The following is a 243,987-nucleotide window of genomic DNA, read 5'->3' on the forward strand; positions in this document are numbered from 1 at the left end:
GATCTTGATTTTGTCTTCATTTACATCGATGACATACTCATCATGTCAAAGGACAAGGATCAACATGAATCTCATCTAAAAGCAGTTTTCCAACGCCTGCAAGAGTTTTCCTTGAGCATCAATTTAAAAAAATGCGTTTTTGGCCAAACAGAAGTCAACTATCTTGGTTACAAAATAAGCTCTCAAGGATACTCGCCAATGAGTGAACGAGTTGACGCAATACTCACCTTCAAGAAACCAGAAACAATCGAAGAACTCAGACGTTTCCTCGGAGTAACAAACTATTATCGACGATGTATTCCCAATGCAGCTGTTTCTCAGCTTCCGCTCAACGGTTACTTGCAACGCTCTATTAAAAACGACAAGACCAAAATACAGTGGACTGAAGAATCATCACAAGCATTTGAGGAATGCAAAGAGAAAATCGCTAACATAACTCTACTTGCATATCCGTCACCAGATGTACCCATGATCCTCACCACTGATGCATCATCAACTGCAATTGGAGCTAAACTTGAGCAACTTGTAGACAACAACTGGCAGCCATTGGGTTTCTTCTCTCGCAAACTCAGTTCAGGAGAGCAAGGCTATTGCACCTACGACCGAGAATTACTTGCCATTTTTGCGTCAATTCAATTCTTCCACCACATGCTTGAATGTCGTAGTTTTACTATCAAGACAGACCATAAACCCTTGATCTATGCGTTCAAGCAAAAACATGACAAGGCACCTGAACGAAGACTCCGGCAGCTCGACTACATATCCCAGTTTTGCATAGACATAGTCTATCTTAAAGGTGATGACAACATTGTAGCAGACGCCTTGTCACGCATCAACACGATAAACATGCCGACCATCTTGGAACCAAGCATAATCAGGGACGAACAACTAAAAGATGAACATCTTCAACATCTCATCCAAAATGCATCATCACTCCATTTGCATGAACTGCAAGCTGAACCTGGCATTAACTTATACTGCGACATTTCACAAGGCATCGTCAGACCATACATACCGTCATCGCTACGAAGAACAGCGTTCGAAACCATACACAGCTCCGCACATCCTAGTGGTAGGACAACTTCACGTCTCCTGCGAGAAAAATATACGTGGCCTGGAATACGAAAAGATGCGATTAAATGGTCTCGAGAGTGCATGGCATGTCAAAAGGCCAAAGTTAATCGTCACAATACACTTCAACCTGAACACATCACAGTTCCAGATGCAAGATTTAGCCATGTTCACATCGACATCATCTTTTTACCAATGGTTAATGGTTACCAATATTGCCTAACCATGATAGACCGGTTCTCAAGATGGCCAGTTGCAGTTCCAATTCAAGACATGACCGCTGACACAGTCGCAACATCACTATTCGACCATTGGATCTCACATTATGGATCTCCCGTCACTATCACATCAGACCAAGGCAGCCAGTTTGAGTCAGCTCTATTCCAAGCTCTCACCAATCTCATTGGAACTAAAAAGACAAGGACTACACCCTACCATCCTCAGTCCAACGGCATGGTCGAACGCTTGCACAGAACTCTGAAAGCAGCACTGATGTGTTCTCCAAAGCCCTGGATCGAAATACTGCCAACTGTGTTGCTTGGACTTAGAACATCATTCAAAGAAGATCTCCAAGCCACACCGGCAGAAATGCTTTACGGAACGCGTTTAAGAATCCCTGGAGAATTTTTTGTCTCAACAGATCTTCCATCAGATGCTTCTGTGTTCATCGAAAAACATCGCGAGTTCATGCGTGGAATCCGTCCAACACCAACTGCTCATCACAACAAAGCAAGAATATTCATATTCAAAGACCTCAACACTTGCTCGCACGTCTGGTTACGCTGTGATAGAGTAAAAGCTCCTCTGGAACCGCCATACGAAGGTCCTTACAAAGTCATCGAGCGTTTATCCGACAGAGTCTACAAATTAAACGTTAATAATGAGGAAAAAAGTGTGTCTATTGATAGACTTAAACCGTGTTATATGAGTAAATCGGATGATGACGAAACAAATCAAGTATCTCCAACACAACGAATACAGCCACATCTTTGGGGTTCCACCATGGATCCACCACAACGTACGTACCAACAGAAAAGAATCGTGACATTTCATCGTCCAGCTGAAAAGACACTCGGGGGGGAGTGACTGTGGCGACACGGTAGCGATGGTGGCACATCTGCCTGCTCATGACAAAATTAAAACAGAAAATTCTAGAACAGAATAATTTTGATTCAAAGTGTACAAAAATCAAACTGCCCAAGTGAGCAGATTAAATTTGAAATTTGAATATTTTTCCATTCTTACTTTCTTTCCTTCTGAATTCGGTCTGGTTTTTTTCTCATATCCAACCGCACAGTTTCTGTATTTTTAAAAATTAATATACATATATTTAGCTTACTTAATCAATAAATTAATATACTTATTCTTTTAATAAGTGTTAAATAAAACATAAGTGTTTCATTTCTTCACCTCACTTGTTTTTGTGGTAACTTAGCTTCTGTGAAGTTGGTGTCAATAAAAGACACCACATGGACACTTGTAGAGCGCCATCTATTATTATGTAGATTTGTTATGTCATATACTTAAGAAATCACAATCATATGTTATTGACAGCCAGGTGACAGGATGAACTTGTCAACTTTTGCTCCGGTTAAATTCCGCACCAAATATTTCACATTTCACAACAATTTCAGTTTCGGCCAAAAATATTAAATTAATTAGTTACAAAATGTTACCAATAATTATGGCATTTCTCCGCTCAAATGCGGTACTAATTACTTTACCCATCGCTTGCGTGATTGGGACAGTTGGTTATAATTTGGAAAGTCTTCTATCGGACAAGTATACACCTTATAGCCGTAAGTCCTCATCAAATCATAATATTATGATTATTATTAATGTAAATATAATCTTTTCTCCATTAGAATCAATTCAAGAAAACCGAGCTGAACGCTTGGCGAGTGAAAACGTTTTAGATAACGCAGCGATGGTGGACAAATTGAGGCTTAATGAGAATGTTCTCGAAAGGAATCTACCGCCTTCTTTACAGACAAAAGTTAATGTTTAAGGGAATTATTATTAAATTAATACGATGTTAATATGATTGTTATCAACAAAAAGTGAGATTGGGATGAAATATTAAATAAATATAAACTTGAAATCCTGAAAAATGAAAATATTAGTGATGTTTTCTTTGATATTAGGCGGAAGGAAATTACCGCCCCAGTGGCCTAATGGATAAGGCATCGGCCTCCTAAGCCGGGGATTGTGGGTTCGAGTCCCATCTGGGGTACAGCAATGTCGTTTTTTGGATACTTCTGAGAGAAGTTCTAATCGAATGGGTGTTTATGGGTGGATGGGTCTATCCCGAAAAAGGAATATTTTTGAAAAATTCACTCGTGTCCTTAGAATATTTCAGAGGGTGTTGTGCATTTCACAAAACTTAACTTTTTGTTGATGGTTTTGTAAAATAGCAGTTATCCAGGAACTTATACATTTTCATCATCTATTTCAAAATAACCCACAGATGTTAGCCAAGGTATAAGGTCACCACACTTCATTCGCTACCGGGGCACAGAGTTCATGGGTAAGAACTAGCAGATTCTTAGCAAAACAGGGACAAACGGCAGCAATACGGAATCAGAGTCCTATTGTGGCATAGGAGAAAATGTAGTAAGAAGCTGCATTAAATTAGAAGAGGAAGCCTTAGAGTCAAAACTTTGGAATTAACTCCCTAAAATAAGACACCCTAAGTTACTTTTTTTAAACTGCAACCATTTTAAGATAGAGTCACTCAAAGGAAGAATAAATTTAAGATTAATAACAGAGAGCTTTCCACAGCTAACTGCAACCTAAATAGACATCTTAGCATTTGAGGTTTTGTACAGATTACCAGGAGACACTATGAAAAGACACGGATATCTGGGACATTACCTAATAAAAGATAGGAACTTTTGTCCGCATCCGTTTTCCATTCATTCGTAGCCTATTCAATCAAAAACCTTATGATATACGGGTCCAGACCCAGATACAGCTTTAGATTCCTTATGACCCTACAGTGTCATAGGTGCCTATCTTTTAATAGAAGATTGAGGAGTTCTACTGCTTAGTGGAAGCAGATGGATTGGTTTTTAAAATATAGGTTTCAATTTTGTATTTTATTGTAGGTACTAAATAACAAAAAGTTGTCAAACGACATCCCTTGCGGGGATCGAACCCGCGACCTTTGGATTAGAAGTCCAACGCGCTATCCTCTGCGCCAAAGGGACAGGTGATGAACGGGGGTCCATTTACTTACTTAGCTCCATTTTAAATAAATATAATAAATAATATTATTACATTTTTCTATACAAAATTTTAAGTTCCCTATATCGTATTTTATATGCAATATTCGTTAGGTTCCTATTATAGAAAAGATAATGTTGATATTTATTTATGTGGGATATTAAAATCATGAACAAATTACAATTAAGATGAGAAGGTGGAAGAAAGCTTCTTATGTAAATAGATCTCTTCGGTTGTGGCCATTTTGTATTGCTTTTATACAAAAGTTCCTTTATACCTATAATAACATTTTATAAATATAATTTCTTATTATCCTACCTTATATTTGAATATCATTTCATTCAACCAAATATCTTCGTGCTTGATAAAAGGGCGTTTTTTACGTATATATGTCAACGTGTCAAAGTTAAAAGCAAACGACAGCACTGTATAGAACTGACAGCTGTTGAGACGAAGTTGAAGATTTTATAGCCTAATTGCACATTTTTGATGAGCTCCATTAATACTTTCAAATAATTAAAAAAATTGGGGCGACTTTCCATTACCGCAGCACGAATTTCCTTCTGATTTTTTTTTTACAGTTAGGTAGAGGTCTCAATAGAACATGTTTTAAATATTAGGGCGAGGAAACAACTTTAAGTCATAAAAAAAAATATTTTCTTTTTCGGACTTAACCCTACTTTTTTTGTATTGCATTTTTTAAGCCTAAAACAAGTTTTTTTTAATTGATAGCACGGCGTACTAACAGCTAGGTATGTAAGGGGGCCATGCTGCCCCCCTGCAACCCCCCTGCTTGGGGTCACTATAGGATTTGGGGTGGGTGCGAGTTTGGGTATATGCAAAGTACTTTTCCATTTGAGCACTAAAATAAAAGAAATTACCAAGAAAACAAAAACAAGTATGGCAGCACTGAACAAAAAAACAGGGTAGAAATGTCAAAATCAACCATTTTTGAGTGTTTTGTATGGAAAAAAGTGAACTTTAAAAATTAATTAAAAATAGAAATAAATGTTTCCTTGCTCTAAAATTGCTATAGTTATTATTTATTTGCACATATCTATCGAATAAAAAAAACCGCGAGTCGAAATTCGTGCTGCGGTAATGGAAAATTGAGCCAATTCTTTTAATAGAAATTAAAGTTTCTCTCATTCTCCAAAGTATCAAATCTGACGTTTGTAATACAAATGTCAAATTTTTGTGAGCAAAAGAGATAGTCATAGATAGGCTCCTTTGAATCTGAGAGAGATAGGTTGTCAGGATTTATGTTTGTTAGTATTTAACGTGTAATAGAACAGCTGATCCAAAACATCTGATAGAACAGCTGATTCAAGTTCAACATTCATATGAGCTGCATTCAATCTCAGAACGAATGACTTTTTGTTGATGTTTTACATGTAAACTAACAGCTGTTCCAAAACAGCTGGGATCTCAAAAAGCGGTTACAAGTGTATTCGAGAATTTCTAGTATATGTGGGTATCTAACAGAGCTGCTGATTTAACATATTTAGTTGAATTTGAAAAAAGGAGACCCTCTAAACTGCACCAAATATAGGAGTATCAGTCTAATTAACATCGCCTATAAAATCTTCTATGCCGTAATATGTGAACTTCTAAAGCCCATCGTCAACAACCTGATAGGTCCTTATCAGTGTGGTTTTAAACCATGAAAGTCCACAGTTGATCAAATATTCACACTGCGGCAGATCCTGGAAAAACCCAAGAACACCAAATCGACACCCACAATCTTTTCATCGATTTCAAGGCCGCATATGACAGCATCTACAGGGACAAGCTGTATACATGCAGCCATGTCTAGTTTTGGCATCCCTGCCAAACCAGTCTGTTTGTGCAGGATGACCATGGAGAATGCACACTGCTCCTTAAACGTTAGAAACAACTTAACAGAACCTTTCGATAACATCGTACTTGAAGGAATAGTTCAGAGCTCACACTTCAACACTAGAGGCACTATTTTTCAAAAGTCTATCCAATTACTAGCATATGCTGATGACATTGACATAATCGGAAGAATTCAGCGTGATGTTAATGGGGCTTTTGTGAGTATGGAGGAAGAGGCGGCAAAAATGGATTTATCGGTTAATGAGGGCAAAACAAAATACATGCTGTCGTCAAGAAAGGACATAGAACACCGTCTTAGTCAAAATGTCACCATTGACAGAAATAACTTTGATTTAGTCAAGTACTTCGTGTACTTGGGCTCCGGTGTAAACGCAGAAAACAACACCAGCGCTGAGATCAAACGCAGAATAACTCTTGCTAACCGCTAGTTCTTTGGGCTAAGTAAGCAATTGAGTGGTAAAGTCCTCTCTCGAGGGACACAAAGTGTCGCTATACAAGACCCTTATAATACCGTCGTGCTATACGGTGCAGAAGCATTTACTATGACAAAAGCGGATGAAAGCACCTTGGGTCGGTTCTAAAGAACAGTTCTTCGTGTGATCTACGGTCCCGTATGCATCGAAGGGGAGTGGAGGAGAAGATGGAACGACGAGCTGTACGGGCTGTACAGTGACGTAGACTTAGCCAGAAGGGTAAAAGTCCAACGACTAAAATTACTGAGTCACGTAGAGCGCATGGAAACCAATGCTCCGGCCCGGAAAGTCTGAGCGCGAAACTGGAGACATCTAGCTAGGGGCCGAGATAGATGGAGAAGTTTGTTGGGTGAGGCCCTAATTCACACAGGACTGAAGCGCCACCTTAAGTAAGTAAGTTAAATTTGAAGGACCCAAAAATTAATTTCAAATTTGTTTGTTTTTGGAATAAATCGAGTGAATTATTGAAATAATCTATTAAAAATTTTATTTAACAATAATTTTGTAGCTCGAAATCTAAATGTATTTCTGCTTTTTATGGACAGCTCAAATTTGTTTTTATTTCTAACCAGCTATATCAACCTAGGTATCAAACTCATTCAATAAAGTACATATCTCAAAATCCACATATCCAGGATAACCTACCCAACACAGGATTGAACGCAGACATGGTTTAATTGCAAGGAACTTGAAAATTGATTTAGATCCTTAAATTTGGTTCTTATAAATTATTAAAATTATCCATTGCATATTTTATTTTACAATAATTTTGGACCTTAATAATAAAATGTTTGTCTACTTGTTGGGAAGAACTGAGATGTGTTTATTTTCTGACAGACATCTCAATTTAAGTATCCAACTCGTTCAATAAGGTATCTCGAAGTTCACCTATCCAACACGAGATTGAACGCAGTCATTACTAGTAAGGGGTTGTTCATGGGTAAATTCAGTTTTTCTTCAAAAATTGATATTTATACGTAGCACGTTGAACCCGATTGTATTTTTTGTGTGATTGCATTAGTGTAAATCCGTGTGCTTGTTAACGAGTAGAGCTGTCAAATTCCCAGCTTAACATCTTTTTTTCATAATTATATTAATACAAATGCAAGAGTGCAAAGGGGGGTAAATCTGCTGAAAAATCCAGGTCAGCAGATTTGATATATGTAAAATCAAAAATAAATCAGTTTATTTTGCCCTATAACATTTTATGTTGTGTTATTTTGCAATCACAGAATTTGTGTTTTGACGGGTCTGCATGCAAAAAATTTGCAGTTCAGTGTCATCAAATTTAAACCTTTACGTTTTTTGAATGGATGTTTTACTATAATTTCTTTTAATTAAAAATGCAATAATGTATTGATTAAATATAATTCAAGGAACATTTTTGTTGAAAAGCCTTTTAACTGCAAAATAATTTGTTGTTATAAATGCATTTTACTATTTTCGTAAAAAACATTTATTTTCATGAACAGCTGATTCTGTAGGTTTAAAAAAGGAATCAAATCGTTGAAACATGACATGTGCGCTGCATTTGAAATCAGAAAACATTTTCAATGACAGAAATTTTCAATAATCGCTATAAGCGATCTGTCAAAAATAAATCAAATTATTGGTTTTAGTGATGAAATCCAATGTTATCATTTGTTTAAGTTACTTTTTAAGCCAAGAAATCCTTTTCAACAAACAGCTGATTTTATAATTTTGAACAATTTCGTGTAGTTAAAGGAGTTCCGTTTTCTATATATACCCAACTGTCTTTATTGTATGGAAAGCGAGCAAGATCAACTCAAACATTGCTTGATTTTAAACAAAACACTATCCTTAAGACATATTTAATGAAACTCTACACAATGAGTTTGACGGTTCCAATTTTGAAATGTCAAAAACTGCAACGCAGTACTAAAAAGATGCTTTGGGTGATCTCGTGCGTCTTTGTTCAGTATGTCTGTGGTATGTGTTGCGTTGAATTCGTGTTTAAGGCTTCTCAAGTGGTGTTAGTGGCAGCCTTCTCATTAATTTTGTCTAACAAGGTATTAAAGGTGCGTGCCCATTTGAGACTCGGGAGACTCTCCATTTGAGAGCCAAATTTTAGAAGTTTTGCTATTACGAGCTCTCTGCTAGAATATTGAGAGTTTTCTTGCTGAGAGTACTCTCATAATCGTGTCCACTTGATAGATTTCTTCTGCTAGCATATTATCAGTTGGCCACGTATTCTATCCACACTGATAACTTCAAACTCCGTCTGTCGATTTGCCTCGCTCAAAAGGTCTGTAGGTTTTCGTGTTTTATTATAAAAAAGTTGTCAGTTGAATTATTCTAAAAGATTTAAAAATTATCAACAACATTTGATGAAATAGTTTGATTTCAAAATCTATTTTTGTAAACGAAATTTTGAATCGAAAAACAATTTTTACCAATTTTAGTACCATTTGATTTTATTTCTTAAATAAATGGACACCCCCCTTAAGATTGACATCAAATCCTTTGTATTTACCATATTCGAAGTAAGTACCTGAACATGATGTACTCACATCAACAAAGTATAATTTCTTGGGCAAATCATTCTATTAAGTTGATTTCCAGATTCACAATAGGTTGAATAAAGATGGCTTTGTTTATCTTTTGAATGAAGTGCAAGACAAGGTTCCGAAAAGCCAAAACATATAATCGGTGCCACTAATTTTAAACGTTGAAGCTGTATTGAGATTCTTTGCTGAAGGCCTTTGAGAAGTAGTAAACAACAATAATTTAAGAATTTAAATATATTTCCATTATTAATTTTACTTACTTAATGTGAAAAATATGTAGGTATGACCGCACTAGACCACTCGACGACAATTTAAACAAAATGAAATTTTAATTTCCATAAGACTTCGGAAAATGAACTCTCACCACTTCATAAAACAGAAACGTCAAATTTGATGACAGGATCTTGATCCGCTCAAAAAATCCAAACTGCGATCACCGGATCATCGACTGGATGTTGGATTGTTGGTCTTTATTGGATTATCTGATGACAGGCCGATAGTCCTGTCATCGGAAATGTTCAATGGAGACCCCAAACTAGACGATAACTGCAATATTGATGAGAGTGATATCAACAATTTAGATTCCATTAAACTCCAAATGTCAAGTAACGTAACGCTAAGTAAACGACTATCGATTGTCCTAACGCAGATTTTCGACGCTTATGAAAACAGAATATCTTTTTCTAGTTGGTGGTAAAATATATTAATCCGGTACAATATATTAGGGTCCTGCAAAACTTTTTATAGGTACTAAAGTTTATAAACTTCAGCAATAGTTGTTAATAAATAAAGCAATCAAGTCCACTTAATAACAATAACTAAAAGGATATGAAAATGAACTCCTGGCAACACCACATATTTGTTTGTTTTATAATAATCGTACACCTAAAAGTAGCCACAGACGACGAACACGCTCGCGCAACATGGTCGCCTGCGTTCCTCCACAGACGGCGAACATTGTTCGCGAACATTCATTTCGTGTTGAATCTCCGAAGAGGAAACATCATGTGTGATAAAAAAGCGCAAGTCGTTGCCCTAATGATAATTTACCTTTGCGAAAGGAAAAAAAAATCAAACAAAGGTAAATTGTTCCAAGATTTATTTTTTTCAATTTTATTTTTATAATTGTCACACACACAATTCCAAATCGCATCTTCACCGCGCAACAGCGTGCCGCTCGCGAACAACCCCACAGACGACGAATTTAGCGCGAGCACGAACGTGTTGCGCGAGCAAGTTCGTCGTCTGTGGCCACTTTAAGGGAATATTTGTTACTCTTAGGCCCCTTTCACACGAGACGGTTTCGTCCGTACGGTTTTTATCCGTGAGCCATTGGTAGTAAACTAATAAAATTAACTAAGTCCTCTTTTACACGAGACGGTTTCGTCTGCACGGATTTTATCCGTGAGCCATTAATAGTTAACTAATAAAATTAACTAAAGCTTTCACACTGGACGAAGATGGGTTTTTTCCGTACGGACGATTTAAAACAGCCGTCTCAACGACTGAAATATACGGCGACCGTGCCGTTGCCGTCTTATCAGTGCCGTACGTGACTACGCGAACGTATTCACAAAAGACGATTTTTATTCGTCTAGCGTCCGTTTTTGAGGTCACTTGTACTAAATAATTATATTATAATTAAGTGCTTTTGTGCGTCAATTTGACTGATGATATTGACACAGAATTACTTGTCGAAGCTAGACCTGTGCTATGGGATAAATCACTATAACTTTATAAAGATAGGAACGATTGGGGTGCACCCAATAACTACGATTTCGTTGTTTTTGATACTTTTGAATACGACGATATAAAAAAACACATGGAGTGGGCTTTCGATACATGTTGAAAGTCAATTGAGTTAAAATTAAAAAATATCTAAAACATAACCAAGCGTATATGATTCACGGGAAAAATACGTTATGTGTGAAAACAAAGTCCGTAGGGAAAAAAATTTACGAAACCACCTGGTGTGAAAGAGGCCTTAGGTTGGTTTCACACTACACGGTTTTGACCGTACGGCGACATTGTGTTAGAGGCGCGAAGAGCATATACGCTTTCATATTATACGGTCACGGAAAAATGCCGGCACACCGTGCCGAGTAGCAACCGTCTACTGCCACTACAGTATACGGCAGCCGGACGGCACGATAAGCTTAGTGGCGTACGTGACGAAATGCATGTTTTCACATCATACGATTTTATTCGTGCTGCAGAGTTATATTACCCACTTCAAGACACGATTACTTGTGATTAAACTTACAATATATTGTGTAAATAATGGAGGAATTAGATGGTTTTAAATTCGTGAATATTGAAATAGCCGTAAACGATAAAGTGTGGTAAGGCATTCCACATTCGTGTAGTGCGGTTAAAAAACGAATCTCTGTATTAGAATGTTCAACCGAATTTAGACTTAGGGGTACGCTGAGGAGCATTTTTGAAAGAGCTAGTGCTTTAGTTGAACTGTTTAAGGGGAGCATAATCCGTTCAAATAACGGTATAAAAGAATGAGCCAAAATATTTCAAGACAGTGTTAAAGCCGCGCAAATGAATCGGCCATGTTCTTATCATCAATCAGTTTAAATGCTCTTTATTGTATAATATTGAAGAAACTTAAGTACTCATAAGTTATAAGAGCAGTAGCCTAGAGAAGATGAGAGTTATACTCAAGCTTTGGACGTGGTACATAAGTCAAGTAGAGAATTGATATTTGGGAGGAGGTAGTAGGCAAATTTCTTTCACCACTTTAGGAAACCTTATGAGCGAAATAGTCTTTTAAAGAATAAAGCCCATTGTGTATGTTATGAATAGAATATACTCGTAGTGTAGGTAAGAATGTTTTCTTCTTGGACATATTAGACATACATTTTCTAACACCTTACAAATTGATATATTTAGTATTTTACCACGTCACCATAGCCTCGGTGGCGCAGTAGGCAGCGCGTAAGTCTCATAATCTTAAGGTCGTGAGTTCGAGCCTCACCCGGGGCATAACCTTTTTGTGCAGTTAGTTCAAATCTAATTTGATTAATCAATAAATCATAGGTCTGGTAGATTTCGTAGAAATAGATAGAATCAAGGTGTTTCTACACAATATTACATTCCTTTTAAATTTGTTTCATCTCTTTTTACAAAACGTATTGAATATGAATTGGAAGTAGCTCTTTTATCATTGAATAACTTCTAAATTGAAGTGTTTTCACTTTTTCACTGTACAAACTCCATTCAATTGATTTAATATCACACATGCGTAGAAGAACCGAATGGTACATATTTCATTTTTGAAATTTCACATCTACTTGAGCATGCCTTCGGTAGCCGTGATCGTCTAGTGGTTAGGACCCTACGTTGTGGCCGTAGTAACCCAGGTTCGAATCCTGGTCACGGCAATGTTAACAGCATTGTCACGGAGAAGGTGATTTATTTTTTCTTGAATTTTCGTTACTCCAAACACTCTACACTTTCACCTGACCATCGTGAATGTTATTTCCATAAGAGTTCTATGAACTCTCAAAGACTCACCACCATGAACACGTCTAATTCATTGACCTCTTTGACTTATGGTGGTTGACAGATTGAAATGTCATAAATAATTCAATACAAATTTTGGCATATACAAGTTGTCACATAATTTTAAGGTTGCACCATAATCATATACTTTATTCAATGGATGTTATTCTGCTTTGTTAAAATTAAAGAAAATCAAAATGCAATAAACTGTAGATATCATTTATAAACAAAATAAAATAAATTAGAAAAAAAAACTGCAATTCACTAGCGGCCATAACATTTAATTTCATCTTAAATTCTAACTTTTCTCTGGTGATGCAACTTAATTATTTTTATTGCTGTTTTGAATTGTTTGAGTTGGCTGAGATTTTATTTTAGTTGTTTTTATTTTGTATATAAATTTAACTTGCTATTAATTCTTTAATTTATTATTATAAGATTTATTATAATTTTTTAATATATTTTATTGAAGACATGGCGGGATAAGCGCATGTGCAACATTTCTGTAACGGATTTGTTGAGATCATGCTGCAAGAGTGATTGGTTTAGTTTTAGTGTTTGTTTTATTTTAAGTGACACTCATTTGCCCATTCGTTGAATGGACCATTCTTGTTGGCACAATGGGCAGCGGTTGTTTTGTTTAACCCACAATGACATGCAGCAATGATGGAAGGAGTGATTGCATTCGCCCCAAACAACAACACAATCTTGACGGCCAAGTACTTCACGTTTGTTTTCGGCTTGGCAACGTAAGCAAGCGTCTGAAAGAACAATAAAATATTGAAATTATTAGTTCAATTTGTTGAAAATAAAAAATTGTAGTAGATTTTTAAAAATTTTAAGTGGTAATGGAAATAAGACAGACAGCGAGTAATCAACTAAAATCATTAGGCGTGTTTCATTATTAGTTGAGGAGTTCTGAACAATCTGAGAATATTGAGCTCAATTTGACATTTGACAGGTTAATTGAAGAAAAAAGGTAAGTGTTCAGAATTATTTTTGAAACACATCTGAACATTCACCTTTTCTTTTAATTTCACCTATAAAATTCAGCATTCAACTCAGCCGGCTCAGTTTATTCTAAGCACTAAAAAAAAAACAAAAACTGGAAGCATTCTGGGTTAAAAAAGAAACACAGTATTTTGGTTCACTCTAATAAAGATCTAAATCGTCGGTAGCCATTTTGGGTTTCCTGCAAGCTAAAGCGAAGTGCTGATTCATAAAGTAATTAAAGTTTTACTGACATTTACCAGAAGCTCAAAACTCATTAGTTAATTCTATGTATGCGTGAAAACAAGCCAACATCGTTTGTTGAAATTCACATCTGTTCATCGACATTACAAATACAACAATGACAATCAGATGGCGAAATAAGGGCCAAATGTCAAAACATCGTTTCGAATTCATTCTTTACTTTGTCATCGGATTATTTAATAGGCGTGTTTAGTTATTCGCTTAGTTACGTTAACTTCCGAGAAAAAAAGCAAGAATCCACGAATCGTATTTCAAATCTTTGCAAGTGTCAAAATTAAAACCCATTTCAAACCAAGTTTTAAGTGATTGCCTTTTTTAGACAAGGTTTAGTATTGCAACTGCTTTAAATGCAAAACGTCATTTGTACCAAGAATTATCAAAACGTTCTTAAAAGAGAACTTAAAAAATCTATTTGACATTTTAAAAAATTGACAACCTAAATTTCTCATTTCATGGGTTCGAAACGGAATTCAAGCTATTTTCAAACTTAAGACCAATATAATAAGCAGTCCAGTTTACACGTAACACACTTTTAAACAGCTAGAGCAAGAAGAAATACATACAACTTCAAAATTAAATATCCAATCAGGGTAGCATGAAAATCAAATACACTTCCATTCTAGACTTTACCATTAAAATAAAAATCAAAAAGAAGACGTCACATTAATGGTTTCATCAATCAATTTAATTGAAACCAAAATAAAGTGCACAAAACGACAAAAAAGTACCTATTACTGGAACCTTTTAAATTTTATTTAAACAAACAAGCCCCCTTCGTTAAGTTCTAACTGGATTGGCCTTCGAAAATTGGCACAAATCATGGGTTCGTGCTTAAAGAAAACAAAAGAAAAAACAACATATTTTAGCACTTTGATTGTTTGTTTGTTTCCTTAGCAATTATTATGGCAGGCACATCTCCTTGGCACCCGGTCAACAATCATTTAAAGATTCGCAAAGAAACTCAATTAAAAATATAGCACATTACAAAAAAAAAACGAGCAGTCCATCGAGCCCCCATCATCTTTAATAATAAAAATCATATATTTTTTGAGGCGTGACTGTAGTCACATACACACGATTCTTGGCATTCATTATTTCGATTTTTGAATGATGCAAGTGCGACAGTTTTTACGTATGTTCTACATATTGCTTCAGCTGTCAAAAATAATAACAATTGACATTTCATATCAATTTATGATATCATATGTGTCAGTGTTCAATTCTGTGATTTTCTGGGAATATTGCTAATGTCAAAAGTACAAAACAAAAGGTAGTCGACAGAAGTAACTTAACCTCTCAAACGACAATGACGCCAATCGAACCACAGTGCCATTTTCACAATATACTCGCCGATGACGCGATGATGCAAAACGAACACACCTCCCTTCGAAATTAAATTGGCTCACAAGAGAAAAACAAAATGATGATTATTGTTGTTTTAGCGAAATAATGTCACGTTTTGTTGAGAGCTAGATATGTTCGCTATTTGTTGTGATTGTGATGCTAAAATAAGCAACAAAAATATTTTAATTTTGTTTTTCTTGATTTTTGTTTCATTAGTTTAAGGGAAAAGATTGACAAATATTGAAAGACTAGAGAAATAAGGAATGATTTTACAAACACCCTTTATTAGCGTTTCCAGGTCATGTTTTCTTTAGTATGACAGTTCAAATGTCAAAATGCAATAGGATAGCTTTCAATGAGATTTCAACAAATATTTGCGTTGACATATGTACACGTTCCGTTCTCTTACGTTTTAATATGAAAAATAGAAATTAACTCACAAAAAATGACTGCATCAGAGAAGAAAAGGATAGCAATATCGTTTTTGACAGATGCAAGCAAATATGTATTTCTGTTCTGTTCGCTTACTTCCCAAGGCTCCGATAGCACTTTGACATATAAATAAAAACTCGACTTCAGATTCAGTCCAACTAATTATAACTCAAACCTGTGCCCTAACTTGCAGTTAAAATTCGAATCTACCCTACAAAAGTCTGAAAACAAACTAAAAACGAAGATAAATAAATAAAACTTTTGTCTGCTTTTCCATTTTTATTCATTACGAGTAAAAATGGCAAATTTATCGGTGATCTTGCCGCATTGGATTTTGTTATTTGCTTTTGGCTATTTTTGGCGGTTCGCTGCTACGCTGACAAAAGGTAATCGACTTAAATGCTTTAAGTTTTTTTAACATATAGCAAATTGTTTATGGTATGTGAAGGAAAGAAACTTGTACAAAATTGTTTATTGTTCGGTAGCAAACAAATAAATCTGCGTATATTCGCAAATAAGCAATTTCCCACGATTTTGAAGACACATACCCAGCGCCCGCCGATCCGTACGGAATTTAACACCCTCACCAATCGATCATCCGTTTAAAAACTATAGGTACTGTCACTCAGGTCACTGACGTTTAACCTTGCTCTTACCGAGGTTCAAATAACGTGTACGTATTGTTTGTTTAACAAATAAAACGGTTACTTATACACCAATTCTTGGAATCGACTGCCATGATGACATATTAATATGACAATTGACAGTGACACCGTTAACCGCCAACCAGCAACCAACAATAGTAATGTTAATGGACGGCCGGTGGTGGCGCGGACGGCGGCGGCGTGTAAAAGCTCACAGAACTCCAAGTATAGTTCAGGCGAATTTGCTGCGAAAGCAATTAAGTGCAGTGGTTGGAATCGCCCCATAAAAATACGTACCCAATGACTGTCCCCATCTATAAGTATTATACGAGTTCGAGTATCAAGCGAACCGGGACACTGTAATTCTATGCTTACAATCGCACTCATAGAATTATGTTTCGCTTTTGTCATGTCAGTGGAATTGACAGGTGCCGGCTAAAGTGTCAAATGGCCAAACCATGGGAACTCAACTCGAGATTATGTTTTGAAATTCTAATTAAAAACGTTTTATAAGTCAAGCCGATATAGCCAAGTTATGTTTTTGTTTTATGTTTCATTTGTAATGCGAATGCGTTTTGTGTCCACCATTGGATGAATGACCGAAGAATGTTCGTGCAATTAGTCAGGTGCACATATTCGTCATTTGGATACTATTTCATCATCCACAAAATGTTTTGAGCGCAATTTACATTCAATTTAAATGTTATGCTGCGTAGCACGTTCTATAAACTCGCTATATTTATTTATAGGTTTATCTATAGTTATAGCAAACCAATCCACAGCACAAGCACCAGCAGCGTTTTGTGATTATTATAGACAGACGCGCAATTGGGTTGCGTCTCTTGGCAATTTATTGTGATGCTAAGGGTGGTCATGATATGACTTTTTTTTCTAGTAAAGAGAGGCACGCGCGTCAAGCGGGTCATTAATTGAGTCAATTGATTGTTTGCTATAATTTTACTCTATAGGAGCATGGTCTTGATCAAAAGTAATAGTTTATGACGTCACCTCTTAGTTGACCTTTTTGATTGATCTGTTGAGAGGACTTTGAATTCTTTCCTCGTTTTCAGTTGAAATTTGGGGCGACTAAAAGATTGGTAAAAAAATGTTATTTAGTTTAGATTTTGGTTGAATTCTGTCATCTGAAGTTGAAAAGTGAAATGAACTTCCATAAGAATTTTGATACGACTTCTGTCAAATAGCATTGTCATTCAAATGTCATTACGGCTTTAAAAATCGAACGCACCTTGTGCTGAATGCAATCAATTCAAATAAAGATCGATCAAACACAGATCAATTTAAGAGCAAGTATGTTCGACCCGATGTTGTGCATTTGATAAATATTGTAATTTCGATTTTACTGGAAAAAAGGGGCTTGGCGCCGCCACCACCGCCGACAGCGAGTCAATAAATTATTGCTTACGACTGGAAAATTCCAATGACTATTTTTTTTATTCTGTTAAATTGAAAGTAAAGATATGCATCTATGTGTGTGTATATAGTTGTTTGTATATATGAGACAAATTTGTCTCACACTCAATGTCAGATCGAATGTCAAATATGTTTAGAAAACAAAAGTTAAATTGTTTACATTCTTATAATGTAATTTTTTTGTGTTAATTTTTTATTGTTATTGTTTATTTGATTTTGCAAAAAAAAATATTCAATGACCAATTTAAAGAGGACAACACGGAGAGTACATGTGTGACATTTCTGTCAAATTGTTTAGTGCTGTTTGTTTCAATTAAGTGAGCAATTACTTTAAACTACTTTGCGTTTGACGCAAACTTCAACGAACAATGAGCTATTGATGATGTTTAGAAATAAATCACGAACATATTATGCAGCTTTAAACAAGGTTATAGTTTTTGATTTAAGCAATTAGATTGATTTTATGCAAAATAGTTACAAACTGCTGAAGATAGTTAATGGAAAAAACTAATAGGTAAAAAAATGTTTGACAAAAATTTAAATACTATTCATTTACATCTCATGTGCAGATTTTAAAATAAATAATTTTTGATAGAATTTAATATCATTAAGATTGGCAACCCTACAAAAAAAAATAGAATAGAATAGAATAAAATAAAATAGAATAGAATAGAATAGAATAGAATAGAATAGAATAGAATAGAATAGAATAGAATAGAATAGAATAGAATAGAATAGAATAGAATAGAATAGAATAGAATAGAATAGAATAGAATAGAATAGAATAGAATAGAATAGAATAGAATAGAATAGAATAGAATAGAATAGAATAGAATAGAATAGAATAGAATAGAATAGAATAGAATAGAATAGAATAGAATAGAATAGAATAGAATAGAATAGAATAGAATAGAATAGAATAGAATAGAATAGAATAGAATAGAATAGAATAGAATAGAATAGAATAGAATGGAATGGAATAGAAGAGACTTGTTTTTCAGATATTATAAACCATTAATAAATATTATAATAATTACATCTTTATACAAGGTTAGGTTAGGAGTGTCGGAGTGTCTTCATGCACCTCCTCGTCACCGCATCCTCTGCATAGATCATCTGATCTGATTCTCATCTGTCCGGTGATTATGCTTACAAGAGATCGAAGTGATCCCTTGTGTAGCTGCATAATTCTTTCCTTTATTTGTTTGTTAAAACAGGGCCAGATCTTTCTTGTAGTGCCGCAAAGGTTCTACCTTTCATCGGCCTTGATAGGTATTCTTTTTTTGAGATTTCCTGTTTTAAATAACAGGTAAGGGCTGAGCTTGGCTTACGTCAAGCATTGACCCTAATCTTGCTAATTCATCGGCTTTCTCGTTGCCTAGTATATCGCTGTGGCCTGGGACCTAGCAGAGTTTAATGCTGTGCTGTGCCCCAAGAACCTTAAGCTCTTCGCGGCAGCATAGAACAAGCTTTGATTTTACCTCAGTTGCAGTAATCGCTTTTATTGCCACTTGGCTATCAATGTGAAAGGTGATATCAGTTCGTGGTATCGCTGTCACGGCCAGGACCTCCGCTTGGAAGACGCTACTGTAGTTCGGAAGCCTAAGCGAGGCGGTTAACTTGAGAGATTCAGAATAGAAGCCTGACCCTACACCAGTGTCCATTTTAGAGCTATCAGTATAGATAGCTTGGGATGGAAGCCTGCAATAGTTTATGAAAATCAAATTCGGGTATTTTATAGTCTGTTGTAGTACTATGGCCCATAGCTTTATGAAGGATCTGGGCATGTCCTATGGAACTGTTGGACTAAGTCTCAGGGCACTTTTGGCCGCATTTCTTGAACAAGGAGGTCTAGGAGAATTCGATTGAGTATAACATCCAGTCCCGCAGCTGGAGTGGATCTCATTGCTCCCGTAATACCAGTGCACGCAAGTCTTTGAACTTTTGTCAAAGTTTTCAGGTTCGTGCTCTTTTCTAAAGCTTTCCACCATACTAAATTACCATAGGTTATTATTGGTCTTATTATTGCAGAATACAACCATCTGATAATTTTAGGGTTTCCCCTGGGTTTTCCCGAAAATTCTATTACAGGAGTAAAAGGCAATCGATACCTTTTTGAATCTATCTTTGGTGTTCAGGCCCCAGTTTAGTTTTTTATCTAAGATCACACCGAGATACTTTGCGTGATCAGAGATTTTAAGAGTTCAGCCTTCAATTAAAGGTATTTTAAAATCAGGTATTTTGAGCTTGTTAGTAAAAAGCCCACAGTTCCTAGTCCATTTGCTTACCAACGAGAGGGCGTATTCGGTTTGTTCACTGATAGTGGGTAGGAACTTGCCAGTCGATGGTAATTCGAGATCATCAGCGTAGGCTTGATTTTAATTTAGAGAGTCTGCCGTTCATGACAAGAACTCAAAGTAGCGGTGAGAGAACTCCATCCTGAGGAGTGCAACTGGATGTGGTTACTCTCACCCTTTTTTCCGCTAGCTCAGAGTTAATTTGTCTCTTTCTGAGCATACACATTATCTTCTGTGTTATTGCCTTTTCGATTTTGTGGTTGTCCAAGGCTTGTTTCACTATTTCGTTCTTCACGTTATTGAAGGCTCCCTCATTATCCAAGAACGTTGCAAGGGTGTATTCCTTGTCATTCAGTGATTTTTCTATGACGCTGACAACACTGTGCAATGCTGTTTTAACGCTTTTTCTTTTAATGTAGGCATGTTGAAATTCCGATATACATACATTCCGGTTTCAGGGTGCTTCGGAAGTGTATACTAATTAGCCTTTCAAAAGCTTTCAAAATAAACGCTGTTAGACTAATGCGTCTATAGTCTTTGGCCTCCGTATGGCTAGGTTTACCAGCCTTAGGGATGAAAACTACCTTTACCTCAAGCTACTATAAGGCTATTATTGAAAATGCTTGCTAGGTGTGAGATTATAAGGTTTATGATCTTCTAAAGCATCATAAGGAAGATTCCGTCTAGACCAAGGGATTTGTACGAGGAAAAAGAGTGAATGGCCCATTTTATCATTTCTTCCGTTATACTATCCGATGATACTAGGGTTTCTGTATGAGTCTCTGTTTCTGGGCTGCGGATATCAGCTACGCATCAAGGAAAATGAGTAATCACAAGAAGCTCAAGCGTTTCGCCACTGGGTTCAATCCAGCTTCCTGTAGGTTTTTTTGTGGGATCCTAGAGTGACTGAATCCTTGGTCAGAATTTTCCTCAGTCTTGCTGATACATTTGTACCTATTATTTCGTCGCAGAAGGCCATCCATGAGATGCGTTTTGCTCGCTGTATTTCGACCTTAAAAATACGTTGACTGGTCTTATAATGTTCCCAATCAGCTTCTTTCCTAGTTCTTTTGGTGACGTTGAAGTCTTCTAGTTTCTTTTCTTAAGTTGCCTATTTCAGTGGTCCACCAGGTTTGTTTTTCGTACCTTTTACCATATGATTGATGGAACAGCTTTTTTTTAAAGCGTGATTCAGAACAACTCTGAGTTTTTCTGACGTAGGGTAGCGTCAAGCACTTCTTTTCTATTTTTAGTTACAAAAGTGTTTGCGCTAAGAGATTATGGTCTAGTTTCTTTATACAGAGAAGAGGCTACAAATGATTTCGATAAATAAGACAACACCTTCTGTTTGTTGTTTCAAAATCTTTTTAAGATTTTTTTTAGGGAAATAATTAAAATGATTACTCTTTCTGCGTTTACAAAGCTACAGACAGTTTATTTTAGATTTGTCCTTGATGAACAAATGTGTTTCTTGACGACGAAATGTCTTAGGTCAAAAAATCTTAATGCGGTAAGAGAATGCCCTGATCCCCCAGGTGCGATGGCATTTATCACGTGCATTTCGATTTAACAGATTTTAACGAAATTTCATATGTAATTTAAATTTATTTTTGGATCCTACATAGAAAATCTGTTGATAGAAAGAACTGCAAGTTTTTTTTATAGAATGTGAGAGGTAAATGTCTGATTAGGTTAACATACATGTGGATTCACAACACGTTTTTTGGCAAAGAAAAATATTTGTTTTTGTTTTTATTATTTCCCTCAAAGACAACAGGATATTAATTGAAATTGTTGCCAAAATGACACACCTACGTTCTTTTTTTGAAACCAAATTTTGTATAGTTCATATTGTCAAACTCGATCTGTCAAAAAACTGATTTCGTTTTCGAAAAAAATCTATGTTAAACTTCGATAAACAAGAAAAGTAAACAAACTATTAAAAAGTTTAAACATTATGCCACGAGCTTAATGCGTTTTGGTTTATATAAATAAAACAAATAAATTAAATAGGAAAATGATTTCTTTTAATTGATGATTTCCAAGTCGCACGTTGGAATTCTTAAGAGTATCAAGAAATACGTGATGATGTTGATTTAAATTCTTTTACACCTTAAAAACACAACGCACTTGGAATCTATACAAATATATATAATGTAATATTTATAATTTTTTTTTATAGAAAACAAATCTATAGATTTAAGTACGAGTATACTTACAATTTTACTAATCAAACGTGAGACAATTCTGTTTGTTTTTCTCATTTTTGTGGGAATATTTAAGGTGGAATTTTATGTTTGTTTTTCTTTTTTTACATATGAAAAACAGTTTCCGATTGTAAAAAAAGATATTATAAAAGTCTTTGAAGTGTGTGTACCTTTCTTTGAGCCAGGGTACATCACAAGATCAAAAAAATGGATAACAACGAGATCTTTTTAAAGTTACTAGATGTTAAAGTTGCGCGCAACTTAAATCATACTTTTTGTAAAATGTACTGTACATTTGAAAAACAGATAAGAAAAGTAAAACCACATGATTTTCAAAAATTAAATGTATGATGACTGCTTTAAATTATAATGATTCCGTTTATTCATATGGTTTTTGAGTTTTTGACGTTTAAAGTTTACAAGTTCGTTTATAAATTTAGGTTTGTTTGCTTCGTTTTCTTTTTTGCGAACTGTCACTTTTAGACGTGTTCAGATAAATGAAGTGGATTTAGTATTTGAAACGCTTAAGAACCAATGCAATTTTGAATTAATAGATTGATCACATGGAAAATTTTAAGCATTTAACTGTACTAATAGAACTTTTATTTTGGCATAAAACGGCCAAAATTAGTTTGAATTTTCATTGGCAAACTTTAAGGAAAAAAGTCAGTGTAAACATTTATGGATACGTTTCGTCGTGTCTTTAAATAAAAATCATACGATAAAATTTTTAAATTAAAAAATTCCAAGCGTGTAGACTGCTATTATTTTTTTGGGACAATACTCCCAAAAATAGTCTTAAACTGTTTTCTCAGCTTTGATATAAATTATTATGATCATATAAAGAATGATGGTCTATTCAAAAAACCATATTTTGTCTAATTGAAATAACATAACAATTAGACCATTAATGATACGCTACAGAAATCTTTGATTTTCAATTAATTATAATACAATTCTTAATTATTTCTATTGTATCGAGACTGTATTGAGACACCTTCTTTTTTTTTGTCATGCCTATACAATAAATTAAAAATAATATTTCCTAAAAATATAACTGTCTAGGATTGTTGCAAATTAAACATTTCAAAAATGGTAGACAATGATGTTTTTAACGATTTTGATAATGATTAAGACCTTGGAAATGAGTGTTTAATAATTATAAGAAATTGTATTTTCAGGGTTTGAATTTTCAAGATGGTGTTTTTTTTGTATTTTATTTTTAGAGCTACGAGTGTTTTATTGACTTCTAATTTTATTATTTTGGGTTTAACGTCCTTTTTTATGGTCATACATATGTTATTTTAAATCCACCTGATCTCGGAAACATATGCCTTTAAAAAAAGCTAAATTTGTCTGTCGCTTTTAATTTCAATATTTATTTTGAAAACATAAAATAAGGAACCCAAAATATTAATTAGGTTTCTTTTTCTAAATAAAAATAAAGATCTATTAGATGTTTTTAAGATAAATAGATTAGAGCGGGACACTTTGAAGGTTAAAATATTTAGAGCGCCACTAGCGCTGTTTTTAAATTGACAGATACACCTGCCACTGTCGCAACATCAGGATGGAACGTAGATGTAAGAGAAATTATTTTTTCATCATGTGATGTCAATATTTTGTTTGTATACTCATAATCTTGCCTTGAAAATGAATAAGTTTTAACAAGTTTTTGAGTTTTCTTTACTGATGTCATTTCCTAGGATGCTATTGACAATCTACGTTGATAATGTCACTTTGATATTTGACATATTAATACTCATGTCAAAAATTTTATTAAGAAAAATAGTGTTCCCAGGTTACCCCAATTCAAGGATTTTAACACGTTATGTAGTCAGACTTATGTCATATTGATGTGTATTGAGACTTATAAAAACTTATCAGGAGCATAAGGATATCGTCACCAAAGAATTGTAGTAAATTTTCGCAGATCTTTCTAAAGTGTTAATATTTATTTATATTATTGAACAAATTTACTACAATTTTAGAATTTAGTGCCAATTTGCTTGTTTATATAAATCTTTTTCAAAAACAAACAAATCTTAAGGTTTCTAAAAATTCAGCCGATTTGGCTTGTGTCATCTCTAATTTTTAAAACTTTTTGCGAAATAATACACCAACTGCTAAAATCTCATACCAAAAATCCCAAATCACGTTTGTCTTCGATCAATAACTTTAGTATTGTGGAAAAGAAAATCTTACATTTGATTGTAGTAGATTTTCGAGAGTAATAGATTTTGAAACCTTAATATCCATTAATTGTATCGATTAAAATTTCTAATCAGTACAAATTAAGTTGCAGTTATATTTTAGTTAGAAAAAAATCTACTACAATTTTAAAATTTTACTGAGCTTAATTTTCCTCAATCTCAAAACTCCCAAAAAGACGATGAAAAACTGCGATATTTACTATGGTGACTGTTACCACGAAAAGCAACAGCGCTTATTTGGATACGGCTTTCTCATTGGAGCCAGAATTAGGCAAGACGTCTTGAGCTATAGGTGCATCAATGAGCGAATCATGACTATACGCATCAAGGCTAAATTCGGCAACATTAACCTGATATGCGCGCACGCCCCCAAAGAAGAGAAAGACGACAACACCAAATATATGTTCTTCGAGCTCTTAGACAGAACATATGAGCAATGTCCTAGCTACGATATTAAAATAGTCCTGGGCGATCTTAGTGCCAAGCTAGGAAGGGAAGACGTCTTTGGTGGAATAATCGGGAAAAACAGCCTACACAACAACACTTCCGACAATGGATTGAGGCTCATAGATTTTGCTACGGGGCGAAACGTCATGGTAGCCAGTACGCGTTTTCCACACCTCAATATCCACAAAGGAACTTGGACTTCTCCAGATCAATCTACCGTCAACCAGATTGACCATATTGCGATCGACGCCAGACACGTTTCCAGCATCATGCATGTCCGAACTTCCCGAGGAGCTAACATCGACTCGGACCACTACCTCGTTGTAGCCAAGGTAGGGGTTCGGGTTTCCAGACCCAAGGCAAAACAGGGAGGTGCTGGGAGAAGGTACAACGTTGAACGGCTACAATCGCCAGAGGTCGCCAAATCCTTTTCCGACCGAGTAACAAGTAACCTCTCTCGAAGTTCTCTGCCGCCAAGACAATGTATTGAAAACAAGTGGCAACATTGCCAAGATGCAATCAGAGAAGCCGCCTCTGATGTGTTGGGTTTCAAACATCCACCAAAAAGGAACGCCTGGTTTGATGAGGAATGTCGGCAGGCCAAACAAGAGGCACGCAAAACGGCGCTGCATAAAAGGACGAGAGCCGCTCATAAGCTTTATGAGCAGAAAAGGCGAGAGGAACACCGACTTCTCAGAAGGAAAAAGAGAGGGCATGAGAAGCGTGCGGTCGAAGATGTTGAGAGGTTTAAAAGCAGGAATGAAGTTCGAAAGTTTTATGAACAGGTGAAACGGAATTCACAGGTACCTAGAAACCGAAGGCTGCAAAGACGAAAGTGGAAACATCATGGTGGAACCGCAGTCAATGCTGAGGATATGGAAGGACCACTTCTGCAGACTGTATAACGGCGACGACGATGATGATCCATCCATTCATCGATTTCAAGGCCGCATATGACAGCATCTACAGGGACGAGCTGTATAGAGCCATATCTAGTTTTGGCATCCCTGCCAAACTCGTCCGTTTGTGCAGGATGACCATAGAGAATCACGCTCCTCCATAAAGGTTGGAAACAACTTAACAGAACCCTTCGATGAAGAAGGTCTTAGACAAGGTGATGCGCTGTCATGCGGTTTTTTTAACATCGTACTTGAAAGAATAGTTCAGAGCTCACACATCAACACTAGAGGCACTATCTTTCAAAAGTCTGTCCAATTACTGGCATATGCTCATGACATTGACATAATCGGAAGAACTCAGCGTGATGTCAATGGGGCTTTTGTGAGTATTGAGGAAGAGGCGGCAAAAATGGATTTATCGGTTAATGAGAGCAAAACAAAGTACAAAGTCTTGGTCAATACGTCACCATCGACAGACGTAACTTTGAGGTAGTCAAGGACTTCGTCTACCTAGGCTCCACTGTAAACGCAGAAAACAACACCAGCGGTGAAATAAAACGCAGAATAACTCTTGCAAACCGCTGTTTCTTTGGACTAAGAAAGCAATTGAGTGGTAAAGTCCTGAAAGCACCGTTTCGAGAGAACAGTTCTTCGTGTGATCTACGATCCCGTATGCATCGAAGGGGAGTGGAGGAGAAGATGAAACAGCGACGTAGACTTAGCCAGAAGGGTAAAAGTCCAACGACTAAGATGGCTGGGCCACGTAGAGCGCATGGAAACCAATGCTAAGGCCCGGAAAGTCTTCGAATCCACACCCACAGGACAGCGCAGTAGAGGAAGTTTAAACTTAAATACCCTTTAATCCATCAACTACTTAAATCTCATCTCAACAATCCCAAATGACATATGATTTCAATCGCTAACGTAAGAAATGTGGTTAGGAAAAACTTGTTGATAATGACAACATTACATTTGACTGTAGTAGATTTTCGACTGTAATAAACTTTGAATAGCGTAAAAATCTTTAATATCTAAACTAAACAATACTAATTAAATCCACAGTTATAGTTAAATTAAAAAAAATCTACTACAATTTTATAATTTCATCAAACATAATTTGCTAAACTTTGTTTCGATTTTTCGGTTCTAGTACTTTAGTTTGTTTTTTCTTATTTTTTAACTTTTTGACAACTAATAAAGCTTCTGCGTTGTGTAACATAGACAATCATCAGTTAAACGTTGGTAATGAGAATCAACTAATTTTTACGGAGTCATGAAGTGAATAAATAGTTTCTTAATGCATGTAGCTATTAAACAATAAAATGAATATTAACATAAGAATGTTTTAAAAATTTAAAATTTGTTTGCATTGAGGACAATTATTTTATAATTTGTTCAAAAACATTTAAAATAACATCTCAACTTAACCTTTGAATTATTGTAAATTATACAAGATTTTATTTTGTTGCTTATTGTTAAATGCACGAGTACAAGTAAATCTATATCTCGAAGGCGCCTTTATGTCAAGCCTCATCAATTTCGATTAACATTTATCCATACAAAATTGTCAAACTTAATGCACAAGCTCATCTCATTTTCAATTAACAAATCACTCTTGCTGGCAATAAAACTGTTGCAGCTCATCGGTTCTTATTAAACTGACGGATTAATGACTTTTGCACTTGAAACTACTAAAAGTATCTAAATTTTCTATTTTTTATTCAAGGTGTTTATTACACAGAGCTCATTCATCATTCATATACGAGTTGAAAAAAGAAAAAAAACAATAACAAATGACAAAGATCGTATTTGAAACGCTAAACGCCACCAATTAGCATCGTAATGTGACACAATTACCGAACCTATTGTAATGTGCAACTTAAATGCAACACCCATCACAGTTGAGTACAATATTTCTGTGTTTTGGTTTGACAGTTGAGATTTGTTGCAAGCGGAAAAGTCACCCGGTGTCAATCAACGTGTGAAGATATCGTGTCGTCGAAATATATAATTTTCCCAATGGAAATTTATTTAATTAGTGTAGCGTGGCATTGAAAAAAACAACGTATAGCTACTTTATTCTCTTCTCACGTCGTCGCTGCGCTTTTTACAAGTTCCATTGGCTAAATGGAGAAAAACAAAATCAATCTCTGCTTCTGCCTTAAAAGAGATTTAAAATATCTCACTCTCACAATTCTCGTATATCCACCTAATTATAGGAAAAGATACAAATTGTTTCTACCACAAATTACAAGTTGTGGGGAACTTGTTAAAAGACAATGACAGCGGATGACTGACACGACGTGACGACGACAGCGACTACAACGACTAGTGACGGTGTGACGAACATTGTCCGACCTTCAAATAACATTGGGAAACAAAATTATAAATAAAACAGCCGCGTCGGTCGCCGCCGCCGGCATAGCGGCGAAGAAGCAGTCTACTTATATCCCATCGCAGACAATCTATCTATAAACTTACTTCAAACCTACACTATACATAAGATCAGATACACCCAAGAAGGCTCGTCCATGCGTTCATTTCATTCATGTGACTCAATTGCGATATGATGAAAATTTAAATTAATTGTTGGCAAGTCTATGCGCCTCTGCCTCTGCGCACACCCGTGACCAGAGCTCTGGCACGAACGGACACACCTCCCACCACCATCACATGTGATCCATGCCATGCCACATCGCCCCTGTCACACCTCCACCCGATATATTCGCCTCTTAGTTACGATCAGCAGCCTCAGCATTGCATCATTTGAATTCGATAAATTTGTGTAATTGCGATATTGTTAAGGGGTTCTATAGTTTAAGGCTAGGTTACAAGATTCAAGAAAAAAGTTCCCCACAATTAGTGTAGGGGTTTTCCGCCATTTTGAACTGAAGCTCGGAAACTGAAGAAAAAGAAAAATTTGACAATTGACAGTTTGGGGTAAGTGATGCCAAAAACTCTAAAATGTGTGGGAAAACATATGCAGCTTTTGCATTTTACCCAAAATACACTTTCATACTTTTTGACAGTTGTGATACCTTGCCCTGTCAAAAAAAATAAAATTTCTTAATTTTTTGTTAGATAAAGAAAAATATCAGATATAAAGTGTCACATAAAATCTTTAACAATTAAAACACGTTGTTGTCTCGTACAATACTCCGTTTGAACGTACCTTAATTGTCAAATTGTTTGTATTTCAGTTGACAATACTTCAAAAAGATGTTAAATTCAAGCAATAACGATGTCGTCTAGATTCCAGATTGAACTTCACTTGACATTTTTGAAGTTTGATATTAAATTTATGTGAAGAACATTCATGACACTAACAGGTTCGTTTGATATCTTGACAGATCGGAGAAATTGTAGAGTAAAAACAAAACTCTTTAAGTAAATATGGACTAGTTCAGACAACTCCATAGTATTCTTTATTTTCTAAAACAAACGGAAACTACGAGGAAAAAGGCAAATACTTTGACGTCTTGAGTCTTGTATAAATATGTATATGCACAGTTCATTATCTTAATTATGAAGCTTCTTACGCTCCCTTGATTCTGCATGATTCCCTAAATCTTAAGCACATCCAAAATGCAACAACGTAGTAATGGAAACTTTTGCAAAATTATATATGTACATATGTAGTTTAGTTTGAATCATAGTCAGAGAGGCTTTCAAATGTCAAAAAAAAATTTGCAAATGTCTAATAACAATTTTCTTTAGTTCAAAATATCAGAATGAACTTGGTTATTTAATTTTGTTAAATATTTGGACGTAAACAAAATAAAAAATACTATGAATAGTTTATTTTTGACTTATCTAAAGATGTGCCAAATATTTTTTTATTTTAAATTGTGAATTGACATTTACACTTTGCAGACATGTTTTTATTTTTTAAGTGGGTGTGTTTACCAACAGTTTTAAATGTCAACAACATTATTTTTTGATTATTAGAAACAAAATTTTCTTTTTTTAGTATTTTTTGAAAAAAAAATAGAAAGAATTAAAGAAGTGTGAAAAATTTGAAATATGTTTTTGATATTTCAAAACTCTTCAAAAGATGAAAGAAAAAAATATTTTTTGAGAAATTGAAACTGATTTCGAAATTTTTTAGACTACTTGATATATTTTCCGAGATCAATACTAAAAGATCATTAATTAGAGCTTTCTAAACAATGACAGTTCGTTAAATGAAACACGAGCAAAACAAACAAACCTTAAATTTGGGAACACACCTTTTTGCTATTATATGAACTGTCAGAAACTCTGAAGTTTATGAGTGTGGTGGTAGAAATGGACTTAGCATAAAACTAAAAGAATTGATTAATTTTATGAATCATGGCTCGATAGCACCGTAACAGAAAATCCTTCATCATTTCGAAAGAAATAAGGACCGATATGATGCCGTCAGTCGCTAGCGTGTAAACCAAAACAAAAAGTCAATTTAAAAGGATATAATGGCTAGTCGTCAATAGCTTGATGATTGACGAACAGATTTAGTTTTTTCAATGTTTAGAAACATTGTTCTGGCTTTAAGCAAATGATGGAGAATTTTAAAACATATTTGAACAGATATGTCAAAACATCTCTGACGTTCTCAACTGTCAAACCAAAACAACTTCATTCGAAACTTTTTATGCAGCTAAAAAGAAATAATATCGGAATATTGAAATTGTTTCGTATATTCAAACAGTTTAATCCGAACACTATCCGGATATAGGGTGTGAGACACTATTTGCTTGATGTCGAATGTCAACTGTTTCATTTGAATTTACCCGATTATTCAACACTGCGTCAATATTTCGAACGTCTGATCCCAAATATTTTGACAGCTGGGGCAAAGATTGCATGTAAAAATAGTGGTTACCTACTTACTTAAGGTGGCGTTACAGTCCGGGCAGACCTGGGCCCAACAACATGCGTCTCCAACCAGCTCGGTCCCTAGCTAGCTGTCTCCAGTTTCGCAAGCCAAGTTGTTTGAGGTCCTCTCCCACCTGGGTGCGCCACCTGAGTCGCGGTCTTCCTCTACTGCACCGTCCCTCGGAATTGGATTCGAAGACCTTCCGGGCTGGAGCGTTCGTCCATTCGCTCTACATGACCTAGCCATCTAAGCCGTTGGCCTTTAATTCTGGTCAGTGTCGCTGTACAACCCGTACAGTTCGTCGTTATATCTTCTCCTCCATTCTCCATCTATGCGTACGGGACCGAAAATTACCCAAAGAATTTTGCTCTCCAAGCATCCTAAGACGGTCTCATCTTTCTTTGACAAAGTCCAGGCCTCAGTGCCAGAAATGAGAACCGGGATAATGAGTGTCTTAAAGATGGTGATTTTAAATGCTCGAGAGAGGACTTTTCTTTTCAATTGCCTTCTAATTCCAAAGAAGCAGCGATATGCAAACTTTATTCTTCGTTTGATTTCAGGGCTGGTGTCGTTGTCTGTGTTAATAGAGGTGCCTAGGTCCTAAAAACCTCAAAGTTATAGCTGTCCATGGTGACGTTTTGTCCAAGACGTCGTTGTTCCATGTACTTTTTTGATGATAACATATACTTGGTCTTGCCCTCATTGACCACGAAACCCATCTTCTTCGCTTCCGTCGCAATGTTCAAAGACGCTCCACTGACATCACGCTTTGATCTTCCAATTATGTCAATATCATCTGCGTATCCGAGACATTGGATAGACCTTTGGAAGATTGTGCCTCTGGTGTTGACGGTTGAGTTTTGCACAATTCTTTCCAGAACGATATTCAAGAAGTCGCATGTCAGTGCATCGCCTTGTCTAAAACCTTTTTTGACATCAAATGAATCGGTAAGATCTTTTCCGACCTTGATAGAGCAGCGTGCATTCTCCATCGTCATTCTGCACAAACGGATAAGTTTGACAGGGATGCCAAAACTAGACATTGCTCGGTAGAGCTCTTCCCTATAGACACTGTCATACGCGGCTTTAAAATCGATAAACAGATCGTGGGTAGCGATTTGAAGTTCCTGGTTTTTATCCAAGATCTGCCGTAGTGTGAATATTTGATTGATAGTGGACTTTCCTGGTCTGAAGCCACACTGATAAGGACCCATCAGGTTGTTGACGAACGGCTTCAGACGTTCACATAATACGACAGAGAGGATCTTATATGCAATGTTAAGGAGACTGATGCCTGTGTAATTGGCGCAAGTTAGAGGATTTCTATATTCTTATGTATGGGGCATTCTATGTTGCGATTCCACTCATCGGGCATGCTTTCTTCCGAACATATTTTGCAGATGACTTGGTGCATGCTCCGGACCAAGTCATCGCCTGCTGCTTTAAATAGTTCGGCAGCGATGCCGTTAGCTCCAGCAGCTTTGTTTGACTTAAGTTTAGATATAGCTGTCTTAACTTCGTCAAGGTCGGGTAGGCAGAATTGTTGAATTGCGTCGCTGAGGTTGAGAGGTTCTTTCTCACTTCCAGCGGAATTCGGTTCGTCATCGCCGTTATATAATTTGGAGAAGTGGTCTTTCCATATTCTCAACGTAGACTGCGGTTCCACTACGATGTTACCCTGATCTTTACAGGCTAGTACCCTTGGGAGGTTTTTTTTTACCTTTTGGTAAAATTTACGAATCATTCCTGTTTTGACATCCCTCTATCTCCTCGATCGCGCGCTTCTCATGCTTTCTTTTTTTCTATCTAAGAAGCCGGTGTTCCTCTATCCTCTTCTGCTCGTTGAGCTCGCGAGCAGATCTGGTCCTTTTGTGCAGCGACGTTTTGTATGCCTGTTGTTTCGTTGCGTGCTCTTGCCGGATCGGGATATCCGTAGCCGTACTTTGGCTACAACGAGGTATTGGTCCGAGTCAATGTTGGCCTCTGGGAATGTTCGGATATCCTGTATACTGGAGAAGTGTCGGTTGATTGATCAGGAGATTTCCATGTCCTATTGTGGATATTGAGATGTGTGAACTGCGTACTAGCTACCAGAACGTCTCGCCCCGCAGCGAAATCGATCAGCCTGAATCCGTTGTCGGAGTTAGTGTCGTGAAGGCTGTATCTCCCGATTGTGCCACCAGATTGTCGTGATGCGCTCGCTCACAGTGTTGAAACTCAAGACTTTTTGCCTGAGTCTAGTTCCAACAGCAAATCCACATTTCGTTCTCGGTAGCAGTCGCCGTAGTATATATCGCAGTCTTTTAGTTTGCGTTTGCCCGGTTTATCACATCGCACTTCTTGGATGGCGGTAATATCTGCCTTGCAACAGTTTAGGGCTTCCGCTAATTCTTCGGCTGCACGTGTTTTGTTAAGGGACCTAACATTCCACGCACAGATACGAAGTTCGTTGTCCTTATTTCGACAGTGAATCCGTCCGTATTCGAGGCTTGTTGGTGCTTCGCAACTTAATGTATTGTTTACGTGGCCAGGAAGTCACCCCGACAACAAAACCACCAACCTGGAGTCCCAGATCCTTAGTATAACTCCAAGGACGGGGAGCCGGATAATCCGCTCCTTAAAGGTCTGGGCTCCGAATATGTCGAAGAAGCCCTATAAGGTGTTCACTAAGTAGTTCAACCTTACTGGAACTGTAGACACCACCGTTGATTCCATCTCGAGAATTCGTCCGCTGCCGTCTGGATAAGGAGAGGTGCCTTAGTGGAAACACCTTTCCCCCTCTCCCGTTTGCTGCCCCCAACAACTTTGCACTGGGGTTAGAACCCAATCTCCAGTTGAGGTACTAAGCACCCGATGTTCACCGCGGAGAGGTGAGAGTAGGAGTTGACAGACAGAGGTGGGTTTTGAGATAAAACCTATGGACGCTTGTGTCCTCTTGAAAGCACATGTCTACCATTTGAACACCATAAAAATAAAAAAATAATGGTTAGCCAAGTTAATGATCCCTCTCTAACTAAAGAATCAATCAAGCCAAGATCTTCTAGTTTGCAACATTTATTAAGATAGTCGGCGATATTTACCTTCTAAAATATCAGCTCAGTTGCTAAAAGAGTTTCTGAGATAGAGCACTTTTAAAGTTGCAAAAATTGTAAAAAACCATAACTGACTGATAGAATGGGCAATCATCAAAATTATGAAGACCTTCCCGACGTCGCAGAATCTTTAAATTTAGCACAAAGGTAGGCCTTATGGTTCGACGCAAGGAAAAAACACAAAAATTATGCACTCAGGGGCGTGGTATTCACCCGCTCTCTTAAACAAAGCAGGATTTAAAATGAACACAACTACTTAAGTGTTATAGAACAATGAAATTAAGCAGAGTGAAAGGAGTTGATGTTTATTAATACAAAATTCGAAAATATGAGGTTATCCACCAAAGGGGCGTGGTACCCTCCTACTGGTTTTGTATTTTGTATCATTTATATGAATTACTTCTGATTCATGTAGAATGATGAAATTTAACAGTGATTGATGTGTATTGAAAGATGGATATAACACATCTGAGAGTATACCCCCAAGAGGGGGTATTATTATTTACAAAGAAACACTTCTAGTGCTTGTAAATTGATGAAAGTTACAGAGTGGGCGAAATCAATTTATGTAGAAAGACAAAAAAATAAATCTTTGAAGATATTCATTTAGAGGCGTGATACCCACCCACTTTCTTCAATTAGGTTTAAATACGAAAAAGATTCTTTTGTGACTTCAGGATTATGACTTAAAAATATAGACCTAGGTTTGGTAAACGGGTCCTAAGGAATTTTTCAAAAGGTGGGATGTAGATGATGATAAAAGGTATGAAAGGATAAGTTTACTTGGCAAGTTTTTATTCAGTTACTTTATTACAATCCACATTCTATTATTCTATAATTTGGAAGGTATCATTCCTTAGTCAATATTTAAAAGTTACTTCGATATAAGCTTTCAAAAATAAATTCATATTAAACCTTCGTAAATTTAGATTCTGTCGTATTTTTAGATCTCATTAGTTTTCGCTTCAGACTTATAACTCAGATTTTTCTATACAGCAGAAATTGGTTACTATTTCAACATTTATATTATTTGGAATTAATTGGGCCTACATTAAAAAAAATAACATCAGGTTTTTCGGATGAAACTTTTAATTAGGATCTAGGAATGGAATAACATAAAAGTTAAAGATAGGAATAAGGTTTAAAGTTCGTTAAAAAAGTGCATTTTGTTTCTGAACTTATTCAAATTTAGGTGACCATCAGTTTTCGTCACAAATTTCCAATCTAAATTATTAAATTACATACAATTTTTACTTTAAACATTAAAAATTTGTTTCCAAATGAAATAATTTGTGACCATAATTTTTAATTTACCAATAAAAACTTTTATTTAAGAATGCTTCATATAAAACAGAAAATTCATTATCAAAGAAAAAAATTTCCCATACCGGGAATCGAACCCGGGCCTTCTGGGTGAAAGCCAGATATCCTAGCCACTAGACCATATGGGATATTGAAAATTACACATCTTATGAAATTCAAAATGCTAAAAGTACACAAAGCAATTCGCTCTTATGTGGTGAAATAGGCCAATAGCCCCCATAGTTCTACCATTCAAACAGCCTAACCTCAGATAACTCAACTGGGTTTGTTAAACAACTCTCTTTGACACCATCTCTTTAGAGTTATAGTATCTACTTAAGAGAGACTTTTAGATTTGAATCCGGTTTTTCATTAGCTGAAGCCGATGAAGTGGAGAAAGTTTGAGATCTCAATGTTACCTCCATCAAACTAAACACACGTCGAAGCCGCGAACCGCTGCCACCGACACACGTGCCCTTCAAAAACTAAAAATAAATCATTTTTTAATTCGGTTGCAAGTTCTACAAAAGATATTTTTATGAAGGTTGGTTGTTATACCGTTGATGACGCACAATTTCAAGAAACTCATGGTTGAGGACTACGTGCTGGTTGTGGGATCAATTTGAATATAAGTCTCATGCTTGCAGTAGTCGTCTGGTTTCTGTTTGGTGTGTTCCTAATGTTTTAGAGGTCATTTGGTATTCTGAAGAATGATTACGTGACGTCATTCACGGAACGGTGGAGGCTCGTTTCGATGTGAACCAATCAGCTTGGTGCAGTTGAACTTTTGTTGTTGTAGGTTGGTTGATGATGGTGAAACTATCTACGCCGTCTGCCGACGTGACTAAGTCGAAAGGAATTCTGTAGATATGAACATCGGGTAGGTGAGGTAAGAGAATAGGTATAAGACCGGCATTTGTGCAGATTATACCATTTTTGTTTCATATACCATACATTGTAAATGTTGCTCACCCCTTAGATGGTGATGCTGGTGGTGGTGAATTAGTTGCTTATTTTATTTATGGCGCCAATTTGTCGCTTTCATTTCTATACCTTTTAGTGTTTGAAACGTGAGCAACATGAGAAAAAAACGGGTTCGATTCATAGCGTCGGTTAGAGGAGGTTACAAACGATAAAGGGGGAGATTTTTTGAAGAGAGTTCTTTTGGTCCTTCTTCTGAGAAATAACAATAACAACAACATTAAGCTGTTAAGTGTTAAACCAAGAGATGAACAAATTTCAAGGAAATGATGCAACAACGAATTATTATTGTATGATATAAGTTTTGAGGTTATTTTATTTAAATTTTTAAGAAAGTTACATTATTAAGGTAATTTTGGTTCTTTTTCTAATTTTAATTTTAAATCTGGAATTCAGGAAATTTTTTGTTCATTTTGTATTAAAATCGAGTTGACCAACAAAACAAGGAAATTAACCTCTGTTGAGGATGAACCATTTGTATGGTTTCAAACAACTATAAATATTTTCTTTTTAAATTCCATAAAATAAAATAAGTAAGTATACGCCTCAGTCTGCCTTTTTTTTGTTATAGGAGATGTTTTTTTTTTGTTTTTAGCCTTGAGAAGTTTCGATGGCTGTTTCTGTAGTTTGACAGTTGATAATGATAAACTGTGTTGTCAGATTTTATCTCGAATTTTCTCAAAGTTGGAATTTGGTTATTGCAAAATCAATTTGTGACACATTTTTTTTACCAGAAGTGGCCCTGTTAAGTGGCATCAAGTGCTTGCGACTTAAAGCCTCTTCATTGCTTCATACAGGGTTATATTAAGCCATTTATTTATGGCGATACACCAAAAACGCTGAAAGCATTTTAAGCCAGCAGTTCCACAACGCTACACAGTCTGAATCTGTATGTTCTCAATCTCTTAAAAAACACAAGACATAATCAATTACGTTTTTATTGCTTGGGAACATATTTTTTAAATTTGTTTTTAATTAGTGGAACAAATCTTTACATCGTTTTGGATAAAGTAAAAAACTCTCAAACTCAAAAGCATTTGATTGAGTTTGGCACCAAGCTCTCTTATTGAAAATGCCTGCTTTTGGTATTGATGATTCGCTTTTTCGTTGGATTAGAAATTACCTTTCTAAACCGTTCAATACAAGTTGTATTGAATGGTTTCCAGTTTGAAATTCACAAAATAAATGCTGGTGTCCCCCAGGGCTCCGTTTTGTCGCCGACTCTCTTCCTTATGTTCATAAATTAAACTGTTTCGCTAACAAAAGTACCCTCAGCTTTTTATATTCGTTTCTAGATTTACATCCTTTTCCTTTGGATGTGGAACTTAAGGGCAACGTATCATAAGCTCATTAAATTCTGATCTTGACAGCATTGTCCAATGGGGTGTCAAAAACCGTGTAGAATTTAATGCTTTGAAAACTCAATGCTGTCTCCTGTTGTTAAAGCGTAACACACCCCTGATGCCACTATCTAAACTAATCAACTGTCCGTACTCGGCATGTGTATCACAGATCACCTTTTATGAAATGATCATATATTTGATATTGCCAAAAATGCGGTGCTGACATTTTTCACCCCTTCTGATCTGGCTGTTACAAAGCTTTTACAAAGCTTTCATCCGTCTAAAGCTTGAATATAATTCGCATATTCGGCCAGGTGCCCCTAAAAGAAGCTTAAATCTCTTGGATAGAATACAAAAAAGGGCTTTAAAAATGATAGGCGACAGAACTATAATCAAAACTTTTACTTCGCTAGAACCGTCGCTAGAACCGCAAAGTTTCATGCCTTTCGCTGTTTTATTGATATTTTTACAAACAATCGCACTTCTAGAAATGCTCATCAGTTTACACTTCAACTCAATTCCGGGCGTACTGTCAAGTATAGAGATTCTTAGAACTCTTAAAGTTTGACCTTGAAAATTTATTGTTAACATCACATAGTGAGTTCTTGTAATCGGTGTGATATGTCAAATTGAAAACTTTGACAACTCTCGACGTTTCAAGGTCCCTAGAATCTTAATCAAAGATTTTTAGAGTGATGTTTGCGTGAGCCTGTGTAGTGTACGTGTTATCCTGAAGATATTACGATAACAGATTATTTAATGTGTTTGACATTTGTTAAAACTTTGAGAAAGGTCCAAATAACGGTTTTTTTCGACTCGTTTTTAGAAAAATCTAATTACTATTTTTTGTGTAAAAATAAAACTTTAAAAAAATGTTGATAAAATTTACAAAAATTGGTTTTCGACTAAAAAATATTCGGGACAAATAATAAAAACAAACTTATTTTATCATACGCAAAATATTGTTGCTAACTTTTAGAACAGATTGAATTGACAACTTTTATTACAGAACATGAAAATCTCCAAAAACAAGAAAGTATTATAAAAAGTATGTTTAAATTTTGTTATTGCTATTACGTGAAAGTTTTAGAAAAATCAATAGACGGATACGGATGTCAAGTTATCAGTTATCGCATCCCAATATCTTTTCAATTTTGCAATCATAAACATAAACGATAATTATAACAAAGATCTTAAAAGACTAAAAATGTTAAACTCATCGGCTTATAAAAAACAATTTTAATGTGAAATATAATTTGTTAGATCGTTTGAAAAAATATATAAAAAGGAGCGGTTCGAGGTGACTGCCCTGGGGCACTTCACAAAAATGTTCAACTTTATTTGACAGCACATTAGCGATTTTGACATATTGATTTCTTCAAACTAAATAACTATTAATCTATTTAAGAAGTGCAGAGTGAAATCCAAACAGTTTCAACAGAATCTTTTGCTCCAGAATTGTGCAAAGGTGTTATCAAAGAATCTTTCCAAGCATCTAAAAATATACCTTGCTTTAAAGACACATTGAAAATCTAACCTAGAGGGGCTGTTAAATTGTATTTGCAGTATTCTAAAAACTTGGTGGAAAATGATCGGGTGTAACAGAAAAACTGTTGTCAAGCGATGATAAAGCTAACAAACACATCATCGAAAGATAAAAATAAACTGCCACCATTATTATTAGAATTAAAATAATGAACAATTTTATCATAACTAATATTTAACTCAATAAAACTTGATTGAGAAAATAAAGCAAAAATTGTAAAAAAATTCTTTAAGATTATCAATAGTAGCACCTTTATATCGGGTACGTTCGATGCCATTATGTATTTAACTCAATTTCTTTTGCATATCCACTACGGGCAAGCTTGCCGAATTCCAGACGCTGAACCCAATTTTCGACTGTTTTCATCTGCATAAATCGACCAATACGGCAATACTGCTGAAATTTCACGTTCGATATTTACGAAGCTTAACATTCGTCCCTGGCTTGTTGGCATAGACTATAGACTCGACGTATTCAAACAGGAAATAGTCGAACGGCTTCAAATTGCACGAACGAGGCGGTCAAGCGACTGGAACATTTCGTGCAATAACACGTTCTCCAAACTTGGTTTCCAATAAATTGATTGGAAATTTGCTGTGTGGCTTGTGGCGCCAGCCGTCCTGTTGTAACCACATGTCCTTTAAGTCCGTGCCGTTCTTGACCATCACAGAAGAAGTACGGCCCAATGACGCCACCGTCCCATCAACCAATTTTTTCGGGATGCAATGATGACTCATTGAGTACGTGTGGATTGCTGCTTGACCAATACCGCATATTTTGTTTATTGACGAAGCCATTCAGCCAGAAATAAGCCTCATGATTTTTTGATGAAAATCCGAATCATTTTCAAGTTGTTGCTCAACCCAATTCACGAACATACGACGCTTCACTTCTTGCATCAATTTAATATTGTAAGGATGTAAGCCAATATCTTTTCTTAAAATCTGCCACAACAACGTCACAGAGATGCATGACGCTTGAGAACGACGTGTGACAGATACATTTGGGCTTTCTGCAACTAAAGCAACAGAATCAGCAATGTTCTTGGGCACTTCTTTGTCTTACTGGCACGGGAGAATTTTGTACTGTGTCTGTGGATTCAAATTTGTCCACTAGACTCTAAATTATTGTTCTGATAGGACGATTATGACGACCATAAAATGGACGTAGCGCTCTTAATATTGAGGCCACTGACTCCGAAATTCGGTGATAAATTTTAATAATTTCGACTCGATGTTGGCTCGTATATCTTTCTATCATGAAATGGCAAACCTTATTGAAGAGAAATGTCAAAAGAGCAGCAAGAAATATGGCGTCGTTTTCTGTTCCTGTCGCCCTACTTTTGTAGCGTTCCTGTTGAAAGACCCTCTACAATACGTTAGAGTGAATATCATGTGATTTACGTTCAGTATTCAGAAATGACCAAAAATATTTAGGAATTCTTTAAATCTTTGACTATATGTATTGCTTAAAAATACAAAATTTCAAATATGTATACTCTTTTGTTATTTGATCAAATTTTTCACAAAAGTAACCGAAATCTCTTTTTTTTAAGAAACTTTATTATAACATTTTCAGCCTGGATAAGCTTTTATTAAACCATACAGGGCTTGGCGAATTTTGAAATATTTTGAAATAACGAACATTAGTAGGTACAGCAGAATCTTAAGTTCTTCCAAACAAAACCAAAGCTAGCTCTAAGTAATAACATTTGTTTCAAATCAATGACCTCTAAGAAATTAGTCACTGATACAAGATCAGCAATTTCTTAATTATTTTTTTTTTCTCAGCAAGTATTGTTATTAATACCAATTATATTTTCATTACAATTTAACCGCCCTACTCTGTTAAAACCAAAATATTCTAAGCTTATTCTTCATATTATAATCGAAAAAGTTTGTTGAGAAAGCACAATATTTCCATTTAAATAAACTACAATTTTCGACTTAAATTAGCTGATCTACTCGGTCGATTTCTGTAAAACAATACTTGGTTGAAATTGACAGATTTACTGTGTTGAACTTAGCCGTCAAAACAAAACTCACTCTGCAACAAAGATTTCCTAACAATTTCTTGATCTTGTAATCGATATTATTTATCTCTTCTTTAAATCCAATTATTTATAATTTATTATATCCAAAACAACTTCAACACCTGTGATATACAGTTACCTAATAAAACCTTTCCTGCATTTATGCCTATATCAAAAATGTTCATGAACTTAAACAATGAACTTGAAGTTCAAGTTTTATTTTAATTGTTATCATTATTTGAACGTAAAGTGAATTTTAAAGTAAAACTTTATATAAATAAATAGATACAAAAATAACAACAAAAACTTGTCACTTTTAGAGATAATCTATATCTAAACTAGATCTTATTTGTTTTGTTTTTTTGTTGTTGTTGTTTTTGAAAGTGTGTTATAATTTGTTCAATTAACATTGCACTGCCATAAAAAGACAAAATAGTTTTCACTTTGACATAAACAAAAAGCATTTTTATTAGTAACTTATGATGATAAGACCTAATCAGACGTTAATTGTAAACAAAAGCAACTAAATTAGTTTAATAAACAACAAAGATTTCAACAAGTCTTACTAATATGCGGTAGTTTATAAGTTACATCACATTCTTAAAAAACAATAACCACATAAAAGATATAAGTAGTTATAGTTAGATATTTATTGATGTTTGATTAAATGATTTGGATTAAAAGCATAAAAATATTGTCCATGGAGTAATAAATAATTAGATTTTTTATTATTAATAAAAATACGAATAAGTGTGACTTATCAGTTTGATATCATCTGTTTGTTGATTTATTACCATCAACAAAGGGGATTTAAATCATTTAACGGTAATTTACTGTCATCGTTGACAGATAAGCGAAATGCATTATGCATATGCAATTAAAAAGGGTGTTTCTGAAATAGATATTGAAGAGTTGCATTACGGACTTGCGTATTTTTTAAACAATATTCTTGATTTGTTGTTAATTTTATGCACGTAAACTTTGTTCGAGTCGTTATGGAAATTTTCCAAGATATTCGCTCGCAAAAAATGAAATAAAAATACGTCACGTAACTCGTGAGTGAATTTACTAAATATTTTACGAATCAGTTCATTAAATGTCTAGCAATTATATCATATCCATATCCATTCCATACCCTACCACACTATATATTTTTTAAAATGTGTAAACTTAAATCCTAAAAATAGAATACACCTTGAAAATGCAAATTATTTTTGTTTTAATAACAACAATGTTTCATTAGCTTTGAATTATTAAGTAACAGTAGTTTAATTGAATCACTATGAGTCGTATAAATTTGCTGTTGTCGGTTAGTAACAGAATTAAATAAAGCTGTATTATTATCAGTATCAGAATCAGAATCAGAATCAGAATCAGAATCAGAATCAGAATCAGAATCAGAATCAGAATCAGAATCAGAATCAGAATCAGAATCAGAATCAGAATCAGAATCAGAATCAGAATCAGAATCAGAATCAGAATCAGAATCATAATCATAATCATAATCATAATCATAATCATAATCATAATCATAATCATAATCATAATCATAATCATAATCATAATCATAATCATAATCATAATCATAATCATAATCATAATCATAATCATAATCATAATCATAATCATAATCATAATCATAATCATAATCATAATCATAATCATAATCATAATCATAATCATAATCATAATCATAATCATAATCATAATCATAATCATAATCATAATCATAATCATAATCATAATCATAATCATAATCATAATCATAATCATAATCATAATCATAATCATAATCATAATCATAATCATAATCATAATCATAATCATAATCATAATCATAATCATAATCATAATCATAATCATAATCATAATCATAATCATAATCATAATCATAATCATAATCATAATCATAATCATAATCATAATCATAATCATAATCATAATCATAATCATAATCATAATCATAATCATAATCATAATCAGTATCAGAATCAGAATCAGAATCAAAATCAGAATCAGAATCAGAATCAGAATCAGAATCAGAATCAGAATCAGAATCAGAATCAGAATCAGAATCAGAATCAGAATCAGAATCAGAATCAGAATCAGAATCAGAATCAGAATCAGAATCAGAATCAGAATCAGAATCAGAATCAGAATCAGAATCAGAATCAGAATCAGAATCAGAATCAGAATCATAATCATAATCATAATCATAATCATAATCATAATCATAATCATAATCATAATCATAATCATAATCATAATCATAATCATAATCATAATCATAATCATAATCATAATCATAATCATAATCATAATCATAATCATAATCATAATCATAATCATAATCATAATCATAATCATAATCATAATCATAATCATAATCATAATCATAATCAGTATCAGAATCAGAATCAGAATCAGAATCAAAATCAGAATCAGAATCAGAATCAGAATCAGAATCAGAATCAGAATCAGAATCAGAATCAGAATCAGAATCAGAATCAGAATCAGAATCAGAATCAGAATCAGAATCAGAATCAGAATCAGAATCAGAATCAGAATCAGAATCAGAATCAGAATCAGAATCAGAATCAGAATCAGAATCAGAATCATAATCAGAATCAGAATCAGAATCAGAATCAGAATCAGAATCAGAATCAGAATCAGAATCAGAATCAGAATCAGAATCAGAATCAGAATCAGAATCAGAATCAGAATCAGAATCAGAATCAGAATCAGAATCAGAATCAGAATCATAATCATAATCATAATCATAATCAGAATCAGAATCAGAATCAGAATCAGAATCAGAATCAAAATCAGAATCAGAATGAGAATGAGAATCAGAATGAGAATCAGAATGAGAATCAGAATGAGAATGAGAATCAGAATTTGAATCAGAATGAGAATCAGAATGAGAATCAGAATGAGAATCATAATCAGAATAAGAATCAGAATGAGAATCAGAATCAGAATCAGAATCAGAATCAGAATCAGAATCAGAATCAGAATCAGAATCAGAATCAGAATCAGAATCAGAATCAGAATCAGAATCAGAATCAGAATCAGAATCAGAATCAGAATCAGAATCAGAAATCAGAATCAGAATCAGAATCAGAATCAGAATCAGAATCAGAATCAGAATCAGAATCAGAATCAGAATCAGAATCAGAATCAGAATCAGAATCAGAATCAGAATCAGAATCAGAATCAGAATCAGAATCAGAATCAGAATCAGAATCAGAATCAGAATCAGAATCAGAATCAGAATCAGAATCAGAATCAGAATCAGAATCAGAATCAGAATCAGAATCAGAATCAGAATCAGAATCAGAATCAGAATCAGAATCAGAATCAGAATCAGAATCAGATTTAGAATCAAAATCAGAATTAGAATCACTGCCATAAAAACGGCCCACGATTTCAAACTAACGGAATTTTCATAATTTTAAGAATAATTCCGTCTCGATATGTAAAATACTTTCCGAAAATTCCGCAATTCCTAAAAATCCAGAAATCATAAATCGCCCCTCAAGGCGACAAAGAAGCTGTTAAGACTTTTGAAAATTCCGCAATTCCTAAAAATCCAGAAATCATAAATCGCCCCTCAAGGCGACAAAGAAGCTGTTAAGACTTTTGACACTGAACTTGATATTTAAAAGTTTTGATGACAGATGAGGCCCATTCCACTCTTTTTGACGGGCGGGCGGCTAAATTACAGTAACTACAACAAAATATTAAAGAAATCATCAATAATTTTTCGGAAAAAGAGAACTTCCCTGAAAATCTTAAGCATTTTTTAAAAGTCTTATAATTTGCTCTTAAACTTAATTTATAAACATTTTTATTTCGTTTTGTTGAACAATTTGCATTCATACTGCAAAATTTCTCAAAACTGTCCAAAGTGCAGTCCCGAAAATTCCGTCAAACCTTAATTTGTATTTCCTTTCCGTTAGATAACATTATTTTATCTTTAAAATTGATTGATTGAGGGTGTGTCAGCAATATACTCATAACTCGTAAAACCTATCTATCTTTACTATAAAATTTAAAGGCATATCACATAAGATATCGTACACCACAAATGCTTTTATAAGAAATCATGAGTCTTATTTTACATTCTTAGGAATTGTCAAAAATGTTTATCTGATGAAAATGGTATCTAAGTGATGTGGCAGTAAGGTATTTTAATGAGCTATAAAATAAAAGCTTTAATTTTTCGAAGCTCTTCGCAACTCAAAAACACACACACTCATTTTTTGTATACAAGTTTTTGTGCAAAATTTTGCTCTCTCGCATAGAATATGAACTTCACATGTGCGTTGACGTCTCGGTCGCTCGTCCACTTCAACATCGACGTCGTCAAGGCACGTGAGACGTGAGAAAGCAGCTGAATGTAGACACAATAGAGAGGCGTTAGGAAGCGCTATATATGGGGCTACTGTATCGTCGTCACGCCAGCCATCAAGCCACATGAAATTTATATGCAAAATAAATTTACTATACTCGCCTCAACTCGACTTGTACTTTGCGCTGAGTTTCAGCTTTAAAATAAGTTGTTTTGACCTTTTTTTTTGTGATTTTGGTTGGCTGACGCGAGCGTCGATTTATCTTTTGAATTAATTTCTGATCAATTGGTTCAATTAACTTTCGACTATCTTTCGGATACAAAAAGAAAGGCGGGCCGGACAGTATTTCTCATCGATCACATAAAGTTTAGCTTTAGAAGTAATTACCGTAAATAGTCTATTAAGCGGTATGCATTTATTTTATAATTTTTATATATATTCTGAACGGTCAGGTGGTATAACAAGCGATACAATTTACTTGTCAAACTGAAATACTTGTTTTTTAAATTTAAAGAAAACAAATCAGGAAAACGTATTCTAATATATTCCGCTGGATTGGAGACCGACTATCAATAATATAATTGTCAGAGGCCTATACGTGATTCTTACGATTTTTTAAATTTTTTTTTGAAACAGTGCGGTTTACTCGATTAGACAAGTACTTTTAAGTACTTGGCCAATACTTTCTTCTGACAAAATAAGTATTGAATTTTCTTAAGAAATTGATATTGTAATGGAACTAAAGCATTACCTATTTAATGAGCTAGAAGTTCAAGTATTGATTAAGTACTTGAAGTACTGCTTAAGTTCTATTCAGCTTAAGTACTTCTACTGCTGAAATACTCAAGTACTTCAAATAATAATTTTTTGTTGTAGTTCTCGCTTTCATTTTTAAGATGCCTTAAACTTGAACCTGGAGAAGAAGTTCTGAAATACTTAAGTAACGAGTTTTTCTTAGATACTCAAGAAATTAAAATACTGACTTTTTAGTAGTTCTTCAATATTTAATTATAAGTGTACTAGTGCCTTAAACTTGAACTTGGAGATAAACGAATTCCTGAAATACTTAAGTAACTGTTTGTTTTTTAAGGTAATTATAGAATATTATGGAAAAGTTGGCAACACAGTTTCAACTGGCTGTCATTTTGTCAGCTGTCAAGTGATTTATTTCTCGTTTGGTTTGACATTTAACAATACTCCTAAAAAGCGGTTCTAAATTGTGCAAATTTAGTTAATTATTATGGTTCTGTTCGAAACATACAACGAGGCTCACTTTTAAATGGTTGAGTGGATACGACAATTAATAAAACCGACGTTACATTCACAAAAATTTACTTTTTGGTGTGCTGGTCAGAACGTTGCAGTCAAGGATGAACGCTATAGAGCCTTGGTTATTGACTTCTCCATTCAACAATTGAACAACCATGATGTGCAGCATCTGCGGTTTCAACAGTCACAAGGATGGTGCAGCAACATGTCACACAAGTCATGACGAACCCGTGAATTGGTCTCCAAAATCGTGCGACTTAAGGGACCGACACATACAATCTGTCGTATTCTTTGCGGCAACAAATCCGCTGCATTTACGCATTGACGGTAGATTGGGATGATTCAATTGATACGTTATTACGTTGCGTTGTTTTGACAGTTTCGCACGCCAAGTTGGTTGAGGTCTTCACCCACCTGAGTTGCGGTCTTCCTCTACTGCGCCGTCCCTCGGGATTTGATTCGAAGACCTTCCGGGCTGGAGCGTTGATGTCCATTCGCTCTACATGACGTAGCCATCTAAGCCGTTGGACTTTAATTCTGCTAACTGGGTCAGTGTCGCTGTACAGCCCGTACAGTTCGTCGTTATATCTTCTCCTCCATTCTCCATCTATGCGTACGGGACCAAAAATCACCCGAAGAATATTTCGTTCGAAGTATCCTAAGACGCTCTTATCTTTTCTTGACAGGGTCCAGGCCTCAACGTCATAAATGAGAAGCGGGATGATAAGTGTCTTATAGATGGTGATTTTACATGCTCGAGAGAGGACTTTACTTCTCAATTGCCTTCTAAGTCCAAAGAAGCAGCGATTTGCAAGAGTTATTCTTCGTTTGATTTCAGCGTTGGTGTTGTTGTCTGTGTTAGAAGCAGTGCCTAGGTAGACGAAGTCCTTAACTACCTCAAAATTATAGCTGTCCAAATCAAATCAAATGGGGTGGCGCAACAGTCCGTTGTGAACCAGGGCCTAGTGACTTACGACTCTCAACCATTCCTGTGTGCGAGTACTGTTGCAGGAATGGAAGGGACCTACAATTTTGGGCCGAATCCGAACGGCTAGTTTGAGAAAGCACTTTTTCATGACAAGAATTACTCTTAAAGAATTTGTCAATTCCTCGCAAGAGGCAGTACCCGCGAAAATTATTTTTTTTTTTAAATTAAGGTGGCACAGGTAGGGATTGAACCCAAGACCCCTTGCATGACAGTCCAACACACTAACCATCATGCTACGGGTACTACAATTATAGCTGTCCATGGTGACGTTTTTTGCAAGACGTCTTTTTTTAATGTCCCTTTCTGTTGATAGCATATACTTGGTCTTGCCCTCATTGACCACTAAACCCATCTTCTTCGCTTCCGTCGCAATGCTCAACAACGCTCCACTGACATCACGCTTTGATTTTCCAACTGTGTCAATATCATCTGCGTATCCGAGTAATTGGATGGACCTTTGGAAGATTGTGCCTCTAGTGTTGACGGTTGAGTTTTGCACAATTCTTTCCAGAGCGATATTGAAGAAGTCGCATGACAGTGCATCGCCTTGTCTAAAACCTTTTTTGACATCAAATGTATCGGTAAGATCTTTTCCGACCTTGATAGAGCAGCGTGCATTCTCCATCGTCATTCTGCACAAACGGATAAGTTTGACAGGGATGCCAAAACTAGACATTGTTTTGTAGAGCTCTTCCCTATAGATGCTGTCATACGCGGCTTTAAAATCGATAAAGAGATGGTGGGTATCGATTTGAAGCTCCTGGGTTTTTTCCAAGATCTGCCGTAGTGTGAATATTTGGTCGATAATGAACTTTCCTGGTGGGAAGTCACACTGATAAGGACTTATCAGGTTGTTGACGATGGGCTTCGGACGTGCGATATGCAATGTTAAGGTGACTGATGCCTCTGTAGTTGGCGCAGTTTAGAGGGTCTCCTTTCTTATGTATCGGGCACACTATGCTGAGATTCCACTCATCGGGCATGTTTTCTTCCGACCATATTTATTTCAAACCCCTAGGTCTGTTAATTTTTTGCAAATGTTCATTATTTACAACTGATGTCAACGGACCTGTCAGAGGGAAAAGTTTAAATTTCACTTACTTTTTGAGTTGCGTTCGGTTGCTTACGGGCCGCTTCTAAAAAGAACGTGTCTAATTAATCGAGTTGTGGGTTGCATATGTTACCGCAACGCTTCCGATGACTGATTGTATGAAGTTGCTAGTCTACGGCGATAAGCCCCACACGATTGACTTTTTGGAGGACAACATTCGTCACGTTATTGCTGATATACGGTCAAAACGATAGAAAAAGTTGGATCTTGAAATTAGATTTGATCCGAGGATCGAATAAAGTAAATTCATCGTCAATTTAAAACAATCATTTTTGTTTTATTTCATTTCATAGTTATATACCTCCAAAAATAACGCCCTTTTATTAACAATTACCCCGGCGGACATATGCCAGAACTCATATTTAAAAAATAATTTCACTAGATAAAGGTCTCACTTTGTTTATTTCTATACATGAATCAATATTTTAAAAATTGTACATAAGTTTCAGACACATCGTCTGCATTTTTCTGTTCGACTGCTGGTGTTGAGTGTAAATCTTAAATTTATTTTCTTTTTTGTTAAAAATAAATATTTTGTTATCACAGGGTAAAAGAAGTGAGCAATAAGAAACAGCTAGAAAGGCTAGTATCAATAATGGAAGCAAACCCAGATATTGCAAAGGGAATTTGCGGTAAAGCCCAAGAGAAGCAAAGATGGGATAGATTTATAACGGAACTTAATAGTCTCGGGCCTCCTGTACATACTTGCGATAAATGGATCAAGGTAATTTTGAATTAGCTAAATTGGTATGAATCATGGGCGCAGAATCGTAGTGCGGTAGGTAATTTTATAATGCTTGGAATCGAAGTTATTCGCTTTGCTGGCCTTAGATGGTTATCAATTAGGGTGGAGCCTTTAAAACGAGAACGCTCCAGAGACCACATTTTGGTGTTTAAATAATACGAAAAGAGCAGCGTTCTCTATGTTCTTCACTTTTCTAAGCATTATGACGATAATCGTTTCAATAAAATTCCAATTTTTGTTTCCATAGCCTTGTCGTTTTATTGGCGTTTTAGCAAAACGACTATTAGAATAAGGGTGAATATGTTCATGATATTTATTCACATATTTTCTTCAACTTTCAGAGGGTTCGAAGCGTCTCTCAAAAGCCTTCTATTTCTGGCAATCACCAACAGGTCATAATTTCTATTCCTGTCCATCCTTTCGCTTGCTATTTCATCGTCGTCTGAATCTGAAAAGTAGTCAATTAGTTCCTTGCATTATATTTTTATAAAGTTCAACTTCTCACATTAAATTATTAAACAATTTCCCTACATGAATTATCACTGAAATTAACTCAAATGTCAAAATTTAGTCTTTATTCACAATCCCAAAGTTCGCTGTTCATAGCAACAAGAAACTCTGTCCATGAAGATACATAATACCAAAAATACTTATTATCGATGCTTTCGACATTTATCGCATCGATCGTTGAACGACACTCGTAATATACCTAATTATGGGACCCGCAGTGTTCAATGCACGCCTTCTTTTTTTCATCTATACATTCTTCTTCATATCAAATGATCCTCTTTATTGATGAGAATGAGAATTTTCTAGAAACATTTTTCAAATAAAAAAAAATGATTTAAGAAGACAAAAGTGCTACTTCTCACGTCTCCTAAATCAATATTGAAGCCAAAGCGTAGCGCACATCAATTAAGGGCACTTGTTGTATAGTCTGTCTTCTGTTGCATATATAGCATTTAGGAATGAGACCGGCCCGTCGGGCTCGGCTCCTCTACTTTATGATGGAGAAAAAATGAAAGTAAATATAATAATATCTTGTCCTGAATTTGTTCTCTTCATTTTGGGATTCGATTTAATTTTGGAATGGAAAATTTTCGAAAAGAAAGAATAATAAATAATAAAATGGAAGAAGAGATGAATATTTTTTTATTCTTGGGCCATTATTGCGATGCATTCATTATGCGTGTTCATATTTAGGTAATTTTTATTGAAAGTGTTTGGGTATTTTCCATAGGTACACTCGTATTCGTATTTTGTACGCAACCGGTTCAAGTGGATTGCACCTAAAAAATTTATAGCGATGGCGATGGTTGAGAAGTGAGGCATCGTATGACTTTGACTTCTGTATTTTTTTAAACCAAAAAGTCTTTTAAATGAGTGTATTCCCAAGGAAAATGAGCTAATTAGTTGAAAAGAGAACATAATGTTCCACATGGAATTTTTCCTGTGGACGTACCTTTAAACCACTAACCAAACTGTCAATGTCAAACATTATGTCATTAATTTATGGCATACATTAAAATTGTGTTACTTTGCTAAACAGAGATTATTTCGCACCATTGACGAAAAGAGTTTGCATGAAAATTTTAAACGCTAATAACAAAGAATAAGGCGATTTAGCTGATTTTAAAAGATCTTAAAAATCTTACTATCTCTTAACAATTTGCCAAGTAAAAATCACGGAATCGCTACTTAAACTTTTAGCAATGACCTCAATCCATATTGTCTCAAACACAAACACGCTTCAGCTTCGTCTGTTTTACGTTGGGCCTGTTTCGAGGTTGATTTGAATGACACTTCCAATATGACATTTCTAAAATGACACTTCTGTCATTAGCAGCTGCTATTTTTTCGCAAAATAAAAAAATATGCGTTTTGAAATCGAAAAAAATAAATTTATAGAGGAAATAGCTCTTATAAATAATGGAAATCCCTCCAAAAGCAAATGTATTTTGTTTGTTGACTTTTTTGCAGCTGTTGAGCTGTCAGACAAAACAAATATTCAGCAAATTTGAAATAGAGCTTCCGTTTGGAGTCACATTACGTTATTTTCCTTACGATTGTAAAATGAAACAAGAGGTAGAAGTTTCATTGTGATAGCATGCATTGAATTCCTATGGCTGAACTCGTAAACGTCAGACGATGCTGAAGCTGAAGCGTGTTTGTGTTTCAGCCATATGACATCTGTAAAATTAATGGATAAAATTGTCCAGTCAAAAATTGGGGATTCCACTCAAAAGGCCCGTTTAAATGTATTTGTTTTGATTATTTTCATGAACTGTCACTTTTTAGAAGTGTTTGGTTCTTTAAAATTGTGCGCCGTCTCTTGATTCAATTTCGGACTTGTTACGTTCTCTGAATTGAAGCTACCGGTTTGTTCACACACTCTATGTATAAAAACCTGTATAGAAACTCAAGTTTTCCCATTCATTATTCGTAAGCTACAAGTTTTCGTTAACAGCCAGTTTTAAATGAAACATACCTAAAACTAGAAGCAACTTAAAGATGAACTAAACAAACAAACCTTTGGAAACATTCAGCGCTCAACTAAATGTAAACAAAACAGCTGAAGACTGCAATTAAAGGACTAAACTTTTACTTACAAATCGATGATAGTCGATTTTGCAAAAATTGAAATGTCAAAGGAAAACGTGTAAGTATTTAGTGTGAACGATTTTCAGGTTTTCGAAAACTCCGTTTTGTGTTTGGTGTGAAATGCCTATAATTCTCTTCTTTTTGTTTTTTTTTGCGTTAAAGAAAACGAAGATGAAATATAATTTGTCGATTTTATAAAAGGCAAAACTTCGGGCGACCATAACGAAGTCTTTTTGAAAAAATGGTCCGCCAAGTAAGAAAGTTTTTTGCTTTTATATATGATGGAGAAAGAAACCCGGAAATATTGTTGCAATTGATGAAAAAAATGTTACAATTAACTTGATGCAGAAATCTCTAGAAGTGTGAAAGTGGACACCTCAGAGGGGTGAGATAAGTTATCTTTGGAGCTATGTTTTAGGCTCCATTCAACTACAAAAATATTAAGTGGTTAAATATACGTTTTACATGTGAATTCCTTTAAAATTAATAATAGACCTGTTTTTGAGTTATCGATTTTTAAAACAAATATATTTTTTTTAATACACAAAAATTATAAAATATTTTCAATCATCAAATATATTATTTAGACAAGAGTTTTCGACAATTTTCTTTAAAAAATTCAATTCCATACTTGGACAATATTTTCTACAAAAGTTAAAACGCTGAAACTCATGTTTATTTATTTAAACAAAATATTTCTAGAAAATTCCATAAACAAGTTAAACTTATTTGTCTACATTAAAATTTATTTGGGTGGCAACACTATTCAAGCACGTGCTTTAGTAGCCTTAGTATTCTGTTAATGACGTTCATTACTAAAACCGCCTGTAGACTCTCTATCCATTATCTTAAGGTAAACTGCCCAAAGTCTAAATTCTTATGATCTCATGTTAAACAAATTTCCGGTTTCAAAAATTCCATAGTTAGAAAAACCACTTTATAACAACATTATTTTATTTAAAGATCAATTTAACTAAAAAAAACAACACCTAAGACAAGAAGTTAACAAAATTAAAAAAAAAAAATGGCACAACGAACCTGATTTACGCTGCCGCTTATGCAAATTTAGCGCACCGCGCGCCGGCCGGTTAACTCAAAACTTCAGGAATATATTTGCATATAACCAAAACACACCTAATTTATGTATATTTAAAAAACAAATCAAATGCTGCATTCGAATTCGAGAATAAACTGTCAGATACAAGAAAATATATGTTTCGAAAAGCTACAACTCTTTTATAAAAGACAGTTTGGCATTTCCTTTTTGTGACGCATATCTACAAAAAGCTTAAAGATTCATTAGTTCAATTTCGTTTGTTTTTAATTATTTTTTTTTACATTTAGTATTGTGTTGTTTTTGAATTTATATGAAAGAAATAAAATACTCAATCAAAGTTTACTTAATTGGACTTTAATTTTTGGTTTAATGGAAAATGTTTAAGGAAATATTTAAAACAATAAACAAATAATTTTGTTACTACTTTAGGTAATATATTTGATTTAATTGCTTAATAAAGCTAAAACCAGTAATTACGACAGAATGGCTTCAAATAGAGTCATTAGCACACATAATTTTATTCCAATTCCTTGAAGACTTTGTAATCTTATATCTGCTGATCTGACATCTGATTAATCTGTATCCAATGTGTATTCAATATCTTAGGAATTTTTTCAAAACTACTCAAAAAAGAGGCTTTGATGCAACCCACACAGATAACTTCCCATTTGTGTCCATATTTCGAATTTTTAAAAACTTTAACTTTGAACTGAAGCCGATAAAAGTTAGAGTAGAATCTTACTACGGATGGGTTTTTGACATTTATACGAGTCTCGAATGGATCTTATGTATTTTTATTAAATATGATTTAAAATCATGAAATTGAAATTTTTATTTAAAATCATTAGATGAAAATAAAAATAAACAATTTATCTTCTCTGAAGACTTGTAGCAACCATATAATTCACAGTAGCTCTATGAAGCTCATATTATACTGAATATCGATTTATTCGAAAAAAAAAAAACGTCAAGACAAGGTGTATTGGTCATCTTCTGATGAGCCCAGCCATTACATCGGGGCGAAACGCATATAAGAACAGCTATGCTGGTTTATCTTTATTTCCATTTCACGATTTTAAATAAAAATTTAATTTTCATGATTTCAAATCATATTTATTAAAAATAATTGGTGTTCAGGAATAAACAATTCGACCGTTAACAGTCAAACATTTCATCTTCAAAGGATCTTATGTAATTTCGTTCTCAAATGTTGGTACGATTTATATTGCATTTGTATCTCGATGGCTGTGTTCGTTGAGTAGTTGTGCATTTGGATCATGTGTATTTTCTATTGGCGAAGAAATCAATCTATTACTGTTGATATTATTTAGTTTTGTATTTTTACTAACTGGGCTTATTTTGCAAGAGAAAAAAATAGAAAAGATAATAAGTTTTGCTATGTTTCCAACATAGGTTTATCTCAGTCTTTAAAACACAAACTTTTTGGTGTTTCCACCGCACAAGATTTAAAAATGATTAAGTATGAAAGTGATGCTAAAATGCAAATGGTGTTTCGATGTTTTAGATGTGTGAAGTGCAAGTGAGATAGTTTGATTTGTGTTAAACAATGAATAACTGATTAGTTAGCACCATATAAGAATATGTTGCCTTCTCCTTGGGCATCGCCTTGTCTAAAACCTTTTTTGGCATCAAATGAATCGGTACGAATTTTCCGACCTTGATAGAGCAGCGTGCATTCTCCATCGTAATTCTGCACAAATGGATGAGTTTGACAGGGATGGCAAGACTAGACATTGCTCTGTGGAGCTCTTCCCTATGGATGCTGTCATACGCGGCTCTAAAATCGTATGGGTATCGATTTGAAGTTCCTGGGTTTTTTCCAAGATATATTGTAGTGTGACTATCTGGTCGTTAGTGGACTTTTCTGGTCTGAAGCCACACTGAAAAAGACCAATCAGGTTGTTGACGAACGGCTTCAGACGTTCACATAATACGGCAGAGAGGATCTTATATTCAATGTTAAGGAGACTGACGCCTCTATAGTTGGCGCAATTAAGAGGATATCTTTTCTTAAGTATCGGGCATACTATGCTGAGATTCCACTCATCGGGCATGCTTTCTTCCGACTATATTTCGCAAATGAGTTGGTGCATGGTCCCTACCAAGCCATCGCCTGCTCCTTTGAATAGTTCGGCAGCGATGCCGTCAGCCCCAGCAGCTTTGTTTGAATTAAGTTTAAGCTATCTTCACTTTGTCGAGGTCTGTTAGGGGAAATTGTTGATCTGCGTCGCCTAGATTGAGTGGTTCTATCTCCCTTTCAGCGGAATTCGGTTTGTCATCGCCGTTATATAATTTGGAGAAGTGGTCTTTCCATATTCTCAACATCGACTGCGGTTCTACTACGATGTTAACCTGATCGTCTTTACAGGCTTCGGTTCGTGGCTGGTACGCTAAGGAGGTTTTTTTTACCTTTTGGTAAAATTTACGAACCTCATTTCTGTTGTGACATCCCTCTATCTCCTCGATCGCGCGCTTTTCATCCTCTCTTTTTTTTCAATCTAAGAAGTGTTCCTCTCTCCTCTTCTGATCGCAGAGCCCGTTTTGTATGCATTTGTTGTCAAACCAGGGTTTTCGCTGTGGTGGCCGTGTAAAACTTAGCACTTCAGAGGCGGCATCTCTGATGGCTGCAAGGCAATGGTGCCACTGATTTCCAATGCTTAATGCAGGCAGCATAGGACTCTTTTAGAGGTTATTCGCGACTTGATAGGAAAATTACATGGCAGTCTCTTGCGATTGTAGCCGTCTAACGTCGAATCTTCTCACAGCACTTCCTTATTTTGGCTTGGATCGGGATATCCGTAGCCGTACCTTGGCTACAACGAGATAGTGGTCCGAGTCAATGTTGGCCCCTCGGAATGTGCGTCGATCGCAATATGGTCAATCTGGTCGACGGTTGATTGATCAGGAGATTTCCATGTCCCCTTGTGGATATTGAGATGTGTGAACTGCGTACTAGCTACCAGAACGTCTCGCCCTCCAGCGAAATTGATCAGCCTGAATCCGTTGTCGGAGGTGGTGTCGTGTAGGCTGTATCTCCCGATTGTGCCACCAAAGATGTCTTCTCTTCCTAGCTTGGCATTAAAATATCGTAAGACAATTTTATTGTCATAGCCAAGAGCTCGAAGAATATGTCTTTGGTGTCTTCATCTTTCTCCTCTGTTGGGGAGGCTTATGTTGGCGAATTTAGCCTTGATGCGGATTGTCATGATGCGCTCGCTCACACTGTTGAAACTCAAGACTTTTTGCCTGAGTCTAGTTATAACAACAAATCCACACCCAAATAGACGCTGTCTTTGTTCTCAGTAACAGACGCCGTAGTATACATCGCAGTCTTTTAGTTTGCGTTTGTCCGGTCCATTCCATCACTTCATGATTTAGGGCTTCCGCTAATTGTTCGGCTGCACGTGGCCTTTTAAGGGACCTAACATTCCACGTACAGATCCGAAGTTTGTTGTCCTTATTTCGTTTGTTGTCAAGAGTGAATCCGTCCGTATCCGAGGCTTGTTGGTGCTTCGTAACTAAAGGTATTGTTTACCTGGCCAGGAAGTCACCTCGACGGCACAACCCCCAACCCGGAAGGCCAGATCCTAAGTATACTCCAAGGACGGAGAGCCGGATAAACCACTCCTTACAGACCTGGGCTCCGAATATGTCGAAGAAGCCCTATAAGGTGTTAAGTAATTAAACCTTACTGGAACTGTAGACACCACCGTTGATTCCATCTCGAGAATTCGTCTGCTGCCGTCTCGATAAGGGGAGGTGCCTTAGTGGAAACACCTCTCCCCCCTCTCTCGTTTGCTGCCCCCAACAAATTTCCACTGGGGTTAGAACCCAATCTCCAGTTGAGGTACTAGGCACCCGATATTCACCGCGGGGAGGTGATAGTAGAAGTGGGTTTTGAGAAAAACATGTGGACGCTTGTGTCCTCTTGAATGCACATATCTACCATTTGAACATCAGTTAAATTATGTTACATCTAATATGTTAAATAAGAAATACTTGTAATCGCACTCTTAAATCACTGAACAAACTGTCAATGTCAAACTTCAAACTGCTGAGTAAAAATGCAGATATAACAGTTTTATCAAGTTGCAATCAATGGCAACTGTAGCAGACACATGTTGCCTCAGTTTTTCTTTCATTGTAAATAGACGTAAATGAATATTTGTTTCCAAAAGATAAAAGTTTTAGTATCTCAAAAACTCAAGATTTAAATTTCAACAGTTTTTTACCAATTTTTTTGGCATTTAGAAATTTATTGGACTTTTTATATTTTTTTTTTTAATTTGTGCTTTAGTTTTGACATCCTCAAACAAAAAATAGTTTGACAGATGACAGTTAAGGGTAAATAAAAACGGAGTTTAACATTTTCTTTTTCCTTGCAAACTGTCAAGACGTACGGGTTCATAAATACTAGAACAGTTATTGATACCTAAAAGACTGTTTGTCAAAAAATTAACCATGGGCGAAAATTTAAATGAAAGTTCATAAATATTTTGTAGTGATTAGTATTTCAGAAACCATATAAGAAGAAACTCTTAGTTAACAATTTCTCAGGGCTCGTAACATATTTTTAAACTTTCCTTTTTTCACGAGAAACTTATTTCCCACTCCAATCTTATTTTTAGACATACCCGAAAAGCAATACTCTTGATATTCGTTAAGTAGAATATGTACCTTACCTAAAGTACGGTACTCAAAATAAATTCAAAAAAATATTATCTCTTAATTCAAGCAAATTATTTTGTGATCTTGAGCAGTTCTAGAAGTGTGCACTTGTTAATTTTCAAAATTATCTCAAGTGCCACTTTAAATACATAAGTTCAAGAGCTAAAAATATCTTTTTATGTCTTAGGCTATAGGTAAGACGATTTCGGAATTTATTTTAAAAGTTTTAAATTTGTCAGTTTCTCAAATTTTGTGAACAGAAGTTTAATGATGAAAAATTATTGACAAAAGTTTCGAAATCTCATGACTCAACTTATATGACATTTATATGGAACTTACTAAAAATTGCTTAGCACATTAAAGTTGACTAAATGAGATAAATGTTCTACCTCCAAGTTCAAAAATATTAGAAAAGCTAATAAAACTTAATATCCGAAGCAGTTTTCCGTTTGTATTTGTGTTTACGGAAATAATATATAAAACAAACTGTCCGCCACCGCTAGCCAACTACAGATTGCATGTAGCCTCATAGTCTGCTTCTAAAATTATAAATTCAAAAAATTCAGATTGACTTTGGAGAAACTTATAATCTGCCAACAACAACTTTTTCAAAGCTGTAGACTAAAAGTATATGAAAACATGCAACCTTACAACTATTTCAAGGGCTGTTCCATTAATAAATCTGATGTTACTCTCTGCTTCGTATATTTGATCAGTTGCATTGCTTTGATACTTACATCCATAGTTTTTTCTTTCTATTGATGCTTCACATTAGACATTCCCTCAATCAAAATTAACATTCAATTATAGAAATATTGACGAAAATAAATAAAATAAAAATAACTTTTTATAGACGCACGAGTTGCAGTTGTGCAGCAAACTTAAAACTTAAGCCTTACCACCTTGACTAAAGGTTGCGTGATATGTTCCATCATTGCAGTAGCCGTGCTGATGATGATGATGATGTTCAACCAAATGTTTACAATCTTCCACTTGACTTTGTAATGTTAAGGTTTTCAGTCAAGAAATGCTGTAATACTTTATCAGCTATCAAGCTATAAGCTTTTAGCTCATGGGCTTAGAAAAGATAATCTGGAGTAAGCGCATTGAGTGCCGCGGATTTTCCTATGATGTCTAACAGCTTTGCGGAGAAATTAATATACGGTAATAGGTAAACAGAGGATTTATTGTTGATAGTAGAATTATAAAATGTTGTTTATTAATATGACAAATGCAAGTTAGTAAGACGCGGTGTCACACGTACAGCGAATGTTTTACATGATTTTTTTGAGTGGACAAAACTTACGAAAAAATTCAAACATACTACATTTGAAAATTTGCAGTTTGTACTGATTGAAATCGGTTTCTAATTAGGTAAGAGTTAAGCTTTTTTTCACTTCACTTCACATTTCATTCTAAGGGATCGCATGTGCCTTATTGTAAATATGTACCTCATTCTACAAGTTAGATGAAGGGGGGTGAAGGGGAGTGATTTTTGATTGAATTGTTTACACGCTATCAATTGATAAATAATATATGAACGTAAATATGACAAATTTTATTTTGTTTTTTAAACGTCTATACGCACATGATCTCGTATGGAGATGAGGTATGAAGTGAAAAAAATGATAAAATGATGACACAAATCAAAATGTCAGAAGTTTTAAAATTTAAGTGATTTTTCATTAAAATGTCATAAATTGTAAAATTTACTCAATGAATAATTTGTTATTGTTTTTTGTTTGTTTGTTTTTGTACCAGGAGTCAATAGACAGGAAGTATTGAGACAGTTTTGAATTACGTTTGATAAAAACAATATAATTAAAAGAAAAACAACACTTGTGCCATAAATGGTTTGTTTTTGGACCACATTGTTTTTTACAAAACATCTGACGTCATAGAAATATAAAGGACAAAGTTTATAGTTCTTGAGCTGAATTCTTGCCTAGAATAGAGTCACCAAAGGTAAGGGAACGCGAAAAAAATCTAACACGCCAGTTATAGCTAACATTGGTTTTCATCATTGAAACATTGAAATTTTTTGACAGGTCTTTTATAGCTATCATTAAAAATGTCTGTCATTGAAACAAATTTCCTGCTTGAAACCCACCGAAAAATGTTTACTGACAGAAATCTGTCATTGGAATTGTCTGAAATTGGAACACAAATCAGTGGAATCAAAGGGAAACACCGTCAAATATCGAATTAAAAAATTTCCCGGATCGATTTCAATGATAGTTATAACTGGCCCCTAACTGTCTGAATAGATTTTCTTTAAGGGACTAGTTAGCTATCATTGAAATCGATCAGGGAACATTTTTGAATCGATATTTGACGGTGTTTCCCTTTGATTCCACTGATTTGTGTTCCAATTTCACACAATTCCAATGACAGAAATGTGGATTACATAATGTAACGTTATATGTAGTACCCGTGGCATGATGGTTAGTGCGTTGGACTGTCATGCAAGGGGTCTTGGGTTCAATCCCTGTGCCACCTTAATTTAAAAAATTAATTTGCGCGGGTACTGCCTCTTGCGAGGAATTGACAATTCCTTCAAGAGTAATTCTTGTCATGAAAAAGTGCTTTCTCAAACTAGCCGTTCGGATTCGGCCTAAAATTGTAGGTCCCTTCCATTCCTGACAACAGTACTCGCACACAGGAACGGTTGAGAGTTGTAAGTCACTAGGCCCTGGTTCACAACGGACTGTTGCGCCACCCCATTTGATTTTTTGAATGTAACGTTATACCAAGTTAGTATAGTTTTGAAAAAAAAAACAATAATCAGTTTTTTTTATAAATCAAAAATAAAATTTGTATCACTTGGAATATTTTACGAACAAAGAACCTGCAGAATAATTTGATCTAACGGAAATAACCGTTTTAACATCTGGTAAAATTTTGAAAATAACAATAAACACTACTAAAAGATTGTAAGACCTGATTTTCGGCACGAATATCTTTAAAAATTGAAGATATTTATTTCAAACGAATTTTATCTAATACAAAATATTATTTGAGGCATTGAGAGCAGAAGTGGCGTAACCCCAAATTGTAATAATTGAGAAAATCAAGGTTAAAGAAATTAAAGAAAAACATTTGTTTATTATTGGTTTTCTATTTAAAATAATGGCTAATAAACTTAAGCTATGACATATCTGGAGGAATATCTCTTATTTTAGATTTTAATCTTTTCTGCAAATTTGTGACTTACTGGATTTTATGTGGCTTACACCACTTTTGCTTTCTGGATACAGATGGATTGGTGGTTTTTTTACCATAGCAGTTTGAAAAAAGGTGAACATTTAAGTTAACCCTAAATATGTTACGAACCAAAAACGCTAGAGACTTGAATTAAATTTTATATCATATATTGTAACGTGATATCAAAGAAGTATATTTTTTGAAAAAAATCAATTTAACGGTTTTTTTTATAAATCAAAAAAAAACTGAAAAAAAAATTGTCAACTCCAAAATTTTACGACAAAAATATGATTTCATCTCCAAAACAATTTTGAGCAACGAAGAATAATGTTTTTGACATCTGATAAATTTTTGAGGAAAATCAAATTGACATTTTTTTTATAAAAAATAAAAATCTAAAAAAAACATTACTCAAAGTTGGTAAAAATTGATTTTCGACTCCAATATCTTTTCAAAACTTTGATATTCAAACTTATTTTATTTCACAGAAAATATTGTTTTCGATGTAATTTTTATATAAAAATCAACCAGGCCGTTTTTTCATAAAAAATAAAATCTACAAAAAATAGTACGAAAATTTGGTAAAAATTGACACGAGTACATATAGACAAACTTTTAAGTAAGACAAATCGACAGATAGGATGGGAAGTTATCAGTGTGGGTCGCATCTCAGCCTCTTTTTTTATTATAAATTGAAAATAGTAACAAGTTAAGACTGCAATGAAACTATCACTCTTCATTTTCATGTACGTATTCAACTAAGATAACGTCTCTGTCTGCAGAAACAGTTGTCAAGTTCTTATAGAAGTCCTGGTAACTTGGGGGAATACAATTTAGTAAGTCGAGTAAATCTTTCTTTTCCGCTTCACTTACTGCATTTTCATTTGGAAACAGTAATTCGAGATCTGTAATAACTTTAGATGTTCTGAAAAAGGGAGTCTCTTCCAAAAACTGAAGCCATTGAATCTTAAGCCATTCCACTTTTCTTTTATTAACATTAATCTTTGGATTTGTTATATTTGTTTAGATTTTTTTCGTCGAAAACATCACAGATCCATCCACAGCAATAATTTTACATGGATCCTTATTTCTTGCTGCTGCTATAATCTTATACCAGTCCATAGGGCCAAAAATGTCTTGAATACTTCTTTTTTTTCGATAAGACTAAAGTCTTGATCACAAGGTAAGCAAGAGTGGCTGCCCACCACACTGGTCTGTGTACATAATTAAATTTGAGGTACTCACAAAATGTTTAATATAATGCAATAAGCAGCTGCTTGGGGACATCTTGACCCAACCTACTCATCCCAAATATACATGTAAGATTTTTTCTTTATCATGTCATGGATACCTAGACAATTTGTTTAAAGCTGCCGTTATAATAGGGTTACGCCATTTCTGTCCGATGAAAAATTGCGTGCAGAAACAATGTTTCGACAATTTTGTGTAGGTTAAAAAATTTAATTTTGGTCATGTTAGTGTAATAAACTCAAAATTAAAAAATAACAATGGTTACGCCACTATTGCTCTCAATGCTTCATTTTAAAAATATATTTAAATTTTTATAAAAATCCAACTGTCATAAAAAAATACTGATTTACATTTTGTTTTACCTCACATAAAAATATTGATATTAATATTTTGTAAAACTTTTGAAAAAATCGACAGACGGGCTCGGATGGGAAGTTGCCAGTGTGGGTCGCATCATAGCCTCTTTTTTTTAAACAAATTTTGTATAAAATCAAATTTTCTGTACTCTTCAAATTAATGAGCATCAGTTGAAAGAGATATTAGGTCCTTACAAGCACTTCACGAATGTTTAAAATCTTTTTAGAGGCCTATATTCTTACCTTATAGTGATGTTCTCAATCATACTGAAATACTTTATGTTGTTTATAAAATAGGTACCATTTTAATACTAACTCACTTATAACGTATCAGTTTCTTAAACCCGTTTTGTGCAAATTCAAATATTGTGAATTATGAAAATCTTTATTTATTCATCAAGCAGAGAAACTAATAACAATTTAAGTAAAAAATATAATGAAATAAATACTAACCACCGAAAGTACGACTTAATAACAATCTTTTTTTTAAGCAGTCCCTACTTAAGTTTAAAAGTAAATTCAGTCCGAAAAAGATTTTATTCGTAAGAATAAAATTTAAGGCTAACAACACTTGGAATATCATTGATAGATAAGATAAAAAGAAGGGGTCCCAAATGACTTCCTTGTGGAACCCATAAAGTGGCAACAACCATGTTCTAAATATATTTGTTGATTGGAACATGTTGAATTCTACCTGTAAGATAGGATTCGAAACATTTAAATAAGTTAGAATGAAAACTTATTTGTGAAGATAAGAAATTAATAATGAAAAATCAACCCTTTAAAAAAATCCGTGTGTATGACATAACATTAATACCTTTGTTCATTACATTAGTCGATGTTGACCTTGCACCGATAAACCCTTCAGAGAGGGGAGCTTAGTATAAACATTATTTTTAAAAATTATGGGTATTACTGATAATTTACAAATTTGGTAATAGTGGTTACAAAAAATGATTCAAAGAAGTTTAGCAAACTAGCCGCACTTCACGAATGTTTAATACCATTCCTGTTTCCCACTTCACCTATTCAACGACCCAAATGATCTCGTATGTAAGGTCATACTGATGGCATCATGTTGATCATTTAAATTCTCCAAAAATTTAATATTCAAACATTTTTGAAGAATGGTAAACTATACTCATAGACATTATCGAATAAATTGCAAAATATTGCGTCATCAGAGGTACACGACATTCCTATTTGTATTATAAAATTACAAATAATTTGCAATTTGCAAGTCATTCCCGAAAAATCGAATCTTTTATTATATTTTTCGTTTTCTGATCGTATAGGTAAGTAAGTTAGGTTAATAATAATATATCTTATCTAATTATAGACACACACCGAAATAAAATAAAAAACTTTCCATTTCTTGAATTTCGTTGGTTGATGTGCTGCATCTTTGCACATTTATATATCTACACTTTCAATTCAATGGTTTCTTCTCGTTGATTCTATAATTATAATTCCTCCACAATTTCAATTTGAAAAAGTGAAAGGGGCTTAAAAGGTGATGAAGGGAAGTGTTGGTGTATAAATGTTTTACATTAATAAATAATTAAAAATCTAAAAATTATCGCGCAATTTATGACTAACAAAAAAAAAGAAACAAAAGAGGTGTTGTATCTTTAGGTACAACAATTTCTAAGATCTGACCTATCTTTATGTCTGTGTCTGGTGCACCTGTTTGATATGCCAACTACTGTACTTTTATATTTACGTTAATTATTTTCGTGTTTCACAAAATTACAACAACAACAAAAGAGAAGACTTAAATCATTCAACAACACGTGACTTGAGAAAAAGTTGTTTTTTTCGCCTCTTATCCCAACCCGAAGGTACCTACGTAAAGGTGTAAGTAGTAGTTTGCAGCATTTTATTTATAGAGAGAGGGTGGTATTTGCACCAGTAACAGTTTTGGACACATAATTAAGCCACGGAAATTAAAGTTATACTTTTAAGTTTAAATTTTTAACTAAATTTGTTTAGTAATTTGATTCTTTGTTATTTACCATTCAAACGCACTTTATGAAGAAATTTGTTAAAAACTCAAATTTTTAAAAAAGAAAACGTCTTATTTTTTTGTATGGTTTGTGCCAATATTTCTATAAGGCAGTTGGGCTCTTATTTTTACCGCTGATGTCAAATTACAAGAAAGGATACGCTTTGCTAAAGACTAGTGACTTTTCTATAATCAAGGTGATTGATAATTTAAAAACTTTGCTATTCTTTGAGATAAGGCATAAAGGACTTTTGTCAGAACGGTTCACACAGACTCAATTAACTTATGTCAAAACAAATATGTCTCAGTGTCTTAAGACTAAATTAATGCTTTCAATTCAATTCAATTCAATTCAATTTCACTTCATTAGGTGCAAGTAATCATTATAAATTTTACAACAGCTTTTTGAATTTTGTAAGCATTGGCTTAGCCGTCAGCTCGATTGGTAACTTTAAAGTATTCAAGTATACAATTGAACAAGTACATTATGTATAATGGTATACAATTTAAAAAAAAAGATTGTATAAATAATTTAATTATATGACTTATGTATATTCCGTTATTATAAGCATTATGTAGTGGTAGCTAGCTCTGACAAATTTGACTGATCCATTTAAAATTTCAATTGTTTCCTGTACTGATAGGGATGGTTTACAAAAGCATACTCTTCTTTGCTGGTTAAAAATTGGACACGCACTGATAAAATGAAACCCATCTCCTTTAGCTTTCAAGTTACGTTAATTCCAAAATTGGTCAAACTTTCCGTTGTATGGGTAAATAATTGCAGCTGTTCTAAACCCGAGTTTACCTTACGCCATAGAAACAAAATTAGTTTTTTTTCGGAAGCACAAGCAAATTAATACATTTTTAAAGGATACGGATGTCTTAATTTCGAATTTCACCTCTAAATCATTGGCTTTTTAAAGTGCGCCCTTTTAAAAGTGTTAATAAAAATACAATTCTGGGTTTCCAAGGCTAATTTAAAATTCATAATATCCATTAACAATAAATTGTACGTTGATTTGAAAAATTAAAAATCTTTCTGTTCTACATACAATTTATATAATTTTTGTATTTTACTGAGTTACTGGAAACTCTCATTAGGTATGAGTCTTTATTTGAATCAATAAGTAGTTTTGAAAAATACGTATTGGACTAAATTTTTCAGTGCTTATTTCGTATCTAAACTATTTTTTACTATTTGCTGATGTTTAAAAAATGTTATGTTATTAGGTGGCCCAACAGTCTATTGAGAACTAGGACCTGGTGAATTACAACTCTCAACCATTCCTGTGTGCGAGTAAAGCTGTCGAGGGGACCTACAGTTTTAAGCCGAATCCGAACGGCTAGTTTGAGAAAGCACTTTTCATGACAAGAATTACTTTTGGAGGATTTGTCAAATACTCGCAAGAGGTAGTATCCGTGAAAAAAAAAACTTTAAATGGAACAGGCAGGGATAGAGACCTTTTGCGTGGTGGCCCTACACACTTTTTTTTTAAATTAATTTTTATTATTTTAATCTTAAACCTGTCTTAAAGCTAGACAAAAATTCATAAAACTAGACTAAATAACCATAATTTACAACTAACTTAAAGGTCCCATGCGGACACTCTTAGTTAAACAATAATACTTAATTATTTTGCCTTTCGGCCATAAGATCTATTTTACTTCAATTTAAATTTTATTTATATTTGTATTTATTAGCAAATTTGAAAAAAAGTGATATCGATAACGTTTTTTATTTTTACTTAAAAACTACTTAAAATAAGGTCCTTAATCTAAATTTAAAGCTAACTTAAACTACCTATTCTATCTATAAACTTCCTAACAACCACAGCTTCAAATATATCTAACATGTTTTGTTTTTCATATTTTCTTGTCTTTTTTTTATATTTTTTTAATGTTTTTTTTTTATATTCCATGTTTTTTTTTTGTTTTTTTATTTTTTTTGTGTCACCATTCCTGTTCTACTTAAAACTAAATCCTAAAACTATAAAACAAGTATGTAAGCCGGTCAAGGCTTAAAACCCCACCCCGACTACCCACTATCAAGTGCCGATTGAAGCCAACAAATCTGGTTCTCCTGTTTCACCCTATCACTTCGGTTCCGTTCGGACACAGCCCTACTGAACCGAAGGAGCTCTGCTCCGCCTTGTGCCATGACGTCCCGATTGTACAGGAGTCGCCTATAAACGGTTCGTCGTCTGACGTCCCGTATCAAACCGCATCTGTCTTAAAAGAGGAATGCCTCTGGTGGAATGAAGCCGCTCAAGCGTGCACTTTCAAAATACTCGTCGTTCGGGTAGAACGCCCCGAAAATTAAATTATTGGTCGAAGACATGGCTCTTGCAATGTGACCTCGAACGAGTTTTATCACGAAATTGTCAATTCTGTTGATTCGAGCACCGTTGTACAGGACCCCGTTGGAATAGTAATGAACAAGAAAAGATTGGTCGTAAACACTGCCGCTCGAAAACCCGAAACTTCTCCATCTGGGAAGGGAAAATGTTGAACCACACAGGACAACCATAAATGATCATCTGCCGTATGAGGGCCATTTAGGAAATTACCTTCACTCTGGGGTCAAGCGGGATGCTGTAAAACAGCCGTTTCGTCGGAACGAAGGCTCCTCTGGCCCTGGGCAAAGCAGTATTTATATGTCTGTCGAAATATGAATACTGGTCTAACCAGATACCGAGGCCCCACACACTTACCACCACGCCACGGGTACTTCGAAGTTTAAAAAAATAACCGTTTTTAAAATTATTTAATAGAATTGTTTAGACAACAAATTCGAATACAAACTTACTTTCAAATCTGTTTTCCCTATTCTGTTGAAAACCGTTTCAGCATAAATGGTTTAGCATTTCTTTCAGATTTTTGTAAGACAGGTGAAACGGAAACCTATCAAATTATGAAGATTTTTCGAATGTTTAATGAAATATTATTGTGAACAAAGGAATTATGGATTTTTAAGACCACCACGGAATTTATTGAAAAATATAGCTGAAGTCCTCAAAAAGCTTTACATATGCGTATATTGAACTTAAAAGTAATATCTCAAAAAGCTGACATTTCCCATAGGAATAGTGTTCTTTTATTGCCAGATGTTTTTTTTTTGCACAGCTATAGAACTTTAAGTTGGCATATATATTTGAACAGGTGGCCATTTTTCAGCTGTCAAATTGACGTCTGAAATACAACGAAGTTCACTTTTTATATAATGAATACGGCAATAAACGAAACTGTCGTATTTGGAGTGATGATAGTGTTGTATATTAAGGCACCGTTCCATCAACATAAACAGTTTGGTGGACCTTATGGGTTGCTTACATAATTGAAGTTCAAAAACGATTTTATATTATCTAAAACAAATTGTCTTTGTTTCATCCAATTTAAAAATCTATACTGCTAAAAAACCTTATTATTGGAATATAATATTTTTCTGCAACTTTTATAAGTGATCTATGGTTCGCTATCTGGCGTTCTAACTTCCAATTAATTGGCATGTCTTCTTCGCTAAAAAGCATCATTTTGATGCTGAGAGAATCTGGATTTAGAAGCATATATTTTTTCTTTATTAAAAAATGAGCCCAGCTTCAGAAGATGATAAAGATAGCCTAAAATCATAAATCGGTCCTTAACTGTCTTCTGCATTTATTTTAGATCGAATTTAGCGAGTTTTTTGATCGTCTGACATAATTTTTTCTTAATACACAATTTTTGACGTTTTTTGAAAAACCTATGCTCTAGTGAAAAAGCCAGTTGCATTCCTCCCCTTAAACAATTTAACCGTAACACCAGCACTTCTAGGAATATCCATCAGTTCAACATTTAGCCAAACTTGTGAAATAGAGATATTTGTTCCTTAGCCGTACTTCACGAATGTGTTCTGTTTTTCATTGTGATTACAATGTTCAACAATTTAAAACTTCCCGTAGGAAGTTATTGTAATGGGTCCGATTTGCCAAATTGAAAATTTTGACATTTCTCGACGTTTCAAGGTCCCTAGAGTCGAAATAAAAGATTTTTAGAAAGATGTCTGTGCGTGCATGTGTTCGTACGTTTGTACGTCCGTACGTCCGTACGTTCGCGACGTTTTTTTCGTCGTCCATAGCTCAAGAACCAGAAGAGATATCGACTTCAAATAAATTTTGTTATACAGATAATAAGGCAGAAAGATGCAGAAAGAAAATTGCGTGGGTGGTTTTTTTACCATAGCAGTTTGAAAAAAAGGTGAAAATTTTGGTTAACCCTAAATATCTTACGAACCAAAAACGCTAGAGACTTGAATTAAATTTTATAAAATATATTGTAACGTGATACCAAACAGGTATATTTTTTGAAAAAAATCAATATAACGGTTTTTTTTATAAATCAATAAAACTGAAAAAAAAATTTGTTACCTCCAAAATTTTACGACTGAAATATGATTTCATCTCTAAAACAATTTTGTGCAACGAAGAATAATGTTTTTGACATCTGATAAAATTTTGAGAAAAATCGAATTGACAGTTTTTTTACAAAAAATAAAAACCTAAAAAAAAAATGTATAAAAGTTGGTAAAAATTTATTTTGTACTCAAATATCTTTTCAAAACTTTGAGATATTGGCTTTTATTTACTTTTATCTTTCAAAACATCTTGTTGTCAACATTCAGTTAAAGTTTGAAAAAAATCGATTTGACAGTTTTTTTTACAAAAAATTAAAAACCGAAAAAAAATTAACAAAAGTTCGTAAAAAATGATTTTCGACGCAAATATCTTTTAAAAACTTTGAGATAATAGGTTCTTACCAATTTTATCTTATAAGAAATATTGTTTTCAACATTTGGTAAAATTTTTAAAAAAATCGAATTGACAGTTTTTTTTACAAAAAATAAAACTCTAAAAAAAAAAAACAATACTAAAACTTGGTAAAAATTTACTTTCGGCTCAAATAGCTTTTCAAAAATTAAAAATATTGGCTTCAAACTTATTTTATTTCAGAGAAAATATTGTCTTCAATATTCAGTATTTTTTATATAAAAATCCAACGGTCCGTTTTTTCATAAAAAATAAAATCTACAAAAAATAGTGCGCAAATTTGGTAAAAATACATATAGACAAACTTTTAAGCAAGACAAATCGGAAGACGGGATGGGAAGTTATCAGTGTGGGTCGCATCCCAGCCTCTTTTTTTAAATTGATTCTCAATTGAATATAGTTTAACATAATATTTACCCTTAATATAATATAGCTTTTTCATGCCTGACCGGACGTATTGAAAAAAAAGCAGTTACACTTTAAAGTAACAAGTGTTTCTATTATTTTGGTCTTAACTGTACATAAACATACATTAGTCAACCATCATCAGCAAAAGATATAAAATATATATATCTTTAGATATGTATATGTATTTATAGGTACTGGTTATTTTATTATGTATCAGCAACATTTATATACTATACAAGTCGCATATATATGCTTTGTTGGTTATATAACCCAGAAACGTATCGAAAGATAAAAACTTTTATATTTTTCAAAGGCAAAAACCAATAATTTTGTAAGTGAGTTGGTGTTGGTGAGAACTTGGAGGCTCGTCTCACTGTTAGTATACGACAAACCCACTTACGGTTATACTAGTATAGTTGTTGTAGTTTAACCACTTGGCTTGCTTGCTTGCTAGCTTGACTGGCTTGAGTGGTTGGCTGACTGGCTGACTGGGGCGATATGCAGCAGGCAGCAGCTGCGGCGACGGCAGCGGCGGTGACGGCATAGCGTGGCATTCGATTTGATATAAAAAATAAAATTAAAAAAAAGAAAGGGCAATTTTGCTTGCTTTGATATAATATACTCCGAGGTAGGTTTTGTATGACGAGGTAGGTTTTGTATGACGTTGGGGACAAGGGGTAACTTGTTGAATTGGAGTCTTTTGTCTTCCATGAGTCTCTTTTGAGTCTCTGCAAAAAAGGTCTTGGAAATGATGTCAATGACCTTGGTAAACAGAAATATGCACATAGCTTCAACAATTCAAAGTCAATTTCAAACTTCTTTAGGTGTGAAACTATAAATTCACCAAATTAATTTCAAATTCACCATACAACAAATTGACATTTGGCTGATGTAACATACGATCGACTTTGAGTAATCAAATCATTTATGGTAAACATTTTTGTGCAAAAGGCAATTAAGTCAAAACATTATAGTCTCACAAGGCAGGAATTGAACTTTACCCCATCTCATCATCATCGTGCTTTTTCCAAAAAATAAAAAAAGATAAACTTTAGGAATTCCCAGAGATATATGAATATAAGGACGGGATATCGTTGATTTGACAGTAGGTGTAGGTTTATAAAAATAACATTAATGCTTCATGTTATAGGTGCCTAATCAAAGGTAAACGAGTTGTGTTGATGATAAAACACAGACGACGACGCACGGCATTTGTTATGACTAATTTATGTATGTGGTGATAATGAGAGTGTAATGTATCGCATTATTTTGTCATTTTTATATTTATTTTATTTGTTGGTTCGATTTTATCACAATGATTACAATTTGTTTGTCTTTTTATTTTCTGTGTGGAAATAAATGAAAAAAAAGAAGATTGGTAAGTTGTGTTTTATATGCGAGCGAGGTTGAATTATGCACGTAGTTTAGATAGGTACCTACAATCTCCGGGAAGTTGTGGTTTTGGGAATATTCCACAACTTTCTTGAAAGTTGCTATCGATGGTAGGTTTAAGAGAATCTCGAAGAAGAAGAGGATATGTGAGTAAGTTGCGTGGAAAGTTTTGCAATTTGTGAATAACATAATATGCAAATTTTTAGTTATTGAATTAAATTAAAAATATTGATATAGGAGTAAGACTGACATAAGGAAGTTCCAGAAATCAGGTGAACTACATTAAATCGAAATGAATTTTTTTTGACAGCTTACAATGGGATTAACTGTCGAAATAATAAATCCAATGGTCAAAAATCTTAAATAATTTAGTAAAAGATTACAGCTGTTTTAATAAGTTTCCCATTTAAGAAGATTGTTTTACTTATTTTAAACGATTTTATTATCTTACTGTCTCCACTCTTATGTCAAAAAAGAGATATTTTAAACACATTTAAATTATTATATTAAACCCATTGACAATTATGTTAGGATAATAAAATTTGCATTTTGTTCTTTAAAACAGGAACATTTTGTAAAAACAGTTTGGTAGTAACGAATTGCAGTGTGGTTGCTACGAACTGTCAAACTCTATTCGCGTTCCACATACCATCCACATTGCAAGGAATAATGGCTGAATCACAAACACGCTTCAGCTTCGGCTTTGTCTGCGTTATGGCTGAATCACATACACGCTTCAGCTTCGGCTTCGCCTGACGTTTACGAGTTCAGCCATAGGAATTCAATGCATGCTATCACAATGAAGCTTCGACCTCACGTTTCGTTTGACAATCGTAAGGAAAAGAACGTAATGTAACGTAATGTGACTCTAAACGGAAGCTCTAGTTCAATTATCTGAACATTTGCTTTGCCTGACAGCTCATCAGCAGTAAAAAAATGTCAACAAACAAAATATTTGCTCTTTGGAGGGATGAAATAATAGAAGTGTCATTCAAAGCAACCTCGAAGCAGGCCTAACGTAACGGAAACGAAACCGAAGCTGAAGCGTGTATGTGTTTCAGCCATTACGGTGGACCTGCTTCGAGGTTGCTTTGAATGACATTTCTATTATTGCATCCCTCCAAAAAGCCAATATTTTGTTTGTTGACATTTTTTTATAGCTTTTGAGCTGTCAGACAAAGCAAATGTTCAGATAATTGAACTATAGCAACCGTTCGGAGTCACATTACGTTACATTACGTTCTTTTCCTTACGATTGTCAAACGAAACGTAAGGTCGAAGTTCCATTGTGATAGCATGCATTGCATTCCTATGGCTGAACTCGTAAACGTCAGGTGTAGCCGAAGCTGAAGCGTGTTTGTGCTTCAGCCATAAATTGTTCGCACGCAACATATCCGTTCTCCAGATTTGTTTGTTTATATGGATTCGGATTGTCAATGTTTAGACGTGTTCAGATGCATAATTTTTAATAATAAAGGAATTAGTATTTAAATTTTATAATTGTTAAGAAATTTCTGAATGTTGAGAAAATTGGTAACTAAAATTTATAATTTTTTTTTTGAATCTTAAAAAAAATCAGAAATTAATATAAATTCAATGTTTTGATATTCCGTATGGCGCTATGATCTTTTATTTCCAAGAACTTGTCATTGACAAAAATCTGTTTTCGAGTTTTTAATCGAATTTTTTTTAAATACTTTTTTCTTGGTGTTTAGATTCCTATGTGAAAACATATGCGATTATCTGCTAACTTTTTTACTGTGAAATAATATTTTAAATGCAACTAAATTATATTACTCGTGTATCGTATTACTTTCCATAAATTCTGAAGAAAATAAATCTTCTGATTTCACGTTTAATTAATTTGCCTCAGAAAATGCTTACACACAAAATAAGAGGGTATTGTTTATGTATTGTTTCTATGAATCATTTAATGGATTTATCAATCAATCATATTTGCATCGTCAGCAGAGAAATGCTTTTTTTATCGTTATGACAAAATTTAGAAAAAATGAAACAAACTCAAAGGTTTTAATATGGAGGTACATAAGATGGATGAATTTAAAACTGTGTTGTATGTTTAGCCCACTTATTTTTCTACTTCTTCTAGGTAGGAAGGTAGAAATGGCGATCTCAAGGCAATCTAGCCTGAGATCCTATTAGCGCTGTAGTGCGCCGTTTTGATACCAAAAATTCGTTTGACCTGTGATAGAAAGGTTTAGAAAGATTTATAGAGAAGCTTTATAGCGATTATGTTAGAGCCATTTTGTCGCATTGAGAAAAAAGATTAGGTCTCTGATCTTTGTCTCAGATAGCTCATCAAGTTCGTGAAAGAATGCTTTTCCAAAGCATTTCATTCTAGGGTTTGCCAAGCAGGACATTCACTTTCTCTTTGGTCACTACAGCTACGGCAAAAGGTGTTGTAAGAGTTACCCAACTTCTCTGCATGAACTCCTATAGGCCAATGTCCGGTACAAACCGCAACAATCCTGGCTATGTCTTGCCTTGGCCTGCATAGAAGATCGTTTGTACGGGTTTTATTTTAGGTGGGCTATATCTTCCTAGATATAATGCAGTTGGGTAAATTGCTCCACCTTCGGTTTGATTCAGTTTGGTAGATAGAAAAGATTTTACCCTTTATAACACCAAGAGGAATGATAACCATTTCCGCAAGTGAGCTATGAAGGTCCGATCCTTGCCTGGCAAGCTCGTCAGCCCGTTCATTTCCCACGATACCACTATGGCCCAGAACCCATATCAGGGTGACACCGAGGTTAATATTCAGGCTCGCAAGCTCATCGCGACATTGCTGGACCAATTTCGATGAGGATGTGGCCGAGTTAATGGCTTTGACAGCTGCCTGACTGTCTGTAAAGATAGCCACATTTCGGTTTTGGTTTGGGTTTTGTTTAAGTATCTTACATGCTTCCCTTATTGCCAGCAGTTCTGCCTGAAAAACGCTAGCAAAGGCAGGAAGCCTAAAGGATTTGGCTACATTTAAGGACTCAGAAAAGATCCCAGAACTAACTCCGCACTCCATCTTTGAGCCGTCAGTAAAGATGGTTGTGTCGAAACCTATCGACACGATGTCATCCTCCCAATCTTCTCTGGGTGGGAAAATAACTTTAAAACCCTTACTAAGGCTCAAAGTAGAAGAGCAGTAGTCAGTGTCGACCGAGATAATATCTGAGGGAATCAATTTCGTTGGGTGGCTGTGACCATAAAGTTTTGACAACCAGCTGTTTGATTCCTTCAGCCTAATAGCGCTGCAGAAAAGGTCGATTGGTAGAAGATCCAAAATAACGTTAAAGTTATCCATTGGGCAAGTACGCCCCTGTGGTGCCCATGCAAGCTGTTCTCTGAACCTTCTTTAGCTTATCAATATTATAGGTTAGTTTATATCCAAATCAAAACGAAGTGGAATTTACTCGGGAACAGCTGGAAGAATAATCGTGAAGAAAATATCTTACGGAATTCTTACCATCTTTGAAAATCTAAATTTAAATGTTAGAATGATTGTCGAAATGTTATCAAAGTCAAAGCGGTTGAAAATTTGTTCGTATTTAATTTCGAAGGTAATTTTATCTGTTCTTCTAAATTTTTTTGTTAGTCAATTTGACGTCAAAATGAAAGAACCGTTTTTACTACCAAATGCTATCAACAGATCATTTTTGAGGTTCGAATATTTTGGAGCCCGCCTGGAACTTTTCATTTCAACACAGTATTAAGTTTCTTATTTTTCCATTGGATGTTATTGAAATCGGTCAATTTTCGAAAAATTAATTTTTGACATGCGTCTGTACGTCTAAATAGAAGGCGATTTTTGAAAAACCACAGAGATATTGACTTCAAATTTTGATTTACAGATAATAACCTCAAGGCATACAGAAAGGACTTTTAGAAATTTACAGTGGACGTTTTTAACTTATATTGTTATTGTAATCGATCCGATCCGATTTGTCGAATTGAAATTTTGGCGACGTTTTAAAGTCCCTAGAATTTATATCAAAGATTTTTTAAGGAGATATCTGTGTGAACAGATGTGTGCCTGTACTTTCGATATACAAAATTCATTTTTTTGTACAGATAATGACATCGAGTGGTTGTTTTTTTACTTTAGGAATTTAAAAAAGTGAGCATTTTAATTGACCCCAAATATTTTACAAAAAAATAATTCTAGCAACTTTAGCTATATTTTATATTACATATTGTCACGTGATACCAAATAAGTAAATTTTTGAAAAAAGAATAAATCAATAAATTTATAAATCAAAAAAAAAAAACAACAAATAAAGAAAAAAAAATGTGTCACCTCGAATATTTAACAAACCAAAAACAATATTTCTTAGGAAATAATTTCATGCAACGAAGACTAAAGTTTTTGACATCCAGTCAGATTTTTAAAATGGAATCGAGTAACTACTTTTTTATAAAAATAAAAAATTAAACCATCAATACTAAAAGCTAGCAAAAATGTATTTTCGACTTGAATATCTTTTCAAAAATAAGATTTAAAAATTATTTTATAAAAAATATTATTTTAACATTGTAATCAATTCCGTAAAATGGAATCAATCTGATGTTTCGAATATTTCGAGAATTGAATTGAAAATTAGTTCATTCTAAGCAACAAATTGTTATTAACTCAGGATAATGTTCTTAGAAAAATTTAATGCGTAATTTTTAACTTCCCATAGGAGTTATTGTAATGGGTCCGATTTGTCAAATTGAAAATTTTGACTTTTTTTGAAATGTTCGTTCGTACGTCCGTACGTTCGCGACGTTTTTTTCGTTGTCCAAAGCTCAAGAACCAGAAGAGAAATCGACTTCAAATAAATTTTGTTATACATTAAAAAGGCAGAAAGATGCAGAAAGGGCTCTCAAGAAAATTCCGTGGGCAGTTTTTTTTTAAAAAAAAGGTGAACATTTTGTTTAACATTAAATATCTTATGAACCAAAAAGATATTTAATGTTAACTAGCTAGCGACTTAAATTAAATTTTATATAATATATTGTAACGTGATACTAAACAAATATATTTTTTGAAAAAAATCCAATAAACGATTTTTTTATAAATTAAAAAAAATGAAAAAAAAATTGTCACCTCGAATATTTTGGGAATACAAAATGATTTTATCTCCAAAACAATTTTTTACAACAAAAATAACGTTTGGTAAAATTTTGAGAAAAATCGAATTTACAGTTTTTTTTACAAAAGATAGAGACTTAAAAGAAAATTTATCAATAGTTGGTAAAAATTGTATTTCGACTCAAATATCTTTTCAAAAATTTGAGATTATGGCTTCCAATTCTTATTAAAAGTATTGTTTTTAACATTCTTAAAAATTTTGAGAAAAATTAAATTGACTGTTTTGTTAATAAAAAATAAATACTTAAAAAAAAAAAAACATTACTTAAAGTTGGTAAAAATTGATTTTCGACTCAAATATCTTTTCAAAGCTTTGAGATATTGGATTTAAGCTACTTTTATCTATTAAAAAATATTGTTTTCAATATTAAGTCAAATTTTGAGAAAAAACGAATTAACAGTTTTTTTTACAAAAAATAAAAGCTTAAAAGAAAATTTAACAAAAGTTCGTAAAATTGATTTTTGACTCTAATATCTTTTCAAAAACTTAAGATAATGGCTTCCAACTAATTTTAACTTATAAGAAATGTTGTTTTCAACAAATGGAAAATTTTTGAAAAAAAATCGAAGTTCTTAAAAAAAAATAAAAACCGAAACAAAAAATTTAATAAAAATTGGTAAAAATTGATTTTCGGCTCAAATATCATTTCAGAACTTCGAGATATTGGCTTCAACTACTTTTATCTTTTAAAAATTATTGTTGTCAACACTCAGTAAAATTTCGAGGAAAATCGAATTGACAGTTTGTTTAAAAAAAATAAAAACCTAAAAAAAATGTATAAAAGTTGTTAAAAACTGATTTCCGACTCAAATGTCTTTTAAAAACTCTGAGATATTGCCTTTAAACTTCTTTTATCTTTTAAAAAATATTGTTGTAAACATTCAGTGAAATTTTAAGAAAAATATAATTGACGGTTTTTTTATAAAAAATAAAAACTTAAAAGAAAATTTAGCAAAAGTTGTTAATAACTGATTTTCTAATCAAATATCTTTTTGAAACTTTGAGATAATAGCTTCCAACTAATTTTAGCATACAAGAAATATTGTTTTCAACATTCAGAAAATTTTGAGGAAAATCAAATTGACAGTTTTTTTTTTGCAAAAAATAAAAACCTAAACAAAAAAAATTAATAAAAGTTGATAAAAAATTGATTTTCGACTCAAATATCTCTTCAGAACTTTGAGATATTGGCTTCAACTACTTTTATGTTTTAAAAATTATTGTTGTCAACACTCAGTAAAATTTTGAGGAAAATCGAATTGGCAGTTTTTCCAATTTCATTAAAAGCGGTCCAATGTCTCAAACTAAAAAGGTTCACCACATTTCCTAAATTGTGGGGAAAAAGTGAAAGCCTTTTGAAATGGAAAGTGAGAAAATGAGAGAGTAGTACGCAAATTTTGTTAAACATGGATGTTCTGTTCTTGATATCTCTTAAATTAATTTCATTCATAAAATTTGTAAAATTTAAGAAATTCTACTTAAATTGGTAAAAATTTGTTTTCGACTAAAAATCTATTTCACAAAACTCGATTTTTAAACTTAACTATTTCTTTATATGAAAAATATTGTTGGTAATTTTAAAATTTTGTAAGAATAATTCAACTAACAACTTTTAAAACCCAACACAAAAACCTACAAACTTTTAAGCAAGACAAATCGACAGACGGGATGGGAAGTTATTCATTTTTTTACCAACTTTCAGTTTTTTTTAATTTTTTGTAAAAAAAAAACAACTCTTTTCTAAAAATTGTACCAGATGTCAAAATAGTTATTTTTTATAGCGTTCAATTATTCTGCATTTAAATTATTTTTTGTTCGTAAAATGTTTGAGGTGCCAAATATTTTTTTCCAGTTTTTTTGGTGTTATAAAAAACCCTTAGTTGAATAATTTTCTACAGTATACCAATTTAGTTATCAAAACGGCGCACTACAGCGCTAATTGGATCTCAGGCTAAGTTGCCTTGAGTTCGCCATTTCTATCATACTAATTTAGTACCACGTTACATATACTCGTATAAAATAAAATGTAATTGAAATTGAAAGCGTTATTGTTTCGTGAGATATATGGGGTCAACCAAAATCTTCCTTTTTTTAAGATTCCTGTCTGCATCTGTAAAAAAATGAATTTGAAGTCGAAATGTGTACTGGATCTTGAAAAATGGACGACAAAAATGGTATTCCGAACGTACGATAGTACACTCTAAACATCTTTCATTAAGACCTTGAAAGCTCAAGAAATGTCAGTGTTCAATTCGACAAATCAGACCGATAAAAATAACTCTCTAATAGAATTTAATACTACCTAAAAATTAGTAAAAACTAATTTCGACACGATTGTCTTTAGAAGAATTGAAGATATTGACATTTTACTTGTTTGATCATATACAAAATATATAAAATATTAACATTTATTAAATTTAAATAGAAAAATTTCATACACAAAATAAAGGCCATATTACAAAATTAATATAACGTCTCAAATATCTAAAGGTAAAACACCTGAACATTTAATTTTTACTTGAATAAAGCTTTTGAAGTTTTTTAAATGACACTATTTTGATAAAATTTCGGTATTTGTAACATTTTACTGTCGTGATGACTTTCATCAAGAGATTTTAGGATGCTTTAGTCCAATGAACTGACATCCAACCATCAGCAGTATTAACTGCTTAAAACTACACTTGACAATGACTCTTGCTCAAAATTCAACTGCAAAAAAGTTATCCCAAAACTTTCCATGATGTTAATGCATCTATTAAATTGTCATTCGCATAATCTCATATTTATGGGAAAATACCTAAAATCCATTGCGCAACTAATTTGAATCTTAAGATCATAAAAACTTCCCAACATAGACGCCACCATCATCGACACCGCCGCACTAAACTAAAGTGCGTCAAATGGAATATACAAAAAAATATACATATTTATTTTAAGCAAAATATAAAAACCATAATCACGTGTTGTTTTTTTGTCGAATATTTTATCAAAGCATCATCATAGTTTCCGACCATAAATTAAACCAAAAAAAAAAAACTAAGTTAATATCCAAGTTTAAAGATTGTAAGAAGAAACGAAAGAAAAGAAAAATACTAAAACAGCTGAATTTAATTATTTCCCTTTTGTGTTGTCCATTATTAAAAATGAATCACCTAAATTTAAAAAAAAAAACAAATAAAACAAAATCTGCTAATTATACACTCCATTGTATAAAAATAGATATTCCAACAAAAAGTCGATGGATATCTACACATATTCGAATGTAGGTTTATACATAATTTGGGTCAATAAGTACACATTAATAAAGGTAGAAAATTTTGCAAAAATAAAAATAAACACCTTTTCAAAATTATTAAAAAATAAACTAAAACTTCCCCCCTTGTCTACGAATTCTTCAATCTATCTATCCATCTATCTATCTGTGAATATCGCCGCCGCGCCAACGTCTTCTGCAAACAATCTCTCCTTTTCTCTCTCTTTTCGAACGTTTTTTTTTTTAACTTAAAAAAGACACCTTTTCTCTGTGCTCTGCAAATGCTTCTTCCCCCTTACCGCTCTTTAACCCTCTCAACCATCAAACTTGCTAAGATCGTCTTGAAGAATCCCCTTTATCTTAAAGATACCCAAAAGTTACCACAAACTAAACAAAATACTGAATGAATTCGTCTTACTTGTGTTTTTTTTTCTCTTATTTTCTACTTTTTTCTCTTTAATAGTATTGGTAACAAATTTTATCTCACTCATACATCGATAGACACACGAAATGTGTCCAAAAAGCTCTCAGCTGTGAGCTAACCTACTCGACTATATAAGGGACCCACGTTTGTATCTCGCGCTTTAGTTCAATTGTGGATATAAATTCAAAAAGGTTAATAAGGAACAAAATAAACCTTCCTCTGTATTTCAAAGAGAAAAAAAAAGAAAACTGTAAAATAAAATACGTGATAAATATTAAAGAATTTTAAAATATCGGAAAGCATCATTTGTATGAGAAATTTTATGCAATTTCTTTTGACATTTGCTTTGACAGTTCAACCAAAAGAAAAAAAGATCAATTTAAAATCGATTTATCTATCGATCCGGTTTTTCGAGTTTTACCAAAAATTTCGAATATAAAAAGAAAAAAAATATAAACTAGCTCGCAATTTATGTAACATTCGCGAGTTTTTCTTTATTTTCAAATTTAATTTATTTGAATTTCGTGTGTGCAAAAATTAAACAAAATAGTGTTGAAAAAAAATAAAATTCAAATCGTTTTTTTTTTTTTTGAATTTCTTGAGGCCGTGATCCAAAATTAGAATATGCCTGAACGGATTATTTTTGGCGGGCATAATAAACAACATCAACAGCAGCAGCGATACATTAGCGGTGTTCTTGAAATTATCACTTTTAAACAGGAGCATCAAAAGTAACAACAACCTCGACTCGACTAGTTTTGAGAATTGCAACACAAAAACTCAACACAAACTGTCATTTTCATTACCTTGATGTTTTATTAAGAGAGCAGTACAAATAAAATAGTGCAACATACATTTTTGTAATTCAAACAAAAAAAAACTCTAAAGAGAGCTGAAAATTGAAGTTATTTTGAAATAAAGAAAAAGAAAAACCTAACGGTGAAAGAGTATTAATATTTAGTTAAGACATAAACCATCACAAGAGTGGTGAATTTTTGAAATTGCAAAAAACAACAAGAAAACGAAAATAAATTTTTAATTAAAATTTTCGAAAAAGAAGCACGACGATTGACATAGTGAAGAAAATTTATATATTTAAATAAAAAGTAATTAATTTAAAATGAGTGGAAGAGATAATCGCCCAAGTGGGCAAATCACAAGTGCAATGGGCAAAATCAAGGATAAACTGAAAAGATCGGTTGGTGACACGGTAAGTGAAGAAATATAAATGTTTTAAATAAAAACAAAACAAAAATCAAGGACAGCAATGTTTTTGTTTTATTTTTAGAAAATTTGAAAATGTTGAGATTTATTTTGTTTAGTGAAAAAAGTGCATAACAGCAAACAAAAATTTTTATAGAGTGCGAAATTAGAATTAATTTCTAACATTTTGGTTTTTAAGGGTTGATGAAAAAACAAAACCAAAATATGATTGAGAAGATTTTGAATATTCAAAGGTATTTGCATTTATATGAAAATTTTAATTAATTCAGACTTTGTTTATTTTTGAAATCAGAGTTTACGTCACGATTGTGCTAAAGAAATTCCATAAAATTGACTGAGATTTGAAATTGTTCTTCTTTCTGTCTTGAACTAAAAGTCAAATTCAACAGAGTCGAATTTTTTAATTGAATAAGAGATTTGTTAGTGAGTTTTTAAAAAAAGTTTGGGCAAACACAGATTAAAATATTTGTGTTCAGTACAAAATCCATTGTTTATTTTTGTAGATATTTCAAAAATTTGCATATGGTTTTTTTCATGATTTTCTTTTTCGAAACAAAAACTTTCCAATTTTGAAATAAATTTTCTCGTTGTTGTTTTTTCTTCAATGAATTTTGAATACAAGTAAAATTTGTTTGATGAAGAAATAAATATGGAGTACTCGTAGCTTTTTCTATAAGACGTAATATGGTAATCTTTAACGGTCTTTTAAAAAACATTTGAAAATTTTATTTAATTTTATAAAAGTTGTCAAAAAATTTGTAAGTTGACACAAATTCGTATTGATTTCGATCATTGATTCAAAATTCCGAATTTTCAAGTTATATTCAAAACTTGGAACAATAACGTGTTTTTTTCTTTTTTAATTTTGACTTGCAATTTGAAAAAAAATTGTCAAGCTTCAAATTTTGTAAAAACATTAAAATTGAGTCTTGATGTTGATGGTTTTTTTAAGAAAATCCATTATTTTAAAGACTTTGATATTTAGTTATGAGTTATGACCAAATTGACAACTGTCATAAATATTAAACATGTATTACAAAATCGTTGAGGCAGTTTTTTTTTTTAATTACGTTTTTGATATAAACAATTTTACATTTAAATTAAAACAATTTAACGGGAAATTGCATGGAAACCTCTAAAGTATTTATTTTAAATAAAATACTTTAGAACATCAATAATTAGAAAATAACGAGTACATAGACAGCGGGCTTTAGAAGTTTCTTTTGAAAAATTTGGCAGCTGTCATAAATATTAAAAACAGTTGAGGCAGTTTTTTTTGTTTTTCATAAACAATTTTTTCGGACATTTCAAAGTAAATCCAAAAAAAGAGGCTGGGATGCGACCCACACTTATAACTTCCCATCCCGTTTGTCGATTTGTCTTACTTAAAATTTTTGAAGGTTTGCGGGTTTTGTAAAAAAAGTTGTAAGTTGAATTATTCTTGGAAATTACCAACAATATTTTTCATAAAAAGAAATAGTTTAGTTTGAAAATCTAGTTTTGTTAAATAGATTTTTAGTCGAAAACAAATTTTTACCAATTTAAGTAGAATTTATTAAATTTTTACAAATTTTATGAATGAAAATAATTTGAGCGATATCAAGAACCGAACATCAATGTTTAACAAAAGTAGCGTACTATTTCTAGTTGATTTAATATTTTTATCAAAAAAACGGACTGTTGGATTTTTATAAAAAAATACAAAAATACTTCATATCGAAAACAATATTTTCTGTAAAATAAAAAGAATTGGTAGATAATATAATTAATTTTTAAAAGCTTTTTGATTCGTAAGAAAGTCTTTGTTTTTTCGGTAGGTTTTTATTTTTTGTAAAAAAAACTGCCAATTCGATTTTCCTCAAAACTTTACTGAGTGTTGACAACAATAATTTTTAAAAGATAAAAATAGTTGAAGCCAATATCTTAAAGTGCTAAAAAGATATTTGAGCCGAAAATCAATTTCTATCAACTTTTATTAATTTTTTTGTTTAGGTTTTTAATTTTTTGCAAAAAAACTGTCAATTTGATTTTTTTCAAAATTTGTCTGAATGATGAAAACAATATTTCTTGTAAGCTAAAATTAGTTGCAAGCTATTATTACAAAGTTTAAAAAAGATATTTGAGTAGAAAATCAGTTATTAACAACTTTTGTTAAATTTTCTCTTAAGTTTTTATTTTTTGTGAAAAAACCGTCAATTATATTTTTCTTAAAATTTTACTGAATGTTTACAACAGTATTTATTAAAAGATAAAAGAAGTTTAAAGCCAATATCTCAGAGTTTTTAAAAGATATTTGAGTCGATAATCAATTTTTACCAACTTTTATTAATTTTTTGTTTAGGTTTTTTATTTTTTGCAAAAAAAACTGTCCATTTGATTTTTTTCAAAATTTGTCTGAATGTTTAAAACAATATTTCTTGTAAGCTAAAATTAGTTGGAAGCTATTATCTCAAAGTTTGAAAGATATTTGAGCCGAAAATCAGTTTTTAACAACTTTTGTTAAATTTTCTTTTAAGTTTTTATTTTTTGTAAAAAAAAACGATTTTTCTCAAAATTTTATTAAATGTATAAGTTAAAATTAGTTAGAAGCCACTATTTAAATTTTTTGAAAAGATATTTGAGTCGAAAATCAATTTTTATCAACTTTTATTAATTTTTTTTGTTTAGGTTTTTATTTTTTGCAAAAAAACTGTCATTTGATTTTTCCCAAAATTTTTCTTGTAAGCCAAAATTTGTTGAAAGCTATTATCTCAAAGTTCTGAAAAAATATTTTAGTCGAAAATCAATTTTTACCAACTTTAATTAATTTTTCTTTTAAGTTTTTATTGTTTGTAAAAAAAACTGGCAATTCGATTTTTTTCAAAATTTTACTGAAAGTTTACAACAATATTTTTGAAAGTTAAAAGTAAATTAAAGGCAGCTTTTATTAATCATTTTAAGGTCATTATATTTTGTAAAAAAAACTGTCAATTCGATTTTTCTCAACGTTTTATCAGATTTCAAAAACATTATTCTTCGTTGCACTAAATTGTTTTGGAGATGCAATCATATTTAAGTCGTGAAATTTTCGAGGTGACAATTTTTTTTCAGTTTTTTGAGTTATAAAAAAAAACCGTTAAATGTATTTTTTCCAAAAATATAATTGTTTTGTATCACGTAGCAATATATAATATAAAATTTAATTCTAGTCTGTAGCGTCATTGGTTCATGAGATATTTAGGTTTAACCAAAATGTCACCTTTTTTTAAACTGCGTTGGTAAAAAACCCGAGCACGCAATTTTCTTGAGAACCCTTTCTGCATCTTTCTGCCTTATTATCTGTATAACAAAATTTATTTGAAGTCGATATCTCTTCTGGTTCTTGAGCTATGGAGGACTAACAAAACGTTGCGAACGTACGTACACATGCACGCACAGACATCTTTCTAAAAATCTTTCATTTCGACTCTAGGGACCTTCAAACGTCGAGAAATGTCAAAATTTTCAATTTGACAAATCGGATCCATTACAATAACTTCCTATGGTAAAAATTGATTTTTGACTCAAATATCTTTTCCAAACTTTGAGAAATTGGCTTTAAACTACTTTTATCTTTTAAAAAATATTGTTGTAAAATTTTGAGAAAAATCGAATTGACAGTTTTTTTTTATAAAAAAGAAAACTTAAAAGAAAATTTAATAAAAATTGGTAAAAATTCGTTTTCGACTAAAAATCCATTTAACACAACTCGATTTTCAAACTTAACTACTTCTTTATCTGAAAAATATTGTTGAAAATTTTACAATTTTAAGAATAATTCAATTGACAATTCTTTTAACCGTGGGTCGCATCCCAGCCTCCTTTTTAAATTTAGTTTTGATACATATTTAATTTTTTTATTAAAATTAAAACAATTTTTATTAAATTTTAGAAAATTCAAAAATTAATATTCTACTACGTTTTTTCAAACAAATCAATAATTTTTTAAAGGATTAAGATGTTCTCCTTTCAAATCTCACCTTCAATTTTTTCTATGAGATCAGGTTTTTAAAATATAAACCTTTAAAAATGCTAAAAACAACAAAAAAACGGGGATTTTAAGACTAATTTAAAACTCAAAATATTTCTTAACAATAAATGGTATTATTATTTTCGTAAAAACACATTTTTTTCTTCTGGATACTGTTTCAATCATTTTGGTAGTTTCTTGGTTAGTTTCTGGAAATTCAAGTTAGGTATGAGTCTTTTTTTGACTTTATATGTTTTATATAGTTTAAAAAATGCGTTTTTGACATCATTTTTAACTGCTGATTTCGAATCCAAACTCTAGTTTTCCCCGTTTTCAACATTATTTTTTATATTTCTTATAATATTTCAATAACTTGATATAGGGGTATTTTTTAGACAACAGATTCGTCACAAGAACAAAACTTACTTTCGATTAGTTTTGCCTTTTTCTGTGTGAAAACCGTTTTATCATGAATGGTTTAGCATTTCTTTCAGATTTTTGTAAAACAGGTTAAACCTAACAACTTTTGAAGTTTTTCCATAATATTATTTAAAACAATATAAACATTTCAAATGAATATTGAAGAAAGTTAGTATAGATTTGGAAAACCACCACGGATTGTATGGAAAAAAAGCTTCATACATTTAGTTAGCCTCTTTTTTTCGAATTTTAAAATGTATAATCTCAAAAACCTGATGCGATACATTAAATTAAAAATCGGATTTGAATTAAAGCCTTCAAAACCCTTTGGAGTGCAATTTTGTTGCTCGTCAGAAAACCTTGTTGACCAATATAATAAGCAGCTGTTGAAAATATTTGAAGCACTAAAAATTGTTAAAGCAGTTCTTTTAAATTTTATTTTTAATATTTACAATTTGTATTAAAATTAGAACGTTTTCTTCTTAGAATTTGTCTGAAAATCTCAAAATTAATTTTTTGACAACTTAAGGAACTTAAGGTTCATTTAAGAGAAAATTGACAGATGTGTCAAAATAAATAAATAAATAACAAAATAAATAAAAATCGTTAAGCTACCTTGTTTTTTCTTAAATTTCGATTTATTTATTTATGCAATTTTTATTATAATTTATTAAAACCAATCTTTTCGCGAATTTCCTCAAAAAAATCGCAACACATATTTCTATTTGAAAATTTTAGAAACTTTGGTTACTAAAAACATAAAAAAAACATTACTTGAATTTTAATTAATTAATTTGTAGAATCTCAACTTGGGAATAAATATTTAGTTAGGGTATATTTAACGTATCTTAGCATCACAAAAAAAGTTTAAAAATTTAAGAAACTCCTTAGAAATACCGTTATTTACGATCTAAAAAATACATTTTTGAAATAAACTATTCGAAAATAAATTTTGATTGGTTTCAAACAAAATATGAAACCAAAATTAACCGAATTGCGGAACGTGCCGTAATTTTTTGGCTTTAGTCAAATAGTTTCCAAAAACCATTTAAATTTCACAATATTTTGAAAAAAAAACTAAATTTTACATATATTTTAAACAAATAAATTGGAACAAAATTTTCCATTACTTGTTTTTGAAAAAATAAATTTCAATATCATATTATCTGTGAGTTAGTTGAACCCACAATCAATAAACCCGCAGTAAATAAAGTAACTCGTCTCTTAAGCGTTGTTGCTAACTAAAAATAAAAACCTTTTATGGTTCCGTTCCGAGTTCTGAAGGTTGGACTCATCAAACTCTAGGACATGTACCTAATATCATCTTAAAAATAGGATAGACCATAAAAAAAGATGAGAGAAAAACTTTATTATTAAATAAATTATTAGTAAACATACAAATTTTTTTAGCGGTATTTTTATATGATGTATCAAACTATACAATATTTGATAAGCTAATTTATTATTATTTTTTGAGGGTAAATGTTTTTTATTTACTGTATGTATTTTTTTTCTTTTATGGAAGTATGCAATTTTAATTTGTTTTTCAATTTATGATAAAACGTCAAACGAAGACATATAACATAAATTAATTATCTACCTTGGATGTCTTTTTTATTTTAAATTAGTTTATTAATCAATAAAATTATTGTAATAATTGAGGTTGTCAAAATATTTGCTTAATAACTGAATGTGAACTTTTATAATGGCGAGACATAAATACACACGTCAGTAGATCATATTTTTTGACGTTTAAGAATCATAAATTTTGTATTGACATTTTAAGTAAATATTGAAGTGTTAAGATTTCTATTTTTGTTAGTTTTTTTCTTTAAATAATATTTTAACAGTTTATTAGGTTATTATTTTTGTGAGATTTTGAGATCAAGAGAGTTCATTTTCGGATGAATTTTTGAAGGTTTTGAGGAATGATAAGACTAGTCAAATGAATGATGCTAAAAGAGTCTTCCGTATAATTTATAATCGATTTTTGCTTTTGGCATCTCGGATAACTTTTCTTCAAAAGAAACAAATGAATATGCAAAAGTCAAAAATCAACCTTAGAAATGTCACTTTTGACAGATCTGCAATGATATATTGACTACTTACAACAAAATATGAAGTTCATTGGTTAGATTTTTAGGATATGTTTACATTTATTGGCATAACTATTTTTTAAATGTCATTTATGACATACCTGTCATCTTATCTGTCAAAAGAGTTTAAGAGGCAAATAAGAAGAAAATGGTTTTGGTTGGGAATAGGGAATTTAGGAAAAAGGTTTACCCTCACTTTTGACTAAATGTATTTGTATATAAAATAAATCGCTGATTAAATGATTTATTTTTATTGGGTGACGTTTTATTCAGAGTCTGTGTCTATTGACGTACATTTATTTTTCAGTTTTTTTGTTTAAAAAAAAAATATATAATCTTGAAAAACTTTGGCAAAGATCGAAGATAAACAGAATAAACCTTCCTGTCACTAACACTTCTCAATGTTACAATTTATAAAGTAGCTTGACAATTATTCGAACAATTAAAGTGACAAGAGCAAGAATTTTCAAATTCTACCGGTTTTTTTTTCGTACATATAAATTTTAAGCTATTTTTATCACAAAATTCTCGTTCAAAAATACGATTGCCAAAAAATTTAAGAAGAAAAATACAAAAGTAATTTATCAGTTTTTTTTTTTATTCTTAATTTTGGTTTCAAACGAACGATAAGACTTCTAGTCTACCATCACAAACAGAGCACACACTTCTCTTCTACAAAAAGAAAAATGATAAGCTTTTAAGAGGAGGTCAAAAAACGTCTTTATAAGACCCACAACAATCACTCCAACGTGCCTCCTCGTATCAGAACGAAAAATCAAGTCAGAAAATAAGAAACCTAGACAGAACGATATTTCCTGCTTTTTTTTTTTGTTTAATACGGAACCACATGCGTTCAGAAGCTAGCGTTCAAGTGCAAAAATATATACGTAAACGTTATTGACTTGGTTTAAGTTAAAGGTGTCAATTTAACGTGTTAAATAAAAAAGATTAACATATTTATAAATGTACGAACTTGTATGTCATCTGTACATAATTTGCATTTAAAGAAATAAATGAGAAAAATCCATCAAGTTATATACAGAAGGAGGTGGTTTGTGGATTGTGCAATGCAATCAACAACAGTGATTAAATATACCAACTGAATTATCTCTATTTGATTGTTAAATTAAATATATTTACAATTTATTACATGGCAACGAGGATGACGACGGAGAACGAGAACGACTAACTAACTTACCGACTAATTTTACGATGACTGACGCCGGCCGCCGCCGCTTAATATCAACAAAACAAAGATTAACTATTACAATTTTATAATATTATTGGAGTACTGTAAGTGGATATTTCTAATCAGAATTACATTAACGCTCAAGATCTCGATTAGTAATCAAATAACATATAAAATATTTAATATAAAAATAATTTAATATGTTCTCCCAATTAGCAATTCAATGAGAACTAATTCTATTTTAACCTTTTTTTTTTTTTTAAATAGTTCATACTACATGAGACTTTTAAACACTTTCATGGTTGGGAAAACTTAACGAAAGTTTATCACTTCAATTGCTTGATTTGAACAAAATATTGAAGCAATATTTGTATATAAAAATTGCACCTAAAAAGTTATTTGACTAAACACAATTTGTGTATCATTTACCAGTTCAGAACTGCATTTTTGGGAAAACTTAACGAACGTTTATCACTTCAATTACGTAGGTTTTCTTGATTTGAACGAAATACTTAAGCAATATTTGTATATACAAATTTGCAACTAACAGTTATTTGACTGAATACGATTTGTGCATCACTTACCAGTTCAGAACTGCATTTTTGGGAAAACTTAACGAAAGTTTAAAATATTGAGTATAGTTTTGTGTAATTGCCCAGATGGAGTTATATTACAAATATGAGAAAATCTGTATTTCAGGCATAAAATATTCATATTTAGTAAAACTATCATGCTCTTAATATTAATTACAAAAAAACTTAACGAACGTTTATAACTTTAATAGTCTATTTTCTTTATCTGAACGAAACATCGAAGCAACATTTTCATGCAAAATTTGCAACAAAAGGGTTGTTTGACTTCATAGTAGTTATTTATCATTAACCAAGTTCACCACTGCATATTTGGGAAAACTTAACGAACGTTTGAAATCTCAAATGTTGTCTTTTGTTACCTGCATTAAACAATGATATGTGAGTTTTCAGACACAAATATTCTTATTCAGTAAAAGCATTATACTCTAAAAGTGAATTACAAGTCCGGGTAATCAATTTGATAAATTCTTCGTTAAGTTTTTTTACGGTTGTAGTCTTCTTACCAAAGAACAATATTTTGTTTTTTTATTGTGAACTTCAAAAATGTCCCTTAAATACTAGGCATCATAGAAGACCGAACTACTTTACGCCATAATTTCGTGCAAAAATTATATTTTATAGCATTTTTATCACTGGATAATTTTTGACATTCAATGCATAAATCTAGAATTACGAAATACAAGAAAAAAAGGACTTGATTGCTCATTTTCTAGCTCATTGGCAGTTTTCTTTTCAATCAAAAAGAAAAAATCAATTTGACAGCTAACAGTTAAAGGTTAGTACACAAATCAAACACGTCACGAGATAAAGAAACTGCGTTTTTGCTGTTGAATAATATTTCAAAACCAATAACAATAACAATGTCAATTTTACTTTTTACTTTTTAATGTTCCACATGTATTCTTTTTCATGACCTACTTCCTACAAATATTCCTTAAAAACTTTAATTTTTTTAAAGAGAATCATCTTCGATAAATATGAAAATTCTTTGGAAATACCACAAGGTTAAATTTTCATGTATGTTTCCTTGCAGAATCTTGTGGAATAGGGTGTATAGAAGAAAAAGAGAAATGACGTTTCTTATGCCTCAGTGAAGATAAGATCAATTATATGAATAAATAAAGGCATCAGATGACACAACTGCATAACTGTCATTTGAGTTATAACTCATCAATTATTTTGGTTTTTTTGACAACAGCATCCAAATGACAGTAAGGTATCAGATGACAAAACTTCACAACTGTCATTTCGGTGAAAACTCATAAACCTAATAGCTTTGAGGTTTTTGACATTTCTTATAGTTGTTTTAAAAAAAATAAATCAACAATTCAAAGCTACTCCAAAGTCATGCATTTGAACACATCCAAGCAATTACAGTTCGTGAAAAGAAAAAACAAAGCAAACATACCTAGACCTAGACCTAGGGAACGCATCTAATAATTTGAAATTTTAGTAAGACAGAAGTCATATGGATATGGGATTTAGCAAAGTACTTGAAGAAGCATCTATATGATTTTGGTTTTAGAAAAGCACTAAAAGATGGTAGGTTAACTTTTTTACTTACTACAATGTTTTAAAATGTTGATAAATTTGGGGCATTAAGTCCAATGCTATAAAATATTTTGTATAAAAAAACTAATAAAAAAACATTTTTGGAATTTTAAAGCCGAAAAAAAAAAATATTTACATTTTAAGAACACCCCTATGTGGTTGAAAAACTCTTCTCTTTTTGAATACTGAATTTACGCCTTCCCACAAAAAGTCCATAAAACTTTTGTTTGTATTATTATGAGTAAACTTTGGGAACTAAAAATAAATTTAATTATTTAGCATTGGTCGGTCTTGTAATTGAAACAAAAAAAACAAAAATGAAGTGACCATACGCATTCAATATTAAGACTTTATTCTTGAAGAAGCTTGTGAACCAAATTATGACATCAACATTGACCCATTGAAGTAATGCACTTAGTTGCATTAACTTCATGTTTTAAACAGACCTATTATCTGTCAATTTTTTATTTTGCACCAACTGGTTGAAAGCTGTCAGTTTTGACTTATGATTTTAAAAAGACAGATAATTATAGATTTCTTTTAGCACCTTTTAAGAAACAAACAAACCATATATGAGCTTAAGAATAATAGAATATTAATTTTTATGAAAACTACCGCATTTGCCTTCATTAAGACTTTTACAAAATTTTGGAATTCTTGTCTGTCTAATTCCTGTCTGGTTTAAAATTAGTTTTGTATTGTCTCAAATTAGAAACGACGCGGAAATAGTACGAATTAAATCCTTTTCTTTTTACAATACATAATTTACTGTTTAATAACTCAGAAAAGAAACAAAAATACATTAATTCTGGAATAATTAAGAAACAATTGAAGGTATAATTATGATGCTGATTTTTTATTTTTGTTTTGTTTGAATGTCATTGCCAGATCCTAATTAAATTGGCATACAAAGACAGACAGACGTACAAAAAAAACACACGGATTTTATTTATAAACCTACACATAAACATTTGAAAATATAACAATAATAAATTAATATACACGCAATTAATTAAAAAATGAGACATATGATTCTATTTTAGTAGCAAAAAGCAGAATCACACTCTTTTCAACTTATGTGAAGCAATTATATATTTTGTATAGCAATGCGGCGACTACACTGTGATGGTAACAAAATTTCATGACGTGGGCGCGTTCATATAAATGAGGGGGCAGCTGTTATAAATTTCAAATGTATAAATATAGTTTCTAAAGTGCTTTAGACATTTGTATTAATACTTTACTACGCATTTTCATTCAGAACGATATGCTTGAGTAGAAACGTAAACGACAACACTCAATTTTTAAATTAAAATGAAAAAAAAAAACAACACAATATTTCTAATGTTTGACTTTGAGAAAAAAAGTGCGACATAATAGCTTCATCAACTGAGATAATTATCAAAGAATCTTTTAAAATAAAATCCCTTTGTTCATAGAAAAAACACGATCTAATTGTTGTCAAAGTTGGCAACACTGAAACTCACTGACAGTTGTATCCAATTTTGTGACTTTTATGATTTCGTTGCACCCAATTACAAAACAAGCTTTCCTCATTCAGTACAAGAACTGTCATTCTCATAAAGAAATTTATAAATCAATTTGAACATTTTTGATATGACAAAAATGACAACTAAAACCTTACAAACTCGAAAATTTATAAGTTATGGGCTTTTCCATTGGTACAATAAACAAATCTGTCAAAACGATAGGTTTCCTCTTTGTTGTTGTTTTTATTAATTGATTTTAGAGAGATTTACCTTTCCTTGCTTTTTGACTTTTATGTAACCTGTTTGAGTGTGTTTCAAGCTTAAGCAAATTTAAGTGACAGATTGCTTTTTAGTGACAGATGGAAAACATGTATCTAATCAAATGACTGTTGATTTTATTGAAACCAAATTTGAAACAAACTGTTTTCTTTCAGACCAAAAACTGTCATTCTGATAGAGGATTGGTAACTTAATTTGACAGTTTTTGATATGTCTTTGATGACAGCTTAAATCTTGAAGAACTGTCAATTTATACTATATCAAACTTGAGAGCGTGTTATTTACTTGATTTTTTTTCATGCATTTATTTTTGGTGAAAATCAGTCAAAACGCAAATTCCCGCTATTGATGTTTTTTGGATCTGTCAAACGCAAATTCTAGCTATTCATATTTGTTTGAGCAATTGATAATTTAACTTTTTTATTTTCCCCGATATTTACCCGTTCTTAGAAACAAAACCATTTAATTTCTTACGTTTTAGTCTGACGTATATGGTTTTTGACTTGTTTAATCGTCAAAATTGTGACTAAGCTTAAACAAAATTAAAATAATGACAACAGGTTTTTCGTGACAGATAAATTTGACAGTTGGAAAACATTCGTTCAATCCAATTTAATGACTTTTTGATTTCACATTAAAGTTAAAATCAGAACGAATTTATTTCTTTAACGAATTGTCATTTTAATAGCATCCCATGATTTGTTTGATTGTCAGAATTATTGGGAAAATTGACAGCTACATCGATACTTTATAGTTTCACCAATCCGAAAAAAGATCAACATGAATCTAAAAATATATTTTTATTCATGTTTTTTGGGTCACTCTAAAAAGACCAAGTTTTTGACATCGAATTTAACGAATGTAAGTATCTTTAAATGTCAATATCTAAAGTGACAGCCAACACCTTGTTTTACACCGTTTTAAGCGCCATCTTTGATATGAACTAAGAAAATGCATTTATGGATTTTGACGTTTTGCCAATTAACCAGTGATGACACTTTGTATACACAAAATAAACAAAACTGTCATATCTGATATTCACTTTTCAAACAAAAACTTATTTTTGTTTGTGTCCAATCTATTTAAGTCAAATCCGTCTATAACAAAGAATGACCATGAACATCAACTTGTGTCCATTTGATATAAAATTCAAACCAAGCTCACAGCTGACAGCTCATTAAATTGTTGCATGATAAATATAATCATAATGTTGCTAAACTTTTTATATTATGATAAATTTATACAACTTATGCAGGTTCAATTTCAAAATTATCATCATGAGTTGATCTTACAATAACGTGCGTTATAACGCGTTCTATACACCGATTTGAATTGTATATTTATCAATGAGAATGACTTTGGATTTGAATTTGGATTCTGACCGACCGACGATGAGACGCGACGTCAACGACAATGATGACGCCAGTCTTTTATTCAGATAAGAAGAGACACTTTTTCTTCTTTTGATTTGTTCAAATTTAAGTGTGATTAGAGGTTTATTTACAGATTTTATTCAAATTTTTGAAACGCAAAAGTGATCTGAGAGTATAAATTTGCTGACCCCATTTGACAGGGGTCACCAAACAATTGTTTGTAAAATACTGCGAACGCAAATATTTGAGATGAGGCTTTGATTGATGAAGCTTTTCAATTAAATCTTCTCATCATCCAGAATGTAGTTATTCAATTGAAAGGACGGCGCGACGCGTGCGTCGGCGATGATAGTGATAATGGGTTTTGAGTCTTGAAGTTGCACTTTTGATTGATATAAAAGATTCGCACAGGTTTTGAAAAGCGCATCATTTCGTGATATCTTTTGAGCTGTACGAGTTTATATTTAGGCTTCAGATAAATAGAGTAGGACCACTTTCAAAACCATAATAACTAATCTCGTTTTTTTTTGTTTTTGATATCTATTTCAGGATGATCAATTCGCTGGTTACGAACGTGTCCAAGGTGGTACACTATCAACATCAACAACAGCCACAAGCTTGGACACAATCCTGGTCGATGATACATTCTCATTCCAAGAACAAAGAAACAAAAGTCCAACACTACAATTTGCACCCATCTTGGAAGGTGATGATATCAATGAACCACCAAGAACAACGTCGTCAGCGGCAGCGGCGGCGAGTCAAAGGACTGGTAGCCAAAAGAAGCTGACAGGAAGTGCTACAGAACTCCAACCACTTCCACCACCGCCACAATCGTCACATGGACATAGTCATCATTATCGTGGAGCAGTTTCCGATGCTGATCTAAATCGCAGTAAGACCTCACTCAAAGGCTCTAAGGTGTCCTTCGAGAAGAAGAACGAAAGCAGTGATGAGGATAGCTTCGAAGACAGGCGGGATAAATTCCAACAACAAAAGACTATCAGTGTTGATCATAAGGGTATTTTAAAGGTAACTACATCCGAAAAATCATCGTCAGAACAAATTTTTTAAATAAATTTCATATCATTTAATTAAGGATCTTAAAAACATCTTGGCCAATGACAATCGACGACAATTTCAAGCCAAAAAACATGTCTCCCTAGACATCAGAGGCACAACGTTCCTGGAAGATCTCCTGCGTGATTCCTCGTCAGAGGAAGATTTCCGAAAAACACGCAAAGACTTCCAGGGTCGCAAACATCAAAGTCTTGATCCAAGAGTTAGTTTGAAACTCAAAGGAAACTTAGCAAGCGGTTCGAGTACAGATAGTGAGGAAGAAAGTGCTCCCGAACAGAAGCGTCTTATCAAGCGCTATAAGGATATCACAAAACCAGTGATTATTGATTTTAAGGATTTAGAAAGTGACGACGAAGATTATATTTCAGCAAGGCAAGCTTTTCAAGCTCAACGAGCTGCTAGTATTGATAGTAGAAAAAAGTAAGTTCAAAATTTTTAAATGTCTCGAAGCAATCTTTAATAACGAACAATTTTGAATCAACAGTAGTTGCCGATTATATGAAATGGATGAAATGGGCAGCAAGAAAAGTGAAAATCTAAGGCATTCAGTTCCGTTTGTAAGACAAATCACAGAAGATGGTAAACCAAAATTGGAAGTCTACAGACCTACAACGAATCCCATTTATATTTGGACTCAGGTGAGTGATAAAGATATTTCTTTATAAAAATTGTATACAGTAGGTCAAAAGAATAACAAACGAAAGCAAAACCTATATCAAGGCCATTTGGTCACAATGAACTGGCTGAATCATTAAAAATTCAATTTTTAATTTTGCATAAATACATTAATAGGTAATGATGTAAATTTATTTTAATATTAATCACGTGATAATTAATTTGGTCAACTGGCTAGATACATATTTACCATACATTTCTAATTGGGTCATTAATGAAAATGTGAGCCTTAGCATTTATTGCTAATAGGATAGTTTATGAATATTAAAAAAAACATACCGTAGGTCATTAAATTAATTATAGTTTAAAAATAGAATATAAACAAATATAAACAAAATAAAGAAAATAATTCGTGCGCAAAAGAGTTGGAAAACATTTCTTGTAATTATTTTCAACTTTCATTATTCAACTTCAAGTAATTAGTAATTGACGTTTTTTCCATTATTTCAATTACAAGTAATTAGGAATTGACGTTTTTCCATTATTTCAATTACAAGTAATTAGTAATTGACTTTTTTTCCATTACAATTAAACGTGTAACGTGTGCAATGATTACTTTAAAAAACAATCATTGCTGCTTTTTAATCATTCATTTAATTTCAATTACATTAATGTGATTAAATTGAAAGTAATTGAAATTCTTCAATGACACTTTAAAGTAATTGGAAAAGTGTATGGAGTTCTCAATTACAAGTTAAATTTTAGCTGAATTTGTTAGTAATCATTTTTACTAACTCTGATAACTCCATGATAAGCGTGAAAGAAAAACTTATGTTTTTAAAAATGGTTCACACTTTTGTGTTATAACCAGTCATCAAAACTTTTCATTTTTCTAGATGGCAAGACTGCTTCTAGATCCCTTAACTTAACCCATAATAATTTAACTCGAATTTTGTTTTGAATTTTTATCGTGATATTGTCACATAAAATTATATTTTAAAATAGTGTTTCAATTAAAAATATAATATATTTCATAAATCGATAAACAAAAAGTTAACTTTTCCAGAAAGAAAACAAAATCGTTGTCTTTTTTCAGTAATAGTTTTTGTTTGGTGAAAACTTCAGGCATGAAGCGTTTTTTAAAACGAATGATTAAGTATTTTAGTTCGGTGAGCAAAATATAAATTTTTCCTAATCAACAAAAATAAGTAGACTTATAAAACAAATAAAACTTAACTGCGTCTCGAGGCATGAGTCGAACTTATAATTTCTGTGTACAAATGTTGCTTGTGAGTAATACCCCTCCATTAAGGTTTCTATTATAATATAGTTAGAAGTTTTAATTAGAACCTACGGTGAAACACACCTTCGGACACTATATTTTGAGTCTTAAATTTTTTTTTCAAAGATTTAATAATAATTCAATTTAGTGATTCAGTTGAATCATAGCTTAAAATGTTTAAAATATGGTAAAAAAGAAGTTCTGGACTTTTTCAAAACAACAATAACTGGTCCCACTAACAAATCAATTCTTTTTAAAATATTAAGTTGTAATGAACACCTTATAACTTTTTAGTAAGTCGGATTTTAAAAATATGACTCTATAAAAATGTTTAGGACAACCAAACGGTGTTTTCAGGGCTGAGGGATAATGACTTTCTAAATAACAAGTTCTTGTCTTTTTGGTAGAATTTTAATCATTTTACTATCTAACTTAGTTTCTGGAAAGTCTCATTGGTAATGCGAGCCTTCATTTGTCCCTATTTAAAGTTCCAAGAAAATTGAATGAATTTAATACTTTCATAGTTTTGAAAAAGAAAAATTACCTTTTGAAGATAATTTTTAATGTTGACCTATAATCCGAACTTTGATTTTGACTATCTGCTCAAATTTTAAAAATATCAGTTTAAATTTTTTCTTTAATATATTTTCAATATATTACAAAAAACTTTATGTAATAGTCATGAAACTATTTTGCCTTTTTCTGTTAAAATACGCTTTAGAATAAATAGTCCACCGTTTCTTCAAAAATTATGTGCAAAATACCAAATATAACAATTTTTAGAAACTTTTTGAAATATTATAAATATTTTATCTGAATACTAAAGACAACTTAGGATAGGTTGGAAAACCATCCGTTTTTTTTTAACAAATACTAGATTTGGATCTCTTCATTTTACACGAATCATAAGTATTCCATATAAACCAGACTTAATTCAAGTAAAGAAGTAGGTGGATACCACACCCCCTGACTATAGAATTTTGCAAAGTGCTTCATGTCTCTGAAACTACTTATGTTATAAAGTTGAAATTTGATTACGTTGATGTCCGCAACTAGATTATGAAATAATCTCAAGGCGTGCAAAAGCTCGCTTGTTAACCCTAAGGACTAAGACCTATCATCATTCACTCTCAAAACTCTGGAAGGATTGATTGATATCCATGTACGTAATAGAATTGATAAGAGCCTTTTGATGTCTCAGCATGCTTACTGCAAAGGGAAATCGGTAGTATCAGTCTTCTACACTCTGGTAAGAACTATCGAATAGGCCCTATAGGAAAAGGAATATATACTATGGTGGCCTTCCTGGATATTGAGGGCGCTTTCAACAACGTTGAGACATCGGCTATCATTTCTGCTATGACGACCCTAAACGTCGAATACTTACTCTGTGAATTGATTAATCTAATGCTAAAAGGCAGGATCATCAACTCTTAGTTGGGGGATTTTGCTACGAAAAGGTCTATCGGTAGAGGCACTTCGCAAGGTTGTGTTCTGTTCCCTCTCCTGTGGAACATAGTGGTTAACGAACTGCTAGTATTCCTTGAGAGGGAAGGCTACAGAGTGATTGCGTATGCCGATGATGTTGCTATCGCCGTCACAGGAGAACATCCTAATACACAGAGTGACCTCCTTCAAAACGTACTCAATATGCTCACTAGATGGGCTGATCACTGAGAACTTAGTATTAATCCACAAAAAACAGACCTCGTCCTTTTCACACGAAAATACAAGATCCCAGTAATTGTACCTCCTTCAATAAAAGGCGTACCACTAATTTTTACCAATGAAGCCAAATATCATGGTCGGATATTGGACAAAAAATTAAGTTGGAAACCTTATATTCAGGAAAGAGTTAAAAAAAGCTACAGTAGCTCTTTTTCTTTGCAAGAAAGCCATAGGAAGCAAATGGGGGTTTTCAACCTCGCATAACCTATTGGCTATACACATCGGTCAACAATGCACTGGAGGTGGCAGCGAGCACAGCTATAAGACTCAACGCCTCATCTTAGTGGACCAACAACAATGTGGCGCACTCCATCATTTTGAACCTCTTTGGTTCTATACCAAAGTACATAGACTACACTTTACCAAGACCCCAATTTGGAAAAAACTTCCAGGTATCCAATGGGAAGACAAAAAACTCCTGGATGACAAAAGCATTCATTTTTACAGATAAATCCAAGAGAAACGAGGGAGTTGGTAGTGGTGTGCACTCAGAAAAGCTTAATCTAAGCATCTCATTCCGCCTCTCTAATCATTGTAGCGTCTTCCAAGCGGAAATTTTAGCGATCAAAAAGGTTCTCATCTGGTTAAGAGAAAACTTGATTTCAACTTCTGATATCCGCATCTTCTCTGACAGTCAGGCTGCTATTTAATCTCTTGACGGTGTCTCAACCAAATCTTAAACGGCCCTCGATCGTCTCTTATGGAGAGGCGCAGCAATTTAACATTCACCTTTGTTGGGTGCCGAGCCACAGAGACATCACAGGAACTTCTAGATCCGATGAACTCGCTAAAAATGGAACCGTCATACCTATTCCACCTGAAAGGGAGAAGATAGGTACACCGATAGCTACATGTAAACATCTGCTAAAAGAAACAGCTTTTGCGATAGCAAAATCTAGGTGGCACAATTCACCAACATGCGCAGCCCCAAAACTCATGTGCCCTTCACTGGACCTAAAGCGCTTTAAAGACTGGTCATCTCAAAGCAGACTTCATATATTAGATCCCTAATAGGTATCCTTACGGGACACTGTCTTACAGGCAGACACACAATACGACTTGGTGTAGCCTCAAATAACTTCTGCAGGAACTGTATGGACGAGGAAGAAGAGGAAACAATCTCTCATATTCTCTACACTTGCCCTGTTCTTTCACTAAGACGCAAACTTCATCTGAGAGACTTATCTTTTGATAATCCCAGTGAACTAGCTGAAAAGTATATCAAATATCTTCTTCACTTTATAAAAAGCTCAAAATGGTTCACTAGTAAGAAGTAATTCCCTAGATTCATGTGGTATCACAATGGGCCTTTCTTTTTGACCTAACCTAACCTGACTTTACCTAACCTAACCTAACCTATAGGGTTCCTAACTTTAACGATTCTAAGGTTAGAGGGAGTGGTACCAAAAACTTGAGCAATACCGTAACCTTTGATAATCTAAAACAGCCGATGTAAGTCGAATTTTTGTTGCTTCAGTCTTAAAAACTCGAAACCGTACAAACGTTTTTATAAGCAGTAATTCAAAAGTCAGGACAGGACAAACTTCAGAATAAAAAAAAATAGTTTAAATTCTAAAAGAAAAAGTAAATCTCAAGAAAAAAAGACAGAATATTCAAAACCCACCTTCATCCTCTCCACGTGCTAACTTCCTTTCCTTATTGTAGTTTAAAAGATTTTTCTCTACCTATTTTTTCATCTTTTCAATTAAAGAATTAAACAAGCGTGTGCTAGTTCCCTCAACATTATATCCTGCATGTGCTCTGCTATCAAATTACATTTCCTTTCAGCTAAGTCAAGCAAATCACATCGATGAATAGAGACGAAGACGACGAAGATAGGCAAATATGTGCACTGCAGCTCCCCAAACCTATCAACTCACTTTTTTCATCATCAAATTAATTAATAGCCTATACCAACCTCACGCGTTTCAATTCATTCTTATCAAGTTATGTAACTTATTCTTTATGGCTAAACCTTCCTTAAATGTTTAATTAAAAAACTATCAACAAACCATAAAAGCACATATAAGTTGCAGAGCAGAAATATCTTCAACAGCAACTTGCACCTAAAAACAAACTATATTTAAATTGTGTTATTCTTTATCACCATAAGAGTGCACATGGACTCTGAACTGAACTGGGCAGAAGGACACACTTCGGCGAGTTATGCACTCCTATATTTATATTCTCCAATATCGTATCGATAATATCAAAATTTATGCACATCCTCATATACCTTCTTATCCTTTTAAGCATTCATAAGCAATTTTAGTTCAGTTAGACTTTGTGTGCGGTTTGTGTTACACCTTTTTGAAACTTTCTTAGGTTAGATTGAAGTTCGAACTTTAGCAACAAAAAGAAGGAAAAAAAATACAAATAAATTCAAAACATCTAAAAACATCGTGATCAAATTTCTCACTCTCCCTCTCAGTTTTTATTTTCGTTCATTTCATCAATATCGTTTTTCGAAAATGCGAATTTTTAACCTTTGAACTTATTCTCGTACATAAATCTGAATCACATGTAGCTCAAACTACAAAAACACCAAAAAAAAATCACACATAGTGATAGTGATAACAACTTTTAAATATTCGAATATTCTTTAAATTTCAATAATTCATAGAAATACCCAGAACACTAAATTTCAAGGTGATCCTGCCTGCCTGCCTTTTACTCGACTTACGCGAATATTTCTACAGAGAGAGAGATAGCGAGAAAACGAAAGAAAAATAACAATAATTTCGAATAAAAAGATGATAAGATGCTACATTTTATTTATTTATTATAGCTAGAGAAGATTCTAATCAAAAGAAATCATCTTTCAATATTTCGAATTATGTACATTCAAAACAAGATACTCTCCATATTGAATCTGAAAGTGATTTAAAATTTCAGTTGTTTGTGATCAGTTGAAGAAGTTCAATATTGTTCTTTTTTCTTAAATTCCGTGTAAATACTGTAAAATACTTAAAAGTGACATAAGAAAACTAAAAATCAAGTCCTCTCCTTTTTTTCTATAGTACCTAGGTTTCAAATATTTAATGAGTAATCACAGAATCAGAGTGCAGATGAAAGTGTTTTTGAATTTTGCATTTTTGACATTCCTGCAAAAAAATGAAATAAATCTCAAACAATCTTGCCAAGACGAGTGTTGAATCCTTAAAAAATCAAAAAGCTTAGTTTTATTTTTGTATAGAAACGTTTTTTACAAAATTATTTAAAAATTTCAAACTTTACTTCAGTGTTGAAAGTTTCAAATCTACAAAATGTGTGTTTTAATTATAGTTTATATTTCTGAGAATTGTTTTCGTCAGAAGAATTTCGAACTCAAAAGCTGAGGCTGTTCTTCTTATTTCAATTGTTTAAAAGAGAATGTTGAGAATTCGAATTCTAAAAATTTTTGCTCTCAGGGTTTTGGCAGCAAAAACGAGATATTTGTTAATTTTTCTTAGAAAACGGAATTTTCTGAGATCTTAGCGTTTGGTCGTAAATTGTTCACCAGAAATACCAAAATATAGATCAACAAACAACCTCGTAAACGGTGTTTTATATCTCGGGAAGTAAATTTTTTGAAGATTTTAAATCAGAAGAAGAAATCTCTACAAAAAATTTATTAACACCCTCCATTCTTTCCATCCATTTTCGAAAATTTAGCAATTTAGACAAAACAAAATTCAGAAAACGAATCGAAACAAAAATAAATTCCAGTATTAGGACAGAAAAAAGATCAACACTTTGACATCCTATAGTTCTCAAACTCCTAAATAGTTAAAAGCTTTATGCTGTCCTTCACTCTATTCAACATTTGTTTTAAAAAAACATTTGCACTCTTACAGAATTCGAAGACAAAAAAGTCCTATAAATTCCGATTAGGCTGAATATTGGTGGAGAGCCTTGAGTCTCATTTTAAAGGGCGAGGAGTTTAAGCACACTTTTTAACCAAATACCTCGAAAACGATAGGTTTTTTCTTTGGAAAGAGTTGTAGGCCACCAATTGTCTATTCAAAATATCTTATTACATTTTTTGACTAAATGCACTACGCTTCAATATTGTCGACGGTTTTTTCCCAAAACCTATTAACTTAACAAGAAAAATGTTATTATTATTTTTGTGCAGAATTACTTGAGCCATCTACAAGTTTCAAAAAAATCTATAATTTTGGAATAATTTGCAAAAACGTGCACCTCTTTTAAAACATCACCCCCGATAATGTTTCCTTTTAGTCCAAAAAAAACAGGAAATTTTAGACAATTTTAAGGCCATTTAAATGAAAATTCAGCTTTATCGTTATTTTTTGGAAGACCATCTCATTTTCCTGTAATAATTCCCTCCAAAAAAGAAACAAGGAATAAATCCCCGAACTTTCAAAACAAATTCTTTTTCTAACAGATTTAAAATGATCTGCCTTATCTTTTTGAGAAACAACAAAAAATGCTTCCAATTTTCTTATCAATCATTTTCTCAAGTTCACAAAAAATAACGAAAATTGCATCAATGTCTAAAATAAGTACGTTTATACTTTGAACTTACAGTTCGAGCCTTGAGCCATTTAAATATTCAATCATTGTTACTTAAGATTAACAAAAACAAAAAAAAATAACACAACGGCCTTGAGAGGAAGCTGATTAAATTCAGAAATATTAAAAGTTCGTCAAAGGCTAAGGTTTCGATCAAGGGAAAGTGCTTCCGCCTTGAAAAACCAACATAAAATTGATTTTTGCTATAACTAGACTTTATAACATTGTTGTAACTTTCCTAAGGGATAAAATGAAAGTTACAACAATTTCAATTCAGATGTTCTAAAATCAGTTCTCTGAGAAAAGGGACTATGTTAAGTCGTTGAAAGCTACAGTTCTAGAGAAGATTTTAAATCTCTTTGAATAACTTAATCACATTCTTATTTATATTTCCATTCGATTCCAAAACTCAAAGACCTAGAAAATCATGTCAAAAAATGAAAAATTGTTAATGGAGTCTACATGTCTACTATTTAAAATCTATCCCAAAAGTCGTCAATATTTATAAAGATCAAAAATTATTATTACGACTCATTAAGATATTCGTCTCAGACTTGAGTTAAATTTCAACGACGTGTGCTACAACAAACTAAGCATCCGCGAAGCACATTTTTATTAATAATGATCTTATAAATCTAAGCTACAATTACCCAATTAAAAAAAAATATATAGCGCACTTACAAAAGATCAAGCCTTAGCAGCTTTCTCAAGCTATATGAGATGAAAAAAAGATTCACATCAAGCTTAAGCTATTATTATTATTTTCTATGAAAAATAAAACAATTTATTGCTTATCTCTGGAAATAAAACCGCCTTCATCTAGAATATTTCGCTTCAATTCGATTATAATTTTGTTCTGTTTCTATCTTTGTTGTCGTCCTTTTTCTTAAGTCGACCGAGTCCATAATTATTATCTTCAACTTAAACTAAATGAGCTACATAAGTTATTGTTTTTCTTTTTGCTTATCTCTAAGTGTTTTATATTGTATTTAAATTTAAGTCTAACCTTTGATACGATGAAGAAGATCTTTCGTCCACTCAACTTGCAATTTCTAAATTTCCTTGATTTTTCAGTTCAAGTTCGATGTCCTTTCTCTTTCAGTGGAATTCTAGCCTCGCACATCATACTTTCCATAGACATAGACTACTTAAAAAGATTGACTGACTGAATTATGCAAATGAACTTACAGTCTCGATATAAGAAAAAAAGGAAACAAACAGAAAAAAAGCTTTGTCCTTGTGACACACTAGTAGCTCCCTCAATTGTCATAATAACAGTCATCAACATCATCATCAACATCATGACTTTTTATCATACACCACACAAAATCACTCTCCCAAGTCCTGAATGAATTGAACATAAAATAAAATAATAGTCCTCCTTATAGTCAGTCATTCGTCAGGATATTTCTAATCGGTGTGGTCGTCGTCGTTAGTCTTCGAATGGTGGTGTGTGCTTAAGATTTGACGAACGGAAAAAATAAAATAAAATTAAGGACTACTCCAGATGGTATCAATGGAAAAATACTCTGTTTTATAAAAAATCCCATTTTGCTATCTCAAGAATTAGTTGTTCATTTCTTTTATTGAGATTGCAATATTGGGGATGGCTAATCCTTGCTTTGACAAACAATGCAATTTATCGCATTCGATTTTAATAATTTACAAATTGTCATTTAAGTGACGATACGTTTTGCTATAATAGCAAATTATGACAAATCAAATGAGCGACTCGGCTAGAAACGGTGTACTTTTGACAATTTTGGGAATTTTATTTGGCGATCTTAGCAGTGGTTTTGAACATGAAGTAAGTCTTATATTTTATTTGATGTCTTGTCTCCTTCCTTCCTGCATTTTTATCCTTTTGAGAGTTGTTTTATTTAATTTAAAAAAAAAAAAACATTGAGGTCATTCATGAGTGTGGGAAGAATCTAAATCAAATGATGAATAGTATGTTTGTAAAAATAGGGGGAGAGGACTTGATTTATTGACGCATGCCGCGGCCGGTCGTGTCGTCCGTTGTGACGCAGGACGCATAAGACCATAACAATCGAATTTATTATGTTTCTTTTTAATTTATCAACATAAACAGGATACAAATAAGGACACAAAGAAAAACATAAACAAAAAGAAGTGTGAGACATCGGTTTCTCTAAAAAGATACAAAAAAGTGATACAAGATGAAAATCCTAATGCGAGCTGACACTCATGTGTCATTTTCGGTGCCAGCTAATACTCCGCAGGCCAAGTGTACATACTCACAGGTTGTCTTTCGTTTGTGAAATTCTTTTTTCTATTACTTGCTTTATTTTTCAATTCCACGCCTTTTTAGCCAAATTTGTAATTATTTATTTTTATTTTTATTTTTTGTAGGTTTTGGCCGCTTTGACAGTGTCATTAGGTTCTATGGTTGTGGGTTTTTCATCAGCTTACACCTCACCTGCTTTAGTGTCCATGACTAATCCAAACATGACAGATTTCGAAGTTACTCCTCAAGCTGTAAGTTAAATGTTTAATTATTTTATATATCCTTTTTTTAATTTAGTATAAAACAAATATCCCAAATACCTTTACCTTTGGAAACGAATTATCAATTCTTCTTTATTTATTTCATTTTTAGGCCTCCTGGGTTGGTGGTGTGATGCCTTTGGCAGGTCTAGCTGGAGGTATTGCTGGTGGACCGTTTATTGAGTATGTTGGTCGCAGAAATACAATCCTTCTAACAGCTGTTCCCTTCATTATCGCATGGCTTCTGATTGCATGCGCTACTAATGTCGGTATGGTTTTGGCCGGTCGTGCTCTGTCCGGTTTTTGCGTTGGTGTCGCCTCTCTGTCATTGCCTGTGTACTTGGGAGAAACTGTTCAACCAGAAGTTCGTGGTACGCTGGGACTGCTACCAACTGCTTTCGGTAATATTGGAATCTTGATTTGCTTCGTTGCTGGAACCTACATGGAATGGTCCGGGTTGGCATTCCTCGGTGGAGCTCTGCCAATTCCTTTCCTGATATTGATGTTTTTGATTCCTGAAACTCCACGTTGGTATGTGTCCAAGAATCGTGAGGAACGAGCACGCAAGGCTTTGATATGGTTGAGAGGCAAACAAGCTGATGTTGAGCCCGAATTAAAAGGTCTTCTGAGATCCCAGGCCGATGCTGAAAGATCAGCTGGACAGAATTCAATGTTTGAATTGTTGAAGAAAACAAATTTGAAACCATTGGGAATCTCGCTGGGTTTGATGTTCTTCCAACAGTGGTCTGGTATCAATGCTGTGGTCTTCTATACCGTGATGATTTTCAAAAATGCCGGTTCAACAATTGACGGAAATGTTTGTACGATTATTGTTGGTATTGTCAATTTTGCAGCAACATTTGTTGCAACAATGTTGATTGACAGATTAGGTCGTAAGGTAAGATTGAATTTATTGATGTCTTGAGATAAAGTGTGTTTAACAATTTTCTTTCTGCAGATTCTTTTGTATATTTCTGACATTTGTATGATCATCACTCTCTTCACACTTGGTGGCTTCTTCTATTGCAAATCGAATGGAATGGATGTTTCATCTTATGGATGGTTGCCTTTGGCTAGTTTTGTAGTCTTTGTTGTTGGTTTCTCACTTGGTTTCGGACCAATTCCATGGTTGATGATGGGTGAAATCTTACCCGCCAAAATTCGTGGTTCAGCAGCTTCAGTGGCAACTGCTTTCAATTGGTCATGCACATTTGTTGTGACAAAGACCTTCCAGGATATGATTGGTAAGTTTTATCAGAATCCACACTCGTCTTACGAGAATCTTGGCTTATTCAAAATGAATCCTATAAGAAAACGAACCAACTAAACTAAAACTAATTTTCTATTCTTATCCTTTTATAGATACAATTGGAGCAAGTGGTGCCTTCTGGTTGTTCGGTTCAATTTGTTTTGTTGGTTTGTTCTTTGTGATATTCTACGTTCCTGAAACTCAAGGCAAGAGTCTTGAAGATATTGAAAGAAAAATGTGCGGACGAGTGCGGCGAATGTCCTCAGTGGCGAATATTAAACCATTGTCATTCAACATGTAAACAAAAATAACATCAAGGACAAACTTAACAGAAAACTACAGAGAAGACAAAGTAAACTAGAAAATGATGAGAATCAACACTCCAAGTGCCTGTCCAAAAAACACAAACAAATAAAGTGCCCAGCCAAAAAGTAACTAACCAAAAATTATTTTTTAAGAAAATACAAAACAAAACACTAAAATTTGTATACTACAACTACTTTCCTCTCCTTCCTAGAATTTTAAGAACATTCATTTTTGAGATCAATTTAAAAAAGAAAAAAGAAATTTAAAAAAAAAGAATAAAACTGATCCCGTAAAGTAGTGCCAGGCATATGAAAAGTAGGACCTATTTTTCTACTACGCATTGTGATATGAAAGAAAAAAAACAAAAACAAATAACAAGAGAATATTAACATAATCGAAGAATAATAATAATTAAAAAAAAAAGAAATATATTAAAAACGATTTAACGTCATTATTGTTTGAGCGCAGACATTAGAATTTTTGTATGTAAATAGTTTAAAGTTTATAATTTTTTAGTTTCCTTTTTTATTTAAGTTTATTATTTTATTATTTTTTGTTTTAGCTAGAGACTTACTTTTTCTTTAAATTAATAAAAGAAAATAAATACATTTTTAAATATCTTAGTTTGTAATTTATAGAATTTTAGGAATTAATAATAGAAATAATTATTTTATTTGTTATTAAAATAGAGAATGATTGAAAAACAAAAAATTCCCTTTTAAATAATTGATAAATTGTGTTAGAATGATTAAAGATATGAGAGATTACTCGTTTTATTTTTGTTTAAATTAAATTCTTTAAATTAATTTGTTTTTTCTTCTTTTGGAAAAAAATCGATTGATGATTAGGATATTTTTTTTTTAAATATTAAAATGAGTCGTGTTTTATTTGTTTTTAAATAATTTTATTAATATTATTTATGTGTATGTAGATTTATTATAATGATGTTGATAAAAATGAATCCCTATTAGAAATAAGATGAAAAAAAAAATAAATAATACAATATAAACAAAAAAATATATGAATGCAACAATAATTGTTGATCATTATAAATCTTGAATATTTTTGATTAAAATATACATTGATATTAAAAATGTTATGCGTTTGTTTATTGTTTTATTTAAGTGGAAAGTAAAATATTTCACATTCGTGTAGTGCGGTTTAAAAACAATCTCTTTACTTAACAGTATGTCCGAAATTTTTCTCAAGGGCTAACTGCTAAACATTTCTAGAAGTGCGGGTATTTTTGTTGAATTCTTTAAGGGTAGGAATGCAACTGAATATAATGATAGACAAGAGAGCTTGAGAAGGTGTTCAGGACCTTAAAACGATTCAGTTAGACAGATCAATCATTCTTTGAGTTCTCTTTTAAATTTTGAACAAGAGATTTAAGCGAGTTATTTAAGCACCTGTTCAAATATGGGAATTATCCTGGAGTTTATGGGGGATAAAGGTTTTATAAATTATAGGCAGATTAGAAAGGGTAATAAGAACTTCTTGCATCAGCGGAAGACAAAACCTCCTTAACAATAAGCAGTTTTTTTCGACTTAAAAGATGTGATCACTGCTCAAGAGTCGGTTTTTAATGCACATACCTAGAACTGAAAGTTATTCAATCTCTTCAATACAAGAGCCGTCCATGGAAAAACGTTTAATAAAACCTAGAATCTTGTTAGCTTTTTTAACTGTAAAGTTATAATGGTCAAGTTTTTCATTTAATGTATCAGGGATATTGCACACATTTATATTCAGTGATATATTTAAAGCTGGATGGTGACATTCTTCTTCTACTAGTTTAACATCGGCTGGAGATACAGCTACGTCAGTATTTATCGTGTCGGAGAAAAATATTAGGTCCAAATATTTGTTGTATTAATTGGCAACCCCATTAAATTGAACAAGTCCGCAAGAAGCTAAAACATCAATAATTGTGAATTCATTGGTGCTCGTTGTCGAATAGGTGGAGAATAGTTTAAATCTGATGATTTTGTCCAGTTGAGGTTCGGAAGATTGAAATCACCTACGATCAGCAGTTTATTATTAGGTTCCATTTGGTCGTGGATCTTCTCAGTTAAATGCATGCAATTTTCATAGACAAAACTGGTAGATCTTGGAGGTATGTATACTGAGATGATAAAGAACCTGTTTCCAATTTGATTTTAATACATAGCATTTCGACGTCAGAAAGATCAAAAGTATCAACCAAAGTGCATATAAGGTAGTTTTTTACCGCGAATAGTATTCCACCACCAACTGTCTCCGAGTCCCTCGATTGGTGCCTATCTCGTCTAAAAACTTGGTAAGTTGAGTCAAAGAGTTCGGTATCTATGAAGGAATTATTTAGCCATGTTTCTGTAATAGTAATTATCTCATGTTGTAGATTGTTAATATTTTTATATATCGTATTGATATTTGTCCTTAGGCCATTGACGTTTTGGTAATAAATCAAAACTTGTTAAAGGATGACGACTTTATATGATTATTTTGTTTATTCTCGAATTCGTGTATAATGATCCCTTTTGCCCAAAAGCGATGTTGAGTTTAGAAGGTGGAATATTGAGTCTGCAACTCTTATCTTAAAAGATGCATATTTCGAGTGGTTTCGATGAATCATTTTCTCAACTTTTAATAGCGACGTATCAATCTTGTTCGAAATAAAGTTTTTAATATCGAAGGCGATTGTTGAAGGGGCAAGTTTAGATAAAAATAAAGTTCGATGGCCTTCTACTACTTTCAATCCACATGAGATAGGTGAGTTTAGATGAGTTTTGTTTGGAAGGGATGAAAATAACAATGAGTTTGCTAACGTTGATAATGATGGGTTTGCATTTGCGAGTAATGGCTCTATTGATGATATTGAAGTTGCTTTTGCTTTGATCGGAACAGAAGATGTTGATAAGGTTAGAGTTAATTGAAGATGTTGAGAAGGGAGTTCAGATGCAGAGGGAGAAGCGGCCCTGGCAGGCTTTTTCGTTGAGGGATTAGCTTCACTATATTGTGCATCACTTTTGTCAATTTTCCGCTTTAATGATGCTGCATCGTTTAGCGATCGGCTATGAGTCATTTCATTTTCGACACCATGAGAATCTATGTTGTGAATTGTATCAGTTTCGTCAGTTATTTGGTTTAAAGATGAGGTGTCATTTAGCGATCCACTATTAGTTATTTTGACTTCGTTATTATGAGACTCAATATCTTGTACTGGTGACAAAGTGGTTTTTGTGTCAACTTTTTCGGTAAGACGAAGTAATTGGTTATGCAGCTTTTCCAGATTATATTTATTTTATATTAGGTCGCGAGTAATGTTAATCTGTGCAAATGGATCGCACTCGTCACAGAAATAGTAAAAAGATTTTCTTTCCTTGAAAAGCTTAATAGTACTATAATACATTTCATGTGATATGATCGTCGACAGTTGCCATGACATATTATTGAATCAATAAGGTAGTCTGTAGTTTGATGGCATATGGTGCAAGAAGACATTAAGATGAGTTTATTGAGTGTTTGTAGCGACGTTGCTGGAGGATTGCGAATGGTTTGTGTATTTTCTGTCGGTTTGGATAATTGCGTACGAAGAAAATTTGTATCATGGTCAAGTTGAGAAATAAAGAACTGTTAAAAACGAATTACAATTTACTAACAACATTTTAAGTGACGGTAATTTTTAACGCATTAAATATAGATTCGTCATTGAATTATTTTATTAATCACTTCAAAACTCTCATGAAACATTATTCTTCATGCAACTGCAGTGCATTGATTGATGAATTTTAAATAAAAGGTAAAAAGAGGCTGGGATGCGACCCACACTGATTCCCATCGCGTCTGTCGATTTGTCTTGCTTGAAAGTTTGTCTATATGTATCAATTTTTTCAAATTTGCGTATTTCTTTTTTAGATTTTATTTTACTGAATATTAAAAATAATATTTTCTATGAAATAAAATAAGTTTGAAGCCAATATTTTTATTTTTTGAAAAACTATTTAAGTCAAAAGTACATTTTTACCAAGTTTTAGTAACGTTTTTTTTGAGGTTTTTATTTTTTGTAAAAAAAAACTGATAATTAGATTTTCTCAAAATTTTATCGAATGTTGAAAAAAATTAGATAAAATTAGTTTGAAGCCAATATCTCAAAGTTTTGAAAAGAAAATTGTGTCGAAACTCAATTTTGAACAAGTTTTATTAATTTTTTTTAGGTTTTTATTTTTTTGTAAAAAAACTGTCAATTCGATTTTTTCAAAATTTTACTAAATGTTGAAAACAATATTTTTTATAAGATAAAATTAGCTGGAAGCCATAATCTCAAGTTTTTCAAAAGACATTTGAGTCAAAATCAATTTTTACCAACTTTAGTTAAATTCTTTTTAGGTTTTTAATTTTTTTTTTTAAAGTATCAATTCGATTTTTTTCAAAATTTTACTGAATGATGACAACAATATTTTTTGAAAGATAAAAGAAGTTTAAAGCCAATATCTCAAAGTTTTGAAAAGATATTTCTGTCGAAAGTCAATTTTTTCCAATTTTTATTTAGGTTTTTATTTTTTTGTAAAAAAAGCTGTTAATTCGATTTTTTCAAAATTTTTCCGAATGCTGAAAATAATTTTGCTTATGAGATAAAATAAGTTTAAAGCCATAATCTTAGGTTTTTGAAAAGATATTTGAGTCGAAATTCAACTTAGGTTTTTATTTTTTGTAAAAAAAACTGTCGATTAGATTTTCTCAAAATTTTATCAGATGACAAAAACATCATTCTTCCTGACACAAAATTGTTTTCGAGATGAAATTATATTTGTGGTCGTAAAATTTTCGAGTCAAGATTTTTTTTATTAATAAAATTCATTTCGACTCTAGGGACTTTGAAACGTCGAGAAATGTCAAAATTTTCAATTTGACAAACCGGACCCATCATAATTTACGTTAGGAAGTTAAAAATGCTCATTTATATAATTTAAAGAATTTTAATGCTTCCTTGCCTTTTTTATTTTGGCTTTGAAAGTGTTTTTTATAGAAGTTGCATATAAGGTACGATTTGAATACATTTTTTAACTCTTGACAATTAAATATTTATAGAATAAGTTCAAAAATCCACCTATTGTCACGTACATTTTTACTTAAGGACTTTGATTCTTCGACCACCACCACGAAGGAAGGGTTTTACGGCTATAGTGGTGGAATGAAGAACTGTCCAGTCTTAGGAAAATGACGAGGACAATTTTCAATATCTGCCACAAACATAAGTTTTATCAACCGTATAAAGACTCTCTTAAAATTTACAAGCAAGCCCTGTCACCAGCCAAAAAACGAAGACATAAAGGACTCCGCAAGCCTCAGCAAAGTTTTATCGAAGGAACATTGTAATCCTTCATTTCTAAAAAAGCCTGATGGAACCTGGTCAGCCTCTCCAGCCGAATGTCTTGAGCTACTGATGAAGACGCACTTTCCGGGTTGCGAGAGTGATAACCCCGAATCGCTTGAAGCCACAGAGCTAAACGTAGCTCATATGGAGCAAGTCAATTCCGTTATAACCAGAGAAAATATTTTGTGGGCTATCACTACTTTTTCTCCATATAAATCCCTAGGCATGGATGGCATGCTGCCAGTTATGCTTCAAAAGTTGCATGATGTGGCAGCTCCATGGCTGGAACAAATTTTTAAAGGATGTCTCCTTCTCAAACATGTGCCCATGTCGTGGAGACAGGTCAAAGTAGTTTTTATCCCGAAAGTGGATAGGCGAGGTCACTAATCCGGGAAGGATTTCAGACCAATAAGTTTAACATCTTTTGAACTTAAAACCTTGGAGCGCATTCTTGATTACCATATTAGAGAAATCCTAGTCGGACGACTTCTCGAAAGCTCTCAGCATGCTTATCTTAAGGGCAAATCTACGGAGACTGCCCTCCATGGGGTAGTGGGTACTGTAGAACAAACAATCCATTATAAAGAATTTACTCTTGCCACCTTCCTAGACATAGAAGGTGCTTTTAACAACGTCCTTACCGAATCCATAGGAGAATCGCTCGTTAAATTCGGTGTAGAAGACTTCAATCGAGAATGGATTATTTCCATGCTCAGTGGTAGGAAGATTCGAGCCACTCTAGGCAATACAATCGCAACAAAACACGTGAGCCTCTTCTATGGCTTCTGGTCATGGATACAATTCTCGTTAAATTAGAGAGATGTGGAGTGAAGGCGGTAGCCTCCGCAGATGATTTGGTGCTATTGGTGTCAGGACAGTACACCTCTGTGATTAGTGAAATCACGGAGTCAGCTTTGAAGAAAGTTAGCAACTGGGCCACGAGTTGTGGACTAGGAGTTAACCAAAGTAAATCTGAACTGTTGCTCTTTACCACCAAAACTAAAGTACCACCCTTACCGCTACCTCGACTCAACGGTCAAATCCTATCATAGTCTTCCAGTAAAAAAAAAATTTGGGAGTTATTCTCGACCCTAAACTAAACTGGAAACTAAATATTGAAGTACGGGTTAAGAAGGCCTGTGTTGCCTTCTACGTATGGTTCGATTGATTGAGAACAGCTTGCGTTGGCACCACAGGGGCCATGCGTACTTGCCAGATTGTACTTGCAAATTTCAAAATTGGTTTTATGACAAAGAAAATGCAAGCGAAAATGATCACTATGAGCTTATATTATTTTAAAATTTGTATATTAATAAACTTTGAAAGGGCAGCGCACAGAATTCTATTAGTATTAAATATCTTTTAAAAACCATCATTTCGGGAACGTTTTTCTAAGTTTGATAAAATCAACAAGAACAAACCAAAGCACATAATTTAAGCTTTGATTTATAAAATGGGTGTATTATGTATCTATATTAAATAAGCAATAATGAAAACAATACATACAAAATCTTCTACAAGGAAAAAAAGGCAAGTCATGTCCGGGAACGTTCCCGAAAAGACCGTTCACGAAATGATGATTTTAAATAAGAGCGCCGTTTGACTATACGGCGGTCATCTTAAATGCGATCTGACTTTGTCAACAGGAACATATTTGAGGTTTCTTTCTTATTTCTAGTCGTAAAAGACTTTCATCAATAATTAAATGTAATAAATACGTTGACGGAATGACGGACTGTTTATGTAGGCTCTACGAATAATTGAAAGGTACTTAACATTTAGATATAATTTATTTGACGAAAAATACTCTGACAGACGGCTTTGTTATTGTTCTCTTCCTTGACTGACGTTTGACACCGAATGGTTGGATTTACTTAAAATTATTTTTGATCGATTATCGGTATTGGACAAACTATTTTTGCATTTTTAAAGTTAAAAATAAATAATCTTTAAGTATCCTCTCTAAAACTACATTTTGTATAAAAAATATTGAGTAATGACCAGGGTTAAATACTTTAAATTTTTCAATTATATTTTGGAACTTTTGTTGAAGATTGTACATTAGGACGCGTTCCCGAAATGATTTTCTATGCGTGTATATTGTTTTCACTTAAAATTCACCTTATAACACACAAAACAGGTAAGTTTTAGTATTTTATTCATTTGTTTCAATTAAGTCAAGATTTAAGGCATTAAATTCCTAGCAAAGTCAATTCTGCACCTTGGTGATTTTGAGCCATAACTTCTGTCTTCGTTTAAAGTCTGAATAAAGAACACCTTGGCTTGAAATAGTTAATAATTCGTTATTAAATGACATTTAAACATTTTTTTAAATTTAAAAATAAAAGAAATCCCGATTTATTATAAATAAACACTTTTTTATAAATTCATACACTGCGGGTCATAAGGTTAGAAGCAGGCATTCTTGAGAAGTAAAATCGTTATATCTCCCGTTACATGGTGGATTAGAAAAAAAAAACAACTGTAGTAAATGAAAGACTACTTTGTTAACAACAAAATGTAAAATTTGAGAATATTAGAATATTAGCTAATGGATCTTTTATGACAAATTGTCAATTGAGTCTAAAATATACGAAAATAGATCGGGTCATAAGATTAGAAGCAGTGAACATATAAACGTTGTCTTGTGAAGTGAATTAATTGTATTTTCGGTATAAACGGTGCATTTCATATAAAGGGTGATTTTTTTAAGGTTAGGATTTTCATGCATTAGTATTTGACAGATCACGCGGGATTTCAGACATGGTGTCAAAGAGAAAGATGCTCAGTATGCTTTGACATTTCATCATGAATAGACTTACTAACGAGCAACGCTTGCAAATCATTGAATTTTATTACCAAAATCAGTGTTCGGTTCGAAATGTGTTTCGCGCTTTACGTCCGATTTATGGTCTACATAATCGACCAAGTGAGCAAACAATTAATGCGATTGTGACCAAGTTTCGCACTCAGTTTACTTTATTGGACATTAAACCAACCACACGAATGCGTACAGTGCGTACAGAAGAAAATATTGCGTCTGTTTCTGAGAGTGTTGCTGAAGACCGTGAAATGTCGATTCGTCGCCGTTCGCAGCAATTGGGTTTGTGTTATTCGACCACATGGAAGATTTTACGCAAAGATCTTGGTGTAAAACCGTATAAAATACAGCTCGTGCAAGAACTGAAGCCGAACGATCTGCCACAACGTCGAATTTTCAGTGAATGGGCCCTAGAAAAGTTGGCAGAAAATCCGCTTTTTTATCGACAAATTTTGTTCAGCGATGAGGCTCATTTCTGGTTGAATGGCTACGTGAATAAGCAAAATTTCCGCATTTGGAGTGAAGAGCAACCAGAAACCGTTCAAGAACTGCCCATGCATCCCGAAAAATGCACTGTTTGGTGTGGTTTGTACGCTGGTGGAATCATTGGACCCTATTTTTTCAAAGATGCTGTTGGACGCAACGTTACGGTGAATGGCGATCGCTATCGTTCAATGCTAACAAACTTTTTGTTGTCAAAAATGGAAGAACTGAACTTGGTTGACATGTGGTTTCAACAAGATGGCGCTACATGCCATACAGCTCGCGATTCTATGGCCATTTTGAGGAAAAACTTCGGAGAACAATTCATCTCAAGGAATCGACCGGTATCATGCGATTTGACGCCTTTAGACTATTTTTTGTGGGGCTACGTCAAGTCTAAAATCTACACAAATAAGCCAGCAACTATTCCAGCTTTGGAAGACAACATTTCCGAAGAAATTCGGGCTATTCCGGCCGAAATGCTCGAAAAAGTTACCCAAAATTGGACTTTCCGAATGGACCACCTAAGACGCAGCCGCGGTCAACATTAAAATGAAATTATCTTCAAAAAGTAAATGTCATGGACCAATCTAACGTTTCAAATAAAGAATCGATGAGATTTTGCAAATTTTATGCGTTTTTTTTTTTTTAAAGTTCTCAAGCTCTTAAAAAATCACCGTTTATTAATTGTTGTTTATTGAGTTGTAATAAAAATGGGCAAGAAAATATGTTTGACATTGGAGGAAATGGCAAGAATAGATGTTTATTACACTGAAGGTCTTTCATGTCGTGCTATAGCCCGAAAAATAAATCGAAGTGATCATTGTGTCAGCAACTATTTAACAAATCCATCGTCGTATCTAAAAAATTATAAAGGAAACACTTCCTCTGCCTTAACACTTCGCGAAACGCGAAATGTACTTAGAATAGCGTCAAATTCATCTCTATCGGCAGCTAAAATTGGGGATAAAGCTTATGTTAAGGCCACGATCCGCAATGCTAAACACATAAAGCACCTGAAGGTTAAAAAAAACCACCACTTAATGACGCAAGGAAGAAGCAACGCTTGTGTTTTGCGAAAGATCACATGAGCTGGGATGTGCAGAATTCAATGACTACATATGATTGGCGGAAGGCTATTTTTTCCGACGAAAAAAAATTCAACTTAGATGGGCCAGATGGTTATAATTATTATTTCCATGACATGAGGAAAGAGGAGCGGTTTTTAAACCGTCACCATAGCAGAGAAGGAGGCGTTATGGTCTGGGGCTTAATTTCGTTTTATGACACTATAGACTTGGTAGTCCAAGATAGTAAAATGACTGGAAAAATCTACAAAGCCTTGCTGGAATCAGTATTCAACAAAATTACCGAGCTTTTTGGACCAATTTCATGGATTTTTCAGCAGGACAACGCTCCGATACACACAGCCCGAGAGGTAAAATCCTTTATTGCAAACAAAACATCTACTTGCTGCCTTGGCCACCATATTCCATATGTGTGGGGCTGGCTTACACGTAAGGTGTATGAGGGAGGGAAGCAATACGATGATCAAATCAGATTTCACTGGACTACTTGGAATCTCTTTATAAATCCCTAAAAGATAGAATTTTTGAAGTTATTTTAAAGGCTGGTGGCAACACACATTATTAAATATTTAATAAAACCCAAAAAACTTAAACAAAATATGCGAATAACTGCATTTTATTTTCATTTATTTTATGTGCTTCTGATCTAATGACCTGATTTATTTTAATCAACAATTTGTCTTGGAAGTTCAGTTAGCTTAATCTCTTCTATACCCAAAATGTATGTTGTGTTGTTAACAAAAGTCTTTCATTAACCATAGTTATTTTTTTTTAATCCATTGTGTAACGGGAAAAATATCGATTTTACTTCTCAAAATATCCTGCTTCTAACCTTATGAACCGCAGTGTACATTAATTTGACTATGTCAAACAAAATTTCAAATGTTTTAAAGACAGGAAAATGTAGTATGAAGACTTTGCGATTCCAATAAATTAAATAAAACAAATGACCTTAAATTTTTTCTGTAATTAACTTATAACTTTTCGATATTATTTGTGTATAGTTAAAATGTTTTAGTCTTTATTAAAAAATCTCACATAGAAACATATAAAAGGAAAAACAACATAAATTGATGTTTGGTGATTTTGGTGTGATTTCACTGCTTTTTTCTTTATTTACTTATTTATACATTTATTTATTATTTATTCATTTATTATTATTTATTCTTTTTCATTATTTATTCATTTATTTATTAATTAATTAAACAAAAATGTACTTATCTAGTCAAATACGTATACTTCATGTTTCTTATCTATACAATTATTATTTAAAAACGCAAATATTATGCCCCATAGCCTGGCAATTCCTTTAGATCTTAAGTTTTATTTTTATTTAGTAATTTTTTTTCTTTTATATAAAACCCTGCATAAAACATATTAAATGAAGGTTTTAATCATAGTTTTCCAATTCAAAATATCTTTAAAATATTATAAAATTTTTCAGTTGTAAGATATAAATTAAATATCAAATCTCTGAGCAAGCTGCGTATTATAAAAACAAAAACAATAATTTGTAAAAAACATGTATCTATGAAAATAAAATATCTATCTATCTATCACTGATTTTTCCAAGAAAACAAAATCTCTGGAAATTTGTATATACAGTGAGTGTCATTAATATTCGGTTTTTATTATGCAATTTCTTTTTTTCATATTTTTCACTTATAAACATTATTATAAATCTTAGTATTTGTTTATTTTATTTATGAATGAATATATTCTTTACAATTGATCAAAAACTATCCGCCATTTACCATCCTCCGCTAAAAGGCTGCATGTAAACGCTCCATTAATATTCGGTTTTTTCTTCCTCTGCTTGTTTTGACATTTCTTAAGACTAAAGGTTTGTTTTTTTTTTTAATGTAAAATTAAACCAAACTAGTCTGTAGGTTTTCTGCGTACATTTGTAAAGTAATTAGAAGTCAAACATTATAGAATTATTCAATAAATAAAACATGGGTCGTAAAGGACAAAATTCGAGTCTTGAAACAAGAAAACTTGTGACTATTCAACACGAAAAAGGTGAAACTTACAAGAAAATTGCAGAGTTATTAAATATGAAGCCAAACACTGTTGGGGATATAGTCCGGAGAGACAAAAATTAAGGAGAATCGAGCCAAAGAAGCAGTTGGGCCAACCAAAAAAACTTACGGCGAAAGAAGAACGGCTTATAGTATGAAAGATCAAAGCTAATCCTCGTTTACGTGCCCCAAAAATAGTTGAAGAAGTCAGAATTGAATGCAAAAAGCAAATATCTGCATCAACCATTCGTCGTACCATCAAAGCATATGGCTAAAGTGGTCGTGTTGCCCGAAAGAAGCCCTTCATTAATATGCGCGATAGGAAAATGCATAAAAACAAGGATGCAAGTTAGTGGGACGACGTTATTTTTGCTGACGAGAGTAAGTTTAATCTCTTTGGTTCAGACAGAAGGGTTATAGTTTCTCGGAAACCTAACGAAGAGCTAAAGGGCAAAAATTTAAAACCAACTGTCAAACATGGCGGCGGGCTCGTCATGGTTTGGGGTTGCATATCTGCAAAAGGCATGGGGAATCTTGTTTTCATCGACGGCATTATGGATAAAAAACAATATTTGAGAATTTTGAGAGAAAATTTGAGACAAAGTGCTGAGAGAATGGGTGTTTTGCGCAGTTTCAAGTTTTACCAGGACAGCGATCCGAAACATAAGGCTCATGTTGTTAGAGAGTGGCTACTCTATAACTGTCCAAAAGTTATCCAAACGCCTGCGCTATCCACCCGATTAAAAATTTGTAGGATGAATTGGATCGAAGAGTTCGTGAAAACCCCGTTACTTCAATAAGTGGACTTAAGAAGAGACCAAGAAGAATGGAACAAGATTAGTGTTGCATATCTTTCCAAAATTATAAAAAACATGCCACAAAGACTTCAAGGAGTCATATCCAATCAAGGTTATCCGACGAAATATTAAATCATTTCTTAAAAAATGAATTTCTTAACCATGCATTTGTGTTTAAAAAAAAAAAATGAATATTAATGAACTATGTTTTTTTTTTTAAGTTTTGTTCCTTTTCTATTTTTTTCTTTGTTTAGCTTTTAGTTTGGTAACCAAAAATTATGCCATTTAATAAGAAATAATAAATTCTTTTTTTACAGGCAAGAAATAGTTGTATATATTTTATTTTTAAACACCAAGTCGAAGTAAAAAAAAAATTAAGAAAAACCGAATATTAATGGCAGTCACTGTATCTTTTTCAATGATTTTCATTGTTTGTAATTCCAACTTCAGCATATATCACACTTCTGAATCCTACATCATTAGATTCAGAAGTGTGAAATATATGTAAATTTAAAAAAAAAGTGACAAGTGGGCGGATATCACACCCCCTGAGTATATAATGTAGATATTCAATCTTCGTCTCTTTACACACATTAACTTCTTTCGTTATACTTAATTTCATCATTCTACAAGAATATGAAGTATTTCATATAAACTATAAAAATTAGATGAGAAGTGGGTGGACACAACGCCCCCTGACTGCTTTAATTTTAGCGAATACGTTTTTGTTGTTGCGTGCATTATGCAGACATATTTTGACTCATGTTTATATTATTTCAAATTATGCATTGTGTAAGGAACAAAAACAAACATAATTTGTTTTATTTTTACCTTTCAATACACCACTTCGTAAGAAATTTCAAGGTTCAAGGTGTTGGCAAATGCTTAATAACGTTGATGATCGTTTGATCAGTCCGTTACGGTTTCTTGCCGTTTTTGAAGTGCCATACCTCATATAGAACTTATGCTAACTTTATTGGTTTTGAAGTTTAAGGAGCGTCAAAAATTGTCTTAGTTTATTCCTATAAAAAGGGAATACTGCCAGAACTTGGCAGGCTCCTTGATATTATAGACGTTATATATTTTTTTCTTTCAGGGCGTTGATATATATTTTATGAGACCATAAGTCATTTTGAATATATTAACAAAATTGAATTAAAAAAACATCATAACTGTTCACTGGAAAAATTACAAACAAGTGACTTATTCGTTTTTCCGCAGTAATAAAAAAATTCACTAATTTTTCACAAGAATCATAAATGATTTCGCAGTCTTAAATATCGAAATGCAAACATGCCTCAGAATAATCTCATATCTTAACCATCATTTTTGGTACAAGATTTCATATGAAGATGTCGCTAGTGTACTTTTCGCTCAAACAAATCCCTTTTGTTCCTGAGCTCTTTCTAATATTTGGCCAATGAAAGTTTATGTTTTTTTCCTTAATAGTTAATTGAAAATACAAAAATTCAGACACTTACCCATGACTTGAACTCTGCAAATAGCACAAATATCACACTCAACATCCCAACTCCACATAGCAACTGCATTCCATTTCTTTAAAGTGAACATTTTCTCCTCCGGTTTACTAGAAGTTTCGGCGGTTTCTTCTAATTTCTCAGTTGGATTTTCATTTTCCTCTGCCATTGTGGTGCTGGTGTTTCTATCGATTAAAATGGGAATTTAATAAATAATCGATACAATAAGGAACATTATTTAATAAAAAAATACTTACTAATTAATACGCAAATCAATGGAAAAATATTCCGTTTTGTTGTTCGGTTCGGTTTGTTGCAGACAAAAAAAAATGACAAGAGTGACAACAAAAATCTAATTGCAATTACTCGAACTGTCAGTACAGTACTGTCACATGCGGCGAAATGTCAAATTGGAAGAAGGCAATTGTAGTAGATTACCAATTGGAAAGTAATTTATGGTTTGTGCATTGGAATTAAATTCTCCTATAAAAATATGAAGAGACATCTATTAGGTGTTAGAGGAGAAAGAAGATTATTTAAGGTTTTGTTTAAACTTCTTTTATTTTTAAGTGATATCGGAACAATGTATTCTAACTTTTTAATTGTTCTTAAGCAGCATTCACATGAGCGCGACCAACGAACTACGAATGACTTACACAATGTGAGTTTATATACGTTTGAAGACATATTTCCACACAAATCCTTAACAAAACGATAACAATATAGTTTTTATTTTATCTATGCTGCATACTTTTACTTTTCAATATGATATTTTAATAAATTTAAGAAAACAAATTTATTCGTCGCGAAAAAAATTGAAGTTGATACGAACTGTCAAACCTTATTCGCGTTCCACATTATCCACACTTCCAACGAATAAAATAATCGCGCGTACTTAACCTAAAAAAATCAATCTTGTTTTGGTTTCGGTGGTCAAAGTCAAACTTTATTCGCGACGAATTAAAAACTCTCATGTGAAAGAAATGTCAAAATCGACGAATATTCGTTCATTCGTTGGTCGTTGGTCGTGCGCATGTGAATAATGCTTTAGAGCTCACCAGAGTTGAGTCATATTCTTGGCTTTTTCTTTTAAGTCTTTTAACTCCCAAAATAACTGACCTTAAACATAAAAGTTAAGTGAGTTTTAAAAGACATGACTTGAAGTCAATTTAAAAAGAGTCATTGAAGTGACTCAAAAGTCAACTAGGATGCAGTCTATTTGAGGTAATTAAGTTACTTAAAGTAATTTACAAGTCAATTTTGAATGAAGTCTTTTGAATTTTTAAAGTCAAAAAGCCATTTGAAGGCTGATTATATAAAATAGGTTATCAAATGTCAATTTCTGTAACTTACAAAAACACTTTATTTAAGCAAAACTCTAGTCCTAGGAGCCAGGAATAACGTTTTTCTATTAAAGTTCAGAACGCAACACTGAGTTGAACATGATCATGTCAAGTACGCTCTGTTCATAGTACGATCAGAGCCCTGCCATTTATCAGGAACACACTGGATAAATTAACTGTCAAAAGTCTGAGAAAAAGAACTTAACATCTGTCACCTTAATACCATACAAAATAAAAAGTCAATGTAAGATTTTTGTCAAACAAAAATTCCGGTGAATAAATAAGGATTTTTTTCATTAACAAGCATTTTCCATTTAAAAAAATGTAAGATGATTTTTTTTTGTATTTTTCTGGTCTTTTTATGGCGGCCAAGTTTCCAAACTCTTAAGAAGAAAGTGACTGAACAATAAAATCAGTCAGATTGACAGATAAATGTGATTGGTGTTGGTGAATGTTTCGTGATTGCGTCCATCTCTCGGCAAATGTCATTTTAAATCAAAAATTAATCCATATATTATTTGAATAAATCATTGATGAACTCAAAACATTATTTCTAACTGGGTCACAGCTCTTCAGACGATATAATCAGCTTAAAATCGTTGATGTTGTAATCCCATTAGGTTGATAAAATACTTTAAATTATTATTTTCCCCCATAAAGAGGATTTTTTCTTTATTTTTCATTAAGAGCGATTATCATACATATGATTTAATTTGACATAATGGGATACTGCTTGGCTTTGTTGATTTATTGATACAATATTTTTTATATAAAAATGACATAAGACTTGAAAAAAGCTCTGTCTCTCCTCGCCTATAACCTTAATACCCTTAACCCTATCTATCGACTTGTGCCCTCTATAGGAAGGTAAGGGTGAGTACCTACTGCAAATCCTTTATCCACCTGAAAATACACGACTGCTTGTGTTTGTAGCAGCATGATATAAGTTATATATTTACGGAAGGCTACAATCCATTTGCTGAATCCCTGCCAGTGCCAGGATTCATATAAGGATTCATGCCGCAGCACACACAATCACCCAACAGCCAGTTTCAGTTGTTGATGTTGTTGTTGTTGATGTTATATATCCTTAAAATGAATTCCAACATATGAATCGTATGGGTTTTTGCGGCTTCTGATGATGGCACGGTGGCTCCTCTCCGGTGTGGTGGTTGGTGGCTGTTTCAATTTCATAATAAATGCATGAGACAAATTATTATTATTTCAACAAAGTACCTACTTCAATCCCAAAATTTGTCCTGATGCATCATCGCATATTACTATACAACCGTTATATAGGCAAGGCATTAAATTTAACATTTGGTAATACAGTTCGGGGGCGATTTAGGACATGTGTGAGCGAGAGGTAATGCTTTTTCAAAACCTCAAATAAGAACATATTGGATTTGTTTAGGATATGCGGTTCGAATTGGTACTATGTATGGAGGTGTACACATTTCTGTAGAAATAAGCTGAAATTGTCAATTTCATTGGAATATTAAAATATAGAGCAGTTTTTTATATATACCCAACTTTACCTACACAATATTTTGTAGATACATAGATAAATATTACGGTTTTCCGGGTTCAGACCAGCTTAGGTTAGTACTCTGATTGGCTTCGGTTTCACAGGCTATATTTCTTGCAATGTGTTTTCTGTTGATCACGTTTTTACTACGTAACGAAAACAACTGGTTCCTTAAATTACATGGAATATAAAATGATTGGAAAGTTTTTTACTTAAACTAACATCTGTCCATGTCCAATTTCAAGGTTCATTTCAATGGCAATTTGAATCGGAACTGGAATTGCCTTATGTACTTAGATGGGTCTAAATTTGTGTCTGATTTTTAAATAAACTATGTCATTTAAGAGTTTTTCTAATGAACAATTTTTCATTAAGTTCGATGTACGCGCAATATGGCGTTGGAAGTTTTGTATACAAACCTTAGAAAAAACATAACTACTCTGGCTAATGTCACCATAGCCTTAAAATCCTTTTGTTTAGAGCTTAATATTTACATAGTTAGGAATATTCGAAATATTATTAAATTTACTAGCCATTCCAATATCATTATTCTTTTTTTTGTTTTGGCAATTAGTAAATATATACACGTCTAAATATTGACAGTTCGTGAAAAAAGAGGAAACAAATCTATTGGCGAATAGACGTATTAATTTGATATGTCAGTTTAGGTTTGAAATAAGCAACATCTAAACATAATCTTTTTATAACATAACTTAACTTATTATAATTAAAATCTTGTTCCTGTTCTTGGACCTGGGCCTCAACCAAGAAGCGTCTCCAGCCAGCTCGGTCCCTAGCTAGCTGTCCCCAGTTTCGCACGCCAAGTTGGTTGAGGTCCTCTCCCACTTGGGTGCGCCACCTGAGTCGCGGTCTTCCTCTACTGCGTGCGCCGGCCGTCCCTCGGGATTGGATTCGAAGACCTTCCGGGCTGAAGCGTTGATGTCCATCCGCTCTACATGAGCTAGCCATCTAAGCCGTTGGATTTTAATTCTGCTTACTAGGTCAGTGTCGCTGTACAGCCCGTACAGTTCGTCGTTATATCTTCTCCTCCATTCTCCATCTATGCGAAGAATTTTTCTCCCGAAGCATCCTAAGATGCTCTCATCTTTCTTTGACATGGTCCAGGCCTCAGCGCCATTAATGAGAACCGGGATGATGAGTGTCTTATAGATGGTGATTTTACATGCTCGAGAGAGGACTTTACTTCTCAATTGCCTTCTAAGTCCAAAGAAGCAGCGATTTGCAAGAGTTATTCTTTATTTGATTTCAGCGCTGGTGTCGTTGCCTGCATTAATAGCGGTGCCTAGGTAGACAAAGTCCTTAACTACCGTCGTCGTCAATATCCCTTTTTGATGACAGCATATTCTTGGTCTTGCCCTCATTGACCACTACACCCATCTTCTTCGCTTCCGTCGCAATGCTCAAAAAACGCTCCACTGACATCACGCTTTGATCTTCCAATTATGTCAATATCATCTGCGTATCCGAGTAATTGGATGGACCTTTGGAAGATTGTGCCTCTAGTGTTGACAGTTGAGTTTTGTACAATTCTTTCCAGAACGATGTTAAAGAAGTCGCCTTGTCTAAAACCTTTTTTGACATCAAATGCATCGGTAAGATCTTTTCCGACCTTGATAGAGCAGCGTGCATTCTCCATCGGCATTCTGCACAAACGGATAAGTTTGACAGGGATGCCAAAACTAGACATTGCTCGGTAGAGCTCTTTTCTATAGATGCTGTCATACGCGGCTTTAAAATCGATAAAGAGATGGTGGGTATCGATTTGAAGCTCCTGGGTTTTTTCCAAGAACTGCCGTAGTGTGAATATTTGGTCGATAGTGGACTTTCCTGGTCTGAAGCCACACTGATAAGGACCAATTAGGTTGTTGACGAATGGCTTCAGACGTTTACATAATACGGCAGAGAGGATCTTATACGCGTCGTCAAACCAGGGGTTTCGCTGTGGTTGCCGTGTGAAACCTAGCACTTCAGAGGCGGCATCTCTGATGGCTGCAAGGCAATGTTGCCACTGGTTTTCAATGCTTAATGCAGAAAGCATAGGACTCCTTAAGAGGTTATTAGAGACTCGATCGGAAAAGGACATGGCAGTCTATTGCGATTGTAGCCATCTAACGTCGAATCTTCTCACAGTACTTCCTTGTTTTGGCTTGGATCGGGATATCCGTAGCCGTACCTTGGCTACAACGAGGTAGTGGTCTGAGTCAATGTTGGCCTCTCGGAATGTTCGGATATCCTGTATACTGGAGAAGTGTCGTGCGTCGATCGCAATGTGGTCAATCTGGTTGACGGTTAATTGATCAGGAGATTTCCACGTCCCCTTGTGGATATTAAGATGCGTGAACTGCGTACTAGCTACCAGAACGTCTTGCCCCGCAGCGAAATCGACCAGCCTGAATCCGTTGTCGGAGGTGGTGTCGTACAGGCTGTATCTCCCGATTATGCCACCAAAGATGTCTTCTCTTCCTAGCTTGGCATTAAAATCTCCTAAGACAACTTAAATGTCATAGCCAGGGCACTGCTCATATGTCTTGTCCAAGACCTCGAAAAATATGTCTTTGGTGTCTTCATCTTTCTCCTCTGTTGGGGCATGCGCGCATATTAGGCTTATGTTGGCGAATTTAGCCTTGATGCCGATTGTCGTGATGCGCTCGCTCATACTGTTGAAACTCAAGACTTTTTGCCTGAGCCTAGTTCCAACAACAAATCCACACCCAAATAGACGCTGTCTTTGTTCTCGGTAGCAGTCGCCGTAGTAGATATCGCAGTCTTTTAGTTTGCGTTTGCCCGGTCCATCCCATCGCACTTCTTGGATGGCTGTAATATCTGATTTGCAGCAGTTAAGGGCTTCCGCTAATTGTTCGGCTGCACGTGGTCTGTTAAGGGACCTAACATTCCACGTACATATCCGAAGTTCGTTGTCCTTATTTCGTTTGCGTGGGTTGTCAACAGTGAATCCGTCCGTATCCTAGGCTTGTTGGTGCTTCGAAACTTAAGGTATTTTTACGTGGCCAGGAAGTCACCCCGACGGCACAACCCCCAACCTGGAGGGCCAGATCCTTAGTATAACTCCAAGGAAGGGGAGCCGGATAAACCACTCCTTACAGGCCTGGGCTCCGAATATGTCGAAGAAGCCCTATAAGGTGTTCACTAAGTAGTTCAACCTTACTGGAACTGTAGACGCCACCGTTGATTCCATCTCGAGAATTCGTCCGCTGCCGCCTGGATAAGGAGAGGTGCCTTAGTGGAAACACCTCTCCCCCCTCTCTTGTTTGCTGCCCCCAACAACATTCCACTGGGGTTGGAACTCAATCTCCAGTTGAGGTACTAGGCACCCGATGATCACCGCGGGGAGGTGAGAGTAGGAGTTGATAGAAACAAATGTTTTACTTTTTTTAATACTGATCTGATTCCCGTTTAACGTTGGACCATATCTGAAAAATTTGTACTAAAAGAAGAATACACTTACCCCAAACATTCACGAATGCGATGGAAAATCGGTCTTAGCTAAGTTTACTGGAATTCTTTTTTGACAGCGCAAACAGCGGTTTGAAAAAATTAGTATAGAACATCCTTAGTATCAAAAATGTAGCTCTGATAATGTGTTGCTTCTTTGCTGCGTTTACACTTCGGAATGAAAATGAACGCATTCAGTCTTAAATGAAAAATCAAGTGAAAAAAGTATTTAAAACACTAGTAAAAAACAAATAATTGTTTAAAGAGAAAAACAGACCTGGGGGTGATGATAGTTCACTTTTTAAGAAAAGTTTAGGCAACACAGTTTAACAGAAGCTAACAACCTTCAATTTTTGTGTGTTAAATTTGACATCAGTATTAAGAATTACAAATGTTAAAGTTCAGCCAAGTGCAGTTAGGTCTTTTCAATCTGGAGCAAAACATGAAAGTTTATAAAAAGGTACACTTAATGTGTAAGTAGGTCTTTATACATTTCATCGATAGTTATCACAGAAACATAGTTCGAACCCCAAGGAACTATTACTGGCAATATCGCACTCTGAGAACCAAATCTGAAATGAGCAGAACTAATGGTTACATCTATTTTCCCAAAAGAACAACAATCTAAGCAGGTATAGTCAATAAATAGTACACATAGGTTTAACTATAGCTATAAACCTACCTAATGTAACCTCATTCCCTTGACATTTCTTCCTCATCCTTGTTTATAGTTGTGATGGAAAACGATTTATTGATATGTTATTTATTGGTTGTGGTTACTCAGAATCTTGACCCTTCATACGAGTATTCTGATACCTATATCCATTCCAATCTATCGTATGTGTCGTGTCCTTCCAAAAACACGTTTTCAATACCAACGACTTACAACATAACCTCGTTCCTGCAACACTCACTTCTTCGTAGAAGATATTCATTCATGCCTTTCAAATAAATCCTTTTGAGCAGAAAATCGTTGTGTGATATGAATTCTAAACCAACATAACGTTTAATGTTCGTAGGTACCCAGAGTTAATTATGATTCAGCCTCTCCTCTATATATATGTAGCTTCAATACTGTTAGTGAGATATCATCGGTAATTAAAAGCTAAGATACACATGGTTTCCATTTTGGCACACACACAGAATAAGGACACCAAATTGGCAAATATCCCTTCCAGAGCGAGTGTTATCTCTTGAATTTTCGAATATATAAACATAACTAGCTACATGAACTTTTATCAAAGAGACATTCAAATGAAAGCCACTTTTTTATGCCACGAAAAATGTTGGCTGATGCACTTTGTACTCGAACTCTCCCTCAGTCTCAACTCAAAGTGTCCTGGAGCTGGAGCTGTGGAGATGGAGGACACTAATTGCCCTACACAAGGATTTGCATAATTAAAATGATGGAAATGGTCCATACTCTTGCTCTTGTGCTCGTCCTCATTCTCATCCTCGTCCTGGTTTGGATAAAGCTGTCTGTATACATTAAATCCTCGATGTCCTTATAGACGGGCGCCTTTTCATTCAGATCGCCAGGACACGATTGCAATTGCAATTTAATGAGATTCTAACAAGCTCTATATCTGGTGCTGCTTTTATACCGTTTGTAATCCTCACATGCTACCGCCTGCCGACATTTATCCTATCTCACTATATCCCCGCACCATACCGCATCCCATCAACTTTGAATCTATACACACAAAGCATATCGCAATAGCATACCAAAACCATTTTCTAACGAAATGCACCAAAAGGACCTTTATCGGGTTTCCGCAATCGCAGCCAACATAAGAGATTACATTTAGAATCCTCCAAAGGACATTACTTACAAGTACAACAACTGTTTTCCAGGACAGAGGCAATGTGCTGCAAATAGAAAAAAAGCTGCAAAATAAAAAACGAAGACATCGGCAAAACTCCGACACCAAAAAAAAGGTCTTGAATTTAACAAGCATCCTTGACACCACTGAGAGTTGATAAAAGTGTTTGAAAGAAAGTTTTGCACTCGTGTTGGCACCTCTCTTTTTTACCTATAACACAGCATAGCTTGTCCGAAGGACTCGAGTTTATTTTTTTTATTTTTGTGTCGCTGTTGAAAAGATGAGGACGATTCCTTTTCCCGGTATAGACCTGGGCTATCCCCCCACCCGCCTATTCTCATCCCTTCTGTTAGATGTTGATGTTGGCAGCACAAGGACACACAAGTTGAGTGATAAAGGAATACTACATAAATTCATATAATTTACAGTTTACTCTGAACTCCCAGTGGGAATTGTGGAAGGCTCGTGTGTTTTTTTTTTGGGTGAGTTGTGTCCTTGGCCCCAAGTGTGAGAGTCGAGAGATGTGTAGAAAACGTGGAAAGAATTTTGGGAGGCTAACTTTCTTGAAGGAGTTTTTGTTTGTTTTTTGTTTTTTTATTTATTTTTGCAAAAAAGGACATGAGTGGTGAATTTGGATGATTCTTTCTTGCGCATGTGACCATAAACTCAGAGAAATTGAAAAATGCGCAATAATGGAAATAGATGGAGAAAATGTAAAAGAAGTTCATTGAGCACAAAATGTTGTGGTTTTTGGAATTAGTCCTTACATGACCGCCAATGAATTAAGATTGACTTTGTAGCACTTTATTTTAATAATGTTTTACCAAGAATGAGGAAACGATTTATGATTTACCCATATGCAAGCTTCACACTCATATCTGAGTGCAAACACATCTTGATATGAAAATGAAGACTGTAAAGGACCTTTAAATTGCTTTATAAGGCTTCCTTAGGAAATGCATACATTGAAAATATATTTTTATAATGGGTTTTTTATTACTAAAGTTAATCAATTTGTATTTGATTAAAATCCGCCTAATTGTTGACTTTGCACTTTTTCTGGTTCCATTGGGAAAAATAAACTGATTTATTTTTGAATTAAAATCAAATATGCAGATCAAAATTTTTCAAGAGACTAAAATTTCTCTCCGTCGTCGATATGAATTAAATTTATATCTGTCAGTTTTACTGATGTCATACTGATATCAACTCATTTTCCTTCTTCTGAAATGCATAAAGCAATTTGTAAGTTTAAGTGACAGTTTGACAGCTACAGCTGCACTTGTTTAACCGATTAAAATTTAATAAAAAGACATTTAGATATTCATTATTTTATTTACTTAACAGAAGAAGCTTAGTCGTTGGAAACCGTTAAGCATATTCCATGAGTTCAAGGGCTTTAAATTCAGATCGTGACTATAATGATTCTGAATTTCTAGAACCTCTAATCAATTTAGAGCTTTCACAAAAAAGTGACTCTTTTTGACAATTCAGATGACAGATTGCGTTCAACACTCAACGATATCTGAATATTCAGTACTTTTCTGACTTTCGACTGGATGTGTTCATTGATTGTACAGAATTGAAAACACGGTAACATTTGGTTTACACTAAAGATAAAATGTTTTTATTTGTAAAGTTAAGTTAGTTAGTTTACTACGGTTTAAAAGAGAACTGAAGTGGAAATTTCTGAAACTTAATTTCTATGCGCTTAAATAGGTTTCTCAATTTTGAAGAAAATTCGTCCTTAAATTCATTGAAGTTTCGAGAAAATTAACAATACTTCTGAGATCAAAACAAATGTTCAGTCTTAGAGTGTTCTTTACTTAATTGACTGAAAAAATTAAATTTCGAATTAACTGCTAATCCACATCTGACAGTCTTCAATTTATGGTGTTTTTTTTTAAGACATTTCGTTTTCAAGAAGGAATTAAACACATACAATTTAATGTTACTACCAAAAATTCAGATCAATTCCAATGAAGGTTTGTCATTATATTTCAAAAATGATATAGGCCTAGAGGTCCAATTTTCAAAAACTTTTTGCAGCAATTGGGGCAGCATGTCAGCAACAATGCACTTAATATTCTCTTATTAATCGTCTCGGGCTTATTTGCGTAGACAAGTGACTTTACATAACTCAATACAAATTATTTCAGCAGAGTTAAATCGCACGATATTGGTGGCCACGCCACTGGATTACGGCACGAGATAATGCGCCTTTACCAAAATTTTCTTTTAATAATTTCATTGTATTGTTGCGTCGCACGAACAGAATTATGGTTAAAAATTTGAACTATTTGCAAACGTTGTTCAGGAGTAAGTGTATTTATTATAAATTGTCAAACTTAACTGAGAAAAAAGCAAGTGACAGCTGTCAAAAAATCTAACTCCGAAAAAAGTATTATAAATTGGGTGGCGCAACAGTCCATGGAGAGACAGGGCCTAGTGACTTACAACTCTCAACCTGTGTGCGAGTAAGTAAGTAAGTCAGAGATGGAAGGGACCTACAGTTTATATGCCAAATCCGAACGGTTAATTTGAGAAAATATTTTTCATGACAAGAATTACTCTTGGAGGATTTGTCAATTCCTTACAAGGGGCAGTACCCGTGGAAAAAGTTAGGTGGCACAGGCAGGGATTGAACCTAAGACCCCTTGCACGACAGTCCAACGCACTTACCATCACTCTATGGGTACTACCGAAAAAAGTATTGCGACATCAAATTTTAAAAACGGGAGTAATTCGTTACTTGTTCTTCTTTCAAGTGACTATCCTTCCAATGTCGTTTTGTCTACTCATGTGTCTTTTTTAAAATCAAATGTCTTAAAAAATACCCGTTAAAATGACACATGAATAGACAAAACGACATTCGAAGGATAGTAACTTGAGCAAAGAACAATTAACGAATTACTCCTGTTTTTATAATTTGATGTCCAACATTTATGGCAATAAGTCCTTAAGATAGGTTGTTTTTTAGTTGTAAGAGAGTTTCAATGGTTGTTGTTTATGGTTTGACAGTTGAAAAATTCAAACTATGTTGGTTTTGTCAAATCATCAGGAATCGTTTAACTCCGAAAATTTATTGTTTCTTTAAGTGACAGCTGTCAAAAAAAATCAACTGCGAAGTTAGTATTTTGAGATTAAAAATCACTCGTTTAACGTTTGACACATTATTAGAAAAAAAAATATTGCCCTATCAAACCAATTTAATGTGCACAATTTCTGGTATTAAGTCCTTTTTTATACAGCATGAATAGCTTTCGATAGTTGTTGTTTATGGCTTGACAGTTGAGAATGTCAAACTATGTTGGTTTTGGAAAATCGTCTATTTTATTTTATTAAGTGCCGAGTATAAAATAAGAAAGGTGCTGCGTTAATAAACAACATTTTTCCATATGTAACGAAGGCAATCCTCAAGCTGAACTGCTTGTTTGGTTCGGCTTACACGATGTCGGCATCATCGGTCCTTATTTCTATCGAAATGAGAAAAGAGCTGTAGTTCTCGTTACGGTGATAGATTTTAAATTTTGAAAAATTAGTCAGATAAATATCGACGATATTTGGTTGCAACAAGATGGCGCAACTTGTCATTCAGTAAAATCAATATGGAGACTTTACCTTTGTGGGACGGCAAGGAACATTTGTTATAGATTTCAGTCTAATTGGTGGATATTGGAAGTCTTACGTCACAGACTTTGAAATTGGACAGTTACTTTATTCAGATCACCTTCCAATAATTAATTCCTTTCAACTTGATAGTTTTATGAGCGAGGATGAACGGAACATGACGTTTTACCGCTTCAGTTCAAGGAAGCACTGATTTTTCCTATATACAAGAAAGGATGTGCATCGGATCCAGCAAACTATCGGGGAATTTCGTTTCTTAATGTATCCTATAAAATATTTGTCGAATTAATGCAACGAAGACTGTCAACATGGATAAAAGAAAATAAACAATTAAAAGAATTTCAAGCCGGCTTTAGACAAGGGTATTCAACTGCTGATCATATATTTGCGCTGAGGAGTATTGCAGCTTCATTCTTAGACCAAGACAAAAACTCTACGTGTTCTTCATTGATTTCAAAGCTGCGTTCGATACTGTGGATCGTAAACCGCTAATCTATAAGCTGTTCGAAAAAGGAATGTCTCTAAGGTTTGGCAGACTAATTGAAAACATATATGAAGACACTCGATTGGTTCCAATTTGCATTAGGGGTTAGGCAAGGTTGCACACTAAGCCCGCTTTTATTTACAATATTCATAGAGGATCTAATCGACTGTTTGCCCGAAAGTATTGTTTATGGGGGGACGCTGATTAAAGCTCTGCTATTTGCAGACGACATTGTACTGCTCGCATATACTTCAGAATCACTCCAACTAACGATTAATCGGATACACGAATATTCCAAACGTTGGGGATTAATTGTCAATTCAGAGAAGTCGAAAGCGATGATCTTTAAAAAACATGGAGGGAGAATTTGCGCAATAGAAAAGTAGAAATTCAATGGAGAATTGATTGAAGTGATTAAAGAGTTTAAGTACCTAGGAGTTACCTTCACGAAGAACTTAAGTAGGGAGAAACAATTTAGTGAAAAGCTTTATAAAGCGAAAATGGCGATAAGCCTCACATGGAAAAGATGTTTCACGAACGAATGTGTGGCTCCTAGTAGCAAATACAAAATTTTTGAAACGGTAGCAGAATCCAAAATAATAATTTCCAAGGTAGACGAAGCAGTTACATGGATTAAGCTTTAAACTTTATACTACTTCCGTGATGAGCTTAGTGTCAGGGAAATATCTATGATATCTATGACTATATACCTCACAGAGCAGATCTTCCAGTCATCTGTAATATATGCTACAGGATGGAGAGGGAACACGTCTGCATTTCTTGGGAAAGTGTCCTACTCTAAGAGAAACGAGAAGATGTATCTTTGGAAAAGATTTTCTAACCATTGAGGAAGTTGCAATATTTAGCCACAATTGGACAAAGTTTATTGGAAAAAGTTGTTAAAAATTGTACCAATAGAGTGGACTAAGAAAGAAATCATGCTTGAAATTACCAACCAGATTATAAAGTAAACTTTTCGTATGTTTAAAGGATCTTTTAATCCTTTAGGACAATATTGTACTGTGTGGTGTGTGCATTGAAAAAACCAAGTTAACACTACCTTAGTGAGATGCGATGTATAGTAACTTCACCTACACCGAAAGCAAAGCCTCTAATAACTTCTAACAGCTCTTAACATCTTCATAAGTGAAGCATCCTTCTAAATCTTTATGCATATACATAACTCCTTTTTTTACTTATTCCCATAACGACCCCGCTTGAAAAGTAAAGAGTTAGGTTTCTATATATAGAAAAATGAAAAGATTCTACATGGACCTCTCTATCCCTTTGCCTATACAGTCCTACATAGCTAGTAGATTTACAACTCGCATCGTTCAAGTAAGCGTTAAATTAAATAACAGGCTGTTAGGGAAACGCTCCTTCCATGTATCCTTGCTCGGTCGTTTGTACTTGTTTCGTCGTTCGTTTTTTATCCTCTCACACTCACTTTGTGTGTTGCTTTATAAGCCCATCGTATCGTAGTACCGTCAAGTGAGTGCTTCTCATCGTATTCCTATTCCTATATTTCCAGGAAAAAGAGTTTTCCATGATGTACTTTCTCGTGTACTCTTCGATGTACAAACCTACCTTATACCTACTCCATCATTCCTATCCTTTAAGTACTTTAGGATACACGCTGTTCAAGCAATAAACTCAAGTTGGGTGTAAAAAGTACAATAAAAAAGAGTGTAAGACTTCCTTAGAAAAAAAAAATAATAATAAATAAATAAACAGGAATTCCATCGCCCCATCATAGCCATCACATCACCCCCTGTTCCTACGCCTGCTGACACAACATAAAATCTCTGTGAGATGCCCCAAGTAGGCGCCTTGAAAACACAGTTTCCCATCATGTTCCTGGATGCTGTTGTATAGTCCTGCGAGTTGTTACCAGAATATCCTTCTAACAATATGAACAAATAGAATAGAAAATACGAACTCTTTCTTCCCTACGTCGGCCGCCGCAGCACCGTCAGCTCTTCCTCACCTCATATCTGGAAGCTATGTATATCCTTTGGGTTTTGAGTTTACTCTCTCGTATTGTGTTGCTATTGCAACCCAACTCCTTTTCATATCCTGGAATGCAATTACATTTTCATGGGCGAATTGTTGCGGAAAGCACTTGAAAAGATGATTGTTATTAATGTTTTCGACAAGATTTAGGGGCGTGGTTGTAAAAGCGTGCGATGGGGTGGAGGTGGTGGGTGGATGTCGGATGTGTCGGGGGAAAGGTGATTGTTTTTTCGAAACCCTAAATGGGCATGACCGAGTTTATTAATAATTTTGTATTCCTTTTTTATCGTCCCTCAAAAGGATTCACCAGGAAATTTGTGTTGAGGAACAATAGAAGCCCCATATCCTGACCTGATTCATTTTCATTCACAGCGCAGAGACAATGCACCGCCATCCATCGCCATCGCCATGCACCGTCTTTGCATAATTATCCCGTATTTTATAGCTTCTTCTTGCAGGTCTTTCAAGGCTCTGAACCATGGCGAGAAGTCATAGTTAAAGTTCATAAAATGTTCAACTTCATCGGAAGTAAACTACTCTAAGTATTCGAGTACTCCTGTACCGGTACCGTCTCGGTCCCTTCTCTCGTCGTCGTCCTTGATTTCTTCCTTTTGCAAATGTTTGTCCATTTTCATTGAAATTGTATGCGGTGTTGTTCGTTTTTATTATTTTGGGGGAAAATAACTTTGACGTTGTCGCAGAGAATTGCAGCAAATGACCCGTGGAAGATGACACAACTTCGAAGAGGATATTATCTCTAAACGACTATACCCAACACTCCCCCGCCCGAGCGCCTATTTTTAAGGACTCAAAATGAATTCGAAGGATATCCTTGAGACTCATTCTCGTGTGTATAGTCAAAGTCAAGGCAGAGAGTGCAGAAGCGGATGTGAATGCGAATGGAGTCTTACAACATCGATTTCCTCTTTTATTTTTATAGATATTTTTTTTTTATTATGTGACAGGACCACAGGACTTTCTTCTATCCTGCCTTTTAATGTTGTATATACTCTACTCACATTGGTGGTAGGTGCTGCTCGTATTGTGTATCTTGCAGTGTTAGTTTTATTGGCCTTTTATCCACTTCTAAAACCCTCTGTATACAATATTGTGGAGGAGAGGACATAGGAGTTAGGTAGGTATACTTTGGAAGGATATGGCGATGACAAGGATGAAGCTGAAGACGACGACGACGTGTTGGTGTGTTGTCGTCGGTCGTTGTTGTCGTTTGTTGCTTTACGACTTTGTGGGCAATAAAAGTTTTAGTGGGCAATATACAGCAACGTTAATTTACTTAATTTAGCGCAAATGGCTTAATTGCTTCAATGGAAAAGTGTGACATGAGTCTTGATGGTCTATAAGGTTATAGCTTTTATATGCGGATCTAAGAAATATTGGGTTTTTAGTGAGAAATAAGATGACATATGGCTTTCTTAATTAGGACTATATTAGTTATATAAGCTTTATTTTTACGATAAGATCGTAAAAGGACATAAATTAAGTATAGATGGGGGAGGGGGATGGCTTAAAAGGTTTACATTTGTCAGAAGACTAATATATTTCTAATAAAAACCGAATTAGGAAAAAGTATAATGTTAATGGAGTAAAGTTATTATTTTTAATTGGTTCTTAATTTTTTGGAAAGACGTGACAAGTACTTTTTAAATTACATCTTACTCCATTATCTACTTCCGAACTTTGACAGTTAAAAGTGGACATATTGTTGAAGCTGCATCTGTCAAATTGGATGTCACTTTTTTTCAATGTTTTGACAAATCATAATGGATAAGCGTTCAACAAGACATGAATAATTAAACAAATGGTGGCCATGACAATCGTTGTCAATTTCTTCCGATTTTTGTCTTTGACATTGCGCCACCAAAATTATACTTTCTTGACTTGGGCCTACATTTGTACAAAAATTAACTGGTCCGCTGAATTGCATCTAGAGCTAATAAAACCTGACCCTAACTGTCATCCGAAATGTCAATTTATGGTGTGAACTAAGGGCTTGTTGCCATTGAATTAATTCCTTTAAGGAAAACTTAGACCTGGCAATCGCAACAACGGCAAATGTAAAAGGTCAATGACTACATTCCATGAATATCGTTGACGATATTAATCTAAGCCGAAAAAACAATATGATGATGACCCACACAAAAAACACTGTTTTATTTAAATTTAAAGATATGAAGCGCTTAATGAAAGACCTTGTAGCTGTTTACTTTGTTCACCAGAAAATGGTTTAGTGAGGGTTTGAAATGAGCTCGAAGTTTATTTTATTTCTTTATAAACTGGTAGTACCCGTGGAGTGATGGCTTAGGACTGTCATGCTGGAGGTCTGGGGTTTAATCCCTGCCTATGCCACCTTAAGTTTTTTTTTACTGGTAACGCCTCTTGCGAGTAATTGACAAATCCTACAAGAGCACTTCCTGCAATGAAAAGTACTTATCCTTTCAGGTTCAGAATACATAGTGTCCACTGCATCCCTGATAAAGGATTGGTTGAAAGTTGTACCTAAGTGAAGCTGTTGCACCACCTCATTAATTTATTTAAACTGGCCTGCTGTCATAAGTTAAAATGACAATCGATATGCCTGCTGTCACAAAATATAATGAAAATCGTTGTCAAAAATGTGGCAAACAAAACTTGTTGATGGAAAAGTTTTATTTGACGTTTTCTTCAAAACATCAAATTGACAACAAGATATGCAAACAAAATCTCTTCAAATGTCAATTATTTGTACCTTTCTTGTTCTGTTCCTTTCTCGTGTTAGAGTGTTAAAGTTACTTGAACCTGACAGTTTCCTTGTGTGAATGGTGGCTTAGTAGGTGATGAATTTTTATTTCTGACACAAACATCGTTGCTTCACATAATTTTTTGATAGTTTGGACTATATTAAAAAATGCAACGCTCACCTGAAGTTTAATAAATCTCCTTCTCTGTATCGTCCTTGAGACATGTCTTTAATCTAAATTATAAACAAAAGAATGTTGCTCAAGGTGAAATTTCTAATATTTTGTATTCACTATTATTATGTGACATGTCTCGAACTTAAAATAATTTTTCTTTCTTAAAACTGAGTGTTTTTTGTCAGCTTTTGAAGACACTTCACTCATAAGGCAAGGTTGTGCTGATTTCTTTGTTTTCCACATCTACCCCCTCAATACATTATTCGTTTTCTCTTAAGGAACATTGTTTGTTATCGTGAGTTTGAATTGCAAATTTTATTCAATGTCTACACCAAGCCATCCACATCCACGGTCTTCTATACCCATCCTTAATGTCTAAGATCTAAGAACTCAAGACCACGGCAGAGTTTGCTGTGTGTCTCTGATGCTCTGTGCAGTGCATTATCAGTGAACCAATTGTTTAACGGAGGCTTTCCAAGGATTTCAAGTGGCAAAAGATATAGACGTAGTTCCTATCTTGATGCCTATATATTTTCTATTCATGCAAAATTTTAGTGCAATGTGAGTGCTGATGATGTGGATGGAAATTTATCTGAGAAGGATTTTTTTCACTAGTGAGTTTGAAGCTGTGCTCAGCGAGCACTATCTCCGGAGGCGTCATGACGCTGTTGTTCTTTTGTTTGTCATTAAAAAAGAAAAATATACCGAATGTAGTTCACCCCAAAAAAGTCACTAGGGGTGCTCCTTGCTTTTGAAACAATAATAATTTTATTGTGTACAAAGAAATGTTATGGTAAATTTAGATATTTTTGAAGTCTTATTTGCCTTTGGTTGACATAAAAAGAAAAACTAATAATAGATACGTAATTGGAAGAGATATGAATGTTGACTTCATTTTTGTAGTAAGAGGTTTTTAAATGAGTCATATTAACTTTGGAAGTAAAACGTTTTATAGCTTTCTCTTGGAGGAGATGCTATAATATTATGCTTATATATATTTAGCGTCTTTTTTAAGGTTTGTTTGGGAAGTTTCTACGCTATAGCTTATGTTAGCTTCTTAAGTGAGTTTTCAACAAATATAGTTTAACTTTAAGACTTGTTTACTTTACAGAAGGTGTAACGGTATTTCAACTGTTATTTGACAGCTTTTAACTTTCAATGTGAGCGCAGCCTTAAATCAATGGCTCAGCTGTCAACAAAAAAAAAATGAAAGATAGTTTCAGTGGTATAATTTTGAGGTAAAGTTGCGCGCGAACAATTTATTCGTTGCAGTGTGGATGGTATGTGGAACGCGAATAGAGTTTGACAGTTCGTAGCAACCAGACTGCATTTCGTTACTGAAAAATTGTTTTACGAAATTTTCTTGTTTTAGAAAACGAAACGCAAGTTATATTATCCTTACATTAGTGTCAATTGGTTTCTTATAATTAAAATGTGTTTTTGTTTGAAGTTGACTTTTTGAAATGGGTAAAATCACGTTTGTTCCTCAAATCGTTCACTCGTTGTTCGCTCTCATGTGCAAGGCTCTTTAGGGTAAGACGCGCGAAAAAAATGTATTCGTTGAAGTGTGGATCGTATGTAAAACTTTCATTTTCCCGCGGTGAACATCGGGTGCCTAGCCTAGTACCTCAACTGGAGATTGGATTCTAACCCCAGTGGAAAGTTGTTGGGGGCAGCAAACGAGAGAGGGGGGAGAGGTGTTTCCACTAAGGCACATCTCCTTAACCAGACGGCAGCGGACGAATTTTGGAGATGGAATCAACCAACGCAAACGAAATAAAGACAACAAACTTCGGATCTGTACGTGGAATGTTAGGTCCCTTAACAGACCACATGCAGCCGATTAGCGGAAGCCCTTAACTGCTGCAAGGCAGATATAACCGCCATCCAAGAAGTGCGATGGGATGGACCGGGCAGACGCAAACTAAAAGACTGCGATATATACTACGGCGACTGCTACCGAGAACAAAGACAGCGTCTATTTGGGTGTGGATTTGTTGTTGGAACTAGACTCAGGCAAAAAGTCTTGAGTTCCAACAGTGTGAGGGAGCGCATCACGACAATCCGCACCAAGGCTAAATTCGCCAACATAAGCCTAATATGCGCGCATGCACCAACAGAAGAGAAAGATGAAGACACCAAAAACTTCGAGCTCTTGGTAAAGACATATTATCAGTGCACTGGCTATGACATTGCCTTACAGCCATCAGAGATGCCGCCTCTGAAATGCTAGGCCACTACAGCGAAACCTCTGGTTTGATGACAAATGCCGGCAAGCGCATGCAGAAAAACAAGAGGCATATAAAACAGCGCTGCACAAAAGGACCAGAACTGCTCGCGAGCTCTACGAGCAGAAGAGGAGAGAGGAACACCGGCTTCTTACATGGAAAAAAAGAGAGCTTGAGAAGCGCGCGATCGAGGAGATAGAGAGATGTCACAACATTAATGAGGTTCGTAAATTTCCCAAAAGGTAAAAAAAACCTCCCAAGGGTACCAGCCACGAAACGAAGCCTGTAAAGAAGATCAAGGTACCATCGTAGTAGAACCGCAGTCGATTGTGAAAATATGGAAACACCACTTCTCCAAATTATATAACAGCGATGACGAACCGAATTCCTGTAAGGGAGATAGAACCACTCAACCTAGGCGACGCAGATCAACAATTCCGCCTATCAGACCTAGACGAATTGAAGATAGCTATATCTAAACTGAAGTCAAACAAAGCCGCTGGAGCGTACGGCATCGCTGCCAAACTATTCAAAGCAGCAGGCGATATTTGGTAGGGAGCATCCACAAACTCATCTGCAAAATATGGTCGGAAGAAAGCATGCCCGATGATTGGAATTTCAGCATAGTGTGCCCGATACATAAAAAAGAAGACCCTCTAAATTTCCCCAACTACAGAGGCATTAGTCTCCTTAATATTGCATATAAGACCCTTTCTGCCGTATAATGTAACATCTGAAGCCGTTCGTCAATAACCTGATAGGTCCTTATCAGTGTGACTTCAGACCAGGAAAGTCCACTATCGACCAAATATTCACAGTTGAAAAATCTAGAGGCACAATCAACACTAGAGGCACAATCTCCCAAAGGTCCAACCAATAACTCGGATACGCAGATGATACTGACATAGTTGGAAGATCAAAGCGTGATGTCAGTGGAGCGTTTGTGAGCATTCCGACGGAAGCGAAGAAGATGGATTTAGTGGTCAATGAGGGCAAGACCAAGTATATGGTGTCATCAAAAAAAGAACACTGAACAACGACGTCTTGGAGAAAACGTCCCCATGGACAGCTATAACTTCGAGGTGGTTAAGGACTTTGTCCACCTAGGCAACGCTATAAACACAGACAATGACACCAGCGCTGAAATCAAGAGAAGAATAACTCTTGCAAATCGCTGCTTCTTTGGGCTTAAAAGGCAATTGAGAAGTAAAGTCCTCTCTCGAGCATATAAAATCACCATCTATATGACACTCATCATCCCGGTTCTCATTATTGCGCTGAGGCCTGGACCCTGTCGAAGAAAGATGAGAGCGTCTTAGGATGCTTCGAGAGAAAAATTCTTCGCATGATTTTTGGTCCGTACGCATAGATGGAGAATGGAGGAGAAGATATAACGACGAACTCTACGGGCTGTACAGCGACACTGACCTAGTTAACAGAATTAAAGTCCAACGGCTTAGATGGCTAGGTCATTTTGAGCGGATGGACATCAACGCTCCAGCCCGGAAGGTCTTCGAATCCAATCCCGAGGGACGGCGCAGTAGAGGAAGACCGCGACTCAGGTGGCGCACCCAGGTGGGAGAGGACCTCAACCAACTTGGCGTGCGAAACTGGTGACAGCTAGCTAGGGACCGAGCTGGCTGCAGACGCTTGTTGGTTGAGGCCCAGGTCCGCCCCGGACTGTAGCGCCACCTTAAGTAAGTAAGTAAGGATTCAAACAATAATTCTTTCTTGTATTAAGATGTCATATTCCGAGAGTTCCCAAAAACCCCCATTAGAAACAATTCATTCGTTTTTGTTGATGATATTGACCGTCACGTTACAGGCGCTATAGATTAAAATACAATTTTTTGTTTGAAAAGAATTTAAGAACTTTACAGTGTTCAAATTAATGCAAACACAACTCACTGTACAAAGACCTGTGTAATTGCATGATTTTGAAATTCAATGCGCCGCTCTTTGCTTTAAAAACATTGCTAATAATGAGCACAATTCCAAAAGACGACAGGAAACATCTTATTATTTATTCCATGCATAATCTAGTGTCGTTAGAAACTAAGAGATGACAATTTGGTGCCGTTTGCAATTTTAGTTTATTCGCAAGAGGGTGAAATGAAAACAAAAAAGGATAAACAGTCAATGTCGTTTATATACGAAGAGGTTTTTTGTTCAAAAAATATATTTTGTACTTTCAAGATTCGTCTTTATTGCAAAAATTAAAGAATTTTGACAGGTGTCACTCATCAGAAACTAAAAAATTAACAACAAATTTGACAGTTGCTTTGAAAACAACATGTTTAGGAGGAGGGGGTTGTTCTTTCTCGAAAAATGTTTTAAAAAAGTAAATCAACTGTAGAATCGTTATTGGTCGAAAAAAAATGAATTTGAGCCGTTTTCAGTTAAATAGAATCGACTGTAAATTATCGTCAAAATAGGAATAGACAATCTTTGAGCAAACAAGTAGTTCAGTATTTGAAGAAGAATAAAAAAGAACCAACCCCTAAGGAGCCAGGGCAAGACTTCTGTTCTGAACTCTGGAGGGAGGCTTTAATGTGCATGTATTACAATAATCGATCCCTTGTCGGTGTTTATCTCTTTGATGATTGTCTTTTGGCTGGCACGTGTCCTCTGTCTATATTGAACCCGGTCTAGCCTAGTTGTCTCCCCACGAACTCTCTAGGATACGAAAGTCCTTTCGAAATCGAAGAAAAAAACATCGAGGAAAAAAATTACAATCTTAAGAATCAAATTTCCTCGATTTTCTTTTATTTTTCTTCTACTTCAAGAGTCCTTGAGTTGCTTTTGGTGTGTTGAGTCATATTGCATTTCCAATTTGGATCCACTTCAAATAGCAATATACATATTTGTATACTTGGCCTTTCGCACTTAGATATGAAAATGTATCTATAGGAACAAAGTTATACCTCTTATATTATATATTGCCCCTGTCCCTCTGTGACATTTCCATCATTGTCCTTCGTGTTTATTCGTTTTATTTGCTTTTTGTCTTTCAGGGATTTCATTCGTAATATGTACGTTTTCATTTTTGAACTCGTTTTCATTTTTAGTCCTTACCAAACACCTTATCCATGCCATCAACCGGTGTCACATTTATTTTTCATCATGACAAGGACACCTGTCACAGTTGGGTTTCCCGCGTTTTGTTTTTTCTTTCAAAATTTTCGAAAACGACAACGCGACGATGACGATGGCTATGAATACGACTACAAGGATCGAGGACTAAGAAAATAGGAATGGAAGGAAAAAATAAAATACATTTTATGAATGAATGCCTTGCAAAACGGAAATACCTCATTTTCTAACAAATGTCCTTCCATGGTTCTAATGTTGCAGAGGGAAAAGGAGTAAGTTGGTTTAGTTGGTCGGTCCCTTGGCTTGTCGTGTGCGAAAAAGTGGTAGGTAGGTTAGGTAGGTAAGGTATACCGCATAAAGTTAGAATTCTATGTGGGTGCAGAAAAAAGGGAGGGGTATCTACCACTTTAAGGGTTCTTGTCGATGTCCTCTCTATGGTTAGTATAGGTATATAAGGTCCAGGGAAATGAATAATATTTTGAGCAAATACAAAAGCTATGTTCTAGTGAAATTTCCTCGAAGAAGAAGCGAGGGAAATATTATGCTAACATTAAAAATATGAATAAAATTTCAAAGTGCAGCAAAATGGTAGAAGAAAGTACATAGTTTTAATTAAACTACATGTATGGTTTCACAATAACCTTATAAGTGATGAACTATAGAGTCAACGTTTAAGAATATATACAAAATAATTCTATAGAAAACCGCAAGATAAAACAACAAAATATGTTTTTATTCATAAAATTGTTTTAACTTCTTCTTCTTATGTAAAATCAATTTAACCATAGTTGACCGAAGGATATGACCTCTGCTTTTGTAAATCAAACTGTGCCTCATTGAAATGATTTTTTTTAGAATCCTAGATATGAGTAAATGTTGTGAAAGATTTTTATCCTTAAAAAGAGAACGAGTTCAGCTGATGAAGGTTTAAAATCAAAAATTTTAACGTCTTTATTCGTAAAGACGCATTTGAACATTGTGAAAGCAGGTTTGTAAAAGAATGCAATCTTTTGGGAATGCAATCGTTATTGTGAGGTATCCAGAGTGAAAGTTAGAAATAAACTGTCATTGTATTTATCTCTTTCCTGAAACTATACTATCTTGTCTTAACTACTAGAACTAACTATTATAATTAATATATAAGGTGGTGCTTACACTTGGTACTTGACAATTATAAATCAATAATTAAATTCAAGTAGTACCCGTGGCATGATGGTTATTGCGTTGGACTGTAGGGCCGAAAGGCATTAGTAGTTAGTGTTATAGTTTAACTTAGAGTGTCCGTATGGGACCATTAAGTTAGCTGTAAGTTATGGATAACTAGGCTAGTTTTATGAATTTTTGTCTAGCTTTAAGATAGGTTTAAGAATGAATTAATAAAAATGAATTAAAAAAAAAATTGCGTTGGACTGTCATGCCAGAGGTCTTGGGTTCGATCCCTGCCTATGCCATCTAAAGTTTTTTTTTCACGAGTACTGCCTCTTGCGAGGAATTGACAAATACTCCAAGAGTGAGTTAAACTATAACAATAATTCTTGTCATGAAAAGTGCTTTCTCAAATTTTCCCTTCGGATTCGGCTTAGGTCCCCTTGATCCCTGACAACAGTACACCGCAAACAGGAATGGTTGAGAGTTATAAGTCACTAGGCCCTAGTTCTCAACGGGCCGTTGCGAATTCAATCTAAGATTGAGGCTTACACCAATTGGAGTTTATCTTTTTTAGTTCAGAGCTGAGTACTGAGTAGAGTACAGTTCTGAGCAGAGTATGTTCAGAGCTCTCTAATTTAAATATGAAACAACTTGAGCATTAAACTGTCATGATTTGAAATGTCGTCTGTTTGAAAAAAACATCCATAGCGTTGGTCCATTTGACGCCTGAAATAAATTTGATTCATAAAAATGCTATACCAGTATGCGATTAGTTTTTTCTAAATTATCTTTCCTTCTGCACTAAAGCGACCACCCTCTTCCGCCATTTTTATTTTTTTTTACGATGATTTTTTTTAATTTCCCGGCTTTCAAATATCAAATTGTTTGTGGTCAGAATTTTACTCTGTTATTTTATTCTGAGCTCACAGAGCGCGCTCCGAACATGTTCAGAACTAAAAAAGAAACACGAATTTGAGCTAAAAAAAAACACAATAATTTGTTGACATTTGGAGCTCTGTGTGAACTAAAAAAGAAAAGCGCCAAATGTGTCAGTCGTGGAATCGATATTTGTTCCGAGGTAAGTATCCTCCTCGGCTATTTAAAAATCACTGCTACCAACAGTGACGTTTTTTTATAGTACATACTTTGCTTTGTATCATTCACTTCAAGACCAACGATTTCACTCTTCACATAAATCACAGACCTACTCGTAGATGAGTTTTTACTCACCGTTTAAAAATGTTCTTTAATGTTTTGTAAAGGATGATAACAAAACAGCTTTAGCTATTAAATTATTTAGAACACTGTTGTCCAGGAAGGTAAGGTCTTACTATTTAATTTGGATGACTCATAGAAAAGCATTCCAACAGTTTTTTAAATATGCCATATTTAAAAGCTAAAATACAATAGCTAAGAAGTTTTTGAGTGCACAGAAATGTAAGAAATTGTTTTGAAACGTTGCTTTTTTCCAAAAACAAAAAACACTTTTCTAGCTTTCATTTCTATTAATGCAAAGAACGTTGCAAAAATTTAAAAATACAGAAAATGAGAGAGGATCTGATATTTAAAAATGTTCTGCTTTTTTTGATGTATTTTTTTTTTCGAAATCAATTTCCGGGAGTCTCTTATTACTCTCGTTATCAATCTGCTTACTTGTATTTTGATCTTATAACAAAACTTAAAAAGAGGCTGGGATGCGACCCACACTGATAACTTCCCATCCCGTCTGTCAATTTGTCTTGCTTAAAAGTTTGTCTATATGTACTAGTATCAATTTTACCAAATTTGCGCACTATTTTTTATAGATTTTATTTTTTATGAAAAACGGACTGTTTTTATATAAAAATCACTGAATATCGAAAACAATATTTTCTGTAAAATAAAATAAGTTTGAAGCCAATATTTTTAATTTTTGAAAAGCTATTTGAGTCGAAAGTAAATTTTTACCAAGTTTTAGTATTGTTTTTTTTTAGAGTTTTATTTTTTGTAAAAAAACCGTCATTTCGATTTTCTTCAAAATTCTATAGAATGTTGAAAACAATATTTCTTATAAGATAAAATTAGTTTGAAGCCAATATTTTATAGTTTTGAAAAGATATTTGAGTCGAAAATCAATTTTTACCAACTTCTGTAAATTTTGTTTAGGTATTTAATTTTTTGTACAAAAACTATCAATTCGTTTTTTTTTCAAAATTTTACTAAATGTTAACAACAATATTTTTTGAAAAATAAAAGTAGTTAAAACCCAATATCTACAATTTTTGAGAAGATATTTGAGTCGAAAATCAATTTTTACGAACTTTTATTTATTTTTTTTTTAAGGTTTTTATTTTTTGTAAAAAAACTGTCAATTTGATTTTTCTCAACATCTTTCAGAATGCTTAAAACAATATTTCTTATAAGATAAAATAAGTTTGAAGTCTAACTTTCAAGTTTTTGAAAAGATATTTGAATCCATATTCAATTTTTACCAACTTTTGTTAATTTTGTTTCGGTTTTTAATTTTTTATAAAAAAAACTGTCAATTCGATTTTGTTCAAAATTTCACTGAATGTTGACAACAATAGTTTTTGAAAGATAAAAGTAAATTTAAGCCAATATCTTAAAGTTTTGAAAAGATATTTGAGTCGAATACCAATTTTTACTAACTTTTATTAATTTTTTTTTTAGGTTATTATTTTTTGTAAAAAAAACGGTCAATTCGATTTTCTTCAAAATTTTACTGAATGTTGAAAACAATATTTCTTATAAGATAAAATAAGTTTGAAGCCCCAATTTTAAGTTTTTGAAAAGATATTTGAATCGATATTTAATTTTTACCAACTTTGAGTAATGTTTTTTTTAGATTTTTATTTTTTATAAAAAAAACTGTCAATTCGATTTTTCTCAAAATTTTATCAGATGTCAAAAACATTATTCTTCGTTGCTCAAAATTGTTTTGGAGATGAAATCATATGTTAATCGTTAAATTTAGGAGGTGACAAATTTTTTTTTTCAGTTTTTTTGATCTATAAAAAAAACCGTTATGTTGATTTTTTTCAAAAAATATACTACTTTGAGATCACATTACAGTTTATTATATAAAATTTAATTCAAGTCTCTAGCGTTTTTGGTTCGTAAGATATTTAGGGTTAACCAAAATTTTCACCTTTTTTTTAAAATGCTATGGTAAAAAAACCACCCACGCAATTTTCTTGAGAGCCCTTTCTGCATCTTTCTGCCTCATTATCTGTATAACAAAATTTATTTGAAGTCGATATCTCTTCTGGTTCTTGAGCTATGGACAACGAAAAAAACGTCGCGAACGTACGGACGTACGGACGTACAGACGTACGGACGTACGAACGTACGTACACACGCACGCACAGACATCTTTCTAAAAATCTTTTATTTCGACTCTAGGGACCTTGAAACGTCGAGAAATGTCAAAATTTTCAATTTGACAAATCGGACCCATTACAATAACTTCCTATGGGAAGTTAAAAATTGATGAGACAAAAAGGTTTGATTCTTGAAATAGCTGCATTTAAGTACATAATTTCTCTAAAAAATTAGATTAAAACAAAGTAAGGTAAGTAAACAAATAAGTTGGGAAGAAAAGTTTTGTAGTACTCACAAATTACACGTTTAAAAGCTTTTATATCAATAGATATGAAACGTTTATTATGTTTTTCACTTAGCCATTAGTTTAACAAAAGTGTCACTTGATTTTTTTGGGCCATTTGTATTATTGAAATTCATGTTTGAATCTCAGTTCTAGAGCATCCAAAGCAAATTCACTTCAAAAGTAGATTTATTTAATTTTTTTTAAATCGTTTGTATTCAACAGAAAACCAATTTTGAAAGAAATGAAACGCACGACTGGGTCGCTAAAACTTGATAATTTCTTCCAAAATGTCTGTTTAAAAATATTTCCTATATTTTAAGATTTAAAAATGTACCTGCAAAATAAGTTTTTCTCAAAAATTTAAAAGCCATTTTATTTGTCAAAATACCTAGATTAACTTATTGTTTTTCAAAAATCATTTTAAATTTTGTATTACAAATATTTTTAGTATAAGCACTAAAATAAAGAGTTTATAAATATATGAACATTTTACATTAAAATTTCGTCAAAAAATGTTGTCCTCTTTCTGAAATATCGAGTTTTGTAAACAAAATTAGTATTTTTTTAAAAATCAAAAAAAAAATACATTTTTGACTTTAAAAATCATCATCAATTTGATCATTGACAAGAGCCTGCACAGAAAGAAAAGAATTTTGAAATCTTTCCATTAGTTCATGAGAAAATTTAAAAACAAAATTAAGGTCTTTTCAATGGTACCTTCTGGAGCAATACGAAAATATGTTTTTCTTGTAGAAGGAAGCCAAAATAAGAACACAAGATTTAGAAAAAGTTTTAGAAAAATCAAATCTTGAACCAAAAAATGTATGTGGGGACTGCTGTTATTTTTCGTATTAATAAAATGAAAAAAAAAAACGCCTTACATTAATCGGCTGAAAATTTTAATTTCAATCAACACAATTGTTTGAACTGTAGGGGCCAGGAAAGACAGACAGAGGAAAGCCTGTCGTACTGTCATATTTGACTAAAAACTCTAGTTTGAAATTGTTTCCTTATGCAAAACTTGTTATATAGTTCCTATATGTATGTCGCAGTAAAAATCACTTCAATAATCGCTATTTATGTGTGTCAAACAAATGTAATAATAAAATTGAAGGCGAGAATACAAAGGCAACTTAATATACAATTCATGATCTCTTATTAAAGGTTTCTCCTTAAGAACCTGAATATTTGCTCTTTTTCTTAGAAACAATTTTTATGAAAATAATTTAAAGCATGACTAAAGTTTTTTTCAAATTCTAAATTGAGCGAAAATCTAAATTTGAGTTGTTTTTGACAGCAAACCACTTTTTGGTGAATGTCGTTAAATTACTAATAAATCTTTAAATGAAATCTTTATTTATACAAATTAACTGTTATAAGCTTTTTGGCTCATGTGACCCCCTCTGGATCGTCAATTGGTCAAAAGTTGATGAATTTGTGTTGTTTTTTTGGAATATTATGTTCTTGGTTCAATCTTCAGTCAAAAGTAGTACTCTTAGCAACAAAGTTTAAGGAAGTAAAATATAAATGTTGTTTTAAAATACAAAAAATAAATAATTCAAAATATAATGGAGGTCATATCCATTTTCTTTCTTTTTTTCTTTCTTAACCACTTAAATATTGGGCGCTAGGACTGTCTGGCCTCATGGATCTTTGCTTGTTGCTTTCGACTACTTGATGTCCATTCAGCAGCTGTTGGGAATGCTGCTTAAATACGTCTACAATTCCCAGTGCTTCGGTGACTAAGTTCTTTTGACTTTTGTTGTTTCGAAAAGATGCCATTTTCTTGGGGGTTTTTGTAGAACCTGCGTCTGTTGGTGGTGGAGCTGGGATACCTGAGCTGAGAAGATGCTTTTTTATTTCTACGTAGGGTATTTTTTGTTTCTAACTGCTCTTGTATTCCGTTTTAAAATTTGTATTTGTGCAGTTTCTGACACTTACTTAGCGTATACGTAATTTTATTTTTAGTCTATGTTTAATTATTGTCCTTCCATAAGATTTTCAAAAAAGGGAATGACTTTTGTTATTTTATTTTAATATGGACAATTAAACGACCATTTTTCAGCTCACCCTAAATTTTTAAACTAACCTGAAAATTATTTAAAAAAAATTGATGACCAAAGGAAACGTCACCAACCTCCAATTAATAATGTTTGTTTAATCTTCTAAAAGTTTTCCACCCCAAGAGATTATTTTTTTTTATTAAAAAAAATATGTTAACTTTATTTTTATTTTCACTTTTGATTAAAACTGGTCTTACTCACAAAAAATATTATTTATCAAATATTTAAAGAAAATCATCGTGAAAATAAATATCACAAAAAATTACCCTCCCTAGAAATATGTCGAAGGGATAGAATGATAATTTTTGAATAATGTAGTTGTTAAAAATGATTATGTTTCAAAATTCTAAAATATAAAAATTAGTAGAAACCAAATTTAAAAAAAAGACGCTGGGATGCAACCCACACTGATAACTTCCCATCCCGTCTGTCGATTTGTCTTGCCTAAAAGTTTGTAGGTGTTCGTGTTGGGTTAAAAAAGTTGTCAGTTGAAATTTTCTTAAAAAATTTAAAATTACAAACAATATTTTTATATAAAGAAATAGTTTAGTTTCAAAAACTAGTTTTGTTTAATAGATTTTTAGTTGAAAACAATTTACCCATTTGAGTAGCATTTCCTAAATTCTTACAAATGGGATAAATGAAATTAATTTGAGCGATATCAAGAACCGAACATCAATTATTAAAAAAATTGCGTACTATTTTTAGTAGATTTTATTCTTTTTATGAAAAAACGAACTGTTGGATTTTTATAAAAAAAACTACTAAATATCGAAAACAACATTTTCTGTGAAATAATAAATAAAACGTTTGAAGACACTATTTATAATTTTTGAAAAACTTTTTGAGTCAAAAGTAATATTTATTCAATTTTTAATATTGCTTTTTTTTTGAAGTTTTTATTTTTTGTAAAAAAAAACTGTTGATTAGATTTTTCTCAAAATGTTACTGAATGTTGACAACAATATTTTTTAAAATATAAAAGTAGTTTTAAGCAAATATCTCAAAGTTTTAAATGGTGTTTGAGTAGAAAATCTATTTTTATCAACTTTTATACATTTTTTTGTTTAGGTTTTTATTTTTTGTGAAAAAATTTTCAATTCGATTTTTTTTTCAAAATTTTTGAGGAAAATTGAAAATAATATTTTTTATTAGTTAAAATAAGTAAGAATTTTTAATACATATTTGTTTCGAAAATCAATTTTACCAACTTTTGTTAAATTTTCTTTTAAGTTTTTATTTTTTGTAAAAAAAACTTTGAATTCGATTTTTCTTAAAATTGTACGGAATGTTGAAAACAATATTTCTTATAAGATAAAATAAGTTTTAAGCCATTACCGAAAGTTTTTGAATAGATATTTAAACCGAAATTATATTTTTACCAACTTTGAGTAATGTTTTTTTTGGTTTTATTTTGTATACAAAAAAACTATCTTTTTGATTTTTTGAAAATTATTTACGAGATGCAACCATTAGTTCGTAAAATTTTCGAGATTACAAATTTTTTTCAGTTTTTTTGATTTATAAAACAAATAACTTAACTGGATTTGTTTCCAAAAATATACTTGTTTGGTATCACGTTACTATATAAAATTTGATTCATTGTTTCTTTGGGTATTTAGGGTTTACCATAATGTTCACCTTTTTTTAAAATGTTATTGTAAAAACCACCAGCGCAATTTAATTGAGAGCCCTTTCTGCATCTTTCTGCATTATTATCTGTATAATAAAATTTATTTGAAGTCAATATCTCTTCTGGTTCTTGAGCATGGATGACGAAAAAAATGTCGAGAACGAACGGACGTACGGACAGACATCTTTGTAAAAATCTTTTATTTCGAATCTAGGGACCTTGAACCGTCGAGAAATCTTAAAATTTTCAATTTCAACAATCGGACCGATTACAATAACTTCCTATGTTAAGTAAATAAAATTCTATTTCCGATTAAAAATTGGAAAAATGTTGAAAGTGCTCATATTTTGTAAAAATAACAAAAGTCCCCACTAATTGGGGACAGGTTACTAATATAATTGGTTAACTGAAGCTAGAAAATGGTCGTACATTGGGCGATTTATTTCTTAACGTGAATATGGTGCATTGATAGAATAAGCAGGTTGATTATGTACACATTTGTTTGATCAGATTCGTATTTACCAAATAACTATTTGTAAATAATAGCTTATCTTATACATGTTTACGCGTATATGCACTAAACATGATTATTTCTTATCATAGAGCAAAAGTCTTAGACTTATGTATATCAAATAATTGTTATTGATTGATACGTATATAGAACCAATTTGATAAGATAACTAATAACAACATTTGTTATAAATAATTTGTTCGTATCATTTTAATATTTCCATATTTATCTTAATTTAATAAAAAATAAATTTAACTACTTATCTCTGGTAAATAAGATTAAAATATTTTTGAATTTTATGGCAAGGCAATGAATAATCATAGATTAAAAATTATACCAGCTAAGTAATTTATGAAAAACATTAAAGTCACTTAGATTATGACTTATTGCAAAATGAATTCTCATGCCTGTCGAAGGTTTTTATTAATGCCTGACTCATTTTTCTATTATCTTAACAATTCTGTAAAAAAATTTTTATGTTTTGAATAATGAACTTTAATTTTGCTTTAAATATACTTCTATTGGTCGTTCGAATTCGCTTGTTGTAATGTATGTAAAGAACTACACAAAATTAAAAATTAAAACATGTTAGTTTAAAACCCTAATTTACTTTCAAAATGCTTTTAAATATTTAAATTTTTCCATTAAAATAAATATTTAAGTCGTTATTCTCAAAAATAACGCTTGGTATCAATAAAAGTTAAAAATAAAGAGTATACATATTAATAAATATTATAAAGCTAAAGAGTTTGTTTGTTTGTTTGTTTGAACGCGCTAATCTCAGGACTTACTGGTCCGATTTGAAAAATTCTCTTAGTGCTTGATAGCCCATTTATAGACTTATATCAGTGGAATAATAGAATAAAACCAATAAAGAATGTTTCGAAATCGAGGAAACGGTTAAAGCTTTACTAAAATAATGTTTAACATTTCGGACAGCATATCTAGCATGTCTATCTTTTTTATGATAGCCAAATTTTTTCTAAAATAATGCTGCTGGGCGCAGCTAGCTGTGCAACAAAATTCTTTAGCATACAACTTTCAAACTAGCCTCCTAGAATTTGGTTCAAATTGAAAAAATAACCTGATCTTATTTTTTGGAAAATAAGTCAAGTTTTTAAAATTGTGCCAGGCACGAATTGAAAGAGAGCTAGTTTTTAATTTTCCAGTTATAGCTTTCATTCTTTTTCATCATTGAAACCAATCATTGTAATTTTTGTTTAGCTACCATTGAAATATTTCTGCCATTAAAAAAAAGTTCTTCGTTGAAAAAAAAACGGAAGGGTGGGAATACCTTCAGGGGAGGATTTTGTTTCGAATTATAAAATCAAAAATCAGCTTTTAATTGAAAACGATCTCATCATAGAAAAAGCTTTTAGATCTCGACAAAGAATTTTTAAGGATGCTGAAAACCAAAATAGTTATAACTGTCGCCTTAAGGTACGAACAAATCCGTTAACGCCAGTTGAAACAAGGTCAAGACCGAGTGCCATATGAGTTCCTTACCAAAGCCCCATATCAGCAATAAATATATTAGCTAAACTATTCAATCGAATGCTTGAATGTGGAAAAGTGCAAGATTTCAAAAAAACTATTATCTTCCCAATTAACAAAAAATGTGATCAGAACATCGTCCAAAACTATAAAGGGATATCGTTTATGGACACTATTGCAAAAAGCTTTGCAGGAGTTCTACTAACAAGACTACAGCAATGGGAATAGGAATATAGTATCCTACATGAGTTCCAAGCTGGATTTCGAGAAGGCTACAGCACTGCTGATAACCTGTTTCACCTCTTCAATATCATAAAACTTCAAATGTATGACAACAAGAAAGTTTACTGTTTCTTTATTAACTTTAAAGCGGCCGAAGAGCTCTTTTATACAAACTGCAAACCTTAGGGATTTCTGAGAAATTCATCCGAATTATAAAAGATCTGTATGATAAAACAACAGCTGCGGTATGGGATGGGGAACAATTGTCAGACTGGTTTGAAACAACGATGGGTGTTAAACAAGAGTGCTGGCTGAGTCCATTTTTTTTTGGCACTCTATATAAATGATATCTATGAGTTCATAGGAGGGGATATTTCGCTGAATGGAATGCAAATTCGATTGCATATGTATGCGGATGACATTGTGCTCGTAGCTGATAAGCCAGACATACTGCAAGGCATTATAAATAAAATGGCAGAATCCTGTCAACAGTGGAATCTTGTTATAAACCTGGAGAAATCGAAAGCGATGGCATTTAGAAAATAGGTGGTAGACTTAAACAACAAGAAAATTAGAAGCTTAACGGAGCAACCATTATGAAGATGTTGGCAAATACAAGTACCTTGGTATATGGCTAACTTCCGGACTAAGCCTAACGGAGCACTTCAAAGAACGATCTAAACAAGCCAGACAGAGCTTAAATTTTACGTGGAATAGGTTTATCACTAAGATCGATATCTACCGGCGGCTACCAGGGCTATTCTCGGTTATAGAGCAAAAGTAAGGGAGGACTTACAACATGATGAAGTGGAAAAGATGGAAAGATACTTCTACAAAAAAGTACTGGGTCTGCCACGTGTGACGCCTAACTATGTCTTGAACCTTGAATGCCATTTGAAACCTGTCTTTGAATACACGATGAGATGTCATATGTATTATATGGGAAGAGTTCTCAGCGCTTACGCTAATAACAGGTTACCAAAATTTTTAGCCAAGCTGATAATTGAAAAAAAGATTTTCTGGAGTTGGGAAAATAGCCTCAATCGGGAACATGTAGAACAGTTGGATGAGAAGTGACCAACAAAACTCTGTTTAAGCTGGGCGCGAACACTTAGAGTCTCTGCAAAGAGCACAACAAATGAGAACACACAGCTTATACCATTTGCTTGATTATACTGCTGGTGAAGTTTACGTCTCGGATGACTGGGATGTCTGCAAAATTCGCTTGATACTGAAAGCAGGAGCAGGGATCATTATTCTCAATGGAACACGAAGGACAGAAACTGAAAATCTAAACTGTACTCTCTGCAATTCAAACGAAGAAGAGACCCTTGCATATTTTGTGGGAACTTGCCCAATTTTAGGAAGTATTAGCCGAGAGACATAAGGAAGTGGTTCACTTGTTATGAAAACTATAATAGATTTCTTAAAAGGATTAAAGGATTGGAACTGCATTATCAAATATTTATGAATAGCACTGAATTATCGCCAACAACTCATAAATGAATTTAACAACTAGAATTTGAAACGTAATTTAATTATATTTTTGCCTTAAAAATAATTATAAATCTAGGGAATTTTTGTTTAGAAAAAATTGTATTGATTGCGACAGACGACAAAAGTCATTATTGAACCTTTTTGTTTAAAGAAATAATAACACTTTTGTTAAATTATTAATCATTCTATAAGAACTGAATAAAATCATAAAAATATAAAAAACAATTAAATGTATGGATAAAGTGAAATAAACAACATTACTACTTAGTTACTTACAGTTGAAACGAAACACAGTGAATCATGCTTGTTCTCGAAAACATTGAGTTAGTAATAAATAGTTAACAGAATTTTTTTTTTTTGAAATAAAATCCAAAAAATTTAAAAAAAAACTAAATTCAAAATATAAGAGAATATTTCGTTAGAATAATTTTCTGGATTTTGTTTCAAAAATTAAATTCTGGTTTAAACTCTTCTGGTGCAATTTCCATAAACCTTTAAATTCTGCTTAGTTTTTGGGCTATATAAACATCGTTGAAGAAATTAAACAATAATTGTAACAATTTTTTTAAATCCCTAAAATTGGTTTAGATTTAAAACTATTTTAGGTTTAATTAAAAAACATAGTAAAAGTAAGAAATTTGTTAAGTCCATTTTTGATATTTTAAACTAATTATTTCAAATGTAGGTTTGTTTGATTATACTGCTGGTGAAGTTTACGTCTCGGATGACTGGGATGTCTGCAAAATTCGCTTGATACTGAAAGCAGGAGCAGGGCTCATTATTCTCAATGGAACACGAAGGACAGAAACTGAAAATCTAAACTGTACTCTCTGCAATTCAAACGAAGAAGAGACCCTTGCATATTTTGTGGGAACTTGCCCAATTTTAGGAAGTATTAGCCGAGAGACATAAGGAAGTGGTTTACTTGTTATGAAAACTATAATAGATTTCTTAAAAGGATTAAAGGATTGGAACTGCATTATCAAATATTTATGAATAGCACTGAATTATCGCCAACAACTCATAAATGAATTTAACAACTAGAATTTGAAACGTAATTTAATTATATTTTTGCCTTAAAAATAATTATAAATCTAGGGAATTTTTGTTTAGAAAAAATTGTATTGATTGCGACAGACGACAAAAGTCATTATTGAACCTTTTTGTTTAAAGAAATAATAACACTTTTGTTAAATTATTAATCATTCTATAAGAACTGAATAAAATCATAAAAATATAACAAACAATTAAATGTATGGATAAAGTGAAATAAACAACATTACTACTTAGTTACTTACAGTTGAAACGAAACACAGTGAATCATGCTTGTTCTCGAAAACATTGAGTTAGTAATAAATAGTTAACAGAATTTTTTTTTTTGAAATAAAATCCAAAAAATTAAAAAAAAACTAAATTCAAAATATAAGAGAATATTTCGTTAGAATAATTTTCTGGATTTTGTTTCAAAAATTAAATTCTGGTTTAAACTCTTCTGGTGCAATTTCCATAAACCTTTAAATTCTGCTTAGTTTTTGGGCTATATAAACATCGTTGAAGAAATTAAACAATAATTGTAACAATTTTTTTAAATCCCTAAAATTGGTTTAGATTTAAAACTATTTTAGGTTTAATTAAAAAACATAGTAAAAGTAAGAAATTTGTTAAGTCCATTTTTGATATTTTAAACTAATTATTTCAAATGTAGGTTTGTTTTCCCGAATTGTCACTGATTAGACGTGTTCACATGCACTGATTTTACTAAAAACGGAAATTCAATATTCAATAGCTTTCTTTTTCTCAAAATATTTTCGTCAAATCTATTTACTTTTTAATATTAAGAACGTTTTATTAACTTCCCATAGGAAGTTCCGATTTGTAAAATTGAAAATTTTGACATTTATCGACGTTTCAAGGTCCCTAGAGTCGAAATAAAAGATTTTTAGAAAGATGTCTGTGCGTGCGTGTGTACGTACGTTTGCGATGTTTTTTTCGTCTTCCAAAGCTCAAGAAATAGAAGAGATATCGATTTCAAATAAATTTTAATATACAGATACTAAGGCAGAAAGATGCTGAAAAGGCTCTTAAGAAAATTGCGTGGGTGGTTTTATTACCATAGAAGTTTGAAAAAAAAGGTGAAAATTTTGGTTAACCCTAAATATCTTACGAAACAAAAACGCTAGAGACTTGAATTAAATTTTATATAATATATTGTAACGTGATATCAAGGAACAATATCCATTTAACGGTTTTTTTTATAAATAAAAAAAAACTGAACAAAAATTTGTCACCTCCAAAATTTTACGACTTAAATATGATTTCATCTCCAAAACAATTTTGTGCAACGAAGAAACAGTTTTTTTAATAAAAAATAAAAATCTAAAAAAAAAAAACATTACTCAAAGTTGGTAAAAATTGAATATCGATTCAAATATCTTTTCAAAAACTTGAAATTTAAGCTTCAAACTTATTTTATCTTATAAGAAATATTGTGTTTAACATTCAGTAAAATTTTGAAAAAAAAAAATCGAATTGAAAGTTGTACAAAAAATTAAAAACCTAAACAAAATTCAACAAAAGTTGGTAAAAATTTACTTACAGTCCGTTTTTTCATACAAAATAAAATCTACAAAAAATAGTACGCAAATAGTAGACAAACTTTTAAGCAAAACAAATCGACAGACGGGATGGGAAGTTATCAGTGTGGTTGCATTTTTTAAGATTTTCGTACTTAAATGTTGTACCAACAGAAAGGCTACAAAATTTGGAAAAGAAAACTCCGGTAGTAGTCCTCAAATTATGCTTAGTTTTGGTGATCATCCAAAACCATTGAAAAATAACAATTAGTATGTCTGCCAATTATCTCAGACATAGAAGAGGAATTCAGTAGAATTCCATATTGAAAGCATGCTTAGATTTTAAACATTGGCATTGGCTTAAATTGAATCCGGTTAATCAAAGCGTTGGCACCTTTTTACTAAGTTACTAAGGTTAAAAGACGAGCCTGCGTATTTAAAAAGATTTTAGTATCTTAATACATATAAACATTTCACTAAAGTTAAAATCACAAAATTTTCAAATTTAGCCTTAAGTAATTAGATACTTAGTTACTGAAATATAAAACTTATGGAGTTTTCCATCAGTAAACGAAATCAAATTATTCTTGATCTAGATATGCCACAAACATAATGTTGCCCTGTTCCTGCGTTCTATGGGGAAAATAGATTAATTTATTTTAGATTTAAGATCAAATCTGTAGTTCTGGATCAATAGTTTTCCATGCGCCACAAATATAAATTAAATTTTGACAGATAAATGAAATTAGAGATGTATAGCCCAACAAATGTTTTCCCAAAGGTAGGATTGTTGACTTTTTTATGAACTGCCACCGATTACTTTTTAGTTTCTGACATTTCAAATGGATTTTCCCATGTTAAGGTTTGTTTGTGACGTTTTCACGCACTGTCATTGATCAGACGTGTTCAGATGCTTGCTTTTAATAAAAGAGAATTATTATTCTAGTAAAAAGTTTTGGAATAGCTAAACATTTAAATACTTATCCTAAATTCCTAATCAATATATTGCTAAAAATTATATCCCATTATTCCTTACTAAAAATATATTGAAAGATCTGTAGGTATCTTTAAAATAGCTTAGCTGCTAATATCAATTAACATTAAAATATTAACTTTTCAGTTGCTTTTTTATTTTGTTGACTAATCTACGTTTCATTTTGAAATGAATTATTACATGTTGAGTAAAAACAATTGAAATTTGTATTTGAAAATATGTATTCTCTTAAAGTACCCCAAACACTCAACAAATTCCAAAGAGAATTTATTAAACACTTTAGACTGTTCCCAACCCAATCAACAAAAGCTTTTTGAGAGGCAATTAACTCAAAGCATGACCATCGCGAATTTTATTGTTTTTGTTTGTCATCAATATTATGATTTGACAGAATGAGTGTACTTCTAATAATCTGCTTCATCATCTAATCATTAAAAATGTTTATAAAGAGGGAGAACCTGTTTTGAATAAATGTTGTTGTTTTATTCTATCTTGATAGAAATATTAAATATATAGTTAACTTATCTATATACGTTTATGGATGTCATGTAAATCCATAGATACTAAATGATAGTAATTTTGTCCAAAGTTCGTTTTATTTAAGGGCAGTGTTTCAATCACAATTGCCTCAATTACACATTTTTGTGTGTCTAAAGTGCGTGTTCATTTTAGGTGAACAATCGTAGGTATACACAACTTTTGACCAAATATCCAATGTCATCTCAATTCAATTAAAATACGTTTTTTTTTAAATTTATTTCAATTTTTGTATTTGTATAAAAATTGATAAAATCACTTTAAAAAAATATAAAGCTATAACACTTCTAGAATACAAAATGAGGTAAGTATGATAGGTATGCAATTGTGACAATCTTTCCACCGCCGACTCCTAGCGCCGATAAGATAGTGAAAATCTATTGCTTCTTAACTTTTTGGGCTTTAGCATATTTCCATGCGAAGAATTTCCTTATAGCAAATTTAGCTGGAACAGTTATCAGTTTATAAACGACAAATGCCACCAACAGGAGGAAACCAATCACATCGACACTGAAAAGTTGGAAGGAATTCAAAAACACGGCAGGACTTTGCATGTGATAGGCTCCCTTATGTCTGATCACATATTCAATCCAAAATACAGCTGTTTCCTTGGCGCTCATTGGTCTGTCACGGTAAAGCTTGGAAAACTCATTGATATTTTCTTTGTATTTGGGATTTTCGAGAACTTCAAGAATTGCAGCTTTCAAACTTTCCACTGTCATGGTCTTTTGATCAACCTTAACACCGAAGCCACTATTCTTAACTTGATCAGCATTTCCTAATTGATCAGCAAACATGGGAACAGTTACCATAGGGACTCCGTGGAACTGTGATTCAGCAGTACTTCCCTTTCCGGCATGAGTAATGAAGGCCTTCACGTTGGGATGAGCCAGGAGATCATCCTGAGGAAGCCATTTGCGATAGTGGATATTTGGAGACTCGCCAGGTAACTTCTTACCATCCCATTTCCATAAGACAGTCTGCTTCAGACTGGAAAGGGCTTTGAAGAGAATTCCGAAAAGTTCGGGATTTAAATCGTCACCTTTGATGTTCGAGCCAAAGCTGAGATAAATCACACCGTGTTCGGAAGAGGCGTTAAATATCTTTTGCAAATCCTATTTTAGGATGAAGAAAGAAAATATCAGTGACAAATTTTTAGAAGATTTTTGGTATTTTAACCCACCTCTGGCAATGGATCTGGTTTCTCCTTGATTTGAATTCCACCACACTCAATGACAGCTGGGACATTTGGGCGAATAATTCCATCTGAGAAGTGATAGTTCAGCAGAAGTAAGGAGACTTTCTTCTTGGCATCTTCAAATGATGGATAGTCAGTAGAAGGAAAGATCTCACTGTTCATTCAGGAAGGCTTTTGTTAAAATAAACTTCTTTTACAGATTTCACTAAGGATATTTACCTATACAAATTTGCCATTCGGTTATCGATTAGAGCTCCAAAAATCTTAAAGACCATTTTCTGGAACAAATTACTAAGACGTCCAGTGAATTTGGTGGTATCAACCATACCAAACATAGTCGAAGCTGGAACATAAGCGATTTCTGGAGGATTTCCAACAAATTTGTCAACCATATCATACGACGAAGATGTCCAACTCATAATGATTGGACATCTGAAGTGGGCTCCAAGTCCAACATGGAAATCATTGAAGAAGTATCCAATAATCCTGGAAACGTTCACTCTTCAAAGCATCACTCTGAATGTCACCCAACGACAACACACTATTAATTCCTCCGGTAATTGACTTCATGAAACCCTGGGGTTTGTTCATGGCTGATTTCATATCATCCATTTCTTTGACTCTTTCCGCACTTGGGGGAATCAGTAGATGATGATATTTGGGATTTTTGTCCTTGAGAGGAATTGTTGAGAGTACTGTCACATTGTGTCCACGTTCGATGAGAGCCTTAATATAAGACATATGAACAATTTGATGTGAAGGACTGCTGCTGGTGAAGACACCGAGTATATTTGCCGATTCACTTCCACCGACAAGGAATGCCACCAAAAGGCACAAAAGAGTGACGAATTTGAAGTTTGACCGCATGATTGAGACTTTTGAACAACCTATGCGATTGCTTGTTTAGAACCAACTAATCTAAAAAGGCTGGAGCATGAGTGTCTATAAATAAATTATTCAAGCTGCGTGAGCTCAAGCTCGACGAAGTTCCTAAAGTTCAATTGGATAACAAGAGTTGCTATATGGATCGTATCTAAATGAAAGAGAAACAACATTCTGTTGATAATGATATCTCTTCATGCTGGCAAGAATAGACTTTAGAACAAAAAGCTTGGATATCAGTAGTCATGATTTGAAGGCGTTTTTTGAATTTTAAAGTAATGCCTTTGCCTACATTAACATACTGCGTGGTGGTTTGATCATTGTTTGGTTATTTATTGACGTTTGATGATAAACAACAATTTATAAAAGGGCTTCTGTAAGACTTCTCTTTGCTAAGAGCGTTAAAGAGAATTTATTATGTCATCGAGAAAGAGCTTTCGTGTATAATCAGAGTGAATTTGAAATACAAGCATTAGAAATTAGAAAAGGCATGACTATGGAATTTTTTTCAATATGATTTGAGTCACTTATAACTTTTAGATTTTATGCAAAAAACAGTGAATTATTTATTGTTGTTTTTTTGGTTTGTTTTTGTTATGATAACTTTTTCACTTGGGTGGTATTCTTAGGCCCCCTGCACACTTAAAACAGTGTCTGACAGTTCTGATTTCTGTTCTACTTTTCTTCAAAGTTTTGACGTTTCGCGAACAATTTTGTATTCTTTTTGCATTTATATTTTATTCGAAATTTTCATTGTAAACATTACTTTTTATCACGAGACACTCCGTGTAAAGATTGTATTAGGTTTTTTGTTGCTACTTCATACTTTAATTGTTTAGATATAATCTTTATGAATGAAGCTTGCATATTGTTATTGTTTAACTGACTAAATTTTTGTTTGTTAATAGATGACGCTTTTCTAAGTAGTTTTGTTTTGGTTTGTTTTATTTTTTAAAATTGATTCGTTCTCCGTTTTATAATCAGCATTTCTTGTAAACAGAATTTGTATCAATTTTATTTTTGTGAGATTGAGATAAGGAAATATGAATTTTTCAAATTTGTTTGTATTTAAGTATACGGTGTTTTTTAAGAGCTTTAGAAAATAAATAATAATGCAAGACATAAATATTGAAGAATGGATTTTTCATTATTAAACCTTAGCAGATAATTTCAAGGCACTTGTTTTTAACTTCCCATTGTTATCGGTCCGATTTGTCGAATTGAAAAAATTGATATTTGTCGACGTTCCAAGGTCCCTAGAATTTAAATCAAAGATTAAAGAACTACTCCACGGCTACCCACATCACTAAAGAGTCTAGTTCGCTACTAGATGTGTATCTTTCCAGCGATGTTGGTAAGGTTATGCTTTACAGCCAGCTTTAAGCACCTGGTTTTTCCAAGCACGATTTATTTTTTGTATGTTCGGATTTAATTTTTTCAATACCGAGACTTCAAAAACTTATACACTTAGTGCGTGATTTTGACTGCGTAGAATAGAACTCACTGTACCTTATGCAAAATGTAAATGATCAAGGAGTTTTTACGGCAAAACGTCAATCAGCTTTTTGAGAGGAATGCTCCTATTGAAACCCTTCTTCACCTTGGCTAAATAACGACATCTCTGCTCTGATGTCACGACGAGATTACGCCTACAGTCAATGGAGACGTTACAAACAGGAGCACTTCCACAAATTGTATTGCAGACTGTGTAATCAAGCTGTCGTAATGGTCAAAACGGCAAGAAGACTTTACTATGAAAACAATCTTGGTTCTTTAACCTCTGGCAAACAATTATGGAAAAACCTACGTGAAATCGGTATTGGCAAACAATCTTAAAAGCCTGTTGGTGGTGTCGATTGTGATGCACTCAACAAAAAGTTTACGTCCATGCCTTTAAACGTTGCTTCACCCGTTCATTCTCTTACTGAGGAGGAACCAACTGCTATCAACAGCTCTCTGAGTTTTATAAGAATACAAGAGGAAGACATTGTAGAGGCAATAATATCGATTAAATCTAATGCTACTGGACTGGACCAAATGGACCCTAAATTCTTGAGACTACTACTTCCATATATTCTGCGCTATATAACCTACATATTTAACAGCATATTGACTACTTCCGAATTTCCTTTAGAATGGAAGAAGGCTAAGATTATTCCCATACCCAAAAAGAAAACAGGTACTGCTATAGAATTTCGACCGATTGCCATTCTTCCGTTTATTTCGAAGGTGTTTGAAAAAACTATTCTGGGGTAGATCCAACAATATCTAACAAGCAACAACCTCTTAAGTACCTGTCAGTCTGGTTTTCGACCTAAGCGCAACTGCAAATCCCGCCTTACTTTTTATAACTGATGAAATAAGAATGGCTATGGGCAGTGATAGTGTTTTTCTTTGTAGAAAGCTGCGAATTAACTTTGGCTTTTCTTTAGAGTCCTGTAAGCCTGTGCTTTCGTATCTCAGCCGAAGGCAACAATGCGTGGTGGCCAATGGATACTCGTCCACATTTCTCAGTGTTGTGAGTGGAGTGCCACAGGGATCTATCTTTGGACCAATCCTCTTTTCACTTTACATAAATGAGTTACCAAAAGTTGCTAAACATTGTTTAATTCATCTTTATGCTGATGATGTGCAGCTCCTGATAAGTAGACCTTTTGGGGCTAAAAATGATGCCGTAGCTTTAATGAACGAGGATCTGCTCCGCATTTCATAGTGGTCAAAAAAGAACGATCTCCGCCTTAACCCTGACAAATCAACATCCCTCCCGATCAATCGCAAAAATTTTGATCTATCGGGTTTGAACCTGTTGAAACTTGACGACGAAACCATTGAATATGGTAGCACTGCTAGAAACCTAGGAGTAGTATTCAATCGCACTCTCACTCTCACTTGGGATGACCACCTTAATAGTGCCATCGGTAAAGTCTATGGAAGGAACACTTTATAAGAGTCCTACCTTGTAAGCGATTTTTGAAATAAATAAAATACAAATACCAACACAAAAGTTAATGTTTTTGTCATCTGGTCAAATGTTGATAAAAATTTGATTGATAGTTTAATAAAAACATAAAACACAATACCAAAAGTTGGTAAAAATTCATTTTCGACTCAAATATCTTTTCAAAAATTAAAGATTTTGTCTTCAAACTAATTTCGTCCTTAAAAAAATTTGTTTTCAACATTCCTCAAATTTTTTTTATAAAACCAGTTAGTTTTCTTTAATTTCAATCTACAAAAAAATATCACATAAGATTAGATAAAATTGACGCTCGATTCTCAATAGGACTTGAATTAGTGGAGGTATTCACTTTAAAATTTAATGTTTTTGGAAAAATTTAAGTGCTGCTAAAATTGTTTAAAACTGTTTTTCCACTAGAATTGTCAAGAACAAAAGCAGATATTAAAATCAAACTTATTTTATCATATACAAAATATTGTTGCTATCTTTTAGAAAAAATCAAGTTACAAAACACAAAAAAATAAAATGATAAGTTTTGGGTTTTGAGTCAAGTATTAGGAGAAAATATTGACTTTTGAATTTCTCTAATGCAAAATATTGTTATTAATGTTTTGTTAATGTTTTTGAAAAATAGACAGACGGGCACGGATGGGAAGTTATTACCCCAACCTATTTTTTTAAATATGACTTTCGATGAGCCATCATCAGACTGAATATGCCAATAATTTAAGAGTTAACGATTTGTCGTTAAAAGTAATCAAAAGTTGCACAAACGAGTTTTCCTGTTAATATTAATATCACGCCGAATAATAAGTTGCGCTGTTTTGTTGGAAATAAATGTGAAAGATATTTAGCTGATTAATGTTTGGAAACATAAATTCAGCACCTTCCTTGTTCGAAAGAAATAAGAACCGATAGTTCCTTAAGAACACTTACCAAACAGACAATGGAGATCGGAAATAGCTTTCTGGCTTTGAGTCCATTAAAAATTGGTATATTGACGTTTCCTACAATTATTGGCAATTGATTTAATTTATCCAACCAAATTAAAGTTTTGAAGCATAAACTTTAGATGTACTCAGGAGACAAAGCTATTTCAAAATTTAAAATCTAACAGTCCAATAATAAGTGCGATGTCTTTTATTTCTAATGGCGATAGTAAATAGCTTTTATCCACCTACGGTATTAGTGCTGTATGAACTTTGCTAGCAAATTTATTTTTTTAAAACAAATGTCCACAATTTAGGATTGTTTCACTGGCGTTAAGCGCTTCATGATGAATTGCTAACCCTTAAAAAAATTAGGTGGCGCAAAAGTCCGTTGAGAACTAGCGCCTAGTGACTTACAACTCTCAGCCATTCCTGTGAGCGAGTTATTTCGTCAGGATGAAGGGGACCTACAGTTTTAAACCGAATTCAAACAACTTATTTGAGAAAGCTCTTTTCATGGCAAGAATTACTATTAGTGGATTTGTCAATTCCTCGCAAGAGACAGTACTCGTGAAAAAAAACTATACATCACGCAACGGGTACTACATTGCTATCAAAGTTTGACATTTTCGGCTTCTCATGCAGCTAAAGATAACATCCTATATAAGTCTTATTTCTACTAAGTGTTTTTGAATAATTTTAGGAATCTGTTAATATACTTCAACAACAAGGTTTATACAAAGAACACAGTGACGAGAATTTGCATTTTGTACTTTTCTTATGGATTTCGTTCAGATTTAGCATTTTTTTTGTAGGGACCTCTTGTTAATGAGTTTCTATTAAATACTACGATTTCTAGGCATCACAAATCTTTATATATTATTGAATCTGGAATTTGAAATTGTTATAATCGCGAAATCAGCTGATTTTGAATGAATAGCTTTTTGAAATCAACCACCTTGGACGTTCTTGATAAAAAAACATTTTCAATATCAATCGTAGATAAAGCTCTTAATAATAATGTTTTACTTAATCTATGACAGAGCAAAACGAGAAGGCGGTATTTATATATGCGTATATATTTCATTAGAGATTTCGATATTTTTTTAAATTTGTATCTACGCAGTTAAAATGCTTTTTTGAAAAACAGAATTTGAATTCTGACAGAAGACCACTTTGAAATACAAAACATTGCACTTTTAGCTGATTCTAACCATAAAATACATTTTTCAAAATACGGTTTTGACTTAAATCGGATATGCTATAGATTTTTTTCACAATTTTTCAAAACTAAAGTTCACATTTTTGTCATTTGAGATCTGAGCAACTAAACTATAAATTCCGAGATGGACCTCTCTTTTAAATAACATTTGGAAGAAGAACAAAAATTCAGCAATTGTAAAAGTCTTAAGATTTTGCAGAAAGCAGTGAAGAACGTTTTGATAAAAAGACTTTCCAAAAAATTACAGAAACCAACTTAGCTTATGCTTCACTGAAAGTTATAGCGTTAATGATAAAGCAAAAGCTTTCTTCGTTTTTTTGGGGAAAACTCTGAAATATTTTTGATAATAAAATGACTTGCAAATACGTATTACTTGCAAAATAACTCTTATTTTAACAAGAACACAATGATTTTCAGTTTCAGTAAACACTTTAACTCGAGCCTAAACACACGATGATTGTTAACTTTGCATCAGCAATCATGGATGATGGTAAAAAAATCAAACTATTCGTTGCCTCATTGGTATTACTTGCGGCTTTTGCTCCAATAAGTGAATCAGCAAATATTCTTGGAATATTCACTACAACCAGTCCTTCGCACAATATTGTTCATATGTCCTATCTTAGGCCATTGATTGAACGAGGACATAATGTAACAGTAGTAACATCAATTCCTCTCAAGGACAAGAATCCCAAGTATCATCACATCCTAATTCCTCCCACTGAGGCCAGAACTAAACAAATGGCCGATATGAAAGCCGCTGTCAGTAAAAAACGGAGTTTGTTGGAATTAATTCGGACAAGTCTTGAGAGCGTTTCATCGTTTGGTCCTATGCTCGCTGATCATCTCAAGGATCAACGCTTTCAGGATCTTATGCAAAATCCTGATAACAAATTCGATCTGATCGTAGGAGGATACTTCTTCAATCCGTTCTACGTTGGACTTGCAGCACACTTCAGGTGTCCTATGGTTTTAAGTTATGCCAATGCACCGAATAGTTTAACGAACAGTTTCATTGGAAACCCAAACGAACTGGCTTATGTACCTCTTTCACCGCTATTTGGACTGCCAGATTTGTCAACTTTCAAGGGCAGACTTACCAACTTTATGATCAACATTCCGGTGAGCGTTTTCAATGGCTTGATGGATATGCAAATGGAAGGAATATACAAGTAGGGATCAAGAGTTTTCTTGAATTGTGGAACGATTTTTCTAAAATTTTCTTAAATTGCAGTGAAATATTTTCTCCAACGGAATATCCTTCATATCACGAGGCTAAAAAGAAGGTTTCGTTAATTATGTTCAACTATCACTTCACCGATGGAATAGTCCGGCCAAATGTTCCAGCAGCTATTGAATGTGGAGGAATCCAAATTAAGGACAAGCCAGATCCTCTTCCAGAAGTAAGTTGATTCATATTTGTTATTTCCTTTGGCAATGTTTAATATTAGTTTATCTCTTTTTTTCAAAGAACCTTCAAAAATTGTTCAATGCTTCTTCAGAGCATGGAGTTATCTATGTTAGCTTTGGGTCTAACTTGGGAATCAACGACATCAACCCTGATGTTGTTAATGCACTTTTTAAGGCACTTTCTGGTCTTAAGCAAACAGTTCTCTGGAAATGGTCGGACCCGAAAACACCAGGTACTGCTTCAAATATCCACTACAACAGTTGGCTACCGCAAGATGATCTCCTGCAACACCCGAATTTAAAGCTTTTCATCACCCATGCTGGCAAGGGAGGAGTTACTGAAGCTGCATATCATGGAGTTCCTATGGTAGCTGTACCAATGATAGCGGATCAAATTGGAAATGCTGCTCAAATGGTTAAAGATGGCTTTGGGCTACAAGTTGATAAGAAAACAGTCACTGAGGATCAATTTAAAGAAGCAATCCTTGAAGTCCTCACAAATCCCCAGTACACAGAAAATGTCAGACGATTTTCAAAACTTACCAAAGATAGACCAATGACTCCTAGAGAAACAGCAGTCTTTTGGCTGGAATATGTTATTAGGCATAAAGGAGCTTATCATATGCAAAGTCCTGCGGTACATTTGAATACTTTCCAGTTGTATAGCTTCGATGTCATTGCTTTTATATTGCTGATACTGTTCTTAGTATATAAGTTAGTTAGTGTCCCATTGATATTTGTGTTTAGAAGACTCATTGCTAAGTTTACAAAAGTTCAAAAAATCAAGAAACATTGAGAATCAACAAAAAAAATTTATGAAAAAAACTGCGTGCTCATTTTGATAATTTGAGTCAATTTGTGATATTATATTTTTGGAAGAAGTACATTTTTCGTTTGAAATAATTTTACGATAAGATAATGGATTATTAAGTAAGGTATCTGGGAATATAATTGATCTTGTTTAATGAAGAATTTAATGTTAAGAACTTGGAATTTGAAATACAAACGTTTGATACGAAGTAACCTAAGAAAATTGTACGTTTCTTATAGGTACCTGCCCACTTAACATCAATTGTTATCAACAATATTTTAATAATTAGCTTATCAAGAAAAGTCACAGTCACTTACTATTTACGGTCAAATGTTGATTAAATTTTGGGAGATTTTAGATAAGACTAAGCAAAACAATTAAAACTTCTCCAATATTGCTGATAGAGCATGATCCGAAAATAAAAAAGTCATATGTTCATCCACTCAAAATTATTGATTGTCATCTAGATTCCTATATAGCTGCCCAAGGCTTGTCATTTAATAAGTCCAAAAATATTATCCTACCTTATCAAAAAATTAGTTACTAGTCTTATCAAAACCTCTAAAAAAAGAGATTAGAAATAAAAACAAATCAACCAAATCCATTATCACCGAAAAAAAACATTCAGTTCTTATGAAAAAGTTTTTCGACTTCTAGATAAAAAAAAACCTTCTTTATAAACCAAGAGTAACCTTCTATTCAGAAGCTTTTAAGTTTCAGAATTTGTTCAAGTAAGTTCAGTCACGGTTGTCATTTCATCATGGCTGGAAGTTACAAGCTCGTTGCGCTTCTCGGCCTTTTGGCCTTATACGTTGGGGCAGGTGAAACTGCAAATATCCTGGGTGTCTTCACCACCATCAGTCCATCGCACAATATAGTTCACATGTCCTACGTTAGGGCTTTGGCTGAACGTGGTCATAATGTGACAGTTGTTACAGCTCTTCCAACAAAGGACAAAAATCCAAAATATCATCATATCCTTATTCCACAAACCGAACAACGTAAGAAGGAAGTAGATGAATTCAAAGCAAAGCTGAAACTAACCAATCGAGGAATTATCGAGTCAATTAAGGATGGAGTAGCTAATGTGTTTGGTTTTGGACACATGCAATCTGATCCATTAAAAGATCAACGATTCCAGGATTTGATGAATAATCCTGACAATAAATTCGATCTTGTTATCATGGGATATTTCTTCAATGAATTCCATATTGGAATTGGCGCACATTTCAAGTGTCCAGTTGTGATAAGTTTCATGAGTGCTACAAATAATTTTATAGACAGTTTAATTGGTAATCCGCCAGAAGTTGCTTATGTTCCAGCTTCGCCATTGGTTGCTGCTCCAGATCCAATGAAATTTACCGGAAGATTACAGAACTTCATTACGAATTTCTTCATTAGGTTATTGGCATTTTTCTTGGACTGGGAAATGTCAAATTTGTACAGGTACTACAAATATTTTTAAAAATTTGAAATTTATTCTAACTCGCTGTATTTTTTGGTTTAGTGAAATCTTCCCTCCTTCGAAATATCCATCATTTGAAGATGCAAAGAAGAATGTGTCATTGGTTTTGTGCAACTCTCATTTTACCGAAGGAGTAGTTCGTCCAAATGTACCTGGCCTCGTTGATGTTGGTGGAATTCAGATCAAGCAGAAGCCTGATCCTTTGCCAGAGGTAGATAAACATTTTAATTTGAAAGCTCTTTAATTCAATCATTCCATTATTCTTCCAGAATCTTCAAAAAATCTTCAATGCTTCGTCAGAACACGGATTGATCTACCTTAGTTTTGGATCAAATATCAAAAGCGCTGACATGAATCCGAAACTTTATGAAATCCTCTTCAAGGCCTTAGCTGGTCTCAAGCAGAACGTTCTCTGGAAATGGGATGCTGCTAAAAAACCCGGAAATGCTCCTAACATTTTCTATGAAAAATGGCTGCCCCAAGATGATCTCCTTGCCAATACAAATGTGAAACTCTTCATCACACATGCCGGCAAGGGAAGTGTCACCGAATCACAATACCATGGAGTTCCAATGGTAGCGATACCATTTGGAGCTGATCAAGCTTCAAATGCTGCTGCTGTTCAAAGAGATGGCTTCGGATTAGAACTCAATCAGAAGACAATGACAGTAGAGGAATTAAGAGGTGCAGTTTTGGAAGTGCTCGAAAACCCTAAGTTTGCTCAAAACACTAAGAAATTTTCGACACTTTATCGAGATAGACCTATGCATGCAAAGGATACAGCTGTTTTTTGGTTGGAATATGTTCTAAGGCATAAGGGAGCTTATCATATGCAGAGTCCTCTGGTGAATTTAAGTGGAATTCAGTATTTAAGTTTGGATGTTATAGGTTTCCTACTGTTAGTTCTATTTGTAGTCTATAAGGCAGTTACTGTTCCAACTAAGTTTCTGTACAGGAAGATCTTCTCAAAGAAACCAAAATCAAAAACACAATAAGTTTTATAGTTTAAGATCTTTTATTTGAGTTTTGTTTGAAATAAAATAAGCCTTTTTATGATGACGAACGCAAAATTTTTAATCGGATTTTATTTCTCGACTACACACCATGAAAATCGTTCTGTAAAATATTTTAAACATTTTTCTCATAATCACAAAACTTAAATACAAAATTACTCCTATAAAAACAATTACATCAAGACTGTTTTTCTGGAAGAAATTCATGTGAATCACCGGACTCTGCATATGTTTAGCTCCTCGATGGCGTATAACATATTCGGTCCAGTAGATCACACTTTCCCTCGGTGACAATGGCCGATCTGTGTACAATTTTGAAAATTTGGTCACAGCTTTCAGATATTTGGGGTTTTTAAGAATTTCAGCAAAATCTCGACGAAAACTTTGCTCTGTCACATTTCGATGGTTAACTATCAAGCCATATCCCATTGTTCGCATTTCTTCAGCATTTCCAAATTGATCTCCATAAACTGGAATAGCTAACATCGGAACACCATGGTATTGAGCCTCTACTGAACTTCCTTTTCCAGCATGGGTGATGAAAAGTTTCAGTTGGGGATGTGCTAGAAGATCGTCTTGAGGGAACCACTTCCGAAACATGATATTGGTTGATTCTCCAGGCATTTCAGCACTATCCCACTTCCAAAGAACTTTGTATTTTGATTGGGATAATACTTTGAAAATGGCTGAAGTGGTATTCGAGGATATGTCGGAGCTTTTGACATTCGTGCCCAGGCTAAACAGTATGAAACCTTCATTGGCAGTCTTGAGGAATTCATCAACTTCCTAAACCAAAAACATGATGATATTCATACAAAACCTTGTTGGTAATTCAAGTCTTACCTGAGGAAGTGGATTTGCTTTGTCTTTGACTTGAATTCCACCAATTTCAATAAATCCTGGAGGGTGTGGTCTGATTCTTCCTTCGCTAAAATGTGAAGCACAAAACACAAGGGACACATTTCTCTTCATTTCATCGTAGGAAGGATATTTTTCTGAAGAGAAATACTCTCTAAAATAAACAAAAAAATATTTCCGTAATTTTTGAAATGGTCTCTTAAAAATATCACTCACTCATAATATTGGGACATTTTGTATTCCCCGAATTCCTCAAAGAAATTCCACAGCAAATAGTCGAAGTAATTACTTAATCTCTTCTTGAAATTTAGCATGTCATAGGAGTTTCCAAAAAGAGGAACAGTAGACAAGGCCAAGGGGCTCCCAGCCATCGATAGTAGAAGTTTGGTAGGATGATTGACAAAGGCAAGCATGACGGGACATTTAAAATGTGCTGCTACTCCAAGTTGATAAGTATTGAATACCCAACCCAGGATCACAGCATCAAAATGGTTTCCGGTATTATTTAAGAAGTCCTGGAATCGAGGACTCTTGAAAGCCTTATCCTGTATACGTACTCGTTCAACATTTGCCCAGAATAGACGATTATAGGCTCCCCAAATATTGGACTCTGTAGCGGCAACACTTAGCAGTCTGTAGTATTCAGCATAATCTTCTTCTGCGGGGGGCAGGAAGATATGATGGTATTTTGGATTTTTGTCCTTCAGTGGCATTGTTGTCACTATGGTCACATTATGACCTCTCTCCACTAGAGTTCTGGCAATTGCCATATAAATTATAATATGGGATCGACCAGGACTGGTGAAGAGACAAAGAATATTGGAAGCATTGCCTGATGAAGTAATTGAAAGCACGAAGAGTATCGAAAGCAAGCCCACCGCTGGAGCTGATACCGAGATTCGCATTGTGTTATTGATCGGAGTAACCTTCTTAAACTGAGAATTTTAATTTCGAAAATCGACTATAATAGTAGTAAATGATCGAAAAATGTGTACTTATCTTTTAGCTTTAAATATCCGATAAGCGATTATCATATTGTTAGTATTTAGCCATGGCAAATATAATTTCATCATCGAGATCAATACAGGAAGTTTGTTGTTCTATAGGTCCACACTGAGAGATCATACAACGCAAAATAAATAGGAAATATGAAATTAATGCGGTTTTTCAAAATGTTAATCTAGAAATGGAGAATCTTCCGAAAACAAACTTCGGATATCCGAATACATAAAAAAGACACAGATTGGATAGTTACAAATTTATCTGATCTGAGCTATCCGAATAGTGACGGATATGAATCTGAATAAATCCGACAGTTTGGATCTGAGCAGTTTTAGCATAATTATTCGAATGCCCATATATCAGAACACTTTCAACGATATTGACATTTTTGCTAAGTGTAGAACTATTGAATCTGATAGTTATTATTATCTCATGAAAATGTGTGTTATTAAATTGTCAGTCTTTAAATTCAACGATATTAGTTCTTGTTGTTGATTCTATTCTTTTTTTTCATTTTTAGCGGCAGAAAAAACAGTTTTTGAATGAAGGGGGTCTACAATTTAATGTCGAATCGTTAGCCATTTTTTTCGTTAGTCGGTTCTTAATTTGTTTTCCTATGACCTACTCGTATTCTAAAAATTTGTAAACATTTGAACCTTTTTTTCAAAAGTTGAATTTCTAGGGTCCCGTAAAATTAAAAGCAATGAGGAAAGAATTGGTCAATATAGTCTATATTCATCTTCAACATATGTACCTATTACCATTTATTTTTAGGGGACCGAAGATTTAAAATCATTCATGCTTTAACAAACGGGCCCCTGTTTGCATGTCATCTACCAATATATCAGTCCCAAGCTTACCGATCTGGATACCTGATTATTATTGGCGTATATTTTTGTTAATATTTTATGAAAAATTGGGCAACTCTGAAAAAAGTTATAATAAATATGTAATTTAACGTAAATTTCAAATTAATTTTATTTTAAAAATGTATGAAGTCAAAATAAGAGGCCCGGCAACTTAAAACAAAACAAAAATATTTATTTCTGTTTCTGTTCTTATAAAGTTTTTTTTTCTTTTATTTTTTTTCTGCTGGGAATGAAATTTTTGATTCGGTTTTGGGGGACCGGAAAATCCGTAATATTAATCTTATATATAAAAATGAATCGCAAAATGTGTTGGTTACCGCATAACTCAACAACGCATGGACCAATTTGGACAATTCCGTTTTTAAAATGTTCGTTGAAGTTAAAGGATGATTTTTACGGCGATAAAAATTCCAATAATTTCCGGAAAAACCACAAAAACAGTATTTCTCTTTTTCCCATACAAATGTTTTCTATTTAAAATGCAGTCGGCTTTAAGAATTTGACTTCAGGTCATATCAAATTAAACAAAAACAAACAAAAAAAAAACATTTTTGATTTCTGTAATATTAGCAGCAATTCGCTCACAAAATAAAATTGGACTTGCACTCGCTTCGTGGGGAATCGCAGCAACTTTGCTTGAAGGTGGTCGAACAGCCCATTCAGCACTTAATTTGCCATTAAATATGCAAAGCGATGAAACTGGAACCTGCAATATTTCGAAGAACTCTGCAATGGGATGAATGTACGATGGCACTTAAAAAATCTTTGGAGGCTTTAGACAGAAGCTCAAAAGATCTACGAAGCAATAATATCATATTTGGTGGTGGAAAAATGTATTAGCAATACATTTTCGCTAAACATTTATCACTGATTCCATGATCAACGCCAGCTGATGAAATCAATGCATTTCTAAAGTCCTCAAGTTTGTGGAAACATGTGAAAGTGCTTTATTTAAGCAACAACAAGCTTGCCTGGAAACATATGCTCTAAACAACTATTGGTAATGGCAAATTTCTTATAGACATGTTGACTGGCTGCATTAACTTTCCTAAAAGTTTTTGCCAGTTAACGTAATTAAAAGACGAACTTATTTAGAAGGTGTTTCCAGATGTTTCTCAAAATTACAGAAACCATGATTAGTTGAGCGAACGACCTATATTGGCTGCAAAAAATATTGATCTAAATGAATTGAATTTAAAAATTCAAGAACAAATTACAAGCGAACCGAGGATACATAAATCAGTTGATTCGGCTGCTAACCAAGATGATGTAGTCAATTATCCACCGGAATTTTTACACTTGGTGGATTTGCCAGGATTACCACCTCACAATCTTCAATTAAATGTTGGATCAATAGCTACAGTGTTGCGAAATATCAACCAACCGCTTCTTTGCAACGGTACACGGTTAGCTATACAAAAATTACTAAACAACGTGATAGAAGCAACTATACTCAAAGGAAAGTATAAATGAGAAGATTTTTTTATACCACGCATCCCAATGATTCCGATCATGTTTCCGGACTTACTATATTATGCATCGAATCACCTTTGGCAAGGAAATTGAATTTCGATGCAATTATAAGTTGCTTTGCTGCTCATAAAGCCAGGAAAGCTCGTTTGCAAAAAGAAAATATTTCATTGAATGCAAACTAACTCTAATGAAAACATTGTGATAATATTTTAATATAAAGAATAACAATAAAGAGTATTTAAGACAAATTTCAAATATTTTAACTTCGCTCCTTTTTTATTTTCATAGTAGGTAAGAGATCTTTATGCCAATTTTTTAATAGTTAGTCGAACGTTAATTATTTTCTATCCATCCTCCATTTCAACTAAACTGGACGATCCCCGTGAGATTCAATTCATGATTAACACTTTTTTTCGGATCACTTTGCAAATACAAAATTATTACTTCGTAATTAAAATTAGATATCAGTAGGCATAAACTTTGAAAACATTGTAAATATGGAGGGGGCGAGATTTTTCCGTCCCGGAATTCCTCTAGATGGCCCTGTTCTTACTTAATTCTATTGTAATTGATTTTAGTAACGTATGAGACTTTATTTCTTAATTATAAACTATTAAGGCGACGGTTTAAATGATTTGTTGTGGAATACCTCAACAACAAAAGAACAAGGCTCAACACATAAAAGAGGCTAATATGCCCATCTGTCAGTTTTTATAAAACGTTGTTAAAATATTAATAACAATATTTTGTATGAGATACAAAATTTGAAGTCAATACTTTCTTTTGTTCTCATGATACTTGAGGCGAAAACCATTTCTTGCTAAAAAAAGTTATCAAATAAGTATTTTCCATATGATAAAATGAGTATTTATTTTAATCAGCCTTATCACAGGCCCCGTCGTAATAGATTCGTAGTACGAACCCCGAATAATTGTATCATTGGTCCCGTCGTACTAAAAAAATTTGCTACGAAATTCGGAGTTCGTGAAAATTGGTATCACTAGCCCCGAATGAATAGGAAGTTTGGCAGTTTTTTCTACGAACAATTATTTTGATCGTAGTTTTTAAAACGAACAAAAAATTAAGCTTGCGAAGATAAATTAAATAAAAATAAAATATATGAAAAGAATCATGTAAGTTTTACTATTGTTTTAATGTGAAAGTGTTTACCTATGTTTTTTTTTTATTTTTTTTTTTTTGAAGGGCAAATAAAGTTATCACAAATAAAATTCAATTCGAAAAGCTTTATGAAAAGTCTTCAAGAAAAACTTGAAATTGCCCAAGGATTTTCCCTAAGGAGTAAGTGAATTCGTTTTGGGAGGCAGTCAAAATAGAGTTAAATAGTTAAAACCCACCTTCTAAGGACACCTCTAGCTGGAAAAAAGTAAATTGAATAAATTAGTCCAAACTTTTTTATAATTTAATTGAATTCTTAAGTGTGGTTAGATTGAAAGGTATAAATCAAGAGGAAAATGGTTGAGAACAAAAAAGAATGCAAAGCTACAGGTGGCGGAGCAAATAGAATGCATTTTTTTAGCAGCCTCGAAGAAGGTGTCATAAGAATGAATGAACTTTGACCAGCGGGATAAAAGATCCACAATCTTTTGGATTCGAAAACTCCTCCGAGCCTTTAGAATCAAATGAACCTTGTGAAGAGAACTAACTTGCCGATGTTTCGATGTCATCAGACGTAGTTGACGTGAGAAATGTTCCACGGCGTCTTCCAACCACTTCGCGTCAATCATATGATTCATCCAGTCTTCGTGTATTTTCTTCATTTATTGCAAAGATTGCAACGACAAAACTATCAATTTTTAAAGACAAAAACAAATAAAAACAAGAACAAATCGAAAGATGAAAAACGAACTTTTATTTAATTTTCTTATTTTGACGCATATCAGCTGATTTTAAAACTCCGAAATTAGTATTTCTGTGTGCAAATGCTTTCTTGAATTCGTTCGGGGCTTATGATGTAAATGTATTCGTATTCGTAGCGTAACACAATTTTCGGGGACGAGGGACTCTGTGATAGAGGTGAATATCTGTTTTGTTCCTGGAATTTTTAGTCCAAAACGAATTTTTATTAATGTCAGCACCAAACTCTTATATCTTAAAAAGAAATAATCATTTGATTTTTCTAAAAACCTTAATTAAAGTTGCAAACAACAAATGGAAACATTTTGAATCTATCAATGCTTCTATAATGCCTCACTAATATTTGATGATCAAAAAACGGGCCATAATTTTTTTTCGAAATAAAAAAATTAAATTACCAAAATTACTTTTAAATTCAAGTTTTAGAAATTAAATGGCATTTGAATTATTGAATATAAACTTTGTTCGCAGGTACATTTTTAAATCTTAAAATATAGGAAAGATTTTGGAACATACTCTTTGGATACAAGATCAAGATCTTGTAATCCAGCCTAGCATTTTATTTGAAAGTCCTTTCTGCATCTTTTGATGTTATTATCTGTAAAACAAAATTTATTTAAAACCGATAACCGAAGTTTGAAAAACAACATATTTCAATAATGCGCACATTTTAAAACACTCTTTTAATTTATTGAAAGAAATATTTCGAACATTAGAAAAGCCATTAATAAAGAACTGAAAAAAAAGTTTAAATTGTTTAAAATAAGTTGGTTATGATTTTCTTTCAGTGTAATTAGATCGATCTGAATGATTAAACTCAATTTTTCTTCATACGTAAAGACATAATGTTCATAATTAATTGACTGGAAGTGTGAGAGCTTTTGTTATTTCATTGATAATATTTGTTTTTTGATTTTAATTTGCATTCATTGTTTCGGACAACGAACTTTACATTTTGTTTGCAAACAAAAAGTCTGAAATTAAATATTTATTTTATAATTCTCAAAGTTAAAATTGAATGAGAAAACAGTGCGATAGATAAACAATTAAAAGATAAGATTATCTTCGATTTCTTTCATATAAACAATCTTGAGTCATTTCTTTGATATACAGTGGCGTGCAAATAAAACGATTTTTCACAGTCATTTTGTTTTACCTGTTTTGCTTTCTTCTTTAATATTTTTTTAATTTTCTTTTTGCTGGAAATTTGTTTTCTCATCTATTTTATTAAATAATTTAAATAATTTTTTTTGAATTTATAAAAAAGATGAAAACAAATAAAATTAAAACCTGAAAAAATAACTGAACCTGGTAAGGCACTTAATTAGTAACACACGTTTATGTTGTTTAATATTTGTTTAATTTAGTAGCATTTTAGCTTTATGGTATTATTTCTTAATATTTTTTTAAATACTGTTCAATATTTTGTCGAATAACCACGGTTATCAATTACACATTGCAATTTTCTAGGCATAGAGCTAACCAAATCTTCACAAACTTTTTTTGGAATCGATTTCCAAACATCATGAATTTTTTGGGATAAATTAGACACATTTCCAATTTTGTTGTAGATCAGTTTTATTTTTAAGTGCTGCCTTAGGGTTTCTATCGGGTTAAGATCACGACGGCGAACACAAGCTTTTTCATCACAATTAATATTATTCATTTTTATTTCATCCGAAAAAAGTACATGTTTCAACTGATTGACCGTCTAGTGCTTATATTTTTTAACAAAAGCCAAGTGAGCCTTTCTGTGACGTTCAGTCAGTAATGGCTTCTTCCTTGCTATGAGCCCAAAGAGTCCAGCTTTGCGCAACCTTCTTTTGACAGTGTCTACAGACGGTCTACAATCTGCTTCACCAAACACTGCCCTCCTAATTTCCCTCGCAGTTGCAAAAGGTTTTTTTTGCTTTCTCGAACAAGTGGTGCAACTTCTCTATAAAAGGTTGACTATGGCCTCGGCCATAGGCCATTCAAAAGCATTAAATACCATCTTCTTTGAAGATTTTAAAATGTTAGAAATCTCCCTACAACATTTTCCTTCTTTATGATGGCTCAAAATTTCACGTCGAGTCTTTACACACATGATTTGTTTTTTTCCATTTTGATGACCTAACTATGCAATTAAAATTTAATTGTCGAAAAAACTAGATACAAAAGTGTAACTTACAATGCCCAAAAATAACTTTTTAATCTTGAATGTCTCAAATAAGGTCAATTTTGTGGTGTTGTGCTTTTTGCTTTCTTTAATGCAAACTAACTGTGCCCTATGATTTTATAGTGAAGTTTGCTAGATTTCGATGTAAAAGAAAATAATGACGGGGGCATTTATTTAAAGAACACGTAATAATCGGAAGTTGAAGTTTGACCTGAAAAGCGTTTCTAATTTAGTGCACAGTACTGTACTACAGAAATAAACTCTTTAGTTGCGTTTCTAAGCTTGTTGCACGATTTAGCAGCTGACATTTTTACTGCATCAATATTTCTATTTCTGCTGGCTATTCACTCGTCAGAAATTACTTCTGCAAACATTCTTGGAGTTTGTCCGTCTCACATTATAATTCATTTGGCAACTGTCAAAGCACTAACGGGAAAAGGTCATAATGTTACTGTTGTCACAATTTTTCTGATCAAAGAACCCAATCCCATATATCATCACATTTATCTACCACCATCCGAAGAAGATTCAGACAGATAGAGAAAATAAATTGAGTAACGCAGCATTAGGTGTATGTTTGCAAGATAAGACCCTGAAACATCCATAGTTTCAGGAAATACTCAAAAGCAAAAGCAATTATATCAATGTTGTCATCTTGGGCTGGTCAGTTAATACTTTCCAATTAGAATTTGCCCAACATTTTCGATGTCCTGTAATTGTAAGTGTGGTCAATTATCCTCCAAGAATATTTATTATCAGCTATTGGCAACTCTGTGAGTGGTGGTAGCTTATAAAATAAATAAATTGGGTTGGCAACAGTCCGTTTGAGAACTAGGGCCTAGTGACTGACAACTCTCGACCATTCCTGTGTGCGAGTACTCCTGCCAGGGATGGAAGGATCTACAGTTTTAAGCCGAATCAGAACGGCAAATTTGAGAAAGCACTTTTCATGAAAAGAATTCCTCTTGGAGAATATGTCAATTCCTCGCAAGAGGCATAGGCAGGGATCGAACCCAAGACCTCTTGCATGACAGTCCAACGCACTTTTTTTTTTTTTTTTTTTTTATAATTCATTTTTATTTATTCAATCTTAAACCTATCTTAAAGCTAGACAAAAATTCATAAAACTAGCCTAATTATACATAACTTACAACTAACTTAATGGTCCCATACGGACACTCTAAGCTAAACTATAACACTAATTACTAATGCCTTTCGGCCCTAAGATCTATTTTACTTCAACTTAAATTTTATTTGTTTTGTTTTTATTAGAAAATTTTGAAAAAACTAATATCAATAACCTTTTTTTTATTTATTTTTACTTACAAACTACTTAAAATAAGGTCCTTAAATAAAACTTAAAAACTAACTTAAACTACCTATTCTACCTATAAACTACTTAAAACTAGAACAACCACAGCAGCAAATCTAACTATCTAACATTTTTGTTTTTCATATTTCGTTGTCTTTTTTTTTTTTTTATTTTTATTTATTTTTTTTTTTTAATGTTTTTTTTTTTTATTTTTTTTTTTTTTATTTATTTTTTTTTTTAATTTTTTTTTTTTCTTTTTTTTTTCGTGCCACCATGCCTATTCTACTTAAAACTAAACCCTAAACATAAAACAAGTATGTAAGCCGACCAAGGCTTAAAACCCCATCCCGACTACCCAATATCAAGTGCCGATTGAAGCCACCAAAACTGGTTCTCCTGCTTCACCCTATCAGTTCGGTCCCGTTCGGACACAGCCCTACTGAACCGAAGGAGCTCTGCTCCGCCTTGTGCCATGACGTCCCGATTGTACAGGAGTCGCCTATCCACGGTTCTTCGTCTGACGTGGTAGATTAACGGAACTGCCAATCTATCCTGTATCAGACCGCATCTATCTAAAAAGAGGAATGCCTCTGGGGGAATGAAGCCGCTCAAGCGTGCACTCTCAAAATACTCGTCGTTCGGATAGAACGCTCCGAAAATTAAATTGTTGTTTGAAGACATAGCTCTTGCAATGTGACCTCGAACGAGTTTTATCACGAAATTGTCAATTCTGTTGATTCGAGCCCCGTTGTATAGGACCTCGTTGGAATAGTAATGCACATAGGAAGACTCGGCTGTTCGATATAAGCCGGTACAGCGTCGTAAACACTGCCGCTCGAACACCCGAAACTTCTCCATCTGGGAAGGGGCAACGTTGAACCACACAGGACAACCATAAACGATCATTGGCCGTATGAGGGCCATGTAGCAAATTACCTTCACTCTGGGGTCAAGCCGACTGCTAAAAAACAGCCGTTTCGTCAGAGCAAAGGCTCCTCTGGCCCTGTTCAGAGCAGCATTTATATGTCTGTCGAAATATAAATACTGATCTAACCAGATACCGAGGTACTTCACTACACTTTTGCTCGCTAATGGTTGCCCATGAAGATCAACGATGACCATCTTGCGCCAATTCTTGCACGTATCCCTCGTGGCCCCAGCCAACGGAGTCCGGAACAGAATTGTCTCCGACTTCTGGACATTTATTTTCAGTTTCCAGTCGTCGCAATATCGCTGAATCTTGTCGAAATCACGCTGCAAGAGAATTCTAATAACCTCAACCTTTCGGGCCGTTCTGTACGCAATTAGATCGTCGGCGTACGCAATTGCCTTTGTAAGACTACCTATCAGATCGCTGGTGTAAATGCTGAAGAGAATCGGCGAATTCACCGCTCCCTGTTGAAGACCATTTTTAATTGAGAATGTTGTGGTAGAAGTTACATTGCCACTTTTGACAACAAACTTTCTACCGTTAAGCATATCATAAAGTATATACAACAATGGCTTGCTAATGCCAAACCTGCTCAATTTTAGGTAAAGACCCTCTAACCATACGGTGTCAAAGGCCTTTTCCAAATCAACCAGAACAGCACCTGTGCATTGTTGTTTTGATTTATTCCATTGGATATCAGAAACGAGTTTAGACGCAGCATGAATTGTGTCATGACCCGCCTTGAACCCGAACTGTTTATCCGGAATTATTTTGTTGTCCGCAGCCCACTTAGTCAAAGCCCTATTAATGATTTTTTCGAAAACTTTGCTGATGCTCGGAAGAAGACTTATCGACCGAAGATTTGACGGGTTGGAGTTGTCCTTTCCCTTTTTCGGGAGAGGATGAACCACAGCGGTCTTCCAATGCGCTGGATAATATGCATTATTCAGTGCATTATTGAAGAGTGTGGTGTAAATGTCGATTGCTTCCGTCGGTAAATGTCTTAGTACAACGTTGGATATACCATCGACACCCGCTGACTTTTTATTTTTTATTGAATTGAAGATGAGTTGAAGCTCAACCTTCGTCACTAACAAGGGAGTCCAACGCACTAACCATCATGCCACGGGTAGCTTACCAATGGTTTTTGGAAAATCCATTGAATTGTTGTCTTTCAAGATGAGATTGGTTAATGCTTTGGTCTTTGTATTCAGATCAAAGAACCACCAAATCCACTTCCTGGGGTTTTTGAATTCTTTCTAAAACTAAGCAATTTCGTTAACATCTCTTTTCGATATTATCATCAGGATATTGCTCAGTTCCTTAAAAATGAGAATTATAGATTTATTTTATTAAAATTGGGAACAAATGTCTACAAAACTACAGATTTATCATTGCATAAAACTCAGACTATTTTCAAAGTTCAAAGAATTATAAAGTTCATTGGAAATCGGATGATGAAACCAAGCCTCCTGGTAAATCAGAAAATATCATGTTTAAAAATTGTCTTCCGCTTGGTGATCTTCTAATACATCTGAAACTTTTATTCTTTATAACTCATGCTAGAAATTGTAGTATTGATGAGGCTCAACACCATGGTGTTCCAATGTTAGCCATTCCAATGCTTGATAATCAACTGGGGAATGCGAAAAATATTGAACATCTAGGTTATGGCTTTGTTGTGGATCATAAGAGTATTACTGAGAAAAGTTTTCGAAAACAAGTATTGGAGATTGTTGAAAACACCAAACATTGTGAAGTACTTTTAAAATATTTAATGTTGAGAAGAGATAGGCCAATAACTCCAAAGCAAAGTGCAGCTATCTTTACAGAGTATGTTTTTCGTCATGGTGGGCCTAAACATATTCAGAGTCCAGTGGTTTTTTATGAATTTTTAGCAAAAGATTTCTATGGATGTGTTTGGAATTTTGACCATTGTTTCGTGTTTAATTAATTTGGTGATAGAGGGACTATTAAAATTGTTTCATAGATTCATAATTGTGAGGAAATCAAAGACTGATTAGAATAGTTACAATATTTTTATAATTTCTAAAAATAGTAAATTGATTCTAGTAAATTTTTAAATAAAGTTTTGTAAAGTCAAATTACGTTTTGAGTCAATATGTCCTAGAAGAAATATTAACTCTTAGAAATACTTAGAGATCCATTTGTAGCTGTTTTCTTTTAATGTTAAAAGCTGTCAATTGGATTATTCTTCAAATTTATTTATATTTTTAATTTATTTTTGAATTTGAACTCTAATTTGTGTCAACTTTCAAGCTGGATATAGATTTTAGAAACCTTGTAACATCGAGAAATATCAAAATTTTCAATTTTAAAACACTTCTAAAAGCAAATAATAGCATGATTGAAAAAAAAATGTAAAATAATTTCATTTAGGCTCCATTGTAGACCGCATTGGATATCTGAACCATCTGGATTGTGCTGCAATTCTTCATATATACGGATAACAAAACGAGAGCGTTGATAACCGATTCTGTTCTGATATTGAAAAATCTGACATAAGCCAGCTTTCATATATTAACCATTTCATTAAACTTAACGGATATCAATCATCATTTAAATAGTTCGGAGCTTAATTGTTATTTTTATTCCAATCCGGATATCCGGATAAAAAAAATATTTTTTTAAATACAGACATTGTGATTAGAGCAAAACTATTTTATCCAAGCTTCAAAAATGTTTTGGAAAACTGAGTATTTGAAACAACTTAGCCCCAAAGAAAGACAAAAAAATCAATTATTTTATATAAAAATTATCACATGAAAAGTTAATTTAAACTCCATACACACACATAAATCAAGTTGATATTACTTAAAAGACTTACCACATTGTCATTTCAATTCCCATAATGCGACAACAACTGTCACAATTGTTCCCGCAGATAAAATAAAAGTAGGTAAATAATCCCCGGCTTTCAGCGCAATGACAATGATCTCAACTCTGAATATGATTATCTCCTACCTACCTATCAACCATCCCATACGAAGGATACAGCGCGTATACAGGTGAGGTTATATCCTTCTTTCCTCGTATATTCCCTCCGCTCACTATACAAATATTATATCCTGACTATAATATTTCACACAACTGTGTACCTATTGACTCTGCATAGGTACATATGTAGGGTAGGTATATACAATATACATAGCTCGCTCTCACTTGGTACTGCGACAACATGAACCTGATAATCCTTGCAGATAAATTATTATCCTTAGAGATGATTAAATGGCAATTTCGAGAGCATATTCCCTTGTCACACGGCTTATACTCTATATAGGATAGGGTATAGGGATGATCGACCCGACCCAACCAAACGAACGAACGAACAAACGAACTAACGACAACAAGGACTATAATGACGGTGATGACGAGGACGAGCGACAACGACTACGACTACGACGAACGACGACGTCGTCACACAATAGCGGAGGACTTGCAAATTTTCCATGTCAAATTAAATATCCTTTAATCTCGCATTGTGTTTTGTGTATAAGTAGCACCACCAGAACAGTTCCAGTTCATAAGAGAATGAGAATGAGAGATAAAGGACGAGGTTGAGGATGAGGATGAGGACGACCTCAACTTAAAATCCCCAAAAGGTGAATTTTGTAATGAAACATCGTGAATGCGAAATAATAAAAGAAAAATCCTTTCCAATGATCGCTCGTATATCCTTATACTCCCTATGGTCGTCATTGTTTCCATGTAAAAGTATGTCACCATCATAATTTTCTGAATGAGAATGTTGATTATGCAAATTCATCGCACCATAGGATATGGGATATAGTATAGGATAGACATGGACATGGACATGGACATCATGGACAATGGAAGGAGGAGGATTCAGTGCCACGTGATGAGGGTATTTTAATTCATGAGTTACCTCTAGTACAATACTATACTCACACAAAATGTTAATGACCCAAAGTCCTAAAAATAAAACCAACCCGCTCTTATTTGGATGTCCAGCATAGCTTAGATAGTTTAAATAACATGCTGAGTTGGTGTATTAGATAATATAATATGCTTCTACGAAAACCCATTACATGATAATGTTTGAAATGGGGAAAAGGACATTCTGTGTGTGCTGGCACTTACTTGAGTAAAATAGTGTGACCATAAAAATATGGAAACAAAAATAACTACCAAATAATAAAAGAAGTTTTGTTAAAGAGTATTTATCATTATTTTAATCCTTGTAATTCATCATCCATTTTTAAAGGGTTCTTGCACTTAGTTTAAATCCACTTTTAGGTTTGGACCAGTTTATACGAGTTGTTGAACAAGTACCAAAGAGTATTTTGTATGTATAGAAATTTTTATAAAATATTTCAATAAAATATGTAGTTCCTCATTTAAAAAAAAAAACAGATAAAATGTCAATATTTTCCTTATTTTATACCAATTAGTTGTTTTTTATTGAAACAGAAATATGGTAAACAATTGGTATAATGTCACGGAAATAATTACATTTTTCATTCTTACAATTCAAGCACAATACCAAAAATAATAATAATAAATCCTCAACCTCTTTATCATCAATCCTGAAGTGCAACTGACTAACTTAGTGTTTATACCAGTCAGGTTCTCATTAAACAAAAAAAAAAATGTGTTGAATAAGTATGGCTTTTTTTGGGACTTCCATTTGGGTTGTTGTTTTGTACGAACAGTTTGTCATAAAATAGGCTAATTGTATTCAATTGGTATAAAAAGCCGGACTTATTTTGATATCTACGTAATTCAATAATATATTAAAAAAACTCAAGTTTTTCATTTTGACTAATTTTTGTAAATAATGCAGTTGTTTTGTTCCAATTTTGTATTTATACCAGTCGCATTGTATATGCACTCCTCTTTAAATCCATTGTAAGTGATATTAATCATGAATTATTTTTATCTCAGGATTTTATATCAATTAAATAAAATAATATTAAAAAAAATATGGACGACTTTTATAGTAAAATTAATACCAGAGATGTGCTGTTTTCGATCTTAATGGGTGTGGACAAGGATTTACGTCAAGTTGGTATAAAAAACCTATTTGACAATATATCCGACATGTGCCCATTTCGAAATTGCATATTCAATTTAATTTAAAATTTTGCAATCCCTTGAAAAAGTCACACAAAATGTACTGTTCGAGACATTTTTATAAGCAATAGCTCATGAATTATTATTATATAAGACTTTTATACCAAATAATTGTTTGGAAAAAAAGAAACAAAACTAGCAAAATCGCTTAGTTTTTAAGCAATTTTTGCATTCGATCAATTAATGAATAAAATCCATTTATTTGGAATAATAAGCTAATTTGTAAATAATACCATTTAGACTTATGTATATTGTATATTTGTATTTAAACAAATGCTGTATAATTTGTATTGCTTGCTTTTTAACTTGTTTTTCAAATAATAAGTGTTTATTGATCAAACTTCTATCGTTTTAATAAATGAGATTCAAGAAAGTAATGATCTTCAACGTATTTCCGAAATGAACCAATAATAATAGTATGCAAATATTATGTCATACAAAATTGGAAATCCAATGGCCGAATTTCTTGCAAAATTTGGCACACAGCACAGCTATAAAATGGTAAACATCTTCTAGTTCTCTTCTGTTACACATGTTATAACTTTGCTGCAAATCAAATCTATGGGGGTTGAAATTAAGGTTATGAATTTCCACCCTTACTTTAAAAAATGTACTTAGTACTTATTAAATCGGCTGAGTTTTTACCATTAAAATAGCTTTCTTCCGTAGGTATTCGGTGATTGAGTTTACTATAAATATTTCTAGAAGAAGACGATGATGCTCTGGTCAAGTGTTGGTCAAATATTGCGTCATCTATTCTTGAGATGATAGTCGCAAAAAAATCATACCACTTATGCAAATTTCGTTCAGTTCAGCTGGTTCTATTCCCTGAAAGGTGATGCATTTGTTTGCTATAGTCTAACCAATATCAATTTATGAAGACTGGTATCACTTCTTCTCATCACTCTCGTATAATAGTTTGAGGTAGCCTTAAGGTTTCCTATATAGATTGGTGGTAATCCTGTTTCGACATGAATCGCGTAGGTCGTCGTGGAGTTCAGCAAACGAAAGATGCGTTTAAGAAAATGTCTCTGGACCAACTCAAACTCTTCAAACGGAGCAACCCCAACCCCATAGCACATACATGTGTTGACTTTAGCATTAAAAACCTGGAATTTTGACGAATGATCCATATCGGAATTTGCAAAAAAAAACGGCCAAATTAAATTCAATGCTAACTTAGCTTCACGGCTTTTTTTCTTGGCGTGCTTGGAAAAGTTTAAGTTATATGTAAACAGAACTCCTAAATTCACATACACATTCATTCGCTTCCAAGTCTCTAGGCTTCTTCAGGAACTCTTCTACATTGTCGGTTTTCAAATATCATTGCTTTTGTTTTTTGAAAGTTAATTTTCACATCTCATGTTCGACAGTACGACTGTAATTTATTAATTTGAAGTTGCAGTGAAAAAGGATTGTCGGCTAGTAATACCAAATCGTCAGTATAGAGCAAAACTTTGATGAGAGTTCCCGCAAAGCTAACGCCAGGAATATCATCAATAAACAGAGCGAATATCAGAGGGCCCAAAATGCATCCTTTTGGAACGCCTGCCGTTGTTTTGAAATTCTCTGGCAGTTTAGATCCATCACATACAGCTGCGTTTAAAGATTTCAGAAATTGACAATACAGCATCAAAAATGTTCGTGATACTTCCATATTTGAGAGCTTATAAAGCAAGGCCTGTCTGTTTACTGTGTCGAATGCAGCTTTGAAATCAACGAAACAGACATAAAGTTTTTTGTTTTTTACAATCTGATTTCTAGCTTAGCTAGTCAATGCAAATATGTGATCCATAGTGATGAACTCAGAGCGGAAGCCAGCTTGAAATATGCTGAGAAGATTAGTTCTTTCAGTCCAGCTAGATTCATAAAGAATTCTAGCTAATCTCTTTCTAACCGAGTTGAGAATGGATACTCCCCTGTAGTTCTCAGGAATATTAGGATCTCCTTTCTTAAATATTGTGAAAATGAGGGCTTTAGTAAAATTTGAAGGAACACAAGCATTCTCATAGAGGCTGCTGAAGAAATTCAGAATGTAGGTCTTTAAGCTATTGTTCGAATTTTTGAAAAACTCTACTGGTATTCCATCGCTTCCAGGTGCTTTGTAGTTTTTAATTTTCGTGAGAGTTATTTCTAATTCACCTAATGATATTGAGCAGTCCAGGTCGGAAACACATGTGTTCTGTAACGCAAAGCTGAAAGTATAAAGATTCTCTTCAGCCGACAACAGAGTTTTAAAATGAGCTTCTAGAGTCTGAGCTTCGAGAGTTATATTCATAATTTTCTTCCATCCGATAACTTCACGAACGTTTTGCCAAAATTCCTTTGAATTTTTAATAAGCTGTGAAAGTTTTTTTTAGCGCAAAGCTGTTTTAAATCATTGTTGTCTCTTAGGTACATATTTTTATAATACTTCGGAATTAAATATTTAAATAACAGTTTGCGTAATTTATTGCCATCGCTATCAAACCATTTGTTTTTAGGAATAAAATGAACTAAAGTGTGGTTCCCTGCTGGTACCGAAGAATATATGGACTGTCATGCGAGAGGTCTTGGGTTCAATAACTGCCTATGCCACCTAAAGTTTTTTCACTGGTACTGCCTCTTGCGAGGAATTGACAAATTCTTCAAGAGTAATTCTTGCCATGAAAAGTGCCTTCTCAAATTTGCCGTTCGGAATCGTCTTAAAACTGTAGGTCCCTTCCATCCCTGACAACAGTACTCGCGCACAGGAATGGTTGAGAGTTGTCAGTCACTAGGCCCTTGTTCTCAAACGGACTGTTGCGCCACCCAATTTATTTATTTTTTATAGTGTTAGAGTTACAACTAATCTTTTAGAAGTTATAGGCGGTGTAATAAAGCAGAAAAATTGATGTTTTGCCATTCACGAAAATAAGAAATACGTTTAAAATTTTCAACCTATAACTAGGCTATTACCAACAAATGTTGTATAGACTCCATTTCAAATAGAAATTTTAACATATGGTGCAGATGTGTTAATATTGAGAAAAAAAATTAAGTCATATGACTGGTATAAAAATTAAAAGTCATCTGTTAAAGGCAGAATGGTCACTCCACTTCTTGTAGCTTTAACTACTGTTACTATTAAATAAATAGTGTATTTCCAAAAAATGTAATTTGGTTTTTGCAAAACAGAACATGAAAATAAAACAACATTCTAACGAAAGAACCTAAATTCCTATCCAGCAAAACTCTGCTGCTGGTAGTTGGCTTAAAATCGATTGTCAATAAAATTTAATAGTATATGGATTTTCAATTGTCCTCCACAGGAATACACAGAACAACAATCAAAGTAAGCATACTATGGTATAAAAGTTGTTAAAGGAAGAGGACCTAGCACAAGTAGGTTCCGTTCCTCCATGGAGCACTGCAAGTAATATAATTTCCTATCTTTCATTTTATATAGAAAATTGAACGTTTGCATGCAATAATTTGGCCAGTTTATGGCTAATTGAAGTTCTGATTTAATTGGAACTATATAGAGCTAGATAACTGGTTGTGGACAGAAATGGCTTATCATTTTTTTTGTGAACTTCTTCACAAGGTTCTAGAACCTAGATAGAGAGTATTTTGTAATACTCAAATTCAAAAAGTGAACAACTACTGCAGACGACAATTTTGCACTGTGATAGTATTTAATTGATGGTTTTTAAGTGGTCGTTTTCGTATAAGAACTTTTCTATATTGTATATTGAAGCCGTGGGAATTCAGCAAGTTGGTGTTCATATTATTTGCTGTTTTGGGAACAACCATCAGAAACACATAATACTTTTGGTCAATATATTTTAGTGCCCTTTTGGGGTAGATAAAGGTATTCATTAATTTCGATTTTCGAAAACCAAGAGAAGATACTTTGGGGAGATATTTGGTTTGGTTGCTGTTAGTTAGTTTGTTTAGGTAGGTATATGTTTCAGAATGAAAAAAAGAAGCCAAATGGATATCCGTATTTGGGGTCTTCAGTCATAGATAAGTTTAATAAAAGCGATAGGTTTATTGTTTATTTGAAACTTGAAAATTGTGACGATAAAAGTGAAATTTGTGATTTAAGCTTTTGCTCTAAATTAGGAGGTTTTGGAGATTTTGTTTGCCATATAAAGATTAGGATTTTTTAATAAGACCGTGCGAATTTGGACAATTATCTGGATTTAGTAACCAACATTTTTTTTTGTAATGTCGAATCTTATTTTACTATTTGTATGACACTATCATAAAAAAGAGACTGCTATGCGACCCACACTGATAACTTCCATTGGTTCTTTTTGATACGATTTTATTATGTTTTTAAAGAAAACTATCGATTTGTTTTGGTTTAAATTTGACTGACAAAAATATTTTGTTTAAAATTAAATAAGTATATATACCATCCGGTTTTGATTCGAAACTCATTTTTTTACCAACTTTGAGAAAAATTTTCAAAAATATGCTTCTAAAATACAAAAAAAAATCTTATGCCATCAAGTAGATTTTTTTTTGTATTTTGGGAGCATATTTTTGAGTTATGATTGTCAAAATGAATAAATTGTTGAAGAAACCCTAAAAAATTATATATGAAAATAAAGGTTGTGAACTAAGCCACATATTGGTGCCAAAAAAAATTAATATCATCATTGAATTTTAAAAGATATTATTATACAAAAGTTTGCCTAAAAAAGCTGTTATTTTTACACCTTTATTTTAATACCTTTTTGATTTTCCTAGCTTTTCTATATCCAAAGATATTAGAATTTAAGTCGAAAAAGTGCTGATTTTTAATGGTTGGACATTTCGAACTTCAATCTCAAATATCTCGGATCTCCCATGAGTTATCGACAAAATATTTTTGCAGATATATCCGGCTTAGAACAACCTTTAATTTGATACCAAATTCATTGGTGTACACTCCGGGCCGAAAATGAGCATACCCCTTTAAAGCGATTGTTTTTATATTAATTTTATTGAAAGTTGTAAGGTTCGATTTTGAGAATTTTTGTGACTTTGCTTTTAATATAAATTTGTGTATAGAACAACCATTGTTTCGGTTTGGCGATGTGAGTATGGTAAACTCAAATTGTGGAATATCTTTTTTCGTTTCGGCAAAATGGAATAAAAAACGACTTTTTGACGAAGTGAAAAAAAAATTATTAAATTTGGTCATAAATATCCATCATGGCAACCGTGGTCCTGGCATCTACAGCCCAAACCATTGGGTCGATTGACTTCAAATTTTGAAACTAAGCTTTTGATCCGATTCGCGTTAGGCTGTTTTTACTTTTTGGAAGACTAAAATTAATAGCAGTGTCCATACAAATTTGTATTTTCTTAAAAACAAACCGATATTTTTCTTTTTAATTTTTCCTAAAATTTGTGTTCTTAATTTGGCTTCTTTCAATATAAAAAAATATGTTTGTATTACTCCGAAAGGGTACCCCAATAAAACGTTTATTTTTTTTAAGTTTTATTAAGATTTAATCAACTGATTTCAATAATTTTAAATAAAACACATATCAAATACTTTTTTATGATATTTCTTTTCATTTTAAAGTTTGAAAATTAACATTTTTTGTGAAATACTACATCATTTAAATGACCACCATGGCAACAATTAGGCCAGCATCGATTCTTTTAATTTAATTTTCGATTAGCTTTTGACACATATTGTGCGGTACATCAGCACAAACTTGACGAACGTTGGTTTTTAAGTGCTAAAGATTTAAGTTTAGTTTATCTTCTCAAACACGGTCTTTAGCGTAGTCCTACAAAAAAAATCCAGCGGTTTTAAACCACAATGATTTTGTTGGTCAGTTGATATTGCCACGATGAGAAATTACGTGGCCAGAAAATGTCTCTTGCAATAAAGCCATATTCGCTCCAGTTTTGTGGCATGTGGCACCGTCATGTTGAAACCACATATTCTCCAAGTTGTATTCTTCAATAGCAGTAAAAAAATCGGTTATCATATGTTTGACTATAACGCTCCGAATTGACGGTGACAGTCGGACATCGGTGGTGATAGTCGTTTTAGAAGAAGTTAGTTCCAACCACACCTCCTGACCAAAAAGAGCACCAAACAGTGACTTTTTGTGGACGTAATCGCCTCTCTTCAATAACTTGAATATTTTCAGAACCACAAATACGAACATTTTATTTATTAACATACCTACCGAGTGAGATATGTGCTTCGTCGCCGTCCACCACCTGTTGTTGAAGTATCCATTCGACGTATATACGACGTTGTGAATGGTCACCTGGCTTGAGTTGTTTTGTGAGCTGGACATTATATACATACATAGGTGCAAATCCAAATGAAAATAAGCCATAATGTGACGCAAACCAGTCCTAATTCCTGAGAACGACGAAGAATTACAGCAGCAATATTTTCAGTGAAACGATGTTGCACAGGACTTACAATATCGCCAATATTTGCCAATTGCTTGTGTAGTTAAACGATAATTTAAACCATAATCTCATCTTAATTTGTTTAGAAAAACCGAATTGACAGATTTTCTTTTACAAAAATAGAAACCTAAAAAAAAATTAATAAAAGTTGGTAAAAATTGATTTCGACTAACATTTCTCAAAACTTTGAGATATTGGATATTCTTTTAAAAGAATTTAGTAATTTTTTTAGGAAAAAATAAAAACCTAAAAAAAAACAATAAAAAAACTTGGTAAAATGTACTTTCGACTCAAAAAGCTTTTAAAAATTAAAAATATTGTCTTCAAACTTGTTTTATTTCGCAGAATATATTATTTTCGATATTCACTAGTTTTTATATAAATCCAACAGTTCGTTTTTTCATAAAAATATAAAATCTACAAAAAATAGTATGCAAATTTGGTTAAAATTGATGTTCGGTTTTTGATATACCTAAAATTGATTTCACTCATGCAATTTGTAAAAATTTAAGATATTGGCAGAAAAAATGTTTCGTTTAAAAACTATTTACCAAAACTATATTTTCAATATTTTTTTTCAGGTACATTTTACCACTTTAGCTTTGCATAAAAAGTCATTCCAAGGTATTTGGCCGTATTGGCGTAAGGTACAGCTTGATTATTAATAAATATTGGAATATTGTTTATCTTTTTATTTGTAAAGTTTATATGTGAAGATTTTGTTTCATTGAGTTTGATACGCCATTTTTCGGTCCAAACTCTCACTGTGTCGACAGCATTTTGTAGTTTTACTGCTGCTTAAAGAGACACATTTGTCGGGTACCAAAATTGCGCTATCATCTGCAAAAGTAGCCATTGTGGTGTGATTACCAACTGGAATATCCTTTGTGCAGAGTAAATACAGCGTAGGACCTAGGGCACTTTCGTGTGGTACACCGGATTCTATTTTCTTCAATTCCGAGTATTCTTGATCGTATCTTACTCTAAACAATCGGTCTGAGATTTACGATTTTAATATTTCAAAGTACTGCCTGGGATCCCTTTGCAGTTTGTACTCAAGTCCCTCATGCCAAATCTTGTCAAAAGCTTGAACAACATCTAAGAAAATAGCTGAACATACTTGTTTTTCTTCTAATGCTTTTTCTATTACATCCAATATTCTATGGACTTGGTCTATCGTGGAATGTTTATTTCTAAAGTCAAACTGATGGTTTGGGATTAACCTTCTTTCTTCTTCGATTTTGCTAAGTCTTCTCAGAAGCAATTTTTCAAAAACTTTTGCCATAATTGGTATTAGCGATATTGGTTTGTAAGCCGTCATTTCTGTTAGTGGTTACCTTGCTTTGGTATGAAAATTACTTCAGCAATTTTCCAATAGTGCGGGACATACCGATGCTTAAGGCATGCATTTATTATATATTGGAGTTTTATGAAGGCTTTCAATGGTTACAGAAGTTGTTAAAAATACTCTATATCGAACAACCAGACACTGCAAAGTCATACTAATTCTGAAATGGAGTCCGTCTTGAATATAGGAAACCATGTTAGGAGATTAAGAAGAAACAAGCTTATTTTCTAAAAAATCATGGGAAATTATAGAAAGTTTAAACTTCAACCAAAGTGATTGCAAAAAGTTAAGAAAGAAAAATCGGAAGTCGATCCTTCAAGATTGGTCCAGATGAAGAGGTAGTTTTAGTGGTTAAGAGTCCCACACTACTTGGTGTCGAATACAGTAAAGTGTCTTTTGAAGATTTCCTCCTGTCAAAAAAAATTGCAAGTGCGTGGGAGTCAGTCGTTTACTTTATTCAATAAGAAATAGAAACATTAAAAAAATGCTGCCAAAAAAAAACTGGCCAACAATTTCGAGAAAAAAGATAGATATTGAAATCATAAGCTTAATATTGGTTCTAGCTTTTAGTTAATTTTTTAGAAAGATCAATTGACAACTTTTCTTACGAAACACGAAAACCCATAAAAACAACAAAAATCTGAATGTGTTTCTTCTTAAGAGTTATGAGAACACAGAACGAAACAGACTTTAAACAAAGTCATAACAATATTTTGTTTAAATTTTAGAAAAATCAATGTTGTCATTTTTAAAAACATTCCATTTTTGACCAACAAATTTGTATGGGTATCAGTGAAGGGGCGAGGAGAGACATACAAACCGACGGAATCGGTCAGTAACTTTCGAGTCAAAAATTAATGTCTTCAACGAAATGTTTCTGTTTTTTTTTTTAAATCGCTTTAATAATGGCCTGTTATGTATTTAAAGCCCATCATATCATTATTTATACTAAATATGACCAGCAAAAACAGGTAACCCGAATGCACGGAGGTAAGAACGAACGTACACGCCTATTTACATATTTCTAATAAGTAAGTATTTAGATCTTAGAAACGTCAGTAAATGTACAAATTTTCAATTTTTGTGTAAGAATATTTGGAAACTTTAAATGCCTACAAATTTCAATTTAGTAAATTGTCTGAAATATTTCCAAAAGTAATTCCATCCTTGAAAAAGGTTTTTTCCAATAATTCAGTCGGTTTTGACATAATTTGTAGTTTCCTTTTATTCTCGTAATAATTTACACCCTCCCAAAAATGGTTGTAGGATTTGTAGGTTATTTCAGGTTTTGGCTTTCTGCAAGCTGTTGTGTCAATTAAAAAATCTATCCAAATCCAACCAAATAAAGTATTAGAATTTCTCTTTGCTCCAATTAAGGCTCCTTAGGTTTGCACTTGTCACCACATCCAAAATTGGGTAGGTATGTTTGAGTTATACGATTCACAAAAGTATGCCTAATTCACATAATTCTTTTTAATATTTTATACAAAATAAGCTTAATTCTATTAAATAAAATTATTTTGTCCCACAAGAAATATAAGGAATTTTCTTAGTTAAAATAAATTTGAAAAAAAAAAATGCTGACCTCACTTTGTGGTTAACCATCAACAGAAGAAGGAACCAGGACCAGAATTATTGTGCAACCAACTGTTAGGTTCTTTTTACCAACCATCGGCAAGCAACGCAAAAAGGACCAAGACTTTATGGTATATGGTTCAAAAGGACCATCCAATTGAAAGAAAACTGTGAACTCAACACAAAGTGCAGAATTATAGAAGAAGCACAAAAAAAACAACAATTTATTAAAAAACCACAAACTACTATGATGAAGTTGAACTCAGAAGAAGTTCTGTGCAAAAGGCCATACCAACCACAACCCCCTTTCCCAATCTTCTTTCGACCAAAGAAATAAAGTTGGGTATAGAAAAATTAAAAATTTTAGTGTACCTTTCCTTAACTCTAGAGTTCTGGATCTTTTCTAAAGTTTCCCACCAGAATCACCTCACATTCTTTTTGGTACGTATATACACTAAATACTTTGTACGTTCTATGTCGCACAGCTTGACAAAGGATACAGCAAATAGCTAAGAAAGGATACAAATGCCAAGCACAGCACACGCTGGCGCTGGCTGTTTGATGATATTGAAAAGTCGATTCAGCAAAAGTTCATTGGCGTCCTCCTACGCTACACTCGCAATTGTTTGACACACGAGAGAGCACCATGGAGCAGCAGCAGAAGAAGCAGAAGCAGCGTGATGGGGCTTAAAACTTCTCGTACTCTTGCCATAGCCTATATACTATATTATTGCCACAGTCTAGCCGCCTTTTTTGAGCCAATTCTCCCTGAAGTTCCTCACAGCAGGAAAGCCCCCATCGTCATCGTCATCATCATCCGCATCATTCGCATCCACAAGCATTCGATGAAAATATAGCGAGGAAACAGTATTTTCGCAACAACTGTTTCCTTTGATGGTAGCAGTCAATCAAGTCGAGTTTTTCACGGTTCAGAAGATTTTATTTTTCATATTATATAACGTTTGGATGAAAAAAGGAGGAGTCCACCACACTGCACCACTTTACCGACCTCCCCAGCAGTTCTCTTCGTATACGTCAGTTGTTTTGGAAGAGTTTATAAGGCATATGAAAAGGTGACGGAAGCACGACAGCTGATTGCCTTCTGCAGGTTTATATGAGGAGGCAAGCAAACAGATTTAAACGCACAATCACCAAAGTTTGTTTCGACTCTCGAGTGATGATATGCGGAAAAAGTTCTGTCGCAGGAAATTTAAGATGCAGCTTGAAGGGTGAGTTTGGATCCTTGTGATTCTGGAATATTATTGCAGCTGCTCTTTGATAAAGGGCAATTGCCATGGAGACTATGAATTGTATTAAACAATAAAAATGCCATTGGTACTTTTCTATTCAGACTTTAATTTCCTTTCTTTTAGCGACATAAGCAGCTTGTAGAACATAGTAATTACCCTTCTAAGGATCCAGTAACCTAGATACAAAACTGTTACCAAAAATGCTATAACATCAAGACTGTTCTTCTGCCACAGATTCATATGGACTGCCGGACTCTGCATGTGCTTTGCCCCATGATGTCGTATAACATACTCCGTCCAATAGATAACACTTTGTCTCGGAGTTAGTGGACGATCTCTGTAGATTTTCGAAAAGCTCGAAATCGCTCCTAAATAGACCGGATTTTCAAGAACCTCATAGAAATCCCTTCGAAAACTTTGCTCGGTAACATTTCGATGATTGACAATCAAGCCATAGCCCATACCAGCCATTTCCTGAGCATTTGCTGGTTGATCTCCATACATTGGAATGGTAAGCATCGGAACGCCATGGTATTGAGCTTCCACTAAGCTGCCTTTTCCCCCATGGGTGATGAAAAGCTTCAATTTTGGATGAGCGAGCAGGTCATCTTGAGGAAGCCATTTTTTGAACATGATATTGGGTGATTCTCCAGGTAGATCGGCACTATCCCATTTCCAAATAATTTTGTACTTGGATTGTGATAGAACTTTGAACATTGCTGTAGTGGCATTCGCTGAGATATCCTTGCTCTTGATGTTAGTGCCGAGACTGAAGAGGATAAAACCATCTTTGGCAGTTTTGAGAAATTCTTCTATGTCCTGAAAAAAACCACACAAATATTACTCTCACAATCAAATTGAATTAAAGAAGACTTACCTTTGGAAGTGTTTCTGGCGCTTCTTTGACCTGAATTCCTCCTATTTCTACAAAACCTGGAGTTAAGGGGCGTATTCGACCCTCACTGAAGTGACTTGCCCCAAACACAAGGGATATGTTCTTGTTCATATCGTCAAACGAGGGATACCGCTCCGCAGAGAAGTGATCTCTGAAACACAAATTTATCAGTTACAAAACGTAGGAATTTCACTTCTTTTAAGGCTCACTCATAATATTGCGCCATTTTGTATTCGGAAAACTCTTCGATCGCCATAATTAAGCCAGCATTTAAAAAATTCTTAAGCCTGTCTTTGAAATTCAACATATTCGAAGAGCCAAAGAGGCCAACACTCGATACTGACCAGGGACTTCCAACGTAAGCTAACAAACTCCTTGGTGGTTGATTTATCCAGCTTAGGATTATGGGGCACTTGAAATGTGCTGCTACTCCAATTTGATAGTTATTAAACACTATTCCTAAAATCAATAGATCAAAATGATTCCCTGGATTGTTTAGAAGTTCTTGAAAACGGGGATTTCTAATCGCTCCATCCTGCATCCGAACTCGTTCGACATTGGCCATAAATAGTAACTTAGTTGATTGCCACCAATTGGTGCCTGTTGCAACGGTACTCAACATCTTCCGATAGTTGGAAATGTCATCCTCCTCAGGGGGCAGGTAGATATGATTGTATTTTGGATTTAAGTCTTTGAGTGGTAAAGTTGTCACAACCGTGACATTATGACCTCTATCGGCCAGCGTCCTGGCAATAGCCATATGAATTATAAGATGCGATTGACCAGTGCTGGTGAAGAGGCAAAGAATATTCGATGCGAAAGTTGTTGAACTTAGGTAAATTATTGAAAGTATCAGGAGTTTGGTTAATTTTATTAACGCTGCCATTATGAGGCAGTGTTGACTAGACTTTCGAACAATAACTACTGAAAACTTTGGCAAAAATCAGTGATTGAGAAAATATTTCATGAGAAATATTAATTATCTTATCGGACTTAATAAGTTGATAATAAATTTTAAATAATATTTTTTAAAGAAATGTTATCGTAGTAAGATTATCTATTTCCTTATTCTTTCTCCCATAAGAGTAAATGTCTGTCTTTCACAGTTTCGACTGATAAGAATAAGAATAGGTATTTCATTCAATAACTCTCTCTTTGTTTATGCTTACTGTTTTAATTGTTTATTGTTTATATTTTTCTTTATCTTTTAATGGGTAAATCGAAATTAAGTAATATAAGTTCAGCGTTGTTGAAAGTACTACTATGAAAGTACTATAGTATTTTCGATACTTTGGTTTCCCTTCTACTTTTGAACTGTACCAATAACATTTTTTAACAATATTTATTACAAGAAGGACGACATTCAACCAAATTGATTTTTAAGAATTAGCATACAATTTATTTTTCAGTGTAAAGTTTTAATTCACATTATATCGGCTTTCACCGTTTTTTTAATGATTTTAAACTATTTAAATGATTTGTTAAAGCGAGTATCATTCTATTTTTTTGTAATGACACAGTTTTTATTGTAAAATGTAAAAATTTGACCGCTTGAATAGCGAGATATTTAAAAGAAACCAGGTATTGTAAAACACAATACATATTTTTTAGTTACTCCACTTTAACTGCTATAAGATAGCTCTTTCGGCAACACTGTTTATTTACTTCGTCTACCAAAAAATGTTTGTTTTATTCCTATGGATTTTTTTGTTTGTATACAATTTTTAATGCCTAGTCATATTTACTTAAATTCAAAAATTTTAATGCATCCAATACAAATATATATAAAGATAAGAAGTCAGTTAATTCACGTTTTAAGTGACTTTTAATCTTTCTGGTCATGGTTTATGAGAAAATACCGAGAATTGGGTTGAAACACACGAGTCAATCATCAATTGCAAATTTCACTATATTTTCTATGTTTTATATTTTTTGTAAGGATTTTTCAAAAGATAGGAGCGTAAAATTTTAAATGATTTAGTAAAATTTTAAAACCATTTTTAGGAATTTACTAAGCTTAAAAGATTATTTACCTAATTTTAAACGATTTTTACATCTTACTGCCTCTTAACAATTTACTTTAGTTAAATTAAAATAACCTTTGACAAGTATCAACAGTTGGGAACCTCAATTATTAGGTCTGTTCAAGCGTCGGTATTTGCCATGTTTATTTTCACGAACTGTCACTTTTTAGACGTGTTTTGATGCTCGTTTCTTAATGAAAGCCATTTAGCAATTGACTAGTTAGGAAAACAAAAAGTAAAGTTTAAAATATTGGATTCAGATAGTAAATTGCTAAATGTTTTGCAAATTCCTAATTAATAAATTGGTAAACCCTTAAATATAGGTTGATTAAAATTATTCGCCATGAAGTTTGAAGATTAATTAATAAATGGGCGTTTTTTCTCTTAAACTTTTTGGTTGTTGTTTTTGTATTGCATGAGAAATGTCGCGCGGCGTTTTTCTTTTTTAGTTCAGAGCAACTCGAACTGACAAAAAAAATAATTGTGTTTCTTTTTGAGCTCTGATCGTTCAGAGCTTCAAATTTGTGTTTCTTTTTTAGTTCTGAACATGTTGAGAGCACGCTCTGTGGGCTCAGAATAAAATAACAGAGTAAACGGAGTAAAATGCGGAACACAATTTGATATTTGAAAGGCGGAAAATTAAAAAAAAAAAACATTGTCAAAACAATAAAAATGGCGGTAGAGGGTGGTCGCTCTAGCGCAGAAGGAAAGATAATTTAGAAGAAACTAATTGCATATAGCATTTTTTTGAATCAAATTTATTTCAGGCGTCAAATGGATAAACACTATGGCTGTTTTTTTAATTAATTTGATCAAAGAGAATTTTGAACGCTTTCAAACAGATGTCTAGAGACCAATTTTTTACTTTTTTTGATTAACAAATATTTACGTTTGACAGTCTGACATTTGACATTTCAAATCATGACAGTTTAGTGCTTAAGTTGTTTCATAATTAAATCTGAGAGATCTGAACATAATCTGCTCAGAACTCTACTCTACTCTGTTCGCTCAGACTCTGCTCAGTGCTTAGCTCTGAACTAAAAAAGAAAAGCGCCAAATCTGTGTTGATATTTCTGTTCTTCAGTAAGTTTGGCAATTCATCTTGAATCGCTCAACACCAGATCACCGTTTTTAAATCGTAGACATCTTTTATAAAAAAAAATTAAATCTGTTCATAGAGCACTTTGACAATTTTCAAGTCAACATAATAAATCTTAATAGCGATTAAATGACTTCGACAACAAGAAAAAAATGCGTTCGTGGGGGGGGGGGGGGTGTCAATCCTCAAGTAATTAAAGAATCAACATTGCATCTATTAAAATAAACTTTGGGTGTTTTATAAGCCTTACACGCTGCTGGTGGCATGGTCAGTTCTTGTTTCTTTTGAAATGAGGAAGGAGCGGCCGTTAAGGTAAACGGCGAGATATTAAGCTGGGCTGATTGATTTTTTGTTTGAAAAAATATATCAAAACTAAACACATCGACGGAACTTGTGGTACAGCGCACTAACAATTTATAGCTCCTCTTAACTGGCCCCATCTTTCGCGTGGCTTCACATTTTTGGATTCTTTTTATCAGGCTATGGTAATTTAGTGATTAATTCCCAAAAAAAGTCAATAATTGAGTAGAGAACAGATCGACTAAGTTTTTTAATTATCTATAATATAAAAATTTGTTGGGATTCTTTTTGACGCTATAACTCCAGAACACACGAACCGATTTAAACGGTTTTGTATTCGTTGAAAAGGTTTCGGGCTCCGTGAGGTTTATAGCAGACAAACTTCTGTACAAATTTCAACAGAAAAGCGGTGAACTTCGTTTAGCTTCCCATAGAAAGCTTTGTGGAATTGAACATTTTTAAAGTTTTTGACGTTCCAAGGGCCCTATATTCCAAGCTTAAGCTTACTTTTGTTAACCTTTTTTAGTCAACTATTATTGGTTTCCATTAACAATCAATCTATTTAATTTTGCACTTTTAGGCGTATTGACGAACAAAAATCTGAGCGCAATGAATTATTATGCGCATCGTATGATGATTCGTAAACATGTCGAGAATGCCATTCTGAAATCCCGTCGGGTATTCCAGCAATTCGCTGTCAAAATCCGATTCAATCAGGCAACGCTACGATTCCAGGACTATAAACACTTGCATTATGCTTTTCATTCAGATGGTAATTTTCAGAAAATTGGACGCCTGATAACTATCCCACCATCTCATATCGGAAACCCACGCCACATGCACGAATACACTCAAGATGCCATGTGTCGTACGTTCAAAATTATGGAACTCCAAATTTATTTTATTACGTTCACACCCAATCCGAAGTGGACGGAAATTGAACGTGAGTTGGACCCGGGCCAAAAATCGCTAAATCGCCATGACATAATCGCCAGAGTATTTCAGCAAGAACTTTAGGTTATGATGGATGTGCTTACTAAGCATCGAGTTTTTGGTGACACACGTTGTTATATGTACTCGGTGGAATGGCAGAATAGTGGACTACCCCATGCTCATATCCTAATTTGGTTGCTGAACAAATAACATTCAAATGAAGTGGATGACATTATATCAGCTGAAATTCCTGATCCAGTCACTGATCCCCATCTACACGACATTGTGACGACACAGATGGTGCATGCATTGCCTTGCATGGCTGATCGAAAATACACAAAAATATCCGCGACCGTTATTGCTGAAACAGTCATAGGGAACGATGGATATCCTGTTTATCGTAAGAGTTCAAAAGAAGATAATGGTCGAACTATAATTAAAGTTCAAAATCCAGAGATTGAGATTGCCCGCTGATGTTACGAGTTTTCAAAACACATGCAAAAGTTGAGAGTTGTCATTGGGAAAAATCAGTCAAATATTTGTGCAAGTACGTCACAAAACGCAGCGACATGGCTGTGTTTGGTATTGCGTCGGAAAATGCGAATGACGAAATCAGCAACTTCCAAATGGGGAGATATGTCAGTACTAATAAAGCACTGTGGTGATTACTGTCATTTCAAATTCATGAAAGGTATCACACAGTTGTACATATAGCAATAATTTGGAAAATGGACAAAGAGTTTACTTCAATGAGGCTAATGCTGCACAACGAGCTGAGAGACCACCATCGACAGCATTGAATAACATCTTTGCAATGCGTGAAGTAGATCCATTCTCAGCGACACTGATGTACGTTGAAATGACCAAGTATTGCACTTGGGATCAACAAAGAAATTAAAAAGTCGCAAACAAAGAACCCCAATTTCAGGCCACAGGTGTTTTCCACTGATGCGGTCGATAGCATGTACACTGTTCATCCTAGAAATGATGAATGTTTTTATTTGCGACTGTTGTTAATAAAAAACCAAAATAATTTGCGCATTTGAAAACTGTGATAGCCAAAAAAATCGAGAAGAATGTCAACTATTGGGTTTGCTGGAGAACGATTCTCATTGGGATTTAGCACTTGCGGATGCAGTTGCTCCACCAAATGTGTACCAAATACGTACTGTGTCAATCGTTCATTTTAAAAGATTCAATCGTTCAGTTGAATGATTCTTTCTTTTCAATCGTTCATTTTTTCAATCGTTTTGGTATCTGTTTCATTTGGATGCGAATAAAATAGGCAAATTTCATTCTATTTCAATCGTTCACTTTTTCAATCATTAAGGTTTCTGTTTCATTTTGGTTTTGAATGGAAAATAAGCGAGCTCTTGCTCGGTTCCTTCGTTCATTGTCAATGACACTCCATTTGTTAGTTCTTTAGAGAAAGCTAATCTTTTTGTTTGGCAGCTCGCCGCCAATTCAACACTACCAGTGAGTGTTATGACTCCGCCTGTCATCGAGCGCATTATTGATTCTATGGGGCCAATCTTTTCTTAACACTCGTACTGTGGCGAGAGTCCTAAGAGATCTTAACACGCATAAATCCGCTGGTCCTAATAGTATCCCTGCTATTGTTCTGAAGAGGTGTTCTTTAACCGATTGGACTTACGTCCCTTCTTTCCATACATAGAAACACTAATAAATTATCAGCTTAAGAAATATATCGAAGACCGAAAGCTTCTTAATGACAGTTCCACTAGTGATCTCATGGTTCATTTAACCCAACAGTGGAGCAAATCTTAACATCGTTTTGGAGAAAGTAAGATTATTGCACTTGATATTTCAAAAGCATATGATATTGTTTGACATCAGGACCTCTTATCGAAAATGAGTGCTTTCGGTTTTCATGAATCCCTGCTTAATTGGATTAGTAATTACTTTTCGGATCGTTCAATACAAGTAGTATTGAATGGGTTCAAGTCTGAAACCCACAATATAAATGCTGGGCTCTGTTCTATCTCCAACACTCTTTCTCATTTTTTTTAATGATCTCCTGTCTGCAACATCTAATACAATACATTGTTTCGCTGACGATAGTACTCTTAGCTTTTCATATTCGTTTTCAGATTCACATTTCTCTTCTTCGGATGTGAAACTGCAACTACAAAATTTGATAAGTTCATTTAATTCCGGCCCAAACAGTATTCTTCAATGGGGATTAAAAACCGCGTGGAATTTAATGCTTCGAAAACACAATGCAGTCTTGTGTAGTTAAAGCGAGATATACCCCCTTTGCCATTATCCATGGATGGTACTTGCATCAATGAGACTGAACACCTCGATATTCTCGGTATGTGTGTCACTAACCACCTCTTGTGGAAGGATCACATACGCGATGTCGCCAAAAATGCCGCAAGGTGTTTGGGTTTCCTTAGGCGATGCAAGAAATATTTCATCCCCTTCTGATCTGGCTGTTATCTACAAGACTTACATACGTCCAAAGCATGAGTATAACTCCCATATCTGGTGCTCTTGCAACTTGTCATATCATAAAAAAAAGAAAGAATAAAACTCTATTTGTAATTATGTATTTGTTCAAGTCTTACAAATACCCGTCCTTTTTAATATATTTCAAAAACTTATCAGATATCAGAATCGTTACTAAATCAAAACTTACTTTCAAATCAATTTGCCTTTTTCCGTTGAAGAACATATTAACAAAAATGGTTTAGCGTTTTTATTTTTTAAGTTTAAACTTTTTGAGTTTTTAATAATTTACGAATTATTTTAACTGAATATTTAAGAAAAGGGTTATTGATTTGGAAGATCATCACGGATTTTATTGAAAAAAAGCTATTTCGTAAATTTAGATAGCCTCACATTTTTTTCTCGAATTTTAGAAATTGATATCTCAAAAAACAAGGCTACCAAAACCCTTTGAAAACTGCAATTTTAATGCCAGTAAGAAAGCCTTGTCCACCTTGGAGTGGGCACAACATCTTCGAATAAAAGAAACTAAAACAAAGCACTAGCTAAAGACCTCAAAGGAAACCCAATTTAGCTGTTGAAGAACCCTTTTAATGGTTTCTACAAATTTAATTTTCATGTGACAGTTCAAAATTCTGTACCCAAAAAAAGCCTTTCTTCTTTATGCAAAGTGTTTTTTTTTTTTTAATCTATGTAAGTTGCCTTTTCAAATTGTTCATTTTTCCAATTGACTGATTGGGTCCCTACTTCCTATTAAAAGTCACTTAGTTCTTTTGAAAAGTCCTATTATTAGTAAAAGTGATTGAAATTGAAATAGTTTACCCACACTTCTATTGACCAGGGCAACAACAACAACAACAAAAAGGCCTCTGTTTGGTGAAGCTTAATGGATATGTAGCTACAGCGCAGCCATTGCCATCAGTATAGAACACATTAAAGGGTCCTGAGCTCGGTATTATTGAATTATACCCCTTTTTTCACTGCAATTCGTCCTCTTTTTCAGAGAAGCTTCTTCATCAACCCCCTGCCTTTCTGCATAACTCAAAAGCATTTTAACCTCCATTTTTCACAGACAATTTTAATGCAATTAATGCCCATCGTATAGGTATAGTGTGTAGGGTAGGTAACGCTTGAGCTCGCACACGGTCTTCTCTCTTTAGTAGTTCTTCTATGTTTTGCTTAACCTAATAATAATGCATCCTCTACTGTGCAGTAGGTTAGGTACTGTACCTTCAGTACAAAGTACAGTACAAGTGTGGTTGCTGGTATAGGGTCAAGGGTCAAGAGGATGGTGGTGGTTTGTTCTTTATGGGGTTGCAAATTGGTAGTGTGATGGAATTTGTGTATATCCTTGCTTTGCAGTGCACCATCATCATGAGCTGCTAAAAGGGGAGGAAACTTAGAGTGTACTCATTTAGCGCCGCGTATTTCTTCTATATTATGCTCGTGTGTGTTTGTGTGTATTTTTGTGTGTGTAAGTGAGTGTGTATGCATGAGTTTACCCTTTGATGATGGATTCCTGTTTGCTGAAGCAATTAGATTGTTTACTCTTTGCTGTACTTTGTATAGCTGTACCATGATGCTATGTATGCTCATATAACAGCGCCTGTAGGACGTAGGTTGCTCTGCTCAGTGAAACAGAAAGCTTAATGCAGTTTGTGTTGTCTGCACAAATGCACCTGTGCTTCTTCTATGATGTTATGCAGTATTTTTGTATTGTTGATGGTTGGTTGTGAAGTTTTGCTAATTGGTTGGCAAATAAGTAAATATACAAACCTATGTACCTACCATACATAATATAGACTAAATTTTCAGGAATGCTGTTTCTATGATGGTAAATTAAATAATAATAGAAAACTATTTATTTTTCTCAGTTTTATTTATACGTAGAATTAATCTTTTAGAATTTTATATAAATTAAGTAAAAACAATGTTATTTAAAGTGAAATTTAATATAAATTTACTAGTGACCTACTGATGAGATAAAAGGCATTTACGGTGCTGTTTTTAAGTGTTTATAATTAAATTCTTAAAAGAATTTCTACACATATCTAAGTCTTACATAAGACTCGAAAAAGAGTCATTTTCGTACGCCTGTTAAGAATTCTTAAATGCTGAAATGTATCGTCAAGAAAAAAATCAAAAAACCAATGCCACAAGACAAAATTTACAGGAGGATTTTAAAACATCAAAACTTAGTTTGAAAGAATTCAATTCCTTCAAATAGGAAAATATTAAAATGGGTCAGATTTGTCACATTTTAAATTTTGACATTTTTCTACGTTTCAATATAAGTCAAAGGTTTTAAGTTGTTTGTGTTGTGAGTGCGTGTATCGACCATATCTCAAAAACTAGAAGAGATATACTGATTTCAAGAATTACATCTTTTTCGTATAGACAGTAACGTCACAAGTTTAACAAAGGCCCTTACAGAAAACTGAGATTTATTTTCAACAAAAAAATAATAGTTGGTTATCTTTACGACAGGTAGGTGTAAGGTTTCGTTGATCCTAATTTGTATCTGTAGTGAAAATGATGGTCGTAAAATTCCATCACTAACCCCCTCCCTATCAAACCACTTCAAATTTCTGAAAAATTATAATTCTGCATGTCTATAAATAAAATCCCTCAAATTGACACTTTTTCAGTCCCCCTTTTTTTTTGTTTTGTCTTATAATTTTAATTTGTCCCGAAACCTAACTAACCTTCATTCTCATTATTTGCAAGTCTTCTAAATTAATTATCTACCCTTGGCTAAAATTTCATCCTGTTCAAAAAAGGTAGGTACCTCACCTACCTTTACATAATTTGTAATACTGGGGTAATATTAAACCAACTTATAGCACACAGCTAAGGCAGAGGAGAACTGACTTAATTTATATTGCTAAAGGCCAGTGAGAGTTGTTCTCTGTAATAAATGACAGGATGGAAGATTATTCAAACTTTCGTGTTAAAGGTATACCATACCTTCCATATTACTACCAAATGACTCTCTCTCTCTCTGTCTTTCTCTCTGTGAATATAAGTATAATTATTTCTGCTTCACGTTGAAAAGGTTCAAAACCTTAACCTCAGAGAAAATGGTTACCACCTTCGGTATATATTTATCTTTTTATACTCATAATAAACTCCTAGGTGACTTTTCTATCAGTTTTTTTTTGTTTTTTTGGTTAGGTCCCTAAAGGTAATACCTTACCTGTTACCTGGTGTATTTATGTATATGTACTTCTACTTCCCTCTAATTATAATCAAAGCGGGAAATTAATGAGATTTCAGATGGTGGTTGGAACTATGACCAGCTTTGTGCATAGTTTTGTGGATAAATAATATCCTTTTTGTCTCTCACTCACTCTCAGACACTCTTTTGTCGACCGATATAGGTGGTGGTGGTGGCAAAGGACATATTCTTAATGGACCAATTCTTTTTGTGAAATTTTAATTACAAGCTTGTGTAATTTTATTCGAGCAATATCAGGAGTCTCATAAAGTTGATGATGGAAATTTTATTATAAACCGGTATAACGAAGGATACTTAATTTTTGTCACCATGAAGGACGATAATACGTAGTCTACTTCATGTCTTTGAGATAAACAATGGAAGTCAATTAATTTCAAAATTGTATTTTCTGTAGCCGTTATAAAAATTGGGGGAATTTTTCATCTTTAAATATGAATCTGATTGACTCTACTTGTCTTGAATGATCTTGGAAATATGTATAAAAAGCATGTTTTTTGTTTGAAAAAAAAAAAATTATAAATGTTGGAAATTATCAATTCTGCTTAAAACAGTTTGAAGCACATGGACAAAAAGCCCAAAACATAAAAAAATGATAGGTTTGAAAGAAATCCCACATTCAGCTTTTGGTGTTTATTATAAGCTCAAAGATAATTTTGTTTATTTTGTACAATTTCGAGAAACGAGCTATGACACTTATAAGAATTTGCGAGCACTGAAGGGGCTAAGGTATTTGATTAAGTTTTAAAGTATATTTTGTTTAAATATTATATCTGAGGCTAACATTATAAGTTTAATTAGTGTTTAATGCTGATAAGTAGCAGATGGTGTGAGCAGTACCATACGTCCTTGACAAAATCCCACATCGCATCCCTATAGTTCGTGAAACCAATTAATGAGAATCAACGAGAACGAAGTTTCCTTTTATTTAAAGCAAAGAAAATCGCTCTAATATATTCAATTTTTAACGATCGCTGATTGCCTTAGGTTCAATAAATCAATTTTGGAAATGATTCAATTCTTTCAAGTACTCGCTTGAGTAAGACTTCATAAAAAGATAGGACCTTTTTATTTTAACTACTTCATGTCTCTGAGGTAAACAATGGAAGCCAATTAATTTAAAAATCATATGTTTTAAGCTTCAAAACATTGTTAGCATTTTTTTTTGCTCTCTTTCAAAAATGAATCTGATTGACTCTACTTGTCTTGGATCTTGAAAATCATAACAAAAAAGTGCAAAGAAAACGAAACCTGAAGAAATAAGGCAAACTTCTTTATCCTCTTTTGCTTAAGTGCCTGCCTAAGTGAGTTATCTCCGCAAGGACGTGTTGCACTCAATTGACTGTACCTACATTATACTCCTTTATATTCCTTTATATTCCTTTATTTCTTTATTTTTCTCTTTTCTTCTTTTTTTCTTGTGTTTACTTTTCGTCGCAAAACTCTTCAAAGATTTATGTGGGCCATAGACAACAAAAAACAAAATATAGCATAGCTAGTCAAGAAACCAAGTTTATAAATAGTTTATACTGATGGTAGGTACCTACTACCATGCATTTTGTCCGGAAGTGTCTCTTCTTTTCATATTTTGTTGTTTGTTGTTGTTGTTTTTGTCATCGTTTTTTATTATCGTTGTTGATTATATCCTTTTTTGTTGTTGCTGTAGTCCTTTAACCAAGGACCATAGAGAAAAGATTGTCTGAGAATTTTTGTTTATGCAAAATGAATTGGTCTTTTATGCAAATCATTGTGCTGAAGATAGGGACATAATAAGGGCGTTATTTTCATCATTAGTTTAATTCGAAAATGGCAATATGGCCGCCATTGAAACTGGACTGAAATAAACAGTTTTTCTTTTTTATGGGACCTTTAGTTAGGGAGAATTGAAAACGAATTTAGTGTTTAGGGGGTTAAACTAAAATTTAAACGTCCTAGATTCAGACATTGATTAGGTCAATGAATTATGGTTTCAGTTTTACGAAGGTCATAACTATCATGAAGGCTTTGTTAACTTTTCTCATATTCTTAGTATCATGTTTTTTAATTCATAATTAATAATATTAAGGCTGTATGCTCTTGTTAAGTTTTTAAACAATTGGAATATGAAGAAACATTAAAAAACTGAAATATATTCTGCAGCTAACAGCAGCCGTGCATCGTTTTTACTCCTTTTTTTGTAAAGTCCATACAAGTAAAATAAAGTGGGTGGCGCAACAGTCCGTTGAGAACAAGGGCCTAGTGCCTTACAACTCTCAACCATTTCTGTGTGCGAGTACTGTTATCAGGGATGAGAAGAGACCTACAGTTCTAAGCCGAATCCAAACGGCAAATTCAAGAAAGCACTTTTCATGACAAGAATTACTCTTGGAGAATTTGTCTATTTCTCGCAAGAGGCAGTACCCGTGAAAAAAACATAACAAAAACACTATGCACCACACAATATTACGAACTTCCAGGAAAATGTATTTTCAACATATGTGTATTTGAAATTTTAAGAGTGGAAAGTCTTGAATAATTTTGTATTAATACTCTTAATGCTAAAATTTTAAATCCGAGTACTGAAGTCCATTTTAAATAAAAAATGTCCTTGTTCTACAGTTCTTTAGTTCCCGAAAACTACACCAGATTTTTTTTTGGAAAAGACTTGAAATTTCAGAAATCTCCTTCTGCAAATTGAGAAAGAAACTAATTGTTTTTAAATAAGCAAGAAAAGTAAAAAAAGGTCCTGAGATTTTTTTTGAATAAACTAAAAGTTGGAAAGTGAATTAGAATATCCGGCAATTTATTTTGGCCTAATTTCCAGATGTTTTTGCAAAAAAAAAACAGAACGTCCAAATAAAACAAAACTCATAAGACCCCTGGACATGTTTCTGTAAATATTATATATGCCAAAACAATTGGACTATGTTCAAAAGCCAATTGAGTTCAAAACTAAGAAATATTCCTTATCTTCATTTCGATATATCCATTTCAGAAATTGATCAAAACGTTTCATTGTTTACTGAAATTGTTTTAGAATATGTTGAACAATCTAAACTTTAAAGCACAAGGGTAAATAGCAAGACGGTTCATCCTATCAACTTAGTTGAACTCATTAAAAATTTAATTAAAGAAGGTTTTGCTAGCTTTACAAACAATGAATGGAACCAATAATTAAGAGGGCTAGAAAAAGGTAACAAACCTTTCTGGAACATTGTAAAGGTTATTAAGAAGTCTTACTTACATAATCCCGCATTGAAACTAGATAATGGGCTAGAAGCCTTATCTGATTCTGAAAAAGACAAACGCTTAATGTTACAATTAACGAAATTATTGACACACTCCTTGAATTGAAAACTCAAAAGTCAGCTGGATTTGATAACATACAAAATCTTTTCTTTTTTTGAAAACCTTCAGGGCTAAAATTTCTTTTAAATTTGTTCAATTCTTGTATCAAGTGAAGCTAATTTTCAATGGATTGGAGAAAGGCTAAAATTACTAATACATTCGATTGGTATTTCATTACTTGAATTCACTGATGGAATTTCGTCTTCATTCCCACTGAATCATATCCTGTAAAAATATCACAATAAGATGTATCGTTTGTCTAACCATCTTTTGGAAAAATTTGCTCATAAAAAACTGCGTCACGACTTATTATGACTTCTTTTTTCTTAACGTCTTAGAAGCGATATGATTTTGAATGTGTAAAGTATCCAATAAAAATTACTTCTTTTCCTTTGGCATCGAGTTTCTTCCGCTTTTCTTTTGGAATGTGAATAACTGCTTGACAACCGAAAATTTTAAGATGCTGTAGATTCACTCTTCTTCCACTCCAGATTTTTTCAGGTGTTTTTTCTTTTGTACCTTTGCAAGGTGTTCTGTTCGTTAAATAAACTGCCGTATTTGCAGCTTCAGCCCAAAAAGTTTGTGTAAACCAGACTCGATGAGAAGACAACTCTCTTTTTCGATTATGGTTCTATTCATTCTTTCTGCCAACCCATTTTGTGTGAAGAATATGGAACCGTTGTTTGATGTTGAATGCCTGCATCTGCTAAAATTTTCTTAATGTTAAAATTGCAATATTCTTTTCCACTGTCGCTTCTAATGGCCTTTATTTTGTTATCAGTCTGCTTTTCTACAAAATTTTTGAACTTAAGGAACTTTTCCTCTACCTCATTCTTGCTTTTAATGAAAAACGCAGACTTTTCTTGAAAAATCACCAATGGATAGAAGCATGTACTCTGAACCTCCAATTGATTTTTGTTCAATCGGACCACAAAGATCTGTGTGTACTAGTTCTAATATTGATTCTGCTCTAGTACCAATATGAGTTAAACGGCAGGTGTGCTATTTTACCTTTGATACATGTGATGCAATTGATTTTTGAACTATCGCAATCAATATTCTGCACCACTTTTGGAATCATAGCTTGTGTGGTTTCAATACTTGGATGACCAACACGCTTGTGCCAAAGTTCAACGTGTGAAGCTACATTTTGTATGTACATTTATGCACTTTGTTTGGTTGGTCTCTTGAGTCGGAACATATTGCTCACCAAGCTTGCAGTTGCAACAACATTACCCCTTTGGTCTTTCACTATTTCCATTCTTGGAAAAAATCATTGAAAAACCCTTTTGAACAATTTTCGAGACAGATAAAAGATTAATGCATAAGTCAGGAACGTGAAGGACTTCTAAAAAATCAACCTCACTTTCTTTGAAATTTCCAAAAGATACATACCTTCATATCGACTTTACCTATACCTTGGACTTGCAGTTTTGAATTATTTGCAACAATTACCTCAGAGTTAAGATTTTCCATCTTACTTGAAAAGCATGCACTATTTAAGCACATGTGAGCTGACGCTCCCGAGTCGAAATACCATTCTTCTTTGTCAAGAGCCGTGACGGAAAAAAATACAAACATCGCATTCTTTTTTTCTTGATGGTTCTTATTCTTTTTTCGACATTTATCAGCAATATGGCCAAATTCGTTGCAGTTGTAACATTTAGGACCTTTAAAGTTCTTATACCTAAAGTTTTTCTTGTTCTTGCCAACAAAAGCAGTATCTTGACTTGCATCCAAATTGACGTCTTGAAGAACTTTGGTTTTAATACTGTCTCCTGTAATAAGAAACAAAGAGCTTTGGATTCCCATTATCATTGACTTGTATTCTTCGGGAAGACCAGCTAAAAGCATCTTCATCTAGGTTAAGACCAACAGACCTGAGCTTGTACGATGTATTTAAAACATCGTTAACGTACGCATCTACGGTAGAGAAATCTTTAAATTTTGTAGAACAAAACTTTTGGATGAGCCCAACTCTCCTCACAAAACCAGAGTTTTGAAAAATTTTCTGAAGAGAATACCAAATCACCTTAGCACTTTTGCAATGTCTTATATGAGGATAAATGGATCTTTTAACAAGCAATATAAGCTCCGATTTTGCGTTTAAGAGCTTCGTTGCATCCTTCTCCGTCTCACTACCATCAAAAACAGACTTTCAAAGTCATTTCATTTGGAAAAAAGCTTCAACGGAAAATTTCCAGTCTTTGAAGTTTTCGCTTCCCCAAAGCTTTTCAATACTGAGTTTCGTTTCATACATTTTTTCTATACAAATTTCCTTATTATTTTGTATTTAGATCGTGATAAGGCCCATAACCTGATTTTTAAGATTCTGAACAGTAATAATATTTATCTTCAATACATCAAACATATAAAAATTAGTCCAATATGATAACGATAAAATAAACTAAGTATTTAAAAACAAAGTATCAAATCTCAACTTTCAACAAAAATTGTCAATCAAATTTCTCTATAAATATTTTGAAGTCTTTTCTGTATGTATAAGTATATTGATGTTTTATGTGTTAAGTTTAATCAGGTTTACATCAATATTTCCATTAGTTCTTTATTTACGTTTAATGGAAGAACGAACATTTTTCAAAACCACGGAATCTAAAGGTCTTTAAACGTTGATTTTAATAACTTCCAATTGGTAGTAAATATTTCTCATACATCCGGCAATTGTGAAGCTATGTTTGTATATATGATGAATTAACTAAATTTACTGAATTTTTTGACAGCTGTTGTAGTAATTTTCAAAACTATTGAAAAACAACAAATAATGAAACTAACTATCATCGTGTGATGTTTTTTTCACAGTTTAAACACACTTTAGAAATAAACTTCTTAATAAATAATTTCACTTTGATATAAGTTTCAAAAAAGAACAATATACATAACACAGATAAATTATCGTGTGTACTTCTAAGTAATGTGTGAATATCTCCACTTGCCACTCGTAAATTAAAATTGCAACAATGCGGTTACTACCCTCATCATTTCATATTCCCTACAACTGCCAATTTTGAGTTCTTACCATTTCGTTAAGATTGACAGTCTTATATGTACATTATAGCATGCCAAGCTCTATATGAATAAGTAAGACTATTATTAAATATCAATTTGCCATCAAAGATTATTATCCTTTTCCTTTAAACAACCCTTAAATTTCAAGTCTTATTAGTTATTGAGACTTTCAAATTATAGAACCTATAACATTTAGTTCAAAATTCTAAAATATTGAATTCTCTCAAATTCATGATAAGGTCCTTAAAATTCCTGAGATATGAATAATTTTCCATCTCCTTCTCGGACCTGGATGAATGGACATTAAGCTTGTTGTTATTAATTAACACTTCCAACAGTGCACATCAGGGATCAAATTGTGTTGTGCAATTTCAAATGATAAATTAACTAGAACTTGAGATATTATTTTGATGATTTACTCCCACGGCTGAATGCTTTTGTTACACCAGAAACATAACACAATCTTTGGTCATACTCTTTCATACTCTTCGTGAATATAGAATATTTGGTCCTCTTAGATTGGGCTTGGGTGTTCCACTTAAAATGCATTTTCACCTAAAGGCAGACCCATAGGTATATACGAAGGCCGACTACACTAGCATCAAGTTACAATTTATATTTTATAAAAGTAAAATGTGTCCCCCAAAAATGTATATGTTAAAGATAGTCTGGCACGTTTAGGAAATAAATTTTCAAAGACTTGGTATTCTAAACTTGATGCTTGGTGTGTAAAAGATCCTTTTGTTATCCTCTAAATGGTGAAGTTCCATGATTTTCCTTACTCATCGACTATACACGAGGAGCTACGACAACGACATTAACTTTGGTTAGTTATTTATTAGTTTATCAGATGCATTTCTAGAGAGGTATAGTATTCCACATATTTTCAACGTCGTCGTCGCTCGGCGTCCTTCGTCGTCGTTGTCGAGTCCTGATGCGGACGTTTTGTGACTTAAATAATGTCTATGCAATAAATATTTTGGTTCATATGCATGCAAGTTATAGGTATATCCTTTCAAATATGTAAGTGGAGTTAAAATATTTGTAGCTTTAAGATTAAGAACACATTAGAATTCAAGAGTTAAGAATGAAGAATGAAGAACGTGTTGAACTATGAGACGTGAATTTATTTGACTAAAGTTGACACCACTGAAAATAACTTCGGGCATAGGACACTTAAGTAATTTAAGATGATTGTTCTTATAAATAATAAATGGAAGAATTTGTTTTTTAACTGAATTCCGTGATTCCCACTTCTGAAGTTTTGTAAAAATTACAACAAACTTAAGGACTTGTGCTTATGGTTCCACATTTAAGCTTTTGTGGGTTGTTTTATAAAATAAAAAGGTTTGTAAGGGACCCAAGAAGTCTAAAGCTTAAGCTTCTTGACTTTAGAATCATTTAATGTAAACATTAGAAACACAAATATGTAACACAACTAAATTAATCCGTCAGAAATACAAAATCTTATCTCAAAAGCAAAAATAAATATATAAAAAAAGGGACTGTTTTTTTTTTTTAATTTTTTAAAGATTAAGTATAAATTTAAGATGAATTTAAAAAAATTGTTCTTGAGATAATTTGGTTAGGGGGAAGTCAAATACAGCGAAATGACTTGCTTACATTATTTGACGAAGTGTGTCAACAGGCACTTAATGTCGAAGCTTCTCAAAAGGAATACTTGCTATTCAGCCTATTTCTCAAAATGCGGTTTACAATCATCAGACAAAATCTATGAAAAATCCAGCTGATGACGGGAGTCCATGTTGTTCTAAAAAGAGTTTCAATATTTCAAAAACCACGTTGAGTCACAATAAGTCAAGTTGTTTTCCATGTGGTGGCAACGAACATAAAGAGTTCCGGTTTGCAGCAAAGGAGTGAGTTTGTTTTGCATGCAATAAAAATAGGCACATAGCCAACAAGTGCCGGTTGTGATCAGCGATCCATTATGTAAATGTTGTGGGCATTTCAAACAGACCCTACGAGGTATCAATTGTGGTGGCAAACGTTAACGATGAAAATCGATACAGGAGCTACGACTTTCATAATGATTGAAGCCGTTTACTTAGATAAGTTTAAAAATCGGGTTTTAGTAAAATCTAGTTATAATCTCTATTTGGTTTCAGGTGTTCGGTTGCAAGAGCTAGGTAGCGGCGAGGTGGAGGTCAGGTCTGCAGGACAGTCATGGAAATTGATTATTGACTTTGTTGCTAGTGATATGCCACGGAAGAGTCTAATTGAACGAACATGGTTGGACAAATATATCCCGGTTGAAGATATCAGTTTTTGGAATCATATATTAATAATGTACAAGTTTTAAATTGTATTAAATTAAGTTTCTTTAAAAAATATTAGAGTCTGAGTTGGTTATGGGTCAGAGATCGTTCTGAAAAAATCTCAATCTCCAATTTTCCATGCCACGTACCGTGTTCCGTACAAGCTACGAGATACTGAATAAGTGTATTGAAACACAACATTATCCGACAAGTTCTTAAGGATGCAAGGAGCTTTCATTCACCGAAAAGTCGAGGAAACTGTTAGTAATTAATACGTTCAAAAGACTTTTCGCTAATACGCGTCTTGTGCTTGAAGTAAATGTGCGCTAGCAATTTTTCAATCCATAATGGATAGAATCCTTCAGGGATTGAAATATTTAAGATGTTATATAGATGTGAAACAAATCTGTTTGAGGTTTCAAGGCGTTTAGCAGCGCTTGATGTACACATTATTTAGGTTAAAATGTAAGTTTGTATGTGGGTCAGTTAATTACCTAGGTCATATTATCTCATCCGATTGAAAACAAAGTGGATAGATATCGTTAACGCTCCAGAACCTCAAAATTTTCAGAAATTACAGTCCTTCCTTGGTCTGTGCAACTACTATGGTAAGTTCCTGCCTTATTTAGCTACAAATATTCAACAGCATTATAATCTGTTGAGAAAAGAAGTTCAGTTTTGGTGGGATGCGTCTTGTCAAAAAGTTTTTAAGGAAAGCAAAAGTTTACTTTTTAAAAATGACATTTAAGAATTATGTGATCCTTATAAAAAAATAGTGCTTGTGACAGACGCAAGCCCATATGACGGAGAAATTTTGTGTCATTTGGTGAAAGGTGACGAAATACCCTTATATTTTGGGGTCATCAAATGATCCTCAATTAAGAAGCTGGTATGTATGAAAAAAACAATGCTTATGATAATAAAAAAGCAACTGAACTAGGCCTAACAAAAAACCCAAAGGACTTCTAAAAAATTGCGAAAGAAATTATCGGAACCATCTATAAGATAGGTGTAAGTATTTCTACAAAAACCTAGACTCTCTTGAAAATTACAGAGGAGTTTCATTCATGAATGTTATTGCAAAATATTTTGCCGTATACTAGTTATTAGGCTCGAAAAATGGATCGAACAGAACAATATTTTATCTGATCTACAGGCCGGTTTCAGAGCAAACTTTTCAACGATCGATCACATAGTCAAAGCGTTTCAAGCACGTAACAGAAAGGTCTTCGCATTTTTCGTTGTCCTTAAAGCTGCTTTTGACCTAATCAATAAGAATGCTTTTACAAATGCTAGCAAAAATGTGTATATCTTAAAAGTTACTGAATGTAATTAGAGAGATGTACATGGGTACAAAGGCCGCTGTTTGGGATGGAGTGAGCTTTTCCGAATCTTTAAACACCAGCACAGGAGTCAAACAAGGATGCCCGCTTAGCGCTTTTTTTTTCTCGTTATTTATAAACGAAGTTGTGGATTAACTTCCTGGGGGATTGAGAATAGCTAGCTGCGCCGTGAATGTGTTACTAAACGTAGATGACCTTGTTATACTTTCAGAATCACCCGAAGGTTTACAATCGATGATCAATCGGTTATCAGCATATTGTTACAGATGGTGACTTTCTATAAACACAACAAAATCCAAAATAATGGTATTTGCCCGTACACAAAGCGCTTTTAATGGAAGAAGCAGGAAATATAATAATACGCAACTGGAGGTAGCAAAAGAGATCAAATACCTGGGCTTGAAATTGAATCCAACATTAAATTTCAAAATTCATTTAACGGAGAAAGCCCAAAGCTCACAAGGTTTGATAAATTTAACATTTAAAAATATCTTGTCTAACAAACAAATTAATGTATCTACAAAATACAAAATATATAATTCAGAAGTGAAAAATACTCTCTTGTGTGCTGCTCAGGTTTGGGGATCAGAAGAATATGAAGAAATCGAAAAATTTTATAGGAATTTTATAAAGATACTTTTCAACCTATCTCTGAATAAGCCTAGTTATGCCACATATTCAGAAACAGGACTTCCAGAAATTCTAACAAGCACCCTGAAGTTTCAAGCTGACTACTATCATCAAAGTCAGCAGCAACCATTAGAGCACAAGACTTTCGAAAAAACTTCTTTTATACGAGCTGAGAAACAGTAGATTAATCTACTCAGCTCAGCTATAATCTTGGTTCCAGGACTTATTTAAAGGATTCGCTGAGTTAGGAAGAGATATCCCTAATCTTTAAAGCAAGATGTGAAACTCTCAACTTAAATTGATGTCCTTATAATGGTAAATTAACCAATTCTGTACGCTGTGCAACTTTTAAAACTATTTACAGCTTCATCGAAAAGCCCTGGCTATATTTTTTGCTGTTAAAAAATACCACTATTATTTGAATGGCCAGGAATTCACCATTTCCTCCGATCACCAGACTCTTAAAGAAATTCTTTAAGTTTTCTAAACAAAAATTTGGCCTTTTCTTTAAATAATTTCTTTAAAATTCAAGATAACCAATTGGAATTCTCAGTGTGGTTTGCATCGAATTAAATCCCTATATCTGGCTGGTGCAACTTGCTTAAGCCTCTTGGATAGTATTGAACGTAGAGCATTTAGATTGATTGGTGATATTACCATCATAAGATCATTTACGTCACTTGGACATCGTCGAAATGTTTCTTGTCTAACCCACTTTTACCGTTATTTTAATGGTTTATGCTCTAGAGAAATAGCCAGCTGCATTCCTTCCCTTAAACAGTTCAACTGTAATACTCGCGCTTCTAGGAATGTTCATCAATATACCCTCGAGCCCATCTTTGGGCGTACTGTCAAGTATAGAGATTCGTTCTTTAGCCGTACTATGCGAATGTGGAATGCCTTACCACACTCTGTCTTTCCCAGCTATTGTAATATTCAGGAATTCAAAACCAATGTGCACCGACATCTCCTTTCAACCCCTCTCTCCCTTTCCTAGTGCTCACACTGTGTCTACATAATGAGGGTAGTATATCCCTTTGAGTGAGCGCTTATTATATAAAAAAGAGAAACATTTTCAAAATTGTATTGCACTCATATTGATTGATTTAGGTTATTGAAAATTTGTATTTCAAATTTCAAAATTTAAATTAAGAGGAAAATTTACGGAAATTTTTAAACACAAATATTTAATTTGGGTATTTTTTCACTTCCTTTTACTTTTTATTTCAAATTGTTAAAAAACAAAACAAATATCAAAATATCAAAAAGTCACAACGAAACTAATACATACGCCATTGCCCTTCTCCATTATTTCATCTGACAAAATGTTCCAAAAGTTTTCCAATAAAACTGCCTTCAACTCCGTGTCTAAACTGAATTCGAACTCCAAAAATATGTACACCCCCCATTCTGTGCTACAAATTTTTAATTGATATCTTTCAAATGAAGAGAAAAGAAGTGGATATAATATTAAAAAAAAAGAAACTCCACCTCACTCCATTTGATTGGAAAATATATCGAAAAAGCAACAACAACTGCCAAAGAAAAAATCATCCATAAAAGAAAATGAAATTTAATTACTGTTTGGGCATTTTCAGTTTAAAATTCTTCGCCCCATTCCAATTAAAGTAAAATTTTTATCGTGATGTCTGTAACGTAAAAAAATGAAGGGCGTCATAATTTAATTTAAAAGTTTATGTTTCTAGTTTGCTTTATATACTTTTAACTTTTTTAAGATGACATGAAATAAGTGACGATGATGACGATGGCAATAGCAGGCATCGTCGCGTCACAATGATGGCCGAAAATGCGAACGATTCGGGCCGGGCCGGGTCGGGCCATAGAAACGCGAGACGCACCAATTTAAAAAATAAGAAGAAAAGAAAGAAGTGTCGCTTGTAATTTTCAAATTTTAATGAGAATTTTCTTTTATTATTTTTTTTTTCTGCTGTAATTTTACTTCTTTTCTATTTTATTATTATTATTTTTCTTTTTTTTGAAGAATCATGGATGACGAGGAAAAGACTTGGGGAATTTTTGTTTCTCTGGAATCAAACACGAAAATAAACTTTCTCAGAATTTTTTTCCTTTCATCCTTGATGATTTTCTTCTGTTTTTCATCTGATGTGTTTGATCCTATTTTAAGAGGCCCAGGAGCTAATATATATATGGGTACTAGAGAGGGAGGGCTGGAAAATGTCATTAAAAATGCTAGAAGAAACAAAATACATAAAACAAATTTGACATTCAATTAAGTAGGGTGTTGAATATAGAATGTGTATGTGTAGGTTCTATAGGGATACGTTTATTTTTTTTGTAATGGAATGAGGTGTTAATTATTAGAATTTTGAACATTTTGATAAAGTCCATGGGCATTCTTCTCAAGTGTTAAAAAGAATTTGTTACAAAATAAATGAGATTAGAAACCCCTGAATTGTTAAGTTTACGAGGGAAGAAGTCTCATTTTGCACACTTTAGTCTTATTAATTTGCAGGAAAAAAATTGCAAAATTTAGATCAAAGGTTTTTCTTTCACGAACAGGGAAAATGGAAGAAGAAGTGGGGTCAGTATTTAATTTACAATTATCTTTAATTTTTTCTACCATTTATGTTTCTATAGAAAGCTTATTAAGGAGAACTTCAATAAATAGGTGTCACAAGATTATCCTGCTTAACTAAACTGTCAACTGTACGAAAAAATGGTTATAATCTTTTTTTTGTAGAGATTAAGACTTTTTATGAAACAAAAAAACTATAGTTTTGAATAAATTTGTAAAAAAGCACTTGTTGCCCTTTCGTTCCCACTAAAATATTTTGATAATGTTTTATGAATTTTTTGGGACGTGAATATAAATGAAGCTCTTAAAAAAATTAAGTCTTTTCAGAGTTTTTTTCGAACTGAGTATCTAATTTCTCTTAAATGATATCAACATTTGAAGTTTTAACTAAGGCCAATAGTCTTTAATAAGTTAAGTGTTTTAATAATGACTTACAAAATTTGGAAGGACCCTGTACGAGACTACAGCTTAGGGTCTTAAGAATCAAGCTTTTCTGAGTGTAACCATTTGTGTCATTCCTTGGATACAGAAATTCTTGAGTTCATAGTTAAATTTATAAAAAATGTCTTAAATGAAACTAGTAGGAGATGGACAATTGGACACAGACCTCTGGTATAACAACTCTTAACAGCTATACAATCTTAACATCTAGGTAAATTTTTAGAAAAATAAATAGTTATTTTTTTGATAAAAAACAACTTAAAAAAACGATAAAAAATTGACAAAAATCTATTTAAGACGTAATTATTTTGAAAAAGAGGGAAGATATTCACTTTAAACTTTTCGATGTTATACAAAGTATTGTTTTAAATCTTTTGTGAATCTTTTAGAAAAATTGACAAAAATTTACATAAAAATAAAAACTTAAAACAAATAAATATTAAAAATTGCTAAAAATACACTTTGGCATCAAACATTAGATTCACTAAGAGTGGAAAAAAATTCGTTACCAAGTTTATAATTATTATAAATCCCTCTAGAAGTTGAACGAAAGGTTCTAAAAATGTTACGTTTAGAGGTATTAAGACTGAGAAATATTGAAAACGAAATGAAAAGTGCCCTTTTGAAATAATACAATTATATTAATTTTTGTATTAAAAGAAGCCAAGTTAAGAAAATGAAGGAGAGACAAATTCATACACATATTATCAGGTAGACATACGTACTTAGGTTGTATCGCAATGTCATGTTGAATTTAAATTAAAATTTTAATAAATTGCATACTTTGTAAAGTTTATTTAATGATCAATTGGTTCGTAATAAATTAATTTATTTTCGTCCATCAAATATGAATAAAACCTCTAAACTTACTTTGAACCAGATCTTTAAGAAAATTTAACATTTAGATTTATTTTCTACATTAAGTTTGTGTGTGCGTACACACAGATATCAAAAGTGATCTCATGATACTTCTATTACTCTTGGATGGGATAATTCAATTCGCTAGGACAAATGCTTATTTTTATAGCGGTAATTTATCTTCTCACACAACCTAATCCACTTACAGCATTTTATTTTGTCCTTGTTCTATGTTGGTGTTGTCTTTTTAGTGAGTTTGTGCAGCATTGTGCATCACATACAGTGTTCCGTCCTCTTGATTTGTTGTTACCTAAAAGTCGTGCTTGCAGTATAAGGTAAATTTATTGCATCTCGTTGCATCCTTTATGAAGTCAGTTTCAACTCTTGGTAAAGGTATAAAGGAAGAGGTGACTATAAACATATTGTATCCTCTGAACGGTGTTGGTGATGTTAAGCAAGCAGGAAAGATAACAATTGAAACATTTCAATTACACTTTTGAGTTTTATTTTATGAAATTATTTAGAAAATTTGTTTAAAAAAGAAACTCGAATGATAATTTTTGTAAATGAAATAGAAATTACATCTTTATATGAAGATTTTCCTATGAAGAAGATGTTGGAAGAAGAAATATCGCGTCAAAATATTCATATGTACATTCCTTCCTTTCACTTTAATGTCTTTAATGTAAAACAAATATCGTCCTTTTTCGAACTAAATTCTTTGTTAAATTTGTATTTTTTTCACGCTCATATATTTTTTAATAGTTTTTTTTCTTTATTATAATCAAAAGGGTTGTCTGCCGCCAATAAAATTGCTTCGCTGTGATAGTATCGTAAATTAAAAAATAAAGGCTAAAGGCCTTTGTATTACAAGGAATTGCTTTAGTAGATTTACGACATTTATATAAGGTTATCCTCGCGAACAATAGGATGTGACCCGGCTATAGCTCCATCCTCAATGCCACATGCATGCATCCATCTAAAGTTACAAAAACATTGTAGTAGGTTTTTCGTTTTAACCCAAAAAAGATTACATGGGATTTAAGCTGTTTTTGTATATTCTTATTTTTTTATTCAAGTGAAAAATGTATACAAAAAGATTTACACCAATTTTGTATGAATAAAAAAAGACTAAGAGAGGATATGAAAAAACACTTGATTCTCTTTTTTTTTTGTGAGTGTGTTAAGAGTATTAAAGTTAATTAAATTTTCGCATTTTGTTTAAGCTTGCATAGAAACACTGAACAATTCGGTAGCGTTGGTGATGAAGTTTTGAATGAAGTATCTACTGACGTTATCTGAAATGAGAAATATAGGATGTTATATTAAATTGAAGGACATAACAAAAGATCTCCTTGGTTGTTTTTTTTTAAAGATACGACCTAAAAATAAGAGTTTAATGATTCTTACAAGGGTTAATTAAGTTATTTCTATTTGTTAAGATTATAGACATAAAATTCAAGAATTATTTACCGAAACATTGTTCTTGTAAACATAACCATCTTTTTTACCTTGTGGAGTTATTTTCATTAGATTTTCTGAAAATATTTCCAATAAAATTAGTACCCGTTACGTGACTACATTTTTTTCACGGGTACTGTCTCTTGCGAGGAATTGACAAATTCTTAAATAATAATTCTTGTCAAATTAGCCGTTCGGATTCGGTCTAAGATAGTAGGTCCCCTCCATTCCTGACAACATTACTGGCACACTGAAATGCTTGAGATTTGTAAGTCACTAAGCTATAGTTCTCAACGGACTGTAGCGCCACCTAATTTATTTTTAATTAATTAAGTGAAAAAGATTGTGGCTACAAATTTTTAAATTATATTTCTTCTAGCATTTTATTTTTAATCAATCTAAAATTAAAGTGAAAGTTATTTGAAAACTTTATTGGAAGACCTTGATATATGTGAGAAACATCGTTTTGTAATGTTATAAAATATTAACATCACTCAGACACATCCTTAAGTCATTCCCTTTTTTGTTCCCTGCCAATTTTTAGCAGTTTTTAACTTAACCTAGGAAGTGAGTCTAATCAGTACGAAGTTTTTTTCTACGTCCATCGCTTAAGAACCAATTGAAATATTGACTTCAAATTAATTTTGCTATACAGATAATAATGCAGAAAGATGCAGAAAGATCTCTCAAGAAATTGGGTGGGTCGTTTTTTTTTACAAAAAGGTGAAAATGTTGGTTAACCCTAAATATCTCACGAACCAAAAACAATAGGGACTTAAATTAAATTTAATATAATAAATTGTGACGTGATATCATAAAAGTATATTTTTTGAAAAAAAAAAATCCAACTTACGGTTTTTTTAAATCAAAAAAACTGGAAAACAAAATTTATCACTTCGAAAATTTAAAACCTGAGAGTACTGTCATTAGCGAAACAATTTAGTGGGTTAGAAGTTTCATACAAAAGATCATTTATAAAAATTAGAAAGAGCGTCGGAGACACAACGGATGCCTGGGGCACAACTGCGTTTATTTTGTGGATATCAGTTTTAAACCCGTCCAATACTACTTGAATTAAACGGTCCGAAAGGTAATTTTTAACCCAACAAAGAAGAGATTCATCTATACCAAAAACACGCATTTTTGATAATAGAGCTTGATGCCAAACTACATAAAATGCCTTAAGAAAATATCAAGTGCAATAATCTTACTTTCCGCAAAACGATGTGAGGATTTGTTTCACTGTTCGGTGAGATAAATTTGAAATATCAGAAAATCAGAAATCAAGTGAACGTGATTGAATATTTCATCATTATCTATCTTTTTCCTTCTTATTTTTTGAGGATAATGTGGAAATCATTTTAATACCATAATAAGAAATATTTAAGTCTTAAATAGTTTTCTGGTATGTGCTAATGTTAAAATTTTGTTGTCTTTATAGTATGCAACCAAGAATGAATGCAAACGGAATAGACTTTTTTCTGCTAACTTATTTCCAATTCCTTTCTTTAATTTTAAACAAATGCATTTTTTGTACTGTTTTTAAACAAAATTGCCGTTGAAAGTTATCCTTGAGTTTTATTTGTGTGCTTTTGAAGTTTTGGTGGATGTAAAACATATAATTTCTATACCCTCTATACCATATATCAGGAAAAGTTGTTTCCAGTGAAAACACACAAAAACAACTTCTTCTCATTCCTGATACGGTTTGTAATTTCATGGAAATGTAGCACAAACAATAACAGAAAAAAAGCTGAAAAATCATTTCCTTTCTCTAATGTATACAGTTTTTCTCCTTAATGAAACTTTCATATTATTTTCGTATATTCGGCTGAAACTGAAAAAAAGAAGCTTTAAAAACAAAAAAAGGAAGCCAACTTAAATTTTTGGCGTACAAATTAGTTGGAATATTGCAAATGCAACTATATACGTACATAATGTATACCAATGATCACGAATTATTTGAATATAAACGGAACTCCCAATAGATTCTAAAAAATAAAAAAACTATTTCATGAGAATAAGGTAATTTTTTTAAATATGGAATGGAAATATTTCTTAATTATGAAAATAGGATTCTTGGAAAAAGACTATTCATAGAATCATAATTAAACGTTATCGATGTTACTTGATTAATAAACCAAGCACATAATTTGTAAATTCTTATACAGATGATTTTGTTTAATCAAAATATATTCAAATAACATACAATTATTAAATCGCAAATTGGCTATTTTAAATTTTAGTAATTTGATAAATCCAAATGATTTCAGAGTTTTTCACACGTTAAATCAATAGGTTCGTTTTCTAGTTTTAGGTTTGTTGGCTTTGTTTTATTTGCTCACAAACTGCCACACATTAGACGGGATAATAAAAGTAAAGTTTTACTTCAATATTTTCAACCAAAATATTCAAAAAGAGGCTAGAATGCAACATGCACTTCTTATTTCCCATCCATTTCCTGATGCTTTTAGTCGATAACCAGTTTTAGCAGCTTTCTTCTTTAAAAGTTCTTATTTCTAATAAAAAAAATACCGATACAATTTTTCTTTAAACATTTTACTTTAATGACAAAATTTTGTATAGAATTTAATAATATAGAAATTAATTTCTTCATCTATTCTCGAAATATTCGAATTGAAGTCAGTTTTAAAAGATATTTATTTTTGACACAAAGGAGCTGCAAATTGGATTTATCAACTTTTTTGAAAATTTAATGAATGTTAAAAATAATATTTTGCGTTACTTAACCTATTTGAAGGCAAAACAAATTTAATGGTTGCCAGGATATTCCTGTCGAAAATCAATCTACTACTTCGATTTTCTAAAAATTGTACCAGATGTCAAAAACGCTCCTTTTCGTTGTAATAAATAATTCTGGAGGTAATATAATTTGTTTTTCATAAAATATTCGTGGTAACAAATATTTTTGTTATTATTTATAAAAATAACCGTTAATAGATTTTATTTTTCAAAAGTATACTTATTTGGTGTCACACTACACTATTTTAATATAGTCAATAGCGTTATTAGTTAGAGAGACATTTGGAGTCTTTCAAAATTTTCACTTGATTTTTAAATTGCTGTAGTAAAAAACACCATGTACTCAATTTTTTTGAAAGTAGTTTCTGCATTTATTGATGTCATTATCTGTACAACAAAATTTATTTGAAGTCAACATTTTTAAGATATGGGCGACGTAAAATGGTGAGAAGAGGAAAGTTTGATACATCTACATTATTTGAGGAAATAACGAGACATTTTTATTTCTGACAATTCCTTAACGTACATTAAAAAAAAAACAAAGGACAAAGGGTATACCCTTGTGGTACCCCACTATTTACCGCAGAAATTTTGACCGTTATTCATCAGTTCGTTCTCGATTTGTGACATATAAGTAAAATAGTTTGACTGATAAGATAGAAAAGTTAGATTGATATTAGAACCTTTGACAAAGAATGCCAAAATTAAACATATCAAAGGCTTTCAAGAATCAAGAAGTACTAAGAAAGTAATTGTGTTTAAGTCAATTTCTTTCCTTATGTCCTATTAAACAATCAGTTTTAAATTTCCCATAGAAAATTATTGTAATCGGTCCGATTTAGCGAAGTGAAAATGTTGACATTTTTCAATATTTGAAGGTCTAATTATCACCTCGAGTATCATACTTAATCTCCAAAATAGTTGTATGCAACTTTTTGACATCTGGTAAAATTTTGAGGAAAATCGAATTGATAGTTTTTAAACAAAAAATAAAAACCTAAACAAAAAAACTTTACTGAAACTTGGTAAGAATTGATTTTCTACTAAAATATCTCTTTAAAAATTATTAATATAGGACTGCGATCGACGCAAGACACTTTTCCAGTATACATTATATCCGAACATTCCGAGAGGCCAACATTGACTCGGATCACAACCTTGTTGTAGCCAAGGTACGGCTACGGATATCCCAATTCAAGCCAAAACAAAGAAGTACTGTGAGAAGATTCGACGTTAGACGGCTACAATCGCAAGAGACTGCCATGTCATTTTCCGATCGAGTCTCTAATAACCTGTTAAGGAGTCCTATGCTGCCTGCATTAAGCATTGAAAACCAGAGGCAACATTGCCTTGCAGCCATAAGAGTTGCCGCCTCTGAAGTGCTAATTTTCACACGACCACCACAGCGAAACCCCTGGTTTGACGACGAATGCCGACAAGCGCACAAAGCGAAACAACAGGCATACACAATGGCGCTGTACAAAAGGACCAGAGCTGCTCCGAGGTCTACGAACAGGAGAGGAGAGAGGAATACCGGCTTCTTAGATGGAAAAAAATAGAGCATGAGAAGCGTGCGTTGGAAGAGATAGAGGGATGTCACAACAGAAATGAAGTTCGTAAATTTTACCAAAACGTAAAAAAAACTAATAAGTGTATCAGCCACGAACCGAAGCCTGTAAAGACGATCAGGGGAACATCGATGTTGATAATATGGAAAAACCACTTCTCCAAATTATATAACAGCGATGACAAACCGAATTCCGCTGTAAGGGAGATAGAACCACTTAACCAAGGCTTCGCATATCCGCCTACCCGACGAAATGAAGATAGCTATATCTAAACTGAAGTCAAACAAAGCTGCTGAAGCTGATGGTATCGCTGCCAAACTATTCAAAGCAGCAAGGCGATGACTTGGTGTGGAGCATGCACCAACTCATCTGCAGAATATGGTCGGAAGAAAGCATGCCCGATGAGTGGAATCTCAGCATAGTGTGCCCGATACATAAGAAAGGAGACCCTCTAAACTGCGCCAACTACAGAGGCATCAGTCTCCTTAACATTGCATATAAGACCTTTTCTGCCGTATTAAGTAATATCTGAAGCCGTTCGTCAACAACCTGATAGGTCCTTATCAGTGTAGCTTCAGACCAGGAAAGTCGACTATCGACCAAATTTTTACACTACGGCAGATCTTGGAAAAAACACAGGAGCTTTAGTCGATTCCCACCATCTCTTAATCGATTTTAAAGCCGCGTATGACAGCATCCATATGGAAGAGTTCTTTCATGATCGAAAAAGATCTCACCGATGCATTTGATGTCAAAAAAGGTTTTAGACAAGGCGATGCACTGTCATGCTACTTCTTCAATATCGTTCTGGAAAGAATTGTGCAAAACTCAACCGTCAACACTAGAGGCACAATCTTCCGAAGGTCCATCCAATAAATCGGATACGCAGATGATATTGACATAATTGGAAGATCAAAGCGTGATGTCAGTGGAGCGTTTTGGAGCGAAGAAGATGGGTTTAGTGGTCAATGAGGGCAAGACCAAGTATATGCTGTCATCAAAAAAGGACATGGAAGAACGACATGTTGGACAAAACGTCACCATGGACAGCTTTAACTTCGAGGTATTTTAGGACTTTGTCTACCTAGGCACCGCTTTTAACACAGACAACGACACAATTGCTAAAATGAAACGTAGAATAACTCTTGCAAATCGCTGCTTTTTTGGACTTGGAAGGCAATTGAGAAGTTAAGCCTTCTCTCTCCATCTATAAGACACTCATCATCCCGGTTATCATTTATGGCGCTGAGGCCTGGACCCAGTCAAAGAAAGATGAGAGCGTTTTAGGATGCTTCGAGAGAAAAATTCTTCGGGTGATTTTTGTGTCCCGTACGCATAGATGGAGAATGGAGGAGAAGATATAACGACGATTTGTACGGGCTGTACAGCCACAATGACCTAGTAAGCAGAATTAAATTCCAACGGCTTCGAATCCAATCCCGAGGCACGGCGGCGCAGTGGAGGAAGACCGCGACTTAGGTGGCACACTTAGGTGGGAGATTACCTCAACCAACTGGGCGTGCGAAACCGGAGACAGCTAGCTAGGGACCGTGCTGGCTGGAGACGCATGTTGGTTGAGGCCCAGGTCCGCTTTGGACTATAGAGCCACCTTTAGTAAGTAAGTAATATAGGACTCAAACTAATTTCGGCTTACAGAAAATATTATTTTCGACATTCAGAATAATTTTTATAAATATACATCACCTAGTTTTTTCATAAAAATTAAAATCTACAGAAAATATTACGAAAAATTGGTCAAAACTGATATCAGATTTCCGCAACTCGTAAATCATTTTCATTCTGTGCAAATTTTTGTTCTTAACGAAAGATATTTTTTATATAAGAAATGTAAACTTTAAGAAATTCTACTATTAAACTTGTTATTATTAGTTAAAATCTGGTTAACAAAAATAGTTTTTGAAATCAAGCTTTTCCAATATATGCAAATTATTGTAAGTTTAATTGATTTATCTAAAAAAAATTAATTGATAATTCTTGTTAACAAAACATACAAACCTACAAAACGACAAAGAACTGATAAGAAATTGTTTTCGACTCAAGTATTAGGTGATTAAAGAAAGATATTGATACCAAAATATTTATCTCACACAAAATATTGTTATGAATATTTTGTTAGAGTTTTAAGCAAGACAAATTGGGATTGGAAGTTATCAGTGTTTGTCGGATCCCAGTTTCACCTTTTTTAGATAAAACGACACATTTAGATTTCTTAGGATTCAGCTCTAAATTGTTTTCAATAGACCATCGATCAATCATTTCGAAGTCTTTAATCAAGCCTGCTACCAAATGTTCTATAAACCTTTAAAGCCAGCTGAGTGTCGCCGGTATTTGGTACATGCGAACCGATCAATGAGTTACTAACGGACGCAATTCGTTCAAGTACGTTGAAAAAAAAAACAAAGGCCCAAGGAAAGACCCTTTTAGTACCTCACTACTTACCGACAGAAATTCTTATTTTGTTTATTGAATTCAAAACTTCATTTTAGGGTTGTTAGATATAAGAGCAATGGTGTGACTGCAGAAAACAAAAAGTGAGTTTGATGTAAGAACCTTTGTCAAAGAAGTCATAATTCGAAGAATGCAAAAAATTGTTAGAAATTTTGAACAAACCTTTCGACTACAAAAACTCAATCAACCAAATAAAATTGTGTTAAATAGCTAATGAAATCGAAAATACATATACATTTTAAATATACACAAAATTGTATACAGTTCATTAATTGTACAGAAGATTTGCTAAATGAACCAAAACTAACCTTTTTCAGAATACCTTTGAATATTCATAGCTACAAAAAATTTATAACAATCCCCTTTTTTGCTCGAATCATTAAATCAAAAATCCTTTGAAATCGTACGTATATCCTCTTTTATTGCCAACTAAAAAAAATTATATACTTCTATGCAATCAGTTAGTGATTTTGGAATGAACTTTTGTACAAAAAATTATACTATAAACCCGATAACTCATATTGCACTTCAATAAAAGTAGTTTTGAACTTTTTTCTGTGTGTTGTAGTCTGTATTTCTAACACAATACGAACGAATCCTGCTGCAGTTTAATTTTAATTCGAATGTTGCAAAACTATATATTGCCGTCAGTCAGTTGGTTGGTCGTTCGGGTTCGTTCATTCATTTGAATTGAAATGGGTGTGTTCACAGTTCGCATAGGAAGGAAGGTAGGTGGTACCTACTATAAAATGAACGACTCTGTGAACTCTGGAATCAGTTATCGAATTATCGATGCGATTAATTGGATATCCAATTTGTCCATCCAATTATCGCAAATTTACATTTCACCGAACCCAAATTGGAAATCAATTGCATACTCGGAATTTTACCATCACTCCCAACCCCCATCCCAACATCCAGAATTCAGAATCGACCGCCCAACCCAACCGTCACCAGTCACAACTTACCGCTCACCACCGACCGTCATCATCATCATCAGCATCAGGATCCAGCATTGATGTTAGCAATGTGTTAACCCCAGAACCAAAACCGAAAGATAGGAGGAACATCAACCAAAAGTTTCCTTGATGGTGAAAAGTTACACCCATTTTTAACATTTTATTTTGTTGTTGTAGCGCTGCTTTTATTTTCGAATGCGTTTCGGCTCCGGGTGTGTGACTCCATTTTCATGCTGTGCGAAAGATCAAAGTGTAAACATAAAATGGGATTTGTGTATTTAAATTATAAAATAAAATAAAGGCCGCATCATAGGAACTTTCTGTGAACCTTTTTCTTTTTTTTTTTAGTTTCAAATTGAAATTGAAACAGAAAAAAAGAGAAATCTCAAAACCATCAAACGAACAGTCAAATTATAAATACCGGATACATGCAGCCGAAGTTGCCAATCAGTATCCAGTTAGCAACGTAAACTTTTGCCTAGGAAGTTTTTCACAGGAGTTTTCAAAAAAAAATTGTTTTTTTTTGCTTTTTTAACTTGCGTCAAACGTCAAAGGTAGATGCTGCTGGGGAATGTTAAGATTCATAGAAAATTAACACGTTTACATTGAAAAAGACCTAAGTACAAGAACTACTAAAAAATACTATCTTCTTTCACGAACTTGGATATAAATAGTGAGTATTGAGTACTTAAGTGCTTAAGAATATTTCCACTATTTCAGGACTTGAGTACTTTAATTACTTGGGAAATATTCTCTAGGGAAATGAATTTCGTATTTCATCGAAGAGTGAGTTTTTACTGTTGAAGTACTTTAAGTATTGCTAAAGTACTTGAAATTCTAATAAAGTATTTCTTGAAGTGTTGCTCAAATACTTGTCACACCTACGTACCTAATAGTTCATTCTTCTTATGAAGAAATTTGAACCAAAACTGTACAAGTACAAATATCAGAGTACTTGAGTAAGTACAAGTTTTAATCCTGATACTTGAATTGGAACTCAAAATTTGAGACTTCTGATTGAACAAAGAAAACTAATGCGTTCTTCTAGAATTAAAGCTTAGTATTCAAGCTGAAAAATGGAAGTAAATACTTGCGACCCCACTGTTAACCTTAAACTCTTCTTGTTCCCAAAACAAATCTACACCTCGGTCTTGGTATAGTTTCTAACTTATCCCCCCAAAAAAAGAAAGAAAGGAAATGGAAAATTATTTCACAAGACGATAAGTGGGAGTTAGCTCACCTCTGCCGCAGCACAAGTCGCCAACAACAACATCATCATCATCATCGTAAGAGTGTTTGCAGTTTTGAAAGCGTTTCCGCTTGCGTTCAGGGCTTTTCATAATTCCAACTATATTTTATGTTTTTGATCTTTTCTATTTCTTTTTTTCCTGTTGGTAGTTGCTTACTTTTTCGTTCGTTTGTTCGCTCTGTGACGTGTTTTCATTTGCAGATTATATTGCATGAGCGCCTTGTCGTGAAAATTGAAAATCGCATAAAACTTTTGTAAATAACATAGAAAATACCTAACTAAGAAGGAAAAGAGAATATCATTATATCAACAAAAAAAAAGGAAAACCTATAGGAAAAATCCTGCTAAGAAGTTTTACATATACAAAAAATATATACGAGTATTTTCTTCTTAAACAAAAAACTTTCTTTCTTTTACTTTAGGAGAAGTAAATTTTTCCTAAAGAAAATTTTATTCTTGTGAATTGTTATTTTTATTATGAAACAGGTGTTTCTATGGCAGAAAAAGTTTTCCAAAAATAATAAAACAGAAACAAACTATATGGAAGAAAAGGATGCTCTACAGAAGTTGTGATTTTATTAGATTTACGATTTGCATTCATTAGGGACAATATTTTTCAAAACTAAACTTAACATTATTAATTAAGGATTGTATAGTGGCAAAGTTATTAAAGAGTATAACACAAATTATAAGCAAAGGAAAGAAAATATGAGTTAAGGAAAAAGAAAGGTGCTGGTGGAGGATTCGTTCGTCCGATGTTTCAGGTATTCAAAGAAAGAAACTTTGGATAATAAGGAGGTTGGATTTACTGAATTTTTTTAATGTGATTCCATTACCCATTTTTTTTGTTACGGATAAGTCAAATTATAATTTAAGGAACCTCGAAAAGTATATAATCAATTGAATTAAGTTAAAGCTGTTATTTATTTTGTTAAACATATTAATTTATTAAAGTGTTGGTTATTTAATTTGTATTTGTATTTTACTGAAAGTTCACAACAATATTGAAAATTGAAAAAATAAACAAGGTTTTGCAACAGTCCAGTAGAGAAAAAGGGCCTAGTGACTTACAACTCTCAACCATTCCTGTGTTCGAGTAATTGCAGAAATTGAGCGGACCTACAGTTTATATGCCGAATCCAGACGGCTAATTTGAGAAAGCACTTTTTCATGACAAAAATTAGTTTTGGAGAGTTTGTCAATTCCTTGCAAGCGGCAGTACCCGTGAATACAACTTTAGGTGGCACAGGCAAGGATCGAACCCAAGACCTCTCGCGTGATGATAATCAATTTCCGGCCGTGCACCAATCAAAAAGAATTACGAAATTTGAAGTTAGTAACTTTCATTTTTCTGAAAATATTCGAGTGGAAAATTAATTTTTACCAATTTTTGTTAATATTTTTTTACAAACAAAACTGTCCTCTAGGTTCTTTGTAACACATATTCTTCTAAAATTCAGATTATTTTTCACTACGGTTAACCCAGGATATTTAAGTCCTCCAATAGGAAGTTATTGTAACGTGTCCGATTTGTCGAATTGAAAGTTTTGACATTTATCGACGCTTTATGGTCCCTGGAGTCAAAATAAAAGATGTTTGTGCATGCGTGTGTACGTACATAGGTTCGTACGTCCGTACGTTCACGACGTTTTTTTCGTTGTCCATAGCTCAAGAACCAGAAGAGATAACAACTTCAAATAAAAGTTTGAAAAAAAGGTGAAAATTTTGGTTAACCCTAAATATCTTACGAACCAAAAATGGTAGAGACTTGAATTAAATTTTATATACTATATTGTAACGCGATTTAAAAGAAGTATATTTTTGAAAAAAATTACATTTAACGGTTTTTTTTATAAATCAAAAAAACAAAAAAAAAAATGTGGCACCTCCAAAATTTTAGGACTTAAATATGATTTTATCTCCAAAACAATTTTGTGCAACGAAGAATAATGTTTTTGACATCTGATAAAATGTTGAGAAAAATTGAATTGACAGTTTTTTTTACAAAAAATAAAAACCTAAAAAAAATTAATAAATATGGTAAAAATTATTTCCGACTCAAATATTTTTTCAAAACTTTGAGATATTGGCTTTAGTTTATATTTATATTTCAAAAAATATTGTTGTTAACATTCAGTAAAATTTTTGTACAAAAAATTAAAATTAGCTTCTAACTAATTTTATCTTATAAGAAATATTGTTTTGAACATTCGGTAAAATTTTGAAAAACATCGAATTGACAGTTTTTTTTACAAAAAAATAAAACTCTAAAAAAAACAGTATACCAAAACTTGGCAAAAATCTAATTTCGACTCAAATAGCTTTTCAAAAATTAAAAATATTGGTTCAAACTTATTTTATTTCACAGAAAATATTGTTTTCGATATTCAGTTATTTTCTTTTCAAAATCAAACAGTCCGTTTTTTCATACAAAATTAAAATCTACAAATAATAGAGCAAAATTGGTAAAAATTGAAGTTCGGTTCTCGATATCTCTAGAATAATAGAAAATGGCTTCAAATTAATTTTATTCATTCAATTTGTATTTGTTTATATTAGAAATAGAAACTTTTTGCAGAGACTACTAAAACGATTAAAAATTGATTTTCGAATAAAAATCTCGTTAACTAAAATAGATTTTGAAATCAAACTACTTCATCATATGCAAACATTTTTAATTTTCTTAGAAGAATTCAACTGACAAGACAAATCGATAGAAGGGATAGGAAGTTATCAGTGTGGGTTGCATCCTAGCCTATAGAACATTTAATGGATCTATAATTTTGTGCGCATTCAAAAAGATAACGAACCTAAATACCTATATTACCTTATGATCTAAGGAAATTAAAATTTTTATTTTTTTTTAAGGACAGTGCATTTTTTTAAAAAGGATACTTCTAAAATTGTTTATTTTCGTCTTGAGCTTGAGTCTTTATTTATAGAAAAATTTTCGACTTTGTATAGGGGGGTGAAAATGGCGATTTCAAGGCAACCTAGCCTGAGATCCAAGTACGGGTTTTATTATATTTGGGCCATATCTTCTTTTACCCTTCATAGCACCAAGAGGAATGTTAACCATTTCCGCAAGTGAGCTATGAAGGGCGGATCCTTGCCTGGCTAGCTCGTCAGCCCGTTCATTTCCCACGATATACCACTATGGCCCGGAACCCATATCAGGGTGACACCGAAGTTAATATTCAGGCTCGCAAACTCATCGCGACATTGCTGGACCAATTTAGATGAGGATATGGCCTAGTTAATGGCTTTGACAGCTGCTTGACTGTCTGTAAAGATAGCCGCATTTCGGTTTTGGTTTGGGGTTTGTTTAAGTATTTACATGCCTCCCTTATTGCCAGCAGTTCAGCCTGAAAAAAACTAGCAAAGTCAGGAAGCCTGAAGGATTTTGCATAATTTAGGGATTTAGAATAGATTCCAGAACCAACTCCGCACTCCATCTTTGAGCCGTTAGTAAAGATGGTTGTGTCGAAAACTATTGACACGATGTCATCCTTCCAATCTTCTCTGGATGGGAAAATAACCTTAAAACCCTTTCTAAGGCTCAAAGTAGCAGTGCAGTAGTCAGTGTCTACCGAGACAATATCTGAGGGAATCAATTTCGTTGTGTTGCTGTGATCATAAGGTTTTGACAACCAGCTGTTTGATTCCTTTAGCCTAATAGAGCTGCAGGAAAATATGTATTTAATACAAAGGTCGATTGGTAGAAGATGCAAAATAACGTTTAAGGCGTCCGTTGGGCAAGTACGTATGGCCCCTGTGGTGCCCACGCAAGCTGTTCTCTGAACCTTCTTTAGCTTATCAATATTATAGGCTTTGCTAAGATCAGGCCACTACACAAACGAACCATATGTTAAGATTGCACGTACTACTGCTGTGTACGTCCATAAAATCATCTTCGACTGAAGTCCCCACTTTTTGCCCAAAGTTTTGCTGCAGGCGTAGAAGGCAACACAGGCCTTTTTAACCCGTGCTTCAATATTTAGTTTCCAGTTTAGTTTAGGGTCAATTATAACTCCCAAATATTTTGCACTGGAAGGCAATGATAAGATTTTACCGTTGAGTCGAGGTAGTGGGAAGGGCGGTACTTTAGTGTTGGTGGTAAAGAGCAACAGCTCAGTTTTAATTTGGTTAACTTCTATCAACAACTCGTGGCCCAGCTGATAACTTTCTTCAAAGCTGACTGCGTGATTTCAATAATCACAGAGGTGTACTTTCCTGACACCAGTAGCACCAAATCATCCGCAGAGGATACCGCCTTCACTCAACATCTCTCTAATTTAATTTAACGAGGATTGTATCCATGACCAGAAGCAATAGAAGAGGCGAAAGGACACCACCCTGATGTGGTCCCCTACTCACGTGTTTTGTTGCGATTGTATTGCCTTGAGTAGCTCGAATCTTCCTACCACTGAGCATGGAAATAATCCACTCTCGAATGGAACACCGAACTTAACTAGCGATTCTTCTATGGATTCGGTAAGGACGTTGTTAAAAGCACCTTCTATGTCTAGGAAGGTGGCAAGAGTAAATTCTTTATAATGGATTGTTTGTTCTACAGTACGCACTACCTCATGGAGGGCAGCCTCCGTAGATTTGCCCTTAAGATAAGCATGCTGAGAGTTTTCGAGAGGTCGTCCTACTAGGATTTCTCTAATATGGTAATCAAGAATGCGCTGCAAGGTCTTAAGCACAAAAGATGCTAAGCTTATTGGTCTGAAATCCTTCGCGGATTCGTGACCTCGCCTAGCCACTTTCGGGATAAAAACTACTTTCACCTTCGACTTTGTATAAAAAAAAATGAGATTTGCTCTAATATACATAGATACCTGTAATCTGAAAAAAAGACATCAAATTCGACTTTGTAAAAATTTGATGTCTTCTTTTCAGGTTCCATTTATCTATGAATATTAGAGCAATTCTCATTTTTTTTCCGCCAGACCAAATTTTTTATTTTGGGGTTAGTTTCCATTAAATTTAAATTTTTTTAATAAGTACAATGCTAACACCCAGAATTAAGTGATATAAATATTTAGGTAGGTATAGAGGCTGCAATGCAACAAACACTGATAACTTCCCGTCCCGTTTGCCAATTAGTCTTTTTTAAAAAGTATATAGGTTCAAGTGTTGTATTAAAAAAGTTGTAAAAAAAAAATTACCAACAATATTGTGAAATTTTTAACAATTTTACTTGCGTACTATTTCTTGTAGATTTTAATTTTTTATAAAAAAATTACTGAACATCGAAAACAATATTTTCTGTGAGATAAATTTAGTTTGAAGCCAATATTTTTAGTTTTTGATAAGATATTTAAATCGAAAGTACATTTTTATCAAGTTTGAGTATTGGTTTGTTTTTTAAGTTTTTATTTTTTGTAAAAAAGCTGTCAACTCGATTTTTTTTCAAAATTTTATAAAAGTTAATATCTCTTTTTGTTTCCAAAATTTTTTAGTGAAAAATCTTTTTTTGTAGTATTTTATCGTTCAAAAAATTGACTCATAAAAAAAATGGAACCATGTAAAAAGTTGGAATATTTTAAAACTGAGGAAAGCCATCAAATTCAAGATAAAACCTTACTGCTCTGCTAAGCTAACAATCATATACTAATTTCCTATTGACGAATTACTTTATTTTTTTATTTTATTTTATGTAAATATCGTAATTGCTTAACAACAGTAAGATTTAAAATCTTATAAAGTAGTTGTAAACTTATTTTACAAAAAAAGGCTGAGTAAAGATAATAAAAATAAAAATTACTTTTATTATTAAAACTATCATAAGAAACAAAAATTTAGTGATTATTAAAAATGAGATCTAAGCAATATTTTATGCTTGGTGCGTTCAGATATTGTTTTACACGAGGTAAAGTGTTCCAAAGCTTAACCCAACTTAAAAAAATTGACGCTTCGATGTTAAATATGAGTAAGGAGGGATAATAAGCTGATGAGATCTGTTTGAGGTCGCCCTTCTTACTCTGTTAAAAAATATTGTGGTAGGTGTGCGATAAGTATGTTGGAAAGCAAAATCAAACTATCAAGTTCATTATATTTTTCGAAAGGCATGTCTAGTAAGCGCGATACAAAATATCCTGTCATATCTACGTAATCCAAAATAACGAACGATTGACTTGAAAGCTACATTAAGTTTTCGCCTGTTCGTGAAACTGCAGTTATAATAGATTTCACAACTATAAACTAGGATAGGAATTACCAAGGTTTTAAAGATTGTGCAAAATACTTCATAAACCTTACCAACCAGTCATTTATATGATCATCCCTACTCAAAATACAATTACAAGTCACACCAAGATTCTTTGCTGTAACCACATATTCGATTGGAGTATAAGGGCCAGAGATTGTCTATTAATTAAGAGACATTTGGAGTTTTTGGGGCAACATAAGTCCGTTTAACAAAGACCAATTTGCCACACTCTTCAGGTCCTCATTGACGCATCAAGTTCCATGTTCGATAAGGTCAAGTGAACAGCTGAAGTAAAACTGAACGTCATCAGCATACAAGTGAAAGCTGCAATTAACTAATGAAGATGGAAGTTCATTTACATAAGCAGAAAACAAGAGAGGACCCAGTATGGAACCTTGTGGTACACCAGTGGCATTCGGCAAACATTTTGACAGGGTATCACCAACTTGCACTGCTCGCTTCCTATCAGTTAGAAAAACAGTATTCATATAAAAAATATATAATACTTTGTATTCAATCTCTAAAATAGATACGTTATTTATATTACATTTTATTTTTGGAATTTTGTAATTATCCAAAAATCAATAGAAGAAAACCGAACAACCTATATTTTAGAAGTAGATGTAATGTTAAAAAAAGGTCCTGTCACCTTTTTTTATATCAGTTAAAAGTTTATCATTATTTTCTTTTATATGTCATAATTATAGCTTATGATGTTTGGTTTGACATTTAACCCTTTTAAAAGCTTGGAACAAAATTTTAAATCTTATATGTTTTTTTTTCAAGTATGCATCAGAACCCTTTGAATTAAAAGAAATATCTTTAATATGTTAGGCCATACAAATCGTTCAGAAAAGTATGACTTGATGTCAGGTACAAAATATTATGTTCAAGCCCCGACTATCGGGACACTTAGTAATGAAATAATATATATGATGATTCATTCAAGTAGCACTAAACTGTTAATTTTAATAGATATCACATACATTGATACCCTGAGAATTGTCTTTGGTTCATTTAACAGAGTTCTGTTTATTGACGAAGCCATTTAAATTAAATGGTTAGGTACTTGAATTTTGGTAAAATGAATGCATTTTTAAACATTACACCTGAACTTTGATCGCTGTTTTTTTTTTAACTTACTCTTAACAGGCAAACAAAATTAGAAGTGCGTGGTTTTTCTTTGAATTATGTTGATAGTGGCTTATTTTTTACCTGTTTCTAAGGTTTAAGCTAATTTTTTTTCTGTAGGAAAAAAAATTGCACTTATGACAGAAAATGACAAAAAATAATTTGTTTTGCCGAACGTTCAAATGGTACATTGGCAGTGTTCAACTTGACCATAATTAAAATTTCAACTTTGTGAATGTTTTGACTTTGACAGTTGCGTCAAAAAAGTAAGTTACAGCAAATCTTCTATTCGAAACCCCTGAACGTGTATTTACTTCTGGATTAGACGTTAGGTTTTCCTTTAAATCTTTTCTTTTATTCCGACACCATAAACTCCCCCCAAAATCTTAACACGGTGACCAAAATGTTTAAACTTTTTCCAAACATTTAATTATTTTCTCTTTAAAATGTGAATACATTTGGAAAATTAAACGATATTTAACTTTAAATATGCTCCTGCCATATTATGACAAAATTTACAAAAAGGGCACATGGAAATTTCCAACAAAATAGGTCACTTAACCTTAAAAATGTCAACCCTTATCTAACCTCTCAGCAATCGCACATAATCCCTGCCTTCCAATCAATCAATTCACCTTTTTTTTGTCGGATAGAAATATTCTTCTTCTGTGAAAAGAGTGACATTCCAGATAATTAAATTGTCATTATGTGGACTGAAGCCCGACAGAATGGCTTAGCTTCTTTAATCCCATGAGTTTGGACTTTTCCCTCTTAAAACACAGAACATCAGAAACGGAACAGAACATAGAAAACTTTTCAACACTGACGAGGATGACGCTGATCCCTATAATCTCAGCACTATGTATACGAGCGATGCCTCTAACATGCCCCGAACCACACCGCATATCACAACCCAAAAAACAACACCAACAAAACCGGCTACGACAATAACGACGATTTTGCATTTCCCTAATTTGACAAACAATGAAAAAGCAATTTCATCTTAGCTCAGCGGTTTTGTCTATGATGATGATGATGCGAAGAATGAAAAACCGTGTGGAAAATATATACGAAAATGACGACGAAAACGACAACGTCTACGATGACGATAATGGCGACGGTGACGGTGACGGTGGAGAAGATGACTCTCACTGTGTGTGGATCGGGGGGCATGATGAGATGGAAAAGAAACTTATTTCGCAAACATTCGAATGAAATTTTCTGCCAGCTTTCCCATCACCATCATCATCATCATCGTCGTCGCATCGTGGAACTATACGAGTAACACTTATACCCCCCGCATAGAAGACGGTAACAACTGCATTATCCTGCATCACTCCAGTGGTAGCCTCTGACAAACCACCCATCCTGCCTGACAACGACACGACCCATGCACTGAGCTGAGCGTTATAGCGCTGAAAAGCAATGCCAAAAGTTCGCTGAGAAGAAATTTCCAAGTGTCTGCCATATAATGAGCCAATCTACATTAATGCCAAGGCAAGCCGTTTCTTCATAAAAACACCCACCCCTCCCAACTCTAGAACTCTTCTTCCCAAACTAGCACCTTTTTTCACTCCTTGAACTTTATATCACATCTTGGGTCGGTCGTCTAGCTTCACCAAAGGATAATAATGTTCTTTTCTTAGTCCTGAAGAATCCCATCCCAAAAAACTACGGTAGCATCAAGTTTTTTGAGCAAGCAAAACCATAATGCTGAAGAATTATACGGAAGTATTCAACGGATGTTGGACTATCTCCGACATTGGGCGCTACCTTCCTCTGAGACCTTTGCTTATAGTAAAGGTGGAGAGAATAATGGCGACGACTATGAACTGTTTTTTTCTTTTTTGAGCTTTGAGGTGAACTCTCTGGAAACGGAAGTTTATCAACATCGCATCCCTGCAATCTGGGCTGCTACGTGGAAAGAGTTATGTTCATCTGACATTGGATGCTTGACTTGTTGTTTTGGCTTAGTTTTGATGACGTTGCCAGATGAGAAAATCATTTCATAAAAATTTAAAATAAAATCAATGTTTTATAACATTTTAAAATAGGAAGATTGAGGTTAATCCAACAGAATGAGTTATCGAATTTATATTTTGGAGAAAAGTTTGAACCAATCAAATTTTATTAAATATTTGTATCCTAAAAACTTGCTTTAAAATCGTTAGATAATTATTAATACCAAATGAACCATGAACTATAAAAAAGGACTACGAACTTCCCAGGTAAATATATTTAAAATATGTACGAGTATATTCAAAACAACTTAAAAAATGTAGTATTGATATAAATGCGTTTAAAATGTT

General features: G+C 33.2%; 7 protein-coding genes and 5 non-coding genes across 14 annotated transcripts; 7 read left to right on the forward strand and 5 right to left on the reverse strand.

The window, feature by feature from the left end:
• Positions 1-2,636: 2,636 nt before the first annotated feature.
• Positions 2,637-3,190, forward strand: LOC129951148 (small integral membrane protein 12-A). Its single transcript, XM_056063162.1, has 2 exons — positions 2,637-2,870; positions 2,937-3,190. Exons 1-2 carry the CDS (start codon positions 2,741-2,743, stop codon positions 3,077-3,079), a joined length of 273 nt encoding a protein of 90 aa, XP_055919137.1. The 5' UTR covers positions 2,637-2,740; the 3' UTR covers positions 3,080-3,190.
• A 41-nt stretch (positions 3,191-3,231) lies between these two features.
• Positions 3,232-3,304, forward strand: Trnar-ccu (transfer RNA arginine (anticodon CCU)). Its single transcript has one exon. It is a non-coding gene; the product is annotated as a tRNA-Arg (tRNA).
• A 903-nt stretch (positions 3,305-4,207) lies between these two features.
• Trnar-ucu (transfer RNA arginine (anticodon UCU)) lies at positions 4,208-4,280 on the reverse strand. The gene has a single exon. It is a non-coding gene; the product is annotated as a tRNA-Arg (tRNA).
• Positions 4,281-12,078: 7,798 nt separating this feature from the next.
• On the forward strand, positions 12,079-12,151 carry Trnam-cau (transfer RNA methionine (anticodon CAU)). The gene has a single exon. It is a non-coding gene; the product is annotated as a tRNA-Met (tRNA).
• Positions 12,152-12,477: 326 nt separating this feature from the next.
• Trnah-gug (transfer RNA histidin (anticodon GUG)) lies at positions 12,478-12,549 on the forward strand. Its single transcript has one exon. It is a non-coding gene; the product is annotated as a tRNA-His (tRNA).
• Positions 12,550-12,774: 225 nt separating this feature from the next.
• Positions 12,775-121,968, reverse strand: LOC129948805 (RING-box protein 2). Its single transcript, XM_056059852.1, has 3 exons — positions 121,843-121,968; positions 121,589-121,770; positions 12,775-13,431 (listed from the first exon to the last, which is right to left on the reverse strand). Exons 2-3 carry the CDS (start codon positions 121,752-121,754, stop codon positions 13,250-13,252), a joined length of 348 nt encoding a protein of 115 aa, XP_055915827.1. The 5' UTR covers positions 121,755-121,770; positions 121,843-121,968; the 3' UTR covers positions 12,775-13,249.
• Positions 35,165-35,236, reverse strand: Trnae-uuc (transfer RNA glutamic acid (anticodon UUC)). The gene has a single exon. It is a non-coding gene; the product is annotated as a tRNA-Glu (tRNA).
• Positions 80,226-108,640, forward strand: LOC129948804 (facilitated trehalose transporter Tret1). 3 transcript variants are annotated; one of them, XM_056059849.1, is made up of 8 exons: positions 80,226-81,262; positions 94,805-95,287; positions 95,355-95,755; positions 95,820-95,973; positions 105,852-105,977; positions 106,099-106,884; positions 106,945-107,230; positions 107,349-108,640. In XM_056059849.1, the coding sequence occupies exons 1-8, from the start codon at positions 81,173-81,175 to the stop codon at positions 107,534-107,536; spliced, it is 2,514 nt and encodes an 837-aa protein (XP_055915824.1). In that variant the 5' UTR covers positions 80,226-81,172; the 3' UTR covers positions 107,537-108,640. The 3 variants fall into 3 exon arrangements, with proteins under 3 accessions (XP_055915824.1, XP_055915826.1, XP_055915825.1); XM_056059850.1 differs by lacking the exons at positions 80,226-81,262; positions 94,805-95,287; positions 95,355-95,755; positions 95,820-95,973 and adding exons at positions 101,904-101,918; positions 105,571-105,742; XM_056059851.1 differs by lacking the exons at positions 80,226-81,262; positions 94,805-95,287; positions 95,355-95,755; positions 95,820-95,973 and adding an exon at positions 97,084-97,119.
• Positions 121,969-160,314: 38,346 nt separating the features above from the next.
• On the reverse strand, positions 160,315-174,060 carry LOC129949013 (uncharacterized). The gene is made up of 7 exons (XM_056060204.1): positions 173,357-174,060; positions 173,126-173,294; positions 172,357-173,068; positions 162,124-162,478; positions 161,811-162,077; positions 161,577-161,745; positions 160,315-161,508 (listed from the first exon to the last, which is right to left on the reverse strand). The coding sequence occupies exons 1-7, from the start codon at positions 174,043-174,045 to the stop codon at positions 160,771-160,773; spliced, it is 3,099 nt and encodes a 1,032-aa protein (XP_055916179.1). The 5' UTR covers positions 174,046-174,060; the 3' UTR covers positions 160,315-160,770.
• Positions 168,006-170,013, forward strand: LOC129949456 (UDP-glycosyltransferase UGT5-like). Its single transcript, XM_056060927.1, has 3 exons — positions 168,006-168,755; positions 168,818-168,986; positions 169,055-170,013. The coding sequence occupies exons 1-3, from the start codon at positions 168,037-168,039 to the stop codon at positions 169,787-169,789; spliced, it is 1,623 nt and encodes a 540-aa protein (XP_055916902.1). The 5' UTR covers positions 168,006-168,036; the 3' UTR covers positions 169,790-170,013.
• On the forward strand, positions 170,503-172,328 carry LOC129949457 (UDP-glycosyltransferase UGT5-like). The gene is made up of 3 exons (XM_056060928.1): positions 170,503-171,250; positions 171,312-171,480; positions 171,539-172,328. Exons 1-3 carry the CDS (start codon positions 170,565-170,567, stop codon positions 172,262-172,264), a joined length of 1,581 nt encoding a protein of 526 aa, XP_055916903.1. The 5' UTR covers positions 170,503-170,564; the 3' UTR covers positions 172,265-172,328.
• A 24,470-nt stretch (positions 174,061-198,530) lies between the features above and the next one.
• LOC129950471 (UDP-glycosyltransferase UGT5-like) lies at positions 198,531-200,277 on the reverse strand. The gene is made up of 3 exons (XM_056062410.1): positions 199,549-200,277; positions 199,322-199,490; positions 198,531-199,263 (listed from the first exon to the last, which is right to left on the reverse strand). The coding sequence occupies exons 1-3, from the start codon at positions 200,223-200,225 to the stop codon at positions 198,538-198,540; spliced, it is 1,572 nt and encodes a 523-aa protein (XP_055918385.1). The 5' UTR covers positions 200,226-200,277; the 3' UTR covers positions 198,531-198,537.
• Between the last annotated feature and the right edge of the window lie 43,710 nt (positions 200,278-243,987).

Source organism: Eupeodes corollae, chromosome 3 (assembly GCF_945859685.1).
Source record: "Eupeodes corollae chromosome 3, idEupCoro1.1, whole genome shotgun sequence".
In the NCBI taxonomy this organism is placed as follows: Eukaryota; Metazoa; Arthropoda; class Insecta; order Diptera; family Syrphidae; genus Eupeodes; species Eupeodes corollae.

Coding starts and splice junctions, on each gene's coding strand:
- LOC129951148 (XM_056063162.1), top strand. CDS start 2,741: ATGTTACCAATAATTATGGCATTTCTCCGCTCAAATGCGGTACTAATT. Junction 2,871..2,936: donor CAAGTATACACCTTATAGCC/GTAAGTCCTCAT, acceptor TTTCTCCATTAG/AATCAATTCAAGAAAACCGA.
- LOC129948804 (XM_056059849.1), top strand. CDS start 81,173: ATGAGTGGAAGAGATAATCGCCCAAGTGGGCAAATCACAAGTGCAATG. Junction 95,756..95,819: donor AGTATTGATAGTAGAAAAAA/GTAAGTTCAAAA, acceptor TTGAATCAACAG/TAGTTGCCGATTATATGAAA. Junction 106,885..106,944: donor TTGACAGATTAGGTCGTAAG/GTAAGATTGAAT, acceptor TTCTTTCTGCAG/ATTCTTTTGTATATTTCTGA.
- LOC129948805 (XM_056059852.1), bottom strand. CDS start 121,754: ATGGCAGAGGAAAATGAAAATCCAACTGAGAAATTAGAAGAAACCGCC. Junction 13,432..121,588: donor TTGCAGAGTTCAAGTCATGG/GTAAGTGTCTGA, acceptor TTGTTCTTTCAG/ACGCTTGCTTACGTTGCCAA.
- LOC129949456 (XM_056060927.1), top strand. CDS start 168,037: ATGATTGTTAACTTTGCATCAGCAATCATGGATGATGGTAAAAAAATC. Junction 168,756..168,817: donor CAAATGGAAGGAATATACAA/GTAGGGATCAAG, acceptor CTTAAATTGCAG/TGAAATATTTTCTCCAACGG. Junction 168,987..169,054: donor AGCCAGATCCTCTTCCAGAA/GTAAGTTGATTC, acceptor TTTTTTTCAAAG/AACCTTCAAAAATTGTTCAA.
- LOC129949457 (XM_056060928.1), top strand. CDS start 170,565: ATGGCTGGAAGTTACAAGCTCGTTGCGCTTCTCGGCCTTTTGGCCTTA. Junction 171,251..171,311: donor GAAATGTCAAATTTGTACAG/GTACTACAAATA, acceptor TTTTTGGTTTAG/TGAAATCTTCCCTCCTTCGA. Junction 171,481..171,538: donor AGCCTGATCCTTTGCCAGAG/GTAGATAAACAT, acceptor TTATTCTTCCAG/AATCTTCAAAAAATCTTCAA.
- LOC129949013 (XM_056060204.1), bottom strand. CDS start 174,045: ATGCGAATCTCGGTATCAGCTCCAGCGGTGGGCTTGCTTTCGATACTC. Junction 173,295..173,356: donor AAAATGTCCCAATATTATGA/GTGAGTGATATT, acceptor TGTTTATTTTAG/AGAGTATTTCTCTTCAGAAA. Junction 161,509..161,576: donor AACCAGATCCATTGCCAGAG/GTGGGTTAAAAT, acceptor ATCCTAAAATAG/GATTTGCAAAAGATATTTAA.
- LOC129950471 (XM_056062410.1), bottom strand. CDS start 200,225: ATGGCAGCGTTAATAAAATTAACCAAACTCCTGATACTTTCAATAATT. Junction 199,491..199,548: donor AAAATGGCGCAATATTATGA/GTGAGCCTTAAA, acceptor TTTGTGTTTCAG/AGATCACTTCTCTGCGGAGC. Junction 199,264..199,321: donor CGCCAGAAACACTTCCAAAG/GTAAGTCTTCTT, acceptor GGTTTTTTTCAG/GACATAGAAGAATTTCTCAA.